Here is a 284,603-nt window from a genome sequence, read left to right as displayed (position 1 = left end):
GCGTCTGGCGCATGCGCACGACGGAGCTCCCTCCGTCGTGCGCATGCTCCGTGCAGAACATCGACCCACTTGCGAGCGGACAGCCGCTCGCGAGTGGGTCTGAATCAGGCCCTATATTTCTTAAGTGTTTTTCTCCAAATTCTTTATTTCTCCATCATCCATGGGGGATACTGGAACGGTAGTGGATAGATCCCCTTCTGTAGATGTACCTGACGTCATCAGTTACTGTCCAACCAGGGCCGGCGCTAGTTTTTGCTGCGCCCAGCGCCGTCCTCTGTTGCCGCCCCTTTCCTCCTCCACTCCCTCCCCCTGCGCGTATATACTGAATTTAGCTCCGGGAGGGAGGGCTTTTCCTGCGCCTACCGGATACAATGGCACTCCGGGCGACGGACCTGCTTGCCCGTGCCTGGAACCGCCATGGTGTCCAACGTCATTCTTTGTCATCCATGTGGACATACTGTAGAGGGGGAATATAAACCTGTGGCAAGCGAAGCAAGCCACCATGCCTGAGGCGAGCAAACAAGTTTCTATTGGTGGACTTTATGGGCATGGAACTGCACTTCAGCCCTCACTCACGTCACTTCCAGGTAGATCTATTGAAGAGGATCTATACACTACCATACTAGAACCATGGAGCTAGAGGAGACTGGGCAACAAATAGTTAAAGTTTGAAGCAGCTGCATAGGCTCCGCCTCCCCTATACCCCACTTCCTGCATCCAGTTTCATTTTTGTTTTTCTTATATATTTTTTCAGCTGGTTAAGTTTACCCACTTTATTTACATTTTACTTGGTTGCTGCAGAGGAAACGCTTACGCCAGCTGCTTCATCGGTACCCTCCTGCAGTGGAGGCAAGTGGAGGGGATGGCTCAGTGGCAATCCAGTTCTCTCCAGTCACCCACTGGACCACCAGAGATGCCATTTAAATCCATAGGCAAACGCACGGGTGTTTCCGGTTGCCTGGAGACCTCCCTTCCCAGCCCACACCATAAGGACAATAATACTAAAGTTGCATGTTTTTAAAATCCCCTCAGTGTCACAAATTAAATAATTAGCACCACCTGTTGATCTTTTAAAATGTGTGAGCCAGTAATGAATACACTTGTGCACGAACTAGGAGATCTGGAAAACATGCACTGTTAGAGGTGCACTGGTATAGACCACCTATAAGGTCAATTATTAATACTGTATAATCAGGGCTGCCAATAGAAATCTTGGGACCTAATACAGTAACTTCCCAGGGCCCCTGTGGAGGGGGTGTGGCCACAGCATGTGTGGGACCTTTCCAGATCATGCACACTTGCTTTTTGGACACAGAAAGCTAATCCCACTTGCTGGCTGGGCAAAGATGGCAGCGCTTCCCACATGTTGGTAATTTGCTTTTTGGACACAATTTTTAAGAGCGCTGAGATATTGCTTTTTTAGACACAAATACATTTTTGACACTGCCCAGATACTGCATCACTTGCTGGCTGAAACGCAGAGAGTAGACACGTTCTGTCTGTCCACTCTCTACACTGTTCACTGGCAACTGCATACCCTTCCTTTCACACTGGGCGAGGGATCCACTCTGCCCTCCAATCTGACGTCTTCTGGGAACTGTGACAAGGCCATAAGGTTGCGCTGATGTCAAAGTGGCGAGCAGCAGGGGAATTTAAGCGTGGGGAGAACACTGATTATGTATGTATTGTAGCAAGGTCGGGGAACTGGTACCATCTACTGGGGTAGATGGTACTGCGCAGCAGCTGAGAAATCACACAAAGTCCACTGGTCTGGTGCAACTGGCCTCTGCCAGTTTTATTAGGCAATATAAACAGAAATAAACACCTTGCCATCTGGCACTAGCTATACAGAAGTGATCCTAACTCACTAATAACCAAAGTATAAGAAGGTTTTTCCAGGTTTAGTTTACCTGCTTTTTATCAACCTGATTCTCTCAGAGACATAAAAGGCTGTCCTTTCTCCAGGCAGTGTTTCTCTGTAATGATCAGCCTCACAGCACTAAAAAAAACAGCCACACAGCTAAAAACCCTAATTAGTCTCCTGTGAAGCTAATAACCTAAAAAACTCCTAACCCAAAAACCTTCCTGAGGTTTCAAAAGACATAGGTCAGGAATCTAGGGCAAATATATCTGCCTTCCACTATGATGCCAGTGACCTTGTCACATATCCCCCGCCCCTGTTTCGACCCAGGGGACAGAACACTTGCAGCCCCCAAACAAAAGATGCGGGACAACGGATCTGCATTAGCCAGTTGGGACCCCAGCCTATGTTCCACAGTAAATGTAAATTCCTACAAAGCTAAAAACCATCTTGTTACCTTGGCATTTTGGCCTCGCTTTACTTGCATCCATTTTAATGGGGCATGATCCGTTTTTAGCTTAAACCGTCTGTCCAACACCCACTTAATGGCCAAAGCCTCTTTTTCAACAACAGCGTACCTTTTTTCATGGTCATTGAGTTTTCTGCTCAGATAAACAATGGGGTGCTCCTCCCCATCCCTACTTTGGGACAACACTGCTCCTACGCCTACCTCTGAGGCATCCGTCTGAACCACAAACTCTTGAGAAAAGTCTGGTGTTATCAACAGCGGTTGTGAACACAAAGCCACTTTCAATGCCTGAAACGCTTCTTCAGCCTCAGGGCCCCATTTCACCAAGTTAGAATGTTTCCCTTTTGTAAGGTCTGTTAGTGGCACCGCTGTGGTGGGAGAATTTGGGATAAACCGTCTGAAGGGGCGTGGTAAGTATTACCGCCAGACACATGGCCGGCGGTTCAAATCCCGACAGCGGCTGCCCAGCAAGGGTGAAAATCCCGATCGTCCTAAGGTAAGTATCGCTAACCTAATTCCCTACCCTAGCCCTCCCTTAGGCCTAACCCTAACCTCCCCCCAAGTGCCTAACCCTAATCCCCGCTGTAAGTGCCTAAACCTAACCCCCCCTTCACCGCGGCCTAACCCTAACCTTCCCCCGGGGGTGCCTAACCCTAAGTCCCCCCGGGAGCCCTAAACCTAACCCTAAAACCTAACCCTCCCCTCCCTTCGTTCGGTATGTCGGGCGTCACTCTTCCGGTGTCTGGTTAATGACAGGCGTCGAGTTTTTGACGCCTGTCATTAGTACCACACCGGGATTACAGTGTCTGGAAGCCGGCGGTCGGGATTTAGACCGTCGGCTTCCGGACTACATCCCGTCTGAAGTACCCAGTGATCCCTAAAAAAAGCTCTAACTTGTTTTTTGTTTACGGGACGGTGCCAGTTTTGTATGGCTTCAATTTTGTTTGACTGGGGCTTAATCAAGCCTCTCCCTATGGTGTACCCAAGTATAGAACCTCTTCCATTGAAAGGCAACATTTCTTAGGGTTGGCTGTTAGGCCAGCCTTCCTAATTGAGTCCAGTACCGCCTGTACTCTGACTAAGTGAGATTCCCAGTCTGGATGGACTGTGGACTATCACATCATCCAGATAGGCCGCTGCATACTGTCTGTGGGGTTTCAAAATTCTATCCATTGTACGTTGGAAGGTTGCTGGGGCCCCATGCAACCCAAAAAGGCTGTTTTTTCTCGCCTTATCAGTTAATGGTATCTGCCAACAACCCTTTGTCAGGTCCAGTGTGGTGAGATATCTGGCCCAGCCTCTCTATCAACTCATCCACACGTGACATGGGATACACATCAAATTTTTTAAAACTGCATTTAACTTCTGAAAATCGTTACAGAAGCGTAGTCTGCCATCAGGCTTCGGAATCAGAACTATGGGACTGGACCACTCACTATTAGACTCCTCGATGACACCAAGTTCTAGCATATTCCTAACCTCTTTAGAGACAGCCTCACGCTGTGGTTCAGGAATTCTAAATGACTTTAGATTGACCTTAACACCTGGCTCTGTAATATCATCATGCTTTATTATGTGCTGAAAACAAATCTGTTCCTAATAAGCAACTCCTTAGCCTCATTCTTTTGAGCGGCTGACAGGGTTTCGGACACTTTTAGTTCTGGAACCAAAGGGACTGACGCTACTGGTGGGCTTGGTTCAACTAACAGAGCAAACATATCTTTCCAGGGTTTGATAAGGTGAACATGGTAAATTTGTTCAGGCTTTCTCTTGCCTGGTTGGTATACTTTATAGTTAACCTCACCCACTTTCTCCCTGACTTCATATGGACCTTGCCATTTAGCCAAAAACTTGCTTTCCACTGTGGGTATCAAAAAAAGCACTCTGTCCCCAGTGGAAAATGTACATACCCTGGTATTCCGGTTATACACTCTGTTGGGCCTGCTCCTTATGTTCTTTGACAATAGGCACCACAGCCGCAATCCTGTCTTGCATCTGAGAGACATGTTCAATTACACTTTTATAGGGTGTGGGTTGTCCTTCCCATGTCTCCTTAGCAACATCTAGCAACCCTCTGGGATGTCTTCCATACAACATCAAAAGGAGAGTATCCAGTGGAAAACTGTGGTACTTCTCTAACAGACATCATCAACTATGGCAACAAATAATTATTTTTCGAGGACTGGAATATTATTTTTCGTTCAAGTTTTACTATATCCAAATGTATCAACCATTCAGAAATGTACTACAAATTACTTCAGAGAGCATATTTTACTCCTGACAGGCAGCATAAGATCTGGCCCTCTGTCTCACAATATTGCTGGAGAGGTTGTGGTTTGGTGGGAGACATCTTTCATGTATTCTGGTCCTGTCCTCTACTTCGTCCCTTGTGGAATGCGGTATTTTTTATGATAAGTAAAATAGTTGGTGTAACCATTCAAGCGGAGCCTCTAGTTGCCTTATTCCACTTTTATCCTGGGGAATTATCACGTGGCGAGAGATATATTATGGGTCATGTGTTGATTGCTACAAAAGCTACAATTGCTCAGGGGTGGAAGACAGCCTCTCTCCCCAACATCAGAATCATAGAAAACAAGATCCATAAGCATTTTGTTTTTGAAACAACCAATACCAAATACTCCTCCATCAATTCCATCCATATGAAATAGTTTAAATGGGGAGAATATAGGGAAAAACAAGGCCATTCCACCATTTATAGTGTTCCGGTTGATCTCGGTGTTCTCTGCTCACCTCACGCAGATTTGGGGTAGTTCCAATAACTGATTATTTAGTATCTTGTCTATATTTGTTGTGAAGTGTTTTATAAAACATCGTTCTTTTCCTAAAATATTTAAGTATTAATTATATGTAAATTGACCAAGATCGATTGATTTATATTTTGATATGCAATATGTCTGGCTTCCCCCTCTTCACCTCTTTTTCCTTCTGTATCCCCATTTCTTTGTATTAAACTGTCAATAAAAACTATTATTAAAAAAAAAAAATAATTACAGTTTTTCCCATCCTTTTTTAGCATACTTTTTAAAGTTTTGTTGAATCCCTCTCGACCAATCCATCTATTTGAGGATGGTAAATGGAGGTTCTCAAGTGAGTAACTTTAAACAATTTGCACAACTCCTTCATAATTCTAGACATAAAGGGTCAGTTAAAATTTATTTTGGTATTCCCACCCTGCTGAAAACATACACCAGCTCTCTAGCTATACCCTTGGCTGACATATTACGCAAAAGGATTTGCCTCAGGATATCGAGTAGCATAATCCACTATTACAAGGATATACTGATGTCCCCAAGTAGACTTTAACAAGGGCCCAACCAAATCCATGGCTATCTGTTCAAATGGGACCTCTATAACAGGCATGGACACTAGAGGACTCTTGAAATGGGGTCTAGGTGCATGATACTGGCACTCAGGGCAAGAAGAACTGAATTCAGACATATCTTTATACACCCCAGGCCAAAAGAACCGCTGGAAAACCCTTTCAAGGGTCTTTTCAGCCCCAAGGTGTCCTGCGGTGATATGACCATGAGCAAGGTCCAATACAGTTCTTCTATATGTCTAGGGAACAACAAGCTGTTCTACCACATCCTCTCCCCTTTTTGTCACTTGATACAAGAGCTCATTGTTAAGGGCCATGTGTGGAAACCTAAGCCTGCTATCTGGGTCTAACGGGTTTCCATTAACAACTTTCACATTTTCTCTGGCTCTTATCAAGGTCGAGTCCTTTAACTGTTCAGATGCGAACAAATCCTTTCTCACTTCAAGGGGAGGTATGCTTTCCACCCTGTCTATCACCTCTGCCTCCTCTGGAGGAGGTACCTAACCTTGTTCCTCATCATCTACCACTTCCCCCAGCCATACTAGCAACAGGACAGGCATCTGAGGGTTCCGGGGTCACACCTGCAGCCAGCATATCCCCAGAATGGTCTACTGGCTCTACACTGTTCACCTCAGCGACCACACGGGACTTCCACAATTTCCAGAAATGGGGAAAGTCTCCCCCTATTATATCATCATGTACCTAGGAAGGAACCATTCCCACATTAACCACAGCTGAACCACAAGGGGTCTCAATATTCACTTCAGCAGTATTATAATAACGGGTGTCACCATGTATGCAAGTAACACCAACAGTTGTTTGCAGGCTCTTTAATGCATTTGCCAACCCATCTTTCACAAGGGTGATTACACTTCCTGAGTCCAACAATGCCTTTACCCCACCTCCCATAACCAGGGCTGTAGCTAGGGTAGTGCGGCCGGTGCCATCGCACAGGGCACCACAGGTCAGGGGGCACTGTTTGGGCCTGTCAATTTCTGTTTATTATAATTCTTGCTTGTAGCTTCTTCTTATTTCATACCCAGCATCTCCTGGCCTCTCATATCTCTTCCCTGGCCCTTCCCCATAAGGCCATGGCCCTTTTTTGGGTGCATTATGTCCCTTTGAAAAATGAGGGGGGCGCCAATGCTCTTTCTGGCAAAGGGCACCAAAAAGTCTAGTTACGGCTCTGCCCATAACCACCACACACATTTGTTTTTCGGACTCAGTTGAAGGTGTAACAGTACAGGCTAAACTGGGAAAGAGACATTGTGCAACGTTCAAAGACAGCATCACATTGCATAGGTTCTTGAACAGCTGGACAATTAGCAACAACATGTCCTGGCATACCACACCTAAAACATTTAATCATATAACTGTCAAGTCTTTTAGGCATGTGAGACCTTTCTGGCCCCACTAACCCAGATTCCACAACTCTGCAGCCAAAGCACCACCTGGACTTGCTTCTATGTGTGAGACACCACAGCTTCCAGCATGTCCCACTGTGAACAAGCTTCTGCAGAGTATTACACCTGCAGTTTTACTCTGTGCCACATTTAATTTCAGTCCAGACAAACACAGACCTGCTTTCTGCAGAACTCTCAAAGCTGCTGCTGTCTTCACCTATGCGCAGACCACAAATGCCCACATTCTCCAACACATGTAGCAAGGTCAGGGAACTGGTACCATTTCCTGGGGTAGATGGCACTGCACAGTAGCTGAGAAATCACACAAAGTCCACTGGTCTGGTGCAACTGGGCACCGCCAGTTTTATTAGGTAATACAAACAAAAATAAACAGCAATAAACACCTTGCCATCTGGCACTAGCTATACAGAAGTGATCCTAACTCACTAATAAACAAAGTATAAGAAGGTTTTTCCAGGTTTAGTTTACCTGCTTTTTATCAACCTGATTCTCTCACAGAGACATGAAAGGCTGTCCTCTCCCCAGGCAGTGTTTCTCTGTAATGATCAGCCTTACAGCACTAAAAAACAGCCACACAGCTGAAAACCCTAATTATACCCCTTTTACACCGGAGCTAAAAGCCGGGTTTTTGAAGGGTTAACCCGGGCAGCTCCCTGGTATAAAAGGGCAGAGGATTGGATCGCCGGGTCGAGTGACCCGGCAATCCAACCCAGGTAACTAGCAGGGTTTAACTCGGGCGTAGCCCGTGAAACCCTGCTATGGGAACAGCGCACTCCGGGTCACGAAGACCTGGAGTGCGCTGCTAGCCGGCCGATTGGTCCGGCTTCAGTGGCGCTTGGAGTTGACGTCATCTCCAAGCGTCCACTTTCACTCCGCAAAAGCCGGGTCTATGCAGACCCGACTGCGGTGTGAGCGGCGCTGACTCGGGAATATCCCAAGTCAGCGCCGGCAAAATTCCTAGTCTGATCCGGATAGGAACTTTGTTCCAACTCCGGGTCAGACCCGGAATTTAGGTGGAAAAGGGGTATTAGTCTCCTGTGAAGCTAATAACCCAAAAAACTCCTAAAACAAACACCTTATATGTGTGTGTGTGTGTGTGTATGTGTATATATATATATATATATATATATATATATATATATATGTACACACACACACACGTGCATAAATATTGGGACATTGACAGAATTTTCATATTTTGGCCTCTATTCACCACAATGGCTTTGAAATGAAACAAACAAGATGTGCTTTAACTGCAGACTTTCAGATTTAATTTGAGGGTAATTACATCCAAATCAGGTGAACGGTGTAGGAATTACAACGGTTTCTATATGTGCCTCCCACTTTTTAAGGGGCCAAAAGTAATGGGACAAACTAAACAATCCTAAATCTAACTTTCACTTTTTAATACTTTGTTGCAAATTCTTTGCAGGCAATTACAGGCTGAAGTCTGGAACGCATAGACATCACCAGACGCTGGGTTTCATCCCTTGTGATGTTCTGCCAGGCCTTTGCTGCAAATGTCTTGTTCTTGGGGCATTTTCCCTTCAGTTTTGTCTTCATCAAGTGAAATGCATGCTCAATCGGATTCAGGTCAGGGGATTGACTTGGCCATTTCATAACATTCCACTTTTAGCCTTAAAAAACTGGTTGCTTTTGGAGTATGCTTCGGGTCATTGTCCATCTGCACTGTGAAGCGCCGTCCAATGAGTTCGGAAGCATTTGACTGAATATGAGCATATAATATTGCCCGAAACACTTCAGAATTCATTCTGCTGCTTTTGTCAGCAGTCACATCAATAAATACAAGGGAACCAGTTCCATTGGCAGCCATACATGCCCACGGCATGACACTACCACCACCATGCTTCACTGATGAGGTGGTATGTTTTGGATCATGAGCAGTTCCTTTCCTTCGCCATACTCTTCTCTTCCCATCACTCTGGTACAAGTTGATCTTTGTTTCATCCATCCATAGGATGTTGTTCCAGAATTGTAATGGCTTTTTTAGATGTTGTTTGGCAAACTCTAATCTAGTCTTCCTGTTTTTGAGGCTCACCAATGGTTTACATCTTTTGGTGAACCCTCTATATTCACTCTTGTGAAGTCTTCTCTTGATTGTTGATTTTGACACATATACACCTACCTCCTGGAGAGTGTTCTTGATTTGGCCAACTGTTGTGAAGGGGTTTTTCTTCACCAGGGAAATAATTCTTCTGTCATCCACCACAGTTGTTTTCCGTGGTCTTCTAGGTCTTTTGGTGTTGCTGAGCTCTCCGATGCGTTCTTTCTTTTTAAGAATGTTCCAAACAGTTGATTTGGCCACACCTAATGTTTTTGCTCTCTCTCTGATGGGTTTGTTTTGATTTTTCAGCCTAATGATGGCTTGCTTCACTGATAGTGACAGCTCTTTGGATCTCATATTGAGAGTCGACAGCAACTGATTCCAAATGCAAATGTCACACCTAGAATCAACTCCAGAACTTTTACCTGCTTAACTGATAATGAAATAACGAGGGAATAGCCGACACCTGTCTATGAAATAGCTTTTGAGTTGATAGTCCCATTACTTTTGGCCCCTTAAAAAGTTGGAGGCACATATAGAAACCGTTGTAATTCCTACACCGTTCACCTGATTTGGATGTAATTACCCTCAAATTAAATCTGAAAGTCTGCAGTTAAAGCACATCTTGTTTGCTTCATTGCAAAGCCATTGTGGTGGTGAATAGAGGCCAAAATATGAAATTTCTGTCAATGTCCCAATGCACCTGACTGTGTGTGTGTGTATATATATATATATATATATATATATATATATATATAAACACAGAAGCACGGATATGAACAATTAGACCCGTCTAAGTTTCTGTGTTTAAAAAAAATCCTGTGTAAAAAAATAATGGCGTGGCCCCACCCCCCCAAAGGACAAACAGCACTGGGCTTTGGAGACCCAGTACTGGTTGTGCTAAATACAGGGGACAAACTATGTAGGGGTCCCCCGTATTAAGCACAACCAGCATCAGGCTTTTCAGAACCAGTCCTGGTTGCCAAAATATGAGGGACAAATGATGTAGAGGTCCCCCGGATTCAGTGCAACCAGCACTGGGCTCGGAGTTGATCCTAGAAATACAGGGGGAAAAAATGTGTAGGGTCCCCTTCTATTTACCAGCACCGGACCCTTTCTAGTAGGGGGGTGATGCCACAGCCAGAGGAGCCCTTTCCCGGGCCCCACAGCCATAGCATCACCCCTGACTGCTAGTCAGCCCAGGCCAGGGATCCCTGGGCAGTTCTGGTCCCCCCTCTCCAGGGCACCCTAGGCTGATAGCCTGGGGCTATCCCCAGCACCCTTGGGCGGTGGGTGCCGGGTTGATAATGTAAAGTGTGGTGCAAGTAAAGTTTGAATATTGTCTTTTGCTGTGCAACTACAGGGCCTGATTCAGAGCCGGACGCTATTTGCGCTCGCTCGTTCAGAAAAAGGGGCCGGCTATTTAAATTGAGCGCTCGCTCTTTGCAGTCTGTTGATGCCTCTATGTCTGAGCAAGCGAACAAAACATGCGCTCGCTATTTTGTAGAGACGCCCCCTGGCCGCTCGCATCCTACGTCATCTCCGCTATTTATTAGATTAATCGAGTACATCGAAAGGTGTCTGAACTGCTCGCAGTGCTTGTGGTTGGATTTTCCTACCGCAATCATGTGAACAGTTCAGGCTAAGAAACAACCAAGTGACGTGGTCGATGACGCTGCTTTGTTAATTATGCACACCCTTAAAACGCCCGTTTTGACCGTTTGGCACGCCTGCGTTCGGATCTCCACTCCCCGTTTTCAAGCACCTTCCCCTGTTACCACCCATAAACGCCTCATCCTGTCACTCAAATTAGCAGGCACTCGCTATTTTGCGAGCGCTCTATTTCTGACCACAATGACTGGTTGGCGCATGCGCATTACGACCCATACGTATGCACAGTTGTGCGAACATCGCTCGGAGCGAACGAGCGGCTGCTTACGAGCCGCTCTGAATCAGGCCCACAGTTCCCAGCAAGCCTCCCCCGCATGCTCATAATTGGAGAATCACAAGTATCAGCATGCAAGGCATTTTGGGCCTGCTGGTACCAGTAGTTCCACAGCAAAAGCAATATTAAAAAACCACACAACACACACCGTAGAAAAGTAAAATTTATTAAAACATACATGCACAAACTATCTCACATACTCACCTATGTATCCCTGTAGCCAATCTGTCCTCCAGTAGATTATCCAATGGAGTACCTGAAAATATATTAAAAAAAAGGCATGCCCCGCCCCCCCCAAAAAGCAACCAGCACCTGGATTTGAAGACCCAGTACTGGTTGTGCTAAATACAGGGAACAAATGACGTAGGGGTCCCCTGTATTAAGCACAACCAGCACCAGGCTTTTCAGAACCAGTCCTGGTAGCCAAAATACGGGAAACAAATGACATAGGGGTCCCCCATATTCAGCGCAACCAGCACTGTGCTCTGAGCTGGTCCTAGAAATACAGGGGGAAAAAATGCGTAGGGTCCCCCCGTATTTACTAGAAGCAGCACCGGACCCTTTCTAGCAGGGGGGTGATGCCACAGCCAGGGGAGCCCTTTCACCGGGTCCCCCAGCTGAAGCATCATCCCTGACCGCTAGTCAGCCCAGGCTGGGGATCCCTAAGGAGCTTGCCCCCCCCCCCCAAAAAAAAGGGGTCCCCCTCTCCAGGGCACTCCAGGCCCAGGCTGTAAGCCCGGGGCTATCCCCGCCACCCCTGGGTGGTGGGTGCCGGGTTGATTGTGTAATGTGGTGCATTTTAAAGTAGATTTTCTTTTGCAGGTCTGGGCAAGCCTCCCCCACATGCTGGTACTTGAAAACCACAAGTAGCAGCAAGCGGAGCATTTTGGGCCCACTGGTACCTGTAGTACATCTTTAAAAGAAATATTAAAAGAAACAGACACAGATTTAAAAATTTTGTACATTTTATCTCTACCTTCACCTGGGGGGCGGCGGCGGTCTTTAAGCTTTTATTCATGGCCGCCGCCACCCCAGGACCACGCCGTCTTCGCCTGGCGGGCGCCAACCTGCCAGGGCTTTGGCGTCTTTCCCTGGGTGGCGTCAATCCACCAGGGCTTTGGCGTCTTCGCCTAGTGGGCGGCAGCCTGTCAGCTCCTTTGCATGGCCACTGCCCACTAGGACTTCTGGCATCTTTGCCTGGCGGGCGCCAACTTGCCAGGGCTTCGGCGTCTTCACCTAGTGGGTGGCAGCCTGTATCAGCTCTTTTTCTTGGCTGCTGCCTACTAGGACCTCGATCATCTTCGCCTGGCGGGCACCAACCCGCCAGGGTTTCGGCGTCTTTGCTTGGGGGTGGCAGCCAATTAGCTATTTTGCATGGCTGCCACCTCCCCTGAGCTTCTGTTGTCCTTTTCGCCTAGTGGGTGCATTTTAAAGAATATTTTCTTTTGCAGGTGAACAATAGATCTCAGCAAGCCTCCTCCGCATGCTGGTACTTGGAAAACCACAAGTACAAGCAAGTAGAGCATTTTGGGCCAACTGGTACCCGTAGTACACCTGTCAAAGAAATATTAAAATAAAGACACCGATTTTTTTACATTTTTTACATTTTATCTGCACCTTCACCTGGGGCGGCCTCTAAGCTCTTTTTCATGGCCGCCGCCACCCCAGGACTTCGGCGTCTTCGCTTGGCGGACACCAACTTGTCAGGGCTCCGACGTTTTCGCCTGGCAGGCTCCAACCCACCAGGGCTTTGATGTCTTCGCCTGGCTGGCGCCAACCCGCCAAAGGCTTTGGCGTCTTTGCCTGGGGGGGTGGCAGCCAATTAGCTACTAGGACTACCATGCTACCTCCTTGCGCTGGCTTGTATAAGCTAGCCGAGGGAGCGGCGATGATGTCGCGAGCTATGATTGGCTTGCAGCGGCCATCTTTGAATTGGGCACTGCTGCCGTACTCGGCAGAATGACTGGCAGGGACTGGATCCTCTCGGATCCAGGCCCGAAGCCCGCACAGATGCCGGGACACAACACTACCGCCGCCGACACTGCCAGGTCTCGCCATCCGCCGCTGCCAGGTCCCGCAGGCTGCACCATCACCACCACTGCTATAGCCCGCACAGATGCTGCCACTGCCTGCTTTGCTGTTGGCATGGGGGGATCACTCACAATTTTGCCTAAGAACACAGCCACGAATAAAGAATGGTACCAAAACATCCTCCAAGAGCAACTTCTCCCAACCATCCAAGAACAGTTTGGTGACGAACAATGCCTTTTCCAGCATGATGGAGCACCTTGCCATAAGGTAAAAGTGATAACCAAGTGGCTCGGGGAACAAAACATCAAAATGTTGGGTTCATGGCCAGGAAACTCCCCAGACCTTAATCCCATTGAGAACTTGTGGTAAATCCTCAAGAGGTGGGTGGACAAACAAAAACCCACAAATTCTGAGAAACTCCAAGCACTGATTAGGCAAGAGAGAAAGCCAAGCATTGATTAGGCAAGAATGGGGGCCATCAGTCAGTATGTGGCCCAGAAGTTGATTGACAGCATGCCAGGGCAAATTGCAGAGACCTTGAAAAAGAATGGTCAACACTGCAAATATTGAATCTTTGCATAAATAATTTAATTGTCAATAAAAGCCTTTGATACATATGAAATGCTTGTAATTTTACTTCAGTACACCATAGTAATATCTGACAAAAAGGTCTGAAAACACTGGAGCAGCAAACTTTGTGAAAACCAATGCTTGTGTCATTCTCAAAACTTTTGGCCATGGCTGTACTCTCTTTCAGGCGCCATTGCTCACCCGACCATAGCTATTGCATGGGTGGCTAAATCAATTGAGAGCTGGGCAGACACCCTTGAAGAATCTTTTCCCTCAGACGCCTCTCGGGGTCAGATGTCTTATGTAGCTCACATAAGAGATGCAGCTTCATATATTGGAGAAGCATCCTTGGATGCCAGTCTCCTAGCTTCTATGGCTTCAGCCACGGCAGTGTCTGCCCGCCGCATTCTGCAGTCATGGAAGGCGGATGCAGATTCTAAGAGAGCCTTAGAAGCATTACCTTACAATGGGGATATCTTGTTTGGCCCAGACTTAGACAAGGTTGTAGCCACATTAACAGCATCATAGACTGCCTTTCTGCCTTAAGATCGAACATATGGACAGAGCTCAACAGCGCCAGAAATGCAATTATGACATTACCACAGTTGACCGGTCTTTCAAACCATGAGACAAGGTACTGGTGCTTGTGCCTACTATTGAGAGCAAATTGTATGCTCAATGGCGAGGTCCTTATGAGATCATAGAGGCAGTGGGACTTGTAAACTACAGGGTACGACAGGAGGGTAGAAGGAAGGAGGCACAAATTTACCATATAAATTTATTAAAACCTTGTAAAGAAAGTGCCAGTCAGCCCTCTTTAGTGGCAAGAAAGAACCCAGACTATCGAGTACCCATTGAGGTCACCCTCAGTCTTAGCCAAAAAAGGGAAGTAGTGAGCTTAGTATCTCGAAACCAAGATGTCTTCTCTGCTATTCCAGGAAAGACCCAAATCATACAGCATGATATTGTTACTCCTCCTGGGGTGATAATAAAGCAGAGACCCTATTGCATACCTGAGGTAAAATGGGCAGCAGTAAAACAAGAGGTGGAGGATATGCTGCACTTGGGGGTCATAGAGGAGTCAAACAGTGAATGGAATAACCCCATTGTCTTAGTGCCTAAGCCTTTGGGCGCTTTAAGATTTTGTAATGACTTTTGCAAGTTAAAGTTTCTCAGTTTGATTCCTACCCTATGCCCCGGGTTGACGAGCTGGTGGAGAATCGAGCAAAAAGCCAGTATCTCACCACTTTTGATTTGACAAAAGGGCATTGGCAGATTCCTTTGACTGAAGTTGCTAAAGCAAAAACAGCCTTCTCTACCCCAGAGGGTTTGTTCCAGTACAAAATGCTGCCTTTTGGTTTGCATGGAGCCCCAGCAACTTTCCAGAGGGCTATGAATAAGTTGCTTCGGCCCCTCAGGAAGTATGCAGCTGCATATTTAGATGACCTCATCATCTGTAGCTGGGAGTCACACCTTCCAAGGGTAGAGACAGTGTTACAGTCTTTACGGGCACATGGGTTTACCGCTAACCCTGAAAACTGTGCCATTGGAATGGTGGAGGCGAAATACTTGGGATATGTCATAGGTAGAGGGCAGGTTAAACCTCAGCCCAGTAAGGTGGAAGCAGTCCTCACTTGGCCTAAACCTAAATGTAAATCACAATGCAGAACATTCCTTGGTCTGGTGGGTTATTACCGCAAATTCATACATGATTTTGCCACTAGGGCAGCTTCACTGACTGAGGGCCTTACGAAACAATCTCCAGATCAGATAATGTTGTCTAGCCTGACAGGATTTAAGACGAGCTTTGTGTGTAGAGCCTGTTTTGCAAGTTCCTGACTTTAAGAAGCAGTTTGTGTTGCAGACTGATGCCTCTGGGACAGGCTTAGGAGCCGTCATTTCCCAGGAGGTAGACGGGGAGGAGAAACCTATACTGTATCTTAGCTGGAAATTACTGCCCAGAGAACGCAAGTACTCAACTGTGGAACAGTAGTGCTTGGCAATTAAGTGTGCAGTGGAGTCGCTGAAATACTATCTGTTGGGGTGAGAATTTCGGCTAGTCACAGACTATGCACCTGTACAATGGATGCACACAAATAAGGAAGGGAATTCTCGTGTGACCCATTGGTTTTTGGCTTTACAGCCATTTAAATTTGTTGTGCAGCAATGCCCTGGTAAACAATACCTAACACGCAGATGATCTGTCCAGAAGGTTTGAGGGTCCTGATCTTCCTCACAACCCTATGGTGAAGCTAGAGGAGGGGGAAGAGGGGGAAAAAAGGGGAACTCTGGAGGGTGGTGGAGGGGTATCTTTTCAGGTGGATGGTACCAATAGATGTAGGCGATGCAAGTAGCTCACCTGAAAATTCTTAGCTTCACCATGGTGGTTGAAGCTAAGAGGGGAGGAGTGTGGCAGAGACAGCAAGATTTCACTGGTTTAAATTAGGGATGTGCAGGCTCGATTAGTTTGGATTTGCACGCCAGGTTTTTCCTCCAAAAATCGGGGTTCAGAAAGAGGCAGAACATCATCTTTCATGGACAAACATCATCATTTCTTTTGTCCAGGAATGATTATGTTTGTCTATGAAAGATGACTTTTTGCCTCTTTCTGAGCCCCAATTTTTGGAGGGAAAAATCCGAACCCGGCGTGCAAATCTGAGCCTGCACATCCCTAGTTTAAATGTGGAACAGCAGTTGAACATTGATCCAGTCCAGGTTTTCTTTAACGTCAGAGATGAACTGCAGCTAGGCTGATTAGTAGCACCTGTTAGCTAGCTTTAAAAATGGTGTTTGTGCACAGGGATGATGATCCTGACTGTGAATTAGTCGCCCAGGTTATAGGCCCGGGTGTGACTAGTGTTAGGGATCCTAGACCTGTGAGTCCACTAAAGAACTGTGTTGCTGTTTGGAAGGTTCTGTGTACCAGCCTGTAACATCTTGCCTATGAACACTGCACTGTCCTGTATACCTGCCTGTGGTGAGAAAATAAATGTCTTTCGGATTTTACCCGGTCTATGTGATTCTTGTCACACTAGCTATGGATCCTGGGGACTTTATGGTATCTCTGGATATTCAGGAAACTTACCTACATGTACCTATATCTCCAGTTTGCTATGCTACAGCAACACTTCTAATTTCAGGCTCTACCCTTTGAACTGTCTACAGCTCTACGGGTGTTTGCCAAGAATATGGCTATCATGGCAGCCCACCTGCATGGTCAGGGGGTCTGGCTGCTACCATACTTGGATGACCTCTTGCTCTTAGCACGCACCCCAGAGGTTCTTCAATGCCATCTTCAGGTAAAGATTGACTTCCTACAAAAGCACGGCTGGTTAATCAACTGGAAGAAATCCTCTCTGAAACCTTAACAAAGGATGGTTCATCTGGGAGCTCTTTTGGATTCTCCGGATCAGAGAATCTTCCTGACAGCAGACAAGATCTCCACATCGCAAATACGTGTGCGCAGATTCCTAGGTAGTCGCCGCATCAGTCCACTCAGCAATGCAAGTTCTAGGATCCATGGTATCCACCTTCGACAGCGTGGAGTACGCTCCATTCCACTTCAGGTTCCTGCAACAGCTAATCCTGTCCAGGTGGACCGGGTTGCCCCATCGGATCAAGGCTCAAATGATGGTTCTCTCTCCAGAGGTTAGTCTGTCCCTCTCCTGGTGGCTACAGACATCCCATTTAACCAAAAGTCGCTCCTTTTGGAGCCCAGATTGGGTACTCATTGCAACGTTCTACATTCAATGCGCTCCATTCTCCGAGGCTGGGGCACAGGGACTGGTCAACACTTCTTCCAGAGGCGTTGGATATCAGCTGAGTCGACCTTGCCAATCAATGTATTGGAACTCTGAGCCATCTACAAAGTCCTCACTCTGGCTCAGGACATTCTTCAGGGAAAGCCTGTACAAGTGCGTCCGACAATGCCACAGTTGTGGTCTACATCAATCACCAAGGAGGCACTTTAAGTCAGTCAGCATTGATAGAATTGTCACGCATTCTCACATAGGCCGAAGGTCACCTCCCGGCCATCTCCACAGTGTTCATTCCGGGAGTTTTAAACTGGGAAGCCGACTTCCTCAGCCGTCACAATGTGCATGCCTGGAATGGTCTCTCCATCCAGAAGTCTTTCAACTCCTAGTGGACAAATGGGGCCTACCAGAGGTGGACCTCATGGCCTCCAGACACAATCACAAACTTCCAGTGTATGGGTCCAGAACAAGGGACACCAAGGCAGCCTTCGTAGATGCCTTATCAGTGAAGTGGACCTTCCATCTGGTGTACCTATTCCCTCCAGTCTCCAGTCTTCCTCGAGTTCTTCGGAAGTTCAAACAAGACAGAGGCACTGTCCTGCTGGTGGCCCCTGCATGGCCCATACTGCATTGGTACTCCAATCTTCGGAGCCTCTCCATAGATGCACCATTCCTGCTACCTCAATGTCCAGACCTGTTGTCTCACGGTCCTTGTCTTCACCCGGACCTGGGTCATTTGTCTTTGACGGTGTGGCTCTTGAGACATCCCTCCTGAGGTCTAAAGACTTCTGAGCACGTAATAAGAATGAGCTGGGCAGCTGTCAAAACCCAATAAAATGAAATAAATGGGCTGTTGTAATGAGGAAAGATCTCTACTGCAGCTGAAAACATGTCCAGTGTGTAGTATGAAAAGTCGACATTCAGAATGGCGAAAGTCGACCTAAAATCCACATCAACATTCAGAACTTAACATTCTAACTGGATACCCTGTAATTTCATATGTGGTAAATGCAGCATGTGTGGGTAAAGTCCTTGCTTTCCTGAAAGTATTATTTATTTTAATTACTGCCACATTTTTAATATTAATACATTTCAAATTATATTACTTTTTATAAACATTTAAGAAATAAATAAGTGGAATGATCTCGGAGCATTAATTATGTATATTATATAAGTATAAACTGTGCCACAGAGTAAAAACACACCCAACAATGGAGGCATTGCTGCAATGATCACTGCAATAACATTACAACACATCATTACAGTGAGAAAAATGGATGTTATACAAATTCTTGTTGATAAATCAGTCACAAGGAAACACAATACAGGTTGAGTCTCCCATATCCAAAATACTTGGGACCAGGGGTATTTTGGATAACGGAATATTCCGTATTTTGGAATAATTGCACACCATAATTAAATATATTGGGAATAGGACCCAAATATACACATAGAATGCATTTATGTGTTATATACACCTTATACACACAGCGTACAGGTAATTTTATACAATATTTTCAATATATTTGTGGCTCAGGCAAAGTTTGTGTACAGAAATTAAATTCATTTATGTTGCATATACACCTTATACACACAGCCTGGAGGTAATTTTACACAACATTTTTAATAATTTGTGCCTTAGACAAAGTTTGTGTACATTGAACCATCAAAAATCAAAGGTTTCATTATCTCAGTCATGCCAAAATAATTGCGTATTTCGGAATATTTGGATATGGGAGACTCAACCTGTATATTCAAACCCTTAAAGAAAGATACATGTGAAGAAGGGCAGCATGGTGGTGCAGTGATTAGCTTGCTACTGGTCTTGGGTTCAATGCAATTCCCACTAAGGCCCTATCTTTGTGGAGTGTGTACTTGCATGGCTTTCCTCTGCATACCCTGGTTTCCTCCTACAATTTAAAAACGTATAGGTAGGTTAATTGGCTTCTGGCAAAAGTATACATAATTAATTGCCTACAATCATTAGTTCATTGTTATTCAGTGGCGTAACTAGGGCAGGGTGAGCGGGGTGCGTGCCCTGGGCACCGTGGGACCGGCAGTGCGAGGGGGCGCCGCCGGCCACGGTACCGGCCCGCCCTAGGTAGCCAGTGTAGCGCCGACCGCAGTGAGTGCGGTCAGCGCTACACATTTACACAGGACCGGCGCTAGGCTTCCAGCGCCAGTCCTGTGCTGCACAGCTGAGCCCCTTCCCTCCCCCTGAGCGCTTGCCCAATAGCACCAGGAGGAGGGTGGCAGGCGGGCTCAGACTGTGCATAACACACACATTGCCGCCAGCACTGGCGGTGATGTGTGTGTGAATCAGCAGCCAATGAGAGTCAGATAGACTCTCATTGACAGCTGCGTCCCCACTGCAAGAGCCGGGCTTCCGTCTGGCTCCTGCAGTGGTAATGGGAGAAATGTCATGACGTCTCTCCCATAATGCTGAGCGGCCCGGCCCGGGAGGATGGACGTGCGGATGGCGGCGGGAGCAGGAGCATGGCTACAGGTAAGTATTTTTCTTTTGTTTCATTTTAGTGTGTATTTCGGGGGGGGGGGCGCTCTATTACAAAGAAGGGGACTACTACTGGGGGGGATACTACTGTGGACACTGCTTCAGGTGGGGGGGGACCAGTACTGGGGACTACTACTGGGTGGGGGATACTACTGGGGGCACTGCTTCGGGGGGGGACCACTACGGGCGACAACTACTGGGGGGGATACTACTGGGGCACTGCCTCGGGGGGAGACCACTCCTGGGGGGATACTACTGGGGGGGATACTACTGAGGACACTGCTTCAGGGGGGACCACTACTGGGGGGATACTACTGTGGGCACTGCATCATGGGGGACCACTACTGGGGACTACCACTGGGGGGGGATACTACTGTGGGCACTGCATTGTGGGGGACCACTACTGGGGACTACTACAGGGGGCACTGCATCAAGGGGGACTACTACTGGGGGCACTATATAAGGGGCTCACTACTGGGGGCACTGCACAGGGGGGTCCACTACAGGGGGCTCTGCATAAGGGGACAACTACTGGGGGCACTGTATAAGGGGCACTGTATATGGGGGATCACTACTGGGGGCCTGCATATGAGGGATCACTACTGGGGGCACTGTATAAGGGGAACTAATTGGGGACCACTACAGGGGGCGCTGTGTAAGGGGCACCACTACTAGGGGACTGCATAGGGGGAGACTGTATAAGGGGCACTGGATTAAGGTGCAAATGGAAAGAAATGTTCCCAGTGACAAGAAAGGGGTGAGTGTCATGTTGACACGCCCCATTTCTTAAATGGAGAGTCATTGATAATCACATGTAACTGTGCTGAAAACTTGAATTACCTTATAACACACAAGCATCAATATGCATCTAAGCTGAGTGGACTGGAATACATGAACAAACGTATTTAAATGCATGTCTTAAGGTGCGGCGTGATGCGCTCAGTGGGGTAAGCAAAACAGGGAGGCGCTCTCCCTGCTACTCTCCTATCCACTATTGCTGCGCCTGTCAAACTATGACAGGCAGCAGCATTACTCAAGGCAACTTGAGCGCCGATACCCCCTTCCCCCAGTTCAGGGGCGGAACTAGTGGCGGTGCAGCCAGGGCTTGTCGCTATTAACCACTTAACTGACCATTTTTTTTTCCAAAAACCGCTCCGAATTTGTCGTTTTTTTTATGATTGAATTAGGTCAAGAACATCTTTTTAAAACTATTCCAACACAATTTTTTTTTTTTTTTTTTTTTAAAACACCATATACCATAAAAATAAACATTTTTATGTTGTACTGTAGTTCTGGTCATTGACAGCTGTACCATCGATAGAAACAATCGATTGTTTGACATTGGTTGGGGAGCTGCACACACAATCCATAAACATATACAGTATACACTAGGGGTGTGCACCGGCCACTTTTCGTGTTTTGTGTTTTGGTTTTGGATCTGGATCTTTCTTCGTGTTTTGGATCTGGATTGGTTTTGCCAAAACCACCCTTCCGTGTTTTGGGTTCTGGGTTTTGTGTTTTGGATCTGTATTTTTTTGAAAAAAAGCATAAAAACAGCTAAAATCACAGAATTTGTAGGTTTTTCTGCTCCTATGCTATTATTAACCTCAATAACCTTAATTTCCACTCATTTCCAGTCTATTCTGAATACCTCACACCTCACAATAGTGTTTTTATGTCCAAAAGGTTGCACCGAGGTAGCTGGATGACTATGCTAAGCGACACGAGTGGGCGGCACAAACACGTGACCCATCTAGGCGTGAAACTGCAGTGGCAGACAGGATGGCATTGAAAAACTAGGCCCCAAACTGTACATAATGCAAAGACAAAAAAGAGGTGCAAGATGGAATTGTCCTTGGGCCCTCCCACCCACCCTTATGTTGTATAAACAGGACATGCACACTTTAACAAACCAATCATTTCAGCGCCAGGGTCTGCCACACAACTGTGGCTGAAATGATTGGTTCGTTTGGGCCCCCACAAAACAAGCTGGCAATTTATCTGTCCCTGCACAAACTGGCTCTACGGAGGCAAGATGTCATCCTCATCCTCCTCATCCACCGATTCCTCACCCTCTTCAGTGTGTACATCCTCATCCTCACAGAGTATTAATTCGTCCCTGCTGGAACCACAGGTCCCTCTATACGTTCTGGAGGCTGGTCTCCCTGGAAGAGTTGATAATTCATTTTATGAACATCATCTTCTCCACATTTTGTGGAAGCAACCTCCTACGCCTTTCGCTGACAAGGTTCCCGGCTGCACTAAACACTCTTTCGGAGTACACACTGGAGGGGGGGCAACTCAGGTAAAATAGAGCCAGTTTGTACAGGGACCTCCAAATTGCTTCTTTTTCCTGCCAGTACAGGTACGGACTGTCTGACATGCCTACTTGGATGCTGTCACCGATGTAATCCTTTAACAGACAGACGCACGCTTGTCGCTGCTGCTTTGAGGATTCAAGTGCGGCTACAGCCCACACAATTCACAAAGACAGAAAAAAAAAAAGAATATTTTTATTGTTTGTGGAGCACACTTTGAGGGTTACACCACCCTTTAACAGACAGACGCACGCTTGTCGCTGCTGCTTTGAGGATGCAAGTGCGGCTACAGCCCACACAATTCACAAAGACAGAAAAAAGAAGAAGAATATTTTTATTGTTTGTGTAGCACACTTTGAGGGTGTCACCACCCTTTAACAGACAGACGCACGCTTGTCGCTGCTGCTTTAAGGATGCAGGTGCGGCTACAGCCCACACAATTCACAAAGAGAAAAAAGAACAATATTTTAATTGTTTGTGTAGCACACTTTGAGGGTGTCACCACCCTTTAACAGACAGACGCACGCTTGTCGCTGCTGCTTTAAGGATGCAGGTGCGGCTACAGCCCACACAATTCACAAAGACAGAAAAAATAAGAATATTTTTATTGTTTGTGTAGCACACTTTGAGGGTGTCACCACCCTTTAACAGACAGACGCACGCTTGTCGCTGCTGCTTTGAGGATGCAAGTGCGGCTACATCGCACACAAGTCACAAACACATTAAAAAAATAGTTTTTTTATTTTTTGGAGCACTTTGAGAGTTACACCACCCTTTAACAGACAGACGCACGCTTGTCGCTGCTGCTTTAAGGATGCAGGTGCGGCTACAGCCCACACATTTCACAAAGACCGAAAAAAAAAGAACAATATTTTAATTGTTTGTGTAGCACACTGTGAGGGTGTCACCACCCTTTAACAGACAGATGCACGCTTGTCGCTGCTGCTTTGAGGATGCAGGTGGAATCTAGACGGGATTTGGAACCGAGGACACACTACCTCCATCAATTGTCTAATTCCCACTGCATTAATGTCGGATACCGGACGCACGTCTAACACCAACATAGCAGTCAAGGCCTCAGTTATACGTTTTGCTTCAGGATGACTGCTGTCGTACTTCATCCTCATCGCTAGGGACTGTTGGAGGGTCAATTGTTTAGTAAAAGTAGTGATGTTCCTACTTCCTCTCTGGGATGATGAACAACTCCCAGCAGCAGCAACAGCACTAGGAGGAAGTGGTTCTTGATCTTTCCCTATTTTATTTTTATCGGAGAAAGTTTGGTCCTCCATTTATGTTATATTGATATATATACGTGCGGCTAAAGCGCACACAAACACAGAAAATATTTTTTTATTTTTGCTGGAGAGTAGTGCACTTTGTGGGTTACACCACCCTTTAAGAAATGAGCCAGCCGGCTCTTTACTTATGGGACACAGGCGCACGCTTGGCGCTGCTCCTTTGTTGATGCACGGGCAGCCACAGTGCACACAAGTCACAAACACAGAAAATATATATTTTTTTGGTTTGGAGTGTACTTTGGGGGTTACAGAACCCTTTAACGGTCAAGCCAGCCGGCCTTTTACTTATGACACAGGCGCACGCTTGGCACTACTTTGTTGATGCACGTGCGGCTACTGCACACACAATTCACAAACACAGAAAATAATTTTTTTTTTGGTTTGGACTGGAGTGTACTTTGGGGGTTACAGCACCCTTTAACGGTCAAGCCAGCCAGCCCTTTACTTATGACACAGGTGCACGCTTGGCACTACTTTGTTGATGCACATGCGGCTACTGCGCACACAATTCACAAACACAGAAAATAATTTTTTTTTTTGGTTTGGACTGGAGTGTACTTTCGGGGGTTACAGTACCCTTAATGGTCAAGCCAGCCGGCCCTTTACTTATGACACAGGCGCACGCTTGGCACTACTTTGTTGATGCACGTGCGGCTACTGCGCACACAATTCACAAACACAGAAAATAATTTTTTTTTTGGTTTGGACTGGAGTGTACTTTTGGGGGTTACAGCACCCTTAACGGTCAAGCCAGCCGGCCCTTTACTTATGACACAGGCGCACGCTTGGCACTACTTTGTTGATGCACGTGCGGCTACTGCGCACACAATTCACAAACACAGAAAATATATTATTTTTTTAGCACTTGGGGGGAGCACCCCTGATGGACAGAGCACCCCCTGGACAACACTACAGCACCCCTTTAGGACTGGGACACTGCACAGGACTTTGGAGTGGACACAGCCCCTATGGAGAACTGACTGCACAACACAGTCCAGCCAGCCCCTATGGACTTAGAAGTAGTGGACACAGCCCCTATTAACAACAGCAGCACAGCACAACACAGCCAGCCCCTATGGACTTTGAAGTAGTGGACAACAGCAGCACTACACTACACTACACTACACAGCCCTAACTCCCACCCTCCCTCTTCACTGTCCACAGCCGAGTGAGAAAATGGCGCCGACGCGGGTACCTTATATTGGATCCAAAACCCGCGAGACTCGGAAGGCGGGATGATGACGTTTTGCCTCGATTTCAGATCCGAGTCAGGCGGGAAAAGTCGAGCCTGATTCGGATCGGACTCGGACCGGGGGGGCTCGGGGGGGTTCGGATTTCAGAAATCCGAACCCGCTCACCCCTAGTATACACACACACACAGTATTACACGTGTGTGTGTATACACACATATATATATATATACATACTAGGGGTGAGCGGGTTCGGATTTCTGAAATCCGAACCCCCCCGAGCCCCCCCGATCCGAGTCCGATCCGAATCAGGCTTGACTTTTCCCCGCCTGACTCGGATCTGAAATCGAGGCAAAACGTCATCATCCCGCCTTCCGAGTCTCGCGGGTTTTGGATCCTATATAAGGTACCCGCGTCGGCGCCATTTTCTCACTCGGCTGTGGACAGTGAAGAGGGAGGGTGGGAGTTAGGGCTGTGTAGTGTAGTGTAGTGTAGTGCTGCTGTTGTCCACTACTTCAAAGTCCATAGGGGCTGGCTGTGTTGTGCTGTGCTGCTGTTGTTAATAGGGGCTGTGTCCACTACTTCAAAGTCCATAGGGGCTGGCTGGACTGTGTTGTGCAGTCAGTTCTCCATAGGGGCTGTGTCCACTCCAAAGTCCTGTGCAGTGTCCCAGTCCTAAAGGGGTGCTGTAGTGTTGCTCCCCCCAAGTGCTAAAAAAATAATATATTTTCTGTGTTTGTGAATTGTGTGCGCAGTAGCCGCACGTGCATCAACAAAGTAGTGCCAAGCGTGCGCCTGTGTCATAAGTAAAGGGCCGGCTGGCTTGACCGTTAAGGGTGCTGTAACCCCCGAAAGTACACTCCAGTCCAAACCAAAAACAAAATTATTTTCTGTGTTTGTGAATTGTGTGCGCAGAGGCCGCACGTGCATCAACAAAGTAGTGCCAAGCGTGCGCCTGTGTCATAAGTAAAGGGCCGGCTGGCTTGACCGTTAAGGGTACTGTAACCCCCAAAAGTACACTCCAGTCCAAACCAAAAAAAAAATTATTTTCTGTGTTTGTGAATTGTGTGCGCAGTAGCCGCATGTGCATCAACAAAGTAGTGCCAAGCGTGCACCTGTGTCATAAGTAAAGGGCCGGCTGGCTTGACCGTTAAAGGGTGCTGTAACCCCTAAAGTACACTCCAGTCCAAACCAAAAAAAAAATTATTTTCTGTGTTTGTGAATTGTGTGCGCAGTAGCCGCACGTGCATCAACAAAGTAGTGCCAAGCGTGCGCCTGTGTCATAAGTAAAAGGCCGGCTGGCTTGACCGTTAAAGGGTGCTGTAACCCCCGAAAGTACACTCCAGTCCAAACCAAAAACAAAATTATTTTCTGTGTTTGTGAATTGTGTGCGCAGTAGCCGCACGTGCATCAACAAAGTAGTGCCAAGCGTGCGCCTGTGTCATAAGTAAAGGGCCGGCTGGCTTGACCGTTAAAGGGTGCTGTAACCCCCAAAGTACACTCCAGTCCAAACCAAAAAAAAAATAATTTTCTGTGTTTGTGAATTGTGTGCGCAGTAGCCGCACGTGCATCAACAAAGTAGTGCCAAGCGTGCGCCTGTGTCGTAAGTAAAGGGCCGGCTGGCTTGACCGTTAAAGGGTTCTGTAACCCCCAAAGTACACTCCAAACCAAAAAAATATATATTTTCTGTGTTTGTGACTTGTGTGCACTGTGGCTGCACGTGCATCAACAAAGGAGCAGCGCCAAGCGTGCGCCTGTGTCCCATAAGTAAAGAGCCGGCTGGCTCATTTCTTAAAGGGTGGTGTAACCCACAAAGTGCACTACTCTCCAGCAAAAATAAAAAAATATTTTCTGTGTTTGTGTGCGCTTTAGCCGCACGTATATATATATCAATATAACATAAATGGAGGACCAAACTTTCTCCGATAAAAATAAAATAGGGAAAGATCAAGAACCACTTCCTCCTAGTGCTGTTGCTGCTGCTGGGAGTTGTTCATCAACCCAGAGAGGAAGTAGGAACATCACTACTTTTACTAAACAATTGACCCTCCAACAGTCCCTAGCGATGAGGATGAAGTACGACACCAGTCATCCTGAAGCAAAAGGTATAACTGAGGCCTTGACTGCTATGTTGGTGTTAGACGTGCGTCCGGTATCCGCCATTAGTGCAGTGGGATTTAGACAATTGATGGAGGTAGTGTGTCCTCGGTTCCAAATCCCGTCTAGATTCCACCTGCATCCTCAAAGCAGCAGCGACAAGCGTGCGTCTGTCTGTTAAAGGGTGGTGACACCCTCACAGTGTGCTACACAAACAATTAAAATATTGTTCTTTTTTTTTCTGTCTTTGTGAATTGTGTGGGCTGTAGCCGCACCTGCATCCTTAAAGCAGCAGCGACAAGCGTGCGTCTGTCTGTTAAAGGGTGGTGACACCCTCACAGTGTGCTACACAAACAATAAAAATATTGTTCTTTTTTTTTCTGTCTTTGTGAATTGTGTGGGCTGTAGCCGCACCTGCATCCTTAAAGCAGCAGCGACAAGCGTGCGTCTGTCTGGTAAAGGGTGGTGACACCCTCAAAGTGTGCTACACAAACAATAAAAATATTCTTCTTCTTTTTTCTGTCTTTGTGAGTTGTGTGGGCTGTAGCCGCACTTGCATCCTCAAAGCAGCAGCGACAAGCGTGCGTCTGTCTGTTAAAGGGTGGTGTAACCCTCAAAGTGTGCTCCACAAACAATAAAAATATTCTTTTTTTTTTTCTGTCTTTGTGAATTGTGTGGGCTGTAGCCGCACTTGAATCCTCAAAGCAGCAGCGACAAGCGTGCATCTGTCTGTTAAAGGATTACATCGGTGACAGCATCCAAGTAGGCATGTCAGACAGTCCGTACCTGTACTGGCAGGAAAAAGAAGCAATTTGGAGGTCCCTGTACAAACTGGCTCTATTTTACCTGAGTTGCCCCCCCTCCAGTGTGTACTCCGAAAGAGTGTTTAGTGCAGCCGGGAACCTTGTCAGCGAAAGGCGTAGGAGGTTGCTTCCACAAAATGTGGAGAAGATGATGTTCATAAAATGAATTATCAACTCTTCCAGGGAGACCAGCCTCCAGAACGTACAGAGGGACCTGTGGTTCCAGCAGGGACGAATTAATACTCTGTGAGGATGAGGATGTACACACTGAAGAGGGTGAGGAATCGGTGGATGAGGAGGATGAGGATGACATCTTGCCTCCGTAGAGCCAGTTTGTGCAGGGACAGATAAATTGCCAGCTTGTTTTGTGGGGGCCCAAACGAACCAATCATTTCAGCCACAGTTGTGTGGCAGACCCTGGCGCTGAAATGATTGGTTTGTTAAAGTGTGCATGTCCTGTTTATACAACATAAGGGTGGGTGGGAGGGCCCAAGGACAATTCCATCTTGCACCTCTTTTTTGTCTTTGCATTATGTACAGTTTGGGGCCTAGTTTTTCAATGCCATCCTGTCTGCCACTGCAGTTTCACGCCTAGATGGGTCACGTGTTTGTGCCGCCCACTCGTGTCGCTTAGCATAGTCATCCAGCTACCTCGGTGCAACCTTTTGGACATAAAAACACTATTGTGAGGTGTGAGGTATTCAGAATAGACTGGAAATGAGTGGAAATTAAGGTTATTGAGGTTAATAATAGCATAGGAGCAGAAAAACCTACAAATTCTGTGATTTTAGCTGTTTTTATGCTTTTTTTAAAAAAAATACAGATCCAAAACACAAAACCCAGAACCCAAAACACGGAAGGGTGGTTTTGGCAAAACCAATCCAGATCCAAAACACGAAGAAAGATCCAGATCCAAAACCAAAACACAAAAAGTGGCCGGTGCACACCCCTAATACATACATACATACACACACATATGTATACACACACACACTTTAAAAGCCATAAGTTAGTTGGCAGGTACGCTTTAAACCAGTTAATATTTTTTCAGTTTAAACTCTGTGATAGCAGCTACCAGGTTCCCATAAGTATGACAGATAGTGTAGGAACTGCAGAGAAATGGGGTCCCGTGATGTGGGCTGCATGCTTAAATGCATTGATCAATCCATGAACCAAAACCCCATTATTTATGTATTATTGTGAGTGATTTAAAAATGGTGAGTGCTGAGTTTTATGTTTTTATTTATTTAAGCAATGTGGTCACAAGCCACTTGCACCCCAGGCCTGGGAGTGGCGAGTGCAGTGGATTTCTGACTTTATACTCACATACATATATTTATATGTACATATATATACAAGCTAGGGCTCTGCAGTTTATTCATGGGGGGTGGGGCTTGCAAAAATGGGGGAGGGAGAGGAGTTTGCTTCGTCTACTTTTTGCAGCCCCTAACAGGGGGGGGGCGGAGAAATGGTCAGTGCTGATAGCGCTACCTTCTATTTGCCCGGCGGCTGCTCCATCTTGTTTGCAGCCGCTGGGCTGCTGCGAGCGGGGGGTGGAGAGTGAGGGAAGGACAGTGCTGATAGCGCTATCCTCTCTGCCCTGTCAGCAGCCACCAGGCTGCTGCTAGTCAATGAAGGGAGAGAGCTACAGCGCTATCAGCGCTACCTTCTCTGCCCTGTCAGCAGCCACCAGCAGGAGGGAGAGAAGGGCAGCACCGTCAGCACTGCCTTCTCTTTGCCAAGCGGCTTGCTGCTAGCGGTGGGTAGCTGCTTCTATTTTCCCGGCGGCTGCTCTGTCCTCTCGGCAGCCATCGGGGTTGGGTGCGCTGGCGCTGGGCTGTCCGATCACGGGGAGGGGCAAAGTGTGCAGAGGGACCAGGAGGTCCCTCTGTGATTGGCAGCTGCTAGAAATTTTTCCAGCAGCCGCCCACAGAGCTTTTCTGACTGGTCGTATCAGATATGACCATGTCAGGGAAAGCCCATTCTGGTATGGTCGTATCCGATTTATAATGAGTCAATCTGACTCAGTCATTAGTGTGCCGCCGCTCCCTGGGCCATGACTAAGAAGACGCAGGGACGGAGGAGGGGCAAGGGGGTCTTTCAACATTTCTCCCCGGCGGCTGCATCCTGAGAGTCAGGGACTAGCTGGGTGCTGAAGGAGAGGCGATGCTGCCGGGGATGATGTCACGATCTCGGCAGGGCAGATAGAAGCCACCCTGCCTTCTCATTTGATAGACTGAGCCAAGCAAGCCAAGCTGATGCTCTGGTGTGGACCTCAGCCGCAGCAGAAAGTAAACTTAACACGTAAACTTAGCACTGTTTGTGATTTATTCAAAATTCAAGGCACACTTAACCATCATGGCTACCACAACATTCTGCAGTGCCATGTCATCCCATCTGGTTTGCGCTTACTGGGACCATCATTTGTTTTTCAAAAAGACAATGACCCCAAACACACCTCCAGGCTATGTAAGGGCTACTTGACCATGAAGGAAAGTGATGGAGTGCTGCGTCAGATGACCTGACCTCACAGTCACCCGACCTAAACCCAATTGAGCTGGTTTGGGATGAGTTCGACCGCAGAGTGAAGGAAAAGCAGCCAACAAGTGCTCAGCACCTCTGGGAACTCCTTCAAGACTGTTGGAAAACCATTCCAGGAGACTACCCCATGAAGCTGAGAGAATGCCAAGAGTGTGCAAAGCTGTCATCCAAGCAAAAGGGGGCTACTTTGAGGGATCTAAAATATAAAACATATTTTGATTTGTTTAACACTTTTCTGTTTACAACATAATTCCATACGTGTTCTTTCATAGTTTTCATGTCTTCAGTATTAATCTACTATGTTGAAAATAATTTAAACAGAACAAAAACCATTGAATGAGAAGGTGTGCCCAAAGTTTTGACTGGTACTAACTTTATATATATATATATATATATATATATATATATATATATATATATGTGTGTGTGTGTGTGTGTGTATATGTGTAATGCTAGACATACATTGTCAGATAAAACTTCTGTCAGACCTATAGACATTTTAAACTTAAAAACATCAGATATCTTGGCCATACACTGTAACATTTCACATGGCCACAATATCAGAGTTCCTCCCCTAGGGAGCAAACATTTTCCTGTCCTGCTGATGGTCAGCCGCTGCAGTGCAATACACTGCCAGATGGGGCCAACCAATTATCTGATCTATTGGACACACTGAATGATTTTATACATCTGACAGACCGATAATTACTGAACGGTTGCGACAATACACTGTTAAATTATAGGCCCAATCAGGCGATTATCGGGCTGATCATTGAACAATTTATGCCCAGCATAAGAAATGCAGTGAAAAGTATTTGGAACTCCTATGAAAACATATGTGCATTACCCAATACCTGTTTATGGACTGTTATGACAATTATATCAGAACACATATTAAACATAAGGGATGATTGATATAATTGCAAAAATATCAACACCAATTTATATGAGCCCTAATAAACTAGTTTCTCCATAATGTACTTAAGCCCTGATTCAGAGCCGGACACTCTGACCAGAGGGCTCGCTCTGAATCAGGGCCGACCTCCATTAATATGGAGCGTCCTCCTGGACGCTCGTATAGCTGTGGATCACCACTCACAGCATATACGAGCGTGCAGGATGATGGTCGCGATGGTCTTGACCATCGCGACCATCGAAACTGCGAACAAAAGCCTGCGGTTGAGTTTTTCAACCGCAAGGCCAGGAGTGATTTTGGCTCTATCAGAGCCAAAGTCACTCCCACTGACATCACTAGTGATGTCAGTGGGGCCGGCTTCAGACGGTAGGCGTTCCCTTGGGAACGCCTCCGTCTGGCAGGCACGCCCACCAAAGGGGGCGCGCTGTCAGTCAACATCAACAGCACGCCCCCTTTGAGGAGACACTCCGAGCGAAGGAAAGTCCTTCGCTCGTCGGGTCTCGCGCATGCGCACGATGGAGCTCCCTCCGTCGTGCGCATGCGCAGTGCGGACCATCGACCTACTTGCGAGCAGACAGCCGCTCGCGAGTGGGTCTGAATGAGAGCCTTATAGCATACTGCAGTACATTATACAGACAGTGGCCTAATAATTCTTCCCTTTAGAATGAAACCTCTTACGAGCAGGACCCTGACCCGCCACCTCCGCCCTTGTATCCTACCGGCCTCCAGCTAACTTTGTTATCCTTAGAATTGCCCCTTGTAATTCTAATTGTACCATGTTACCCTACTTACCACATGGTGTCCATGTAATTGGCCGTTTGTCATCATTCTGTGTGTGAATATATATATATATATATATATATATAATGTCCACTTGAGACCAGTAGCACACATCATAGTCCACATTTGCAGAGTGCAAGGCACAGAAATGGTCATAATGAATAGAAAAGATTAGGCCAGCACATCCTCTTTGCAAAAATATCAAAAGATGATATTTTTGCAAAGAGGATGTGCTGGCTTCATTTTTTCTATATATATATATATATATATATATATATAAATATATATATATTATATATACACACACACGTGAGCACACACACACATTTCTACTACTGAATGGTGCTGAAAACTTGTATGGTGCTCTATATATAAGTGCTAATAATGGCAATTATTGTATATGAAAATAACAACAAGGAGACACACCTATATGCCCGAGAGCACTGTCATAATGTAATTTCGTAACGCTTACTGGTGATAACTTTCATCATTTCCTTCTACAGATTTGCTGCAGACAGCTCACTCATCTTCTCAAACATTAAACATGCATCTTACAGGAAAAATATATATGATCTTAAAAGTTAAATATAAATGTCATTATTTACACTAATTTACATTAGTGTAATTTACACACACACACACACACACACACACACACACACACACACACACACACACACACACACACACACACACACACACACACAACGTAACCCTATTGTAAAGTATTTGCATCTTCAGTGCTGAGCCACCAGTGGGATAACAATGCTAACATTCCATTTCTCCTGATACATCTACAGGTTTGCAGCACTGTCTATAGATGATATAGGTCTGGTTTAGAGGTAAAAAAGAGCAATTTGCACCTTGGTAAAAACATGTCACTCTGCAGATGGGGCATATTTAAAATTTGCAAAGATATTTAAAGTTGGAAAAGGTTGTGTCCGAGCTTAAGTCTGAATTTCAGTGTACAGACAAAGGTGCCCAGTATTTGTGCACTACATGCAAAAGCAGCCAGTATTTTCCCCACATGCAAAGAATAAAAGCATTTGCAAGTGTTGTAAAGCAACACGGTTTGTTCCAGGATCAAATTGTTACTTTTTGGTATGTTTTTTTTTATTTGCTTATATATTATTTTTCTTTTATTTACAACATAGGGGTGCAAATGCATTTTTTCTATCACCTGCAGGGAAAATACTGATTGTATTTGCATATAGCGAACAAATACTAAATAGCTTTATTTTTACACTGAAACTTAGAATTAGGCTAGGACACATCCTTTACAACAGGGATGGGAAACATCATGCCCTGGGGCTGTATAAGGCCCGCGGAATCATTTGGTCTGGCCCATGGAGCTTTTTTCTGCTTGCCTCATCTGGCTAGCAGGGTGCCTAGAATGGCACCCTGCAGCCAGAATCTATGCAGCAGGACGCTAAAGACGGTCACACCACTGCCCTTACAGCTTCCCGGAGCATCCTCAGGATGCTCTGGGCATTGCTGTAATCACCGGAGATTGTGCCCCGCCCTCGCGTGCCTTTACATGAAGGGACATGGCCTGCACCGGGCCCGCAAATGTTAAATATATCAAAATGTCCCACGGCAGAAAAAAAGTTCTCCACCCCTGCCTTACAACTATAAATATCTCTGCAAGTTTTAAATCTGCCCCACCGGCAGCGCAATATGGTTTTACCAAGGTGCAAATTGCTCCTCATTTTTTTAAATCTTACTCCTAGGTCTAAAGAAGTTTTATTTTTGTTAATTTACAGATAATGGCTCCTGAGGTGGAAAATACAGGTTCTCAGAATGCAGAAATGTTTTCTAGAAAACATTCACGGTCCTCCATAATATCTATTCTACTTGTCAGGGGCAGATCAAGAGAGAGAGAGAGAGGAGGGGAGAAGGAGGGGGGGGGGGCATGAGCAGCCTCTGTACTGGCACCTCCACTTCTCACTGTCGGTTTTCCACAGGAGACTGTGTTACTGTGCCTCAGTATACTGTGCATGCGCCGATCTCCGGCCACATGGAGTCTGCTCCATCCACACAACACCGCGCTCATGGCTCCCACTGCAGTGCTGCCAATGATGGACAAAATAAATGTCTGATAACTACCTCCCCTCACAGAAAATTTTAACCCTATGCCCGATCCCCCCTGCCCTTACAGTTCACCCTGATAGCCTCTATCTCCTCCCTTCACTAGGGATGGCCATCGGTAGGTTAACCATCGATAGTATCATCAGTGGTTAACATTGATGTTGTGTTCCCACTGATGGTCGGCCCTACTTTATTAGGGATCCAGCAGCTCTACTCTTCACTGCTACATACAGCACAAGCATGGAAATAGACAGCCGCGGCTGTGGACAAAACATCTTTTCTCCCATTTGCCTGTCCGAGGACCGAGAGCTACCTGGTTGATCCTGCCAGTAGCATAGATTAAGCCATGCACGTGTAAATCCGTTATGGTTCCCAGCATCTACACCCACCATACGGGAGAGACGTCGGTCTCACCTGGAGTACACAGCGTGAGTGCGCCGCTGGTATTGGAGGCTAACTAGCCAGGGACCAACTATCAGACACTGCCATCCGGGCAAGCGCACTGGACACTTTAACGGCTGGGCTACTTGGAGACTATACCAGAATCATCGTGTAGCCCCGAGGGTTAGAAAATATATAACACATTGATTAACATTAAGGACACCATCGATGTATACCCGCTGCCCATAATTCACAGAACAGCTGCTGAGGACAGTCCATGAGTGCTACTATCACTATATAGCGACAATCAGCGCCCATTGGTTTTAGTTCTTTATTTTTCAGCATTATAAGTCAGCCCTGCTCTATTGGGCAGAGGGCCAATGAGATTTAGGGACGGTTCATTACGACAAGTGCTGGGGGGCGGAGCTATGCTCAGTGTCCCGGTGCCAGGTAGGGAAATAAAAATCATTGCGGGGCTCTGTGCCATCGATGGCGGGGAACCATTGGATATCCTCCATTGAATGCAAAACCATTTACAGTTAACCATTGATGGTTTGTAATCATTTTGCCATCCCCACTCTTCACATATCCTTCACATGTACCACTACACGCAGCAATCAACAGTCAGATGTTCTTAATAAATAGAGTAGACAACATGTACACAGTGTACTCTCCAAGGAATAGAGAATCATGTCTGTCTACCAGGTCACTAGGCAGCAACGGAGCAAGTGGTACAAGCAATGCAGACAGCAAGCCTTGAAAAACTGCGGGAAAAACATGTTGATGATGGCAGACTAAAAATTACGTAGTCTAAAAGGTGCATGGCTGAGCTGTGTTGGCCACATTTGTGTGAACACACCCTTACTGACTTTGCCTGTGTGAGAACTCTTTTCTAATCCTCATTCCACCACTCTGGTCAGTAATACCCCTTTTCCACCAAAATTCCGGGTCTGACCCGAAGTTGGAACAGGGTTCCTATCCGGATCAGACCCGGAATTTAGCCGGCGCCGATTCAGGATATTCCCGAGTCGGCGCCGCTCACACCGCAGTCGGGTCTGCATAGACCCGGCTTTTCCGGCGTGAAAGTCATCTCCAAGCGCCACTGAAACCGGACCAATCGGCCTGCTTGCGACGCACTGCAGGTCATCAAGACCCAGAGTGCGCCGTACACACAGCAGGGTTAAACGGTTTCTCACGTGTTAAACCCTGCTATTTACCTGGGTTGGATTGCCGGGTCACTCAACCTGGTGATCCAACCCTCACCCCTTTTACACCAAGGAGCTGCCCGGGTTAACCCTGCACTAACCCGGGTTTTAGCTCCAGTGTAAAAGGGATATAAGTGTAGATACAGCAGAATACGTTTGATTTTGCAATATCGTTTTTCAGTGCGCACATTTTCTAAGAGTGAATTCATGCAAGATGCAGTACACATACCGGCATACATTCAACCCTGCTTCAGCCCCTATGTGTGTATAAATAAACTACTTAAGGATTTGTGGCAACAAATCAGTCAGTGTGGAAACAAATCAGTCAGTGTGGAAACAAATCAGTCAGTGTGGAAACAAATCAGTCAGTGTGGAAACAAATCAGTCAGCGATGTAAATATCCTTATTCTGATCTACATATAAGCAAGATCATTGCAAGCCATTTAGATTTGATGATGGCGAGAATGGTATGTCTACTGAAAGTTAATTTTTGTTAAATTATAAAAAAGTTTAAAAGCAAATTCCATTACAAAAAAAAGATTATAGATTGATTGAATAATGGTTCCTAAATCAATCAAACAAATACCATTCTAGGGATTTCATCTAAAATAATTTATAGAAATAATGGCATACTTTATAATAATGTTAAATATATTTGAGGTGTACATCCAGTGTAAGCAATTAAACATTTTTCTAAATATATATATTTTTTTAGAAATAAAAAGATTAGCAAGTAATCTGAGAATCCAATGAAGTGATGGAATTCTTATATCTTGGATTGGGATGTAGTCAGCATCCCGGCATGCGGGATGCAGATGATCTAAATACCAGCGTTGGGATCCCGGCTCCAGTATCCTGAAGGTAAGTATCGGGAGTTAGACACTAGGGTGAGGGTTAGGGTGCTGGGAGGAGGAAGTTGCATTTAGGCACCAGAGGGGAGGGGCGGGAGGGGGGGGGGGGGTTAGGTTTATTCCCGGGGAGGGAGGTTTAAGGTTAGGGTAGGGGTGTTGGTAAGTATACTACATACCCAACCCTCTTTGATCAATTTAACTAAAGTAAAGTATCTTAATATTTATGTACTAGAGCTAAGGGTGGGTACACACCAGAGCGATATCGGGACGATATGTCAAATTACACACAATGTGTACACTCTGTCAAGTGCTTCTATGCGCCGACATTGGGGTTGTTCCATCTGACTTGCTGCACATTAGATGGAATGAAGCTGGTAACAATGTTATTCATGCAGGGAAGTGGAGCGGGGGAACGATATACACTACATTGTGCAATATGTACGGCCGACCGCTATATCTTTAGATCTTTCTAATGTGTACCTAGTCAAAGTTATTAACCTTCCAATGCCTATTCTGTAGGATATAGTATTATTAAGTAGATTTTACATCCCTTTGAGCAAGCAGGTCCTCCTATACATCTACTTGATAATTAGGCACAAGGGGAAAGTTGCTTCATAGATATCGCTATCCCTATGCAACATAATGATGTCCCTCGTGACAGTAGGTGATGTAATCACTGGTGATCTTCTGTGACTTTTGTCACAGTGCCTCTTAGGGCCGTATTTAATTAGGTGCGAAAAGCCCTTTTTGGCAATAAAGTTTTGCAAGTGATGTCCTTTCACCATGCGACAAGTTTCCTCTGTATTCAAATCCGTAGACTTTTTGCCGGTGCTGAAACTCAATGCAATGGAACCGGCGAAAAAGTTTCACCTATGTATAGGTGTCGAAAAAAAGTGCAGAATTGGGGTTTTGGGGGAGAAAACTTCAGAAAACCACCCTGCACACTTGGGACAGCCCCCAAAGGTAAACTGCATCAAAAAAGTTTAAAAAATACTTTGGATCACCACAAAAAAGTACTTTCATTTTGGGGGCAAAAAACCCCCCAAAGTTGGGGGACAAATTTAAAAACTAGAGAAATAGACTCCAGGGGGCCCCTAAGTATGCACTAGGTGTTTTTAAGTTTGCAGGTGTTTGCAACAGTTGGATTTTTAATGTTTTTTAAAAGTTCACTTTAGCAACTTTAGATTATATAGAAGGACACCTACCAGGTTTTCAGGAGTATGATGGGAATGGAGAAACGGGGCTCAGTTTTCTTATGCACTCCTTCCCTAGTGGAGTCACTTCCTTTCTGAGCACTGGGCTGCCCCCACCAACACATTTCTATCCCAAAGGATCTTTCTCAAGGTGTGAATATACATTGACATGTCCCTACGACAAGACCAGAAAGAGGAAAAAACAGACCTTCACCTACACTTTAATTGAAGTAATGTTAATGTATGGTCCAAGCGCCATAGAACGACAATGAATCTGTTTTTATGCTATGTTTTGAGAATTATAGGTGTGTTCCTTCATATTGTTCGACCTAGGCTGCTGGGATTGCGCACTAGGAGAGTACCATCTGTTATTGTTTTAAATAACGTGCTAAAGAGAGAGGGAGATTCATTCATCATAAACCTCGAGTCACAGTCTTGGCTCAGTCAGTTTCTCCTCCCAAAGAGGAGCCAATGCAAAATCAACCGTTCTTGCCTTTCACAGAAAAAACGCAGAAGGCGACAGTCTGAGAATCTCTGTCTATACTGTACTACTCCTTCTCATCAGCTCAACAATTGTCCCAAGCTTTCAGGAATCTCTCGCTCCTAACTCGGCAAGGAGAGGTTAAGTTAGGAGTAGTTCATTCCTCTCCAAAAGAAAACTGATTGCATTCTCTCAGTTTCTCTTCAAGTGGCCAACGCTTCAAGCAAGTTTCTGTGCTGTTGGATTCAGGCGCAGCTGATAACTTTGTCACATCTGAATTGGTCCAGCAATGACATTACCAACCGAGAGTCTGCTTCATCCTATCTACCTCACAGCAGTTGATGGAAGCCGCATCCTACAGGGTACAATTACACTTCAGACTTTACCTCTGCGAGTCAAGATTGGTGCTCTGCACTTTGAACTTTTACGTTTTTTGTCATACCCAGGGCCTTGCATTCCATAGTTCTGGGCTTGCCCTGGCTCTGTCTGCATAAACCTCAAATTGACTGGAAAACCTCACAAATCACTGCTTGGGGATCTTCATGCTTCAGTTCTTGCCTCCAAAAAGTTCTTCCAGAATGCTCTGCAGAATCGTCTCATCCAGACACTCCTCTTCCTCCTTATCAAGAATTCACTGATGTTTTCAGTAAAGCTGGTGCTGATATTCTTCCTCCTGTGAATGGGTTTGTCCAATTGAATTAATCCCTGGGAAATTTCCTCCCAGAGGGCAAAGTTATCCGCTATCGCTCCCAGAAACAAAAGCCATGACTGACTATATAAGAGAATTTGGGAAAAGGGTTCATCTGCTCTTCCACCTCTCCCGCTGGTGTGGGATTCTTTTTCGTAAAAAAAAAAGATGGAGATCTGCACCCCTGCATCGACTACAGGGGACTGAATGACATCACCATTAATAAACGCTATCCTCTCCCTCTGATCACAGAGCTTTTTGACCGAGTCAGTAGAGCCACCATCTTCACTAAATTGGACTTGCGAGGAGCATATACTCTCATACGAATTCAGGAAGGAGACAAGTGGAAGACCGCATTTAACACCCACGACGGTCACTAAGAGTACCTCGTTATGCCCTACGATCTCAGCAATGCTCCTGCAGTATTCCAGTATTATGTCAATGAGATCTTCCGCGAACTGTTGTACAAACATGTTGTTGTCTTATCTCGACTATATTCTTCTATTCGCCAATGATCTGGAAGAACATTGCCGGCAAGTAAAAGAGGTTCTGACACTTCTCCGTTCCAATCATCTCTACTGCAAATTGGAGAAGTGTGTCTTCAAGGTCAAGTCTATTCACTTCGTGGGATACACAATTTCAGGTTCTGGTCTCAAAATGGACCCAGAAAAGCTCCAAGCAATTCAGGAATGGCAGCTTCTTAATACTCTCAGGACTGTTCCTAGGGTTTGCGAACTACTATCGCAAATTCATAATCCACCATCATTGCACCTATTAACTGCTCTCACCTGGAAAGGTGCCAGTCCATCCCGATGGTCGGGAAGCAAAGGAAGCCTTCCAAAAAATCAGACATGTTAATTTCAGCTCCTGTTCTTCGTCAACCTGATGTCACACAGCCATTTGACTTGGATGTTGATGCTCCTTCCGTAGGAGTCGGAGCTTTGCTCTCTCAACGCTCTCCTGTTGGTATTCTCCACCCCTGTGGATTTTTCTCGAGGCTGAGTGCAACTACAGATGTGCCCAGTTACATTGTGGCTGATTGCGCCACAAACATGCTCACACATTGCACCATGCGATTCCCCGCACCTGCATATGCTATGGTATGCTATGGAGCACACTGCACTTGTACCATGCATTCCTATGGAGGTGCGTCCACGCACGCAGTGTGCGTATCTGCTCATGGGCGCACATCTCGCACTATGCGTGGCTTGCCATGTTAGCGGCAAGGATATAGCTGGGCATATCTGTACTCTATTGGGGATCAAGAACTTCCAACCATCGGTCTCATCTGATGCTTCCAACATCGGACTCATATTAAATAAGTTCCTCAATTCATCAACATCGGTCACAACCGATCAAGTTAATAAATTCTTCAACATTGGATTCAAATTCATCAAGTTCTTTAAATCATCAACATAGGTTCCATACCGATCCAGTATTACCTCCAGTTCTCATTCCAACCTGTTTAATATAGACATTCCATTCTTGTTCTCACCTTCGGGCCCCTCATCCTCTGCATCTTCTCTACTTCCTACCAGCAATACATGAGGAAGTCCTGGCTCAAGCCACCCAGGTTTATTCACACCTCCCAAGTCTTCTCTTCAGCCTCACATGTTCCAGCCCAAACCAACTGTCACGCTTGGCGCTGGGGGAGTGGAAACTCTGGGTCTGGGTTGCGGGAGGAAACGAAGGCGGGGGGCCTGGATATATGTTCTCCTCATCCACAGCTCTCGAGTGTTGACGAGACCTGGGCAATGGTGCGGAGTCTAACCCACAGGATAGTGTTCGCCAGTGACCCCTCCAATCGGGATTTGGGCTTAGCTGCACCCTGTGAGCAGGTCGCGGTCCTTTGACCAGGTACCCGAGCTCAGTGGGAATTGGAGACACAAATAACCGTGGCCCTAATAAGAGATGCCTAAGGTTTAAGGCACTGTGGAGTGATCCACAAACAACGTAAAGAAGTCTGGCAATACTGTAGCACAAAGTTCACTAGTGACACGTTTAACACACAGGCAGATATGGTAATTCACTGTTGTATGAAGTTCACTAGAGGCTCGTTTAGCACACAGGCAGATGGTAATTAACTGTTGCACCTGGTTCACTAGAGACTTGTTTAGCACACAGGCAGATGGTAATACACTGTTGCATGAAGTTCACTAGAGACACGTTTAGCACACAGGCAGATGGTAATTCACTGTTGCACAAGGTTCACTAGAGACACGTTTTAGCACACAGGCAGATGGTAATTCACTGTTGCAAGAAGTTCACTAGAGACACGTTTAGCACACAGGCAGATGGTAATACACTGTTGCAAGAAGTTCACTAGAGACACGTTTAGCACACAGGCAGATGGTAACTCACTGTTGCACAGGGATCACAGTAACGTCTGGGCACACAGGCAGAGATGGAACACACTGTAGAGGAAATAGAACGCCAGGAACCTGGACCGGAACTCAACTAGGGACTAGGAGACAACCGTTGTTCAGGCAGTTTGCAGAAAGGTGGAAGCAGGCTATATACCCCACAGAACCCTTTGATAGGTGCACAGCGATCAGCTGACGCTCACCTATCCCAGGCCAGAAGTACAGTCACATGGGCCGACTGACATGGCGGCGCCCATGCCGGGAACCCCGAGTCCAGACACCGGACCGCCCGCAGTCCCCTACACACGGGGAGAATGCTCAGCGTCCTCTCAGCCGCCGCGCCAGCTGCCCGACCACCCGGGAGATCAAAGGAAGCCGGCGAGGAGGTAAGGCCGCGCTGATCCCCGGCAGAGCACTGACACCAACCCTCAGACGTGACACCTAAGACATCTGTGCAAAACTTTCAATCTTCCTACCGATTCCGAAACAAATAAAAATGCTCTAGAAAATGTGTGCTTAAAATGGCAGAATAATTGAGTTTTCAAAATTTGATTAGTATCAGAAATTGGTCATGAGACAGAAAATGTGTATTTTATTTAATAAGTTATGTACTAAATTGTGCTATCTAATTACAGATTTTTGTCTCCTATCTCCAAAGCATTGGGCACTCATTTATTTTCAATATCAAGGGGGAGATGAATTATGCTTTGGGGAGAGATATAGTAAAGTAGAGAAGTTGCGCAAAGCAACCAGCTTCTAACGGTCATTTATCTAGCAGTCTTTGAAATGACAGAAGCTGATTTTTTACTTTGGGCAACTGCTCCACTTTATCTCTTTCCAAGGCTTGATACATCTCACCTCATCTAATTTCTATGGTATTCTTATAATTATCTATATTTCTTCTTCAGGGTCCATAGGGATCCACATGGGGATATTATGGTTGGAGAGACTAGGCACCAAACAGTTAAAGCTTCAGCTCCCACGATGCCTTGGGTCCTCAGTCATATATACCCCGACCCTAGCCATAGGACTTCAGTTGTTCGTTTGGTGCGGCAGGATCAAGACGCACCTTTGCAACGGGACTACTCAGGCAGTTCTAAGCTTTTATTTTAAGTTATTTTATTTTTATGTTTTTGGGTTGGCAATACTAAGTGTCTGAATTAAGACGCATGTACTGTGACTCCATCTACCTCTGCCGGGCCGCAACACCAGTAACTGGGCTGGTGATTCCAGTGGGTCATGACTGAAACTTTTTAGCAGCTATGCTGCGACCCGGACTGCAACCGGACGCATGGAGATGTCAGGTAAGGCAATTCCTCACTTACGGGGAATCGCGTGCGGCAGTCCATGCTTCTGGTGTCAGAGACGCACTAGAAGCAGCTGCAGTCAGGGCCTGGGATTGTCTGTGTCCTCACTACACCACCGGGGTCTTATCGTCTGACACCGGGATCGGCAGCAGGCGCATATGTGATGCCACGAGGCCAGCGTATCCAGCTGGTTAACGCAGCTTAGGGGAGGTAGGCGCTCCGCCCCAACCCAGAGGCAGTTCCTACAAAGGGTTTTGCGTGTCTGGTTTGCTCCACTCACCCTCCAAGTGTATTTGAGAAACTCATGATCCACGCTCAGTGCGCTCTGCAGCTGTTGGTCTTAGGAGGGTTTGTGTCAGTCCCCCTCTATATCTCTCCCTTGGTTAAGGTATATAAGACCTGATTCAGACCTGGACACTAAGAAGCGTTCACTAGATGGCCGATGTTCGCATTCTGCACATGCATCTACATACACAAAGAAATCACACACCAGGACATAGTGGGTGTGCTTATGCCTTGCCGTGCGTTCGGCTACCATGCAGTCACTTAGCCAAATTTGCATGCGCTGGGTGCGAGCATACGCATCTAGTGAGCGGCTCTGAATTGAGCCCATAGTGCTCTATATCCTACCATTCCTTTTTGTTTGTGAAGTTGATCTAGAGTCGATTTCTAATTATACTACATATGCATTGTATATGACTGTTTGCTAGCTGCTGTATTGTCGCTGTCTTTTATTTCTGTCTGTCAATTGTAACTATGTTTTTTTCTCTCCATCCTCTGGGGTGGCGGTTTTTCTCAGAGTACTTCACATTCATTAAGATTTTGTGAAGGCTGTCACATAACATTGCAATCATTGCCTTTATTGAACATATCAAAAGATAAAGGGAAACAGGAGGGGAAGCCACCTGTGCTGGTTTCATGTAAATCATGTATGGCTTATGTGTCCCCTCAGGATGTAAAGGATGGTCTGTGTGTTGTCTGTTATAAAGAGCCACCTCACCAGTCCGGTTTACCTGTCTCTGGGCAAGAGCCATCTTGGGTTTCCTCTTTTTCCCAGGTAATGAAGTAGGTTGTGGATCGTATGGCTGCGCCTGCGATGCCTCCTTGGATGGGGTGTCCACAGTATGCTATGTTTGCACCTCCTATGCATCCTTCCTGGAAGGAAGTCTATGACCATTCTAGTCAGAGTATATCACCATCTAATGCTAATAGTAGACCGGTAGTGAATTAGGCGCCTATGCGGAAGTTATCTTTTTATCAGTCTGCCCAAAATATGGATTCAGAAGCATCATCAGAGGAATCAGATGATGTGCATGTGTCCTCTCCAAGGTCTAGCTCGGGGGAGCAGAATCATCCGTCCACATTGGATGTTCCTTCTTTGGTGAAGGTGGTTAAATTAGTCCTAGATATTCAGGATGATGAACCAGCTCATAGTAAGAAGGCTCCAATGTTTAAGCACCACTGGTAGGTGGCTAAAACAGAGTTTCCTGTATCTGAACAGCTCACTGAGCTTATGGATGAGGCATGGGGTAAACCAGACAAACGATTTTATGTGAATAAAAGAAAATCATTGTATCCTTTTCCAGCTTCTGTATGTACTAAGAGGGACAAACCTCCTACTGTGGATGCTCATGTAACGCATTTAATCAGAAATGCTACATTACCTATTCCGTCAGCATCTTCTCTGAAGGATTCCACAGATAGAAAAATTGAACCCTGTCTTAAGGCAATATTTTCATCATCTGGAGTGGTTACTCCTCCAGCTATGGCTGGAGCCTGGGTAGCCAAAAGCTGTTGAAGAATGGATGGGGGCATTGGAAGATTATCTACCAGATGCTACCAGAGAACAGATTATGTATATCTCCCACATACGGGAAGCAGCTTCCTATCTGGGAGGAGCTGCAGTAGATTGTGGAATTTTAGCTTCTAAAGCATTAGCAGCTTCAATAGTGGCACGCAGGGCCCTCTGGTTAAGATCCTGGAAAGGATCAAAGAGGGCACTGGAAGTCTTTCCTTTCTATGGAAAGGTACTATTTGGAGCAGAGTTGGATAAGATAGTAGCTACTCTGGCAGCTTCAAAATCAGCAGGTCTGCCATCCATGGCTATAAAGTCTAAGCAGGTTTTTTTTCGGCCCTTCCATCCTCAGGGACAAGCAAGGTAGCAGTCTTCCTCTAAAACTAAAACTAGTTTTTGCAAAACATCAAGGCGACGAACTAAGAGGTCTGACCCGGCAAGACGTCCAGCTTCTAAACCAGATGACAAACCCTTGGCCTGATGAGGAGTGCCTCCTTCTGGGGGATCCCAGGTTGGGCGGCCGACTTCAGTTTGTGGATTATTGGCATCAAACAACAGTAGATGTTTGGGCCCGGAAAGTAGTTTCTCAAGGGTATGCCCTCCCTTTCAGGAGGCATCGTCCCTAGAAGTTTTTTTGCACAGATCCTCCATCAGATGCGGTCAAGGGACAGGGAAGTGGTTATAATTCCAATCTATTTCAGGTTCAGAAACGCCCTATACTAAATCTAAAGACCCTCAACAGGTCTATTCATGTGCCCAAGTTTCATAAGGAAACTCTCCGGTCAATTATAATGGCAATGGAGCCAGGGGGTTACATGGTTTCCTTGGACATTTAGGATGCATATCTGCATGTTCCTTTTATACCATCCCACCAACAATTTTTAAGGTTTGCTGTCCTTGAGCAACATTACCAATTTCAGGCTCTACCCTTTGGCCTATCTACGGCTCCCCGGGGATTTAAAAAAAAAAATAATGGATAATCAATTGGAAGAAATCAACACTTTCTCCAACACAGCAGATGGTACATCTGGGAGCGTTTCTGAATTCTCGGGCACAAAGGGTGTTTCAGCCGCAAGAGGACAAGATTGCGGCCCTATCATTGAGACTACGCAAACTGCTACACAAACGAAGGGTATCCATTCTATCAGCAATGCAGGTACTGGGATCAATGGTATCCACCTTCGACATTGGTGGGGTATGCTCAGTTTCATTCCATGCCTCTGCAGATTGATTCTCTCCAGGTGGAACAGAAAGTATCAGGTTCGTCTCTCCCTCTTGTGGTGGCTGAAAAAGGATCATCTGGACAAATGGCGCCCATTCTGGATTCCAAATTGGGTGCTTCTCACCATGGACGCCAGTCTTCGCGGATGGGGGGCAGTGACAGGTCATCACACCTGTCAGGGAAGATGGACAAATCAGGAAAGTCATATGCCAATAAACATTCTGGAGCTGCAAGCTGTATACAAAGCACTTATCATGGCACAGGACCTGCGCCACGGCAAGCCGGTTCAGATCCAGTCCGACAACGCGACTACAGTGGCCTATCTCAATCATCAGGGAGGCACGCAAAGTCATGTCGCCATGAAGGAAGTGACAAAGGCTCTGATTTGTGCAGAATGTCATCTTCCGGCCATCTCAGCAATATTCATACCGGGAGTCCTCAATTGGGAAACAAACTTCCTAAGTCGTCATGACATACATGCCAGAGTTGTCTCTCCATTCGGGAGTGTTTCAGCAACTGGTAAACAAATGGGGTCTACCAGAGATAGATCTCATGGTGTCACGCCACAAACCACAAGGTCACCAGGTATGGGTCCAGGTCCAGAGACCCATCAGCAGCCTTCGTGGATGCAGTAAGATGGGACTTCAAGCTGGCATATCCCTTTCCTCCAATTTCTCTCCTCCCAAGAATTCTCAGAAAATTCAATCAGGAAGGCTGAACAATAATACTGGTGGCTCCGGCTTGGCCCAGACATCTTTGGTTCACCGATTTACAGAATCTGTCTGTAGACAGTCCGTATCCGCTTTCTCTATGGCAGTATCTGCTAATGCACGGTCCCTGCCGACATCCGGGCTAACCACATCTGGCTTTGATGGCTCTTGAATCTTCCATCCTAGGAGCGAAAGGTTTTTCCAGTTCTGTAATTCAAACAATGCTTAAGGAAACCTGCCTCTGCCTGCATCTTTCATCTTTTACAGACTTTGGCATTATTTTGGTCAATCAGGTTCCCATAAGGTGTTCAAGATTTCTAGGGTACTGGCTTTTCTTCAGGCAGGGTTAGATAGTGGTCTCCGCCTGGTCACTCTCAGTCTGGTTCCAGAAGAAGATTATTCATTACCAGTTGTTAGAATTTTTTTCCAAGGAGTTCTGCTAGTTCAACCTCCTTTTGTTCCACTGGTAGCACCGTGGGATTTGTCTTTGGTTCTTAAAGGACTACAAGCTCCCCCTTTAAAACCTCTAGACTCTGTAGACTTGAAGTGGTTGACAGCAAAGACACTTTTTCTTCTCGCAATCTCTTTTGTTTGCAGAGTCTCTGATTTGGCAGCGCTATCTTGTCGCTACCCGTTTTTGATTTTTCACCAGGATAAAGCTGTTCTTCATTCAAGGGAGGGTTATCTTCCTAAGATAGTGTCCCGTTTTCATGTGAATGAAGAAATTGTTGTACCAGCTTTTCAGGTTCCAGATCTTTCTGTAAGTGAAGCCTCCCTGGATGTAGTTTATGCTCTCCATATCTATGTGGAGCGTACAAACTCTGTAAGAAAATCAGATGGTCTTTTTGTATTATATGTTTTTCACAAACGAGGATGGCCAGGTAATAACCAGACTCTGGCAAGATGGCTATGCACGACTATCTCTCAGATGTACACACAGGCTGATCTCTCTGTTCCAAGCACGGTGACAGCATTGTGGACCATCGTGGGCATTTAGTTGTGGTGCTTCTGCGGAACAATTGTGCAAGGCAGCCACGTGGTCTTCTGTCCACACTTTTCTTAGGTTCTATGCCTTTGATAATTTTGCCTCTCAGGATGCTTCCTTTGGACTACGAGTTCTCTTTTCTGCTCAGGAGCTTCCCCCACCCTAGGGGAACTGCTTTAGGACATCCCCATGGTATCCCTATGGACCCCGAAGAAAATCAGAGTTATGGTAGACTTACCTAGATAACTCCTTTTCTTCAAAATCCATAGGGTCCACATGGCGCTCACCCTGACGCACCTGGCTGCAATTTTTTTTCTTTCGGTCACAGATTCCCTCATCTTGTGTAAGTGTGTTTCTGGTGTTCGATTGCTCTTCCTTCTCTTGCCTTGAGGCTTGTTAACTAAACTGAAGTCCTATGGCTAGGGGCGGGGTTTATATGGAGGAGGATCCGAAGCATCCTGGGAGCTGAAGCTTTAACTGCTTGATGCCTGGTCTCTCCAACCATAATAACCCAATGGTATCCCTATTGACCTCGAAGAAAAGGAGTTATCTAGGTAAGTCTACCATAACTCTGATTTTTTTTTTTATTCACATTTTATTCCATACTAATCAAATCTATTTATGGACTTGTTGAGTCCATAGGCAAATAAGTAGACACACTGCATTCCAAGGGCCAAATGTAATAGTTTCAAAAATGTGAGAGTTTAGCAGTAAACTCTAATATTGGTCAAATTTATCTTCAAAATGGGTAAACATCTGGATCAGATGCGAGTTTGGATGTTCTCGGACTCTGGGCCTGATTCATTACGGATCGCTATTGCAATCGCAGCTGAGATTACGCACGCAGGTCAAATGCAAAAATATGCTAATGTTTACAATGTTTGATAGGTTTTGAATGTTTGCAATGCTGTCGCAACCTAACATAAGGACACCCACATCCTGTTACTCACATCCGTATACTTAGCAATATAGCGAAACCATCGGTAACATTGAGTACAATCGCAGCCTCACACACAGTTCCACAAGTTCTAACCTTACTCAGAAATTGCTAACCTCATCGCACACACTGAAAGGCTAAGCTGCGTTTGCCATCACAGTGGCTAATTCATGCACACCCCTGTAACGGTGTTCAAACGCACTGGCATGCCTGCGTTTCGCCAACCGCGTCCCCATCACCACCCGCCAATCACTCTGCGATGGGTCTGCGTAGTCACTGTGATCACAGTGCGATGGCAGTGAGACCTTTGTGCACTGCGATGCATACGCATGTGCAGAACACAACAATCGGCCGTCTGCATGCATAATCGCATTTGCGATCGGTAAGGAATCAGGCCCTCTATTATATATACATTGGCAGAGTTTAAAAACTGTGAGAGTTTAACGGTTAACTCTCACATTTTCTAAACTCTTACCCTATTACATTTGGCCCCAAGCAATTTTAAACAATGTGATCTACATCCAGTTTGTTCATAAAGTTGTTAATGAGTGTTTATCATTCATACTGAAAGGCAAGTAGCTTTTTGCTCTTGAATTGTATTTATGAAGTGACGCTGTGTATTTAAATTGAAGCAGGAATTAGATGTCAACATAATAAATCAATAGAGGCAAAGAGAAGTGGATAGAAGAATGCCATGGAGTCAGGGGCATAACCAAAACTTTGTGTGCCCAATTGCAACATTTTGAAGGGGCCCATAACCAAAATCTTCTAGAGAGATACCTCTCCGCAACTTTTATTTTTATGCTCCATAATAGTGCCCTAGTTCATTTTCTGAACTTGAGAGACTTGCCTACACTTGCCTCACACAACTTATTTGACCCACTTCAGTCAGTCTTTCGTTCCCAATACTCCACAGAGACAGCACTGACTAAGGTAGTGAATGACCAGGTCACTGCCAAGTCTAAAGTCCATTACTCAATTATTCTAAATCTTTTTGCAGCTTTTGACACTGTTGACCACTCTCTTCTCATACAAACACTACTATCCCTAGGTCTTCAGGACACAGCGCTTTCTTGGTTCTCATCCTACCTATCTAATCGCTCTTTCACTGTTCGCTTTTCTGATTCTACCTCCTCTCTATCAAGGATAAGTCTTAGGTCCTCTGCTTTTCTCAATCTATACCACCTCTCTTGGCAAACCAATCAGCTCTTTTGGTTTTCAGTATTATCTGTATGTGGACGATACTCAAATCTACCTATCCTCCCTAGATTTGTCACCATCTGTGCTGGTCCGTGTCACTGAATGTCTCTCTGCCATTTCATCTTGGATGGCATCTCATTACCTCAAACTTAATATATCCAAAACAGAATTAATTAGATTCCACCAGCCAATAGTAGTTACCAACCTGATTTCTCTATCACTGTTGATAACTTGACAATCCACCCCACCCCACAAGCCTGCTGCCTAGGTGTCATCCTTGACTCTTAACTGTCCTTTGTTCCCCACATTCAATCTGTCTCAAAATACATATATCTAAAAAACATATCCAAAATTCGACCATAGCTTATAAAAGACACTGCAAAAACTCTAAACCATGCACTCATTATTTCCTGCATTGCCTTTTGCAATAGCCTCCTTACTGGTCTTCCCAAAAATAGACTCTTGCCACTACAATCCATTTTGAATGCAGCTAAGAGGCTGATTTTCCCTCACCAAAAGTTCATTGTCTGCTGAGCTGCTCTGTCAGTCCCTCCATTACTTACCGGTTTTCTACCGTATTCTATATAAAATACTTTTACTTAGACATAAAGCTATTAACCAAACTACACCAACATACATCTCTGAAAACTCACCTTCAGACAAGCTTATCAGATTCCAGAACCGCCTACATAAACTTCATAGCTTCCCTATCTAATATCTAATTACATCCCTTCTTACAGTCCACAAATAACCTCACATATATTCTCTTCCTTCACTTTCACATACTCCTAACCCTAGGCCAACATTCCTGTGTGACTGGATCATACAGTCTACCAAGAACCTCTGTAATCTGGCTGGATCAATATGCAATATGTAGCACCTTTGTATATCAACATATATTTACCTATAGATTGTAAGCAGGGCCCTCTTACCTTTATGTCGGTCTGTTACTACCCTGTTCTGTTCTACTAATGTTTCCAATTGTAAAGCACAACAGAATATGCTGCACTATATAAGACACTGTTAAATAAAACAAGAGATATGGTAAGAACTTACCTTTGTTATCTCTGTTTCTACGAGGTCCATAGGGTTCACAGGGTTGACCTTGGGGTATAGCTGGATTTGGATTCACGGGTACCACGCAGTTAAAGCTTTGCTACTCCCAGGATGCACTGGGTCCATCCTCCTATATACCCCGCTCCAGCCACAGGCACCTCAGTTGGTAAGTAGCCAAGGCCGGAGGAGATAATGGAAGGAAGATTGGAACACACAAGAACCATACTCACGGAAAGGGAGATGGAAAACCGGTGACCAGCCACATAGCCCATTTGAAGCCAGGTGAGTCAGGGCGGGCACCCTGTGGACCCTATGGACCTCATAGAAATGGCAATAACAAAGGTAAGTTCTTACCATATCTCTTGTTTTCTACTTCAGGTTCCATAGGGGGTTCACAGGGTTGACTTTGGGGATGTCCCAAAGCAGTTAAACTAAGGGTGGGGACGCTCCTGTGCTGAAAGGAGAATCCGGCACCCAACGGATGCATCCTGAGAGGCGAACGTGTCAAATTTATGGAATCGTAGAAAAGTCTGTATGGAAGACCAAGTAGCCGCCTTACACAGCTGAGGCACCAGGACCAGCAGGCCATGAGGGACCCACAGACCGAGTGGAATGAGCCTTAACAGAGGCTGGGACAGGTAACCACGCCTGGGAATAAGCCTCACAAATAACTAAACGAAGCCAACGGGCCAAAGTTTGCTTGTTGGCAGGCCAAACCCTCTTATAAAAACCAAAGCGGACAAACAAAGAATCAGACCTGCGAACGGAACTAGTACGATCAATATAAACCTTGAGAGCACAGACAACATCCAAGGAAGCCTCACCAGCCGAGAGATCAGGTGACTGAAATGCCGGCACCACAATTTCTTGATTAATTTGGAACTTGGAGACAACCTTAGGAAGAAAACCCGGACAGGTGCGAAGAACTGCCCTGTCCTGGTGAAAAATCAGAAAAGGCGAACAGCAAGAGAGTGCGCCTAGTTCTGACACCCTTCTGGCTGAAGCAATTGCCAGGAGAAAAACAAACAAACAGTCTTAAGTGTCATCCACTTTAGCTCCACCGACTCTAGAGGCTCAAACGGAGGACCCTGCAAGGCCCAAAGGACCACAGCCAAATCCCAAGGAGCCACTGGAGGAACAAATGGAGGTTGAATCCGGAGGACACCTTGGAAAAAGGTTCAGACATCAGCCAGAGTAGCGATTTTATGCTGGAACCATACAGAAAGTGCAGACACATAAACTTTCAACGAAGTGAGGCCAAACCAGACTGAAGAAATGCCAAAATCCTAGAAACCCAAAACACTTGAGGATTGTTGTTCCTGGACTCACACAACTGAAAATAAGTATGCCACACCTTGTGGTAGATCCTGGCGGAAGTTGGCTTACGTGCCTGTAGCATTGTGCTGATGACTGAGCTGGAAAAGCCCCGTGCTCTCAAGATTGATGTCTTAAGAGTCATGCATCAAACACAGACGTCCCAGGTCTGGGTGTAGGCAGGGCCCCTGAGATAACAGGTCCTGATGTTGAGGCAGAAGAAACGGAAAGTCGATGGATAGACTCCGAAGATCAGAGTACCAGGGACGTCTGGGCCAAGCTGGTGACACCAGCAGAAGCGTGCTGCCGTCTTGTTTTGAATTTCCGAAGGACCCGAGGCAGCAAGGCTATCAGAGGGAAGAGATGCGCTAGTTGAAATGTCCATTTCACTGACAGCGCGTCCACTAGGTTTGCGTCGGCGTCTTTTGTCCTGGACCGGTACACTGGCAATTTGTAATTGTGACGGGAAGCCATGAGGTCCACCTCCGGCAGTCCCCACTTGTCCACGAGCAGTTGAAAGACCTCTGGATGAAGGGGCCACTCCCCGGGATGCACGTCATGACGGCTGAAGAAGTCCGCTTCCCAGTTCAGAACTCCTGGAATGAAGACTGCCGAGATGGCCGGAAGGTGGCACTCCGCCCAGGACAGGATGTGTGACACCTCCAACATCGCTGCTCGACTGCGAGTCCCTCCTTGATGGTTGATATACGCCACTGTGGTGAATGAATTTGTACTGCTCTTCCGTGAAGAGCATGACCGGACAACTGGAAGGCCCTGTACATGGCCCGAAATTCGATAATATTGATGTGAAGAACCGTTTCTTCCACTGTCACTGAAGTGAAAGAGGACCCGACACCACCCCCCAACCCCGAAGACTAGCATCCGCCATGAGAAAACCCAGTCTGGGATCCAAAAGGGGCGGCCCTTGGTGAGATGAGTTGTCTGAAGCCACCAGGTCAATGATAGACGCACCTCCAGAGGCAATACAAGCATTTGCGTCCTGATTCAGTGAGGCAACCCGTTCCACTTAGACAGAATCAGCCCCTGCAGGGCCTGGAATGGAATTGGGCATAGTCCACCATGTTGAATGTCGACACCATGGACCCTAGAACTCTCATTGCCGAGTGCACTGACACCTGGGAACTCTTTAGACAACTGCTCACTCGCAGTTGTAGAAAGGCAACCTTTTCTGGAGTCAGGAAGATCCGTTGCTGATGGAAGTCTAGAAGGGCTCCCCAATGAACCATCCTCTGTGATGGAATGAGAGATGACTTCTTCCAGTTTACTAGCCACCCGTGCGCTTGGAGACAAGTGATCGTCAGGTGCAGATGTTGTAAAAGGACCTCTGGAGAGACGCCCAGCAATAGGAGGTCATCCAGATACGGCATAAGCCGTATACCTTGGTTGCGTAGATGTGCCGCCATGACAGCCATCACTTTTGTGAACACCCTCGGAGTCGTGGAAAGACCAAAGGGTAGAGCCTGGAACTGGTAGTAAAGATGTTGTATAGCAAACCTCAGATACTGCTGGTGTGAAGGGGCTATAGGAACATAGGTAGGCCTCCTGTAATCCCTTGGTTCCATAGCCAGAATGATGGAATGCAAAGTTTCCATCCTGAACATAGGCACTTTGAGGTACTTGTTCAATGATTTCAGGTTGAGAATGGGCCCCATTATATAAATGCATACAATGATATAAACATATATGATCAACCCTGTAAAACACGTACCACAGTGTACACCACCGCCCTGGCGTCTTTTCTTAATACCCCAATACTTACACACTGCACACTTACATAAAAAGGTTCTCTAGCATTAAGGTTAATATTTAAGGTTTCATTCATTACCAGTAATGTTGTGAAATACACATTATTTGATATCTAAGGTTTAGTGCACGAGAAGCAGACCGTGTTTGGTGTCATTCTAAACCACTGTGTCTTTGCAGATTTCCGGTTCCATCGGTGAAGAAATTGCAACATGTGTCTGCAAATTATGGATCATAGAGAGTTAGGCATTAAAATGTACCCTGTAATGCGACCAGCATAGATTTGTTATGTAGCGGGAAAATGGACAAAAAGAGCTGTTGGAGGCTGGACTGTGACCATACGAACTGACCTATGAACTGTACTGTAACAGAAGAACCAGGAAGAAGAACCAATAGAATCATGCCAACCTGTTCTATTGTATTGCCTATCTCTGTAAGAGTATATATGCAGGCTCTCTGAAACTAGATGCCAGTCATCTTTCTTTGCTGTTGACGGAGGTTTCATCTTTAATGCCGGGATCTGGATCCAGAGCGCTTGCGTATGTAACGACTGTACCTTGTGACTGTATAATTTGTTTGCGCTAATTGTAATTTAGATCACAGCGTGTAACTATCTGCTTTTATGTTGAATAATAACCTTTTGTGCTTTGGAACCTCAATCAAAGTCTGAAAGCAATTATTTCTTGTGCGACTCATAACGCTAAACAGCGACAATTTTAGAGTGTATAGATAGGTAGGAATCGATACCAGCACTTGGGAAAACATGCCCAAGGCGGATCCTGTCCCGAAGTTGTGGGAGTAGAGGGACCCGGTAATTGATGGCACCTGGCACACACACCATCCTGCACTAAATCCTTCATACTCCCCACTGCAGTGCAGCATCTACAAATGAGCAGACTGGGAGCCGCCGAGCGCTCAACCTCCTCATCAGAAATGCTAAACAATAGATATAACGATATATACCCAAAGATATATAGCAAAACAATATGGGAAGCTGGAGCTCACAAGTGTGCAGCACACAGGTCCACAAATATGGCAACGTGTAGCACACAACAGTATGTGACTGAACTTACAAATACGTGATTTATATAAGTGAGATCATTGATAAAGCCCTTCCCACACACACCTGCCCGGGCTGGAGAAGGAAAGGGACAGATATAGATTGACATTAAAGAAATACAGCAGATACAGTCAGGACTAGCAAAAGTCACATACAATGTAGAGTTAAACAGCCTGCACTTGGTCACTATAATCAACCTGCCAAGATTCAGTGTCTGGGAGGGCTATAGCACGGTGTACACTAACCTTTAGGAGGGTTGAGGTACACAGCGGGATCGACCACACACTGCTGGAGAGATCTGTGCTGCCCACCCAAGCAAAGATGGCCGCCAGAGAACTCAGTGGGGGAGTGGCCGCAGGAGGAGCAGCTCAGCGTCACCAGTACACATGAGAAAAGGCACGCTGAGCTGAGGGGAGAAGCCATTAAACAGGGAAGGCTCTCTTCCCTGGCTAGAGTTTAACCCCCCGAACGTCGGTTCCCGCTTACCGGCACAATGTCCCTGGTGGTCTGGTGGGGTATGCCTGCATAGGGGGAGCCCGTTGCCACTTACTAGCGCCTCCGGTCTATCCCGAGACTGGAGGCAGAGGACTGCATATAAAAGGCAAGAATAACCGCGGGTCACCGCAAGCAGTGACCCACGGCTTACCTTATCCCCGGCGTGTCCGGCAGCAGTCCAGGGAGCACCCAGAGCCTGTGCTAGTGCAGACTCTGGGGTCAGGCTGCGATCCCCAGATCTGTACTGGTGTCGCGGCGCCAGCGGGGTTTGGAGGAGCGGCAGTTTAGACGTCCAGTGGACAGTCTGAAGCTGCCACTCAGTGTTAAAAAAGAAAAATAAATTTAAACTAAAAGTTAAGCTTAGGGGCTGTTCCAACAGCCCCCCTGCGCTATGGTGACCCGACTCCGGCCGTGCACCAACTAAAACTGAGGTGGCTGGGGCGGGGTATATAGGAGGATGGACCCAGTGCATCCTGGGAGCAGCAAAGCTTTAACTGCGTGGTGCCCGTGGATCCAAATCCAGCTATACCCCAAGGTCAACCCTGTGGACCCCCTATGGGACCTGAAGTAGAAATAATAGTGTCCTAGATAATGTTATACCCCATTGTAGTGCTCTAGTTTATTTTATGAACCATACTAGTACCCTAGTTCACATTATGTCACATTGTAGGGATGCTAGTACACATTATGCCACACAGTAACCCCAATTCACATTATGTCCCCAGTTCATATTATTCCACATTACAGTTGCCCCCATTCATATTATGCCATAGTATATTACCTCCAGTCCATATGGTGCCATATTAGTGCCCTGTTTCAAATTATGCCACATTACAGTGCCCCAGATCATAATATGCCACACTACAATGCCTCCACTTCATACAGTGCCCAAGTTAAATTTGTGGCATTTTCAAGCTATGTAATAGTTTATGTGCGAGTGCATGAACACAATGCTTGGTGGTGGGATTGATTGTAATTTAAGGGGTCATAAGATGAAATCTTGCCTATGACACCAAATTGATCAGGGCCGGCTCTGCTCTAGCTAGCTAGTATGGAGCCCCACTACCATGAATTCAGTAATAGTTATTTATATTATTTTACTGCCAAACTGTGCTTTCCAATAATACAGAACATCCATAATCATGGACAACCTCTAATAAAGGGTAAACAGGAAAAGAACAAAAAAAAGCCGCTTTAATTGTCTGTGTACAGAAACATTACCTATGAAAATCCATAGCGAAGATAAAACACCCGCAGACAATGGTGACATACATGGCAATAACAAAGATATCAATCATACTGTATGAGTTTACATTAGAGGTCACCCACCTAAGAACCACATTTCCCAATTTATCTACACAACTACGACATCAGTATATCAGGTTATGTAACAGGGTATTGTTCACAAGTGACTGCAAATAGGGAAGGCATCTTGGGGCTTTTCTTTTCCACAATAAAGTTTTGCTTTAGCGAAGAAGTGTAGCAATAGCAGCAATGTACATATGCAATATTGGTGGCCACATTATCCATCATGTCCAAAGCTGACTCAATAAACTCCTTAATTTAGAGCTACACTTTTTGGCATGCCCAGGCCATAAGGAAAATGCATCCAGGAGCGCTGATAAATTTGGACCAGGGAGCAACATAGCCAAACCCAACTTATAGAATCAAGCTTTATTTTGAATAGGTTAATGTTGCAAAAAAAGTACATAAGTAATGACCAGTTTCTAAAGATTGCCCATTAAGTGCACTGATAGCATCAATTATGAAACCAGAATGGTCAGAGAAAATGTGTACACCCAGTTATTTAATTCTAGTAACCCAAGAAATGAGACACAGAGAATGATTGCAAAAGTTAAGGAAGCGAGAAGGGAAGAGGATGGGGTGGGGGAACAGTGTTGGCTAGTGGAAGCCCTATTTACCTTCATGGTAAGGCACATCATACTTAATTGGTATGCAATAACAAATAGGTAGGCAACCTCAATAACAATATCAAACACTGCATCTTCCTATCTTCAAGAAACCAATATCCTTCAATGCAACCAATATCATTGCATAATTGGGGATGCGGTCACAACACAGACGACAGCATCCCGACAACCGGAATCCCAAAGGTAAGTACTGGGGTTAGGCACTATGGGGAGGGTTAGGCTTCGGAAGAGGAAGGTTAGGTTTAGGGTACAGGGAGGTAGGGTTAGGTTCAGATACTAGGGGGGAGGTTTGGTTTAGCCACCGGGGAGGGAGGGCTAGAGGTTAGGAGTACTTACCTTTAGACGCCGGCATTGTAACCTGGTCGGGATGCCGGCGACCCTTGCCGAACCCCATAATTGTTAATAGGAACAAGCGAAAGAAAATGAGTAAATACTAAATCACTGTGACAGGTCCTCAGCTAGTCAAGATTCACATATACAAATCATATAAGGAGAGCAGATATCACTTTGCTGACAAAGGGAGATGAGTAAAGTATTGGACTCAAGGCAAGTCATTTTTGTATTTCTAACCATCTAGACACATGGTTAGTGCCACAGTCACTCTGCTTGTGCAGTTCTGTAGGTCAGGGAATAATTTGTTAGCTCCATAAATGGGTAAAAGACTTTGAAGAACTACTATTTTCATCTTTAAGTTTCTCCAGGATACCAACCAAACGCACGGTAATTTTCAAAGTCAACCATTTTTTTACAGAGCTTTTCATAGTTGGGAAGCAAGCTGGTCTGATAGCTGGTACCAAATGTCCTCAACCGTGGAGATGTGACAGCCAACCACAGAGGGGTGCTCTCAGATCTTGTGCACACATTGATGCAGCAAATAAAAATCCATCTGCAGTTCTTACATTTTTGATGGCAGAACAAGGTGTAACATTGATGGATCACAGTAGGATCCTGGGGTGCAGTGGTGCCAGACAGGCCATCTACATCATTCTGTGTAGGACGCAGAACATTTTCCAGATCCCCCCTGCAACCTCTTAGAAACCCCCACCAGCCCAGTGATCATGGTTATAACTGTGAGGTTAGAATAGGACAGGCAGAATTTTTAATGGGCAGGGAGCTCACAATGAGTACTTGCCCACACAGTTTGCTACGTCACACCCAAGCTGGATTTCTTAATGAATTATTATTTTATTAATTGGCCTATCAGATGGCAAACTAACTATGTGCAAAGCAAAATCATAATTAATAAATCTTGGTGAAAGACCAGTTTCCCTGGTTTTGATAATTAAAAAAGAATATCTTTAATTTGCTTGAGAATTTTTTTTTTTCCTGAGATGCACAACCAAGTTTAATGAAAGTTAACATAAGAAAAAAAAATGCAATTGTAACAAAGCTGGGTAATAACAATGTTGTGGTGTTTCATATGTAGATTGCACAATGAATTCAGCACAGCTTGATATCAATAATCGGTGTGCCTCTAGAAATGTTTTGTCTTCAATCGCACTTAGTGTTACATAACGAATTTCAATCCCTTGAATAAAGTTCAGAACGAAGATTAAATTGAAAGACAGAATGAGGGTCCAATCAAGCAGACAAGCTGTGATAGCCACTGGCAAGTCAGGTACCCAAGGGGACCGAAGGCTCTTTTCTTCTCACTATAGATTTCATGGAAAGTTCAACAGCAACTTTGCCCTCTTATAGTAAAACAGACTGAAAAGCGAAAGAGCATGATGTTATATATGATCTTATTTTCAATGAAAGTGAACATGCATTTAAAAATTTGTGATATGTAAGTGCAGTGGAAAAAGCAGTCTTTCTGGAAAAGATAACTCATTTTAGGTTGAACATCTTCGTTAATGTAAACACTGCATCTGCAGCTTCGCAGTTCAGAGTTTTTTCCCCTGGGTGCAATGTCCAAAAGGCTATTTTGCAATGTCCACTAATCATACATCAGAAGGCACTTCAGTTATCCTTCAGATCTAAGCTTTGGATTTCTTACATGACAGGAAAACGGCTAAGTGCTTCTCTCAGCTTCTCAGCAATCTAGAAACAGAAGAACCAAAAACATAGATTTGTTACATTGTCTTACTTCTGTAACTATTTTTAGTCAGGTATAAATAGCAGTGTAATGGTTTTAGCATCTAAAGAAATGTTCGATCATACTAACTGTGCCTATATCAATAATATAGTATTTACTTTAGACTAAATAATCATTATGATCTAGTATCCACTTCTTCAACTGTGTCACAGCAAGACTAATCTTTCTCTCCTACCGCTTTACTACACAGATCCCATCACCGGGTCCCTGTATCCTCCAGGATCCAATTCAAATTACTTACCCTTACCTATAAAGCCCTCAGCAAAACCACCCATTCATAAGGGATGCGGTCAATATTCTGGCAGTTGGGATGCTGGTGCTGGAATCTCGACACGCCAGAATCCTGGTGCCAGCATCCCGACGGTAAGTACTGGGGCTAGGTGGAGGGTTAGGCACTAGGGGGAGGGTTAGGGGTAGGCACTAAGGGGGAAGGGTTATGTTTAGGGTGCGGGGAGGGGGAGGTTAGGTTTAGGTAACGGGAAGGGAGTGTTAGAGGTAGGGAGAGGGGGAGGTTTAGGATAGTGACCTACAAGTGTCGGGATTCTGACCGCCGGCATCCTGTACCCAACCCATTCATATTGTATATCTTATCACAAAATACTCTTCCTCTCATGCTCTTAGATCTACCTCTGACCTGTGCCTCTCCTCTTCGCTGGTCGCCACCTATATCTAACACTTTCAAGTCTACCCTTGTGCCGCTACCAGTTTGTACATTTCCCTTATATTTCCCTCAATTAGACTCTCCCAAAGCCTTCAAATCTTTAAACAGTTTCTGAAAACCCATCCTTTAGTAGAACTTACTCTACTCCCTCCTATTGTATACACACTAATGAAAACCCATCCTTTAGTAGAACTTACTCTACTCCCTCCTATTGTATACACACTAATGCACACTTACCCTACTCCCAACTATGCAACCCACACTAATGCATTCACACATTTACCCAACTCCCACTTATAATACCCACACTAATGCTTCCTACTCCCTTCTATACTACTTACAATAATGCACTCTCACACTTACCCTACTTCCACCTATACTTCCTACAACTAATGCACTCTACGCTCTCTTATAGTACCCTAACTAATGCACCCTCAACACTTACCCTACTCCCTCCTATACTACCCACTCTAATGCACTCTCACACTTACCCTACTCCAATCTACAGATGTGTCTTTACATATATTTGCTACAGTGGTGCTAAAAAGCTCCTCTTGGCTCTACAGGTCCCGTGAGACTCTGCTAGCGCGAGCGTCTTTTTTGCCAGAAATGCATCTTAGTTGCAATGCGTCCTGATTAATTTGATATGCAACACTTATATATCTGTGTGCAACTGAGTCTCTGAATCTGTACCGCTACAATGTATCCGCTGCAGCTTTTTTCATTCCAAGTTCCGTTGTGCTTCATATACAGACTCAGGTGCACACTGATAAACAGGTGTTGCATATCAAATTAATCAGCACAGTCTGCTGGTGTGTCCTAGTCGAATCATGACTTAGACACATATTCGGCAACAAAATAATCCCGCCGCTAGCAGAGTAGCATGGGACCTGGCGGCTTACTCACGCCAAGCAAGTCGCTAATGCTAGTCACTAATGCACTCTCACACTTACCCTACTCCCATCTATAATACCAACACTAATGCACCCTACTCCCTCTTATATTACCCACACTAATGCACTCACTCTAACCCTACTACCTTCTATATTACCTGCACTAATGCACTCTCTCTTACACAACTGCCTCTTATATTACCCAATACACACTCATACTTACCTTACACCCACACTAATGCACTCCCAAAATGACTGTACTCCCTCCAATACTACCCAGACTTCTGCATCCTCACGCTTACCCTACCCCTTCCTATACTACCCACACTAAATACACAAACTATTCCCTCCTATACTACCAATAATAATACAGACATATACTTTTAACCGATTCCCTCCTATACTACCCACACTAATACACACACACTTACCCTACTCCCTCTTATACTACCCACACTAATACACACACACATATCCTACTCCCTCTTATACTACCCACACTAATACACACACACATATCCTACTCCCTCTTATACTACCCACACACACACATCCTACTCCCCTACTCCCTCTTATACTACCCACACTAATACACACAAATATCCTACTCTCTCTTATACTACCCACACTAATACACACACACTTACCCTACTCCCTCTTATACTACCCACACTAATACACACACACATATCCTACTCCCTCTTATACTACCCACACTAATACACACACATATCCTACTCCCTCTTATACTACCCACACTAATACACACACATATCCTACTCCCTCTTATACTACCCACACTAATACACACACACATATCCTACTCCCTCTTATACTACCCACACTAATACACACACACTTACCCTACTCCCTCTTATACTACCCACACTAATACACACACACTTAACCTACTCCCTCTTATACTACCCACACACATACCCTACTCCCTCTTATACTACCCATACTAATACACACACACTTAACCTACTCCCTCTTATACTACCCACACTTACCCTACTCCCTCTTATACTACCCATACTAATACACACACACTTAACCTACTCCCTCTTATACTACCCACACTTACCCTACTCCCTCTTATACTACCCATACTAATACACACACACATATCCTACTCCCTCTTATACTACCCACACTAATACACACACATATCCTACTCCCTCTTATACTACCCACACTTACCCTACTCCCTCTTATACTACCCACACTAATACACACACACACACACACACACATCCTACTCCCTCTTATACTACCCACACTTACCCTACTCCCTCTTATACTACCCACACTAATACACACACATATATCCTACTCCCTCTTATACTACCCACACTAATACACACACTTACCCTACTCCCTCTTATACTACCCACACTAATACACACAAATATCCTACTCCCTCTTATACTACCCACACTAATACACACACACTTACCCTACTCCCTCTTATACTACCCACACTAATACACACACACATATCCTACTCCCTCTTATACTACCCACACTAATACACACACACTTACCCTACTCCCTCTTATACTACCCACACTAATACACACAAATATCCTACTCCCTCTTATACTACCCACACTAATACACACACACTTACCCTACTTCCTCTTATACTACCCACACTAATACACACACATATATCCTACTCCCTCTTATACTACCCACACTAATACACACACACTTACCCTACTCCCTCTTATACTACCCACACTAATACACACAAATATCCTACTCCCTCTTATACTACCCACACTAATACACACACACTTACCCTACTCCCTCTTATACTACCCACACTAATACACACACACATATCCTACTCCCTCTTATACTACCCACACTAATACACACACATATCCTACTCCCTCTTATACTACCCACACTAATACACACACATATCCTACTCCCTCTTATACTACCCACACTAATACACACACACATATCCTACTCCCTCTTATACTACCCACACTAATACACACACACTTACCCTACTCCCTCTTATACTACCCACACTAATACACACACACTTAACCTACTCCCTCTTATACTACCCTAACACATACCCTACTCCCTCTTATACTACCCATACTAATACACACACACACTTAACCTACTCCCTCTTATACTACCCACACTTACCCTACTCCCTCTTATACTACCCATACTAATACACACACACATATCCTACTCCCTCTTATACTACCCACACTAATACACACACATATCCTACTCCCTCTTATACTACCCACACTTACCCTACTCCCTCTTATACTACCCACACTAATACACACACACACACACACACACATATCCTACTCCCTCTTATACTACCCACACTTACCCTACTCCCTCTTATACTACCCACACTAATACACACACATATATCCTACTCCCTCTTATACTACCCACACTAATACACACACACTTACCCTACTCCCTCTTATACTACCCACACTAATACACACATATCCTACTCCCTCTTATACTACCCACACTAATACACACACACATATCCTACTCTCTCTTATACTACCCACACAAATGCCACCCTCAGTTGTCACAATGTCCACTTTGTGCCCCACTATCTCCATTTGTTTCATTTGTGCCATTTTAGAAATAGAATGTAAGCTCTCCCATGAGCAGGGTCATTTCTAGACCTTTGATTTTCTACGTTTTTTATGTCCCAGTTTTATGTATATCTGGTTTCCCACACTGTCTGATTAATGATGTGATGCCTTACAAATCAAATATAATAATATTCCATAGACAAAAAACCTTACGGTTTCACATGTCCCATTAAGGCTTAGACATGATCTGAAATTTCACAAAACCTACTGAATTTCTGCCACTCAAACTTAAAAAGCAATGAAATTCCAAGCATTAAGGCTGACGCCTTAATGGATGTGTTCTTGCGCAACACAGATATTGTATGCCATGACACCATGAGGTTAACTGCAGATTCAACACTCACAGAGTAAGACTGCTGATACTCACAAAATGGTGGAGCTGCTAATTCACAGAATTGTGAGCTCATTGGAATACACACATGTAGTCTATGCAACTGAGGTCTGAGCAGAAGATAGAGCTGTACAGATGGGATAAGAGTGGGGTGGATGGGGACAGAAAGGCGTGGAGACGGGAGGGGAAAATTAAACAGCACAGATGGGAAGGAGCCAAAGTGATGCAGATGGATGAAAAACCCATCCCCCTCTCCAGGGAACCCCAGGACTAGGCTGATAGCCCGGGGCTATCCGGGCACCCCTGGCCGGTGGGTGCCGGGTTGATTGTGTAGTGTAGTGAATTACAAAGAGTTAGAAACATTGTCTTTTGCTGTGAAACTACAGGTCCCAGCAAGCCTTCCCCACAGGCTGGTACTTTGAGAAGCACAAGTACCAGCATGTGGGGCATTACGGGCCCGCTGGTACTTGTAGTTCCACAGCAAAATAAATATTAAAATAAACACAAGACACACACACCGTTGAAAGTAAAAGTTTATTAAAACATATATGCACACACACAATCTCACATACTCACCTATGTATCCATATGTGCCTAATACGGGGGACCCCTACGTCATTTGTCCCCTGTATTTAGCACAATCAGGACTGGGTCTGCAAAGTCTGGTGCTGGTTGTTGTTTTTGTGGGTGGGAAGGGGGACCGCTTTTTTTTTTTTTAAACACAGCAGCACATATGGATGTCACTGATCCGTCTGTGCATATGTGTTTATTTTTATCACACACAGATGCAGGCATCACGGATCTCACTGATCCAAGCCTGCATATGTCTGACGCCGCTGAGTCCCTCAGCTCTCACCGCCGCCACAAACGCCAGTATCCCCCTCCCCACCGGGTCCCGGCCACAGCTAACGGCCGCTTCTCCCCCCCCCCGGGTTCCACCGCCGCTACCGCCTGCAAAGGACAGCCATCTTTGTGCACCCAAGTGAAGCCACAGTGAGTACACCTGCAGAAGGCACCTACTGAGGCTGCGCCACAAGTTGTACCTCCCTATTTCTGTAATGGGGCATTAGTGAGGTAATAGTTTAAAAACTGTAACTTTGTCAATTACCTGAACCCCAAAAGCACCTACCCTGGAACAAAAGCTACCTAATAAAACCCCCTGAGTTATGCCTTCCGAAAAATCCCCCCTAGAGAACAGCACAAAGTGGTCCTAATTGAGAGTGGCCGAAAAAACTGACAGTTGGAACTTTAGATTACTCCCAAATCCTCATTTTTTATTTTGCCCTGAAATTTGGCATGCAGCACTGAGGGACAGTTCTACCCGTCCATGCCAAATTTCAGCTCGGTTTCTCCAATAGTTTTTGAGGTGTAACCCCTTAAACATCATGCCCCCCTCTCTGGAGTTCTCATTGGGAGAATTACGCTTTTTACAATTCAGCCTTATAAGGGCACGACTGTGCCCTTATAATTCAACTAAGCAAATAAAGCATGTAGGTGCTATACGCAGCAGGTACAGTAACAATAGACCCACCTAACTTATTACCATCTCTACCCATTTATAGTATGTACCATTAATTATTCTCTTTTTTGCCATAGACCAAAGCACCACTCCTTAAATCCATCGTTATTCAGATTTTCTATTCATACAGATGAAACAAAGTTTAGTTAGAGACTCAAATGGGTCTGAGTTGGGAGCAAAACAAAGCAAAGACGCAATTTTGTATCTGGACAAACCATGTTGCATATGCAATGGGCGCAAATAAATGTTTTTCATGCAGGGTAAGTTTTGGCTGCTTTTGCATGCAGTCCATAAATACTGTACAGCTTTATTTTTACACTGCAATTTAGATTTGCGCTAGAATGCGCATCTGCCAAATCTAAATTTCTCTGCACATTTTAAAACTGCCCCACCTGCAGTGCAAGAGGTAAAGTGAATCTTTGTTTGCTTTGCTCCCAACTCAGAATGAGCCCGAAAAGAGAATAAGGACCCCAAGCGGTGTTCCTGTGGGGAGATCCAGCATGCCAACCTTACTTCTGGAAGCATCGGCACGTGCCTTTGGTCTAACTGAACTATGCTCCATCTGTAGTTTCATGCCAGGAGCTTTTCTGTATTCATAGAATATTAATGCTCGTTTCATTATTAGCTTCTAAGAGCATTGAAGTAGATATTCTGTACAATAACACAGTAGCACAGTGATTGCATATCTTACTGTTTCATAAAACTGTATCTGCTGTTCCAGGTACAGGCGAATTACGCTGTTATAATCATAAATTCGATTGGAGTGAAAGTGATTCATTTCAGCTGTGGACAAAAAAAATAAAGTGTAAAGTTGAGAAAAGATACTTTTGATAAAAATTTAAAGTAATTGTTGTATTGCAATGTATAGCAGATATATTCATCAGGATGTAAACATATACTTTACCTTGAAGTGCAAATGACATTGTGCTTACTCGTTTCACCATGTTTGACTTATCCTGTTGTGTAATTTTACTGGTAGCCACCAATTTATCACTTTCTTTAACTTTATCAATTGCTGCCTGCAATGAACAAACCACAATGGAATAGTGAATGCGAAATATAGAGATTTAATTGTACAACACTTCATTTAAATGAGATGTCTACTATTTTTTTAAAAACATGTAGGTGGAGCTGTATCAAATCTTAGAGGATAAATAGAAATAGGACATAGAAACCAATCAGCTTCTAGCTATCATTTATCAAGTACACACTATAAAATGATAGCTATAAGCTGCTTGGATGTTATGGGGAACTTCTCTACCAGTCATCTTTAGAAGGTTTGATACATCTGCCGCATAATCCCCAAAATATAATAATTTGCAAATATTTTAATTTATTTTTATCTGTCTGCCTTATGGATGTAAAACCACATTTAACAGTGCAAGCTTCTCTACACGGTCGTCCATCTCTTTAGTGAACCTGCTGACTGTTTTACACTTCTGTTCTCTGGGCCTGTTCAGACCCGGTCGCAAGCGATGAGCACTCGCAACCGGGTCGATGGTGGCCCGCATGCGCGAGACCCGGCTAGCGACGGGCAATCCTTCGCTCCGGGTCTCGCACCAAAGGGGGCAAGCCGTCGATGTTGAGTGACAGCTCGCCCCCATTGGTGGGCGGGCCGGGTTGGGTGGCTGCCCAAACGGAGGCGTTCCCATGAGAACGCCTGCCGTTTGGTGGGCTGTTAGAGCCGAAAGCTCTCTGGGGCTTGCGATGAACGAGACCCTACCACAAGATTCTCGTCGCAAGTACGATGGTCGCGATGGTCTTGACCATCATCATGGCCGCTCACTATAGCTGTGAGCGGCCAAGAGGCCGCTCCAAAAAAGCGAGCGGCTCTGAATCAGGCCCTCTGTACGAGAAAAGCAGATTTTGGTTAATATCCCAGATGGGGTCAAATTGGACATTAATCAGGATTGGACTATGTATTGGCAGGTGAAGTCTAACTGGGTTAATTCCTGTGTTGTTGAGATGCCGGCTGTCAAACGACCGACAGCAGCATCCTAATGCTCAGAATCTCGACGGGGGCTGAGTAAGTATCCTAGCCCTCCCCCCTTCACCCTCTAACCCTCCCTTCCTGCATCCTAACCCCCCCCCACCCCGCAACCTAACCCTACCGGTTAGTGCTGAAACCTAACCCTCCTCTCTTAGGCCCATATTCAATTAGAGGCGAAAATCTGCGATCCATGAAAAGTTTTCACCAATGCGCGGTTTTCGCCTGTTTCCGAAGTATTCAATTCCAGGACATTTTTGCCTAGGCGAAATCTCCATAGGCAAAAGCAGGCGAAAAAGTTTCTCCACCCAAAGGCAGGAGAAAAGAAATGCAAAATCCATATTTTGGGGTACAAATGTATCGACTTGGTTCAGAACCCTTTGGAATTTTACATTTTTGGATTTTTAAATACAAAATAAATGACTAATTAGGCAAAAACAAAGGAAAAAATTATCTTAATTCACCCCCAAAAAATACATCATTTTTGGGGTGAGAGTTAAAAAAGTATTTGAAAATTGGGTTTAAATAAAAGGATAGGTATTTTCGATGCTCTATGGATGGGACAGGTGATTTTAGGATTGCAGGAGGCTGCAGCAGGTGTATTTTTTAAATTTTTTTATTCAGCACTTTACAAACATCAAAATATACTAGTATCCATTTACATGTATCCCCAATTTAACTACAGTAATTATTTTTCATAAAATACATTGCTTAATATATTTTGTCAACACTTATGCAATAATCCATATAACAGCCCTTTGACTCAAAATAAGATCCCTAATTACTTTTATTATGGCTAATAATACACTTCTATATTGATTCCCTGGGTGAGTTTGGCTTTATTGGGGGTACAGACTGATTTCCCCCCAAAAAACTGACCTTTTCGCCAGTTCCGCTATTCGCTGCATTTACCCATAAGCGTTTTCACCTATTTTACAATTGAATAGGGTGAAAAGCGGGTGCGCGCATTGAGTAAGCAGACGACAACTTCACCTCAAAACACGTGAATGAGGCAAAAACATTGCACTTTTCGCCCGAGCTTGGCTTTTCGCGGCTAATTGAACCTAGCTCTTAGTGTCTAATCTCAATCCTCCCCTCTTAGTGCCTAACCCCTCCCAGGTGGTGCCTAACCATAACCCCCCGTCCGCAGACTAACCCTAACCTCCCCCCTCCCACAGCCTAACCCCCCCGTGGTGCCTAAACCTATCCCTCCCCCCGTGGCTAACAGCTAACCCGGCCCGCTATACTTACGATTGGGATGCCGGCTGTTGGGATTCCGGCGTCGGCATCTCAACTGATGTTGTGATTGGTATTCCAAATATAGAGGCATCATGGGCAATACACACATAGGTAGCCAGGATATTGTACTTCATTTTCCTCAGGGAGAGCCTGAGGAAAATGAAGTACAATATCCTGGCTAAAGCATCAATGGTTTAATAGGGACATCTAATTAATAATGTGAACCTATGATTCATCAAGTCAAATGACTATAGGTTGTGACATTTGAAGTTGCCTTGAAGTCGTGTAACAACAGAACAGGCAGGAGGTTGCATGACTTTACAGGATTATATTTTATATTAATACAATAACCTATATTCTAAATATAATATGGTTGCAGATGTTTAAGAACATCAGGTTGGCATAAGATGAGGAACTCAGCTAGAACATATGAATACACACTGAAGCACACTGAGGACTATACCAGTGACACCGAGTCACATACATGTACGAAATGCTTCATGTTTACGTAATGAAAATAAATGTCCTAATGCACCTTGTGGGCAGAGATAATATCAGGAAAGCAGCTCAGGAAACCTTTGTACTCCGTATTGGTTTCCATCAAGTAATGCAGATCTTTCTTCGGCTGGAAAAACAAAACAAAAAATACATTATCCTATTCTATTTATATCTAATTTACTTTGGTAAGCATAATACAAATGGGAAATGCCGACCGCCAGCTTCCCGACTGTGATATCCCGGCAGGGTACGAATGACAGGCGTCGAAATCCCGACACCTGTCATTAGACCTACGCCGGGAGCATACCAGGCAAAGGTAAGCCGGGCGCAAACAGCCGTGTTTTAGGTTTCAGGGCTCCCAGGAGGACTTAGGGTTAGGCACCCCGCCAGGAGCGTTAGGGTAGTGGAAGGGGGAGTTAGCGTTAGGCACCCCCGGGGGGAGGTTAGGGTTAGGCATCCCCCCAGGAGTCTTATGGTGCATACACACGGTCAGATTTTTCTTCAGATCTGAACGATAACGATTTAAAAAATCGTTCATATCTGAAGGAAAATCTGACATGTCTGAACGATGCGCGTTCCCGATGGTCAGATAACGATATCTGACATCTAATGTGTTTGCAGTCAGATTTGGACGATTCCATTCATTTTAATGCAGTCAAGAATCATTCATAGGGCCTGATTCAGAGCCGGACGCTCTGACCAGAGCGCTCGCTTTGAATCAGGGCCCTCCTACCGGAAAATGGAGCGGCCTCTTGGACGTTCGCATAGCTGTGGGTGACCACCCACAGCTTATGCGAGCGGCCAAAAAGATGGTCGCGAAGGTCATGACCATCGCGACCATCGGGCTTGCGATGAGACCCTGCGGTAGGGTCTCGCTGGCGCAAGCCCAGGAGTGCTTTTGGCTCTATTAGAGCCAAAAGCACTCCCACTGACATCACTAGTGATGTCAGTGGGGCCGGCCCCAGACGGTAGACGTTCCCATGAGAACGCCTCCGTCTGGGCAGCCACGCCCCCGGCACGCCCACCAAAGGGGGCGTGCTGTCACCCACCATCGACAGCACGCCCCCTTTGGTGCGAGACCCATAGCGACAGCTTGGCTGTCGCTATGCGGGTCTCGCGCATGCGCACGACGGAGCTCCCTCCGTCGTGCGCATGCGCATTAGGGCACCATCGACCTGCTTGCGAGCGGGTCTGAATTAGGCCCATAGTTCAAATCGTTCAAATCGTTGGTCAAATCGTTCATCTAACAAATCTGACCGTGTGTATGCTCCATCAGGTTTAGGGTGCGGGGAAGGGGGTGGTTAGGTTTGGATACTTACAGGGGGGGTTAGGTACTAGGGGGGGAGATTAGGGTTAGGCACCCCTAAAGGAGGGTTAGTGGGTGGGGGTGGGGGGTTAAGCAATAGCTCAAATACTTACCTTCAGGATTTTCAGGGTTGCCGGTCTTCCGCTGTCGAGATTTGAACCGTCAGACATATGTCTGGCGGTAATTCATACCGATCCCATTAAGGGGATATAACCACTGTATAACTAAAGTCAGTCTTTAATAACGTCCTCCTCCCAGCATATTCATTAGACATATTAATTAGAAGTCTTCTTATACACAGGTATACATGCATGAATTAACAAATGATTAATGTGTTGATCCAGTGAGTAGTATGATTACCAATGTGCAGTCAGGAAAGTTTTTCATAACTGTTTTAGAAGATAATTATTTTAACCTAGATGAAAGTGTAACCAATGTCTCTCATTGGCATCCATGCATTTGTTGGTTTTAGATGAACACATGAGAAATACAGCAAATTGTACATGATTTTCTTACACATTGATCAGGGCACCATTCCATTAATTGTGTGGAATCATTTAAAATAAGAAAAACGTAGCGTGATTGCAAAGAGGTCAATGCAGACCACTGCAATCTTATGTAGGTGCTGTAATGCATAGCAAGTTATGAAATATAGCACAGATAAGAGAATAAATATGCTATAAGACTTGATTGCTGCAGGTTCCAGCGTATTGTTTGGTAAGTTACTTGAGCAGCGATAATTATAATTATACCTTTACATATTAGATTTCAAATGAAAAGTGCATAGATGTAAATAATCTTTAACAGTAAACAACTACAGCATATGTTACCATATATGCATATTGGCTGATTTATCCAGGTGTAAAATACAAAGGTTGTGACATCAGTAGAGGTTTTATTAACTCTTTATGCTCATTAACCAAATTGTAAATTACTTTCAGATCAGTTCAGTATCTTACGTGTCTAGCTTTACCTGCTCTTCCACCAGGTTGGCAATTGCTTCATACGTCTTCCCTGCTTCCGTGATAGCGCTGTTTAAATCAGTTTCACCTGTGGAGCCAAAGCTTTAGTAATTATTATGTACTCATTATGAAACCTTAACAAGGAACATTTTCCTTCTATTTGCATTTTAATCAGAGCTATGACAAGTAGACAGAGCTGTATTAACCAATAACCAATATATGTGACACCCGAAAATAAAAGGCCACAGCATATGGCAAGCAAACAAATAAAAGGATGACGCAGATACCTAGATAGCCACTGGTGCTGAAAACTTGTGACAAATTCTGTAAAGCTTTTCCAATCTTCTGATATTCCTTGGGTAATGCTTTTAGGAAGAGATACAGTAACAATGTAACCATGTTGTTGATAGACAATAATATGCAATTTCATTACATCAGATAATATTTTCATTCTATTTATTGAATCACAATTTTTCTTTTTCCATTCTTACTTTTTTTCTAATGTAAATGTAGTGGCATGCAAAATCACATCTTGTAATTAAGACAATTTAGTATGGAAATGCTATGTAATATTGTATATGCTGTATATTATATGCACTAATTCACACATTTGCTTTAATGAAAAATATGCAATTTTGACATCATATCAACAACACATATTCATGGCTGATGATAGATCCAAGTTAACAGAAGGATCTCTGATGTCACAATCATGTGGGGAAAATAAACCTGTGGCGAGCGAAGCGAGCCACCGTGCCTGAAGCGTTGCGAGCGAAGCTAGCCCGCGAGGGCGAGGGTACACTTTCTGAACCTATACCTTAATAATGTTTTGCAAGTGTACTTCATTTTTCAGAATAATTTGACAATGAGGGTATTTAATTTTGCCTCCATAAAGGAACCCATATGGCTACACAAAAAAATCTCATTAAAACACAAACAATTCTCTGATCATTTATAGTAAAAGAAAATAAAAATAAACTCTACTAATAAACAGCGTGTATTTGCTCTGTAAAAAGTTCCAAACTTAAGTACAGAGTTCAAAAGTAGAATATATATCCACGGTAAACTAAATTGTATGTATAGAATTTGGTGCAATAATTTTTTGGACTATTTAGTGCAGTAAACATACGTCCTGTGCATCGTTTCCAGTGCTCCTGGCCCACAGTGAGCAAATCTTTCACTCCGTCATCCATCGCTTTAGTAAACCTGCTGACTGCTTCACACTTCTGGTCTCTGCATGAGAATGGCACATTTTGGTTAAAATCCCCCATGGTAGCCTCATGACTGTTATAAAACATTAAAAACACTGCAAAATGTATATTTTAAGAAAATACATTTTCCTGTCACCAGGTGCAATTGCAGAAAATGAAAATAGGACTCTATAAGTTCTAGTACAGAACAACAGCATATGCATTAAGATAAGGTAATTAGTATGGGGAAACATGTTAGAGGGAAACAGTGTGTCATTTAAACCTTGCCACAGCTGTCAGATGCAGTTAGTTGCAGACATAAAAGCTCTACTCAAGAAACTGGTTTTACCAAGTAGAAAAGAAGATTTGTTAAAATGTTTGGCATTTGTACTTTTATGGTGGGTGATATGCCAGCCCTTGCTCTGCCCTGGTTACTTCCGCAAAGCTGCCAAAAATAAACACAGCATAGTGGCTTCATGCACTGGTGGAGTCTTATATGGGTGTAGTGGGTGGACGGCAGAGGCTTACTTGGTGTAAGGCACATTCTGTATATATTGCAGAGAACTAGGGCATATGACATTTGCTTTCTATAATAGTATACCATAGGTATGGCATATGGGATTATAGATGGTCATGTATAAAAAACATAATTGTTTTAATCCACCATGGATCTCTTGACTGGGATATAACTTTTACAGCAGCAAATGCAAAGCAAACATTGCTTATCAGTTACCTACATTTGCTTTAGATATGCTTCTCCGTCACGGGATGTAGTCAAGACCTCGCGGCCGCCGGTCTCTATGCAGACGCTGAAATACCGACAAGGGAGTTAAGATAGGCGTCGAAATGCCCACGCCTATCTTAATCCTGATGCCGGAATCCAGGAGGACTCGTTCCCTAACTAGGTAAGTTCGGAGCGCCCATCCTCTTAGCCGCAGGGGAAAGGAGGGCGGGGTTAGGTTTAGGGCAGCTAGCGGGGTTAGCGTTAGATTTTGGGGAGGGAGGTTAGGCTTTGGCACCCCTAGGGGTGATGGTTAGGGTCAGGCACCACTGGGGAGGGGTTAAGTTTAGGCACCAGGGCTGCCATCAGAAATTGTGGGGCCCGGTACCGACAAAATAGGCAGGGCCTCTGGGGGGGACAGGGCAAAGGTGAGCAGAGCTACACTGGGGCGGGGGGGGGCATCAATAGTTGTGTAAATCAGTTTAAAAATTCTCAGTGTTTTGGGCTGTGGTTTATTATAACTTGTCAAACTATCATAAAATATAATATATGAAACTACACAAGTCAAAACTGTTGTAAGTTTATACACAAAACCAAAATCTATACTAAATATATATAGGGAAAGCAATGTCGATTCTACAAATACACACACATATATACTTATACAGTGCAGGAACCACATAAAATACATTGAAATATCAAAATAAGAAGGAAGCAAGATGTCGAACACTACAGTTTGTACCATACTGTCACCTTGTGGTTTTGTCATGTGTGCGGGGGTACAATTTCACACGTGTCAAGCAGATGAACAAAAACAAATGTTTTTACTAAGACACTAAATATTTCCCCTTACTCCCCCAGCCGTGAGCCTAACCAATTTCTGCGTTTCAGAGACTATTATTTTTTGTATGTGTTTGTTGGATGCAAATCTCATTCTCTGTTCTTGTGCAGTTTGAAAAAACAATATCACAGTTCTATTTCTCTTATTTTGTATTCTAGGTGCAATTCTTCCACTTTATTTTGTGTTCTCACCAATTAAAGTTGATATTACTTATACTAGTAGGTTCACCACATGAATTGGTGGGGACCACGTATTGGTTGCAGCCCAAGACTTATTGTAATCTATATCCGCCCATGTTTGAAGTGTCATATTTGTACTGTATCAATGAACTGGTTAGTTTTTCTTTTTACCAAATGCAGCCTACCTGTACTATAAAATGTAGGGAATACTAAAAAAAGACAGGGATGAATCCTGCACTAGTATCTTTATCATAATTAATATCTTCAATGGTCCTTATCTCAAAATAGCTCAGATCTGTGGTAAATGTCCCTACCATATAGTTAAATGGCTACTGTAATACTGAAAAATGGACTGGGCAAAGTGAAAACACAAATTAAATTTAGGAAATAATGTAACAAGTCTGCAGAGTAGAATGCGTATAACGAAAACAAGTACATTCTTTAAATGGCTAATAAAATTTGATGAAAACAATCTGAGGGATTATTGTTGGTGACCAGTGGGTTACAAACTTCAAAAAGCAACTCCATAATCTTTTAGCCACTGCTACTGAGCCAACCACTAACCAGACCTATTTGTTGTAATCTGGTCATATGCATGGGGCCAAAGCAATGGGCCCACCCTAATACACTCGGCCCTATGAGGTCTCCCATTGTATAATCCACTACCAATTGGAGGGACTGTGGGCACCGAAAGAAATTACTGCTAATGGTTGCAGAGGAATACAAGTAAGGAGTTGTTGGTTTATAAAATGTTACATTTCTTTACCAAAGCACATTGAGTCTCATTCAGACCCGGTCGCAAGCGCCGATGCGTTCGCAACTGGGTCGATGGTTAGCCCTGCGCACGCGTAGCGGTTGCACTATGTGTGCGCAAAGCCCCAGAGCGAGAGCGAAACTCTCTCGCTACGAAGCTCTCCACAAAAGGGGCGGCTGTCGATGTTGATCAACATCGACAGCGGTAGATGTTCCTTAAGGAACGCCTACCGTTTTGTGGGCGCCTGCACTGACATCATCAGTGATGTCAGTGGGGAGCTTCCTGCTCGATCAGAGCAGGAAGCTCCCTGGGGCTTGCGGTTGCCGAGACCCAACCTTAGGGTCTCGTCGCAAGCCCCGAATGGCCCATCAACCTGGTCGGTCGCTAAGCTGTGGGTGGTAACCCACAGTTTAGCTAGCGACCAGGAAGTCGCACTAAAAAAAAGGAAGCGGCCGCCCTCATTCAGAGAGAGCGATCGCTTCTTGCGACCGCTTACTGAATGAGGGCCATTGTCCCACACCCCTTTCTCTGTGTAAAAAGCATTGCAAATTGTGGGGTTTTTCTTTACAACATTTTTGCTGTGCAATGCAAAAGCAAAGCTCCTGTGGTTTCAGCAAGCTACCGCTCAACACTGAAACAAAACACCCCACTTGTTCTGTACGAGTCATTTTATCATTCTAGCTACAAGATGGTGACATTAATAGACCATAAGAAATATCGAAGTTAAAATGATTCACTTAAAATGGATAAATGACAATAAAAGTTTTGTCTATTTGGAAATGTTTCTGAAATCACATTTTGGAAGTACAATATTATAGTGATCTGTGATTTCTGCCATGTTTGAACACCGTAAAATACAAGATGTATCTGAACACAAACTGCATTTAAACAAATGCTATATTCCTCTAATTGAGAAAACAAAACTTGTAAGTAAGTTTCAGAGTTAAATGACTGACCTAAAATCATATGTTATACAATGGCAATTGCATTATAGGGTGAGGAGGGACCTCAACTGTTTTACTTATTTCTTTTTATATCTTGTGCTATAAAACTGAGATATGAAAGAATGACTTGTAAGATAGGTGCTCTTGTAGAAAACAAACATGATTTATATGTTGATAGTTAAGCCAACGGCTACTTTAACAAACAGGAAATCCTGGAATTCATTAAATCTGGCTGATGTGTCTGATGGACTGTAGGACTATTTCCTGTTTCATACAACATTGAAACTATTATCTGAATAACATTTGAATAAACAAATAATTCTAAAACATATACTGTCAGCCATAGACAAAATAACTGGAAAAGCTTTCCAGTTTCAGATAGTCTGCATTCATTCAATTATATAATCTTAATGAACTTATTTATGTTTCAGTTTCCCTTATATGTTTCTCACCAAGTTACTTATATCATCCAGGCAGTGATTTTTTCCATTGCCCATGGATGTATGGTATATTATGTGGATATTCAAAACGTCAACATGAGAAAATCGACACTGAACATGTTGAATGTTCATAATGTCGACATTCAGCATTTCAACACGGATTTAATGTAGACACTGACATTCTGACATTGAAATGTCAACAGATTCAATTAGCTACAAGGTTTACCGATGTCTAATTGTGTTCATTGGGGAAAATGCATAGGTGATTGAATAGCTCCGGACGTTGAACAGAGCTTTACCCGCACGGTAAACACTGCGGCTAATTAATACTGCCACAATGCTTTCTTTAGTGTAATTCTATCCCTAACCCTAATAGAAATGTCGACCTTATGACAGCATTGACATTTTCTATGTCGACATTCTGTCGATGTCGACATTTTGGAGATGTCAACATTAATGATGCCACCATTTTCACTAAGCCAACATTGTCAATGCTGACCTTCTGGTGTCGACATTTTGATGGGATAAGTAGCGAATACATACTATCGATGGATAGGACACAGCTAGTCTCTCTACACGCATATAATTGCACCCACAAAACAGTTTTGTGTCTCATCAAACTAGGTCACAGGTTCTCAAACTCAGTCCTCAGGACCCCAAACAGTGCATGTTTTACAGGTCTCCTAACAGAATCAGTGAAATAATTAGCTCCACCTGTGGATTTTTTTAAAAATGTGCCAGTGAGTAATGAATACACCTGTGCTTCTGCTGTGACCTGAAAAACGTGACCTGTGTGGGGTCCTGAGGACAGAGTTGAGAACCACTGAACTAGGTCATATAACAATATGTGGGTTAGCACACATGGAAGCCAGGAGGTAGCAAGTAATCTATGTCGGCCAGGCTGGATTTAGCAGAGGCCCTGACAAGCACATTTTTTTTCAGCCTGCTCCAAAATATGTGAATTTAACAGAAGTTACATTGATTTAGCCACGCGATTGCACGATAACGACATTGTTATCGTGCAATCACATGCAAATCGCGCATGCATCGGGCATGTTTTGGTCGGAAGCGTGCGACATCGCCCATACATGCTGGTCAACCTGACGACCTCGTCAGGTTCAGCATGTGCAGGGATGAGGGATGTGCCGGGACTGAACGAGTGAACGTTCAGTCTAGGCACATCGCTAGTTATACAAACAAGAGCACAATTGCAATGCCGTAATCGTGCTCTCGTTTGTATATCTACAAGTGGATACCCGCCTTAACTAGGTGTGGTGGCATTACTTAAGGAACATTTTTTAGCGGAGATGGGGATGAATTGCTCATTCTAGTGCCACTGCATATGGCTCTCTGACAGAACTATATTACAGAATTTTGAAGTTAAAGATGTGTGGCTATTAGGTAGCTTTTAGGATACTAAGAAATGTGTCGCTACATAATCTAAATGCAAATTCAGAGCTGTCAAGGACCCTCTCTCAATAACGAATTAATGCCCTATTTCTCTACTTAACGCTGATTTGACAATCTTCGCCAAAATTCTTGCCAACGGGCTAAACTTCTTACTTCCTAACTTAATCCATCCAGACCAAGTGGGCTTTGTACCATCCAGGCAGGGACTCGACAATGCTAGATGCACGGTGAACATTATTCACCATATTAATGTATAACATCTCCTCGCCTTTGATAGGGTTTAATGGCCTTTATGATTCAAACACTTCTCCAGTTTGGTTTTAAAGGCCGATTTTTGCAAGCCTTTAACACAATCACTCTACTGCTGTACTTGCTGGAGGCCTCCTCTCGGATTCTTTTGGCATTACAAATGGTACCACGCAAAGATGCCCTCTCTCGTCTCTCATATTCGCTCTGGTTGTTGAGAAACTCGCCTGCAGAATCAAGGCTAATCCGGACATCACTGGCATTTCTATTGGTAGCTATCTGTCACGACCAGGGTATCTCTTCCCAGGTGCCGGCAGTGCTTACCAGTGCGGACGCTGTGGTGTGGCCCTTCCGGCGGGGGAGCTGGTGCTTGGAGACTGGCACTGGGTGTGCGGGGGTCTGATGTCTGTGAGTCCTGCTGACAGGGGTAAGGCCGGCAGCATCACCATGCTGCGAGTGTCTGGGCGCGGCCATCTTGCCTCAGGTCATGCGACATAGTGGGCTTATCCTGATGTATCAGGTGATCTCTCCCAGCCATTCCAGCTCTGCTACTGTGTACTTAAGGGGGTTTGGAGCTCCCTGTAGTTGCCCGTGCAACGTGTTTCACAGCTTGCTGTGAGAGAGTTCCCTGTGCTCCGAAGCCATGTTCCTGTTCAGATGCTATTTCTGCCTCCTGTCAGCTAATTGGCTACCACAGATCTCCCTGCACCGCTCTGACCAATCCAACAGTCTCCAGTCCGAGGGGGACTGCCCCGTCTCCCACTGGGTACCCACTCCTGTGTTTTGAACCTGTCGTTAACCCCTCGTGCAGCCATTCATTAAGGATATCTCATTCAAGCCATTCTGCAGGATATCAAGGATATCTCATTCAGCCATATTTGCATTATTCCTGGATTCCACTTTAGACATCTCTGCCACTTTTCTGGACATTGACTTTGTTCTCTCCCACTACAGTGACATATCATCCACATACCCCAGTTCTAAGTTTATTCACATTTGGACTAATTATTACCTGTATATTTTCATATCTACCAATAACTATATAAAACAACAGACTTTCCAATTTAAATCTGTTCCTGCTTTTACTTCTGTTTCCACCCTGGGTCCACAAAAACTCCAGTCCGTAACACTATCATTATAAACTCTCTTTATGTCAATGATGTCCTCCTTACCCTGACTAAACCGCAGACTTCCCTCCCCAACTATTTTCATAAACTGTCCCTCTGTGGACAGCTATGAGGATATAAGGTCAACCATAATAAATCTGAGATTCTACTTTTTCACCTCCCAGAGCCTTTGAAAAGATTACTACAGTTAAACATTGACCTTATGTGGTCAAGTATCTCGGGGTCCAAACAACTAAAACCTATCACCAGCTATGTAAGACTGAATGTCCCAATTTGTTAAAGGTGATATATTATGCTGGAGGAAATATTCTAAATCCTGGGTGGGCCTTATAAATGTGATAAACTTTAATGTTCTTCCCAAACTGCTGTACTTTTTTCAGGCACTCCCTGTGGCAGTACCAACTCGGGTGCTCACTTCTCTTCAATCCTTCCATTGCAAATTTATCTGGAACAATAAAAAAATCTTGCATGCATAGGGATATACTGGCTAAGAAGTCAATCGGAAGAGGGCTAAGTCAATCTAAGATCTCTAAATATCATGCCTGGGACTGCCCTTTAGATCCCTATGATCGCACTCACGCTGTCCACCTAGGATTACCTCAATAAATAGTATATTCTTTCCGAATATCCCTCCCTTCAGACTCATCTATTGTATCACCCCTCCTTCCCTCCTGGTCAGTCACCCTCCAGCGCAGCTATCTGTACAGAAGCCGGTATTACAGGTTTCCGGCACATTGTCGGTAAATACACTCAACAATCATTTACAGATATTCAGGACAAATATCATAAACCCCATTCTCATTTCTACCAATATCTTCAAATTCGACATTTTGTATGCCCCTAGCTCTCTGCTGCCTCATCCCATCACAACCCTTCACTGATAGAAAGGCTCTGTATTTACCGACCCATTGATAGGGTAACATCAGAACCGTATGTAGGTGTTCTAGATGCTGAAGATAACAGACACGAAAAGAAAGGCAGCACAAGACCAGTCCATTAGAAAGACATATTCCCAGTTAAGTGTTATAACAAGACTGTTCAAGTATTCACCTGAAGAGCACTGAATCTGTGTTACATAACCATGGGGTGAATAATATTTACAAAATGATGACACCAAGCTAAAGGCCATAATAAAGCATGCACCACTAGTTATACTTAATACAGTAACACAGAGATTCTGAGTTAAACAAGAATATTACACTTCAATGATGTCCAAATCAGGTGCCTCTGGTTCCACTGTGCAGAAGATCATACTGCCGACAATTTCATCTTTCTCTGCTTTCCTCTTTCCAGTCTTCCACTCCTTACAATGTTGAAACGATGCAAAAAAAAAAAAAAAGAATACAAAATGTTTATTACAATCCAATGGAAGTACAGAACTGTATGAGACATCAAATAAGGCACTTGGTGCAGAGTTAAATGTACGCGTGTTTGCATCTTGCATGTCTTCACACTACATAATTGACGGAAACTTGTGTACTTAAGAACGAGACTAAGCAGTCTCGTATGCACTTCAATCACATCTACACTGAGCTGTGGGCTATGCAGAGATGGACAGAGTACATGCTTCCAGGCGTTCCTTTTGCATCAAGTATAGGCTGATGCGAGTGCACACTCAAGACAATGACCACTAATAATCCGATAGGGGACAGTTATGGTGCCATACACATGGTCAGATTTTCCTTCAGATCTGTACAATAACTATTTAAAAATTTGTTCAATCGTTCATATCTGAAGGAAAATCTGACATATCTGACATGTTTGTCAGATGAACAATGCGCGTTCCCGCTTGTCAGATAACGATATCTGACATCTGATGTGTTTGCAGTCAGATTTGGACGATTCCATTCATTTTAATGCAGTCAGAAATTGTTCAATCGTTCAAATCGTTGATAAATACATATCTGACCGTGTGTATGCACCATTACACTGCAAGATGTGTAAAACTCTGCAAAGCAAATCAGCTTTGCTACCTTAATAGTTCTGAATACTCACCTGTATGTACTGATATAACACATTGTACAAAGGTCTAATACAGTTCCCATATCGGAGCAACATACTATAAAGTGACTACTGTTGTTTATTAAATGTTAAGGCACTTTATGGTACAGTATGTTGCCCTATACAAGAATTTTATGTTGGTTGAATCATGAATATCCTTTTGTATATCAACCTGGCTATCACTGAATATTCTTTGTATATCGACCACTCTAGCTCTGTATATTCTGACCAAGCTTAAAGTCAGTCTGGAGAAACTAAAACTATTAGGCGTATAGAAACTTCAACAATTCCTAAAAAGAGGACTGGCAGAAGTCAACAATTTTTAACTTAACAGTATTCTGCACCAAACATGCTACATACGCAAGACTGACAAAAATAGTGGACATTTTTTAACAATAAAATTGATACAAGAAATAAAACGAGGATAAAATATACACAATATTTTAAAAAAATCCATTTTATTACACAATCTTTTCTAATCTTTTTTAGCTGATTAACTGTATACTAGATTTTAAAATGTATCAATAAAGGTTTTGTTCTAGATTTACATGTGTTCCACCGATGAGTTGTAGGAATTTACCTACTATATTTTCTCTTTTTTTGTGAATGGCTACACTGCCCAATTACACACTATATCAAGGATATAAGGAAAGGAGGAAGAGGTGTAATCAACACATAAGACACACATGTAAATAAATCCTGCTAGTGCTGTTTCTCTTTTGGTTAGCTCATCTCCAATTACTGCTGATAACTGGGAAAAGTGTTCTTTTGTTTTTGTAAGGATGACTAGACAAGCAATAAAAAATATAGTGGTCGCTCACATCAGCTTAATGGTATTGCGCAGGTGCTTGTAAAGGGCGGGGTTTACTCTGAACCACAGAAAAAAAGGGTGTTCCCTCCAGCACACTGCAACAATATCAGCAAAAATACTTGATCCCTACATAATAATAGGTATTAGTTGCATACATTTGCAATTATATGATTAAGCACCGGGCCAGCGTCAAGGCTCCTCTATATTGGCGTCCCTAACATTCAGGGGTTCACATCTGAGGCGAAGGGCACCCCAAAAGAATCCAGCCAAGGACCATCCCCATTCACACGAAAAGGAAAAAAGAACTAGTTTAAATATGCAGCTGTCGATATACCTTCTCATCTCGAAAGTTAAGGAACTGCTGGAAAACATCACTCTCTGATACAACAGGATGGCGACACATTCGAGACAGCCAACCCTGTAATCTCTCCATGCGCATCTTTATAAACTCTTCTTCAAAACGGCCTGTAATGTAAGAGGCAAATAATTAGAAAGAACCCGTACATACACCCTGTTATTTACATTACAATGCAAACACTGTAAACTGTTGCTTTCTACTGCACTATGCTGGGGGATTTAGATTGCATTAAAAATCTGTGATTAGCTTCACATTATTATTATTATTATCAACATTTTCACACCAGCATATCCCGCAGAGCTTTAGAAATGGAAACAAATACAGTAATGAAACAAGACTGGGGGGGCCTATTCATCATTACTAAACTTTCCGTGGAGGTAATTAGGTTTAGAACTCGCATGGAGTTCTACCTAATTACCAGAGGAATTAATCATTCCTCCTCCCTATAACTATCTATTCCGAAAAGCTGTCATTTTTGCGATGACAGCTTTTCAGGAAATAGATAGTTATTCCTGCCTGCTCTAACTTACCGCAGCAGGAAACAGTGCTGCGCATGCGCTGTTAACTTCGTTAACCCAGAGCATGCGCAGCACTGCCTACACATGCGGTAAGTTTGTGTGTCCCCCCTCCACTCACCTGCCCCCCCTCCCCCCCGCTCATCTGTCCGCGCAGCAGCCTCCGGCTCCGTCCTGCTGGTCTGTCACATGGTCTCCTAGCAGACCACAGTACAGATTAGAAAAAAAAGGTTTTGTTTTTTTTTTCTAATCTTTATTGTGTTCTGTTGGGAGAACACAGTGTCCGACCAGCCTCCGGAGCCAGAGGACGCACCAGACCGACGGAGGGAGACGTTGGGGGACCTGTCCAGCTGGAAGCAGGTAAATTTCACCTGCTATTCGCCACCTCACAGTGGCGAATAGTAAATCCATCAAAATCCAAAAATTCATAATTTTCGGAATTTGATGAATACCATAATTTTCACATCCCCAATGTATGGGGAGTGTGGAAAGTAACGCAGGGTGACTTAGCAAGGAGATATCAGTGATATCAGTGATATCTCCTGTGCTAAGTGGCTTCATGAATACTAAAATAACGTTATTTAAGGAAAATGTCCTTAAAACCATTAATTTAATGTTGATGAATAGGCCCCTGAGTCTTAACAAATAGAAAAAGTAGTAACAGGTGCTGCACGCAACTCTACAATCTACAGGAAATGTGTCCGATACATTACATTAAATGCAACATACTGTATTTTAAGCTGGGTACACAATGGAGCAACCGGCAAACAGTCTGATGTTCAGGGCTATTTGCCTTCTCCCTGGACATCGCATGATTGCCAGTACACATTACCCGATTTAATGAACGACGGAACGATCGCTCATTCCGTCCACATTAATATGTATGGCACAGCATGCGATATCAAGTGATTGACGCACATGCGACTTTGAGCACGCGAATTGGGCATACACACTGCACGGTATACCTGATTTGGCCAAATCGAGCAGATTTCGCTCCATTGTGTACCCGGCTTTAGTCCAGCCAGATATCAATAAGGATACACTTGGAGCCACAGTTGCAGCAAGTGCTGTGATTTCAGCTATTTAGCAGCCAGATTTAAAGAGGCAAATTATTTTCCTTAGGCAAAATGTCTAAAAACAAATTTCAAGTAAAAAGATAGAAAAAGAATAAACAATAAAACAATTTGCAATTGACCACAGTTGTTTTAGGTGTTACTTTTAGCATGTAAGAAACCACATCTCTACTGTAAAATAACATGTTAACGTGAGTTTACAAATATAATTTATCCTATTATCCTAACCTAATCTGTATACAGTATGTATAATTTGGGAGGGAGTGGGGCATTTTATTTCTTTTAACATATGCATTTTTTTTTTACTAAAACAGAAAAAAAGCAAAAGCCGGCAGGATCCTAGCTACAGCTCTTAACACAGTTGTTTTGCAGCTTTTTTGTTGGTGGGATCAAGGTTGCCAAACTGAAGGGCATCGACGGAAACTTACAAAACAGCATCAATTCCGATGCTTAACAAAGATTGTATTTTGCCGGCAAAATCCATCGGTTTCTAAACACCGGCCAACCAAATATTGCCCCCACAAACTGCCAGCAAAACCCATCAATTTCTTAACTACGGTCAACCAGATATTTACAAAATATTCAAATGTATTTTAGTAATAAAAAGTGTTGCAAAACAGTTGCCACCGAACTTGACATTGTGAATTGATAAACGGCTAGAAGATTTATGACAGAAGCAGGGGCGGATTGGCCGTTACCTACAGCGGGAAGATTCCTGGTGGGCGGATTGGTTTGTGGGACCGCTTGTCACCTGTGGCCCCGACCCCCTTAGCACGTCACCCGCTCAAGGCTAAGGGGTCCATTTACTAAACAGTGTTAGGAGAAGTGAAAAGTGATAAGGTGCCAGCCAATCAGCTCCTAACTGCCATCTCACAGGCTGTGTTTGAAAAATGACAGTTGGGAGCTGATTGGCTGGCACCTTATCACTTTTCACTCCTCCTAACACTGCTTAGTAAATAGACCCCTTAGTCTTTTTCTTGACAGGCAGCCCGCTAGCTGTCTGTCACAACCAGCAGTGCCAAGGCCCGGGCCGCCCTATTTTTGTGACACTATGTATGTGTGTGACTATATGTATGTGTATAAGTGTGGCTATGTGTATAACAGTACGTATGTAAGTGTATATGTGTGAGACTGTATATGTGTAAAACAGTACATATGCAGTGTATGTGTGCATACCCCCCCATCCATCACGACTGAGGTGCGACAGTCCTGTTTTTTTGGGTGCTGTCACACCTGTGGGCTGGAAGAAAGTTAGTGAGGGAAGCCAAGCATCTAGGAAAGTGATGTGCATACCCCAGCATATAATGAATTGGGGACGTGCTATGTGACCATGCTCCATTTTCATTAGCATGTCCTAGGCTTGCACACAAAAACTTGATCGCCCATTTACTAAATGTTGTCCTCTAGGGCCCCTCAGTCTTAAGTGCCCCGGGCCCCCCCAAAGCCTTAGTCTAGCTCTGCCTCCGCCCAGAGTCTCCCATTCAGTCTGTGCAGGGATGCAGCAGTGCAGCTCCCATTATGTTTTTATTTCATTATTTTAATTATTTACTCCCCTTTTTCACATGTATGTACAGTATGAATCCTGGTGGTGCAGGCTTGCAGCAGTGTTTAGTAGTGACTGACACCGTTAAAATAGTTAAAGTCACATTTTAATATTGTCGGCATACTGGTGCCGGGAACCTAGCTTCCATGTATGCAGTGACGACACTGCCCTATGTATTTCCTCTCTTCACATTAATAGGGGGCCCTGAATCTCTATCTTACCTTTGGCCCTGTGGGGTCTTAATTCGGCTCTGTCATCACTTGCCGCATCCAGTCTGTCAGTCTTTAAAAAAAATGTCCTACAGCATGCAGAACTGCACTGGCTGATAGGAGGAGATGGATTTCTGTCTGGGGGAGAGGGGGGTAATTTAGTGCTAAGGAGAGATGATGACCTATCTGGGGAGGGGGCTATTATGTTCTAGGGCAGGAGGATTGCACTGGGGTGACGCAGGATGATGTTGCAGGGGAGAAGCATGGGATAGCACTGGAGAAGCACATAGTGGGGATGGGCTGGAGGAATACCAAGACAATGGTACTGGAGACACACAAATAGGACAGCAGGACTCCTGGTACCATTAGAAGAAAAGACTGGGGGACAGTAATCTTCAATAAAGCAACAATTCTAATGAAACCATATTACTGATACAAATGGTATCAAATTAGCAAATACTGTATATTTTATTAATATAAAATTGTTTGATAAGGGAAACGCACTTTTTTTTCCTGCCCCAAAACTTTTGTTACTATGTATTCTCTGGTTGAACCTCTATTGCATGATGATGACATTGGCTTTATTGCGACACAAACGTGATCACCTGCATGAATAGTGAATACTGCCTGCCCAAGGAGGATCAATTTCTTCAGAGGATCCCCGTTGCAGTGAAATCAAATAGGTAAGAAAAACTCATCTACTTGCTCGCTGTGCTTAGTTACTGCAGAGGGGAACTGGAGGCATATCCATCAACTCCTGTAGTGGTGGGACAAAAATGGGGGGAGTGGCTTGCTGAATTTCGGATAAGGCCACACCCCTTGCCACACCAACTTTTTCGGGCCCGCGTCTTCGGCGCACACACATAAAGGCCATTTTCTGACTTTTTTCCAGGGCCACTTTAAATTCCCTATCGGCCCCTGGACAGAAAGGATTTATTATTTCCTTCCTGATTAGCTTACTGCAAGTGATAGCGATAAAAAAATATTTTTAGAAGAAGTTCAGTTGGTTTACCGTGAATCTGAATCATTTACAATGCAGCATTACTAAGAGGGTAGTCATCTTATACATACAGCAAGTTGGAAAGTTAAATTACACAATCATATCCATTGATGTCATTGTTAGTCATATCTACAGAACTTTAACAATCATAAATCTGGAAGTTCAGAGTCCTTAGAAAATATTGTCTGAAATCAATTGAACTGCCTGATCTATGGCACAACTGAAAAGGTGAACAATCCTATTTTTTAATATGAATATTTCACGTCATGACATTACGATTCATTATGGATCAGTTTGCTTTTTTCAGATGATATAAAACAACTTTATATCAGATATAGTGTGGCATTGTGGCTCATTCAAGCTAATATTTTTTATACGTTTTCAGAAGCCTTTGAAAAACTTCACAAAAACAAAAGAGAAAGGTTGCACCAAAACAGAAATCTTTATCAATTACCTATACAATAAGCCCCTATATTTTCAAATGTACATATCATTCATAGTGAATCTCATGTATTCATAATAATTAGGGGTGCTACTCCAGAACGAATATAGTCACAAATCCAAAACCATAGAACAGTAGTTCTTAAAGCGGAATGCAGACGTATAATGCATAGATATTAGGTCGATACAAGTCTCTCTAAAACTTAACTTGGAGCACCTTGCACTCAGCACTTTGTTTTTATCTTTGCATTTTTTATGAAAATATTTTATAAAGTGCTTTGAGTATAGCAATTAAGCGGCCAGTATTTTTTAAATTATTTTGCTGTGATTTGTTTTTTTGTCTTTATATGAAATTAGTTTAAATAAATATATTTTTAGCTTTTCAATTTCTTGCATTGCCATTGGTACCGAATAGATGAGCTATAAAGTAATTTTAAATGTGCATAGGTTGTTTACATGCACCCACATCAGCTGATTTATGTGATACATTAAACATTTTATTTAGAAGGTTTTAACCCCTTCTTTGACACTAGTAACCTCATTTTGGACACTATTGCACATGCACTTGATGCACTTTACATACATCAGCATTTTCAGATTGTAGACACTTTCTAGCACTGAGACTTTAAATATCTTACACATGATACCTTATTGAACATAAGGTTATTCTTATATTATATTGATGTTAAGCACTGTTTGGCATGGTTATCTAGTCCACTGTTCACTATTCTTATGCAAATTGCAGATTACCACTGCTTTAAACATCTATTGATTCAGCTGACACCCATAACCCCTGCGGTAGTGCCCTTTTAAATCTCTTTTAGCTACTACGTTATTATTGTAAAATAGAGGTATAACTAAACTCATGTGGAGCTAGTAATCCTCTACTTAACCCTAAAACTTAACTTAAATTCAATTATTTTTAATAAACAATTTACATTAAAATCAGCTAAATAAAATATAGAATAGTAGTGAAAATTAAAATCAAGGCTGTAGTTTGTCTTTGTGTCTAACTTGTTATTATTACTAGGCTGCTGTGATTTTAGAATATACAGTCAGGTGCATAAATATTGGGACATTGACAAAATTTTCATATTTTGGCCTCTATTCACCACCACAATGGCTTTGAAATGAAACAAACAAGATGTGCTTTAACTGCAGACTTTCAGATTTAATTTGAGGGTAATTACATCCAAATCAGGTGAACGGTGTAGGAATTACAACGGTTTCTATATGTGTCTCCCAGTTTTTAAGGGGCCAAAAGTAATGGGACGAACTAAACAATCCTAAATCTAACTTTCACTTTTTAATACTTTGTTGCAAATCCTTTGCAGGCAATTACAGCCTGAAGTCTGGAACGCATAGACATCACCAGACGCTGGGTTTCATCCCTTGTGATGCTCTGCCAGGCCTCTACTGCAAATGTCTTCAGTTCCTGCTTGTTCTTGGGGCATTTTCCCTTCAGTTTTGTCTTCATCAAGTGAAATGCATGCGCAATCGGATTCAGGTCAGGGGATTGACTTGGCCATTGCATAACATTCCACTTTTTAGCCTTAAAAAAACTCTTTGGTTGCTTTTGCAGTATGCTTCGGATCATTGTCTGCACTGTGAAGCACCGTCCAATGAGTTCTGAAGCATTTGACTGAATATGAGCATATAATATTGCCCGAAACACTTCAGAATAAATTCTGCTGCTTTTGTCAGCAGTCACATCATCAATAAATACAAGGGAACCAGTTCCATTGGCAGCCATACATGTCCACGCCATGACACTACCACCACCATGCTTCACTGATGAGATGGTTTGTTTTGGATCATGAGCAGTTCCTTTCCTTCTCCATACTCTTCTCTTCCCATCACTGTGGTACAAGTTGATCTTTGTCTCATCTGTCCATAGGATGTTGCTCCAGAACTGTAATGGCTTTTTTTAGATGTTGTTTGGCAAACTCTAATCTGGTCTTCCTGTTTTTGTGGCTCACCAATGGTTTACATCTTGTGGTGAACCCTCTATATTCACTCTTGTGAAGTCTTCTCTTGATTGTTGACTCTGAGACATATACACCTACCTCCTGGAGAGTGTTCTTGATTTGGCCAACTGTTGTGAAAGGGTTTTTCTTCACCAGAGAAATAATTCTTCTGTCATCCACCACAGTTGTTTTCCATAGTCTTCCGGGTCTTTTGGTGTTGCTGAGCTCTCCGGTGCGTTCTTTCTTTTTAAGAATGTTCCAAACAGTTGATTTGGCCACACCTAATGTTTTTGCTATGTCTCTGATGGGTTTGTTTTGATTTTTCAGCCTAATGATGGCTTGCTTCACTGATAGTGACAGCTCTTTGGATCTCATATTGAGAGTCGACAGCAACTGATTCCAAATGCAAATGTCACACCTAGAATCAACTCCAGACCTTTTACCTGCTTAATTGATAATGAAATAACGAGGGTATAGCCCACACCTGTCCATGAAATAGCTTTTGAGTTGATAATCCCATTACTTTTGGCCCCTTAAAAAGTGGGAGGCACATATAGAAACCGTTATAATTCCTACATTGTTCACCTGATGTGGATGTAATTACCCTCAAATTAAATCTGAAAGTCTGCAGTTAAAGCACATCTTGTTTGTTTCATTTCAAAGCCATTGTGCTGGTGAATAGAGGCCAAAATACGAAAATTCTGTCAATGTCCCAATATTTATGCACCTGACTGTATACCATCAAGCATATGTATAAATAAATACACATGACAGGACTCTTAGCAGATAACAGTTAGTTTTTATAACCAAGGCAGTATTGGGAGTATAAACTATTATATCACTTTAATACAGCAGTAGAATGAATGTGCAGCCTAATGTCATTTAGCTGAGGCACACAAATCCTCTGCGCAACTCAAGGGTTACACGTTTCCACTGCGCGCATTCAGATATCTTCATACACTTTAAGTTTAATGCCGTGTATCCACTACGCGACATACTTGAGCGATTGCACGATTACGACATTGTAATCGTGCAATCGCTCAGTAATCGTGCACAAGTTGCAAACATTAATGTCGGAAACGACCTGCAATGCACGCTCCCGCTGGTCGTTTCCGACATCAATCATCGCCAGAACATGCTGGTCAACCTGTGGATAACGTCAGGTTGAGCATGTTAGGGGATGATTGATGTGCCTACGTAATCGTGCAGTCATTTCAAAGTCTGCTAGTTGATGTGCCCCTTTAGTTGCACAGGCATACTATCACATATATAGTGGCAATTCAAATGATACAAATGTATCCAGCTCGGTTCTATTTTATAAACTGAAAGAAAAGATTTGAAATATATATACTTATCACTCATCCTCAGTAGTTCTGATATTTTTTGCGCCTGATCTTAATATTGATTATATTATATTGTGAACGCAGCCATGTGATTGGTGTTCAAGAAATCATGGCCAGGTAAGGCTGCGCACTTCCCTACTCCATGCACAATCACTCCTGTGGCAATCATGTTACACGTACTAATATACATTACAGTATGTCATAACACAGTTATTAACAGTGACATTTGAGTACAAACAACTACATTTCAGTGGTTGAAAACAAATACAAGTAGTTTTATGAAGTGATCCTCTAGGTTTATTTAACGGTCACCAATTTATGTATTCGACTACTTAACACTTACAAAAATATTACTCTAACAAAGGGGGTTGTTTATTGAATTCATAAAGCCAGAGATGGATCAGTTGGTGAGATGCGTTTTTAAACTATATCTCACAGAACATGATTTCAATGTGTATATTTATAGGATCAGGGGCGGATTGGCCATATGCCTGACCATGCCAATCCCAAGTAATAATGGGCACCACAGAGACCTGGAACATATGGTTTGAGGGGTAAGTGTCAGAAACTTGCCTGTGTGATCCTGCTAAACCCCAGAGCAGCAGTCTCTATATGACTGGGTGATGACTGACGGTTGCACTGATGCTAGCCAGTGACTAAAAGTGTATAGGATTACTAATTTGTGAACTCTGTGTGACCTTAACCTTCAATTTATAAACAAAGGAGGAAATTCACAACCTGAAATCCATTAATATCTGAGAGAAACAATGCCTGCTCTTAGCCTTCACAGAATGTACCATGGATAACACAGCATAAATAAAACTCTGTTTAATGTACTCTATAATGAGAATTTAGCAAGAGAGACACATTTACCCACTCTGACCTGTCCTGTAAAATTGTTATAGCAGCAACATACAAAACGGTTATAAAATATACAGTAGTTAGTATCTATGAGATGCCTGGTGAAAACATGTTATGGAAGGCCACTAGGAGGGAATGTTTCCTATGTCACTAAGCAGTTCTTGCCCAACCCATTTAGCGCAAGGCAGGCACTGTATGGCAGTGTCATTGCACAGCACTGACCTGTGCTCCTCTTCCTACCAGTAACAGCTTATTAATTTCAATCAATGGGCCGGATTCAGTTAGACGCGAAAAGCCGTAATCCGCACTAAAGTTTTGCCTATTGCCGCTTTTCACCTGTTCTGAACTTATCTCCAAATTCAATTCCAGGCGGAATTTGCCTAAGGGGAAACTCAATGCAATGTAATAGGCAAAAAAGATTCTCTACTGAATAGGAGATGAAAAGAAGTGCAAAATCTTTATTTTGGGGTGCAAACGTGGGGAAACGACCCAGAACCCTTGGGACAGTCCCCAAAGGTCAAATCTTGCACACCAAAAACACCCCAAAAAAGTACTTTCATTTTTGGGGTGAAAAAGTAAAAAGTGGGAGGACAAGCATAAAAACTAGCAAAATAGACTTCTTGGGTCTGCAAGAATGGGTCAGGTGCTTTTAGGATTGCAGGTGCATGCGGCAGGTGCGTTTTTGACTTTTTTTTTTAAAAGTTCACTTTAGAGACATAAAAATATGCTTGCACCCATTTTCAAGTACCCCAAATTTTACTAGAAATACTTGTTTTCACCAAAAAATACTACTTTATGCCATTCTTCATCACTTATGCAAAGACGCTAATAAGAAGCAATTTAAACAACTGAAGTACCCCAAACACTTTTATTAGGTATATTAGTACACATCTACATTGATTCCCTGTGTTACTGCATCTTTTTTTGGGGTACAGACTGATTTCCCCAATTCTGACAGTACTTTACGCCTGTTCCACATTCGCTGCTATCCGTTTTCGCCTGAATTGAATAGGGCAAAAAGCGGGGACGCGCACTTAAAGTTAAAGAAAGGACAGCTTGGAAAGAAATAGGAATAATGTCTAGAATATATATACAGGTTGAGTCTCCCATATCCAAATATTCCGAAATACGGAATATTCTGAAATACAGAATTTTCTTGGCATGATTGAGATACTGAAACCTTTGATTTTTGATGGTTCAATGTACACAAACTTTGTCTAAGGCACAAATTATTAAAAATATTGTATAAAATTACCTTCAGACTGTGTGTATAAGGTGTATATGAAACACAAATGAAGTTTGAGCCACAAAATTATTGAATATATTGTATAAAATTACCTGCAGGCTGTGTGTATAAGGTGTATATAACACATAAATGCATTCTGTGTATATATTTGGGTCCTATTCCCAAGATATTTCATTATGGTATGCAATTATTTCAAAATACGGAATATTCCGTTATCCAAAATGGTGTGCAGTCGGGAAGCCGGAGGACTTAATCCCGACAGCCGGCTTCCCGACTGTCATATCCCGGCAAGTGTCTCAAGACAGGCGTCGATATGCCGACGCCTGTCATTAGACATACGCCGGGAGCTCGACGCCCGGCATCCCGATCGAAGCGACGCCGAGCGCTGATAGCGGGACTTAGGTTTTGGTGGGGGGGAAGGGGGGGGTTAGGTTTAGGCACTGGGGGGAAGGTTAGGGTTAGGCACCCCTAAGGGAGGGTTAGGGGAGGGAATTAGGTTAGTCAATACTTACCTTAGGGACGATCGGGATTTTCACCCATGTCGGGCAGCCGCTGTCGGGATTAAAATAAATCATACCGATTCCATCCAAAATACCGCTGGTCCCAAGCATTTTGGATATAGGAGACTCAACCTGTACATATATATTGTAGGTTCATTAATATCACAATCAAAATGATCAAACCATCTCAAGGACTGTATATATTTTTATTGACTATATTTAAAATTGTCCCCAGATTTAAGATTTCCTTTTCATCGTAACAAGTAGTAGTGCTAGACTAGTTAAGAAAGCCACAAAGACACTCATATTGCACTTCTAACACAAAAAATACTGTAAAGTAGTTGTCACATATATATTTCTTTCTACATATACATCATTGTAGCTGGTGTCTACATTCCGTTATGCTTTCCTGTAATTATTGCTTAACAGTATATGAGTAACAAAGCAGTTTTGTCTTCTTTTAGGGGAAATTGACACACGCAGAAGCTTGCCACCAGGACACATATCTGTGTCAATCCTTGGTCTAAGTGATCCTTACATCTTTCCTGTTTATAAGCTGTGCATGAGCAGTGGGGAAGGGGGGGGGGGGTCGACGACAATGAACAATTCTCTTCCGATACCGCTGAAAACGCTTTTAGTAATACAAAACACAGCAAGTCCATCATCTTTTGGATCTGACTATAATCTAATTTTGGTGTAGTGAGAAATAATAAAAAGGTCAAATAAAAACAGCAGAGGAAGCTAATGTTCATCGCTTTTGTAACTTTAATATTAGTAACTGTAAAAGATACACTTATTTTTCAAATAAACCTAAAAACGACGTGCAAATATTACAAATGTTCCACAATAACTGGAAAACTGTCAAACATGGCTTTAAATCAATATAGTTCAAAATAAATGTCTGATTGGTGGCTATCTATTATTTTCCATACCTCCCACAAGTCCCATCTTTGGCAGGACAGTCCTAATTTTTAAATATTAAAATGGGTGTGGTGTACAGAAATGGGTGTCGCTTTACAGGTCAAGAATTGTTTTCCCCCACCAATACTTTTTTTTTGAATGTTATGTTTTGGTCACTGATGCCTTTGTGTTCTTACACAATGCCTCTAATAATGTTCATAAATTCAATATAGGGTACATGCAGGACTCCATTATCAATAATGTCTTGTGTACTTTTGTTCCCAGGGCCGGATAAAGGGTGGTGGTGGTGGGGGGGGGGTGACAGGGGCAGTTGTCCCTGGGCTCCCACACAGGGTCGGTGTGACCCTGCCGAGAACAAGTGTCCAGTGGCACCTGTTCCTGGAGTGAGGCTCAGCTGCCCTGACTCTGTATTTACTGCATGCAGCAGCACAGTAAGTGCTGCTGCATACAGTGTAGAGTCGTGGCTCCAGAGTCCCCTCATCGGCATTACGGGGAGCTGCTTTGCCAGGAAGGAGGCCATGCAGGTGAGTAATCAGTGGCGGGGATGGAGCAGTAGGCTCCGTGTGGCTTGGAGGAAGGGGGGGGGGTGCAGTAGGCTATGTATAGCATAGGGGGGTTTGAAGGGGGCCCCCGCGCGCGCCTTAATCCGGTCCTTTGTGTTCCTATTGTATACTTTATTAAATTGTCAGATTGCACCTAGAAATGAGCTTTCACTCTACACCACAAAGAACATTTAAGTATCAAGTTACTTCTGTTGGGAGAAAAAAAGTTTTAGAGCCAGGGAATATCTTTATGAATAGGGTTTTTTCATCCCTTGACTTTAATTTAAAAAGATCTTTTTGCATATTCAAATCTAATTTTTACATGTGGGTGAAAGTGTGCCAGTATTAGCCACCCAACAGGTCCCATCAGAAAACATACTTAAGCTATTATACCTAATAACCTCCCATTTACACAGATCAAACAAAATCTACATGTGTTCTTTCCATTCTCAGATATTCTCAGACAACTCTTAGATCCCAGGCCAAAACTGGCGACAATACTGCTATATCACTGAATCATACAACCCATTAAGCACTTTCTACAGGTAGCACTTAACCTCATGTATCAAATTCCTATTTTCCTATAGATTGTAAACTTGTGAGCAGGGTCCTCTGACCTCTTATATCGGTCATCTGCTGGTGTGTACGGGTGATCCGCCGATCACCCGTACACATTCTGCATGGACCCGGCGGTGATTGATAGCTCAACTGGGGGGAATTTGAATGCCCGCCCAGTTGAGCTGTCAATCCCGGCACATCAGGCAGACAATTGGTAAATGTGTATACACTTAACAATCGTCAACAATCGTCAGATAGTCGACCTAGTGTGTACCCAGTTTTAAAGGGGAACACTTGTATAAAAGTTTATAATTTATTTCAACCGTATTTTATGGACTTGAGTTTTTAGCTTATTAGTTTAACTGTTTCATTCATTGCTGTCCATAAGGATTTAATAATTAAGACATGTTGGTATGCTATAGTGAGTGGCTGAGTGTGGGAGTTGATGCTGAGCAGTGTGAATTAGACTGGTATGGTTTTTCTTGTATAAATACAGCTTTAACAGTGGTTTAATGTTTTGTCCCTCTTTGATGATTCATTTTCTTGTAGTCAGCTTGAAAGACATCCTGTATTAAAGACGCTTTAAAGCAAAACAGACTTTGCTTACTTTTCAATTTGTTCTGGCCTAGTGATAGATAGTAACACAGTTGTTACTAGCGCCTTAAGAAATTTGCCTTCATCTCCATAATAATCTGTTCTGCTGTGAATACTTCAATTGTCTGGCTGACTACAACTAGTTTTATATCTGCCCCCATGGTACTAGAGTTGGGTACACACTAAACTATATATATCGGCCGTTCAATCGTTCACAGATATATCGCATCGGCTGTGCAGCACAGTTGATCGCATCAGGCTGAGTTTTCGGGTGATCCGCCGACCGCCCGTACACTTGCTCAATGGTCTGATGTCACAGCTGGGTGGGCAAATTCAAACTATAACAACATTAAAGTTGTTCATTAGCAAGCTGTCCAAACAGTTGTTAGAATTTGCCAACATGAATTATTCAAGTACTTGTAGTAGAAGTTTAATTGCATCAATCTCTATTTTAATTTCTTTAGCTGATCTATAGTAATGAGAATATTGTCAATTCATATAATGCATTGCTACTGTAATTAAAAAATATAAATCATTTTCCAGGGTCTGCTGTTACTCCTCTGCGCGTGACTGCAGTGCCTTTTCCTGCTTGGTCTGTCTGACTCATCTGGCATAGGTGAAAGAGGAAAATAGTTCTTACAGTACAGCCAGACATAATGAAGAAAACACACACAGCACTACAGAGTGGTTAGTTCAACCTGTCTCTCTCTCTCTAGTTACTGCTCATCAGAGACTCCCGATGTGCACTGCCAGGGTCTGCAAGGAAGCAGACGTTCTGACATTTCTGAACAGCCAGGTTACGTACCTCTGCATTTGATTTTTTAAATGCTCAATTAATACATGGCAACTCTGTTCTCCTAGTAATCATTAATTATTATCGCAGAAATGTAGCCTTATCTACATGCACTTTGAACAACTCATATAGAAATTCATTTGCATAGGTTGAAACAATAGCATACCTGTCTGCTCTCCAGTAAGCTATTAAACACAAGAAACAAAGGACAAATGTATTCTAGCAAAAATTACCATCCATAATGTGACAAATTCAGGAAAGGGAATTCCTTGTGTTAGGATTATGGGCCTGATTCAGAGCCGGACGTAATTAGCGCTCGCTCGTCCAGAAAATAGGGGTGGATATTCAAATGAACCGTTCGCTGTTTGCGGTCTGTTCACGCCTCTAGGTGTGAACGAGCGTACAAAACTTGCGGTCGTTTTTTCCGCTATTTATTAGATTAATCGAGTACATCGACCAGGGTATGAACTGCTCGCTATTCTTGTCGGTTTTTGCTACCACAATTTTGCGAGCAGTTCTGGCTATAAAATAACCCAGTGACGTGGTCAATGACGCTGCTGTTTTAATTATGCACACCCATAAAACGCCCGTTTTGACCTTTAAGCACGCCTGCGTTCTGATTTCCACACCCCGTTTTCAAGCACCTTCCCCTGTTACCACCCACATACGCCTCATTCTGTCACTCAAATTATCAGGCATTCACTATTTTGCGAGCACATGAATTTCGACCGCACTGACTGGTTCGCGCATGCGTATAACGATCCGTACGCATGCGCAGTTGGGCAAACATCGCTCGGAGCGAACGAGCTGCCGCTTACGAGTGGCTCTGAATCAGGCCCAATATTTCTTACATCCTTGGCAATGTCACAATGACTAGAAGTACAGTAAATCTCTACTACACTGCATCCCGTTTAGAATTCTTATTTGCAGATTATATTTGCAGTGTGGGGGTTGAAGGTTACTGTCACAGTGACACCAAAATAAGGTAAAAGCAGCCCTTCCCAAGCAAATTACAAGAATTCCTACAGTCTCCAGGGACATTCTGAAATTGAAATGAAAACCTACAAGTACTTCATATACAATAGGGGAACCATTGGAACAGGAATAGTGGGGTATAGCCTCAGTACTTGTCCAAATGCTGGCTTCTTATGGTACATACACACTGTCAGATAAAAAGAACGATATAAACGATATCGTTTATCGTTCTTTTTTTAAATCCTCAACCGGTCAAACGATGGTCGATGCGCAGGCATGGATGGTCGATATCGACCATTGCCCGTGCATTCAGGCCAACCTGGTCGATATCGACCAGGTTAGCCTGTTTGCTATAGGGACCCGCAATCGTCGATCGCGGGTCGTTACATCGTTTGGAGGTTGGTGCATGTTGATGGATGTTTGATATCGAACATCCAGCAAATGCAGGACGATCAGACAACGATATCTGATCGTTGTCTGATCGTCCCGTGTGTACGGGCCATTACACAGACACTGTTGGCTGGGCCATCATGGAGACTTTTCCAGCCAGTGTTATAGAATGCTTCTCTGACATACAATATATTTATTTGTTCTATTTTGTACTAAATAAGTGCAGTGTCTTTAGTTATCTGGCTAGGGTTCAGTACTAGACATTTTCCATTGTGATCTGGTTTGAATAGTTAGCTAATGCTTTGTATGTTGATCAAAAAATATAAATGTAAGTAAAGATGCACCAAATGTATTAACCTAAAATATGTAAGCACTGACCCTATAGATTCAGAATGGTCAACTTAGCCCTAAATTTCAAATTCACATAATTAAATGAATAACAAAAGATGAGGATAGCATAATTATATAGCACATTGTACATCTACATACCCTTTGTAAATACATACCCTTGTACATCTACAAGGACAAATGTGTTTAATATATCATCATATATTAAACACATTTGTCCTTGTAGATGTACAAAGGTATTGGTGACTATTCTCAAAGATTGGCTTTGAGGTCAGCCTAAGGTGAAACCTGCTTGGGAATTTCTAAAATGTTACCTGTAACTTGTTTGTCAGGAAGAGAAGGGATCGGAATAGCTAACCCAAACTTCACCAGGAGACGTTCATAGAGCCAATCAAAGTGCTTATATCTGTGGTTTACAGACCGGTTTGTGTTCTGGAAAAGGTAAAAGAAACTGCTATAAACAAGAGATTTATCAAAGAACTCTGGCAGAATTGTAGTTGCCTTGTATTGGTGATCAATACGCAGTTTATTCGTAGTAATAAAGGCCCCAAGGAAAAGGTAAAATGTTTTTAATTGAGTGTTTTGCACAAAAAAAAAAACAGAACTGGTTTATTTGAAAGATGTCTTGAAACATTAAGGGAAAAATAACAATTAGCAATGTTATATGACAATAAGATATCTCTGATCTCTTGAACATGTATTATTTTGTTCGAGAGCCACATTATTAACTAGCAGTGGCATGTGTGCAATTTAACCCTTGTGCTAAAGAGGTACTCATGGTGCAACAGGACTAGAACTACAGTACAGACAAGCTATCCCACTATACACCACATTCTTATATATACCCAAAAGTAAACACATTGTGAAACATGTGACATTCAGTGCTGTTAAAACAACTTCTTGAACATTAAAGAATTTCAGCTGCTACATGCTATTCTTATTAGAGACTGAGGAGGTCAGATTCCATGCAAATGTGTTACACATGTCCACAATAACAAGAGATGTTCAGCTCACTTACTGTTGTTGTCAGCTGGTATTCTATATAACTCTTCAGACCATACATTTTGGTTCCCTTACGGGGATCAGCTACAATGCAGTCGAATGTTGAGGTTGGGTAGACCCACATTGGCCCATAATCTCCAATCTAAATCCAATGCAAAATTATTTCCATTATGGATGTAACAGGGGGTAACACAAGAATCCAGTAAATGATTAATAAAGTGATATTTTCTTCTAACAAAAATAAATGGTGTATGCTATCTGTTAAGAAAAAAAAAATCCAAAAAAACAAATAAACCAAAAAAAAATAAATCAAAACACTGAAACACTCCAGTCATTTGTCCAAGGAATGCCTCGTATCTGCCTCATAGATGTTATATTTGAGACACTACAACCACTCCTGCTTTTATAAGCTTAAGAAATAGATTGTATAAATGCATACTGATATTACTGTGCAATCTTGGTGACCATACAGTAGCTATTCAGTATATCTGAAACAACATCCTAGTGAAAGCTACCGGAAATAATTTTACAAAACAAATTAAATATGACAAAAATAAAATTAAAGTGAAATGGGGAACCAAAACAGTTATATGGGGATTACAGAATAACTTTAGCAACGTTAGTGAATTCAAATTACAGGACCTGATACAGAGCTGTACGCTATTGCACACTTTGTACGTAGTGGCTGTGCAATTGTATGCTAATGTTCCAGCATCAAATCACTCTGTATGAACATCAGTCATCTAAGTAACCTTAAGGTTCCCAGGGATGGCCAGTGTTTTCACGCAGCTGAAGCCAGTGAAGACGCAGCCACAGGCTTCAGCATGCCCAGAAAACAGGGGCAGCTACCTGACGCCGCCCTCGCTCTGCCCCCAAATGGCAGCAGCTTCTCAATCAGGCTGTGGCGTCCAAGCACTGCAAGCGAGCTCACAGGAAGAGATCTGCAGATATGTAGTACAGATCCTGCGCATGAGCAGATCTTTAAACAATAGGGTTTGTTTACAAAGCTGAATCAGGCACCTAGTTCTTAAAAATAATATACACATTGTTATTAAAGCTCTGACTATCTAGTTCTGAAACCTCCCCTCAGAACACATAATAATAGAGGCGAACACTATTTGTACAAACTGTGCTACAATAAATATATACTGGCAGTGTGGTCAAAGGAAAAGCTTAAAGAACACTTCTTTCAACTCCACTAACAGCTACATATCAATAATGAAGCTACTGTACAGTGACTGGTAGAGAAGAGAGAACGTGATAACAGGAACAGCTCAGTAATGTAGGAATAGTATGTAGTCAGAATGTTGCCCAACAGAATGTCCACATTCACAATGTAGACAGCAGGTCAACATTGACAATATATAGTACATAGCCTAAATACTTCATGTGTCGCAAGATGCACGCCGTGAGTGAGCCGCCCGGTCCTGTACAACTTTGATAGCGATAGGCATCTGTCTTTCGCTGAAAATGTGTTGTAGTCTCAATACGATGCAACTAGGATGCACCAGGAGACTGCACTGATCAATCGGATTTGTGACATTTGTATATCTGTGTGCGATTGAGTCTGCATACGAAGCACAACAGAACATGGGGAGGAAAAAAGCTTTGGCTGCTGCATCGTAGCACTTTGCATACAGATTCAGAGACTCAGTCGCACAAAGATATACAAGTGTCGCATATAAAATTAATCAGTGTATTGCAACACAGATGCATTTTCGGCAAAAAACCACCAGGCGCTACAGGACCTGGGGCACCGAGAGGGGCTATTTGGCACGACTGCAGCAAAGATGTGAGGGCACATTATGTGACATAGTGACAATCAAGACTTTTATTTATATTTCTATACACAAATTATCTAAAGTTTGGAGGACAAAACATTTTTGTGACACTTAACTGACATATCTGCACATGTCCTGGTTCAAGACCACATGAAACTGTAGTTACTCCCAATTGCAAAAAAAGAAAAGCCTGCCCAATTATTTTCTTACAAACCCTGAATCTTAATTGATATGGAGATGTGCAGGACATAAGTGAACTACCTTATTAAAATATGATAAAATTTACTTCTAGAAAGTACTGCCAAGACAAAAAACAAGAGTAATGGAGCATACACATGGTCAGATTTGACGGATCTGTCAGATGAACGATTGAAAGATTTTACCAAAGATTTGAACGATTTGAACGACTGAACGATTTTTGACTGCATTAAGATGAATGGAATCGTCCGAGTCTGACTGCAAACACATCAGAGGTCAGATATCCTTATCTGAGCATCGGGAACGCGCATCGTTCATCGTCCATCGTTCAGGCATGTCAGATATGTCAGATTTTCCTTCAGATATGAGCGATTGAACGGTTTTTGAAATCATTATCGTTCAGATCTAAAGAAAAATCTGACCGTGTGTATGCACCATAAGAGCAACTCACATATGAATAACCAGTGATAAAGTCCTACTTGCCAACTGTCCCAGAAGTTCTGGGAGCGTCCTGAATTTAGGGGTGCTCTTCCGGCCTTCTGACAGATTTAGCAAGTCTCCCACTGTTGCCCACTTCCTGACTGAAGTGGGCAGACCAGAGGTTGGATGATGTGAATGACGGCTTTTGAACAGCCAGGGTTGGAGCCATAATGATGCAAACACAGCAAAACAACCCTGCTTATCAGAGAGTGTAGCCCAACACAAAGATAACAATAGCAGTTACTCACAATAATAGGGATTTTTTCTTTGGATTTTGTTGTTTGTTTGGATAAGAGATACTGTTCAACTCCAGATTTTCCAAAACCAGGAAATCTATTGAAAGAACAGAAATTAAGACACTGGGAAGTAATTACATTAGATTATTTGATACATTTAAATAGGGATGCGGTCATTATCCCGGTGCTCAGAATGCTGGTGCCGGAATCCCAACACTTGTCAGAATCCCGCGCCGGCACAGCGAAGGTAAGTGGCGGGGTTGAGCGGAGGGTTAGCGTTAGGGTTAGGCACTAAGGGGGGTGGGAAGGTTAGGTTTAGGCACAAGGGGGGTGGTTAGGAGAGGGGTAGGGTTAGAATACTGACCGACAAGTGACGGTATTCTAACCATGTCGGCATGCTGCTGTTGGGATTCTGACCGCCGGGATCCAGAGCACTGGCATAACATACCCATCTAAATATTAACTTATTAAGTACAAATAACTTTTTTTTAACAAATACAAAGATACAATTTTATAAATATTTCTACAGTCATACTCATCTACTCCTAAAATATATGCTTGACCTAATTAAAAATATAATCTAAACGTCAGATGTGACAAGTCTTGTCGCATAATAATTTCTGAAAGTTTGACAAAGGATAAGTAACTTATAGTTTTAAAAATTAAATAGTGGATGTAAAAGTAAAAATACTTCAATATGCAGTGACACAAGCTCTGTACCATATAATATCAGGAAAATTAAAAATTAAGTTGTCTTTTTAAGACTGGGAAGAATTTATAACATTAATTTCATAGGGTTTTACCATGTGCACTTCATTTAAGATTGTTTAATTCCGTTATGACAATTAAATACAGTACATTAATATATTGAGTTAACAATCCACAAATCCAGACAACATGCAATATGTAACCAAATTAAGTGCACTTTTGAAATATTAGAAAAACGTTTAACAAATAAACCTTTTAAGTACGTATTAATTACAGCTTATACAAATCTACAATAGTAAGAAATGTCAATGCTTCTTTGTTTAGCTCAGAATGTTATGTACTTGTTAAGAGGTATCTTCATGGAAGCTGGTCTCCCAGTCCCCCTCTGAGGTGCGCCTGGCTCAGAGGTCTCTGAATCTTTATAGCCAAGATAACCAGGCGGAGAGGATTTTGGGTCATCCCAGTCATCATCCCACTCGTCGTCATCAACAGCTGGTAAAAGGTAGAAAACATTTTTATTAGAAAATTACATTTTATTATGAAATATTAAAAGCATACCAGGAAAAAACAACTATAGAAGCAATACTTACACACTAGTATGAAAGCAAAAAAATGTAAAATCTGGAAAACTTTTTTAATGTCTACAATTTCTACACTTGTGAAAACAACACTTTGTAAGAGGATCTGTCTCTGCTGGATGACAGTAACACGGTGTATAAATGTATGAACCAAGATTTACAAGAAGCAAAGTACATGATTGACAAGAGACTGCAGTGTAAAATGAAGAGACCAGGAGATATGAAACTCTGTTGAAGGACATGGAACAGCTTTCAGAACAGCAGCATGTTTCCCTTACAAAACTTCAGCAAGTGAGCTTCATCTTTGTCAGTAATTCTCATGAGAAAGCAGCTAGCTGCTGTGGACACTGGGCTGAGGGGTAGGGAAGCATCACCCCCCTGGGCTGCTACAATTTTAATCCACACCTCATCATGTTTGGCGGCCAGGAGATAAGCAGAAGCAACTCCGTGTTTGCTCCAATTGTGTTATAAATGCAGTCTGAACGGCCAGGCAGTGTCTCCCCATTGCCGGTCACATACCTGTCCTGCAGCTTCCAGCTGTGTTAGACTAAGTGCTGATTGGATGATGGTTCTGTCCATCCACCAACACAGTGTTGGGATGTCTGCACACAATGATTGCTGGATGGTTGGAACTATCCACCAATCAGAGTTTAGAGGACTGCAGGAAAGGACGTGGAGGGACTAATGGCAGCAGGGTGAGTGAGTAATATGGTTGTGTTGCCCCATAGAACTGAAGTCTCATTTGTAAATGGGGTAGGGGCAGCATTTTTTCAGATCTGAAGAATTAATTGCAATGATGGAGGATCATGGAAATCAGCAGTTGAATAAGAAACCACAGGCTGTTAGAAATAGTGCTCTGAGTTTCTGTGCCACACAATTGCTGGTGTAGTGCGCTCCCAAGACTCAGTGTTAACAAGTGAGGTGAAAGCAATGACAAAGCAAAGTTCAGAGGCACCCTGAGCCTGCGCACCCCACCACAGCACACGTGATGTCACACAGTGCTGTGAATGCAAGATGTAAACGGGTCATGATGGGGGCAGAAACTACTCCACCCCCTTGGGCATGTGCCCTAGGAGTTAACACCAGTCGCACACACTCCCCATTATGGACCTTAGTAAGGTGTGATAGCCAGCAAGCGGTGAGACTGAAAAGCTTTATCCAAAACAGAAGACATTTACCAGACAAGGTAATAGAAAGCAGTACACAAAATGGAAATTGCTCAATTGATACCTATCAACAGGTGCTTGCATTCAGGACACCCTGAAAGAATGTTCTGACATCAGGCAGGGGATCGACCCTTTGCTGGAACCAGATTGACAGAGCAGAAACCTGAACTCTAAGGGAGGCCAGGCAGAGACCAAGGTCTACGCCAGGATGGAGAAAACCAAGCACCTGGGAGACCCTAAAAACTGTACGGTCATAGCCTCTGGGGGAGCACCATTGAAATTAAGAGTACCAAACTCTGTAACAGATGCGAGCTGAGGCAGACTTACGTGCCTTGAGCCTCGTAAGTCTGGCTCTTAAGAGGGAAGACTCAAGAGCCACGCCGTTAAAGACAGACTAGGTAGGTCCGGGTGCAGGCAAGGGCCCTGTGTCAACAGATCCTGCCATAGAGGAAGCGGAAACGGAGTGTCTATGGAGAGACTCCATAGGTCGGTGAACCAATGTCGCATGGGCCAGGCCGGGGCTATTAGAATCACTGTGCCGCTTTCTTGCTTGAATTTTCGAACCACCCTTCGGGAGGAGGGAGATCGGAGGAAGGAGGTATGAGAGATTTTAGTCCCAACTCGCTGCCAGAGCGTCCACGAAGGAGGCTGAGGGGTCTCTGGTCCTGGACCCGTACCTGCGAACCTTGTGGTTGTGACATGAGGCCATGAGGTCTACGTCTGGCAGGCCCCATTTGTCCACCAGGAGTTGAAAGACATCTGGGTGGAGAGCCCATTCTCCGGTGTGTATGCCCTGACGGCTTAGGAAGTGCGCTTCCCAGTTGAGGACTCATTGAATGAACACTGCTGAGATTGCTGGGAGATGACCTTCGGTCCAGACCAGAATGTTTGACACTTCCCACATGGCTGCCCGACTTTGCGTGCCTCTCTGATGGTTGAGGTATGCTACCGCAGTTGCATTGTCGGACTGGATCTGGACCGACCTGCCGTGGAGGAGATCTGGTGCCTAAGTGAGTGCTCTTTACACTGCCCAAGCTCCAGAATGTTTATGGGCAGACAACTTTCCTGTGTTGTACACCGTCCCTGAGAGGAATGATTACCGACAACCGCGTCCCATCCACGAAGGCTGGCATCTGGTCTGAGAATCCAGAAGGGGCGACCCTTGTCCAAATGGGATGTCTGTAGCCACCATGAGAGGGAAAGCCAAATCAGATGATACTGTCCATTCCACCAGGAGAGAATCAGTTGCTGCAGAGGCCTGGAGTGGAACTGGGCGTATTCCACCATATCGAAGGTGGATATCATGGACCCCAGGACCTGCATTGCTGAATGAATGGATACCCTCCGATTGTGGAGCAAGCTGCGAATATGCAAGTGTAGTGTCAAAATCTTGTCTGTTGGTAGAAAGATCCTCTGTATTCGAGAATCCAGGAGTGCCCCCAGATATATATTAGCTGCTGTGCCAGAGATAGGGAAGACTTTTTCAAATTGATTATCCAGCCGTGTGTTTACAGACAGTCCACGGTCAGCTGGAGATGTCGTTGTAACACAACCGGTGAGTCTGCCAATATTAAGAGGTCATCTATGTATGGCAGAATTCTGACTCCCTGGTGTCTGAGGTGTGCCGCCATAACCACCATTATTTTAGTAAAGGTCCGAGGGGCTGTTGCCAGACCAAAGGGTAGTGCCCGAAATTTGTAATGTTGCTGCAGAACAGCAAATTGTAGGAACCGTTGGTGGGTTGGAGTAATAGGTACCTGCAGGTATGCATCCTGAATGTCCAGAGAAACCAGGAAATCCCCAGGCTCCATTGCCAGGACAATTGATCGTAAAGTTTTCATATGGAACTTGGGCACTCAGATAAACCTGTTGAGGGATCTGAGATTCAGAATTGGCTGATGAGACCCACTCAGCTTCTGAATCAAAATGAGAGTGGAATAAAAACATATTCCTCTTTGAGCCGATGGAACCGATATTATTACCCCTGAACGCAGCAGGGAGTGAATGGCACTTTATAGGGTCTGATGGGGGACCTGTACAAAAAAATTGCTGGGGAGGACGCCTCAAGAAAGTAAGGGCGTACCCCTGAGAGACCACTTCTCAGACCCAGGCATCTGTTGTTGTTTGATGCCAAGAGTTGGCATATTGAAGAAGTTGGCCTCCCACCCTGGGATCCCCCCGGAGGCCCGCCACATCAGACGGAACGTTTGTCGTCAGGCTTAGAAGCTGGACGTCTGGCCAACCAAGGCTGCTTTACTCGCAGCTTGGTGATCTTAGACTGCCTGGGAAAAGACTGTCCTCTTGCCTTACCCTGGCAGTTGCTGATGGCAGAAAGGCAGAATTAGAGGCTGCTACGGTAGCCACAATCTTGTCCAATTCTTCGCCGAACAACCTGTCACCAGAGAAGGATAAGTATTCAAGAGCCTTCTTGGATAACAGATCCGCCTTCCAGGACCGTAGCCAAAAGACCCGGTGTGCGACTACCGAAGCCGCAGATGCCTGAGAGGCAAGGAGTGCAGTATCCAACGCAGATTCTCCCAAAATAAGAGGACACTTCTATAGACCAGTTGTTCCCTGGTAGCGTCTGATGGCAGGCTCTCTTCCAGTGCCCCTGTCGATCCTTCGATAGCCTTAGCCACCCAGGCCGCAGCCATAGCTGGCCTAATGATAGAGCCAGAAAGCAAGTAGACTGACTTTAGTGTCTAGTTTTCTATCCTTGGTTTCCTTAAAGGATGATGTAGACGGTAATGGCAGCGTAGTTTCAAACTAAGCATGCCACATGTGAATCAACAGTTGGAGGGACTTCCCACTTAGTACACTCCTTAGTAGGGAGAGGGTAAAAAGACATGAATCTCTTTGGGACCTGGAATCGCTTGCCAGGAGTACCCCAATCTTCTCCCATGAGCTCAGTGAGCAGTTCTGATTGAGGGAATTCAGCCTTAACCACCTTCTGGCATTTAAACAACAGGGTTTTAGGTTTAGGGGCCGGTTTATCATCCTCTATATTCAGGATTGATTTAAACAACCTCACTAAAGCAAGAACATCCACTGTTGATTGAAGGTGCTCCTCCCCCAAGAGTGATTCGGAGAGAGAACCTTGTGCATAATCTCAGATGATGCGTCCGAATCCGAAAGCTGGGTGGACTGAGAGGATAATACAGTCCGCCTATGTGCTTTGGTGGCTAATGGTTTGCCCGCCTGTAACTTTTGCTGAGTCTCGGCAGACGTTTGAGCCATATTCTGATGGGCATAAATATCCATCCAAGTAGACAGCGTAGGGGGTACAGACATTGTAGGTTGTAACAGCTGTGGGTAACCCATGGTAAGAGGTGCATGGGAGTTGATAAACGATCCACTAGCTGCATCATAACCTTGGATAAGGAGGACACCCAGGGTGGCTCATATACCGCGGCTGGTAATGTGGACTGGTGAGTAAATCTATACCAATTTGCACACAAACCATCTTGTATAGAATCCTAAAAGGACAAGCCCACAAAACAGGATTTGCATGTAATCTGCACAGGGGCCTCTGCTTCCTGTTTATCCTCATCTTCAGAAGACATAGGCAGTAAATAGCACAGAATAAGTGTAAAGGCAACAACGCAAAGTGACAGCCTTCACAACTACAAGCAAATGTGAAGTACTATTGAACCCTTACACACCTGATAGGAGAAACAGCAGTGATAAGAATAACTGACAGTCAGAAACTTAGTGTATCACCACAGCAGAGCTAGCACAAGTCACATACAATGCAATGGGCTCTGAATCAACTACACAAGCACATAGGTTGGTAGGATTTGAGCACTGTATAACCTGGCCCCCGAGAGGTATACAGGGAGACTGGACCCAAACTTTCTGAGACCAGAAGCTTCAGTAGAGCACTGAATAATGGTTACTGAGCATTTCATATAGGGAGGAGGGTAGGAGGAGGAGGAGGAGCAGCCAGAAGTGGGAAAGCTCCCTGTGCTGGATTAACCCCTGGGACGCCTAGCACTGCTTGCTCTGTAGTAAAATAAAATAAAAAAACTAATAAAATTAAAAACTCATCAAAGGTGCGACTGATCCTGTCCAGCACCAAACTAAAAACTGTCTTCCGGTGGCTAGGGGCGGGGTATATGTGGAGGAAGGCCGAGGCATCCTGGGAGCTAAAGCTTAACTGTTTGGTGCCTGGATCACTCCAACCACACACACCCCATGGTATCCCTGTGGATCCCCCTATGGATCTTGAAGAAAAACAACATTTCTGTATCAAATATGTATCTCATATAAATAACAAATGGTCAGGAAAAAAATAAACATCCTATAATTAATATACATACATAACATAAGCAGATGGAGATAAAACTGAGTTTTCTAAGCACACATTCTCCCTCCTTATGTTAAGATGCCTGTCTCTTAATGCCAACTGCTTCTGGTGCGGTGCACTGATTGAGCGCTCAGGGCAACACACACAACAGGCTTGTTGACGAAGCTGCTGCCACTGGGCATGTGTAGCAGCTCTGATCCGTCCCTCATAATGCATGTTATGGTTGCAGCGCTAGTAAAATTCTTATTATATGTTATTGTGGTCACCATTTGAGCCTTGAGGCACTGGCTGTGCCAGGAGGAAGGGTTAAAGGGCAAATGGCAACCCATACTGCATTTGCCTATGTAGCCATTAAAAAAAAATTTGCATGCAGTGAAATATAGATATAAAATTTTTACTACATGTGTATCTCACCTGGGCCTTGGTAAGCCTGCGGATGACCAAACGCAGCATCCCAGTTGTTTGATGTTGAATTTTTCTGATTTGCACTCCAAGCATCACCCGAACTATCTGTCACAGCAGGCTTAGGTGCATTCCAGCTTGACCAGGGGTCATTTTTTGCCTGATTATTAAACAAATAAATCCCTCTAAGATTTTTTGTCAATTAAAACATTACAAATTCATTTGATTTTATTGTAGATCAAGCAAACCATATGGTTATTATCATTTAAGTTATACTTCAACAAACACAAAAAAATTACTAAGTCTTTCCATGAGCTATGGTAAGAACTTACCTTTGTTATTTCTATTTCTACGAAGTCCATAGGGTTCCACAGGATACCTTTGGGTATAGGTGATGACGTCAGGGATCGGGCACCACAGAGTTAAGTTTTTCATCCTCCCAGGATGCACTGGGGTGCCTCTCCTATACCCCGCCCCCGAGCCTCAGGTACTCAGTTACGTCACAAGCCATAGGACGGAGGAGGAGAAAAGAGAGAGAAGAAAGGTCTGGAACACACAAGAAATCACATTCTCACCAGAAGGAGACGGAAAAACTGGTGAACAGATCAAAGCCCATCTGCAGTACAGGGGCGACAGGGCGGAAATCCTGTGGAACCCTATGGACTTCGTAGAAATAGAGATAACAATATTAAGTTCTTACCATATCTCATATTTTTCTACTTCAGGGTCCATAGGGTATCCACAGGATACCTTGGGGATGTCCCAAAGCAGTATCCTTTAAGGGTGGGGACGCTCCTGTGCTGTAAGGAGAATCCGCCGCCCGAAAGAAGCATCCTGAGAGGCGAAGGTATCAATAGCATAATACTTTAAGAGAGTATGGACAGATGACCACGTGGCTGCCTTGCACAGCTGAACTGCTGAGGTGCCACGTCAAGCTGCCCACGAAGGACCCACAGACCTAGTGGAATGAGCCCTAAAGAAGGCCTTCATGAACATAAGCTTCAGAAATAGCCATGCGAAATCATCCTGCCAATGGCCCTCATTCAGAGCCGTACGCTCTGAGCAGAGCGCACGCTCTGAATGAGGGCCGCCCTCCATAATTATGGAGCGTCCTCCTGGACGCTCGTATAGCTGTGGGTCACCACCCACAGCCTATACGAGCGTGCAGTTTGATGGCCGCGATGGTCTTGACCATCGCCACTGCGAGCCGGAGCCTGCGGTTGAGTTTTTCAACCGCAAGGCCCGGAGTGATTTTGGCTCTATCAGAGCCAAAATCACTCCCACTGACATCACTAGTGATGTCAGTGGGCCGGCTTCTGACGGTAGGCGTTCCCTTGGGAACGCCCCCGTCAGGGAGGCACGCCCCCGGCACGCCCACCAAAGGGGGCGTGCTGTCAATCAACATCGACAGCACGCCCCCTTTGATCAGACACAACGAGCAAAGGAAAGTCCTTCGCTCGTCGCGTCTGGCGCATGCGCACGACGGAGCTCCCGCCGTCGTGCGCATGCGCAGTGCACAACATCGACCCACTTGCGAGCGGACAGCCGCTTGTGAGTGGGTCTGAATCAGGGCCAATGTTAGCTTAGTGGCAGGCCAACCCTTCTTCTGGAAGCCATAAAGGACAAACAAAGAGTCCGACTTCCTAAAAGAAGTGGAGCGGTCAACATAAATCTTCAAGGCCCACACCACATCCAAGGTGGCCTCACCAACAAAGAGGTCTGGTAAATTAAAGGCTAGCACAATAATTTCCTCGTTGATGTGGAAACCACCTTCGGGAGAAAACTGGGCCCTGTCCCTATGAAAGATGAGAAAGGGAGGTCGACATGAGAGAGCCCCCAATTCTGAAACCCTTCCGGCCGAAGCAATGGCCAGAAGGAAAACAGGCTTAGCTGTAAGCCATTTCAAATCCACTGAGCCCAGTGGTTTAAATGGCGGTCCATGGAGAGCCCTAAGGACCACAGCCAAATCCCAAGGAGCCACAGGTGAAACAAAGGGAGGCTGAATACGAAGTACGCCTTGCAGAAAGGTGTGGAAATCAGTAAGCGTAGCAATCCTATGATGAAACCACACCGACAGGTTGACTGCACCTTCAGAGAAGCAAGGCGAAGACCGTGATCCAAGCCCGCCTGTAGGAAAGCCAACACTCTCGAAATCCGGAACACCCGAGGAGCATAGCCTCTAGGGCGACACCACTGAAAGAAAGTATGCCATACTCGATGGTAAATTCTTGCAAACGAAGGCTTCCGTGCTCTTAACATGGTGTTAATCACAGAGCTGGAAAAACCCCTGGACCTTAAGAGGGCAGTCTCAACAGCCACGCCGTCAAAGACAGACGACCCAGGTCCGGGTGATGACAAGGACCCTGAGACAACAGGTCCGGACGTTGAGGCAACAACATTGGACTGTCTACGGAGAGACTCCGAAGGTCTGAGTACCAGTGCCGTCTGGGCCACGCTGGAGCTACCAGCAGGAGCGTGCCACATCCTTGCTTGAACTTGCGTTACACTCGAGGAAGAAGGGAGAACGGAGGGAAGAGGTACGCAAACTGGAAGGTTGACAGTGCGTCCACCAGAAGTGCCTCTGTGTCTCTTGTTCTTGACCCGTACACAGGTAGCTTGTTGTTGTGTCGGGAGGCCATGAGGTCTATCTCTGGAAGGCCCCACTTATTCACCAGTAGCTGAAACACCTCCTGGTGAAGAGACCACTCTCCTGGATGCACGTCTTGACGGCTGAGAAAGTCTGCTTCCCAGTTGAGGACTCCTGGTATGAACACTGCCGATATTGCATGGAGATTGCCTTCCACCCAAGAATGCGGGACACCTCTGTCAGAGCCGCCTGGCTGCGGGTCCCTCCTTGGCGGTTTATGTAGGCCACCGTGGTGACGTTGTCTGACTGTACCTGCAAGGGTTTTCCGTGCAGGACATGTCTTGCTTGCTGGAGAGCTTAGAAGTTCCAAGATGTTTATTGGAAGAGCAGATTCTGCTGGCATCCACCGTCCTTGGAAGAAGTGTGGACCCGTCACTGCTCCCAGCCCCGGAGACTGGCGACCGTTGTTAGAAGGACCCAATCTGCAATCCAAAACGGGCGCCCCTTGTTTAGGTGAGCAGTCTGCCGCCACCAGGCCAGAGACAGACGAACCTCCAGGGAAAGCACCATTGTCTGTGTCTTTATCCGATGGGGCAACCCATTCCATCTGGAGAGGATCAACTTCTGCAGAGGTGTGGAGTGAAACTGGGCGTACTTCACCAGGTCGAGCATCGGCACTATGGAACCCAGTAACCTCATCGCCGAGTGAGTAGACACCCGGCGACTCCGCAGGCAATTGCGTACTTTTGCCTGCAATGCAGAGATCTTTTCCTCTGTCACATAGATCCTCTGATGTTGGGAGTCCAACAGGGCTCTGAGATGGATCATCCTCTGTGAAGGAACCAGGGAGAACTTCTTCCAATTTATCAGCCAGCCGTGATTCTGCAACACAGAGACTGTCAATTGCAGATGGCGCTGAAGTTTCTCTGGAGACTCTGCCAACAACAGAAGGTTGTCCAGATAGGGTAACAAGCGAACCCACTGCATCCGCAGGTGAGCTGCCATAACTTTGGTAAACACCTGAAGCGCTGTGGCCAGACCAAAAGGCAGTGCCTGAAACTGGAAGTGGTCATTGACACTGCAAACCTGAGGAAACTCTGGTGCGCTGAGACAATAGGGATATGCAGGCAAGCATCCTGAATATCTAGCGACACCATGAAATCCCCAGGTTCCATCACCAAAATGATGGTACGCAGGGTCTCCATCCTGAACCAAGGAACCCTAAAAAATTTGTTGAGGGATTTGAGGTTGAGGATTGGCCGTTAGGACCCATTGGGTTTCCGTACCAGAAAAAGATTGGAGTAATACCCCAATCCCCTCTGAGACAAAGGAACCGGCACTATGACCCCAGCTTGGATCATAGAGTGTAATACCTTCCGGAACTCCAGGGCCTTGTCCTGATTGGATTGAAGACCTGTGGTGAAAAAACGGCTGGGGGGCCTCCGCCGGAAGGAGAGGGTGTACCGCTGAGAGACTACTTCTCTTACCCAAGTGTCCGAGGTGGTCAGAAGCCAACACTGGGCGAATTGAAGAAGTCGGCCTCCCACTTTGGGGTCTCCCAAAGAGAGGCCCATCCCGTCAGGCTGAAGGCTTGTCGTCCGACTTGGGAGCAGGACGTCTAGTACTCCAAGCCTGCTTCTTGGGCTTCGCAGATTTCTTGGCTCCTGCCTGTCTCAGAAAGGACTGTACCTTGAACTTACCCTGGGTTCTGTAAGGCTGAAAGGACGATGAACCCGACCCTGATGGGACCGTAGCTGATGGCAGGCACGCAGACTTAGCTGCTGCCAAAGTAGCCACAATTTTGTCCAGATCAGGACCAAAGAGGACTTGTCCATTAAAAGGCAAGCATTCCAAACCCTTCTTGGAATCTGCGTCCGCTTTCCAAGAGAGCAACCATAAGGTGCGCGAGCCGCCCCTGCTTCCTAAGAGATTCTGGAAGTGAGGAGACCTATATCCAAGGCTGCCTCATTAATGTACATGGCTGAGTCTCTGAGATTACCCACTAACTCCACCTGCTCAGGTGACGAGTCAAGTGTCCAGAGACGCCTCCAAGCTATCAGCCCAGTGCTCCATGGCTCTGGCCACCCAGCACACGGCCATAGACGGTCTGGACAGCAAGGGAATAAATGGATTTCAGGCATATTTCAACCTTGTGATCCGTAGCATCCTTCAAGAAGGACATGGAGGGCATGGGCAATGTAGTACTCTTCACCAGGCGTGTGACATGCGAATCAACCTGTGGAGGTGTTTCCCATATTTGAGAAATAATCATCTGCAAAGGGGAATGCAAAAGCCAAACGTTTTTGAGGCTGGAACCGCTTACAAGGATTTTTCCACACCTCCTCTAAATGATCCACTAACTGACCAGATAGAGGAAATACAGTGGAATCACCCCTAACATCCTTAAAGAAGGCGTATTTGGATTTAGTCACGGGGTTCCTCATCTTCAATAACCAACACCGTATAAGGCCAAGTATATATACCTTAGACTTGGACTCAGCCTCCTTTCTACGAGGGGGCTCTTGGTCCGAATAGTCAAAAATCTCCCTGTCATCAGACGACACATCATCCTCATCATACTGAGGCGTCTGAGACACCAACGACCACTTAGGTGGCCGTAAGGAGGATTCCCCTTATGTCTGTCAGGTGCTGTACCGTATTGGACAATGAATTAACCCATGCAGGCTCCTGAGAGACCTGGGGGGTGATAGCGGGAGACATTGGGGTATCATTAACTGCCGTGGGAACCCCTGTAGTTGGGATTAACCCACCGACTGCTGTGTTAACCCCATCTGGGGGAACGCATGGGGAGGAGTTAACTGGCCCACAAGGGTTGTAAGTGCCTTAGCAAAACAAGCCCAGGGTGGTTCCTGTACAGACATAGTTACATAGATAGGGCGTGATATCACATAACAGGCCCTACACATTCCCATCTCCCTCAGCAAATGGTACATTAGATTTAGTACACTTTAGCAGGAGAGGAAAAATCACTCTCAGACATGATGAGTGACAGAGTGTATGTGACTCCTCACACAGAAAAACAATAATGTTCACTGTGAGGTAATAAACACCCTGCAACACCGCACCGCTAGGGCTTTATCAGATGAATAATAGGGATAGTAAAATGGCTGACAGAAGAAAGTGAAAGTACAGGCAGCATCTATGTCATGAAGTCACATACAATGCAAAAGCAAACCCTGCACTCTCAGCGCTGAGCTCAACTACGCAGAGAGGCCCTCATTCAGAGCCGCTCGCAAAAAGCGAGCGCTTGCTCTGAATGAGGGCAGCCACTTTTGTTTAGAAAGGTGGCCTCCTGGTCGCTCGCTAAGCTGTGCATTACCACCCACAGCTTTAGCGAGAGACCAGGTGATGGTCGCGATGGGGGAGACCATCGGGGCTTGCGACGAGACCCTTGCGATAGGGTCTCGTCTACCGCAAGCCCCAAGTAGCTTCCTGCTCTAACAGAGCAGGAAGCTCCCTACTGACATCACTGGTGATGTCAGTAGGACCGCCTACAAACGGCAGGCGTTCCTTCAGGAACGCCTCCGTTTGTCCGGCCACCCCCCCACCCCACCTACAAAACGTGGCGAGCTGTCGATCAATATCGCCAGCCGCCCCTTTTGTAGTGAGCCCCGGAGCGAGTGGATTTGTCACTCGCTCCGGGGCTTGCGCACGCGCACTGTGAGCACTGCGCGTGCGCAGGCCCTCACCATCGACCCGCTTGCGAGCGCATAGTGCTTGCGAGTGGGTTTGAATGAGGGCCAGAGTCTGGTAGGAAACAGCGCTGCATACTTTGACCTTGCACCGGAGGAAAGGTATGCAGGGGGGACCCGGACCACGATGCCACCATTTCAGCTTCCAGCAGCGCTTGCCAAGCTTGAGAAAATGGCCGCCGAGGAGCAGAAGGGAGCGGGCCCGGGGGAGGAGTTGCTACACACAGGCACAGACCGCTGTGGAGAGGCCGTGTGCAGAGGGGAAGACGCCGGCTGCTGTGCAGGGAAGGCGCACTCCCCTGGCCATTTAACCCCCAGGACGCCGGACGTGTCGGCACCGCCGCGGCTCACTGTCCCAGGGAGCCGCGGAAGCGCAGGTTAGTACCTGGCTCCATGCCTGGGGACTTAGGACTGCCTGGGGACTTAGGACTGTGTTCCCGGCGGGGACCCTCCGCGGGACCCCGCCGCTTACCTGCTCCCTGTACATCCAGCCACAGTCCAGGTAACCGGGGCCACCGCTAGCTGTGACCCCAGTTACCCACCAGCATCCCCGGATCGGTACTGGCGTTCTGGTACCGGCGGGGTGAAGGAGTGACAAAATGGACGTCAGTACTGAGACTGTCCATGCTGTACACTCAGATGTGCAGCCACAGCTGCCAAAAACAACTTCAGAGGCCAAAACAACTCCCCTGTTACAGGTGCTCCGACTCCGAGCCGGGCACCATCGAAAACTGAGTGCCTGAGGCTCGGGGGCGGGGTATAGGAGAGGGACCCCAGTGCATCCTGGGAGGATGAAAAACTTAACTCTGTGGTGCCCGATGCCTGACATCATCACCTATACCCAAAGGTATCCTGTGGATAGCCTATGGACCATGAAGTAGAAAAGAAAGTTATGTTGGCGTTTGATAAAAATCCTGTCATTGGGTTGTATTTACCGCCCCTGCGGTAACATTGCAGCTAGCCCCAGAAGCAGTAGATAACAATGATTTCTGTTTGCACCTCAGGAGACTGTGAGCAGAAATCCACGTTAAGTGCTCCCTCAGTCGGGGAACTAAAACCTCACTGTAAGTCCAGCGGCTAAATGAGTCACCCCAGTGCAAATACCAGAAGGAATACTGCATCCATAAATGTCCAATATTGTCCTTCCCAAAAAGCACCACCACAAGAACAAGTAGAGACACAGACTTTCAGGGTACACTTCCAGGAAATAACATACACACAAACCATTAGAAAAATGGAAGGGACTTTTGGATGATGTCAATGTCCCAAATACTGGGTTTGACTTTGTACAGCATGATAGAAGCATATGCTGATACAGGACATTCATAAAAGACAGATCCGTTTTGGCCTCGTAAGTGCAAAACAGGTTGTTCTGGTCAGCATGTGATTAGCTATAGAAGCAGATTTGTTGACAGAACCAAACTAATTGCTGGAGGGGAAACAGGGGCTGGGCAGGAGTGTATAGCAAAATGATGCAATAGAATGTAACAAAAGATAAAGTAGTGTTTGCTGCAAATCCTGACACACCAAGTACAAATGGTCCTAAATAAACTCCAGAAATGTTACACCTATCCCAGAACTACGAGGACAATTAATGTCATTCACTGACACTGCTGAAGGTCGCAAATCTGCACTTGAAACATAGCAAGCAATCAGCAAAAGGCTTTTATCTGTGTAGTAAAAGACTGACACTGAAACAAAAGGTCTAATTGATTCCTATGATTTTTGTGTAAATTTATATCTACAGTAAGAGCAATGTTAGTTAATGTGGTAGTTATGCACTGTTAATATAGGTATCATTAGAATACGTAAGAAAAAAATAAATCAATTAGTATCTGACCTAAATTGCCAGAGGATTTTACACTTTTAAATCATTTATTCCTCAGATGAGCTAACAGTATCTCTCATCCATGCACAGTTCTCATTGTAATTTACTATCTTGTGGGAAACCTGTATGAACCATGATCAGTTTATACTGTATAAGCTCCACAGCTGCCTTGACTGAAAAGTATGCATATAGTAGGGGCAGGTACGGAATGCTGGCGCTCGGGTATTTTGAACAGATCCCATATAGTGTGTGTGCATTAATTGTGTTTAGCAATGAGTCACATGGAGGTGTAAAAAATCTAAGTTATGCTATTACAATATAGCAGAAAGTCCACTGTCCTAACATGTAAATCTCACCTGTGCATGGACAAGCTGTGCTTATTCTGACTTACCTACTGTATGGTTCAATGTGAACTAAAGAACAATATATGACTGAGAGCACAAAATAACCTGTCCTGGAATGTAATTTGACAGCAACACATAGAAAAACTATTTTATATTTGTTATAAAATAAATTATTCCCAGCTTTACTGCCTGACAAATTGCATGAAGTTTCAAATACATGCTATGTATTGTGTGGATGAATATATAATGCAAGAGTCTATTAAATCAACTAGTAATATACAATCTAACACATTTTTAAAAGATGATCATAAACTGGACGTCCTAAGTGGACATCCGGTTACTTACTGTAAGAGGACTTTACGCCTAACTCCAGAGAAGTTACACATATAGTTGACTTTTAGTATAATTTTCAATCAATGAATGGTTAACACAAAAGAATATTTAAAAGTCAGAAATCTCTTAGACAGGATATAGAACAAAAGAAAGTTGCATTCAGTGACATTTCCAATAGGAAAGAAAAGTTCTGCACGTAGTTGATGCTCTTTTTCTTTAACAAAAGCTTCCACATAATTCCCAAGGATTGAACACTACAACATCCACTACACCTAGAGAATGGCACTTATTTTAGTTGGGGACATTATTTTCTTAGCATATTAATCAAATAAAACTACAACCTTCAGTTATCATTTAGTTATGAATTAAGACTGTAGTTATCACACCTGACCACGCAAGTATACTGATAAGGGACACTTCCAGAACTATGCCAGAGATTATTTATCAGAATAATTACACATTAAAGGAGTATGCATCTATGCGTGTCTGTGTATATTATATATGAATATACAACACGTGCGTGTGTGTATATATTTGTATAGCAAGACTGCACACACGATCCAAACTATATATAAAATCCAGGGTGCTCCACTAGAGACTTGAACAGTCCATTAATAATAGTATCCAAACAGAATGTGCACTCACCAGTCCATATTGCAAAGCAGCACTTCTTTATTAACTTACATATAAAAATTAGTTGCCGACGTTTCAGTCCATAAGGACCTTTATCGAGACCAAACAGCAAGGACACTCTGTCAACCCCAAAAGGTATTTTAGTTTTCTAGGAGATGTACCTTTCAAAACAAATGGCCTAGTACAGTGGTTTCTAAACTTTCACTGCGCCCTAGAGTATCAGCATCTTTTGCAGGGCACCCCTAGGCGAAAGGTTTCTTATTGAGAAATTCTGAAAAAAAATATATTAAATGAAGCAAATTGTGCTTATAAAAGTCACTCTTAACTTTAGTTATGTGGTGGTGGACAAGGTTACACTTCTTTTTGTCCACATATTTTATGATTGGCATTCACCACCACCACTGGTTTTGCCTCTCACATGGACCATAAATAATTTCATTTAGTCCTGGACCATCAAACTGTCTCACCCCTACAAGGTTTCCCATGGCACCAGTTTGGGAACCACTGACCTAGTAAATTCACACATTTTTTATATTCATATTGTACCGCTTAAATGCTACACTTAGAAGATCAGTGTTCATACACATACTGAGAAAACACCTCCTAAATCAGTGTTGGCTAACCTTGACACTCCAGCTGTTATGGAACTACATAACCCAGCATGCACTGCTACAGTTTTGCTATTAGGGCATGCTAAAACTGAGGCAGGGCATGCTGGGATATATAGTTCCACAACAGCTGGAGTGTCAAGGTTAGCCAACACTGTCCTAAATCATGCAGCCAGGACCAGTAAAACTATGTTCAAAGATACGGTCCCTGGCTTCGGCACGCTTCTTATTGCCACCCCCAATACGCCAGCAGCATGTCTATCATGCTACGATGTTTGGGGCACTGCAAGTGACATTGGCCTATTATCTGCACATGTGCAGTGCGGCTTCTGCGCAGGCGCAGATCTAAAAACATTGAAGAAGTGCGTAAACATTGGTTTATGTACATCTATGAATTAGGCCCAGTTTCAGGCATGTATTCATCAATATATAATGAGTAGTTGTAATTATCTGGTTATAAAAGAGTAATAATAATAATAATAATTTCTTACATGGAGCTGCAAAAAAAATTAAAAATCAGCCACCTAAAATGACTGTCTGTAATCACATAGCCAAATTATGGAAGGATGTTATTTTTTTTTCCAGTTATGAATCCAAATGCAGCCAGACATCACATATTAAGTCAGCAATGTGCTAACGGCTTAGCTTCTTACCTAGGTTATTGCAGCAGTACTACAGGAAATTACTTTGAGATCCAAATTAACAACATATTTTTGTTAGCTACAGAGACAGAAATGCTCCTAAAATAGGCAAAATACTCTGGTTTAGGAGGATAAGAAACCTTTTAATTACTTTCCAAAATAAGATACCTGTTCCCTTGACACAGTACGAAAGATTTAGGGCCTGATTCAGGTTGGATCGCAATGCTGCGTTCGCATGCAGTAGGCCGATGTTTGCATTATGTGTATGCGTACAAGACACAGTGCGCTTGCGCGAAGTAGGGTCTGCGAAGAGGAAAGCGATCGCAGACAGCACGTAGACCTAACATCCAGTGATTGACAGGAAGTACCGTTTGTGGGTGGTGACAGGGTATGGTCGTGCAGTCGCAGGCGTGTCAGTGCGTTTCAACGCTGTTGCAGAGGCGTGCATAAATTAGGCATTGCGAGACCCTACGCAGCCTGAGCTGTCACTGCGCGCAGGAGATGTAGCAAAGTCTGTGGGAGGGTCAGGTCAACCACTAATGTGCGTATGGTTTTGATGGTTGTCAATGCAAACACACAATTAGGTAGCAGGTGCTGGCCATTGCAATGAGTGATTGCACAGTCCTGTATAGGTGTGTATATTCGTTCAATGCAATTTTGTTTCTAATGCTGTGCATACACTATACAATTATCTGTCAGATATCTGTCCAATCTGGCTGGTTGAAATGAAAACCTGGTAATGTATGGAGCAAATGACAATCGTCCATTTGCTCACAAACACTGGAAAACAGACAAAAATGGTCGTTCAGACAAATTGGTTAAAACGCACAAATTTAACCAATTTGAACTATTGTTTTTTGTCCGCTTTCCAGAGTTTAAAACCATATGATCGACTGTCATTTGCTCTCATACAGTACCAGGTTTTCATTCCAACCAGCCAGATTGGACAGATATCTGACAGATAATTGAATAGTGTATGCCCAGCATTAGGTATGAAAGCAATGACTTAACTTTATATAGTCTAAAGTGTTTCATAATGTGATGCGTTTACACTTTCCAAATAAATATCAGTGCCCTAAATGTTTGCATCATGTTCCTTTTATAAAAACATTACAAATTGTGCAATACAAGAGTGTAATTGAAAACTCTTGTCATACATACCGACTAGGGAAAGACAGTATGATTAAGACGTCGTTCCCCATCCCCTGCAGTGCCTACACTGAAGATCAGTCGTTCAGTGTAGGCACCCTCCCTCATCCCCGAACATGGCCAATCTGTCGTTATCGGCATATTGACCGGCATGTTCAGGTGATTAAACGACCTGCGGGAGCGCGCATCGCTAGTAGTTTCTGACATTTGCATGCCCGATTTGTGCCCGATTAACGGGCGATTGAACGATAACGATGTCGTTATCGTTCAATCGCTGTTTAATCGGGTAGTGGATACCCGTCTATATTGTGCTCCCCTCCTGATGCTGTGGAACTGCACATCCCAGCAGGCTGTTCCACAGTAATTACATGCCTTAATATAATAGCAATACTGTGATAGGCCATGCTTAAATGTGTAGTTCCACAGCTGCTTAAGCCACTCTTAATAAATACACTATTGAATTTTTCAAAATTTTCAGTCATGGTTTTTTTTGGGGGGGGGGAGGGGGGGGGGGAGAGATTTTTAAAATAACAATTTATTTATTGCCAGTTATTTATATAGCGCACACATATTCTGCAGCACTTTACAGAGAATATCTGGCCATTCACATCAGTCCCTCCCCCAGGGGAGCTTACAATCTATATTCCCTATCACATGCTCAACACACATACACACTAGGGTTAATTTGTGTTGGGAGCCAATTAACCTACCAGTATATTTTTGGAGTGTGGGAGGGGACCGGAGTACCCGGAGGAAACCCACGCAAGCACAGGGAGAATATACAAACTCCACACAGGTAGGGCCATGGTGGGAATCAAACCCATGACCTCAGTGCTGTGAGGCAGTAATGCTAACCATTACACCGTCTGTGCTGCCCAACAATCAAAGACATATTTTTTCTGCAGTTAGGATTATTTATTATCACTAAAAAACAAACATAGTGTAAGCAAATTAAGAGGTCATACACAAACACATTAAATGATACTAATAATACAGGAGAAAATAAAAAGGGGGACAATTTCTGATACACGATTTTTTGGAAGAGTTTGGAAGGGGTACGCACTTGCAGATGTGTGACAACTGTGGCATCACCAAATGTCCCTACTTCACTTCCTCCATAAACAAAACCACCTCCAAATGTGTCTGCCACAACTTAAACACACACATCATATAATGGAAAGATACAATTTCTAAGTATTAGTAGGATGGATATGCATTACAGAGGCAATAACCAGATTTAACAGTAGGCAAAAGATCCCAAAGCTCATGGAAAGATCTGGTTTGAAATTAGCATTAAAAGTAATTCTGGGCACTGATGCTTTGCAACTGACTCAGGAGAAGAAAAATCTCGGATGCGGGTGGACTGTTGTGTACCCAGGCCATAGCTGGTTCCTGCCAGGGCAGGGCATTGGACCACCTCCGAGCGCTCACTTGGGCCAGGAAGTCGATCTTTAATCTCTCTGAGATCTTGTTTGATTTCCCTTAGAACAGAGGTTTGCTCCCCTATGCTGGTCTGGATTTTTTTGTGCATGTCCTCAATGGCTGCAGTCTGTCGGTCTACTGCCACACTAAGCCCATTGATGACTTGGGCAAGGGTGGCAGTGGTGGATGGGGGTGACACAGATGATGGAGAATGTGCCCACCCATCCGAATGCAGCCTCTCAGACTCAACATCTCCTAAAAAAAAATTAATTTGTGGAATTCACATCTAAAGAGAATGATACAGAGACAAGGCATTACGAAAAAACTTACCAGACACAGCATGTGGTGCATCTTTGGCAGGCAACACAAGATGTAAAAGGTCTGAACCTGCCAACAACCTCCGTTCCAAGGTAACCAAAAGATTTATCCCACACAGATGCAGGTATCACGGATCTACCAGATCCGTGCATGCTGCATCTGCCTGCTGCCGGATCCCGCAGCCCTCACCGCTGCCACTGTAGCCCGTACCGCTCCTCGCTCCACCGTCTTATGCATGGATCGGTCCTCTTTGGTCCAAAGTAGGCAATCCACGGGCTTGGCAAAACAAAAAAACGTAAGACGTGGCTCACGGACATTAGTACAAGGACAGTACTACCCGAATGAGAGCTTAGCGGCGGGATTTCACTATGGAAACCCTGTCGCTGAGCGCTCATTGGCTGAGAGGCGCGAGCATTCCGCCTCTCACCCAATGAGCGTTTTTCACCATTGACTTCAATGGTGAGAACCGCGCGTGCCCATTTAAAAAAATGGCGTGTCAGCACTATTTTGTTCAATTTAAAGATGGCCGCTGTGAGCCAATCACGGCTCGCGACGTCATCGACACACCCCTACGGCTGGCTTATATAAAGCCAGCACGAGACGCCATCAGGCCAGCCCGTCAGCGAGGAAGCAGCAGTGAAGAGCTGCCGAAGAGAGAAGACGACGGGAAAGTCCTGAATAGGCGGTGCCCTCCAGGGGAAGTCGCCATGAAAGTCCTGGGGCAGACGGCAGCCATGTAAAAGAGCTTAAAGGCTGCCGCCCCCCCATGTGAAAGTGCAGAACAATAAAGTAATAAAACAAACTGTTTTATTTTTTTAATATTTCTTTTACAGGGGTACTATAGGTACCAACGGGCCATTAATGCCCTGCTTGCTGGTACTTGTGGTTCTCCAAGTACCATCATGCAGGGGAGGCTTGCTGGGACCTGTAGTTTTACTGCAAAAGACAATATTATACTTCTATTTTTTCACCACATTACACTATCAACCCGGCACCCATCGTCTCAGCGGTGCCGGGGATAGCCCCGGGCCATCAGCCTAGGCCTGGGGTGCCCTGGAGAGGGGGACCCCTTTATTGGGGGGTCCCAAACTATCCAGTTCCCCGACCTGCGCTGACTAGCGGTCAGGGTTAATGCTTCGGCTGCGGGGCCTGGTGAAAGGGCTACCCTGGCTGTGGCATCAGCCCCCCGCTAGAAAAAGTCTGGTGCTGGTTCTGGAAAATACAGGGGAACCCTACTTACTTTTCCCCTGTATTTCCAGAACCAGGATCGGCTCAGAGCCCAGTGCTGGTTGCGCTGAATATGGGGGACCCCTACTACGCTTGTCCTCCGTATTTTGGCAACCAGGACCGGCAGTGAAAAGCCTGGGGCTGGTTGTGTTTGGGGGGAAGGCGGGCATGTCCCATTTTTACATTTTTTTTTACTTTTAATTCAGCAATTTTTTTTCATTATACAAACAAGAAAAAATGAAAAAATCAAAAACAAATATAAACATGACAAGCAGTACAAGTAATATGCGCCATTTAAATAATTTAGCGTCGGTATAAAAACGAGTAAGCCTACACAGGATATAACCTCCTAACACAATAAAGGAGTATACACAAACCCGAAGGCGCCATTCGGGCCCGCAAATCTTGAGAACAAAAATACTTAGTATATTTCAATATTTTGCTTCGCCTCCTCTAGCAGTATAATAATCATACCAATTGCATTGCTCATAAACACAAAATAAATGACAAAAGCCAAAAATAAACTAAATGACCCTAGGCTAGTAATAACCAACCCCGCCCTCCCACAGCATCCAGAAAATAGAGTACAATCCAGAAGAATATTGTTAAAATAATACAGGCTCACATATAGCACAGAATATACAAATTAACAGCAACTAGACACAGTAACTCGCTGGAAGACATTAGTCCGGCCAGGTCACAAACCCTAGAAACAAAGGACTTGAACTGATAGTTCCATCTTGACTCATTCGTGGATAAATAGGAGAAGAACCATCATACTCGAACGACAAATCCCAAAATCTCGGCACACATAGTAAGGATAAAAAATGAATCCGCAGGAGTACAGCGGCAACATCGGAGCTCCCAAAAATTAAATAACAAATAAACTCAGGATCAAGCTCATTCAATGGAGATGAGAAATAGAGGATGGAATTAGTCCCAGCAGCTGTGAGGACTACAGATTCAGGATTCGGCCATATAACTTGCTCAGGTTCAAGCATATCCAATGGAGAGGAGAAATAGAGGATAGAATCAGTCGCAGAAGCTGTGAGAACTGTAGATTCAGGATTTGGCGGTATAACTTGGCCAGGTTCCAGCATATCCAATGGAGAGGAGAAATCCAGAACAGAAACAGTCCCAAAAGCTGTGAGGACTGTAGATTCAGGATTCGGCCATATAACTTGCTCAGGTTCTAGCATATCCAATTGAAAAGAGAAATCTAGGAAGGAATTAGTCCCAGAAGCTATGATGACTGTAAATTCAGGATTCAGCTGTATACCTCGCTCAGGTTCTAGCATATCCAATGGAAAGGAGAAATCCAGAATGGAATTGGTCCCATAAGCTGTGAGGACTGTAGATTCAGGATTCAGCTGTATACCTCGCTCAGGTTCTAGCATATCCAATGGAAAGGAGAAATCCAGGATGGAATTGGTCCCATAAACTGTGAGGACTGTAGATTAAGGATGTGGCTGTATAACTTGCTCATGTTCAAGCATATCCAATGGAAAGGAGAAATCCAGGACGGAGTTGATCCCATAAGCTGTGAGGACTGTAGATTCAGGATTTGTCTGTATAACTTTCTTAACCTCTTCACAGCAGGGCCGGATTAACAATGGGGCGGGTGGAGCACCAGCTCCAGGCCCCCAGTTAAAAATAGGCCCAGAGCATCTGCAGGGCAGCCAGCGACAGTAAAAAAATATTTTCCTGCTACACTGGCAGTCTGGGGAGCAGCAGCCGCCCAAGGCCCGCCCACTGAATCCGGAGCCTTGAACCCCCATTTGCCCTCCCACTTGATCAATGAACTGTAAACATTGGTAGTGCAGTGGAAGACTTCATAAGCCCTCACTGCACTGCGCACTGGGCTCCTTCTCTGCTCCACGTGACGTCACTCGAGCGCCGCCATTCCTGCTACAGATGACCGATGCCAGCAACTAGAACAGCTCCGTGAAGGCAGTGTGGGACTCTGGGTGTCAGTGATCAAGACTAAGCTGTGCAGCTGCTATTTGGGGACGGGCTGCTGCTGTACAGGAATTGGTGTCCGTGTCCTCCCAAAGGTATGCCCCCACTGTGACTGCTGTGCTACTGACCAAAGACTTTAACAATGGTATTGTGATATATAATTTGTATATGTGTATAAATATATATATATATTACACACACACATTTTATATATATATATTATATACACAGTTACACACATACATACACATAAGCTGAGTCACCTTGTACTCTGTCCCACCCTCTGTTCTGGCCGCTCCCGCCCCCTCTCCGCTGTTTTGCCTCTATACCAACACCCCCCTTTGTCGCTACACCCCTCCATTCACTCAGTCCTGCCACCCTCCCCATTTTCCCATCCCCACTGCCCATATTTACTCTGTCCAGCTCCCATACTTACTTTGCCCCCGGCAGCCGGTCCACCTCTTCTGGGTCCCGTCACCCTCGCAGTAGGAGCCATTGGGACGCAAGTCCAGGCTTCCACTGCACCCACACTGAGAAAACGGGGCAAACCTTACACAATTATTATGTGTGCATATAGATAGATATATACCTATACATATATATCTATATCTATTACATACCACCATTTCAGGATTCTATACGTTCTTTTTTTGGTACACTGGCATCTGGGCCAGATAGCATTTCACTCATAATGTATTCTAATTACCCTAGCAACCAGCCAAAAGCTTTGAGGCTGCATGCCCCCTTGGAGATTATATAAATAAATATATATATCAAAAGGTGCGGCACTCAGTCAGGTAGTAACTCACACAGATAAAGCAGCTATAGTAGTCAAAGCTTCAGTTATTTACTGTCTTCAGGTTATCAGGTTATATAGATAAAGTTATTTCCTGACCTGAGTACCGCACCTTTGATACTTCTATTGAAAACTTCTATTGATACTTCTATTTAATACTGTTGTGAAGGCACAGAGCAATTTTTATCTGTATATATGTATATTATAATATATATATATATATATATATATATATATAGCCTGTGTGTTTGTATATGTATGTAGATAGAGATATAGATGGACACATTTAAGTGTGTGTGTATATACCCCCACAGCACTAGCCATCCCACCTCCTTCTCCGCTGCGCTGGTCACATCTCCCGTGGCATCACACAATAGGCCCTTCATCATTTTCAGCTCCAGGCCCATGTGGACCTTAATCTGGCACTGCTTCACAGCACTTCCCAGGATCACAACACAAAAAAGGGGTATTTACTTGCACGTTATCAAACACTTTAAGGAGCCTGTGAGTAGAGGCATTAACAGCCTGGATGATTTTATCCATAATTAAGAAAAAATGTCCTGCAACAGTAATTTCAACACAGTAAGAATTCAGGAGATGGCAAAGAGCAGCTTAGCAACTATAGAGCAGGATAGGCAAACTTGAAAGCAGGAGTACAATGCCTTACTTAGAGGAGGAACTATAAGTTCCAGCCAGCTAGCACCAGGGAGTAACTGCAGAGTATAGCAAATAAGCCAGCTGGTACAACAGGCACACCGCCAGGGAAACCAGGCAGCAGGAAGGCAAAATAGCAGACACTAGTCTCACACCATACAGCCAGCAGCTTCTAGCTTTGCAGAGCCGAATCCAAGAATGCAGCCGTCAGTATATATATTTTATATATCTATTTATATTGACAGCTATATAATATATCTTTATATATGTTTTTATCAAAACAAAAAAACTATTTTTATATGTTTAACACAGATCAGATTAACAGGCCCAAAAAAACAAAGGAAAAAAAACCACTATAATACATAAAAAAAAACATCACTCGCAAGATCAAAATTGCAGTTAACATTCATTGCATTCACACAACAAGCAACCAGTAATAATGGCATGAAATCGAATGCTGTGTAAAGTATGGATCTGTTCAACCACTATCCTGCGTATGTGTCCAATGGTTCGCGATGTTACCGATGTTTCGCGGACTACTCTGGCTGTACGTTGAGGGAGGTCGACGGCATTGTGTTTTGGTGGGTGTTTTTATCTTGTGCTGCGATTGCCGTGTGTATGCTCTGATGACCATATACACGCAGCAGTCGAGTGCGTGCGAACGCAGCATTGCGATCCAACCTGAATCAGGCCCTTAGTACACAGGCTTTAGCACAAGGCATGGCTCCAAGGTTCTTTCTGATAATACTACTGAACTTTTAAAGGAACCTCAATAGAAAAGGTCTTAATTGTGCATATTACAGGGGAATGTATGTGCAAGGGTTTTATGCTCTCGCTATGTGCAATCTATAAAAATCTCATTAATCTCTTTGCTTGATATCGGTTATATGTTAGAGACTTGACCACCCCCCTCCCCAAAGATGTTATAATATACTCTCAAGTATGTCAGACGTATGCCATGCAAATAGGCTACAACCACGCTACTATACTGTGAGAAGATTATTACAGCCCAATAAGATCCACAGAGTGAAGGTTAAGGAATTATGAAAAAGAGAGGACAAAGAATGGCACCTTTCATGTATTATGAGTTCTGTAAGCAGACAAAATAGCACTATAATAGAAACTAGATAAAGTTCTATAAAATAAAAGTAATTTCTACAACTATTACATAGTATTATATCATTAGACAAATAAAAAATAATAAGTAAGAATTTAGGATTGTATATGTGCATTCGTTTTGAGGATTCAAAATACATTTAGTAAATGTGCTTAAGTGCATATACACTTGTCACGCTTGAGGGGTGACGTTGGTTGGAACTGGCGTGGGAGGCTGAAGAGGACAATAGGGAGGCGTTGTCAAATTCAAAGTGGGAAGTGGACCTGGACTGGGTGCAGGCAAGTCCTTGTGAGCAGTTTCCTGATATTGATACGAAACTGGACGCAGGGGGTACTGGTTTATTAATGTCTCTGCCTATGCTGAATGATGCGGAGGACGGAGATCACAGGAAAAAGAGAACTAAACTCCACCAGGTATGCAGAGCGTGGCTCCGGAAATACTGAGGTATGGGAACCTGGTACCGGTGCTGACTGGGAATGCTGGTGGAGGAGGCTCTGTAACGTAGTGCAGGTAGCGGCAGATTACTAAAACTGAGAAGAGCAGAGTACTGGCAGTGGCACTATAAACTGGAGCTGGCAGCAAACGAAATCACTAACTGAGCACTGCAACTGGGACACTGGAGGTAAATGAGAAAAAGGAGCACAGAGAACTAGCACACAGACTAGCTGCGTAAGATGTTGCACTGGCAACCTGAGAACTCCCAGGAAGCCCATAAGTACCAAAGGCTGGAGCTGGATTGGCTGTCAGAGCCCATGTGAATCATGCAAACTGGATTGGCTCCTTCCTGACATGTGACCAAAACCAAGATGGCGACACCCAACACCCTGCAGTGTTAGCACAGTCTCCCAACCACAGCACTTCCAACATGCCAGAGACCCAGCGCTGCTTCTCAGGGACCTGCCCACACAGCGCGCTAACCGCCAGTAGCCTGCATCCCCGCCAGACGGACCCTGCCAGAGTGCCCGGATAGGTAAGTCCCGGACAAGAGTGGCCCGTGACAAGCGTGAAAAAATCTGGGTGGCTTGAGCCAGGACCGCATGTGTTGAGTTGAGGAAGCAGAGGAACTGCAGCAGATGATGGGCCCGAAGGCGAGGACAGGAATTGAATGTCTTTATTAAACAGCAGGTTTGTTATGAGAACGGAGGATGATATCGGATTGGGACCGATGATGTGGAACGGATGATGAATTGAATAGAATAGAATTGGAGCCGTGACCTTATCTCAAGTTCAATGCCCTCGTTGGGCAACGAACCTAAATCTCACGTGGGCCCCTACTTCTATATAGGTGTCCAACTACCGAAAATGTATCCTTGTTATACTCATTCAATATTACTTAAGTAATTTCCAAGGTCACAATGGAATTGAATAAACAGGATTTTGGTATTTACCGTTAAATCCCTTTCTCCGATTCCACAGGGGACACTGGAGTCTCAGTACGGTGGGTATAGATGTGGGATAATCGAGAGCTGGCATTTTAATAAATTTGAATAGTAGCAGTTCCTCCCCCTCTATACCCCCCTACAGGTCAGTCTAAATAAACTGTGCCCGCGGAGAGCTGGAAATAGAACAACAGAGGAGAAGAGAACTAGAACATACTTAAACAAAAAGCAAATATGAAAACATATCAAGCAGACCTTGAAGAAAAAACTGACTGTCCAAACCTGGCAGAACAATAACAAATGCAGGTGAAACAGCGCCGGGTGGGCGTCTAGTGTCCCTTGTGTAATCGGAGAAAGGGATTTAACGGTAAGTACCAAAATCCTGTTTTCTCCTTCATCCACTAGGGGACACTGGAGTCTCAGTACAGTGGGGACGTCCCAGAGTTCACATCCTTGGCGGGAGAGCGCGGACAAACCTGCAAAACAGCACGGCCATACTGTGAAGCAGAAGCCGCAAACGTGTCAAAATGGTAAAAGTTTGTAAAAGTATGCCGGCCCGACCAAGTGGCCGCTCGACAAAGCTGGGTCAGGGAAACCCAGCGGGCAGCCACCCACGAAGGACCCACTGAGCGCGTAGAATGCGCTGTGATTGAAGTAGGTGGTTGCTTTGATGCAGCCAGATAGGCTTGTCTGATTGTCAGACGAATCCATCTAGAAATAGTAGCCTTAGAAGCCGGCCAGCCTGGCTGCGCCATATCATATCGAACAAACAGCGTATCCAACTTCCGGAGGGATGCTGTCCTATCAACATAAATCCGAAGAGCCCGGACAACATCTAGGGATCTGGAAGCCGGAGAATCCTCTTTAAACACTGGAACTACTATCGGTTGGTTGATGTGAAACGCTGACACTACCTTAGGCAAAAAGGATAACTGCGTATGTAGCTTAGCCCTATCCTCATGAAAAATGAGGTAAGGCGGACGAAAAGAAAGTGCCCCTAGCTCAGACACACGCCTAGCAGAGGCAAGCGCCAACAGGAGAACCACTTTCCATAATAAAAATTTTAATTCCACTGTTTGTAAAGGTTCAAATAGGGAAGATTGGAGAAAAGAGAGGACCTAATCCAAATCCCATGGGGACGTAGGAGGTACAAACAGAGGTTGTAATCTTTCTTGTAGAAAAGTCTGGACATCCGGTAATAACGCTAGTCGCTTTTGAAAGAAAATTGACAAAGCTGATACTTGAACTTTTAAAGATCCCGGACGAAGACCTGCTGCTTAACCAGCCTGTAGAAAGAGAAGCAGCCTGGCTAAGTTGAATTCTGACGGTGGCGCACCCTTGCGTTCACACCAGGTGACATATGCCTTCCATATGCGATGATAGTGCTTAGAGGTAACTTCCTTTCTAGCCCTTAACATAGTAGGAATCACTCTGGAAGGGATACCCTTCTTTCTTAAGAGAGCCATTTCAACAGCCACACCATCAAACGAAGCCGCTTTAAGTCCTGATAAATAAACGGACCCTGTTGCAGTAGATCTTCTTGCAGAGGAAGAGGCCACGGGTTGTCTATCAGTAGAATGCTTAGGTTGGAATACCACGCCTGTCTGGGCCAGTCTGGAGCCACCAAAAGAACCTTTACCCCTTCTCGTTTGATTCTTTGCAGCAGACGAGAAAGGAGTGGGAGTGGCGGAAACAGGTAGACAAACTGAAACCGCCAAGGAGCTGTCAGAACATCCACCGCCACTGCCTGTGGATTGCTTGTCCTGGAGCAGTAACATGGCAGTTGATGGTTCAGTCTCGATGCCATAAGATCTACCTGAGGGAGACCCCAACTTTGAATCAGTTGTTGGAAGACCTGCGGATTGAGCATCCACTCTCCCGGATGAATGTCCTGTCGACTGAGGTAATCGGCCTCACAATTTTCTACCCCTGGTGTGAAAATTGCTGATATCGCTACCGCATATTCCTCTGCCCAGAGAAGAATGCGGCTTACCTCCATTATGGCGGACCGACTCTTGGTACCGCCCTGTTTGTTCATGTACGCCACAGCTGTGGCATTGTCGGATTGCACTCTGATGGCCTGTCCCTTCAACAGAGGATTTGCCACCTGAAGAGCATAGAACACGGCCCTTAGCTCGAGAATGTTTATGGGCAGTACTGCCTGCAGCCGAGCCAAGCGGCCCTGAAAGTGTCTTCCCTGAGTCACTGCCCCCCATCCTCTCAGACTTGCGTCTGTGGTGAGGAGAATCCATTCCCACAATGCAAACCTCTTGCCTGCCAATATGTGAAAGGAATTCAGCCACCAAAGTAGAGATGTCCGAGTCCTGGGTTACAGTTGAACTCGCTGGTGAAGGAAGAGGTAGGACCCTGACCACTGAGAAGGTCCAGTTGGAATGGACGGGCATGAAACCACCCGTATTGGATGGCCTCGAAAGATGCAACCATCTTTCCCAGAAGGCGAATACACAGGTGCACTGACACTCTGCGATGACGCAGTATCAATCGCACCTTGTGTTGGATGGAGGTGACTTTTTCCTGCGGAAGAAATACCTTCTGCTCCACTGTGTCCAAAATCATCCAAGAAAGGGACGATAGTAGCCCCTTGTATCCGAAGAAGGGCCATCATTACTGCCATGACCTTCGTGAACACTCTTGGTGCTGATGAAAGACCGAAAGGTAAGGCCTGGAATTGAAAATGAGAGGCCCACACTGCGAACCGAAGGAATGCCTGATGAGGAGGCCAAATGGGAATGTGGAGATAAGCATCCTTTATGTCTAAGGATACGAGAAACTCGCCCCTCCATCTTGAACTTGAAAGTCCGCAAATAAGGATTGAGATGTTTCAAGTTCACACTGGGTCTCACCGAGCAGTCTGGCTTGGGAACCACAAACAAGCTGGAATAAAAACCTTGACCCTGCTGGTGGATAGGGACATGCACTATTACTCGAGACAGTAGTTTTTGTATTGCCTCCTGTATAACAACCCGTTTGTCCGCAGATGCCGGCAAATCGGTTGTGAAAAAACGAGGAGGAGGTTGGATCTGAAAATCCAGCTTCAACCCCTAAATAATGATGTCCCGGACCCACGTGTCCTGGCAAGACTTGATCCAAACTTCCTTGAAGTAGCAAAGGCAAGCTCCCACCCTGGGGTCCCCCAGGAGAGAAGGGAGCGCATCATGCTGGAGGCTTAACTGAAGCCTTATCCTGCTGGGAGGAGGATGCAGTGGCTCTACCCCTGCCTCTGGGACCACGGGAGATAGCGGGAGTGCCTCTGCCATGGCCCCTGAATCTCCCTGGAATGCGAAAGGACCGAAAGTACGGTCTGAAAGGGCTTCCTGGGGGGAGGAGCCGCAGACGGGAGATAAGTGGACTTACCAGCTGTGGCTTGAGATATCCACTTATCCAGTTCCGTTCCAAACAGAGCTTCTCCTGTGAATGGAAGCGCTTCCACGGCTCACTTGGATTCCGCATCCGCCTGCCATTGTCGCAGCCACAGGGCTCTGCGGGCTGAGACAGCCAAGGCCGAGGATCTAGAGGAAAGACTACAAATATCCTTAGAAGCCTCTCCAAGAAAAGCAGCAGACTCTGCAATCCGTTCTGCTAGAGGAACCAGATCCCCCGCCAGAGCCCCAATCTTAAGGCCCTCAGCGAGTTGCATAGCCCATGCTTCCACCGCCTTGTTGACCCAACAGCTGACTAATGTGGGTCGAAGAGACACCCTTGCTACAGTGTACATTGACTTCAAGGTAGTTTCTAACTTCCTGTCAGAAGACTCCTTTAAAGACACTGCACTTGGAACAGGGAGCACTATCTTTTTAGACAGACATGACACTGAAGGGTCCACTGACTGAGGTGTATCGCATAAATGCCTGCTTTCTGCAGGAAAGGGATAGTATGATAAAAGCTTTCTTGAAATCTGAAACCTTTTATCAGGGGTTTCCATGCTGAGGTAAGGATTTCGTCCAATTCCTCAGACACTGGAAAGGAGGCTGCCAGTCTTTGTTTTTTTATTAAGGATAGACGGCCTAACCTATACAGGATCCCTGTCCTCAACATGTAACACCTGGCGCATCGCTGCAATCAGCACCTCTACTCCCTGATATACAGGCTCCACCTCCTCTGGCACCTGTTCCTCTATAGGGTCCTGTACCTCCCCTCCCTCCGTATCAGGCATGTCATCCTCTTCCGGATCATTCCACATAAGAGGATTCGGTATTAGTCTCCTGATAGGGACACTAGAGGACGATGCCGTGGGAGGAACCTGGGCTGACATAACCCTTGTGAGCCCTTCTACAGACCTGGCTAAAGGTCAGCCTCTCTCTCCCTGCGAGAAGCTTCCAGCTCTGCAGACATTTGAGACATGACTGATGTAATTTGATCAGTCCATGAATTTTGTGTGGATGCTGCAGTCTGTGTTTCTGAAACACAATTCTCACACAACAGGGAACTGGATGATAGTCCCTGTGTAAACTTCTCTGCACAATTCTTGCAGGAGAAAGTTTTTTGGGCAGTTTTAGACCTCTTAGATGACATTCTACCACTTCACTGTACACAGCACACAGACAAAAGTGATACAGACAAACACACACACACACACACACACAGAGACTGTTTGAAGAAGAGATAGGGGCATAGAGGGAGATTATGCTATCAACCCCGCCCAACCAGCTCTGCTTCAGAGACCAGTGCTATTAACACAATATAATGCTGTAATCACTTGCATGTGTCAGCAGCCTGTGTTTGTAAAATGGCCACCAGCCTTCTTCTGGATGTGCTGGGGCTGCTGGAAGGCAGAAGCTGAACTGGGTTAGGCTCCGCCCCCTCCACTCTTGCTGCTTAGTGTTTTTAATGCCTGCCTGTCATTTCCTCCTGGTCACCCTGCTAATCAGAGTGCCAGGAGTCACTAACCTTCTGTTGCCAAATGCTGCCGGCGGCGGACTTGCTAATGGGGGAGCGCGATGAATGCCGCACGCAGAGTATCTGGCTACCCCCCACAGACAGTGGTCTCTGTAGCTGAAGATCCTAGCACGAGCTGCAAGCAGCGGCGATGAGGTCTCTCGGCAGCTCTAACGAAGCACATAGGCAGGGGCAGTGAGCTGGTTGTCTGATCCTCATGCTGATCGAGGATCCATTGATTTTTAACAGAGAGCTCTTTGTATGTGACCAGCTCCCTTGGCACAAAATTTAGATTGACCTGTAGAGGGGTATAGAGGGGGAGGAGCTAGCTACTATTCAAATTTATTAATGTACCAGCTCCCGGTTATCCCACATCTATACCCCACTGTACTGAGACTCCAGTGTCCCCTAGTGGATGAAGGAGAAATTGGCAAAATCATTTTTGGGTCGAGCACAACTCAAAAATGATATCCTTTCCGAAAATATTCTACACCTTACAGGTTTTACCCCTAGTTATAACTAGTAGGGATGAACAAACTCTGCATGCTACCTTCCGCCAATTTATCTGGAATGGCAACAAATCTAGAACCATCCTTAAAATTGTACAAAAAAACTAAAAAAGAAGGGGGCATAAATTTCCCTCATATAGCATTTTACAACCAAGCGACTATACATTCCAAAAACCAATATGCCAACTCTGAATTGGAAAAAAAGCTCATACCTGATATTCACTTAGTGGCTCCTGCAGTAGCGGATAATCCGTTGCTAACATCTACTAGATCAATGTGGTTTAAAAAAAGAAAATCCTGAAATTTAAATCCCTCTCATTCTTTATTTTTACTGCTCTGTGGTAACCCAGCTTTCCAAAACAGCGGTATCAATTATCTCTACAACTCTTTGTCAAGGGCAGGGCTTTCTTCTCTTAGCATTATGGATATACCCCTTCGTAAACCGTTAACCTTCCATAAAGCGGTAGAGAAATTTGGCTTTCTTAAAAACCATATTTTCGCCTTTCTCCAATCTCAGCACTATATCAATAAGTCCCTACATAACCTATCACCAACTGACTGGAATAAAATATTAGACTCAACATTCCTTAGACCAGACCAACTCCCTAGATTGACCTCTCATTTTTATTCACGTGTACGCTCACCTTGTTTCTCCTGACAACATCGTACAGGCATATCAATATGGCAGGAACAATTCAAACACCTGACATCCTAGCCATTCTCTCATACTCATTGAATACTTTACCAGCGACTACATATAGGGAGATGATATACAAAATATTAAATTCTATAGAGGTTACCTTTCCCGTCATGCGCAAATGGACTCCTCTTCTACTCCCAAATGTAACATTTTTTCCGCCATGCTATATCATTGCTTCTGAAGTTGTACCCCAATCCAGACATTTTGGTCACAAATCACTCACTATATAACATCCATTTTTACCTAATCATTTTCATTGACCCCTGAGTGGGCAGTATTAGGATTCCTGGACCCTAATCACAGTCTACCTCTACACAGCAGGAACATTTTTACCATAATATCTAAATGTTGCCCACATGAGTATCCTGCAGCAATGGCTATCTCCTCACCCATCTTCCTTTAAACTGTTTGAGGAGAAGCTGTTTTTCATTTTTAAAATGGACTGGACAGAAGCTTCCCTTCAGAGCTTTGTGTTAAGATATTCTTTATTATTTGGGAGAAATACATTGACTCTCAACCAAGCAACATTGGAAGCCTAATACTTAAGTGTTTTCAGCTTACACAGTGGCTGCAATCACGTCTCACCTCCGACAACACTCCATTCTAGTCGTAAAATATCTCATTCCATCTTGTATGCTTATCTGTTGTGGAATGCGGACTCCTTCTTGCTCCGGATCCGCTGCCCTTCCTTTTACGTCCCCCTCCTATTCCTTTTCCCTCTTTCTTTCTTTCTCTCCCTCATTAATTTCTTTCTATCCAATATACCTATCTTCTATTATCATACCCCTCCCTCTTTCTTTTCATATAATTTGTTAAAAAGGAAGATGTTAAACATTTTTATGTTCTTTAAATTTAGTGAAATAATTTATTTTCACTGCTTATATCTCTATTTGTAAAAATTGAAAATGTAACTATAAAAAATATGAGGTCGTACTTGTCTGTTAATTATAACAAGGCGAACTTGGGCTGGACTTGGACTTTTCCTCTCTTTTCTTTTTCCAGAAAATAATGAAATAGTAAAAGGACATTTGAGCTTAATTCATCAATTCTTTCAATGTTACCCTGAATTGCTTGTGACTTTAAACTTCTATATTGCAATGCCACCCTTGATTTGCCGGCAAACCATACATTTTGTGTCCTCATATGTAATCTTTATGTGTACTTGTACCTTGATCCTTGTCGCAATAAAAATACTGTTAAAAAAAAGAATAGAATAAGCCATCTCCATGAGCGGACTGGACATGAACAGCACAGACAGAACTCAGTACCAGCCAAAAGGGATTTGCAGCGCGAGTGGAACTCTGTGCTATCTGGGAGTGATGCACAGCGCGACCGATCATCAGCGCTAGCCGGGACAGACACTGTAGAGATAAAAAGGTAGTTTATAGAGTCCGGAGCGCCCCCCCTTCACGGGAGGACTCAGGACACCTCTTAGGCATTCGTGGAAACTTGGCATGGAACGCTCGGAGCAACTGAGGAGGTAATGTTCTTCTGGGCCATAGCCCTTCCAATTGATCAAGTATTGAAGACGTCAATAACGGAATCTAAAGTCCAGAAACTTTGCCACTTCGTATTTGACTCCACGATGAGTCTGGATTTTGGGTGCCTTTAGTAGTGCTGAATGAAACTGTTTGAGTATGAGTTGTTTCAATAAAGAAATATGGAAGGAATTTGGTATCCTCAGGAAGGGAGATAGCTTGAGTTTGAACAAAACTGGGTTGATAACATGGCTCAATGGCGTATGGCCCAATGCAGCGGGGAGCAAATTTGTATGGAACTCTTAACCGCAGATTTTGTGTAGAGAGCCAAACTCAATCTCTTTGCTTCAGACTGGGAACTGCTCTGCTCTTCCTAATAGTGAGCTTCTTATATTGCTCAGAAGCCTTCACAAGAGAGGAGCTGATCTCCTTCCAGATCTTAGAAAAGTGCTCCAGCTGCTGAAGGCACCTTGCAGCACTTTTATAAGATCTAGAAGGAGACAAGGAAACTCAGGAACGCGAGGGTTAAGGCCATAAGTGGCATAAAAGGGCGTAGAATCAGATGAAGAATGGTACTGATTGTTGTGACAAAATTCCGCCCAAGGAAGCAGTTCAGCCCAGTTGTCTTGAGAGGGGGATACATATAGACAATAAAATTACTCCAGATCTCTGTTGACTCTGTCCATCTGGCCGTTGGACTGGGAGTGGTAGGCAGTGCAGAAATTGAGTTTGACTTGAAGTTTAGAACACAAGGAATGCCAAAACCTCGCGACAAACTGCACTCCCTGGTCGGAGATAATTTCCAGAGGTATTCCATGAAGTCTGAAGATTTCTTGTAAGAACAATTGAGCCAACTTGGGAGCTCATGGAAGACCGTTGACGGGTATAAAGTAAGCCAACTACCACCCAGCTGCTGTTGTATTTATTTGAAACTGGAAGATCAGTAATGAAGTCCATCGACTGATGAGTCCACGGCTGATGTGGAACAGTGAGAGGAACTTGGAAAAGAGAGGAAGTAACTGCCCAGCTGTGGTTTGATGAGGAACTTTATGCTGGGCGCACTTGTTACAAGAGGCAATGAAGTACTGAATGTCTTTTTTGAGAGAGGGCCACCAGTAAGACATGGAAATGAAGGGTTTTTTACTATGTCAAAGGTTTTTTGTATGTCTGCATGACCTGCGAAGTGGGAAGCATGAGCCCTATGTAGCAGTTTCTGGGGTAATGTTGGCTTGAGAAGAGTTTTCCCAACCGGTGGTGTAAATTTTCTGGAGAAAAATCCACAGGGGTGGAGGAAACCATCAGGAATGCGTTGACAGAGCACAGCTCCGACTCCTATGGTAGAAGTGTCAACATCCAAGACGAATGGCTGTGAGACATCAGGATGATGAAGAACAGGAGCTGAGATGAACTTCTGTTTTATTTTTTGAAAGGCTTCCTTTGCTTCCCCTAACCATCGGGACGGATTGGCACCTTTTCGGGTGAGAGCGTTAATAGGTGCAACGATGGTAGAAAAGTTCTTTATAGATTTACGATAGTAGTTCACAAACCCTAGGAAGTGTTGGACAGTCTTAAGAGTATTAGGAAGCGCCCATTCCTGAATTGCTTGGAGTTTTTCTGGATACATTCTGAAACCAGAACCTGAAATACTATATCCCAGGAAGGGAATGCACTTGACTTCAACGATACACTGCTCCAATTTGCAGTAGAGGTTATTGGAAAGGAGACGTGTCAGAGTCTACTTCACCTGCCGGCAATGTTCCTCCAGATCATTGCCGAATATGAGAATATCGTCAAGATAGACAACATGTTTGTACAGTAGATTGTGGAAGATCTCATTGACATAGTGCTGGAATACTGCAGGATCATTACTGAGGTCGAATGGCATAACATGGTACTCGTAGTGACCGTCGCAGATGTTAAATGCGGTCTTCCACTCGTTTCATTCACAAATTCATATTAGATTATATGATCCTCGCAAGGCCAATTTGGTAAAGATAGTGGCCCCACTGACTCGGTCAAAAAGTTCTGCAATCAGAGGTTGAAGATAGCAGTTTTTAATAGTGATGTCATTCAGACCCCTGTAGTCTATGCAGGGGCGCAAACCTCCATCCTTTTTTTTTTTTTTACGAAAAAGAAGCCCGCACTAGTGGGTGAGGTGGAAGGGCGGATAAACCCTTTTTCCAGATTCTCTTGGATATAGTCAGTCATGGCTTTTGTTTCTGGGAGCGATTCACCCTCTGGGAGAAGATTTCCCAGGGATTAAATCAATTGGACCATTCACGGTGAGGAGGAAGTACATCAGCACCAGCTTTACTGAAGATATCAGTTAATTCCTCATGAGGAGGAGTATCCGCATAAGACGGAAGAGCAGAGCATACTGGAAGAACTTTTTGAAAACAAGAACAGAAGCAGGAAGATCCCCAGGCGGTAACGCGAGAGGTTCTCCAATAAATTTGGGGATTATGCAGGCCCAGAACTATGGAATGTGAGGTCCTGGGTATGACAAGAAAAGTTAAAAGTTTAGAGTGCAGAGCACCAATCTTGACTCGCAGAGTCTGAAGGGTAATTGTACTCTCTAGAATGTGGCTGTCATCAACCGCTGTGAGGTAGATAGAATTAAGCAGACTCTTGGTTGGTAATGCCTATTGCTGGACAAATTCGGATGTGTCGAAGTTGCCAGCTGTGCCTGAATCCAACAGAGCAGAGACTTGCTTGAAGCGCTTGGCCACTTGTAGAGAAACTAAGAGAGGAATGAACTACTCCTAACTGAGCCTCTCCTTGCCGAGGAACAGGAGTTTCCCGGATGCTTGGGACAACTGTTGAGCTGATGAGAAGGAGCAGCACAGTAAAGGCAGAGATTCTCGGACTGTCGTCTTTGGCGCTCTTACTGTGACTGACTGGGGCAAGACTGTCGCCTGAGGTTTAGGATGAACAAATCTCGCTCTCTCAATGGCTTGTTCTTTAATACGCATGTCCACCTTCTCCGGAAGATCACGGGTAAGAACATCTTTTATTTTGTCTGATAAGCCATTCCAAAATGCTGCACAGAATGCTCTGTCATTCCAAGAAAGTTCTGATGCCAGTATTTGAAACTGCACAACATAATGGCCTATAGAATTTGAACCCTGGCGCAGACGTAGAAGTACTGCAGATGACACTCTCCCAAGCGTGAAAATTCAGCGAAATTCAGAGGCGAATTCCTTGTAAGATGTTAGGATGGGATCTAATCTGTCCCATAAGGGTGAAGCCCAGTTGAAGGCAACACAGATAACAGGGACATGATATATGCTAAATGGGTACGGTCTGTAGGAAAATTGCTGGCTTGGAGTGCAAACTGTACTTCACATTGATTTAGGAAACCCTGCAATTTTTGGGGTTCCCATCAAATTTTGCAGGAGTAGGAATATGCAGGTGAGGTGCCACTGAGTGAACGGAAACCGGAGAAATCGGAATGGATGAAGCGGCAGCTCCTGAGCCTCTAAGAATGGATTATGGATTGGATGTTATCCAGCAGGTTAGTCAGTTTTTCGAGGAACTGAACTATTTTACCCTGTAAAGCCTCTCAGTGTTCTAGGCAAGCAACAAGATACTGTGTAAATCCTGCAGCTTGTGCTTGTCAGCTAAATCCATTGGACCACTACAAACGGACACGCCTGAGGGTTTTGGTTGGTCGGAACAGGGGTGGGAGGCCTAAGAGGAGATTAGGGAGTCGCAAATAAATCTGGGTGGCTTGAGCTAGGGCTTCCACATGTGTTAATGTGAGGAGGTAGAGGAACTGCAGTAGATGATGGGCCCGAAGGTGAAGACAGGAATGGAATGTCTTATTCAACAGCAGGTTGGAAAGAGAATTGAACATGATGCTATCAGACTGGGACCAATGATGGGGAACTGATGAGCTGAATAGAATTTAAATTGATGATGCTGAATTAAAGAGGAGGATCGGTTTGGGACTGATGATACTGAATTGAAGACGAGGATGGGACCGCTGTTTGGAGATATCGGATGGGACCGCTGTTTGGAGATATCGGATGGGACCGCTGTATGGAGATATCAGATGGGACCGCTGTATGGAGGAAGGAACAAGTCTCAGTGGAATAACCAAACTGGAGTACATATGGAATAGGAGTAACCAAATTGGGAACTGGGATCACACAGACCGGAACCATTCCGATCCAGAGTACCTGGGAGCTCAGCACAGAGATTTAACTTCAGCAGAAGCAACGTTGTACTGACAATGGGGGCCAAAACTAAAAACAGAAGAATAGGTTGCGCTGCTGCTGCTAGATAATTTGCTTGATTGATCCACGTGACAAACTTCTCTGAATCACAAAACATTTATTACACATAATAAAATAGACATATTGACAAATATAATATCTCTATAGAGAATAAATTCCAATGAATTAGTTGCAAATACTGTGACAGCTTAATATAACTGGAATGTATGTATCAATGTTAGGATACAATCTGATTCAATTGCTCACCGCTCAGTGTTGAGTATCCAATGTTCATTGAAAGAACAGCATGTAGGCTGATATTTGCAATAATAAAAAGCTCTTTATATTGAACTTTTGAATAGTGTCACCAAAAATCCACTGAGGCGACTCTTCCCACAATGGAATATACAATACCAATCTCCCTTCAGTGGAATGTCCGGCTACACACGTATATCTGTGTTTGGCTGGGATCTGTAGTGCGCCAGTGCTGTTATTGAATGAGTATATATGTAGCACTCGATTTGATAGACAATCACTGAAATGGTGTCCATGTAGTGACAACTTGTTTGGTAAGGCTCACCTCTAGATGGCAAGGCAGAGTGGCGGTTGTGTGTAGGGCACGTACCTGACCAGCACAGTGGTCTGGCAGTGGTCTCGTGTCCTCACTAGTGATGCGGATGATACTTCTTGCACTCAAAAATGTGTGAATTTCAAATTAAATGTGTTCGTGTACAAATAATTTACAAATTGTTATCCTAAATCAGTGCCCCCATCCCAAATTATAAATAAATCATCTATAGGCTGGCCTCAGAGGACAAGGTTCCCTCTATATGGGCCACCCCAGAGGAACTTGTCCTCGAAGTGACCTATATAGAGATTCGCAAAACTCGGCGCGAACCTGGTCCCCATGGCCGTCCCAAGTGCTTATAAATAAAACGTGGCTTCAAACAAAAAAATTATTAAGTGTCAAAATGAACGGGATAGCGTCAAGAACAAGATCACGGTGTCCACTACTCAGGGTTTTGTCCTGGTCCAGATATGTGTAAAAAATGTTTTGTGATTTAGAAAAGTTTGTCACGTGGATCAATCAAGCAAATTATCTAGCAGCAGCAGTGTAACCTATTCTTCTGTTTTTAGTTCTTGCTGTGTGTGTGTCAGAATAGCAACTGACATTAAGGTATGCAGTGCTGTTGGTAGTAACAGAGACCCACTGTTGGTTTGAACTGCATTGCAATCTTCAATATCATACCATTTATTTATATAACTTTTCACCAATATTTATGATTTAGTGAGCACCGGGTGAGAACTGAGATCTTCAAGTTATCTGTAAGACCTCAGTTCTGTTTTTTCCATTGACAATGAGGGCCAGTCAGGAAATGGAATTTATAGGAGTGGATCCCCAGGGATTGGATGCTGACAATCAGCTGGTCTTGGAGCAGCGCTGAGTGGAGGAAGAGCATTAGGTGAACGAGTACAATATGGCTGCGCCCATACCATGGCTTTGGAGGGAACTCTGGCATGCACCTTGTGTAACATCATGCTAAGGAGACATGCTGTGAGCAAGGGTCTGTGGCGAGCCATCTCCACACTCAGAGACAGAACCTTGAACGGACTAGGCAGGAACAGCACAGACAGACCTCAGTACCAGTCGGGAGGGACAACGTTATGTTGTCCTGAGGAAGGGGTGTACTCACCTCGAAACGTCGACTATTAAATCCCTCTGGTGAGGGTATTGGATTTATGGAGACTCTGAGTGCCGCCTGACTTTTGTTATTACTACATTTTGGGGGTGCTGTCCCCCTTGGAGGGCACCGGAGCAAGTTTGGGCTATATGCCCTATGATACGGAGTGTGGGAGTGCCGGTGCACTGCATTGTATATATATATATATATACACAGTCAGGTCCATAAATATTGGGACATTGACAGAATTTTCATATTTTGGCCTCTATTCACCACCACAATGGCTTTGAAATGAAACAAACAAGATGTGATTTAACTGCAGACTTTCAGATTTCATTTGAGGGTAATTACATCCAAATCAGGTGAACGGTGTAGGAATTACAACGGTTTCTATATGTGCCTCCCACTTTTTAAGGGGCCAAAAGTAATGGGACAAACTAAACAATCCTAAATCTAACCTTCACTTTTTAATACTTTGTTGCAAATCCTTTGCAGGCAATTACAGCCTGAAGTCTGGAATGCACAGACATCACCAGACACTGGGTTTCATCCCTGGTGATGATCTGCCAGGCCTCTACTGCAAATGTCTTCAGTTCCTGCTTGTTCTTGGGGCATTTTCCCTTCAGTTTTGTCTTCATCAAGTGAAATGCATGCTCAATCGGATTCAGGTCAGGGGATTGACTTGGCCATTGCATAACATTCCACTTTTTAGCCTTAAAAAACTCTTTGGTTGCTTTTGCAGTATGCTTCGGGTCATTGTCCAGCTGCACTGTGAAGCGCTGTCCAATGAGTTCTGAAGCATTTGACTGAATATGAGCATATAATATTGCCCGAAACACTTCAGAATTCATTCTGCTGCTTTTGTCAGCAGTCACATCATCAATAAATACAAGGGAATCAGTTCTATTGGCAGCCATACATGCCATGACACTACCACCACCATGCTTCACTGATGAGGTGGTATGTTTTGGATCATGAGCACTTCCTTTCATTCTCTTCTCTTCCCATCACTCTGGTTCAAGTTGATCTTTGTCTCATCTGTCAATAGGATGTTGTTCCAGAACTGTAATGGCTTTTTTAGATGTTGTTTGGCAAACTCTAATCTGGTCTTCCTGTTTTTGTGGCTCACCAATGGTGGTTAACCCTCTATATTCACTCTTGTGAAGTCTTCTCTTGATTGTTGACTTTGACACATATACATCTACCTCCTGGAGAGTGTTCTTGATTTGGCCAACTGTTGTGAAGGGGTTTTTCTTCACCAGGGAAATAATTCTTTTGTCATCCACCACAGTTGTTTTCCGTGGTCTTCTGGGTCTTTTGGTGTTGCTGAGCTCTCCGATGCGTTCTCTCTTTTTAAGAATGTTCCAAACAGTTGATTTGGCCACACCTAATGTTTTTGATATCTCTCTGATGGGTTTGTTTTGATTTTTCAGCCTAATGATGGCTTACTTCACTGATAGTGACAGCTCTTTGGATCTCATATTGAGAGTTGACAGCAACTGATTCCAAATGCAAATGTCACACCTAGAATCAACTCCAGACCTTTTACCTGCTTAATTGATAATGAAATAATGAGGGAGTAGCCCACACCTGTCCATGAAATAGCTTTTGAGTTGATAGTCCCATTACTTTTGGCCCCTTAAAAAGTGGGAGGCACATATTGAAACTGTTGTAATTCCTACAACGTTCACCCGATTTGGATGTAATTACCCTCAAATTAAATCTGAAAGTCTGCAGTTAAAGCACATCTTGTTTGTTTCATTTCAAAACTATTGTGGTGGTGAATAGAGGCCAAAATCTGAAAATGTTCCAGCCTTATTCCAAAATGGAATACATTCATTTTTGTCCTCAAAATTCTACACAAAATACCCCATAATGACAACGTGTAAAAAGTTATTTTGGGAAATATTTGCAAATTTAATAAAAAAAAAAAAACCTAAGAAATCAAATGTACATAAGTTTTCACAGCCTTTGCTCAATACTTTGTTGATGCACCTTTGGCAGCAATTACAGCCTCAAGTCTCTTTGAATATGATGCCACAAGCTTGGCACACCTATCTTTGGCCTGTTTCACCCATTCCTCTTTGCAGCACCTCTCAAGCTCCATCAGTTTGGATGGGAAGCATCGGTGAACAGCCATTTTCAGATCTCTCCAGAGATGTTCAATCGGATTCAAGTCTGGGCTCTGGCTGGGCCACACAAGGACATTCACAGAGTTGTCCTGAAGCCACTCCTTTGATATCTTGGCTGTGTTCTTAAGGTTGTTGTCCTGCTGAAAGATGAACCGTCGCCCCAGTCTGAGGTCAAGAGCGTTCTGGAGCAGGTTTTGATCCTGGATGTCTCAGTACATTGCTGCATTCATCTTTCCCTCTATTCTGACTAGTCTCCCAGTTCCTGCCGCTGAAAATCATCCCCACAGCATGATGCTGCCACCACCATGCTTCACTGTAGGGATGGCATTGACGCCAGACAGTTAAATTTTTTGTTTCTCATGGTCTGAGAGTACTTCAGGTGCATTATGGCAAACTCCAGGCGGGCTGCCATGTGCTTTTTGCTAAAGGAGTGGCTTCCGTCTGGCCACTCTACAATACAGGCCTGATTGGTGGATTGCTGCAGAGATGGTTGTCCTTCTGGACGGTTCTCCTCTCTCCACAGAGGAATGCTGTAGTTCTAACAGAGTGACCATCGAGTTCTTGGTCACCTCCCTGACTAGGGCCCTTCTCCCACGATAGCTCAGTTTAGACGGCCGGCCAACTCTAGGAAGTGTCCTGGTGGTTCTGAACTTCTTCCATTTACGGATGATGGAGGCCACTGTGCTCATTGGGACCTTCAAAGCAGCAGATATTTTTCTGTACCCTTCCCCAGATTTGTGCCTCGAGACAATCCTGTCTCGGAGGCCTACAGACAATTCCTTGGACTTCATGCTTGGTTTGTGCTCTGACATGCACTGTCAAGTGTGGAAACTTATATAGACAGGTGTATGCCTTTCAAAATCATGTCCAAACAACTGAATTTACCACAGGTAGACTCCAATTCATCTGTAGGAACATCTCAAGGATTATCAGTGGAAACAGGATGCACCTGAGCTCAATTTTGAGCATCATGGCAAAGGCTGTGAAAACTTATGTACATGTGATTCCTTAGGTGTTTTTTTTTTTATGAAATTTGCAAAAATCTCAAAAAAAACTTTTTACACGTTGTCATTATGGGGTATTGTGTGTAGAATTTTGAGGGCAAAAATTAATTTATTCCATTTTGGAATAAGGCTGTAACATAACAAAATGTGGAAAAAGTGAAGCGCTGTGAATACTTTCCGGATGCACTGTATATATATATATATATATATATATATATATATATATATATATAGTCCTGAAAGAAGAGTAGCCAGCAGCAGGGAGCAATTACCTGACTCACTGCTCGCTGGGAAGATGAGAGCAGGGTGAGAAGGGACTGCTTCCATTGGTGAACTAGCTAGTGATGGTTTCATAGTTATTACCATCGATGATTCAAAACCATTGATGGTTTGCATCCCTTGATAGCCACCGCTGCTGGGGGGCACGGAGGGTGGCGGCCAATCAGCATAAAGGGTGGATCTTAGCAGGCCATCAGAGGGCGTGGCTAAGCTTGTGATGTCATAAAGAAAAAAATTCGACCCCAGTCTGCCATGGATTCAGGAAACCAATGGTAGTCACTGCCCTCGATGGCAAAACCTTCAGCCATCAGTAGTTAACGATCAATGGTTCTGATTTACCTATGGATGGTCAATTGCCATCCCAAGTGCAGATAGATTTCCAAATGGATTGTCCTTCTGTACCCTGCTGGCAGGAGGAGGGTGAAGAAAGGTTGACGTAGAAATAGAGGGGCCGGCCAGATGGGCTGAGCCAGGCAGTGTATTATATAGGTGTATATAACCAAATGGAGTTGTTCAACTAAGAGTTAGGAGACATATATCATATATTATTATTATTATTATTATTGGCTACCACAAAGTTCTATAGCATCACACACAGAGCAGCTACAAACATGGTAGACTACAAGCATACCTCTACATAACTACAAGTAATTACATGTATATATGTTATAGCACAGTTATGTGAGCTATAGGGAGAATGAAGGTAGACCATGCTTGCGAAAGCTTTCATTCTAAGGGGGAGAGTTTGGAGTGATGGCACTAGGTAGACACAAAGTAGGTAAGGTAGCAGGGTTGAGTAAATATGTGAGTTCTGATAAAGCATTTGAGGGAATGGAAACTGGTGAAGAGACTGATGGAGACAGGAAAATGATGCAAAGATTAGTGGCAGCATTGTAGAAGTTTCTGAGATATGATCATGAGGTGGCGATCTAGGAGAAGAAAAACAATAGTCACAAGCTGACCGGAGTACGCAGAAGGCAGTGTGGTGGGAGATGTGGGTGGAAGAGGATAGGGCAAGATGAGTTTAAATTGAATTATATAATGGATAGGGAGCCAGTGGGGGGATTGGAAGAGCGGGGAGGCTGAAGCAGAGAAACATGAAAGAAGGATCAGTCTGGCAGCAGCATTATGGAGAGATTAAAGAGAAGAAGGACAAGTGAGGGGAATACAAGGAGGAAAAAGGTTGCCCTAGTCAAGAGTTTTTAGGCAAAAGGTAGCTGTATAAGTGGAAAGCATGCCTTCTTTAGGATGAGAGCAACATATGTATGCTTAAAAGGAGAGGAAAATGAACAAGTTGTGGGGAATTGGGATAAAGGGGTGATTCAGAAGGACAAGGGAAAAGAAGGCGATCTTCAATGACAAGTTCAAATATGGGGAGATGAATCAAACATTTAAAGGGATGCTTCAGATGTGATAGAATCTCCCACCTGATCAGATCAATATTGTCCTTGAAGTAGCAAGATCACGGGCAGCGACTTTGTGGCAAATGAAATTAAAGGTACTGAAGATAAATTTGTGATTAGAAGCCAAAGAAGAGGTGAAATGTGAAGTTGTACTCTTTGGTACGGCAAGGGAATACATGTGGGTTTGGGAAATTAGTAATGATGGAAATCTGCAGGAAAGCGAGACTTCATCCACTGGCAAAGTGGAAGCATCTTTAATAATACTGTTTTCTGTTGGGTATGCCATTGTTGGCAATAAAAAAGCTGCAGATTCAAGTTGGTATAGGGCAAATGTAAGTGTATTGTAATAGTGTTTTGTGGACAGATTAGGCCATAAAATGGAAAAGTTAGGGAAGAATAAAATTTTTAAAAGTGCCAATTAATTAAGCCACATATGTACAGATGTCAATCAAAAAATGGCAGCTGCTCAATCAATCTGGCAGTACTTTTCAGGTCATACCAAGCAGAAAAAGGGGGGGAGGTTTACCCCCTATTGTTACTCAGCACACTGAATTATAATTGCAACAATATATGAAGACTATATGGTAACAGAAATTCAGAGATATTGGTTGCATGTATTTGCAAATACATGGGAAGCTGCTAGGCCACATCACGGCTTCTCTGTCACTAGCAGTCCCTAACAGTAAGGGGTTCACGAGACCACAAAAAACATCCAGCCCAGGACCCCCCCCAGGGCATCACACGAACAATGGAAAAAGGATGAAAGTTACCTGGGAGTCACCCCTGGGAACTCTGACTAGCACTACTAGAACCAGCATGCTCTCCTAATGCTAGCTCCTACATGCTCCCTGCACCCCTGGACGTGAACCCCTTAGTGTTAGGGACTGCTAATGACAGAGAAGCCGTGATGTGGCCTAGCAGCTTCTCATGTATTTGCAAATGCATGCAACCAATATCTCTGAATTTCTATTACCATATAGTCTTCATATATTGTTGCATAGTATAATTCAGTGTGCTGAGGAACAATAGGGGGTTAAACCCCCCCCTTTTTTCTAATATGTACAGATGTGTGACCATATACCTATCTTCAAATCTCACCAAATAGCCTTGTTTGGCATGCCACAGATTTTACAATTTAGCCGTGCCATGCAACTTTCTCTAAGAATATAAAAAAAGTCTTAATCTACTACTTTATACCAATTCATAGTGACAAACATATAAATTCTAATTACTTATGGCCTGCTTCAGAGATGGACTCAATGCCAATGCAATTATCGATAATCTGAGTATGCATCTTAGTCGCACTGCCCATTCGTCAAGTTTTATTATGGTTATCATTCGCAGTGAGGATTTATTCGCAAAGTGACTGACAGGCAGGGACTATTTGTGGGCACTAACGCAGAGGTGGTGACTCAAACGCAGACATGCCGCAACCATTTTCGGGGTGTGTGTTTGCGATGCAGTATTCAGGTAAAATGGCTATGGTGTCTCAGTTCCCACAGCTATTCTGCACGACCATAGTGTTACATAGAATTCCAAAAATCAACTGATCTGCAATAGAGCTGCGTCTTTGTATGCAGTCGCTTGGATTTGCGAAGCTGCCAGTGGGTGTCTCAATACAATTTCCAGCGGTTGTGACATTTGCAGATTTTTGTATAGCCGCTTCATACAAACTCACAGCTGCGGCGGCATTCGCATATATATTTCTGAATTAGGCCCTTAGTACACTATTAGTGAATTAGAATGCAAAATGCAGGTAAAAGTACACAAATTGATAAAAAAATTAAGAGTTATGGTATAACATACCTTTGTTAACACTTTTTCTTCGAGGTCCATAGACTCCACAGAAATTACCTTGGGGTATGTGGTTGGTGTGATCCAGGCACAAAACAGTTAACAAGCTCTCAGCTTAAAGGATGCACTCCATATATACCCCGCCCCCGGCCACAGGCAGTTCATTTGTTATGAAGCCCAAAGCAGGAGAAGGAAGAGGATGAGAAGGAAGGACCCTTGTACTCTAGAACCACTCTCTCTACGAAAGAGGGAATCACAGAAATACAAAAGATAAGATTACCCAATAACACAGATGCGCTAGGGTGGGTGTCCTGTGGACCTCGAAGAAAATGAGTTAACAAAAGGTATGTTATACCATAACTCTTTATTTCTTCTTCGGGGTCCATAGGGGCCATAGAAATTACCTTGGGGATGACCCAAAGCAGTTCCCTTTAAGGGTGGGGATGCTCCTGTGTCTCAGTAGAAAGGAGAAGCCGACATCCAAAGGAAACATCCTGAGAGGCAAATGTGTCAAATACATAAAATTTGACAAAGGTGTGGACGGAAGACCACATGGCTGCCTTGCACAATTGTTCAGCCGAGGCACCACAACGAACCGCCCATGATGGTCCCACAGATTGAGTAGAATGTGTTGTCACTGTGTTTGGAACAGAGAGATCAGCCTGTGTGTACGCTTGAAAAATTGTCATTCTAAGCCATCTGGCCAGAGTCTGTTTGTTGCTTATGACAGACATACAACACAAATAGAGAATCTGTCTTCCTAATAGAGTTGGTGCAATCCATGTAGATACGTAGGGTGCATACAACATCCAGAGAAGCTTCACCTACTGAGAGGCCTGAAGCCTGGAAAGCTGGAACCACAATTTCTTCATTCACATGGAAACGGGATACAACTTTAGGCAAGTAACCCACCCTTGTATGAAGAACAGCTCTATCCTGATGAAAATACAAAACAGGAGAGCGAAAACAAAGGGCTGCCAAATCAGAGACCCTACGAGCAGAGGCCATAGCAAGAAGAAACACTGTTTTTGCTGTCAACCACCTAAGGTCTACTGACTTCAGGGTTTCGAATGGGGGAGCCTGTAGAGCCCTGAGAACCAACATCAAAACCCACTGAGCTACCGGAGGAACAAAAGGCGGCTGAACCCTCAGTACACCCTGAAAAAATTTCCTAACATCAGGCAACGGGGCGATCCTTCGTTGAAACCAAACTGAAAGTGCAGATGCGTAAACCCTCAGGGTGGCCAGATGGAGACCCCGATCTAATCCCGCCTGAAAAAAGAAAGCACTCAAGAGACCTTAAACACTTTGGGATCATACTTTCTATGTTCAAACCACTGAAAGTCAAATTCTTTAATAAATGCGGGCAGAGGAAGGTTTCCATGCCCTAAGCATCATCTGAAATACAGAAGTGGAAAAACCTTTAGCTCTTAGGACGGAAGACTCAAGAGCCACACCGTCAAATACAGACTAGGAAGGTCCAGATACAGGACCCTGTATTAACAAGTCTGGCATTAGAGGAAGAGGCCACGGAGTATCTATGGAGAGACTCTGGAGGTTGGTGAACCAATGGCGTCTGGGTCTAGCAGGGGCTATCAGTATTACTGTCTCGCCCTCCTGCTTGAATTTCCTGATGACCCTTGGAAGGGAAAACGGACGAAACAGATACACCAGTCCGAAGTTCCACTTCACTGCCAGAGCGTCCACAAACTCGGCTGCAGGATCCCTAGTTCTGGACCTATACCTGGGAACCCTGTGGTGACCTGAGGCCATGAGGTCTACTTCTGGAAGACCCTATCTGTCCACTAGGCTCTGAAATACCTGTGGATGAAGAGCCCACTCTCCGGCATGTATAACCTGACGACTTAGGAAGTCCGCTTCCCAATTGGGGACTCCTGGTATAAACACTGCCGGGATTGCTGGAAGATGACATTCTGCCCAGACACTTGACACTTCTGCCATGTCAGTCTGGCTCCGCGTGCCTCCTTGATGGTTGAGGTAGGCTACTGCGGTGGTGTTGTCGGATTGTATCTGAACAGGCCTGATATTTTAGTACTTCTTGTGCATGAACAAGCGCGCTGAATACTGCACGCAGTTCCAGGACGTTTATGGACAGGAGACTTTCTCTGGTCATCCATTTTCCCTGAAATGGTACACCTGTCAAATCATAACGAAGGGTCCTAAGGTGAGCTCAGGGAGGACAGAAACCTCCTGTGTAGCAGAAGGGCACTGTCACTGCATCCCATCCGCGGAGGCTGGCATTGGTAGTGAGGACCACCCAATGTGGAATCCAGAATGGGCGAACCCTGTTGAGATGGAACGTCTGTAACCACCATGACAGTGACAGTCGCACTTTTGGCGAGAGACAGACTTTATTAAGTGGTACTCCCCATTCCAGTGCGAGAGGATTAACCGCTGCAACGGTTCTAGTGGAACTGGGCATATTCCACCATGTCGAAGGTGGACACCATGGACCTAGATCCTCTGTGCCAGAGAATCCAAGCGCGCCACTAAATGCACCATCTGTTGTACTGGAAGAAGCGACGACTTCTTCCAATTTATGATCCAGCCGTGTCTGTGTTGACAGGCAATCGTCAGTCTGAGATGATGCTGCAACTCTTGTGGAGATTGCGCCAATATCAGGTGATCGTCCAGGTATGGCAGCATCCTGACTCCCTGGCGCCTGAGGCAGGCTGTCATTACTGCCATGATAATGGTGAACACCCGAGGAGCTGTTGATAAACCAAAAGGCAGTGCCTGAAATTAGAAATGTTTCTGCAGCACCGCAAACCACATAAACTGTTGGTGGGACGGTGCAATTGGCAAATGTAGATATGCATCCTGAATATCCAAAGGACACCATAAAATCCCCCGGTTCCATTGCCAACACAATTGACCGAAGGGTTTCCATACATAACCTGGGCACCCGGATAAATGTGTTGAGCCCTTTAGGTTCAGAATAGGCTGGTGAGACCCATTGGGTTTTTGAATCAAAAAAAGGTTGGAATAATAACCCTTTCTTAGTTAATTCACTGGAACCTGGATTATTACCCATGATACCAGCAGGGAGTGAATAGCTGCCGAAGTTGTGCAGAAAAACCTTTGTGGGAGACTTCTCCAGAAAGTGAGGACGTACCCCTGGGAGACCACCTCCCGTACCCAGTCTGTTGTTGTGTGATGCCAGGTGTCCGAAAACTGAAGAAGTCGGCCTCCTACCCTGGGATCCACCAGGGGGAGGCTGTCCCCATTAGGCTGTATGTGTATCCTCGGACCTGGAAACTGGACATCCATTTTGCCAGGGTTTCTTATTTTGCGGTTTCCTATGAGAACTGGTTCAAGAGGAAGACTGACCTTGAGGCCAAAAGGCTCGAAAGGACAACTGCCTAGGTGTGGGAGTAAATGCCAAAGGTAGACCAGCCGTCTTAGAGGTTGCCACCGTAGCAACAATCGTGTCCAGTTCTGTGCCAAACAAAATGCCTCCCATAAACGGAAGAGATCCCACGGCTTTCTTGGACCCTGCAGCTGCTTTCCAGTCCCTTAACCAAAGGGCTCTGTGAGCCACAACTGAGATTGCTGATGCTTTAGAGGATAATATACCAGCATCCAACGCTGCCTCTCCCAAATAGGACGCTGCTTCCTTAACATAGTAGATAGCTGCCAGCTGTTCCCTGGAAGCTTCTGGAAGAGTCTCTTCCAGTGCCTTCATCCATTCCTCAATGGTTTTGGAAACCCATGGCAGGGTTGAGTAACAGCTCCTGATAGAGAAAAGACTGTCTTCAGACAGGCTTCAAGTCTCCTATCCATGGAACCCTTAAGAGAGGATGCAGATGGTATGGGCAATGTGACGCTCCTGACCAGATGTGCCACATGCGCGTCTACTGATGGTGGAACTTCCCATTTGGCGCACTCTTCTCATGGAAAGGGGTATAAGGCCGCAACCTTTTTTGTATTATCGAATCTCCTATCCGGAGAACTCCATGCTACCCCCATAAGTTCCGAGAGGTGCTCAGATTTGGGAAATTCAGCTTTCACAACTTTCTGGCATTTAAATACTGGAGCCTTTCTTTGTACTGGCTCCTCATCATCTATGTTTAGCACAGTTTTGACCCCCTAATCAGGGAGGGACCATCTACTGTTGGAAAATGGTCCTCCTCTCCAGATAGAGATTCCGGAGAGGAGCCCTGTATATCCCCACACTCATCAGAAGATGTACCATAATCTGCAGGCTGGATGGTGTGATAGGATCAGGCCTACCGCCTTCTGGCTTTTGGCTGTACTGGTCTAGCTGCTTGCAGCGGTTGCTGAAAAGCTGCGGAGGATGAAGCCATACTCTGACATGAGTGAGCATACACGTCCATCCAGGACGGATGCATAGGGGGCATAAACATAGTAGGATGAAGCTGCTAAGGGTACCCCATCATCGGGACCAGACTAGGAGCCGCCAACCAGTCTGCAACCTGCGCATGATCTGGGAAAAGGAAGCCCAAGGGAATTCCTGCCCAGAAGCTGGTAGGTTTGACTGATGTGGTGACTCCTTAAAACAGTGACCACATAATCCATCTGGTATGAAATCCTGTGGGGATAACCCCGCTTTGCAGGCCACCTGTTTCTTAGTTTCTTTGGACATAGAAATATCACTAGTGTTATGCAAAGTTTTTATGCAATGTGATAATATTTCACACCCAAATATACCTGTAGCAGAGGGCTTATGAGGAGAAACAGCAGTGATAGCTATAACTGACAGTTATTCAGAAATAAAAAAGGCAGTATACCACAGCACATTTCACAAGTCACATGCAATGCACAAAGATATACTATATATATATATATATATATATATATATATATATATATACACACACACACACACACATACAGTACGTACAGTATATATGCAATAAGCTCTTTCGTCAACTACGAGCTGCCTCAGGCCAAGAAGGATATTGAGCTCTGTATAACCTGGTCACCGAAGGGGAGGTATACAGGGAGACTGACCCAACCTCCTGAGAATAAAGCCATCGAGAACACTTGAGAGTGCTCTCTGGCCAACTCTTATAGAGGGAGGCTGGGAGGAGCGACCAATACGCGGGAAACCTCAAATCTGGACTAGCGTCTGGGTTGGGGGAGGGGCCACCGGGGAGAGCGTACCTCCCCTCTGCTGTATGGATCCACCCGCCACACTGACATGGCCGCCACCATTTACTTAGCCCCCGGCTGTCAGGATCCCTCATGTCCCGGTGGTCTATAGTGTGGCAGGCAGTTTACAGCGTCCTCCAGCGAGTCTTCACCGCTGGAGGTACGGACTGCGACGTGGTTCCCTGTCGTCAGCAGCTGTGGGGAACCACCTTACCAGTGTTTCCAGCTGCAGTCCTGGGCTCAGTCCGATACCCGCTGAAATCACCAGTTCCCTCACTGGTGTTGCGGCACCGGCGGGGGAAGACTAAGGCGGCAGCACGGGCGTGCATCCGGACGCCTAGACGGCCAGCCTCATGCTGCTTACTCATGAGAGAAATAAAAAAACTTGTTTGGGTCTCCTGCCGCAGTCCCACTGTCAGCAAGGTGCACTCCTGCGCACCAAACAAACAACTGCCTGTGGTCGGGGCCAGGGTATATATGGAGGGGGACCCAGTGCTTATTAACTGTTTGGTGCCTGGATCACTCCAACCACATACCCCAAGGTAATTTCTGTGGACCCTATGGACCCCGAAGAAGAAATAAACAGAGGTCCAATAAGGAGTGACCCGAGCCTTGAATCGTTATGCTTAATCCGCTACCAATTAATCTGCAACAAAAAATACTAATCCTAAATATTTAGCACACTATGGCCCGTATTCAATACTGGAGCGAAAAGTCCATGCTGGACTTTTCGTTCCACATCAGAGCTTTTCTGGGGATAAAGTATCAGGCGCGTGCCCGCTTTATCCCCGTATTTGGAGCCGACAAAAAGAGGAGCCTGCGGAAAGTATCGGGAAAAATAGGGGAATTTTCAGGAATTCATCCTGGGAACCCCCTAATGATGTCCAGACATGGGGGATTACTGTGGGTACCCCCGTTTAGCACTGGAGAATGTGTTCTGCATATTTAAATAGATGCGGCAGGTGTTTTTCTCCCCGACATTGAAAAAGTGATGCAGACGACCACTTAGGTTTTTTTTTTCAGTTTTAAAAGTGGTCCCATCAAATTTGGAGTACATGAAAATGGGTACTAGCCTATTTTTAAGTCCCTAAACTAATTTTTTTGAAATTCTGCAAAAATCCACCTGCCGCTAATATCCTATTCTAGAAAACACCTGCCGTATACTTACAGAATACCCCTGAACCTATTTCACTATTTTTAAACACTGTTTCCCATTTTTTTTTACCCCAAAATTAAAATTCTGTTTTTGGGGTTTCCCTATTTTTTTTAAAACTTTTTTTGGACACAGTTCGTTTTTAGGGGCTATTCCCAGGGGTTTAAACCTGCACCCCTAAACCCCAATTCTGCACTTTTTTTTTGCCATGCAAAACGTGGTGAAAGTTTATCCCTGTTTTTTTACAAAGATTTTTCGAACCAGCGAAAAGTTTGTAAGTGAATACGGGGATAATTGAAACATGCGAAAATGAAGTCATCAGCAATAATTTATCGCCGATTCCGACTTTTCGCATCCAAACTGAATAAGCCCCTATTAGTAACTTAGTACACTTTTAGCCAATTAAGATGCAAAATTCGGCACGTCTCAAGTCACACGGCGCAAAATGGATAGGTGTATGAGGACACATCTGTATGGTTCAGTTTTGGGCCATAATTGTATACCATATACAATAAACCAGAATATATTATGAAAAGATCACATCAAATACTGCTATTAGATATATAAAATAAATAAATATAAGAAGAATGGGCCACAATGGTTCCTCTTTGTGTGTAAAAGACAAATGTTTAAGCTTATGTCTCAGAAACTCCTACCCATATCCTGCCATCTCTCTATACAGAAAATCAGTAGTGTGGGTGTGTCAGATAAGATGTGTTATGCCTCAATACATATAAAAACAATATAATGACAAACCACAATATACCACATGGTTATTTTTAAGACGTACGTCTAGGAACACAAGAAACAGATTAATAACAGTACAATGTGGTTGCCATTATTTATAACTAAAATTCTATTAAAGTTGATATTTTAACTGTAATATTAAATGCCAGCTAAAGTAGTCACATACAAGGGTGGAAAGACTGCAAAATGACTCATCTTTTTGGGGGTGTTTGCCTTAATTTCCTCATTTACACATTTTACAGTAAAACACATGATCTGAGACATTATGCACAAGTGGTGGAGTCTTTAATAGACCTAACCCAACACAGCTTTAATACATGTAATCACTTCATTTAGCAGGAGGACAGGATCATTACTAAAGAAATGCAGAAAGTTTAAAGAAACAACGTTTGAGGAAGTCCTAAGTGAGGGTTCTTTCTTCTACATAAATAATCTGATAACAATGGAAATACTATACATAATAGATCCCAGTTGTGCTTCAATATAAAACAGACACCAGATGAAACAGCCATTCACAAGATTACAGAGAATAAAAAGCAAACCCACCGCCTCCGCACCTGATCTGAAATTACAAGAGGCAACAGGTGCAGACCAGGACAGAATTACAGTTGTAGATTAATCTAAAGCAATCTGCAAACATACTGTAGGTCCAGACACTTGAACAGCAAGAAAACAAATCATTGATATGTGGAGGGCTAGGATAGAATTCAATGAGACTGTACCCACTATGGCTAAAAGACAAGATATATCAGAGTCACCAGTGGGAAGAATGGAGACAGGAAGAAAATGCTTGGTGACAGGGATAGTGCAATAAGATAATGAATGGAGGTCTTACAGTCTGAAAGGGAGGGGGGTGTCAGCTTATTTTACAGGGTTTAATTTTTAATTGCATCTGTTTTATGTGTGTCATACATACATTCTAAATCTTTTTTTTTTTTTTAAAGATATATTTACTAACGATCCACACAAAATACATCAAAATATGTCTACAAAAAGAAAGACAAATATCACTGAACATAGCAATATGGATATTCAAGGACATAGTTCAGTGTTAAGAACAAAACTGTGGGATACAATTTAAAATTTTTAAAGGGAAAATAATTATAAAAATTTAGAGATCAGCAAAGAGTGCAGAAGGTGAGAAGAGAAAGGGAGACAGCGTGGCTAGAACTGTCAAAGAAGAGTAAAAGGGAGAGAAAGAAAGAAAGAGGATTAAGTGAATGGGGAACTAGCATTGAATGAAGACAACCATGAAGACAACCACCTTATCAACCAACCATGAAGACAACCACCTTATCAAATGTTTTGCAAGAGTGGTTAAGGATACTGGTCATGTATTCCAAACGCTGAACCGACCAGACTCTGTTAATAACTGACTGGAGGGAGGGAGTCATTAACTGTTTCCAATCCGCTGCAAGCTGACAGGTAGCCGCCGAAAGGATGTGCCTGAATAATTTGTTTTGATGATAAGTGGCAGCCGGAAAAGGTAGAGGTAGAAGAAAGAATTTGGGGTCTAGAGTGATCGGGAGATGAATAATTGAGGAGATCAAATTCTTAATATTTAGCCAAAAATTAGTGAGTTTTGGACAACTCCACCAATTGTGGAAGTACGTGCCTTCTGACAAGCACCCACGCCAACATCTATCAGATGTGCCAGGGAACATTTTTTTTAGTCGGGAGGGGACCAAATACCATCTGTAAATTTTTTTATAGACGTTCTCTTTTATTCTGACGCATATGGAACTGGAGGTGGCTCTCGCCCCAATCTCCCTCCAATCATCAGGTTTCAGGGTTTCACCCAGGTCCCGTTCCCGAGCCGCTTCGTGTGGGTCACGTGTGGAGTCTAAGGGTGTAGAGAGTTCTAAATATAGAGCCGATATTGGGCGGAGACACAGCATCTCAGTAGGAGTCAGAGAACGATGAACAATGCGGTGTTTAACTGTGCTATGAAAATTCCGAAATTGCAAATATTGGAAAAAATATTTTGATGGGATATGAAATTTAGACTGGCGTTCGGCAAATGAGGGAATGGAGGAGTCACGGGTCAAATCATTAAGATATCGAATGCCAGCCGTTTGCCAGGGGAGAAAAGCTAAAGGAGTCATGCCAGGAGGAAACTTTGAGGAGTTAAATAGTGGGATGATTGGGGTGGGAGAAAGAGAAGGGCCAAATTTATGGGTGACTGTGTCCCATAATGACAGCGAATGAGAAATAATAAGGTGGTCACAGACTCTTTTAGGGCGACGGGCTCTAGGGAGCCAAAGAAGGGAAGCAGGAGAAAGCAGTCGTATGTCCTCTGCTTCAATCTGAACCCAAATTCTATCAGAACTATGCCATAAGATGCACTGAGGGAGTTGAGCAGAGAAGTAGTAGTGCTTAAAATTAGGGATACCCAGACCTCCTGCCCGAGATGATCTCTGAAGAATTCGGAGACGTACCCGTGGACGTTTTCCCGACCATATAAATTTTGTTGCCTGGGATTGGAGGAATTTGAAAACATAAGGGGGGACATGTATAGGGAGGGACTGGAAAAGGTAAAGGAGTCTAGGCAAGATATTCATTTTAACTGTATTAATATGACCTACCCAGGAGATGAAATGATGGGTCCACGAAGCCAGGTCTAATTTGATTTGGGAAAGAATGCGGGGGAAATTGGCCTGAAAAAGTTGATGGTAACATTTAGTTATAAAAATACCCAAATATTTGATTTTTTTGGAGATGCCATTTTGGGAAGAGATTCTCCAGAGAGACTTTGGGCTTTATTCAGAGGCGGCCGTACGGTCTACGACCGCACGGCCGCCTCAATGTTTGTCTAGTGTGCATGCGCACGAGGGAGCCGGCTCCTTCGTGCGCATGCGTGAGACCTGCTACGACCGACAGCGCCGGTCGTAGCGGGTCTCTTTCCAAAGGGGGCGAGCTGTTGATGTTGATTGACAGCTCGCCCCGTTTGGAAGGCGGGCCGGGGGGGTGACAGCCCAAACGGAGGCGTTCCCATGGTGATGTCAGTGGAGAGCTTCCGGCTCTGACAGAGCCAGAAGCTCTCCAGGGCTTACGACAAGTGAGACCCTACCCTAGGGTCTCGTCCTAAGCCCCGATGGTCGCGATGGTCTCTGACCATCGCGACAATCACCCTAGCGTTTGTTAGAGCTGTGGGTGTAAACCCACAGCCTAACGACCGAAACAGAGGCGGGCGGTCAGGATGCAAGCGGCCGCCCAGTTTCTGAGCGACCGCTTGCATCCTCCGACCGCCTCTGAATGAGGCCCCTTGTCACTTTGGGGGATATAAAAGTCAAGGACTTCCCTTTCATCCAGGTTAATTTTATATCCGGAAAAATAACCGTATATTTCAATTTCAGTCAAAGTGGGGGAGAGCGAGGTAAGCGGGTTCGAAATGGACAACAAAATGTTGTCCGCATATAAAGCCAGTTTGTGCTCCGTGGATTCAACTAACACCCCAGATATCTGGGTTAGCACAGATTCTAGCAGCTAGGGGTTCTATTATAAGGGCGAAAATAAGTGGCGAGAGGGGGCAGCCCTGGCGTTTGCCATTGGATATATTGAATGTGGTAGATGTGGAGCCAGTAGCGGAAACAGTTGCTGTGGGAGAGCAATATAGAGCTGAGAGACCCTGCAAAAATTTGCCGGAGAAGCCCATCGACCCAAGGACACCAAACATGAAAGGCCATGAGATTCGGTCAAAGGCCTTCTCAGCATCCAATGACATCAATAATGAGGGAGTTTTACCTTCATGGATGGTGTGTCGATAGTCCTCCTAATATTGTCAGGGGCCTGACATCCAAGGACAAACCCCACCTGGTCAGGATGTATTAGGGATGGCAGAAGGGGATTCAATCTAGTAGCCAGTATTTTAGCATAGAGTTTTACATCTACATTAAGTAAAGAGATAGGGCGATAACTAGAGCAAAGTGAGGGGTCTTTCCCGGGTTTTGGTATCACCACAAAATTTGCTTGTGTCGCTGCGGTGTCAAATGGGGCACCATCTAATACCTTGTTAAAGAAATCTGTTAGATGGGGAACTAAACTTGCGGCAAATTGTTTATAGTACTGAGCTGAAAAACCGTCGGGGCCAGGGGCAGAGGAACCTTTGATGGATTTAATGGCTGTGCGTACTTCGTCCTGCGTAATGTCAGCATTTAAAGAGGAAAGATGAGACAGGGACAATTTAGGGAGAGGGTTGTCGGCTAGATACGTCTCCAGATCAGCACACCGGGGAGGAGGGTCCTGAGGAGGGGTTGGAAGATTATACAGTGAGGTATAAAACTGTCTAAATTCTTCGACAATTGCTAAGGGGTCATAAGTAACGGAATCAGAGCTCTGAGAATTAATTTTATCGATTAAATTCAGCGCACGTTTCTTTTGTAATTTTCTAGCCAACAATGAGTCAGCCTTGTCAGCTTTGTCGTAGAAATGTTGCTGAAGTTTTTGTAGAATAGAGGCAGCTTTCTGAGAGAGCAAGGTATTTAGCTCGGATAGAGTCAATCTGAAGTAATAAGTCACTAGTGGGGTTGAGCTTATGGGCGTCAAGAAGTGTAGATAATCGTTGTTCTAAAGAGGATATCTCAGCAGCGGCACGTTTGCGGGCTGCTGAGGCACAGTTAATGAGTTGGCCACGAATGGTCGCTTTATGGGCTTCCCATATGATCCCAGGTGCTCTATCAGGAGATGAATTGAACGTAAAATAGTCAGATATGGCCTGTTTAATGGAGGTAAAAGTAGATGGATTAATTAAAAGCGCATCATCTAGACGCCATCTACAGGGGGCGAGGGTAAAGTTGAAAAAAATCAAGGGTAACAAAGACTCCAGCGTGGTCTGTCCAGGAGAGGGGGGTAATCCCGGTTTGAGAGGTCTCAGAAGTCAGCGAGTTGGATATAAACATCATGTCGATGCGCGAATATGTGTGGTGTGGGACCGAATAATAAGTATAATCACGTGCTGACAAATTTTTAAGGCGCCAAGAATCATATACATTATATTGTTTAAGCAAGGAAGATAAAGTCCGGGCGTCCTTGCAAGGAGAAATGTTAGCTTTATTGGTTGGTGATGGGGATTTATCAAGGGCTGGGTCAAGTGTAACATTAAAATCCCCGGCTATTATGAGATGACCCTGAACTCGTTGCTCAATGCATCTAAACAGTCTAGAGAAAAAGGAACCCTGTCCCTGGTTCGGAGCATAAACCGAAACCAAAGTGACTATAGTGGAGCGTAATGTACCAACAACTATGAGGAAACGACCCTCGGGGTCTGAAAATGTAGAAGAGTGCAGGAAAGGGATCTTGTTGTGAATAAGTATCGGAACACCCCGTTTCTTGCAATCCGCCGAGGCAAAAAAAGTTTTAGAGAACTGCTTTCCCTGCAATTGAGTGTGAGTACCTGTAAGATGAGTTTCCTGAAGCAACACAATATCAGCCTTTTCTCTCCTGCAGGCGCTCAAAGTGATAGTACGTTTACATGGCAAGTTGAGGCCATTGACATTAATTGACAATAACTTCAAGGCCATGGTAGCAAAAAGGAAATATCTGCAAAAGAAGAACATTATGAGGGCCACAAATATTAAGGAAAGAGAAGCCACGAAAAAAAGAGAAAGAATAAGGGGAAAGAAGAGGAGAAAAAATAGCCCATACGGGTGACAACCCTTAAACACAGGAATCCAGAAGGGGTTCAAAACAAATAAATGTATAATATATGAATAAATGTACAGGAAGTACAAAAAATAAAGGGAGCATGGGGGGTAGGCCATAAGCATATATGATTAGGAAACCCCAAAAGGGAACCCAGGGCCTTTAGTAAATATAAAAAAGAAAAAAAAAAAACAACAAACACTTTGCAGAAAGACTTAAATATACAATATTACATCTATAAAATGCTTACGCAAGAACATACAATCTAAGTAAAACCTGCGGAAAACAAAGACATATTAATGAGAACCAGAAAACGAGCTAATGAGAATATGTGTGACCTAGCTAGTAGCAGTAGGTCACGACCTAAGAAAAATATTTTCAAACAGTGAAATGAACGTCCAGCCGTTGAGCTAGAAACCGTAATGTATAGTCACGGGGGAGGCTCAGGTGGAAACAATCGAAGTGGTCAAAGAGAGATAATGGGAGATTCAAGTCGGGGCAGTAACACGGTCCTGACGTCTCGTGACCGTGGACCATTCTGGAGCCAGAGGACGAGAGCGCGGAGGCTTGGGTGATGAAGGTCTAGAGGACGTTGATTCAGGAAGAATGTTCAGTTTTGAAAGTAAATATTGACCCTGTTCAAGGGATTTCATGGAAAACGAAGAGTTAGCTGTGAATACTTGTAGCTGAAAGGGGAAGCCCCAGCGATATCTAATATTATGTTGTCGCAGGATTTTAGTAACAGGTTGCAAATCTCGTCGTATCTGAATAGTAGATGGGGCCAGATCTTGACATAAGAATGTCCATATCCTTGTAAGAAATGACGGGTGTATCACTAGTCGCCCGGAGTATTTGATCTTTGGTACGGTAATAATGTAATCGGACAATGATATCGCGAGGGGGTTGGGAAGAAGAGGGTCTGGCTCGGATGGCTCTGTGAGCTCTATCCATTAGGAAGTCCGCTACTGAAAGATCAGGGAGAATGTGATGAAAAAAACTGTCTAAGAAGGACTCCAAGTCCGAGGCAGAGACGGATTCAGATACATTGCTTATTCTCAGGTTATTGCGGCAGGAGAGAGAGTTCCTTATCCAGAATTATTTGGGAACGACAGAGATCGTCCGTTTTTGATTCCAGGGCATCCGTCCTGGAGCCTAGAGAAGAGAGATCCAATTTAAAGTCGTTGACCGCCTTGGCAAGTTCCTGAGCAAAAGCGGTTTTGATGCCCTCCAAAAGATTGACCATAACCGTTTGTATTTGTGGATCAATTACAGATTCAGCCTCTCTTGGCGGTGACAAGCTGGAAGCGTCCAGATGATCAGACGACAACGGGGTAGATTTACTTTTGGAGCCAAAAAAGTTAGTAGATGAGTTCTGCGTTGCTTTTTTTGGCTTTTGAGACATGATGCAGATAGGTAAATAGGAGGTCTAGCTTGAGAAAACTGAGGCGTCTATCAGAGAGGTAGGCCAGGAAGTCCCGGGTCTCGGGAGACAGTCACCAGGCCCGATCAGGAGGGGAGTGGGGTTGCGAGAGCCCAGTCAGGCAAAGCAGCCTGGATAGGGATGCCCAAGGAGACCACAGATAGCGTCCCAGTGAAGAGAGAATCCGTACCTGTAAAAGGCACGGTCGCAAAGTCCGCCAGTTGGGTTGCGGCTCTTGGAGATTTCCAGAGGGCTGTAGGAAGAAGAGGGAGAACTGCCTCTAATCACGGTCAGCGGCGAGGAGGTCCGGCCGGTCACACCTCTAATTGAGCTCCCGGCTTCCTGGAGCGAGTAGGTCTCAGGTTGCAGAGGGCCAGTGGGTCCAACCCAAGCTCACAGTCCAGGTCTCAGGCACCCCAGCAGATTCTAATATGTGTAGGCTGTATCCTATTTGCCTTTTGGATCACAACCAGGATCAAAAAAGGTGTATTTGATCAGGTTTTGGCCAAGAGCTCATTAGGAGTGCATCTACTCAGCTCAACAGACAGGCCACGTCCCCCACATTCTAAATCTTTAACAATTAACATGTAACACAAGTTAAACTTAAACAAATATTGGACTCTGTTAATGAAGTTTTGAAAAATTATTTGTCCACTCCAAGTTAAAGTCTAGAAAATCCTAATACAAATTATTTATGCGTACAGTTAAGGCCAGCATTATTTTCCATTATTTTATACACTGTATGACATTGACAAAAACTCCACTCAAAATGGTACTTCTAACCAAGCGAAGCCTCCTTCTGGGTAGAAGGGGAGGCAGGTAAAATGAGGATTGTTTAGGGGAGTACTCCCATTTACCTTACAAGTTTACTTTAAAATTCTCACTTTAATAATAAATATAAAAATAAGAGTTATGGTAAGAACTTACCTTTGTTAACTCTCTTTCTTCGAAGTCCATAGGGTCCACAGGGAAACCTTGGGGTGTAGGTGATGAGAACCAAACCGGGCACCACGCAGTTAGAGCTTTCAGCTCCCAGGATGCACTGGGTCTACTCTCCCTATACCCCGCCACCGAGCCAGAGGCACCTCAGTTGGTAAAAAGCCAAAGGCCGAAGGAGGATAAGAGAAAAGGAAGACTGGAACACTGAAGAATCACACTCGCAGAGAAGGAAACGGGAAACCAGTGACCAATATGATAGCCCATATGAAGCCAGGTGCGTCAGGGCGGGTGCACTGTGGACTCTATGGACTTCGAAGAAAGAGTTAACAAAGGTAAGTTTTTACCATAACTCTCACTTTCTTCTTCAGGGTACATAGGCTCCAGAGGGAGACTTTTTAATGGTGGGGACGCCCCTGTGCTGAGAGGAGAATCCGGCGCCCAAAGGAAGCGTCCTGAGAGACGAAGGCATCAAATGCATAGAACATTAGAAAGGTCTGGACAGAAGAGCACATGGCCGCCTTACAAAGCTGAACAGCCAAGGCGAGCTGCCCACGAGGGACACACAGATCGAGTAGAATGAGCCTTAACAGAAGTCGGAACAGTCAGGCCTGCCTGCGTGTAAGCTTCTGAGATAGTCATAGGAAGCCATCCAGCCAATGTTTGTTTATTGGCTGGCCATCCCTTCTTCTGAAATCCATAGAGCACAAACAAGGAGTCTGATTTCCGAAGAGAACTGGTACAGTCCACATAAATCCTGAGGACGCGGACCACATCCAATGAGGCCTCACCTGCCAAGAGGTCTGGTGATAGACAGGCCGGTACTATAATTTCCTGATTAATATGGAAACTAGAAACAACCTTAGGAAGGAACTCAGGGCGAGTACGAAGCTCCGCCCTGTTCTGGTGAAATATCAGAAAAGGAGGACGACCGAAGAGTGCTCCCAATTTTGACACCCTCCTGGCAGATGCAATAGCCAGAAGAAATAAAAAAAAGTCTTAGCAGTTAACCACTTAAGTTTCACTGAATCTAGTGGTTCAATTGGAGGACCCTGGAGGGCCCGAAGAACTACTACCAAATCCCAAGGAGCCACTGGGGGGGCCAAAGGGAGGTTGAATTCGGAGGGAGGACACCCTGGAGGAAAGTGTGGATATCCGGAAGCGGAGCAATTCTACGTTGGAACCACAATGACAGTGCAGAGACATGCACTCTTAACGAGGCCAGGCGTAGGCCGAGGTCCAATCCCGTTAAAAGGAATGTCAGGATTCTGGAAATTCAAAACACCTGAGGGCCGTAATCTCTTGGAAATATGTAGAGAATCCTTTGGATCTTAGGAGGGCTGTCTCAAGAGCCACACCGTCAAAGACAGACAGTCCAGGCCCGGGTAAAGGCAAGGACCCTGAGACAACTCCAGATGTGGAGGCAGCATGAAATGAAGTGTCGATGGAGAGACTCCGAAGATCTGAGTACCAATGACGTTTGGGCCAAGTTGGAGCCACCAGCAGCACAGTGCCTCCATCTTACTTGAACTCCTGAAAAACATGAGGAAGCAGGGAGACTGGAGGAAATAGGTACGCAAAAGGGAAGGTCCATTTTACTGACAGAGCATCCATCAGGCTTGCTTCGGCATCTCTTGTTCTGGACCCGTACAGTGGTAACTTGTGATTGTGTCAAGAGGCTATGAGGTCCACCTCTGGTACACCCCATTTGTCCACTAGGAGTTGACACACCTCTTGGTGAAGAGACCATTCCCCTGGATGCACGTCGTGACGGCTGAGGAAGTCCGCTTCCCAATTCCCCAGAATGAACACTGCCGAAATATCCTTGAGATGAGATTCTGCCCATTTCAGAATGCGTGACACTTCTGTCATTGCAGCCCGACTTCGAGTGCCTCCTTGATGGTTGACGTAAGCCACTGTGGTGACGTTGTCAGACTGAACCTGCACGGGCTTTCTGTGAAGAATGTGCTTTGCCATCATGAGGGCCCTGTAAACAGCCGAAAGTTCCAATATGTTGATTGGCAGGGATGCCTCTACTGTTGTCTACCGGCACTAAAAGAAGTGTGTACCAGTCACTGCGCCCCATCCCCGGAGACTGGCGTCCATTGTTAGGAGAATCCAGTCCTTTGGATTTTCCTTGGGAACGAAAGGACCTAAAGGAGGAGCTTCCAGACTTTGCAGGAGCAGATGCTAAGGACAGAAATGTAGATTTGGATTTGGCCAACGTGTCAACAATCTTGTCCAGGTCTGCACCAAATAAAATCTCCCCATTATAGGATAAGGCCTCCAGGCCTTTCTTAGAATCGGCATCAGGCTCCAATAGCGTAGCCACAGGGAACGGCGAACAGAGACGGCTGTGGTCGAGACCCTAGATGTCAGTAGAATAGCATCCAGAGCGGCCTCACCAATATATGCAGTCGCATATGGCAGTCCAGTAACACCTGATTCTCTGGAGCTTCCAAGGAGAAGGAGTCCTCAAGTGTATCGGCCCAACTCTCTATAGCCTTAGCTACCCAGGAGATAGCCATGGACGGGCAGGCAACAGCTCCTGAAAGAGTATATAGACTTTAGGCAAGTTTCCACCTTCCTATCCGTAGGATCCTTCAAGGAAGAAATGGTAGGCATAGGTAACGTTGCACTTTTAATTAACTGTGTAACGTGTTCATCAACTGCAGGGGGTGATTCCCACTTCTTACAATGAGCCTCAGGAAATGGGTAACAGAAGGTCAAACATTTCTGAGGTTGACACCTCTTACCAGGCATCAGCCATGTGATCCATCAGCTGACCTGACAGAGGGAATACTGCCGAAGTCACCTTAAACTGTTTAAACAGGGGGTGTTTGGATTTAGGGGCTGGCTCGTCATCCTCTATAACCAATACGGATCTGACCACACGCACCAAGGCAGGAATATTAATCCTTGACTTAGGCTCCAGCTCTTGCCAAGGGGAGTCAGGGTTATAGGCATCAGCCACCTCTCCATCATCAGAAGACATCTCAGACTCTGATAGCTGTGTGGACTGAGATGACAACACAGGACGCTTAGCTGGTATAATGGGCTTCTCACTCTGCAACATGGTCAGGAGAGCTGTAGAGGTCGCTGCCAGACTCTGCACTGAGGTAGAGAAAACATCCACCCATGGTGGAGGTCCACCCTGTGGTAATCCCATTGTGGGAATGACTGCCTGCTGTGGTACAGGAGAGGTCTGCATAATCAGTGGTAGTCCCTGTGAGGGAGGGACGGGCTTCTGTGGTAGTACTATAGGAGGAAAAACAGCCGGGACCACCAGGCGGTCCACAATGGAGGCCAGCATCTGAGAAAAAGCCGCCCAAGGGGGCTCCTGTACTGTAATGTCAGGGGGAGATGGAGGTGTATTGCGGGTTTTATAACACCTCACACATCCTCCTCCCATCCTCCTCACTGAAAAATGACGCACAATTTGGCATTGAGTACAAAGCAACCACGAGTATGTATAAATACTTGCAGGGAGCAATATACTAGTCCTGCCTTATGCTTAGATAAGCTGTAGTAACCTGTTGCCTAAATATGGCACAGCGCATACACAGTATGTGACAGACCTCACAAATATTGTAATTATATATATATATATATATATATGTTCAGGTATGAGCCACCTGTCGAAGCTGGATAATTGGCTGAGACAAGATCAGCTTAAAATTAGATCGTAAAGACGCTATCTTGCGACTGGCCGCAAGACACCATTTTAGAAAATTAGATCACAAGATGCCATTTTGCGAATGGCCGCCCAAGCGCCATTTTAGGTAAACTCACACTTAAGTACATATGGCGATATTACTATTAGCATCATGCGATTACATCTTTCACCATTTTTCATACATACATTAATACGCACAACTGCGCTATTTATTAGCTTCATGCGCACGCATCTGCCCCAAGTTAACTAGCATCTTTATATCAAACCCCAAATACTTACACAGTACATATTCACATAAAAGGTCTCATAAGCTTTAAAGTATAAGATTCAAGTTTGTTCATTTATTATAATTGCTGAGAAATAAAGGTTATTTGGTAGCTAAGGTTTAATACATGATAAGTCATGTTTGATATTATACTGATCTGCACTCTTTCAACAGCATTTTGATATCGTCAGTGTGAAGATCGCAACATGCATTCTCAACTTATGGACCGCAGAGACTTAAAGCACCGAAATGTACATTATATGACCAACTGTTAGGATGTGCATTAACACGAAACCAGAGACAACCAGTTGTTAGAGGCTGGACTGTGTCTATGTGAATCAACCTGTTAAATGCTCTGCAACAGATGCATCCTCCTGGGGACCAATGGCATCAGCGACAAGCCTCTCTATTGTGTTGTCTGTTTCTGTGAGAGTATAAACGTGTGTGTTGTGACCCCCAGTCTGAGTCTTCTTGCTGAATGCTGATAGACGGGGTTTCTTGCTGAAACCTACATCTGGCCCAGAGCGCTGCGTATGTATAACTGTACTTGGGTCTCTATAGTTCTTTGTGCTAAATTGTACTTAGATCATAGCGTGTAACTGACTGTACTTTTACTTGAAATACCACTTTGTGCTTTGGAACCACAGGTAAAAGGTCTGGAGACTTTATTTACTATATGACTGCGTACGCAAAATAGCGTCATCCTTAGAGGTTTATAGGCAGGATATTAGAAGGTATAGGCAGGATATTAGAAGGTATAGGCAGGAGTGTATAGAGGTTCTAATTCAATATCCTTACACCCTAACAACACCTGTATTAGGGTAGTATGAAAGAAAGGGTATAGCCATGAGCTGACAGAAAAGGACACAGATAGCGCTAGCATAAGTCACATACAATGCAGGAAAGACGCTGCAAAGCGGCACTATACTCAATTACACAGAAGCAGTGTCTGGTACGACATAGTGCTACATACGCTGACCCTGGGGAGAGGTATGCAGGGGGACTGGATCACACATTGTCCTGGGAGAACTGCGACTGTACCATGAAGAAAAAGGACGCCGTCGACCTCAAAGGGGACGTGTCCGGAGGAGGAGAGTAGCTCAGGGAAGCCAGAGCGCAGTGGAAAGGCGCGCTGAGCTGAGGGGAGGAGCCGTTTAAACAGGGAAGCTGTCTTCCCTGGCCTATTTTTAACCTCTCGGATGCTGGTTTCCCGAACCAAGTGTCCCTGGTGGTCCAGTGGACCGTGATGGCCGGAGCCTGCGTCATCACTCAGCCACCTCTGAGACCGGAAATATCGGTTGCCTCACCGCAAGCGGCGACCCGCCTTACCTGTCCCCTGATGTCCGAGTGCAGTCTGGTACCTCTCCTGGGGCCCTGGCTAGACTCGCTCCCCACTCTGGGGACCCCAGATGAGAGTAAAGCCCATCATGTACCAGGCTTAGTAGTGGACTCATGTTGAGTAAATAATGTTGCGACTGCCCCGACCTCCGGAACCACGGGAAGTTGATGGTTCCGTGAACAAGCCGGAGCACTAAAGGACTGAAACGAGGGTCCTGAGTAAGAACTTCTAGCGGGAGGAGCCGCAGATGGAATATACAAGAATTTACCTCCAGTAGCTTGAGAAATCCATTTATCTAGGTCCACTGCAAGTAATACACTATCCGCGAATGTTTTCACAGCTTTTTTCGATTCTGCATCCGCCTTTAGCAGTTTACAATGACAGGACGCAGTAGCACACCTGCAGCTATACAAATGGACTTGAGAGTATACTTGAAATTCCTCTCCGATGTCTTTAAAACACCCAGGAACCGGTAGCGAAACCGATGGATCTACTGTACTGAAATTCTCAAAAGATTAACTGCAATGCATGAAAAAGAGAAAAAGATAGTAAACGCCTGGACATCTGAAACTTGTTTATCCGGATGTACTCAAGCGGACATCAGAACATAATCAAGCTTTACTGAAACTGGAAATGCAAAAGCTTGTCTTTTATTTCTTTATAAAGAAATATTGTGGAGCAGGACTAGTGTCCTCCTCCTGTATCTGCAATACCTGGCGGATTGCAGAAAATAAAGCCTCTATCCCATTTGACACTGTTTAGTGGTACGGGAAATATCCATGGTTTTGAGATCCCAAGGATTTGGGATGCTTTTAGAGATACTGACCTCGAAACCCCTCTATCTTCCTGAGAAGCCTACAGCTCAGCAGAGAGAAGCCATTGCATAAGTTCTACACGCCGAAATCACCTCCTGTAGGTGATAAGGCAAACATCTCCAAGGAAAGATGTAGCTTCACCTATATGTTATGCTAATAAAAAAAACTCCTTAACAGCAGCTTATTTTTTTATCCCGTCAGCCAATTGCCCAAGGCTCATATGCTTTGTAAGTGCCACCTGCGCCATACAAGATGGCGAATCTGACATCCCTGAAGATTGTCCAGGATCCAATTTTCACAGGGAGAACACACAAACTCCACACAGCTAGAGCCGCAGTGGGTTACCAAACCCCAGTGCTGCAACGCAGCAATGCCAACCACCACACCATCTGTGTTACATCATAGGGAGTTAAATGATGCCCCTGTGTAAACTAATCTGCACAATATTTGCAGGTAAATAATCGTGGAGACGCCGTAGAGCTTCATGTTACATACAGACCCCCACCACACACACAACAGTAAAGTGTAGTGAAAAAGAAGAAACTGGGATACAAAGAGGCAGGAGAAAGCCACACTTGCCCAAATAGCGCTCCTAGCAGTGCCAGAAAACGCTAGGCATAGAAGAAAGTAATCACAGATACTTAAATGTTCTCCTGACCAGCCTAAACCCCACTGTGTACTTACAGTTCAGGTTAGGCTACCAGTTTCTCTGCAGCAGCTTTTATCTCATACAGCAGGCAGTGTCCCTCCGTTTAATGGCCGCCAGCACACTTCCAGAGAAGCGCTGGGGCTGCTGGGAGGAAGGAGCAGGGCTCCCGAGCTAAGCTACGCCCCGCGCTATGGCGCTTAAACTTAACTATAAGCGTGCTATGTCCATAAAGCTGTGTGCTCAACCTGTTGAGCCACAGCTATACACTTATACTGTCTGTCGTTTGGCTGCTCTGCTAGTCGGAGCAGCCTTGTTGCTAACTATACCTCCCTTTAAGATAATAACCTGGCTATCCAGCTAGTCGGGGAGCCAGGTAGTACTTATAGAGCTGCTCTTGTTGCCGGCAGCGGTAATGACTGATGGGGTTCCGTATGCGCGCTGCAAGCAGCGGCATGTGGCACCCCCTTTGTGCAGGCAGTGGCCTAAGCAGTCGGGGACCCCAGGCTACGTGCATGCACTTTTGAGCGGGTCCCCCCGGCAGCTCCATCGTTGCAGACACAGTGCAGCTACTGTCTGTCTGTCCTCAATGAATCTTCTAACTTCAGTGCAGCAGCGCTTCTAACTAATAACAAAAACCTGAGGAGTGTAAACACATCCAGCTCCCCTCGGGCACGAACTGAGACTGAGGCTTGTAGGGGGGTATAGAGGGGGAGGAGCTAGTCACACTTCTTAAATTTTAAAGTGCTAAGCTCCCACTCAGCACCGTCTGTACCCCACGGTCTTTAGCCTTCAGTGTCCCCTAGTGGATCAAGGAGAAATATATCTGGTGTCTACACACAGTGGGGTCAGCTACTTTGTTACAAGAGCCTATTGAATAACGAGTGGCATCACAGGTTCCTAATGGATTCTGACTATTCGCCACAAAATGGCTGCCACTATGATGCTTTGGCAGAGCTGCACTTTAACTGATGAGAATACTGAATTTATTTTATTGTTCCTTCTCAGAAAGTTTTTTAAATTAAGTTCAGTGCCTTTTTAGCCAACAGATGTAACTGTTACAGCTACAGCAATGAAAATGGTTGCACCTACAGGCTACGCCAGTGGTTCCCGAACTGTGCGCCACGGCACCCTGGGGTGCCATGGGACACCTGCAGGGGTGCCTCAGGTTGGTGCTCCAGCACCAAATCAAATTATTTATGGTCAATGTAATGTAAATATGTGAACAAGCAGAAGCGCAAACCTGTCCATCACCTCATAACTGAACCTAAGGATGACAAGTAAGCACAATTTACTTCACTTTACTATTTTACTAGATTTTTTTTCTGAAGTTCTCAATAACAAACTTAAACTTAGGGGTGCCGTGAAAACAATACTCTAAGGCGCCGTGATTCAAAAAGTTTGGGAATCACTGGGTTACGCAAAAAAAGAAAAAAGAAAAAGGACTAGCCTTTAATTGAAAGTCAGGGATTTAAATAGCCGCAGCAGGTGTTTTTTTTCCGACAAGTGATGCAGAAGAGCACTTAGGTTATTTTTTTCATTTTTTTAAGTGGTCCCATCAAATTTGGGGTACATGAAAATGGGTACTAGCATATTTTTAAGTCCCTAAAGTCAGTTTTTTTAAATTCTGCATTTGTGCACCTGCCGCTATAATTCTATTCTAGAAAACACCTGCCGCATACTTGCAGAATAGCCCTGAACCTATTTCCCTATTGTTTAACAATTTTTTCCCATTTTTTTTTGCACCCCAAGTTTTTTATTAATTTTTTGGGGTGTCCCTATTTTTTTTTTAAAACTTTTTTTGACACAGTTCTTTTTTAAATGTCAATCTCAGGGGTGCAGGCTATTTTTATTAAGCCTGCACCCCTAAACCCCAATTCTGCACTTTTTTTCGACACCTATTCAATGGTGAAAAGTTATCACCGTTTTTTATCAAAGACTTTTCAAAACTGCGATAAGTCTTTGAAATTGAATACGGTGTAAAACTAAAACAAGTGATATTAACGCAAAAACGTTAAAAAGTGCGATATTAACGCAAAAAACGATGTTACCGCACTCATATTGAATACCCCTATAAGCATTAGTGTTTTTTTTTGTTTTTTTTTAGAAAAAGCAAACTTTTTTACTGATTAATGGCAACAATCTGATATAATTATTAATGAATTGCTCAATTGAAAATGCCATCAGTTAGGTGAAATGCGTGTCTTGACGGGAGCCTCCGGTGTGCAGGGGGAGATTCTCTCCGGAACATACCACCTCCACAACATACCAAAGTATCAGGTATTCTTTATCTTTCATGACTGTCTGTCTGCACCGCCTCATTTACTGTTCCCTCTGCGCTGTCTTGCTATATCAGTGGGTGACAGCGTACACTGCAGATCAACTTTTTCTCCCTCTCTCTTCCTTCTGGTGCAGCATGGATGTTGGTGATCGCTCACCAGATATTCACTGAGAGATCTCTCTCACAAACCAGGCAGCAGCATTAATTGACACCACTGCCTCATCTCTATTATCTGGTAATATCGTCTCAGTCACTCTCATTGTCCCACTGCCCCACCAGTAAGCCTGCACTGATACATCAGACTCACAGTGGGTATAGGGGGAGAACAGTAGATGTCAGTAACTGTGTTATACCCTTATAGTATATGTGGTGGGTCCGCTCATGCACCATTCACTACATATGTACATAGGACACAGCAGCCAAATATCCTCTTACTAACAGAGAGTGGTAATTTTTTCACTTTCTTTACTACTTATACCTGATAAAATATAATACATGTATAGTCTATGTCCTCTCTCATCTCAGTCTGCATTTGTTGTACTATGTTAATTGGAGGTGTATTCTCTGCCCTCATATATATATGTATGAAGAATTCTTGAGAAATCACGCAGACTCGTGCATATTTATTATATAGGTTTCTAATCAGCACCTGCGCTAGATATATAGATATATATATAGATATATATAGATATATAGATATATATATAGATATATAGATATATATAGATAGATATATATATATATATAGATATATATATATATATATATATATATATATATAGATATATATAGATATATATATATATATAGATATATATATATATATATATAGATATATAGATATATAGATATATATATATATATATATATATAACCATACAGAGTGTCCGCACTTGCAGCACCAGAATCAACTTGGGGGTGCTCAATTAAGGACAAAACAGCCCATGAAATATAAAAAATGAGAAGAATTGGCACTCACCAGGTAGCTGACAAGAAAATTGGTTTTTAATTACCCATCTTGAGGGAGAAAGTGCATAGAGCCATAAAGTGCAATAGTCATAGTCTACGTTTCGGTCCTATGTAGGACCTTCTTCAGAACATCACAGCAGACATGTTTCAGCTTGAAAACCAAAGACAGACTAAATACCACCACCACTAGCTGACATATATACCCACTTCCATTAGGTGGAACTCCACCCACGCAAAACACAATGTATGCTGGGACATAGTCACTGCATATTATAAACAACTAAACAAACATATCCCAGTCGACACTAAGATGATTTCCTTATTAGCAATGAGTCCCACCGCCCATAGAGCGTCGAGAACAACTTCCACATGGAATTAAACAACAGATATAAGAGAAAGAAAACGGCGCTATTACCGGAAGTTCCATGCGTTCCACAGCAGTGGGACGCATACCTACAACCGGAAGTCGCGCACAAATCATTGTCGGGAGTTAGTCAGCGCTATAGTTACAAATAGCGCTGACATTCTCATGGGGCTGTCATTATAATAGTGTCAGAGTGCCCAAAATGGGATCAACGTCATCTGCACATTCAGCAGCAAAAGTTTATTGCTCTAATGCCTTCAATGGCACATAAGGACCCAAACAATAGAGGGCATGCAGCACAACATATCTCAACAACACCCCCTGCTGGTCTGGAGGATAATACAACTACACACCACAGGGAATAAATGTTCAAAAGTGGGTTCTCATTTAAAAAAATATTATTAGCAATGCGTTGGTGTAGGTATATATGTCAGCATAAAACCAAACATTGAAAAAAATATATATTACAAAAATAATAATCAACAATAAAAAGTCATATATAAAGAAATGACCCTAAACAACATTAAATAAGGAAAAGGAAAAATAGGGACTCCCATAAATATATAGAAGCCCTCATTACAAAATACCATCATTACAAAAAACAACATCATTTCAAAAAAACATTAAGTGGATTGGATTCATTAAGTCCCTTTGGAACTAGAGTGTCTAACTCAAAAATCCATCTTGCTTCACGTTTACGTAAGGCAACATCCCGGTCACCACCTCTTCTCAAAGCAGGGATATGATCTATCATCATGCATTTCATACTAGACACTGAGTGCCCAAGTTGTAGAAAATGTAGTGCCACAGGTTTATCTGTTCTCTGTGTCTCTATCGCCATTCTGATGGATGAGCGATGATTCGCCATCCGTTCTCTGAAGGGTCTCTTCGTCATCCCGACATAATACAACCCACATGGGCAAACTAGGATGTAAATAATAAAGTCCATAAGACAATGTAATTTGTGTTTTATTTTTATCCTTCTGCCATTGTGCGGATGAACGAAAGTAGCTCCAGTCAATAAAGACCGACAAGTTGTACAGTCTGGACATCTGAAACATCCCATCTTCCGATTGTGCAGCCAAGTGTTCGTTTTTACTTCTGGTGTCATAGTTGGTCGCATTAAAAGATTACGAAGATTGGGACCACGTCGATAGGCACAAACCGGCGGCTTCTTGCCCAATGCTCCTAATTCACGATCTGACGTGATTATGGGCCAATGTTTACAAATAACTTTATTGGCATGATTAGAAGTTGCATCAAAGGTGCTTGTAAATAGCATCCTTGTCGGGTCCAATCTGGAATTTTCTGTCAGACCTGTCTGTGAGTGCCGTGTTCTTGCCTTAGATAAACATCTACGTAAAGTCATGTCTGAATAACCTCGTTCCAAAAATCGCTGGGTCATCCCCGCAATTTGTGTTTCTGCTTGGGAAACTGAGGAATTGTTCCTAAAGATACGTAAGTATTGAGAAATTGGTAGACTTTCTTTTAATTGACTTGGATGTTGACTCGTAGAGTAAAGTAAGGTATTGCGATCAGTGTCCTTCCTATAAAGGGTGGTGCCGAGAGTGTTGCCATCACGATATATCGTGACATCCAGAAAATTGATCTCACAATGATGTACTTGACTAGTAAATTTTATAGGGGAATCCAATTCATTCAACAAATTGACCATGTCCATAAATTGAGCCTCAGAGTCCAACCAAATCAAAAACAAATCATCAATGTAACGCTTGTAAAATAAAAATTTTATTTTAATTGCGGGGATGACCCAGCGATTTTTGGAACGAGGTTATTCAGACATGACTTTACGTAGATGTTTATCTAAGGCAAGAACACGGCACTCACAGACAGGTCTGACAGAAAATTCCAGATTGGACCCGACAAGGATGCTATTTACAAGCACCTTTGATGCAACTTCTAATCATGCCAATAAAGTTATTTGTAAACATTGGCCCATAATCACGTCAGATCGTGAATTAGGAGCATTGGGCAAGAAGCCGCCGGTTTGTGCCTATCGACGTGGTCCCAATCTTCGTAATCTTTTAATGCGACCAACTATGACACCAGAAGTAAAAACGAACACTTGGCTGCACAATCGGAAGATGGGATGTTTCAGATGTCCAGACTGTACAACTTGTCGGTCTTTATTGACTGGAGCTACTTTCGTTCATCCGCACAATGGCAGAAGGATAAAAATAAAACACAAATTACATTGTCTTATGGACTTTATTATTTACATCCTAGTTTGCCCATGTGGGTTGTATTATGTCGGGATGACGAAGAGACCCTTCAGAGAACGGATGGCGAATCATCGCTCATCCATCAGAATGGCGATAGAGACACAGAGAACAGATAAACCTGTGGCACTACATTTTCTACAACTTGGGCACTCAGTGTCTAGTATGAAATGCATGATGATAGATCATATCCCTGCTTTGAGAAGAGGTGGTGACCGGGATGTTGCCTTACGTAAACGTGAAGCAAGATGGATTTTTGAGTTAGACACTCTAGTTCCAAAGGGACTTAATGAATCCAATCCACTTAATGTTTTTTTGAAATGATGTTGTTTTTTGTAATGATGGTATTTTGTAATGAGGGCTTCTATATATTTATGGGAGTCCCTATTTTTCCTTTTCCTTATTTAATGTTGTTTAGGGTCATTTCTTTATATATGACTTTTTATTGTTGATTATTATTTTTGTAATATATATTTTTTTCAATGTTTGGTTTTATGCTGACATATATACCTACACCAACGCATTGCTAATAATATTTTTTTAAATGAGAACCCACTTTTGAACATTTATTCCCTGTGGTGTGTAGTTGTATTATCCTCCAGACCAGCAGGGGGTGTTGTTGAGATATGTTGTGCTGCATGCCCTCTATTGTTTGGGTCCTTATGTGCCATTGAAGGCATTAGAGCAATAAACTTTTGCTGCTGAATGTGCAGATGACGTTGATCCCATTTTGGGCACTCTGACACTATTATAATGACAGCCCCATGAGAATGTCAGCGCTATTTGTAACTATAGCGCTGACTAACTCCCGACAATGATTTGTGCGCGACTTCCGGTTGTAGGTATGCGTCCCACTGCTGTGGAACGCATGGAACTTCCGGTAATAGCGCCGTTTTCTTTCTCTTATATCTGTTGTTTAATTCCATGTGGAAGTTGTTCTCGACGCTCTATGGGCGGTGGGACTCATTGCTAATAAGGAAATCATCTTAGTGTCGACTGGGATATGTTTGTTTAGTTGTTTATAATATGCAGTGACTATGTCCCAGCATACATTGTGTTTTGCGTGGGTGGAGTTCCACCTAATGGAAGTGGGTATATATGTCAGCTAGTGGTGGTGGTATTTAGTCTGTCTTTGGTTTTCAAGCTGAAACATGTCTGCTGTGATGTCCTGAAGAAGGTCCTACATAGGACCGAAACGTAGACTATGACTATTGCACTTTATGGCTCTATGCACTTTCTCCCTCAAGATGGGTAATTAAAAACCAATTTTCTTGTCAGCTACCTGGTGAGTGCCAATTCTTCTCATTTTTTATATATATATATATATATATATTTATATAGATATATAGATATATATATATATATATATAGTTTGTGATACAGTCCGGCACTCTCCCCCTTAAATCATTGCACCCGGATGCCCTCCGAATAAATCGTAGAATATGAGAAAGAAAACCAGCAGCACTCCGGGATTTGTAGAAGTCACATAAGTGTATTCAATTTTCCAACATTTCGGGGCCGTCACGCCCCTTTGTCAAGGTATACCTTGACAAAGGGGCATTACGGGCCCGAAACGTTGGAAAATTGAATACACTTATGTGACTTCTACAAGGGTCGTTACGGCCCCGAAAGGTTGGAAAATTTAATACACTTATGTGACTTCTACAAATCCCGGAGTGCCGCTGTTTTTCTTAAATATATATATATATATATATATATATAGTGGTTTTTTTTCTTTATTTATTTACAAAGCCCGATCACTGTGTCCAGCAGTGATCGGGCCAGGGGCGGCGTTCCAGCCAGGAGGAGGGGCCGGGGACAGGGAGCTGGGTAACTGGCCGGGGGAGGAGTAAGTGGGGTGCTGCCGGATATGGGTCGGGGACAGAGTAGTAGCCACCGACGATGCAGCTGCTGCCCCTAAACATTTTTTTTACAGTTGGGCGAGGTGGGCTAGCTTCCGGCTCCCCAGGGACAGAGCAGCAGCTGCGGCTGACAGGAGCCGCAGCTGCTGGTTCTGTACCTCGGATGTCACCGGCAGCCAGCGCCGGTGATGGAAGGGGTAGGGGAGCCGCCGGCTGCCCGAGAACAGAGCAGCAGCCGCGGCTGACAGTAGCCGCTGCTGCTGCTTCAGTAGTACTTATGTCACCGGCAGCTATCGCCGGTGAAGGAACGGGTGGGAGAGCCATCGGTAGAAACAGAGCAGCAGCAGCGGCTAACAAGCCGCCGCTGCTGCTTCTATAAGTGAAAGCCACGGCGGGGACAAGGAGGTAGGGATCCCGCCGGCTGCCCAGGCCGGGGACACAGCAGGGCAGCCGCGCAGGGAGGGGGGTCACGCCCGCTGCCCGATCACTGCTGGCCACAGTGATCGGGGTACACAGGGGGGTATCGAATGATGCAGAGGGACCAGAAGGTCCCTCTCACATAGGCGGCTGCGGGAAGATCAGCTTCCCGCAGCCGCACAGTAGGCATTTTGACTGGTCGTATCAGATACGACCATAGCAGGTAAAGCCCAGTCTGGTATGGTCGTATCTGATACGACTGTGCCAGGCAAGTGGTTAACTATAATTAATAAAGGTTATCTTTTATAACAGTAATTCATGTTGAAATTGTGCCCCAAAACAAAAGAGTACTTTCCTGTCCTCCTGTTCCTTATAATTATTAATTAAAAAGCTCAACTAAGATTAAATGCTTTTTGTACAATTAAGTAGTTTCATTTCACTAAACATAGCGAGATGTACAAGTATAGTAGGAAGTGGTATATTTATATTTATTTATGAACTATTGATCTACAACTGCACATAAAGCATAACAGAGACATCCCTTCTCAGCAAATCAGATCCCTGCAGTAGCTGTGCATAACCTTCCCTATAACTTGTCTAGATGGGGATTACCCAGTACACATACCTGTTCACCGTTGTTAGCTGTGGCATTCTGAGCAGTGATTGCAGAGAGAGAATCCAAAAAGGCCAAATCTGCAGTAGTATTGCTTCCGGCAGCACCATCAGCCATCAACTAGAAGAAAAATTTAGTAGATTGATTTTTCATTGCATTCGCCAATCTGACAGGCAGCCAAATAAGAAACTAGTATGGAAATGATAAGCCGATATATATGTGGGTTGGGTATGGGATGCCAGAGCTTGGGATGCCCGGCGAACAGAATCCCGACGCCAGCATCCAGACACCTGTTGGTCGGTATCCAAACTCTAGTCTGGGGGGCAGACACAAGTAAGTGGCCCAGCTTTTCTACCAGCGCATTGAAATAAGCAAAGACACGTGATAATAACCTCTGTAGGTATGGTATATATAAGGTGGGAGTGCTTTAAATGAATGTGCCATTAAATGTTGAAAATTGTTATGTCAAAGAGCTATAAACAAATACAAGTACCAGCCCAATCTGATAAAGCAGAGACCATTCTAGTGACCCCTACAAAATGCACACAGCACTCTAGTGATGGATGTACAACGCAGGAACCATTCTAGTGACCAACATACAATACAGGGACCATTCTCGTGACCGATCTACAATGCAGGGACCATTCTAGTTACTGATATGCAATATAGGGGACATTCTAGTGACCGGTATAGAATATAGGGACCATTTTCGTAACATGTATATAATACTTGGACTATTGCAGTGACTAGTATAAAATGCAGGGACCATTCCTGTAATCAGTATACAAGGAGTTTGCGAAAGTCACCCAACTATGACAGCCAGCAAGAAATGTAATTAATTTCCAATCAATGGCTGGATCCCTTTCACCTTAGCAGGTAGTGTGGGAGTAGATTGGATATAGAAGTTCAGGCAGGGATGTAGCTAGACATGCAGAAGGTGTAAAGCGCTACTCAGGAGTGGTGGTAAAGTAGGGGGTGTGTTTCTTGTTAGGTTAGTGCTGCAGCCACAAGACACTGGTGTGCTCCCCATTCACACCAATATGAAATGTACATTAAACATGGGCGTGTGTTTATGAATGGCGCAACATTAGGGATGAAGCTAGGCTTTCTCTCACCCTTCCGTCCCTGTAGATAGTAGTCATCCTTGGCTAGCTTTGATACAGCTGTCAACATTGTTAAGATTGAAAAGTGTTAGGATGAGGGAACACAACATTTTTAGTCCCATTACATTAAGATGTCAGCGCCATCTGCATTTCTTCTGTGGTTCTGGGGTATCTACACTTTTAAATGGAGCTTGCATACTCTACTGCCTCAAGACTCAATGGCTAAGTATTGTTGCCTGTACTACACTACCTCAACCCCACAGAGCTTTGTAGTGACCACCATATAATTCAGTGATCATCAGTGACCACCAGATAAAATAGCAGAAAATGCATATAATGCAGAGCTCATAGCAGGGACCGCATATAAATCAGAGCATAAGCAGGGATTACCATATAACGCAGAGAGCATCACAGGGACAGCATATAATGCAAAGTATGTCACAGTGACCTCCATATAATGCAGTGTGTCACAGTGACTGCCATATAATGCACAGAGCATTGCAATGACCTCCATATAATGCAGTGTGTCACAGTGACTGCCATATAATGCACAGAGCATTGCAATGACCTCCATATTATGCAGTGTGTCACAGTGACCTCCATATAATGCAGTGTGTCACAGTGACCTCCATAAAATGCAGTGTGTCACAGTGACCTCCATATAATGCAGTGTGTCACAGTGACTGCCATATAATGCACAGAGCATTGCAATGACCTCCATATAATGCAGTGTGTCACAGTGACCTCCATATTATGCAGTGTGTCACAGTGACCTCCATATAATGCAGTGTGTCACAGTGACCTCCATAAAATGCAGTGTGTCACAGTGACCTCCATATAATGCAGTGTGTCACAGTGACTGCCATATAATGCACAGAGCATTGCAATGACCACCATATAATGTTGAGAAAACATGGCAGCTGGGGGAGGTGATGAATGTGGTAGTAGTAGAGGGGCCTGAGTAGGGGTAGATACACACATACATACAGTCATCACATAGTCACACATACATACTGTACATGCATATAGTCACATACATGCATAGTCATCACATAGTCACACATACATACATACAGTCATCACATAGTCTCACACATACATACAGTCACACACTTGTCACATACAGTCATACATTGAGACATTAGTGTCCTCCCTCCCACTTACATTAAACTCTGCCACTGTGACTTGACTGGCTGCAACAGCAGCTCCTCCAAGTTCTCTCCCATCTATGTTGCTGCACCTCCTGGCCCCGACTTCAGAAAGTGCAGTGTAGCCCCGCCCCCTACCAGGACTCCGCCTCCAAAATTCCTCTTTTCGGTTTTTCTCAGTTCGCGATCGAAGGCATGGGGGGGGGGGGGGGCGGGGATGGGTGTGTTTCTGAGAAAAGGAGGGCACCGGGAAACTTACCACCTATCCACTATGCCCCCTTCCATAATCCAGATCTGGCTCTATATGTGTACACAAATGGAGTGGCCCAGCAGCATCCTCTGCCTGTCTCCAGTCACCAGGCATTCATGCAGCGTTCGGCTGCAGACAGATGCCGGCCCTCCAGCACTGAAATAGTACCGGCCCGGGGGGCAGATGGCACCCTGCCCCCCGGCCCGCCACTGCTAACCCTCCCCCTCTCCCTTCCCTAACCTTCCCTCCCCGATGCCTGAACCTAACCTCCCCCTACCCGCACCCTAAACCTAACCATCTTCCCTTAGTGCCTAACCCTAACCCTTCCCCTAGTGCCTAACCCTAACCCAGCTACTTATCTTCGGGATTCCGAAGGTCAGGATGCTGGCGCTGGGATTCAGACAGGTGTCTGGATTCTGGCGCCGGAATCCCCGTGGACAAGATTATGACGGCATCCCATATATAGATGTGCAATTTATTGTATGGTAAAATGTTCAAAAACATAAATAATTTGCCAGAAATCATGTATAAATATACAGGACTGTTCAGTTCTATTAACAAACAGTACATCAAAATGAATATGTTCCTGTTCGCATATTAAGGAACTGTTCACACATATTTGCTGTTAATGCAGGTTTCAGCAGATAACAACCATTTGAAGATTTTATTAGCTTTTTGACACCAATGTTAATACTGCATTTAAAATGTTATAAATCCGGCATGACGTACTTCTGAAGTTTTAATAAGTGTTACCAAAATAACAGTATAAATTGTAACCAAAATAACAGTATAAATTGGTAAAGTTGCAGTGCATGTAAAGTGTGCAGGAAACACAATAAAATTATGATTAAGAGAAGTCTAGATTGGATGTCACTTTTCTTTCATCATTAAATTTTTATTGAATATATGCAAAAACATTATAGAGGTACAGAAAAAAGAATAGGGGGAAACAAAAACATAAAATGGGGGGATAAGGGAGACAGGTCATCCACAGACATCAGTAAACAAATAAACCCAAAAAAATCTAAATATATTGATCAATCGTCTAAATCTACCATCAGAGTTTCATTTAAATTAAAGGCCGGGAAAGGGTCTGAGGAGTAGCATGTGCAGGGGGGGGCACATTTGGCCTCTGTAACATATAAATGCCATGGAAGCCACTTCATAATAGGAGAAGAAGGGGTTGTAAATTAAGGAACCTCTTTAGTCTCCATTTCAAAAATTTAATTGAGTCTTAGAAATAACTTTCGCAAATGGGGGAAGGCAAGGGGATTTCCAATGTTTGGCTATGGTGGCCCTAGCCGATACTAGAATGTGACCAAGGACATATCGGGCAGATTTAGGAACAATGGAAGGATACTAATGTAGGAGGGCTAAGGAGGAGTCTGGGGTTAAAGTAAGACCTAATAACTCATATATAAGGTGAAACACTTCCGTCCAAAAAGGGCTTAAAACAGGACATTTCCCAAAAAAAACATGGAAAAGAGCCATGAGAATAGCAGAGACACCAACAAAATTTTGAGGTCGCAGGCCGTATCTTATGGAGTTTAGAGGGAGTTAAGTACAATCTATTTAAAAGCTTTACATGCATTTCAGTATGATTGGTGCATTTAGAGAGGGAGAAGGAAGAAAGGTGAATAGATTCCCACTGTTTAAGGGTAAAAGTACGTTGGAGATCAGTCTCCCATTTAAGCTGAACTAGGGACTTATCAGTCAGATCTGGGGGGGGACGACAATAAACAATACCAATAAGATATGGTACCACGAGAAGAAGGTTTAGTCAACCTTCCTAGAACTCGATCTGGAGGTGATTGAAACACATTAGGATCAGTATACATACTATCAACCCAGTGTTTAAGTTGAAGGTAACAGAACCAGGCTAAGGAACTTAAATTAAATTTAACACAAAGGTCAGAGAATGGTAAAATGGAAGACGGGGAAAGGAAATTTGTCAGAGACCCGATACCTAGGTGCATTAAATAGGAGAAATGCAAATGGGAAAAAGATCTATCGCCTGGAGGGAAACATTCCTTGTGGGAAGGGTAAACTCAAAAATGGATTTTGTGCTTAAGATCCCAAACTCTTAGGACATAGAGGACGGCTGCGGGAACAGTGGAGGTTGTGGACGGAGCTGTCGGGGCAACCAAAGTAGGTCAGGGATAAGAAAATCTTTAACGAGAGCATGTTCCAAATCGACCCAGGGCTTAGAATGAGGGGACAGAAACCAGTCACATAATTGGGAAAGTAGGGCAGCCTCATTATATCTAATAAGATTAGAAAGGGCAAGACCCCCCTGCAGTTTCTAGTGAATCATACGATTATAAGCCATTGTGGGGAGCTTACGTTTCCACACATAAGAAAACATCATACGTCTCATCTGTTGTAGTAACGTACAGGGGATTGCATAGGGATAGCTCAAAATAGGTACATCAGTTTTGGCAACAACATCATTTTAAACGCAGCTAAGCGGCCCAACCAGGAGATCTCGTGACACATCAAAGCTGTGGCTAAGGATGTCAACTGGGTTAATAAGGGAATGTAATTAACCTTGTGAACATTTGTAATACTACAGGGGATGGAAATACCTTGATATAATAGGAAAAAATCCTTCCAAATAAAAGGAAAACGTGTCTTCAATGATTGGAGAATAGGGAAAGGGATATTGATAGGAAGAGCTTTGGTTTTGGTGGCGTTTAATTTGTAATATGAAGCAGCAATAAAGTTATCTAGAATAGTATCTAGGGAGGTCAACAAGGTCTCCAGGCTGGTTACAAACAATAAGACATCTTCTGCAAAAAGACATGGTTTATGAGAAGTATGAGGGTTGTCCAAAAAGTAATGCCTAAATGCTCATAACTCTGAAATAATAAGCAATATTTATTTGAAACTTTGTCAGTTTGTAGTTTAATATGTCTGCTAGCTATATATTTATTTTTGTGGCATGGTGGCAGACCATCAACTGCAGTGACAGCAGAGAACCGACACAAAGTCGATGCCATGATTCAGAAAGACCATTGTGTGACCATCAGAGATATCAATGATGAACTGGAATGTTCCCATGGCACTGTAAAAACACTAATCAATGATTTGGGATATCGAAAAGCGTGTGCTAAATGGGTTCCAATGAAATTAACCAGGGATCATAAGGCCCAGAGGGTGGAAGTGTGCAATGACCTTTTGACCAACTTTGAAGCCAACCCTGAGATGTTTTTCCAAAATGTCATTACAGTAGATGAGACCTGTGTATTCCTTTATGACCCAGAAACAAATGCCCAATCAAAACAATGGAAACACCCAAGTTCACCTAGGCCAAAAAAGTTTAAATCACAGCGATCCGTAAACAAAGTCATGGCCACATTCTTCTGGGATTGCAGAGGTGTTATTCTCATCGCTTACTTGGAACCAAACCAATAAATCAACAGTGATCGATACATTATTACACTCAAGAAGCTGAAAGAAGCCATCTGCAAAAAAAGGTCAACAATTCCACTGTCAAATGTCATCTTACACCACGACAATGCAAGACCTCACACTTCGATGGCAACATCTGCGGCCATTGCCAAAATGGGGTGGGCAATAACGCCACATCCACTATACATTCCTGATTTGGCCCCTTCTGACTTTTATCTATTTGGCCCTCTCAAATACTGTCTCCGGGGTCAACATTTTGAAGACATAGAGGTTGTCAAAATTGCCATACGTTCCTGGGTCAACCACCAACCACTGGATTTTTTCCAAAGTGGATTCACAGCTTGGGTTGAGAGGTGGAGAAAATGTTTGAGGGTAGATGGTGAATTTTTTGAGTAGAGTCATTCTGTTACTAAGACTTCAAAATATTTTACTGCAAATTTTAAAATCTGTATCTATAATAAAATTTGAGTTGTGAGCATTTAGGCATTACTTTTTGAACAACCCTTGTATTATAAAAAGGGAAAAGGGAATGCTGAGGACAGACAAATCATTTGGGCAAGGGGTTCAATGGCTAACACAAAGATTAACGGGGAGAGGGGGCAACCTTGTCTAGTGCCATTAGAAATTGGTAAAGGAGATGACAGGAAACCGTTGCTAAAGACACGAGCGGAAGGGCCAGCATAAAGGGCAGAAATAGAACGAATAATGTCTCCCTGGAATCCGAACTTAGATAACACCTGGCGCATGTATCCCCAATGGAGCCTACCAAAGGCTATTTCAGCGTCGAGGGAAAGGAGAAGAAATGGTGACATAGTATAGGATACCCATTCAATCAAATCGAGGACCCTGCGGGTATTATCCGGAGCCTGACGTCCCAGAACAAAGCCCACTTGGTCAGGGTGTATCAGCTGAGGAAGCAAGGGATTCAAGTGACTGGATATCAATTTAGCATACATTTTTACGTCCGTATTGAGGAGTGCAATAGTTCTTGCATTCAGAGGGGTCCTTACCAGGCTTTGGAATAGTCACAATTTGAGCTTCCACCATTTTAGCTGGAAAGGAACCAGTATGAGAAGCCTCTGTATAAAGCTGTAATAGAAGGGGGAAAGGACCTCACCAAACGTAGAATAAAAGCCATCAGGGCCAGGAGCTTTTCCCTTTGGCAGCTGCTGAATTACCAGCTGTATTTCCTCCACAGACCAAGGGGCGTTCAGAGACGCTAACCTATCCGCATCAAGGGAGGGGAGAGAGAGGCTATCTAGAAATGAAGAAATTGTACTAGTTGAGGGTTGGGGAGTGGAAGGGTCCCCATGTAGATTATACAATTTAGCTTAGTATTCCGAAAATAAGTTAGCGATATCAAGAGGATTAAGACATTTCTTACCTGAGGGAGTAATAATACATTTAATCCTATTACGTGCCTGCTTACCACGAAGTTCACGCTCAAATGAGAAGCTTTATTTCCAGCAGTATAAAACTTATGACAGAGGGGGGCAAGGGCTGAACGCATACGAAGCATGAAAAGTTTCTGCAGCTGGTGTCTTACTTCTTGGAGCTATTTCGCAAAGTCTTAGTTGGGCGGATTTGATTCTGAGACTCCAAAGACCTGAGTGTTGACTCTAAATGAGCTCTCTTTTGGATAGAAATACCGCGGAGTACTGCTTTCAAAGCACAACAGTAAGTGAAAATAGAAGTTTTCTTAGGAGAATTAGTCTGCATATATGATGTAAGGGAGTCATTAAGGGCCTTTAGAGTCTCAGGATCAGTTAATTGATATTCAGGAAAGCGCCAGGGGCATGCAAAGGGGAAATGTTGACTCATATCCCAGGTCCATAAGACAGAAGGGTGGTCAGACCATGTAATGGGAAGAATTTTAATATTCTTAGTACATTGATGGACTCTCTTATCTAAAAGAATAAGATCTATTCTAGAGTAACTATTATGGACTAAGGAGAAAAAGGTATAAATCTTTTTCATCAGAAAATAGGTGCACCAGGTGTCATACAAGTCGAACTCTGATAGCAGTTTCTTAAAAGCTAAAGAGAGGCCTAGATCCCGGGAGGAGGAGAGAGAACCGTGGGGAGAGGATCTGTCCATTTTAGGATCAAGGACTAAATTAAAATCGGCCATTAAGAGAAGTGCGCCCTGGAGAACTTTATATATTTCCTCAAAAGTTTCCCGAAGGAAAGGGACCTGACGGGAGTTGGGGGCATATAAAGAGACTAAGGTAACCAAAGTGTCTTCAATAATACCTGTAAGAATGAGAAATCTACCACTTTTATCCTCAATTTTCCGGTGTAAAATAAAAGGCGTATCCTTATGGAATAAAATGGCAACACCGTTATGTTTGGATGGGCCGTTAGCAGTACAACAAAGGGGATATCTATGGTTTTTAAAAATAGGAGGCGCAGAAAAAGAAAAATGTGTCTCCTGTAGGGCCACTATATCTGCTTTAACCGCCTCTTAATGCATCCGAATACTTGAATAAGTTTGAGGATAGATAAGCACCCTGTTTGATATGTAATTTTGTTAGGTAAGTTAAGGGTTAAAAGCTGGGGGGGTGTGGTCAGTGTTTGGTCACTTGAAGAGTATAAGCCTATGGTAGGGTTTATGGGAGGGCTTAGAGGTCATATATAAATAGCCTGGTGAGGGGAGCCATCTTCCTCTTTCCAGTTTATTCAACCAGGCTGGCTAAGTGGCATATACATTAAATTTTACCTGTCTGTCTTTCTCTTGTTTCATTCCCATGTCATTTCATCTTTACTACCACCCTCTCTGTCTCCTTTTAAGCCTCCTTTCCTGCCTTCATCGTTTTCCACTCCCCCCCCTTCCTGTCAGCACCTGTCCCTCTCTTTCCTCCCCCTCCCTTTCTGCTATCATCCTATTCGTTGTTAATTTGCCAGCCCCCCTTCCCCCCCAGCAAGTGACAGCATGCCGTCCCCGGCTTCCAACATCCCCGTCGTTTATTGGAGGCGACAGGCCCTCAACCCTGCGCCTTCCCCCCCCCCCAGCTAACCAGGGCCTCGGCCCGCTGCAGACCACGATGCCACGTCCCCCGCGAGGCCCCGCTTCCAGCCCTTGTGTGCCGGGCGCTCCCGCTGCTTCCCTACCTTACCTGGCCGCCTCTGGCAATGGCACGAGCAGCCCAGGCAGCTCCCGCTGCACACTCCCCTTCCTCAGATTACGGCCAACCCCACGCACTGCAGCGGCGGTTGGCCCCGCCCGCAGGGTCGCGGCGGCCATTTTAAGCAGTGACCAGCCTTAACATGGCGTCATGTTCAGCCCCCCCGCCCCTCCACTGCTTTGGCAGCAAGTGGGTCCCTCCGTGCGCAACCTCACCGCTGCTTCAGCCCCAGAGCCCCACCCCTTTAGTGCAGCCTCCCATGGGGGTTTTCCGCATCACCGGGGCCCTAAGCTAACCACCCAGCATATTGCCCCCCCCCCCCCGTTCCACCACTCCCATGGGTGTGCCTTTTGGGGGCATTTTGCATGCAGCACATAATGCCTGCCTCGCACTATATGTGCATGGCAGTGCATCCCGGTTGGTCCCCTTAATTCTCTGCCACCGGCCCCCCGCACACACCCCTGTTACAATTCCCCCCCCCTCCCTTATCCTGCACCCCCCACCATCCACCCCCCTCTGGTCCATTACGTCCCCCACGCTGCACTCAGGGGCCCTGATCCCCCCTTTGCCAGGGGTTCGCGGCTTGCTAGCAGGCACAGAGGCTGCCTCTGCCACATGCCCCCGCAGCCACATATTCCAAATCTTTCCGCATGATACAAACCCCACTTCCCCGCCTGCCCCATCAACCCCTTCCCTCGTACCCCTGCCGCCCGCAGCATCCCCCCCCCCCCTCCTGTGGCAGGCATTTCTGTTTCGTTGGTCTCACCAATTATTGTCTTGAGCCCCCAGGTCACAGTTTCGGAGCGTTCCAGGCGTTGAGAGCGGCAAGTTTGGTCACCGCCTAAAGGGGGGACCTGGTCTCCGTTCCAAGGGAGGGGCAAAGCCTGTGCCAATTAAGGGAGGATGGTACTGCCCCAGGTCAGGCTTTGCAGGGCGGGAATCCGCCCCTATTATTTACTATTTAGTATCCATCGGGCTGTGGCCTAAGAGCACTGCTTTCTTCTTGCCACCTATTCTAGAATTTCAATTTGATCAATAAATTCTGGCTGTGTCCTCTTAATTCCATATACATGTGTCAGTGTGTTTATTTCTAGGTTTAGAATTAAGTTAAGTTAACAAAAGGGAATAATAAAACAAATGGGTGACTTATGTAGGGAGTAAAGCACTATAACATTAAGGGAAAAAATGTTAACCATTATATAACATGAGATAATGAGAGAAAAGGGGTGCCCTAGATGTACCTGTCAAACACAATAAAAGGATAAAACAAAAAAAACCCAAGGGTAAGGAAAAAAGAACAAAAAAAGGAAGAAAAAACCCAAAAGGTCCAGTATGTTGGGCCACATTAGTTGCTGTAGGAACAAGATACGGCAACATAATTAATGCGTGGGTGGTGGGCTGATACATTCCCCATCCATGAGACCATTTATAAGATAGAACTTAGAATTCAGCACAACTTATTAAGTAAACATACTGCAATATCTTAAAATCTCAATACAACTTAAAGAGATGAAATATTACAGTAAGCAAAAACATCTAGAAGTTAGGGAAATATTTGCATTGCAAAATACATAGTTGAGAAAAACAGAGAAAGAGAACAGGAAAATCACAGTCGTAAACCAGATATATCAGACATTGAAAGTCCAGCAATAAAAAATGAATAATACTTGCGTCCGAGGATGGCAGAACACGACACCCAAGGTAGAAACACGGAGATGCTGGAATGAAGGAGCAGGAGAGAATGGTGTCCCGAGAGATGATCCAACTATCAGCAAGCAGAATCAGTGAAATAGGATAGCTGACAGAAGCTCAGTCCAAACCAACTCCGTCGTAGCCAGCAAATACTTGGAAAAACAAAACGAAGTGGAGAAACTAGGCACATCTTCATCCCACCTGGGACCAGTCAGGCTGAAGAGGGAGTCCCTGAGATGCTGAGGCAATCGAGACGGTAATGTTGCATTCAGTCAGGAGTTTGGCACCGGCTTATAGGGATGAGATGACGTAAGTGGATCCATTCTTCCGTATTAAAAGCTTAACCGGGAATCCCCAGCGATATTGTATATCATGGTCCCAGAGAGCCTTGGTAATGGGTTGGAAGGACCTGAACTTATTTATAGTATGAATTGAGAAGTCTGGGAAGAGCTGTAGGCCATCCAAGACATCCGTGTCCTCCACCAAGCGTGCGGCCCAGAGAATATCCTCCTTAATATGAAAAAATGTAGACGTAGAAGGGTGTCTCGGGGAGAGCTTCCAGAGGCAGAGCTAGGTTTAGGAAGAGGGTGAATCCGGTCAATCAGCAAATCCCGATCCCCAGCAGAAGGTAATTATTTTTTGAAAAGGGTCAGAGCATAATCCCGAAGATCGTCATTAGATACAGATTCCGGGATACCTCTGATCTTAACATTATTCCTTCTGGACCTGTCCTCCAGATCAGCAAGCTCGTCTTTGACAGTTACAAGTTCCACCAGAACTGAATTATGGGAAAGCAGAAGATCATTCAGGGAGGAGACCAGCTTCTTTTTTTTTGTTCTCTAAATGATTTGTACGATCACCAATATCTGCCACTTCAACAGTGAGTTGTCTGACGGAGGTCTGGAAATCAGAGGTGAGGTCAGAACTAAATGCTTGGAGCATCTGGTGCAACATATGAACCGTAAGCGGAGCATCATCAGAGAGATCAAATCCAGGGACAGAACTAGACGAGGTGGCAATTGAAAATGTCGACGCCACAGGAGACTTTCCAGTAGATATTGGATCAGCCGTTTTCTGAGAGGTGAATTTAATAGGAGGTGTGAGGGTGTAAAGTTTGCTTTATTTAACAGGAATGACAATCCTCTGGGGTGGAATTTGCAAGTAGTAAGAAAAGGGACTGTGGTATGAATGCACTGCGTACTAGAGCAGCAGAAGTCTCATGGGTGTGTGAAGAGAGGAGCTCATGGATGTGACAAGAAGGTAGGAGCAAAGGAAGTTATGGCAACCCTGCAGGGGAGTGCAATTGGAGGGCACTCAGTCCCCAACCTTATGAGAAGTGGTGCCTGGGAGCCTTGGGGCCATAGATGTTGTTTCAGCTGGTGAAGGGAGCAAGGCAGCCACTACACAGGCACACACACACTGCAGCTTGAAGGAGAAGTCCCAAGATGGCGGCCTCCCGCGATTCGTGTTTATTTATACCAGGCACCTTAAGGAGCGGTGCCTCCACTGAGGGTCAGGGTAATCCCGGCAAGCCAGCAGGCAGAAGAAATCAGTGGCAGCCGCGGCGGTGACGTCACGTGGTCCGCCACCGGATCTCTAAAATCGAGGCCGCAGCAGCAAGGAGGTCAGGGGTAGTGCGGACACCCGAGGGAGTGAAGGCAGTCGCGTGGGAGTCCGAAAACAGCCGCTTGGACACTTTTGAAAGGGGCCAAGGCTGGAGCTCCCTCGAGACACATCCATCCAGGCTGAGAGTTAGGCCATGTCCCCCCTGCATGTCACTTTTCATGAATTTAACTAATCAATTTTGATGGCACATATACTGTATACTGTAGGTTAACAACTCCAAACTGGATATACTAAAACAGTCTTTACATTCATTAAACAGGCAATCAAAAGAAACAGTTGTGTAATTTATACGTACTTATTTATTGAAGTAGTTGTATACTAAAGAATGATGTTGGTCCCATTCAAAATGTGGAAGAAGCAAAACAGAGGCTAAATGGTTTCTTAAAGGTGTGAAAACTCCATATTCTATAAATATTATCAGTGGAAAAATGTGTGACATAATGCCATAAGGTTGGGGTGGCGAAAGCATCGATCACGATCGTCTGGTTGACCACAGACAGTAACTCAGTCGATCGCATTGGCCTGTCCAGCAGCAGTTAGCTGCGTCCAATAAAAATCAGTGTGATTCTTATTGGCTGTTGTGGCTAGCTGAAACAGGCTCTGATGTCTGTGACAGCAATGGAGGCTGATTCTTATTGGTTGAGGCTGTAAAATTGAATAGCGTCCATTGCGCCGGTAGAGGATAGTAGGGGGTGGAAACTCGAGGTGAGAGGACAGAGCCTTGGTCAGGGACAGGAGATTCAGTAGAAGAAAACAGGCAGGGATGGTAATGGCAGGGCAGAGCAGAGCCGGGCTAAGAGGGCGCATGGGGGCAGGGCCGGCTCAAAGGCGTCAAACCCAAAAGGGGGCACAGTACTGCAACCTGGAGTGGACCGATCAAGATTGGCGGGCCTGCACTGTGGCTGGTGCTGGACTACGTGTGACGCCCACGACTGATGGCAAGGAGGGATTTGGAGTTCCTTTCTCTCAGACAGGTCAGTATTCTGTGGAGGGCTGGGGCAATTTAATGTATGTTTTATTTCTTTATGTGAGGGACAATGTTTTTTTTCCTGCGGCCCCCCCACACTGTGTTTGGGTTTTTTGCTGTGATGGCCAATGTGTGTGTTTTTTTCCTCTGGGGGCCAATGTGTGATTTCAGCAGGGCAGTAGCCACGCCCATTGCTGCGAGGTCACACCCCCTTTTTGCATCCTATGCTCCCTTTTTGTTTTCGCGTCCACGGTGCTAGCAAATGTAGGTACTCAATAAATCACTTAAGATTTTTAGCTTTAAAAGTAGATCACTGACTCCAAAAGTCTAGTAGTCAACCCTGCCATAATCTGTTCATTTACCACTATTTTTAAGACAATTCACCTCATCTTCTTTTCTAAGGTTTTAAAATAAGGGCAGATACCGGTACATTAATTAAGCCTATTCTTCTTTTGCCTCTAAATGACTAAATCAGATTTTCATACGTAAAATGAACATGTAAATTTAGTCCGGAATTGCAATGCCATTCAAGGCCGAATTCAAGCACAGCATAGGTTTGAGAGTGAGCTCTGAAGATTCCTTACATCTTGGTACAACATACATATATTACAGTGGTAGGTTCTGAACAAAGATACAGTAGGAAGACTTACCAACTGATGAATGGTTAGGAGATGGGATTATTTTACCATCCTTTGGGGAAACCACAACCACAAGGTAACAAGAAGTTAAAGTGCCTCACCTCAATGTAGTCTGTAGGTACGAGACCTCTTTGACCTTGATTGTTCTTTGCTTCTATCCATCCACCACCAACATCCTGCAAAAGATAACAGGTTCTTAAATTCAACATTCAGCACAGCTTTATGCCCAGGTTAACCAGGAGGAGGAAGGGCAAATTAGACTTAAAAGTTGAGACAATCCTTTATTAAAGATAGGATATATTTCAATCAATAACATTGGCAATATTACACTTAAATGTTTTAGTGAGTTTAATAAAGTCATGTAAATCATATTTTAAGTATATCTTCTCTAAAATTAAAAGAAAAAAAAATCTAAGCCACAGCTGTTATTGTAGGTCCCTTAGCAAAAATTATTAGCCATTTACAATCATCCTATTTTCAAATCAGTGAAATAATTGTTCATACAATAAATCATCAAGGGATTCACAGATGTAAAATAGTAGGGTAAGCCCTAACACTGGCCAATCACACCCCCATAAGAAAGCGCAGAGAAATAGAGGAAGAGGGAGAAATAAAAGAAACAAGGAAAGTCAAATACAGATAGATACAAAGAGAATATATAATTTGTCGTCCCAAGAACTGACTACTGGCCAGATGAAACTAATACAAAAAGGTTTAAGTTTCTCCCCATCTAAAGAATCTAATATCTTCAAGCTCTTCCAAGATCTGAATAAATTGTAGAAAACGCTATATTGCCTCTAAAAAACTAAATGTATCTGATGATATTGTTCAGGAAATACCCTGAATGATTTGGACCAAGAAGGGTTACTCTCCTTAGACCAATTATTGAATGAAAACTCCATGGAGATTATGTTGTTCGATGTAAATTCCCATATCGATACATCAAAGTTACCAAATTTAAAAGGAAATCACAATTTTTTCCACTTGAACATAAAAGCCCTGCTGTTAATATTTTGTACAATAAGACTCTAAGTGAATTTAAAACATTATGTCAGAAATCAGATAATAAAAATAAAAAGAAATATTACCCTATGTCATTTAAACAAAACCTTTCTAAAAAGGAAAGATTGGCACTAATGCAGTTTAAAGATAATAATGCTCTTGTAATTAGGCCTGCTGATAAGGGGGGGTGGGATCATTATTCAAGAAAAAACCGACTATATTCTCGACGCAAAAAGACAGCTATTTGATAAGAAAAATTATACCTTACTATCAGGACATCCCACCATACCCAATCGGACAGATTTTATAAATATGTTCGATTTAGCAAAAACTGGGAATGCAATATTGGAGGATACCTATTACCCCGATATTTTATCACTTCCTTAAAATTCACAAAGCACTAGTTTCACCCCCCGGGCATCCTATAATTTCTGGTATTGGTTCACTCACTTCTAATTTATAACATTTTGTAGATGCACACTTACAAAGTCATGTCGCAAATCTAAAATCTCATATTAAAGATACCAAACATATATTACAAAAAATTTCTGAGGTGCACTGGACAAAGGGATGGGGATTTCTTACCCTTGATGTCCAGGCATTATATACGAATATTCCACATCAAGCAGGTATAGAAGCAGTAAAATATTACTTAGAAACTGGTGTGAGCCTAACGGAGCGACGTGACTTTGTATTGGTAGCAATAATGTTTATTCTCACTCACAATTATTTTCTTTTTGATAACAATTATTATTTACAAGCACTGGGGACGGCTATGGGGACCAGGTTCGCGAGTTTCGTGAATCCACCTTGAACAACAACTCATATGGACTGGCCCATATAGAGATAACCTGTCCTCTATGGCCGGTTTATTGATGATTTGTTTATAATTTGGGATGGGGGATCTACACGAGCACAGGAGTTTGTTAAATATTTAAACACTAACACGTTTAATATTTCTTTTACTCATACACTCACTTATGACTCTACATTTTTTGGATATCGCATTCTCAGTTCAAGATAATATTATTGTTCCATCAAATTAAGTAAAACCTGTGGGTGTGAATAATTACTTGCACTATCAAAGTGGGCATGATAGACTGTGGATAAAGAATATTCCAAAAAAATCAAAGCCGAAACTGTGCCATAGATGAAGATTTCTTACACCAAATGGAAGAGAGGATTACACACTTTAGAAGGAGAAGTTATCCAGAACAATTACTAAAGAATGCTAAACAATATGCAAAGTCCATCAACAGATTAGATCTCCTTAAAAATAGAAATAAAAAATAAATAATTATATAAATAAAGATGAAAACTATGATAAAGATATCTCAGAACCAGTGACCTTTATATCCAGGTTTAATATTAGATGAGGAACAATTAAAAAGATTGTACACAATAATTTTTCTATTTTGAAACAAGATCCTATACTAAGAAAATGTATTGAAGACAAACCTAGGATTACTTTTAAAAAGAACACAAACCTAAGAAACCTTTTGGCACCAAGTGAATTAAAATCAGAAAGAAAAACCTCTGAAAATACATGGTTACAATCTAAACCTGAAGGGAATTATCGTTATAATAAGACAATCTGTCTAACCTGTAAATACAAAGTATGCAGAATAGAGCCCTTAATGTTACCTCCACTACAAATGGAGAAATCTTTCGCATTAGACAATTTATTAATTGTGAATACTGTGTATATGTCCTACAGTGTCCAAGTTCCCTACAGTATGTAGATAGAACACGAACTATTAAATGTAGATTCAGAGAACATAGACGCAACATTATCAAGAAGGTACTTACGCACAGTGTGTCATGGCACTTTTTCTACCATCACAACAGTGACCCTTCAGGTTTATCCATTATGGGGGTTGAACACTTTGGAAGTACTAAGAGGGGTGGAAACAGGTTTCGTCAAATGTGTATAGGGGAATCAGCATGAATTTTTAAATTAGACACCTTAAACCCCAAAGGGCTGAATTAGACTGTGTGTCAATAGAGTAAAGCAACTTGATAAAGTATATTTAAGGTCACTGTGGTATCTGTTTGTTCTATTGGGACACTAAGAACATCTTTACTGCGTTGTGCTGTACTATTAGTATGGTACGAGGGACGTCTGTTGCCGTGCCTATTCTAGTGGCACACACATAGAAAACAGGAAGTTATTTCAGGAATATTGGGGATCTCTTTAGTCATGAAATATAGGGTAATACATATTAAAAGGAACCTAAGAAGAAGGGCTGCATAATCTTATGGGGGATGTTTAGATGTTTATTTGCTTCATTGAGGAACATCATTCAGGTGCAGTCAGATCTGCACATATTTGGTATACAATATTGTATAGGTGTATATGCGCATTTATTTTACGTGTCTGTATATATGTATGTATATATGTGTGTAGGCCCAGTATTTTGTAATACATTGACTATAATGTTTCTCTCTATTTCGATTGCTATATTTGATGTATGTGTGCTGTGCACACTTGCTTGTATTCATGTGCGCGTATAGGGGCAGCTGGGGCTGTTTGCAGCTGGGGTTAAAAGCACCAAGTGTTAAAGGCACAAAGTGCGATTACATAACAGTTAATCATACAATTATCCTGCATGAATATGGACTAATCATCTGTTCATTTCATTTCATCCCTCAGGTATGTGACTGTCTCATCCTGCTTATTGCATCTATATTCTGCATAGAACTTCATGCAATCGTGTGTGGATTTAAATGTATGTGACTGTCTCATCCTGCTTATTGCATCTATATTCTGCATAGAACCTCATGCAATCATGTGCGGATTTAAATGTATGTGACTGTCTCATCCTGCTTATTGCATCTATATTCTGCATAGAACTTCATGCAATCGTGTGCGGATTTAAATGTATGTGACTGTCTCATCCTACTTATTGCATCTATATTCTGCATAGAACTTCATGCAATCGTGTGCGGATTTAAATGTATGTGACTGTCTCTCTTGCATAGATTTTTTTTTTTTTTCCCTGTATAGTCTGTATTGGTCAGTGAAGCATAGTTTATGGTATATACCTGGCCTGGTCTTTGCTCCAACTCAGAGCAAGTTATCTCCTTTGATCAGCAGACATATTGAGTCAAATGTAGCCTGTCTTAATCAAGGATACCACTCCTTTATATTCAGTATAGGTGCAGCTGGGGTTAAAAGCACAAAGTGTTAAAGGCACAAAGTGTGATTACATAACAGTTAATCAGACAGTTGAACAAACATTTACCAACATCTAAAGTAATTTCAGATTAAGAAACTAATTGATTTAAAATTTGTCTAAAAATAACAAACCTAAAACTCACCATGTACCACACATTTCTTTTTATCAACACCCTCCTTTGTATTTTCTCTAAGGATATAAAATACTTAACTATCCCTGCATCTCACCTCTCTGGGCACATTGCAGCCCTATTGATTCACTCGCCTCCTCTAAAAACTAATGAGCTTTCTTTTCATCAAAAATTGACTATTACAGCCTCATTATGTCACTATAAATATATCTACTTCTCCATCCTTCTGCTTTTATCTGGTGACATATCACCAAATCCAGGCCCCACACACATACAGCGGATTTACTATGGAATAAATATCCTGCAAACCTCACATGTCTCCCATCACCCCCCAAATCAATAAATGTGCCTTATAGAATTCACACTTGATCACAACTTATTATTTTACATCTGAACATCTCTTTACAATAACTACTTTCACCAATTTCTACATTTGCCTGAGACTGCTGGTTCACACGTTAACCAAACTCTCTAAAAAGCCCTTCATGAAGTGGCTTCAGCTACCCGTCAGACTTCACGTAAACTGAAACAACAACCGTGGCTTTCCACAGACACCTACAAAAACTGCCTCTTAAAGTAGAATGTCAGTGGTGTAAATCTTAATTCAAATGATTTCCACACATACTGTAAAATAGGAATCCACCCATCTGTCATCCTAAACCTCTGTCCCATTGCTCACTGTCTACCCCATCCGTGTCACCCCTGTCTGTTTGCCCATCCCCTCTAGAATGTAAGCTCTCACGAGCAGGGCCCTCTTTCCTGGTGCCTATCCTTTCTTTACTTATATTATCTGCTCTACACTCAAAAGCACCTAACCCGTGACTTTTGCCATCCTGCTACTGTTGCAGCAATGTTTATATACCATGTACTTGTCTTGCCTTGTCTTAAAGTGTATGACACTGTTTTCTTGTTCTGCTCAACTGTTTATGTACTTTGTTTATGTACTATGTAAGGCGCTGCGGAACCCTTGTGGCACCATATAAATAAGGGATAATAATAATAATGTACACTCATGTGTATATGTACATATATGCAGCTTGCGGGGGATGCATTGTTTGAATCAATCAAGTTGGATCAAAATAAAATAAAATAATAAAAATAAATAAAATTAAAGGAAATAAACTAAACAGAATAAATGACTGAATTTGTGATAACAAAATAATAAGGAACATTGTTATATCTGTTGTTATCTATAGGATTGAAACAGGAGGCTTGATTGTGTTTATTTGGTTTATGGTTTTACACTGTTCATTTAGAATTTATGAAAGAAAAAAATGAAGGACAATAAAATTTTTGTAGTAATGCTTTAATGCACTTATAATATACAGTATATGTTTTTGTTGTAATTGTAAATCTGAGAGACAGAATTAATCTATATATATATATGGATAAAAAGATAGTATCTGCAACAGGTTAGGATTCAGGTGTTGCAGATCAACAATCAAACAATCATCTAATGAGATTCTGGAGGAATATAAGGAGACAACATGGACATAGTTCTCCAGTCTTGAAAAAGTCTCGGCATTCCACGGGACGAAACGCGTTCATCAACTATCCTCCAGTCACTTCATGCTCCGGACAAGCTGCAGTTACCGATGTATATCCAAAGAGCTTGATTGGCAGTGGTCGGGAACAATAGCAGTTGCAGTTTTACGGCTTCCCTCATTCACTGCCAGAGACTATTTCCTGTACGGACACCACCACTCGGCCCACAGGAACGCTAACAGCAGCAGGCACCTATTACAGCACCCAGCGTGACCCCTCGCTACTATCAGCCATTTGCCTCTATATAAGGAAGAACAGTATCCAGTCCATGGACCCTTCTAGCGTGGCCACGCTTGTACAGTGAGCCGTGTTTGCTATACAGGTGCAATATATATTCGTTCTTTTGGACTGAGGTAAAAACGAATATCTATTGTTTAAGCTGAGGGGACAGTGAGATCGTAACTGGGATGCCAGTTCAATCACTAACAGCTTCAGAGTACACTTAGTGGCTTGGCTCTCTATGTCTTAATAAGAACAGTGGAATTGCAACAAATTTGATACTTGTTTTTAACTAGATACCCAACAGCTACATTAAGGATGCATTTGTAGCAATGTAGTATCTAATGGTATTGGACTCTGACTGCTTACTGTACTGTATATATAGTAAGAGAAGTCCCAAAGCTCGGTTTACAGTGCTCTACATTCAATTTTATCTTTACATGTGGAAATTGTGCTATACTAGGGATAGCAAAATATATATATTTTATAGGAGTTATGCTGCTGTTTTTGTGATTTGATTTTATTATTCTTGTATAAGCTTATTAAACCTATTTGGGGTACTCATAACAAGCCTCCTGTGTCTATATAGAAAGCAAACACTGATATATCTAATAAGAATTGGAGGGAATAATTTTATATCACTATGTGCAGTAATTACTGTTTTAAGTTAGTTTTTTCTATATTTGTTTAGGGTCCTAACTAGACCCTTATTACTTGCAGCAGGTGTTATTTAGTTATAAATGTATACACACTATTAGCGCTGGGAAGTGTAGTGGTTTGCACTACATTTCCAGATATTCTCTTTTTAATAAAACGCTGAGATAGTAATAAACTGACAATATGAACACTACTGGTCATGCAATGTAAAACTGGAGATTAAAATATCAAGAAATTATGTCATGTTACATGAGAAGCATAGGACAGCTTTACGGCCATGTCCGGTTTTTAGCAAGTGTTATATAATTTATGTGCTTATAGTATGACACTTGTCTTCACTGTAATTGGTAAAAGTTCAAAGTAAACTTATATCAACATAGCGTCGGTTTTGACAGGTTGCGACCTGTAAGATTAAGTGGCGTTCGGCCAGCTAACCCGCTCTCTCCAGTCAGCACGTCTGCTGCCAGCAAGAGAGGAAAAACCGGGGAAAACCGTTCACCCATTTGGACCCGGATAAGTCATCGCAGCACAGCTGTGTGGATGCAATTCAGGAGCCACGGCCTATCCACGCTGGATGCAGGAAGACAAACTGTTAGATCTCCCCTCCCGGCGGCTACAGTGTTGGATCCTGTTCTCCCTGTTACTCCTGCAACAGCCATTATAAAACCTGCACTGGAGAACAGGCTTGCAACACAGGTACTGCTACCTCCTGGCCCCCAGACCCTTTCAGATCAATGGTTTATAAAGTGGATTCTCTTTATGTTCGTGGCCTCTTGTCCCTACAACATCGGTGACACTGATGGTCAGGTCACCACATACAACCATTTCTGCAGCTGCTATTGGGACATTTTAAGCACACATCTGTTTATTCCTACATTATCTCAGCCAGCTTCTCAGCCCTGAGTATATAGGTGGTGTTAAAATTGAGATTTGATATTATAATAGTGATCTTTGGTGATTTACTTTTTAACATATCCTTGGACTGTGTTCACCTCTCCTTCTTTATTCACTATTGTGACTCTCTTTGCAATGTACTGTAACTGTCAGGATGCAGCCTGGGATCGGCCGCTGCTCACCTCCGCACCGGTGTCCTTGGGCTTAGGTGTTCAGTCGCTGGGAGTGGAGGTGAGTGGTGACTGAGTATTCTCCCTGGGGTCTGCTAGGGCTTCCGTGCGTGCGTCCTGGTTCCCGGGGTGCCAGGCATGGGCGCCGCCATTTTGGTCCATATCACCTGACTAGTCTCTTCCAATGGTAGTCCTGCGGTCACTCAGCTGATCTGATCCAATGACCAGCTTCCTAAGGGTATTTAAGTCTGACTCCAGGAACAGGAAACTGCTGTTCAACTTCGCTGTTCCAGGGACTGTGATACTCACCAGAGTTTCTCCATGTAATGTCCTCAGTGTGTTGCTTCAGCCTTCTCGCTGTCCTCCAGTGTTATTTATATCAGCTCCCATGCAGACTTCCAGTGTGTCATTTCAGTTTTCTCACTGAACTCCAGTTCTTTTCATTACAGCTCTTGTGTTATTATTGTGCTGTTCAGTTCCCCAGCTGCGTCCCTGTGTTACTGTGGTGGCAGCTTTCATGCTAATTACTAGTTAGCTCTCAGCTGGATCTCTAGCAATTCCCAGTACATGCCTGTATCCACATTTCTCTGTGTTTCTCTGTGCAAGTCAGCGCCTGGATCTCTACAATTCTCTGTGCATTCCTGTGTTACATTTCCCTGTGTTCTCAGTGCAAGTCAGCGACTAGATCCTTTACAATTCTCAGTGTTATGATCTCCTATGTTCAAGTATTCAGTTCATACGCTGATCTCCTGTGCTAAGTTTTCAGCTCACTAGCTGATCCCTTTTGCCCTAGCTATTTAGTTCTTATGCTGGCCTCTAGTGTTATTACGTTCCTAGGGTTCCTAGTGCTAATTCATTCTAATATAGTTCCGGTCTTCCTGCCACTCCCAGGTACCTGTCCAGAGGGCCGCAACCTGCTAAAATGGTGTAGCGAAATCCATATCCCAACTGGAGGGGTCACTGGTGAAGACCACCAAGTGAGTTAGACTCCGTGCCTCTGGGCAGGTCTAGCCAACCTGGGTTTGGCCGCAATAGGGAGACCTAGTGCCGTCAATCACCTGGTCGTTCCCTAGCCCCCCTAACCTCATGGCTTTTTGTCTTTTCCTGAGGAACTTCCCATACGGTTCCTGACAGTAACCTCCTTAACCATCTGCAACTGTGGCCCTACTATTAAGATACTAATGAGCTACTGACTAAGTGACCACTGTTGAGCCTCTGCGAGTCTAGCTGGTGTTATGGACAAATTTCTTACTCTAACTAGTCCAAAGCCCCAAAGAGCAAGAAGTGGTGGACGGCGAGCAGATTTTATTTCTGATGAACCATCTCCATTGGGGGTCTCACTTCACAACCCATGCAGTTCCTCTTTCCTGCTTCTAGCACACTCTGGTCTATATTTGAGCAGTTTGTTGCATAAGCAGAGTGTGCTAGAAGCACATCAGATGAGAGCGACACCCCAGATAGGAAAGAGGAACTGCATCGGTTAAAACAGGTGCAGGGTGCTAGAATGAACACTAAATACTTCTGCTCTTCCTGACTCCATAATGCCTCTGAAAGTTCCCCCACCCTCTCTGACATATGCAGAAGTATTTAGCTATTAAAGAAAAGGTGGAACCCCTACTAAAGAGCAAGGCTGAAAAATTCATGATACCTGTAACAGATTTAAAATCTCAATTAAACTCTGTTTCACATCAAGTTTCTGTCAACGAGAACAGGATTGGCTTGAATTTCAAAAAAATTGAAGATCTTAAACAACAGGTCTCCTTGCTCACTTCCTCTCATTAGCATCTGTTGTCCAAGGTAGACAACCTAGTAAACAAGTCATGTCGAGACTCAATAATTTGCGACTTTTAGGACTAAGAGAGTCTATCAAAGGCCCCAACCTTCTTAAATTCCTTCTTTCAGACCTGACGGAATTGCTTGGTATTCCAGAAGAATTATCCTCACTGGAAACAGAACGAGATCACAGGCTGGGACAGTCCCGTGATTCCAATCAATCTCAATCCCGGGCCGTGATCTTTAAGTGTCTAACTTATTGCCACAGAGAACTTTAATTCCCCGATGAAACGTAGACGCAAGCAGTACTCACTTATCTTAACATAGTATATGCAGATGTCACTTTTTTTAGCAGGAAACCCATTTGACCCCAGATGAGCATGCAAAACAGAGAATGCTGAGGCAAGTTATAGCGTCACCCTCTTATAACTCTAAGGCCAGAGGTGTGGCTATCCTTATACGTAAAGGCATCACTTTTGACATCCACCACCAGGTCATTGACAATTTGGGTCGATATGTTGTACTTGATATTACCCTAGAAGGTTCCTGTCCTACCTTGTCTATGTCCCCACAATTTACGAGAAGTCATTTTATCTGACTAATTTACTTTACCCTAACACTGACACTCAAATTATCTTGGGGGGAGACCTCAACTTCTCCGGTTGTATATAGAGAAAGCCCTTCTAATCTCCAATTCTGCCAACCCAAGATAAATTTAATTTACATGGCGGATCAACTTGAACTTCTAGATATTTGGAGGGTGACACCCAAATGACCTAGAATACACTTAACACTTCGCAAAACAATGTTTTTTCCAGGCTGGACTATTTCTACTTATCCACTCCTTTGTCTGCCAGGGTCATAGACACAGCTATAGCTCTCATTCCTCTATCAGATCATGTTCCTATTTGGATTATGTTACAAGGCAGATACATCCTAGGTACTCATTCCCATTCTTTGCAATTTAAGTCTATGCTGGAAACACTAAATTAAGGAGATTGATGTGCTTACCTGTTAAATTGTTTTTCTTCAATTTCATAGAGAACACAGGCTCTACGCTGGGTAAAGGTTGGTGGGTTGGAGTCTGGGCATAATATAGTTAACAGTCCAACAGAGCCCAGGCCTCCCCCTCTCCCTATATCCCGCCCCCAGGCACAGGCACCTCAGTTAAGTTAACAAGCCTAAAGTCAGGGACAAGAAGGAGGAGAAGGAAGGCCGGCATGCACTCAGGTCCAAACACACTTGAGATGTGAACAAGTGAATCGGAATCAGAGCAAAGCCCCGCAAGCCAGGTGCATCAGGGTGGAAGCCCTTTGTCCCCTATGGAATCGAAGAAAAGCATTTAACAGGTAAGCACATACATCTCCTTTTCTTCTTCCTCCATAGGGAACACAGGATTTATGCTGGGACGTCCCAAATCTACTCCCCTAAGGTAGGGGATACTCCTGGGCTGCGCTGAGAACGCTTCGCCCAAAAGACTTGTCAGGGGTGGTGAAGGTGTCAAAGGAATAAAACTTCAGAAACGTATTGGCAGAGGATCACGTAACCACCTTACAGAGCTGCTCCGCAGAAGCACCACGTCTCACTGCCCATGAAGTTCCCACCGACCTGGTGAGCATAAGCATGGCGAATAGTCAACGGCTCCATCTGGCCAGCAACGGCTTATTAGCCAGCCCCGTTTGTGACAGTTATACAGGACAAAGAGAGCATCTGTCCACTGTGTCTAAGGCTCAAAAGGTGAAGACTGAAGAGCCCTAAGAACCAAGGACAAATTCCAGGGAGCTAATGGTGTTACAAATGGAGGCTGTTCGTGGAGGACACCCTGAAGAAAAGTCCGAACATCGGGTTACAGTGCAATCTGTCTCTGAAAGAGAACAGAAATGGTTGACACTTGCACTTTCAGTGAAGCAAGGCGGAGGCCCAAATCCAGCCACGTCTGCAAAAAGGAGAGAACTCGAGAGACTCGGAATGACCTGGGGTTAAGATTCCTGGCCGAACACCAGTCAAAGTAAGTCCTCCAAACCTGAAGGTAAATTCTAGCCGAAGAGGGCTTACGGGCATTGAGCATAGTGTTAATGAATTACATGGAGAACCCCTTAGCTCTCAAGACGAATGTCTCAAGAGCCACCCCATCAAAGCGAGACAGGCCAGACCCATATGAGAGCACGGGCCCTGAGACAGTAGAACTGGCCGCAGTGCAAGACACAGAGGAGTGTTGACGGAGAGGCTCTGTGTTAGAAACAGATTTAGCTTGAACTCCTGGCAAGTAGCGGCCTGTGGCCGAAAACAAGATGCAGTCTTTGGGCTAGTTGTGGCAGCCTTGAGGACTGGTATGTTTTGGCTTATTTTGGCCTGTGGGACGAGGACAAGATGCAGCCTTTGGGCTGTGTGGCAGCCTTGAGGCCTGGTATGTTTTGGCTTGTTGCGGCCTATGGGCCTAGGACAAGATGCAGGCTTTGTGCTGTGTGACAGCAGGTAGGTGGAGTCTCAACGAACACTGGCCTGGCGTTCGCCTCGCACAGGACTAGTAGTGCGGTGGCTTGTGACAGCCTGAAGATCAGCATAGAAGCCCTTCGCGGCCAATCGAGAACCACTAGGAGCACCGTGCTGCCCTCCAACTTCACTTTGCAGAGGATGCGCGGAATCATAGAGATTGGAGGGAAGATGTACAGTAACAGGAAGGTCCACTGAACTGCCACTGTGTCCACGTGAAAAACCACTGGATCTCTGGTGCGTGAGCAATACCTCGGAACCTGGTGATTGTGTAGAGACGCTATCATGCTGATGTCCGGCAAGCCCCAGAGAAGAACCAGGAGTTGAAGGACCTCCAGATGTAGGGCCCATTTGCCTAAATGAACGTCCCGACTGCTTAGGAAGTCCGCTTCCCAATGTTGCACTGGGGGAATTTAAACCGCCGACAGGGATGGAGGATGTCTCCGCCCACAGGAGAATGTGACTGACCTCCCTCATGGCAGCACGACTGCGAGTGTCACCTTGATGGTTTATGTAGGTGACAGCCGTTGATTTGTTGAACTGTACCTGGACTGTGTGGCTCAAGAGGAGAGGAAAAGCCCGACAAAGAGCTCTGTAAACCGCATGGATTTCCAGAATGTTGATCAGCAAATGGCTCTCCTGAGCCGACCACAGTCCTGAACACAAAAGGGACGCCCCCTGATCAGGTGGATCCCCCTGGAGCCACCAGAAGAAGGAATGACGCACTTCCTAAGAGAGAACAATCATTTGAGACTTGAGCTGTAGATGGGATGTGTTCCACCAGGCTAGAATCTTCAACTGGAGAGACCATGAATGAAACTGGGCATACTCCACCATGTCGAAGCTGGAGACCAAAGAGCCCAGAATCCACATGCAAGAGTGAATTGACAGCTGGCGGCGAAGCAGGAACGAATCCTGGACTGCAAGTCCCAGAACAAGCGCTGAGCCCTGGAGTCCAGCAAGTCCCCCAAATGCACCATTTCCTGAGAGGGAGCCAGTGAGAATTTCTTCCAATTGATGACCCATCCATTAGCCTAGAGAAAATCCACTGTGACCCAGACGTGCTCCCTGAGAAGCTCCAAAGACTGGGCAAGGAGAAGCAAGTCATCCTCATAGGGAAATATTCGGATTCCCCTGCTCCTAAGATGAGCCGCCATGACCAAAACTGGAAATGATCCTCCTTGACCGCAAATCTGAGGAATCGCTGGTGACTGAGATGGATAGGAACATGCAAATAGGTATTCTGGATGTCTAAGGAGGCCATGAAGTCCCCCAGCTCCATTGCTAGAATAATGGAGCAAAGCGATTTAATTTAGAACTTGGGAATCCTCAAGTACCTGTTGAGAGACCTCAGGTTGAGAATCGGTCTGAAAGACCCATTCGGCTTCTGAACCACAAACAGACTGGCATAGAAGCCCGTGCCCAGCTGAGACTCGGGAACAAGAACAATGACCCTGGAGGCCAGTAGAGAGCGAATGTACTTCCTCAAGGCTCCCGCTTCCTCTGGAAAAAAGCTCGGATGGAGTATGCTCCCAAAAGGTCAATGCGGGGAAGCCCACCCCTCTATTACCTAGGCGTCCTCCGTGGTCGCCTTACAAATTTCGGGGAAAATAAAGAAGCCGGTCTCCCATGCTGGTGACCCCCAGGTAGAAGCCTGCCCCGTCATGCAGCTAACTTGTCGGCTGGCTTAGCAGCTGGACGTCTAGTAGACCAGGGTTGCTTCCCTGCTGGTCTAAAACTTTTAGCAGAGGATCCTTGAGACCTGGAGAACGACAAGCCTTTGGCCTTACCCTGTGGACAAAAGGAGCGAAAATTAGAAGATTGCGACCTAGGGGCTGCCCTGGAGGGAAGAAAGGCTATCTTAGATGCCGCCACTGTAGCCACTATTTTATCCAGTTCCGGACCAAAGAGAACATCCCCTGAAAAGGGGAGAGCTTCAAGGGCCTTCTCAGAGTCGTAATATGCCCGCCAGGAACAAAGTCAGAGGGCCCCTCTAGCTGACACTGAAGAGGCTGAAACCTTGGAGGTTAGTATACCTGGAGGTTAGTATAGCCGCCTCCCAAAGATAAGAATCCACCTCATGGATATGCTCTACATGAGACAAAAGCTCATTCCCGTGGGTACCTGAAGTGAGGCAGTCTTCCAGGGTGTCAGCCCACCAACCGATGGACTTAGCAACCCAGGCTGATGCGAGGGCCAGACGAGCTATCGCACCTGCATTAGAGTACATAGACTTGAGAAAAGATTCTAACTCCTATCCGTTGGATCCTTAAGGGATGGCATGTTAGGAAGAGGAAGGGTGATATTCTTGACTAGGCGGGCAACATGCGCATCGACCGGATGAGACTCCCATTTAGCCCAATCAGCAGCAGGCAGAGGAGAAAAGGAAGTAATTCGCTTAGAAACCTGGAAGGGCCTATTAGGGTGGGATCAAGCTTCGGCCAAAAGGTCCTCAAGCTGCGCTGAAGACGGGAATTCTGAAACTTACTTCTTTTGATGCTTAAATACTGGAGCACTGGACATGGGGGCCAGATGCGCATCCTTGATAAGCAAACTACATCTACCGGAATCCTCTGGTATAGAAGATGATTCAACATCAGAACCACTGATACGTTTTCCTCATGGTCAGAGGAAATATCAGAGCCTGAATCAATATCAGACAGTGGTGTGGAGCTGTCCCTTTTAGGAGAGCCTACGCTTAGAAGCGTGCTGCCTGTCCAGCATCTGCTTAAAAGATTCTTACACCTGCGCTAAACCTTGAACTGACTGCGTAAAAGACTGCATCCAAGGAGGTTCTGTATCAGAAGGCAGCAAAGGGGACGGGCATTACATTGGGGCCACACCTGATGGGACACCAGCAGGGGGAGCAGTCCCAGGTGCTAAGAGCCTATCAACAACCTGTAACATTACAGGGATAGTCGACCTCCCCCTTCTGGTATGTACCTCAGGGCAAATGAGCGCCAACTACCGCGGTGCCCCGCTGCCTTGCTGCACTGGTGGTCTAGTGGGGAAGCTGAGAGAAACAAAGGTCCCCACTGCCAGCCCCGCCTTTATTGTCCCCCTGACTGGCGGTGTAAAGCCGTGACCATGCAGCCACCTTACATGTTCCCCCGCTGCGACTTGCGGCTTCCTGCTGTATTCGGACCTCCGGCTGAGAACGCTGACCCATTCGCCAGCACCGAGGTGATGGAGTAGCAGCGCAAGCGTCCTCCAGGACACCTAGTGCTGCTTACTCAAAAAAAAGTAAAAGTAAGAATCAAATAAAGTAATAAAAAACCAGAACAGCTTGTTCAGTGTGCCGCATGCTGCAGGCACCAACAATAAACTGAGGTGTCTGTGGCTGGGGGCGGGGTATAGGGAGCCTGGGCTGTGTTGGGAAATTTCAACTATGTGCTGCCCAGACTCCAACCTATACCCAGAATACAGCCTGTGTCCCCTATGGAGGAAGAAGAAAATTAAAGTTTTCAACAATGCATCACACAGAGAGGAACCCAACCCTTTTTTGGCAATCTGCTAAAGCGGTTCTCAGAGGGGATATTATGGATTTTATGTTTAAGTATAAGAAGACTCAAGATGTCACTTACAGGGAAGCCCAAACCTCCCTGACAACTGCCTTTTAGGCCTTTAAAAAAATCTCCCTAGCAGTAAAATAAAAAACATATCATGAAGCTAAAATCCATTTCAAATATTAACCCAAATGGACAATAGATTTTTACTTGCTGGTAAACACAAATGTTTCCATTATGGTAACCCAGTCATCTAGGGTCCAACCTCCTTAAAGCAGATAAGGCTGCAATATTAGAATTGCCTCTAACAGATGATCACTTTGTCATTCACTAGGAGGGCAAAGCTATTGTTGATATTTTCCACAATGATTACCAGACCCTTTACTCTCTTAGATCAGGAGACAAAAAATACCTTCGTCAGGTTGCGGCCTAGGGTCGGCCGCTACTAACCCCAGTGCCAGCTTCCCCTGACCTCTCGAGCGGTCAGATGTCAGGATTATGCCTGGGGACCATGAAGACATCCATGAGCTGCTCCATGTCTTGGTTGCTGTGGTTACCGCCATGGGCACAGCTATGCATGACAGTCTTTGTCACCTGACTGACCTTTTACCCTGTGGTAGTGTGGTTATGGTCAGCGGACGCTGTCCTCCAATGGACTGCTACCTTAGGGTATATAACAGGGTTCTGGACAACAGGAAGTTGCCTGTATAAAGTCGTTACTACTAGTGTTTGCTTGCAGTCACTTAATTCCAGGTTCCCTTGCTGTTACTCTCGAGTCATCTCAAGTTACTCTCCTGTGCCAGTTGTGGTGATGGGTTCTTAGCCGCGTGCTCTATACATCCTCCGAGTACAACCACAGTGTCAGTCTCTTGTGCCAGTTGTGTGTCTGATACCTTGCCTGCGTACTCTGGGCCTGATTCAGACACGGTTGCGAGCGCTGAGCGCTCACAAGCGGGTCGATGGTGCCTAAGTGCGCATGCGCACGACGGAGGCGCCTCCGTCGTGCGCATGCGCGAGACCCGAATAACGACGGCCAAGCCGTCGTTAAGGGTCTCGCACCAAAGGGGGCGTGCTGTCGATGATGATTGACAGTATGTGCTCCATGGGAACACCTACCGTCTTGGTCCAGCCCTACTGACATCACTAGTAATGTCAGTGGGAGTGCTTTTGCCAAAAGCACTCCTGGGCTTGTGGAAGCGAGACCCTACCGCAGGGTCTCGTCGCAAGCCCGATGGTCGCGATGGTCTTGACCATCGCAACCATCATTTTGGCCGCTCGCTATAGCTGTGGGTGGTCACCCACAGCTATGCGAGCGGCCAGGAGGCCGCTCCAAAAAGGAGCAGGGACGGCCCTGATTCAGAGCGAGTGCTCTGTCAGAGCGTCCGGCTCTGAATCAGGGCCTCTGTACAAAATACAAATACAAAATCCTCGCTAGTGCCTCTTTCAGAGGTACATTCTCCTGGGTCTCATCTGTGTTCTCTCCCTCCATTTCCCACCTGTATTGGATACCTGACCAAAGGGCCACAACCGGCTTGCTGGGTGCAGTTTAAATCCATATCCTGCTTGGAGAGGTCACTGGTGAACACCTCCCAGCAGGCTAGACTCCGCTCCTTTGGTCAGGTTTCTCCAACATCCGATACTTGTAGATGAGGAGGACATACTGTACTACAAGACCACTTGCCTCCGATTCCTTCCACAAAACCCGGGACCTCAGCTTTCAGCTTCTCAGTAGGAGATTCCACTGGGTCAGCCGTGACAGTTTGTACAAACACAATGGAAGCTTCAGGTTCCCAGAGTGCAGGGACGTTGTAAGATCTCGCCTCTCGCAAGGATAATTAGGAGGCAGAGCATTATCAAGTGGCTCAATATTTACATTAGCTCTCTGGGCAACTACTTGCCATCCAGTCAGCCTTGGCCACGTTACTTCCTCCTCCTGCTGTGTCCGCTCCTTCGAGTCCTCCAGTCCATCTTCCAGTTCCAGTGACTCAGAAGTCTTGTCTTCAATTGGCATCCCCTGAACGCTTTGATGGAAACCCAAGACGTTGCAGAGGTTTCACCAATCAGTGTGACATTTAGTTAGAACTTCCCTTCATCTAGGTCAAAAGTGGCTTATATTATTTCACTGCTGATTGAAACCGCCTTGGATTGGGTCTCCCCATTATGGGAACGAGCGGATCCTCTAGTGTCAAACTATGAGAACTTCATTTCTTCTTTCAAAAGAATCCTTGACGAGCCGGGTAACGCTGCCTCGGACTCCTCCGATCTCCTTCGAGTCCATCAAGGGACCCGTACCGTGGGACAGTACGTGGTCCAATTTTAAGCAATTTCTTCTGAACTAAAATGGAACAAAGAGGCCCTCAAGGCTGCCTTTCTACATGGACTTTCAGAAAGAATTGTTGAGTTAGCCTCTAAAGATCTTCCAGTGTCCTTCTATGAAGTAATCTACCTGTGTATAAAGATCGACTTTGCCATAGAGAGCGATTAGCTAGTAGAGGATGAGAGGATCGATTTCACGATCGGTTGTTACTGGATGCACGGACTTCTTCTCAGGCAACGAATAAAGAAGAATCTATGCAGGTTAATAAATCTCGGCTAACTACAGCTGAGCGAACCGGTCAGTTCCAGAACAAGCTATGTCTTTATTGTGCGGCTCTAGACCATGTTCTCAAGAATTGTCCTCTTCTTGCAGGAAACGCAAGACCCTAACTGGTTCTGGGAGCGTCCAGTTGGGGCTATTGATCAAGCCATCCCATTTAATGGATAGACTTTTATTGTTGTCCCTTTCCTACAAGTCGAGGACAAAAGATTTGAAAGCCTTGGTAGATTCCGGAGCCGCCAGGAACTTTATTTCTGAGTCCCTGGGTATACCGGTCACTCCTCTACCCAGCAAGCTAGCTCTCTTAGGGGTAGATGACTACGTCATTTTGGGGGTTTCTATTTCCTCAGTTACCCACCCAGTGTCTCTCCATTAAGATATGTTGGAATTCCTAGTTCTAACTAAAACCTCATACGAACTAGTCTTAGGTCTGCCTTGGCTTAAAAGACACAATATCCTATGCTGAATTGGTCTACTATGCAAATCCTTGCTTGGGGTCCGAGCTGCTTCCATCAATGTCTGTCCCGTGAGCTTCCTGTGCGTAAACATCAAGTTTCTACCAGACCTTCTCTTAAGTCTCCTACTCCTGATCAATTGAAAGTTGGTATGAACAAGCTGCAGACAAATTACCTCCTCATCATTCGTGTGACTGTGGCATTGATCTAATTCCTGGGAAAATGCCACCTCGTAGCCGAATTTACCCTCTTTCGGTTCCGGAAACAGCAGCCATGTCCGATTACATTAAGGAAAACTTAGCCAAGGGGTTCATCAGACCGTCCTCTTCTCCTGCTGGTGGGCTCAGACCCTGAATAGATTACTAAGGACTCAATCTAATTACTAGCAAAAACAGATACCATCTGCCACTCATCTCAGAATTTTTCGACACGGTTCATGGGGCTCACTTTTTCACAGAATTGGATCTCCGTGGGGCCTACAACTTGATCCGTATCAAGGTGGGGGATGAGTGGAAAACCGCGTTCAACACTCAGGGCGGCCATTTTGAGTATTTGGTGATGCATTTTGGCTTATGTAATGCTCCCCAGCGATTTTTCAAGGATATTTCAACAAAATCTTTAGAGATCTCTAAAGAGTTCTCTACAAAATTGTAGACAGACATTCTTATTTTTTCTGAGAACTTACAGTCCCACCGACTTCATGTCAGAGAGGTTCTGTCACGCCTTCGTGACCACTGTCTATATGGGAAGATCTTCATGTGTCTATTTGAACAATCCTCGGTGCCGTTCTTAGGGCACATCATTTCTGGAAATTCCCTACAAATGGATCCAGACAAACTAAAAGCCATTCGAAAACGGCGCCACTAAAAATTCTTTGAAAGCCATTCAACGATTCCTGGGCTTTTCCAATTATTATCGGAGATTTATTTGTAACTTTTCTACGGTGGTTGCCCCTATCACAGCTCTCACTAAGAAAGGGTCTAGCCCGTCTTGTTGGTCTCCTGCAGCAGTAATGGCCTTCCAAGATCTCAAAACAGCATTTTCCACAGCTCCAATTCTTCACCAACCACAACTAGAGAAACCTTTTATCTTGGAAGTAGACACCTCCACAGTAGGTGTAGGAGCTGTGCTTTCTCAAACTGCTGAAGACGGGAAGAATCATCCATGCGAGTTCTTTTCTCACAAATTCAATCCAGCCGAGAAGAATTATGCCATAGGAGACCAAGAGTTATTAGCTATGCTTTTGGCACTGGAGGAGTGGAGACAACTTTTGGAAGGCACAAGATCGCTAGTCAATCTTCTCTAGATTTGACTTCAAACTTCAGTTTCGTCCTGGGGTCTTGAATAAGAAAGCTGATGCTCTCTTCGATCCTTTTTGTCTCCACAAGAGGAGGAAGATCAACCTCAAGTTCAGCCGATTTTGGATCCTCTCATCTTTGCTCCCACTCAGCTCTTCTCTCCTCCTCCTGGCAAAATCTTTGTGGTACCTCAGCTGTGTAAAAACTTATTGACATGGGCCCATTCTTCTCTTTTTGCTGGTCACTCGGGCATTCTCAAGACTTTCAAGACAAGACAGCGATCCTACTGGTGGCCCACTATGAAGGAAGATGTTCAAAACTTTGTGTCCTGTGCCAAGTGTGCCCAGCATAAAACCATCTGTAACAAGGTTGTTGGTCCGTTGCGTCCTCTGCCTGTACCAGATGCCCCTTGGACTCATCTTTCAAAGGATTTTATTTCTGAATTACCACCTTCTAAGGGACACAATGCCATCTGGGTTGTAGTAGACTGATTTTCGAAAATGGCACACTTTATCCTTCTAGTCGTTTTTCCCTCTGCACCACAACTAGCCAAGGTGTTCATCCGTGATATCTTCCGGCTTCATGGTTTACCCAAGGAGAATGTATCTGACCGTGGGGTACAATTTGTGACAAAGTTCTGGAGGGCTCTTCGTGCTACCTGCGGGGTCTAGTTGAAATTTTCATCCGCCTATCACCCTCAAACTAATGGCCAAACAGAAACGGTGAATCAGGAGCTGGAGACATTTATCAGACTCAAGATAACTGGTTCGATTAGTTGCCTTGGGCAGAATTTGGCCACAATTTCAGATACCATTCTTCTTCAGTTTCCACCCATTCCTTACAGTGTATGGTAAACATCCACGAGTACCAAATTTTCAAGAATTACCACCCATGGAAGTTCCTGCTGTTACCAACCTTGTTGACTCCTTTTTGGATTTCTGGAAAAATTTTCATTGTTCTTTGAAAAAAACTTCCAGTAACTACAAAAAATTTGCAGATCGGAAACGTCTCGCCATTCCCCATCTGAGAGTCAGAGACAGGGTGTGGCTATCATCTAAGAACATTCATTTGAAGGTTCCAAGCATGAAATTTGCTCCACCCTTCATTGGACCATACTGCATTTTAAAGTCATCAACACTGTGGTAAATAAATTTGAACTCCCTCCGCAGTTGAGAATCTCCAACACATTTCATGTTTCTTTGTTACGACCGTTGGTTCTTAATCAATTTCAGTGTTCTCCACCCAAGACTCCTCAAGTTCAAACTCAACTGGGAGTCGAATTTGAGACTGAGAAAAGCCTTGAATCTCGGCATCTGTTTAATAACCTTCAGTATCTTATTGATTGGAAAGGATATGGACCTGAAGAACGAACATGGATTAAGGCCTCAACTTGTTCAAGCTTTTCACAGAAGATTTCCTGATAAGCCTTGTGGGTGTCCGGAGTCCACCCTGAAAGGGAGGGGGGGTACTGTCAGGATGCGGCCTAGGATCGGCCGTTACTCACCCCAGCGCCGGCTTCCCCTGACCTCGAGTGTTCAGACATAAGGTGCGGCGGCGAGGGACTCACTGAGGATTATGCCTGGGACCACGTAGACATCCAAGAGCTGCTCCGTGTCTTGGTTGCTGTAATTACCATCATGGGCGCAGCCATGACAGCCTCATCGGTGTTGTCTCCCACCATTTCCCACCTGTATCGCATACCTGACCAAAAGGGGCGCGACCTGCATGCTGGTTGCAGCTTAAACCCATATCCCGCTTGGAGGGATCAACAGGTTAGACTCCGCACCTTTGGTCAGGTCTCACCAACATCCCACAACCCGGGGGACCTCAGCTTTCAGCTCCTCAATAGGAGATTCCCCTGGGTCAGCCGTGACAGTTTTGGTGACGAATCCTGTTGCCACAAATATCTACACTGCAGGCAGAAACACTCATAACTTCAATTACTCCTTTGAATATCACCGGAGCTATAGGTGTCCTTAAACCAATGAAAACCCTAGGCCCTGATGGCCTCAGTGGCTAATTTTTTATAATACTTTGCCCTAAAACCCCTCACCGCCTTCTTTAACTCTATGCTCACCTCCCACTCTCTCCCTTCACACTTTAATTCGACTCTGGTTAAGGTACTATTGAAACCAGTTAAGGACCCGCTTCTCCCCTCCTCCTACAGACCCATTTCCCTAATTAGGAATTATAAGATGTTCACAAAGATATTAGCAGATACAATGAAAGTGATTTTACCATCAATTATACACCTGGACCAAACCGGCTTTATTTGGGTCATAAATTCAGTTACCAATATCTAAAAGGTCTTGGGAGTTCTCCAGTCCCTTGAGGCCTCTCCTTCAGGTGGTTCCGCATTCCTGTTATCTTTAGACGCGGAAAAGGCATTTGATTTGGTGACCAGGGACCACCTGTTCGAGACGCTTGCCAGCTTTGGTTTCCCAGACAGCTTTATTTGCCTTTTAGGAGAACTTTTAGGAGAACTATATTGTGAACGACAACCCAAATATTTACCAACAGATGATTATCTCCCTTTACCATCCAAAGGGGCACAAGACAAGGATGCCCTCTATCCCCACTGTTATTTGTCACTACCTTGCACCCCTGCCATCGCTCTGTGGCAGGCATAACACGTTACTGGCACACAGGTCAGAGACATAGAGACCAAGTTGGGGTTGTTTGCGTGCAGCATGCTCCTTCTGAATCGAATCATGCAATGTCCATCCCCACTGTTTTTAACATTATCCAACAATTCATCTGATTTGCTGGATACCAAATTGATGCAAGTCAGAAGTACTCCACACTCTGTTCTACACTCCAACCTCTCTGCTATGTTTATGGTTACCCCGCACAAGCTGAAATATTTAGGGATTCATATCCCTTCCCAACTATCTCATTTATACTCAATTAACTTCTCTCCTGTATTAACTAAAATTAAGACTCATCTGGAAAACTGTATGGATTTAAAACTTTCGCTGCCAAGTAGGGTTATGGTGGTTACGTCTATCGTCTTCCCTAAATTAGCTTACCTACTTTAAATGTTACCGATTACAATTACAAAAATGGATGCTCTCCGTTGCACCTAATAATTCTTCATATTTTTATTGCTTATTGGTAAACCCAGAATGCCCCGCCTCCGTACTTACGCTCCTAAAGCCGCATACACACTTAACGATAACGCTCATGGAGCATATCGTTAAGTGTTTTCCCTGAACTGCCGGGCTCAATGTCAGGAATGTCATTGAACATACACACTGAACGATATCGTTAACGATATCATTCAGTGACGGCACCCTCCCTCATTCCTGAACATGCACAACCTGATGATATCATCAGGTTGCTCTGCAAATTCAGACGATGAAAGACATTGTTAACGATTCACGGGAGCATGTATCATTAACGATATTGTGCATACACCCTGGACGATATTGAATGCTATGAATGATAACGATATCGTTATCGTCCATATCGTTCAATTTAAGAAGCAAGGAGGAATGCCACACATTTTAGCATTTGCAAAATCAGCTCTTTTCCATTATATATCGGACTGGCTTCTCCATTTCAATAACTTTACCAAAACAGCACTGGAGGAAGCTCTATTTTATCCATACTCTCCAGAGGCCTTGCTTCAAACACCTAATACTAATACTCCTGAGACATGCTGCAAAAATATCCTCTTCTGGGACATTTATAAGGCCTGGATTGCTATTAATAAGAGCTTCCAGAGTGACCCCCTTTCCAGTCCGTATATCCTTTGTGGGGAAACCTGACTTTTCTCCCCTCCCTAGATAATCCGGTGTATAAATCTTGGATTTGTAAAGGCATCCTCACTATCAAAGACGTTTTTGACCATGGAGGACACATTATTTTCCTTTACTGAACTTCAAGAGCGAGAAATTCTACCCTGCTTCCATTTTTTTACGTACCTTCAAGCCCGTCACTACAGCCATTCCCGCACTGATACACACTACCCCTACCTTAAGGAATGTCTTCACCTTTAGTCTAACTCATGAACTTAAAATCAGTTATCTTTATCCAGATCTCATCAAATTAAGTGAATCCGTGTGGTTGTCAATTTCTGACATCTGGAAATATAGTACAGCTGTGCCTTAACAGCTAGATATGAAGTATTCTAAAGTGCACTTTAAGATTGAACATAAGAATTAAAAGCATTTACAATGTAGGTTACAGTATATTTTAGCAATTGTTTTTAAACTTAAAGTAAAAGGTGAGCACTATCAATCAATAATATGAGGTTGATTGAATTAGGAGTGAAGCAGGGATCACATCAACTGTACTTACGGTAGCATCCAAAATCAAATATTTTAATACGCACCCCTATGGGGCTGCAAACTAAAGAGCACAATTTAGGTGCAGTTTAGGGTGTTGTTGCTGGTGTTAGAATACAGTCACAACTGCATACTGTAGGCAAACTAACCCTCACTATTCTGTCCACTGCAGTTGATGTACCGTTGTGAAGCTCTGCAGGTTTTAACTACCACAGTAACTAAACCATTATGTACCCTGTAGTGAAGCATTCATAATGTCGACATGCTTGCAATGGACGATATTCATCATGTTGACACTAATGAAATGTTGACATGATTAGAATGTACAGAAAACATCCGTGGCAGCTCCAGCGATGGCTTCCAGGTCCAGCGGTTATCTGATGATGACTTCCAGCAGATCCACCGGTGCTTCCAGCAGTGAGTACTTCTAACCCCTATCCCTCCCCTAGTGCTTAAACCTAACTTCCCTTCCAGTAGCTTAACACTATTCCTTCCCCTAGTGCCTAACCCTAGGGTGGGTGGTCCTGCCAAGGGGATACGTTCAGAATCCCAGGCACAGGGGATGCCAGCGCTTAGAATACCAGCACCGAAATCCCGACACCTGTCAGAATCCCGGCGTCGGCATCCCGAAGGTAATTAGCAAGGTTGGGAGAGGGTTTGGGGTTAGGCACTAAGGGAAGGGTTAGGGTTAGTTTTATGGTGCGGGAAGGGGAGGTTAGGTTCAAGCACCGGAGAGGGAGGATTAGGATACGGAAAGGGGAAGGGTTAGGATACCGACCAACAGGTGTCGGTATCCTAACCTTGTCAGGATGCCGGCTTCAGGATATTGACCGCCGGGATCCCGAGCGCTGGCATCCTGTACCCATCCCCTGCCAAGGGTGCTGATTTGCCGTGGTATGGCACTGCTGCCGCTGTTATACCCATTGTCAGTCTTGTAAAGAGATGGCTAATGAAGAAAAGATACAGAGGTATAAAATACATAAACATGTTTATTATACAATGTCACATTATTGTTTTTGGGTGACAGATCCAAGTATTTATTAGCAAAGGCAATAAAATAAAGGAACAAAAGATAAAATTAATTGTAATCATTTTTTTTCCCATTTACCCTCCCAACCTGGAATAAGATGAACTCCAAATTCTCATTAACATTTGTACTGCAATCTGCGGTTAACTTAGAATAAATAAATATTTAGTAAAACTAGCTTTTACGTTGTTTAAAAAACATTGTTGCACTCTGGAAAATAACATGACATTACCAACTGCTGATAATTCATCTCAATTCCAAAGACCTCACTGAAACTTATTTATGTTGAACTTTACTCAATGAGTGTAATAACAAACACGTTGGGGCCAATTTAATTAGTCCTAAAGTTTTAGTAGTAGCATCAGGTGTCATGTTTCCCCTTGATGTCTAGGTAACGATTCTAGCTAATTTTTGGTGAGAACAAAACCAATAAATATTTTCATCCATAAATGTATAAAGGCCACTCCATGAAATGTAACACTGTAAAAAAATATATAAGCCGCTGTGTATCTTGAGTTTTCAGCATAAAAAACCTCAAAAGAAAAAAAATGTAGCTACAAGTTAAATTATAGCTCTTTCTCATAGGTTTTCTTAAAAAAAAATAACACAGGCTCATAATACTAAGAGTAGAGCTGAATTATCAAGTAGAAGTTTCCTTCATGTCCCGTACCTGACATGGAATGGCCCATAATGTATGTGGAAACAGCGCACAATGCTATTATGTTGCAAATTTTATTGGCCCTATAAATTAAATGGTATATTGAAATTTAAACTAGACCCCTCTATAAAGTGTCTAAGATTCTTTGTATATAATATATATACATATTATTACATACATATACTCACACACATTCACTATGTGGACAAAAGTGATTGGACACTGACAGCAAATAGAACAAATACATTTTATTGACGTCAGTACTTTGTAGGTCCACCACGTGCAGTGATTACTGCAGACACCCTTCTTGGCAAACTGTCCACAAGTTCCTGGACAACAGCAGGCGGTATGTTTTGTCATTCCACCTTAGTACAGTGACACTGAAGTAGGTTGAGTCAGCCTAGAACGCACACGTCGCTGCAATTCGTCCCAAAGGTTCTCAAAAGGGTTAAGATCTGGAGCTGGCCAGTCCATACGAATTACTGAATTTTCTATATACCAGTCCTGCGTACGCTGAAAACATGACAGGTGGCATTGTTGTCCTGATAAAAACATTTGTTGTTTCCGTAGAACTGTAAATGCATAAGCCACCCTATGAAGCATTCTTGTCGAAACCGCCACATTAGCAGCCATTTGGAACCCGTGTGCATTGGTATGCATTACGCTTGCACAGGGGTGTCCAATCACCTTTGTTTAAATAATATGTATGTATATTTTTTTTCATGAGAACATCATTGTTTTTTATGCATGCATGTATATTTTATATATATATATATATATATATATATATATATATATACACACACACACACACATATATACATATACACACACACATATACACACATACTTGGTATGAATAAAGTTGAGTTATTAAAAGTTGTTCTTTTCCTCACCTTGTTGGTTATTGTGAGAATTTCCCCTTCTTTCACGGTCAGCTCATTATTGCCAGGTTCAGCGGCAAAATCATACAAAACTTTCGCCTGCAAGATCAACAAAAATATACACATTATTTTGTCAGAAATAAATATGCTTTTTAGTATTTTATTTAAATTAAGTGAAGAATATCTTTTGACTCATATGCTCTTTAGTGTATCATTGTTCTAAACTCCACTACATTTTATACAGGCTCAATGCATGATATTGTGGCATCTCTTAAGGTGCGTGTACACACTAGACAATATTTTACACGATTCGCCCGATTTCATCGCTTCTGAACGACAAATTGTGTAAAATATGTCCAAATCGTGAATATCAACTCACGTACACGATGACGGTGCGCGTACCAGCTGGTTGTACATCGCATCTTCAGATCTTGCCTACTGTAGGCAAGATTTGCCAATCTAATACACGATTTTGTGCAATAGATAGACTTTGTGCGCGATAGCTCTTAAGTCAGATTGGACACTTTATAGTACCATATCATGTCCTGGAGTGTCGGAGATAGTTCAAGGGAAACGTGCCCACCCAGTTCAGCTGTCAATCACCGGTGGCCTCTGCAGCAAGTGTACGGGTGGTCAGCACAGCACGATGCACCAATATATCCGCAGATGCATAGGCTATCGGCTGTGCTGCACAGCTGATGTGACATGTTTGAACGACGTCGTTCACAGACGTATCGCTGGTACACACTCGAAGACGCACACACACAATATATTAGCCATTCAATTGAACAGCCAATATGTCGTCCAGTGTGTACCCAGCATCAGGATCTGTGCTAGATCCATCTAGATAAACTCTGTAGGTTGGGTTAGCTGTAGTGTGTAAGCTGTTCCCTAACTATAGCTGCAGCACAGTTACAGAATGAAATGCTGCCTATATCTCTTGGATGCCCTGTTTTGTTTAGTAGATATATTTCATAACACACACACGCATACAGAGAGATAAAATAATATATATATATATATATATATATATATATATTCAAAAAATGAAAAAATGGCTGGCGCTCAATACTTTACATGTCCATCTCACCTGGGTGCCTCCCAAACTTGCATAATACAAAATCAGTCCAAAATGGTGGCACTCACAGGGTTTGTTAAACAGATAAAGGGTGGTGTAAATACACCTAACTCACAGCAGGAACCTTACTCAGGTCAACGTTTCATTTATGAAAAATTTCGTCAGGACAAGGTTCCTTCACTGGGGTTTCTTTCTTCTATTTAAGGCAAGCACATCACCTTGTAACCTTGTCCTGAAGAAATTTTTCTATAAATGAAACGTTGACCTGAGTAAGGTTCCTGCTGTGAGTTAGGTGTATTTACACCACCCTTTATCTGTTTAACAAACCCTGTGAGTGCCACCATTTTGGACTGATATATATATATATATAAACATTTACTATACAGTAGTCCCCCTGTCGGCTGTATGTGAATAGAGGACACACTTTGCAGAAACAGAATACTTCAAGTATGACCTGCAGTGAGAGGTTTCCTAGAGTCACTAGGGTGTTTAAAGCAACACAGGAAAAAAAAAGATATTATTGCTTTGCCCCCAAAATCAAAACTAAGGGGTCTATTTGCTAAGCAGTGTTAGGAGACAGAGTGAAAAGTGATAAGGTGCCAGCCAATCAGCTCTTAACTGTCATTTCACAGGCTGTGTTTGAAAAATAACAGTTGGGAGCTGATTGGCTGGCACCTTATCACTTTCTTATCACTTTTCACTCTGTTTCCTAACACTGCTTAGTTAATAGACCCCTGACTGTTGTAAACAGCACCCATAAGGAATATGATATACTTTTAGTTCAATTAAAATGATAATTATATATTCATATTAGACAATGCTATCGCAAACAGAGCCAATTAGGAGATGTACTTGTGCAAGGAATTGAATATATATAACGAGGCACAGTGGCGTCATCGTCTCAGGTTGTTTCCTGTAAAGGCGCACATCCACTAAACAATATTAATGAGCGAGTGAACGATAACGATATTGTTATCATTCAATCGCTCATTAATCGTGCATGAATCGGGCACTAAAATTACGGAAATGACCAGCGATGCGCGCTCTTGCTGGTCGTTTCCGATATCAATCAACGCCTGAACATGCCGGTCAAGCTGCCGAAAACGACAGATTGACCATGTTCAGGGATAAGGGAGGGTGCCTACACTGCACAGTTTAATGGAACGATAACGATATCGTTATTGTTCAGTCCTTCACTAGTCTCCTAGTGGATGTGCCCGTTAAGGCAATAGTGAAGCTGCAGATTTTACACAATCATAGGAAGGATGTAGTGTACAGTAAATGTATTTATTGCTTGAAGAGACACTTGTTACAGATCAGTGCTGTGAAACCAGTATAATCAGAGCTGGTGTAATTAATGCTATAATTTTCAATGAGGGCAATGCGCATGTAATGAAGACAATGTTTGTATAATCAAAGAGGACAGTACTGGTGCAACCAAAGGTAAATGTCAGACAGGTTCCATAATGATAAGCTAGCATCTTTGTCACATTTTCAGGAGAATATTAGTTAGGACAAATGATTAGTGACAAGGTGATATAGTATCTTCCATATAAGGACATACACATGGGTAACCCTTTTTAACAGAGGACATAACAGTATAAAATTGTAAAGAAAGCCTTGCACAATGCAATGTAAACGAGCTGATTGTACACTGTAGAACATAGGAAGTTATGTTAAATCATAGAAACTTCCTTGTGAAAGTAACATTCCCTCAGTTATTGATATCCGTGGGTTAGCAAATTGTGTTTACAGGTGTTGGTTCAAAATAAACCATACAAAAAGGTAGATATTTTATGCTTCAAATCTGAGCAGCAGAAATGTTTGTTGCAAATTAAATAACAGGGTAGTTTAGAATAATCTCTATCCCTAAAAATATCACAAAGTACAAAACAAATTCCAATTTATAAAAGGTCCCAAAGACAAACTTCTGTTTTTCTCATAACTCCTATGCACAGACATAGACAGACAACACAAGGATGAGTATTGTATTGCAGCGTTGGGATTATGACAGGTGTTGGTATCTTGACGCCTGTCATAACTCCTTAGCCGGTGTGAAGGCGTCGGGATTGTGACCGGCAGCCGGTCATAACTAAATCCTGTTACATCAGCATATTCATCTCCTGACTAGTACATTATATGGTCACCGTTGTGGGAGAATTAGTAACTAAAGAAAAGAAAGTCTGTCTAAAATGAATGTAACATTACATTTATGTATGTGGTTCTATTTAGGCCTGGTGCATCATGTAATATTATGTGCTCATTGGGTTAACAGATCCAGATCATATTACAATTCTGATTTACCACAAAGCCTCTTTTTGCACAAGAATCTGCATAGGCACATTAAGTCCCTTCTTGTCATCAAGTTAGGCCCTGATTAAGAACAAGCCTTATAGGTGCATGTATGAGATAAATTTCAAAATCAAATGAGCAAGCACACCAGCAGTCACAAGGGTTCATTATACACCTAAGCAATTGCTATTTGTCTCTAGAGAGAACACATGCTTGTCCAGCTTGGGGCCGGATTCAATTAGAGGCAAAAAGTGCCGTTTGTAGATAAGTTTCCGCGGATTCTGACTTTCTGCCTATTTTCAAATTATCTCCATATTCTATTCCAGGGCGATTTCGCCTAAGCGGAAACTCAATGCAATGTAATAGGCGGAAAAGTATCTCCTATGAATAGCAGGTGAAAAAAAGTGCAAAAACGTTATATTGGGGTGCATACGTTGCGGGTACAGTTCAGTTTAGAGACATAAAAATATGCTTGCACCCATTTTCAAGTACCCCAAATTTGACTGGACTACTTATTTTCACCCAAAAATACTGCATGCTATGCCAATCATCACCACCAAAGACGCTACTAAAAAGCAAATTAAACTACTTAAGTACCACAAACACATTTATTAGGGCTATTAGTATACACATCTACATTGATTCCCTATGTTAGTGCATCTTTTTTTGGGGTACAGACTGATTTCCCCAATTCTGACAGTACTTTCCGCCTGTTCCACATTCGCCGCTTTCACCTGTTTAGGAATTGAATAGTGCGAAAAGCGGGGACGCGCACGGAAAGTTTTCGTCTATTAAACAGGCGAAGGAGGCAGAAAGTCAGACAGGCAAAACTTTTCCGACTTTTCGCGTCTAATTGAATACGGGCCAATAAGTGAGCAAAGGCAGCCACGGAACTGTGACCAGAAGGCTCTGACTCACATTATTATGTATTACTGAGCAAAAAAAACCCTGCCTAATTTATTTCCTTGTTTCAGATGTAGGCCTGTATGATTTACCTGTGTATTACATCATTGTTGTCATTTCCTAATTGTCTAGTAAACTTAAGCAAGTCATTCTTGGTAATTACATTAATGATCACTTTTTTATAGTAATCAAAATATATTAGGATCCTTTAAGGACAACAAATCCTTAAAAATATTTCTTGCTGGACGCCATACAACTAAAATAAGACTGAATGTATGAATTCTATTGTTAATAATGGTTTCAGAGAGATTAAAATCTATACAAAGTAGGTCTCAAGAACCACTACTTCATCAAAGCCTTCCAGCTCCCATCCTAACCTGCTGCTACATGCTCCTTCCTCCATCTGTGTCACACCTGTTTGTCTGCCCCTCCCCTTTAGAATGTAAGCTCTTACGAGCAGGGCCTCTACCCTCTTGTGCTTCTCCTTACTCTACCTTCATCTACTTCTTACTCTCTACCAGGGCACCTAACACTTGGTTGCTCACGCTCTGTTGCATATCTAGGTGTTATGGTCACTTATGTAGCAATGTATATTATCCATGTCCTTGTCCTATTTTGTACTGTAAGTCAGTTGTCAAATTATTTGTTTGTGTACTTTGTAAGGCGCTGCGGAGCACTTGTGGCGCAATATAAATAAAGGATTAAAATAATAATAATATACAAACATATACAGCCATGGCCAAACGTTTTGAGAATGACACAAGTATTGATTTTCACAAAGTTTGCTACTTCAGTGTTTTTAGACCTTTTTGTCAGATGTTACTATGGTATACTGAAGTAAAATTACAAGCATTTCATAAGTGTCAAAGGCTTTTATAGACAATTACATTAAGTTTATGCAAAGAGTCAATATTTGCAGTGTTGACCCTACTTTTTCAAGACCTCTACAATTCGCCCTGGCATGCGGTCAACTTCTGGGCCACATACTGACTGCTGGTCGCCCATTCTTGCCTAATCAATGCTTGTAGTTTGTTAGAATTTGTGGGTTTTTGTTTGTCCACCTGCCTCTTGAGGATTGATCACAAGTTCTCAATGTGATTAAGGTCTGGGGAGTTTCCTGGCCATGGACCCTAAATTTCAATGCTTTGTTCCCTGAGCCACTTTGTTATCACTTTTACCTTATGGCAAGGTGCTCCATCATGCTGGAAATGGCATTGTTCATCACCAAACTGTTATTGGATGTTTGGGAGAAGTTGCTCTTGGAGGATGTTTTGGTACCATTCCTTATTCAAGCTGTGGGCCTGATTCAGAGCCGCTCGTAAGCGGCCGCTCGCTCACTCCGAGCGATGTTCGCACATCTGCGCATGCGTCGTAATGCGCATGCACCAACCAGTCATTGCTGTCGGAAATCGTGCGCTCGCAAAACAGCGAGGGCCTGCTAATTCAAGTGACAGAATGAGGCGTTTGTGGGTGGTAACAGGGGAAGGTGCTTGAAAATGGGGGAGTGGAGATCCGAACGCAGGCGTGCCAAACGGTCAAAACGGGCGTTTAATGGGAGTGCATAATTAACAAAGCAGCGTCATCGACCACGTCACTTGGTTGTCTTTTAGCCTGAACTGCTCGCAGTGATTGCGGGAAGTAAAACCTACCACAAGCACTGCGAGCAGTTCAGACGCCTTTCGATGTACTCGATTAATCTAATAAATAGCGGAGCTAACGTATGATGCGAACGGCCAGGGGGCGTCTTTACAAAATAGCGAGCGCATGTTTCGTTCCCTCGCTCAGACATAGAGGCGTCAATAGACAGCAAAGAGCAAGCACTCAATTTAAATAGCCGGCCCCTTATTCTGAACGACCATTCGCAAATAGCGTCCGGCTCTGAATCAGGCCCTGTGTTCATAGGCAAAATTGTGAATGAGCCCACTCCCTTGGCTGAGAAGCAACCTCACACATGAATGGTCCCAGGATGCTTTACTGTTGGCATTACACAGGACGAAGACTTTTGGAGGATGGCCTGGTGTCAAGAAAGGCAGCAAAGAAGCCACTTCTCTCCAGGAAAAACCTGAAAGGGATAGACTGATTTTCTGCAAAAGGTACAGGGATTGGACTGCTGAAGACGGGGGTAAAGTTATTTTCTCTGATGAATCCCCTTTCTGATTGTTTGGGGTATCTGGAAAAACGCTTGTCCGGAGAAGGAAAGGTGAGCTCTACCATCAGTCCTTTGTCATGCCAACAGTAAAGTTTCCTGAGATCATTCATGTGTGGGGTTGCTTCTCAGCCAAGGGAGTGGGCTCACTCACAATTTTGTCTAGTCATGAATAAAGAATGGTACCAATACATCCTCCAAGAGCAACTTCTACCAACCATCCAAGCATAGTTTGGTGACGATAAATAAGAAAATGTTACTGCGCTCTAATATTACTGCAGGGACACAGGGACAATACAACCCACGTGATTAATCAATGATTTATTACCTATAACAAACACATTAGCGGTGTTGATTACCATGTATGAGTGGATAAACCAAGTACCCAATAGTACCTGTGGAAAATATACCAATCAATGTGTAACTGGAAAACCAGTATAATGCACTAAAACAGCCTAATATACAGTCAGGTCCATAAATATTGGGACATTGACAGAATTTTCATATTTTGGCCTCTATTCACCACCACAATGGCTTTGAAATGAAACAAACAAGATGTGCTTTAACTGCAGACTTTCAGATTTAATTTGAGGGTAATTACATCCAAATCAGGTGAACGGTGTAGGAATTACAACGGTTTCTATATGTGTCTCCCACTTTTTAAGGGGCCAAAAGTAATGGGACAAACTAAACAATCCTAAATCTAACTTTCACTTTTTAATACTTTGTTGCAAATCCTTTGCAGGCAATTACAGCCTGAAGTCTGGAACGCATAGACATCACCAGCCGCTGGGTTTCATCCCTGGTGATGCTCTGCCAGGCCTCTACTGCAAATGTCTTCAGTTCCTGCTTGTTCTTGGGGCATTTTCCCTTCAGTTTTGTCTTCATCAAGTGAAATGCATGCTCAATCAGATTCAGGTCAGGGGATTGACTTGGCCATTGCATAACATTCCACTTTTTTAGCCTTAAAAAACTCTTTGGTTGCTTTTGCAGTATGCTTCGGGTCATTGTCCATCTGCACTGTGAAGCGCCGTCCAATGAGTTCTGAAGCATTTGACTGAATATGAGCATATAATATTGGCCGAAACACTTCAGAATTCATTCTGCTGCTTTTGTCAGCAGTCACATCATCAATAAATACAAGGGAACCAGTTCCATTGGCAGCCATACATGCCCACGCCATGACACTACCACCAGCATGCTTCAATGATGAGGTGGTATGTTTTGGATCATGAGCAATTCCTTTCCTTCTCCATACTCTTCTCTTCCCATCACTCTGGTACAAGTAGAGCTTTGTCTCATCTGTCCATAGGATGTTGTTCCAGAACTGTAATGGCTTTTTTAGATGTTGTTTGGCAAACTCTAATCTGGTCTTCCTGTTTTTGTGGCTCACCAATGGTTTGCATCTTGTGGTGAACCCTCTATATTCACTCTTGTGAAGTCTTCTCTTGATTGTTGACTGACACATATACATCTACCTCCTGGAGAGTGTTCTTGATTTGGCCAACTGTTGTGAAGGGGTTTTTCTTCACCAGGGAAATAATTCTTTTGTCATCCACCACAGTTGTTTTCCGTGGTCTTCCGGGTCTTTTGGTGTTCGTTCTTTTTAAGAATGTTCCAAACAGTTGATTTGGCCACACCTAATGTTTTTGCTATCTCTCTGATGGGTTTGTTTTGATTTTTCAGCCTAATGATGGCTTACTTCACTGATAGTGACAGCTCTTTGGATCTCATATTGAGAGTTGACAGCAACTGATTCCAAATGCAAATGTCACACCTAGAATCAACTCCAGACCTTTTACCTGCTTAATTGATAATGAAATAACGAGGGAATAGCCCACACCTGTCCATGAAATAGCTTTTGAGTTGATAGTCCCATTACTTTTGGCCCCTTAAAAAGTGGGAGGCAGATATAGAAACCGTTGTAATTCCTACACCGTTCACCCGATTTGGATGTATTTACCCTCAAATTAAATCTGAAAGTCTGCAGTTAAAGCAGTTAAAGCACATCTTGTTTATTTCATTTCAAAACCATTGTGGTGATGAATAGAGGCCAAAATCTGAAAATTCTGTCAATGTCCCAATATTTATGGACCTGACTGTATGATAGGCAGCACTCCCTATTAGTGAATGGGCTTAGATACAATTATCCCATCACTGTAAATGTTCCTACAAATGTATCAAAGTCACGTATGGTGTAATTAGCTATAATATATGCTGATCCTTTATATTATGTTGCACAACACAAGATGTAGTATTGTAGGTGAGAAATAGCAGATTTGTTGTTATTTTACTATATACGATTATAGAACTTATATTACTACACTAATTAGTTAATACTCCAATATTATGTTTTGTTTTTGTTAATTGTCTTAGTTTTATTTAATTCAACTTTGGTGAGAGAGATAATTGTTTACATATATAATTTTAAATAATTTAGTTCTTATTCAATGAATCAATTAGGCTATTAAATATTCTCTAAAATATCTCTTTGTTTTCTCCTTGTAAATGAATTTGGTGTCTGTAGATGATGCCAAATTAGTTCACCATATATATGTGATGTTCTTAGTTGGTACTGTTATTTGGTATTGATTTACTAATTAATTGATTGAATATTTGTTCATCATTGATCTATATTGCTCTGTCATGCTTTCTGCTGGGACATTGGGTTTACAACCTTTAACATGGGTATGTGTGTGCATGTATATATACATATGGTTATCATATGTATGCATGCACCGCATGAATATATTTATGCATATGTGTTTTATTAATTAATTTATTGGTAATATTTATTTATTTGTTATTAATGTGGATGCGAGCTATGTATTATTATGTAACTTATTTGTGTTACAGTGCTAGAGATATTTTCTCTTTTTTATATTTAAAACCAATATATATATCTTTGCTGGAACAAACTGTTAAGGGTTAAAAAACAATTACCCTTTTATCCAATGATTTTCACCTAGATACTATATATATATGATTGACTGAATATAGGAGAGCATTTCAGCTTGAAAAAGGATACAGGAGTATCCGAAACGCGTTGCTGCTCTCCATACCAGTTACTGGAGTATCTCCCTATTTAAGTTCTTTTACTGCTGATCATTGCAAGCCATCCTGTAATCTTTTTTTCTTTTTAAGTTCCTGGGCAGGCGCTATCACAGATTGCATGTGGACACTGGATCTTTATTACTAACAGCTTATACAATTGGTCCCAATTAGACGGGAGGTACTATCCTTTCCCGCCGGCCGGCAGCACCGCTTCTGTGTCTACTGCTGGCTTAAACAGACGGGAGGTCATACCCTTGTGCCGTTAGCCGACGTCCTTGCCAGTGGCTTCACTGGTTGCTCTGACAGAGGAGACGGGAGGCACTATTTTTCACTGCCAGTCGACGACCACGCTGTCAATTTCTACCGCTGGCTTCAATAGAAGGGAGTTTACACTCATTTACCGTCAGCCGGCGTCTCTGCTAACAGCTTCCACTGCTTCTTCCAATAAGAGGAGACACCAGCCTTATTGTCGGTCAGCGCTCCCGGTATATCTGGTCCTCAGACGGAGAATAACGCTGACCAGAGAGGAACACTGCACGGATAGACCATTGCTAGATGTCAGCTGTTGGCCCATCACGTTAAGCCACATAAGGTTTATTTTTTTGATAATCAGAGACTGTGCCGCCTCATTCTACAGGTATGTTATCGGCTTTGCTATTTCTCACCTACAATACTACATCTTGTGTTGTGCAACATATTATAAAGGATCAGCATCTTTCATTTATATACAGAGTATCAGACTATACTAACAGCTTTATATTATAGCTGATTACACCATACGTGACTTTTATACATTTGTAGGAACATTTACAGTGACGGGATAATAGTATCTAAGCCCATTCACTAATAGGGAGTGCTGGCTATCATATATTAGACTGTTTTAGTGCATTATTCTGGTTTTCCAGTTACACATTGATTGGTATATTTTACACAGGTGCTATTGGGGACTTATTATCGGAGCCTGATCAACTCCTTTATTTGTTTCCTTTCCTGTGAATTTATGTTTTTTAAGTTTTTCATGTTCCTTTTTATTTATTCATGTTTTTATCTATTTGTATAATAATTTAATAGTGGAGTTGATTGTTTTATCCACTCATACATGGTAATCAACACCGCTAATGTGTTTGTTATAGGTAATAAATCATTGATTAATCACGTGGGTTGTATTGTCCGTGTATCCCTGCAGTAATATTAGAGCGCAGTAACATTTTCTTTTTTATATTCATTTAGTGAGGTTGGCAATCACCTCTGTATTTACTGCTGCACTGATATTTGAGTCCCTGACTGGTCAGCGGTAAGGTCTGTGTGTGTGCTCAGTTTGGTGAGGAACAATGCCTTTTCCAGCATAATGGAGCATAAAGGGATATTCAACATGCTGAACAATATTGATTCCCCCATCCTCTGGTGCGGAAAACCCACCGACTTCACAGTTTATGCAGAATCAGTGGGTTAGCGCATGCTATCCCTGGTTTACCGCACGGGGAAAATGCTACTCAATTGAATAGCATTTCCCCATGCGATGCAGGTAATTAGCCACAGGGTTTAACTGAATCTCCCCCAAAGAGTAGACTGCAATAAAATCAATGTAACAAAACCTAAACCCACAATTTGAATGTTAATGTTAAGCCCTAAAAAAATGCTTAAGATGTCGCCTTGAAGAAAAAGAACGGTTCTTGCAGTTCACTATATAGTATTTATTGTTTTGCAAAAATATATATATTTTTTTGCCATGGCCAAGGGAGTGAGGGTCTAAAAACATGGCTAAACATGACATGAGACAGATCGCAAAGTCACCTAAATATTACTCACATCATCTACTTTTTGGGTGTATATTCTAGAAATATATATTTTACATACTGTACGACAGATCTTAGCTGTAACAATTTTTCTAAGGCAGCGAACAAATACAAATCTTGTCATAAATGAAGCTATACATTAGGATTGTTTTGCCTTTAAATTATTGCTGCTTTAAATCTAACTCCTAAATTGCCAAATTTGCACCGATGTCTGCAACACGCATTTTAAGTCTATCTCTACGTATAACACAGGTGTATACATTACTGCATCCACAGTCCTAAAGTATATGAAAGTCCTAGTCAGCTTTAACATTAACATCTGCACTCTGGGCCTGATTCAGAGCCGAACGCTCTGACCAGAGCGCTCGCTCTGAATCAGGGCCCTCCTCCATTAAAATGGAGCGTCCTCCTGGACGCTCGCATAGCTGTGGGTGACCACCCACAGCTTATGCGAGCGTCCATGATGATGGTCGCGATGGTCAAGACCATCGCGACCATCGGGCTTGCGACGGAGACCCTGCGGTAGGGTCTCGCTTCCGCAAGCCCTGGAGTGATTTTGGCTCTATCAGAGCCAAAATCACTCCCACTGACATCACTAGTGATGTCAGTGGGGCCGGCTTCAGACGGTAGGCGTTCCCATGGGAACGCCTCCGTCTGGCAGCCAAGCCCCTGCACGCCCACCAAAGGGGGCGTGCTGTCAATCAACATCGACAGCACGCCCCCTTTGGTGCGAGACCAGGAGCGACGGAGAGCCCGTTGCTATCCGGGTCTCGCGCATGCACACGACGGAGCTCCCTCCGTCGTGCGCATGCGCAGTGGGGCAACATCAACCCGCTTGCGAGCGTCCTGCGATCGCGAGCGGGTCTGAATGACCCCCTCTGTGCAGTTAGGAGCATTCAGGATGGTAAATACCACAATCTACATTAAGGACTTCTCATATTCATTACAAGCTTCTGATGCAAATGATGGGTTCATTGAAACGTGTACAGTAATTATACACCTTATGGATGCATTCATTACTGTCAACCTGCTCCAGTGATTATATGTTTTACAGGCATGTTAGCTGCAACTACATTGAACAGGACGATTGTTACTTTCATCTACTTCTTGGCAAAGAGTCCCTAATTTAAATAGGTTTTTCTCAACTTCCACAAGATCACTGGTTCCCATACTGGGTGCCGTGGTGTTCTGCCGGTCACTTGGTGATCCTGTACCAATTCAAATTATTTATGATGAAGGTGATAGACAAAGCCAGCGCTGGTGGCTGCCAATCATAAAATATATGGACGAACAGAAGCGCATCCATGTCCACCACCACAAAACTGAACCTAAGTATGACAAGAAAGCACATTTTTATTAATCTAATATTTTTTGCTGAATCTCTCAAAAAGAAACTTTTGGCCTAAGGGTGCTGTGAAAAAAATGCTGATACTCTAGGAGGCCATGAAGCGCGCGGCATCTATTTAGTGCCAGAAGGAGGCGTGACACACAGCATGCCACACAAAACGGCGTGGCCTAGTGGATAGTGAGGCCAAGCCCCCTTTTTGCATGCACATAAAGTCCAACTCCAGATTTAGGAATGTTGGGAGGTATGCAAATGTACAACCTTTAAGATTCTAACCGCTTTCCTAATAGATGCTTAGGAGATCTACTTTCATAAGATGATGACTTTAGGACTGATTTAGAGTTGAAAGCAAGTTGGCAGCAGGTACAACAGCTCTGCACATTTTAAACTAACTGCAGATATAGGCACTTATGACAAAGTGCAGAAATCTATGGATATATAGCTGAAATCATTCTCAGGGGGTCATTCAGACCCACTCGCGAGCGCAGGACGCTCGCAAGCGGGTCGATATTCCCCCAATGCGCATGCGCATGATGGAGGGAGCTCCATCGTGCGCATGCACGAGACCCGAATAACGACGGCCAAGCCGTCGTTATGGGTCTCGCACTACAAGGGGCGTGCTGTCGATGGTGACTGACAGCACGCCCCCTTTAGTGGGCGTGCAGGGGGCATGGTTGCCAGACGGAGGCGTTCCCGGGAACACCTACCGTCTGAGTCCGGCCCCACTGACATCACTAGTGATGTCAGTGGGAGTGATTTTGGCTCTGATAGACCCAAAATCACTCCAGGGCTTGCGGCAACGAGACCCTACCACAAGGGTCTTGTCGCAAGCCCGATTGTCGCGATGGTCTTGACCATCGCGACCATCTTTTTGGCCGCTCGCATATGCTGTGGGTGGTCACCCACAGCTATGCGAGCGGCCAGGAGGCCGCTCCATTTTAAGGTAGGAGGGCACCGATTCAGAGCGAGCGCTTTGGTCAGAGCGTCCGGCTCTGAATCAGGCCCTCAGTGCGCAGTGCACAGCCCTATCCTTGGTGCAAGTAGCCCTATCCTTGGTGCAAGTAATCCATCTGAAAGCCTAGGAGCAAACACTCAGGGCCCGATTCAGACCCACTCGCTAGGCTACGTTCGCACGCAGCCAGCCAATGTTTGCAATCTGCGCATTCATCGCAGTGCGCGAACCAGTCCATGCGATCGGGAAGCGCTCGCTCGCTGCGCATAGACAGCTCGCTAGCATAAGTGACAGGACATGCCGTTTGTGGGTGGTGACAGGGGTTGGTCGATGGAAACTGGGGAGTAGTGGTGCGAATGCAGGCGTGCCTAAACGTCTTAATGCAGTTTAATAGGCGTGCATAACTAGGACACAGCGTCATAGTACATGTCACATGGTTGAAAATCACACTGAATCACTTGCAGTGCTTGAGGTAGGGTATGGTAAGCCACAAGTGCTGCGATCGCTTCCGATGGTACTCGATGTTACCGATGGTTGCATACACATCCTGGAGATGATGTGCATAAGTAGGCATCTTAAGACAGGCTGCTGGGCATCTGCATACACACCGCGATAGCACGCTAAGACATAGTGGGCGTGCTAATGCCTTGCCGTGCGGTCGCAGATTTGCATAATTTTGATGCATGCGAACGCATCTAGCGAATGGGTCCGAATCGAGCCCTCAATTACTACCACACCCATTCTGCCTCAAGTGTATCTGCGATTGAGAATCGGCTGTAGATGCATACGCTCAGCTATGAAGCATGTTTGGTCCTAAAACTTGCACGATCCATCCACAAAAAGGTGTCTTCTGCAATTCTTAGCTGCCCACTTATGTGGATAAATTGCATACTGAAGATTAATTTATCTATACGAATATAATAAGAACAGTGTGTCTGTCTGTTTGTTACAAGTTGGTGCAAAAACTACTGAAGTGATTATCATGAAAACTAATAACCTGCACTTTGTTTCATCTCGATCCGTCAAGTGAAAGCTGAACAATAACAAAAACAAAATTTATTGTCATCATCAATGCTAGAGATAGTTGTAGCACATTGCACGCGGCCGGTAAGGGGTAGGGGGAGAGGTGCTTTTGGTTTGCTTTCACTTGAATAGGATAGGCTACATAGTAGTCTAGGCACAGGGCACACACTGACATTGGTGTGAGTGGTGGATGAAGGCGCTGCTGCCACCATTCTGTTTAGTGCTGCTGGTCACATGGGACACTGCCGCGAAAGGGCCCCTATGCAAAGCAATACAACTAAAACACATCAAATAAAAAAATATTGGCAGAAGCGATTTTTGGGGGCAAAGCCGCGGGGAACAGCTAGTACACAAAATATGAAAGCATTATAGCGTCAGTACTGTAGCTGCTCTTTTTTTTTACTTTATAGATAGGTCAGATTAGAAAGACAAGATGGTGGAATGACTCTTTACACTAAAAAACAATAAGGTATTGGAGATATAACAGATACATTCTTTGTAACCCTAGAAACAGAGTGAAATAATGTTCTTCGTGTTGGAAGTCTCCTCAAGTGGGAATTGGGACAGAGCTGTAATGGAGGACAAATCACCAAAATGGCAATGAAAGGAAAAATTATGATATTTAAATATGCCCGAGTGGTTCTACTGCAGACACAAGCAGAAGTAGGGGCATTTGGAGTTCCTCGCAGGGGGCATCTCTCGTGCAATTGGTGATTGAGTCCATCACATGTACAAATATTGAAGAAACAATTGCACAATTAGTAAGAAAAATGGGTAAAATGAAAGTTATGGTAAGAAGCCTCCTTCTGGGTAGAAGGGGAGGCAGGCAAAATGAGGATTGTTTAGGGGAGTACTCCCATTTACCTTACAAGTTTACGTTAAAATTCTCACTTTAAAAATAAATAAAAAATAAGAGTTATGGTAAGAACTTACCTTTGTTAACTCTCTTTCTTCGAAGTCCATAAGTCCACAGGGAGACCTTGTGGTGTAGGTGATAGGAACCAATCCGGGCACCACGCAGTTAAAGCTTTCAGCTCCCAGAATGCATTGGGTCCACTCTCCCTATACCCCACCCCCGAGCCAGAGGCACCTCAGGTGGTAAAAAGCCAAAGGCCTGGAGGAGGATAAGAGAGAACAATGACTGGAACACTCAAGAATCACACTCACAGAGAAGGAGACGGGAAACCGGTGATCAGTACATTAGCGCGGGTGCCCTGTGGACCCTATGGACTTCGAAAAAAGAGGGTTAACAAAGGTAAGTTTTTACCATAACTTTCATTTCTTCTTCAGGGTCCAGAGGCTCCACAGGGAGACCTTGGGGATGTCCCAAAGCAGTCTTTTTAAGGGTGGGGACGGCCCTGTGCTGAGAGGAGAATCCGGCGCCCAAAGGAAGCATCCTGAGAGGCGAACGTATCAAATGCATAGAACATTACAAAGGTCTGGACAGAAGACCACGTGGCCGCCTTACAAAGCTGAACAGCCAAGGCGCCACGGCAAGCTGCCCACGAGGGACCAATAGACCGAGTAGAATGAGCCTTAACAGTAGTCGGAACAGGCAGGCCAGTCTGTGTGTAAGTCTGTGAGATAGTCATACGAAGCCATCTAGCCAATGTTTGTTTATCGGCTGGCCATCCCTTCTTCTGAAATCCATAGAGCACAAACAAGGAGTCTGATTTCTGAAGAGAATTGGTACGGTCCACATAAATCGTGAGGGCGCAGACCACATCCAATGAGGCCTCACCTGCCGAGAGGTCTGGTGATAGAAAGGCCGGTACTATAAATTCCTAGAAACTAGAAACAACCTTAGGAAAGAACTCAGGGCAAGTATGAAGCACCGCCCTGTCCTGGTGAAATATCAGAAAAGGAGGACAACAGGAGAGCGCTCCAATTCTGGCACCCTCCTGGCAGATGCAATAGCCAGAAGAAAAAAAACAAAAAAAAAAAGAGTCTTAGCAGTTAACCACTTAAGTTCCACTGAATCTAGTGGTTCAAATGGAGGACCCTGGAGGGCCCGAAGAACTACTGCCAAAACCCAAGGAGCCATTGGTGGGACAAAGGGAGGTTGAATCTGGAGGACACCCTGGAGGAAGGTGTGGATATCCGGAAACAGAGCAATTCTACGTTGGAACCACATTGACAGTGCAGAGAAAAGCACTTTCAACAAGGCCAGGCATAGGCTGAGATTCAATCCAGCTTGAAGGACTGCCAGTATTCTGGAAATTCAATACACCTGAGGGTCGTAATCTCTTACGGCATCACTGGAAATATCTATGCCACACTCTGTGGTAGATCCTGGCGGAGGCAGGCTTACGCGCTCTAAGCATCGTGTTGATGGCCGAGCTAGAGAATCCCTTGGACCTTAGGAGGGATGTCTTAAGCCATGCCATCAAAGATAGACGATCCAGGTCCGGATAAAGGCTAGGACACTGAAACAACAGGTCCGGACGTTGAGGCAGCAGAAACGGAGTGTCGATAGAGAGACTCCGAAGTTCTGAGTACCAATGACGTCTGGGCCAAGTTGAAGCCACCTGCAGGACAGTGCCTTCTGTCTTGCTTGAACTTCCGAAGAACTTGAGGAAGCAGGGAGACTGGAGGAAAAAGGTACGCAAACCGTAACGTCCATTTCACTGACAGATCATCCACCAGGCTTGCTTCAGCATCTCTTGTTCTGGACCTATACACTGGTAACTTGTGATTGTGTCTGGAGGCCATGAGGTCCAACTCTGGGAGACCCCATTTGTCCCCTAGGAGTTGAAACACATCTTGGTGAAGAGACCTGGATGCACGTCGTGACGGCTGAGGAAGTCTGCTTCCCAATTTATAACTCCTGGAATGAACACTGCCAAAATGGACTTGCATGGGCTTTCCGTGAAGAATGTGCTTTGCCATCATGAGAGCCCTGTGCACAGCCCGAAGTGCCAATATGTTGATGGGCAGGGATGCCTCTATCATTGTCCACCGGCCCTGAAAGGAGTGTTGACCGGTCACTGCACCCAATCTCAGGAGACTGGCATCCGTTGTTAGGAGGGATGCGAGAAGAAAACCTTAGTCGGACTTAGCAGTGCGCTGAATTGAATAGCTCTGGGAGCTCATTCACGGCGCTATTCAATTCACCTTGAATTGAATCAAGCCCTTAGACTCTCCTCAGGGTTTTCTGAACACACAGTTTGTTTTCCCGACTTAGTGGTTTTCATTATTTTGACACCTCATCTGGAATCAGAATGAAAAGGTCTTGCATCGTCATGAGAGGCAGAAGATGATGACTCACTGGCAGTTGCAGTAACACCACTCATAAATACAGGCCAAGGCCTGAGCCTTTCCTTGCCACTGTGTGTGGTGAATGTCATGTTGGCAATTTCACATTTTTCTGCACTAAATTTAGATGCCCTGACTGAAAGCGTCTTGAGCGTCTGCTTTGGTAGATGACACTGAAGTAGTATCATCATCATGTCTGGTGGTGTCAGCAGCTGCAGCGCTAAATTTGTTTATCACAAAACAATATATATTTTTTTTCTTATTACAAAGAAAAAAAAAATTGTGCCCACCAACTGCGACACACTGCGCGGTGGCCCTTAACCTACTGACCGTTACGGACCGATATATCAGAAACAGTATCACGGCCTGAAGTTACAGCACCAAATAAAAAGAGAATATTTTTTTTAAGCCACACATAATTTAATATAATATTGTTATGTACCTGCACTATAAAAAATTAAACAAAAAATAAAAACAATGATTTGCTAACTGCCTAGCCACAAAACTAGCTCGGCCAGTATTGCCTAGGGCAGGGGTCTTCAACCTTTTACACAGTGTGGGCCACATAAAAAAATTCAACGAAGCCCGAGGGCCACTAAGCTATACGCCAAACAGTAGCACAAGCTTGATTCAACCAATTCACATTACACCACAGTTGTGTCCCTTATTTATGTATGACACACAGCAGTGCCCCTTTTACACAATGCCCACATTTGTGCCCCTTGTACACAATGCCCACAGTAGTAGTGCCCCCTTCTACAATGCCCACAGCAGTAGTGCCCCTTACACATAATGACCACAGCAGTACTGCCCCTAATGCAATGCCCACTGCAGTGGTGTCCCTTATGCAGTGTCCCCAGTAGAGGTTTTGATTATTAAAATCAGATTGCAACAATATTACATAAATATAAATGATACATATATACATTGCACATTGTTGTATAATAAATAATAATTCATAACTTATTATCCTCACACATCACCTGACACCCTACCCAATAACCCATAGAACACCATACCACACCCCCAACACGCCCCCACCCCACACTTCTTCCCGCTCACACTCCTAACCTAACCCTAAGTAACGGAAACTTAAGTACAGCCATCTAGATGTATGTAAAGCATTCCTCTAAATTTTACTCAACACCATTCCTGTGACAGGACATAAAGCCTTTAAGAATTGACAAGAGGCTACCCAATCAAGGGGGCCTCAGATGGCACCACAACCAGGACCAACTGACGGCGTCCATCCTCTTCTTGTCAATGTCCTTCATCTGTCTCACCTCGTGTAGAATCTCAACCACCAAAACCTAACTGCTAAGCTAACTAAAAAAAAATAGTACACAAATCAAACCTTCCATATCTCTTGAACGCCCCATAAGCCCATTCAGGGTAACTCAGCCCCGAAAGGCACGGGATACGCAGAGCTCTTGAAACCTTTGTAGAAACCTTTATGTTAAAAGGACACCCGCAGAAAAAGTGGTCCATGGTCTCCTCCTCCCCTTGACACTCCTCCCCCCCCCCCCCCAGTAGTGGTAGTACCCCTTATTCAGTGCCCCCAGTAGTGCTGCCCATTATGCAGTACCCACAGTGGTAATGCCTCTTATGTAGTGCCACCAGTTGTGGTAGTACCCCTTATTCAGTGCCCCCAGTAGTGCTTCCCCTTATGTAGAGCCCACAATGGTAATGCCCCTTATGCAGTGTCCCCAGTAGTGGTAGTGCCCCTTATGCAGTGTCCCCAGTATTGGTAGTGCCCCTTATGTAGTGCCCCCAGTAGTAAAGCCCCCAGTACTAGTGCCTCTAATAGAAATGCCCCCTAGTAGTAGTCGCCCTAATAGTAATGCCCCCTAGTAGTAGTGCCCCCAGTAGTGAAGCCGCTTACAACAAAAAAATACTACTACTTACCTTAAACGCGTCTTACCGCATCTGCTGCCTCCGTTCCGCCCAGCTGCTCTTCTGTCTGAACCACGGGAGAGACGTAGTGCACTGCACACACTGCGGGAGCCGGAAGCCGGAGCTCAGGAGTGACCTCCAGCCTCCGGCTGGCCAAGCGGTGCAGGTAGGGAGCCGGGCGCCCCCAGGTAACAAAATCTCAGCGGGCGCCCGGCAAATGGAGCCTGTTGGCTGGCCGCGGAGAACAGCTCCCCTAGTGGGCGGGCCACGGGTTGAACAGACCTCCGCGGGCCATGGGTTGAAGACCCCTGACCTAGGGCATTGTCACTGTAGGTGGCACTGCCCATCAAGGACAGCGTCACTAAACCTGACTCTCACCGTCACTGGGCTTGCTAAGTTAACTAACCTATCCTAGCTCTTTCCCCTTCCTTGGTCCTGTAACAAATTACGCAGAATTCCTGCGGGAGGGACTTATATCGGATCCAAAACACGTGAGTTTGGATGCTGGGAAGAGGACGTTGCGTCTCGTTTTCAGATCCGCAAATGGCGCAGAGATCAGAACAGGGTCTCGGATCTCCTCGGTTCAGTTGAGTGCGGACGGGTTCAGTTTCCATGAAACCGAACCCACTCATCTCTACTTGTTTCTGCTGGCATCTTAGGGAAAAGAGGGATATTAACAGAAAATATACAGCAACAACTAATATCAATTCTCATGGCATCACCCATACCAATGTGAACAGCTTCATATACTGTTACATGTCCTGTGCAGATCTCTATAGGTTGCATCTACAATAGGTTAGGTTTTCAGGTGTCACATTCACAGGTCACGGAATGCGTTGCTCCCGGAGAAAAGTATTGTTGTATTTTGCACTGTCATACAGCTTGAGGAGAAATCCATTGTCAGTCTGGGGCAAAGGGATTTTAAAGGCCCATTTTTCTTAGTAGTACGTATGATAAAGTCTTAACACCCTATCTGTGTCTCAAGTGGAGGTCCCAGGTTCCAGCTCTATTCCAGACCTGATATTAAATGTGAAAGAGGGATTATTGTGTAGGAGAGCATGACTGGTCCCTTTCTTACTAATAGAAACATAGAACTATGTATTCAGTTAATTAGCTTGTTGTCCTAGGAACTTTATCCAGATGCATGAACTCAAGTGCAGTATTTGAAGAGATATCTGTGAATAAGCCTAGCAGGTAATTGCAGATCTCACACAGGGAGAGATGTATCAAACCATCTAAAGACAAAAAGAGAAGTTGCCCAAAGCAACCAACCAGCATCTGTCATTTTATAGAAGGTGCTAGATAAATTATAGCTAGAAGCCATGTCCAACCTCCATTTAGAGGGTTGGATACAACTCCCCCATAATCAGGCGCCAATAATTCATACGTCTTGCCTCCTCTCCTACTCCCAAAATACTTCCAGAAAGATAACATTTAATTTATAGCATCTTGCAGCCTGTAATGTTCATCTTCTGACTACACAGTTTGCTGGGTGACAGTTGTTTCCAAGGAGTAATTGAGATAATGTATCTGTGATGCTGGTCTTCAGGCTTTATCATAGCATTAGATAAACAAAAGTGTCATCTTGCAATTAAGGTCTTTGTATTTTGCAAAACTGGTATATAAACCATAGGGACTGATAGAGAGTTGGTAATGAAATGGGCGTAAAAGTCCATGCAAAAAAGAACGCATTTCCATTCAGATTCAGTGCTCAAGATGCATTCCAGTCAACAAACCAGCCACATGTCACAGACACGCTCACAAATACATAATCTATGCCTTAGTGACAAAGAAAAGCACCAATCATTGGCAGCAAAGCAAAAAAGTCAATCAAAAGCAGTTTGCTAGCACCCTTGACTATCATTTTCATCATTTGCTATTTGCACTTGCCTCTGACCTTCCGCACATAATACAGCTTTCCCAGGCTTATACAGATGTGTCCTTGCTCATCTATCCTCAACACGCCATACAGCGCAATATGCCTGGTGTGAGTGATCCGTCAGGTCCCATGCAGCTCTGCTAGCATTGGGTGTCTTTTCCGGAAATACGTGGCAACTAGTACGCACCAGGAGACTGTGCTGATTAATTTGATATGTGACACTTGCATATCTGTGTGCGACTCGGACTGCAAATTGAACTTGATGTGGAGAAGAGCTGCGTCAGAGGCAGCATCGTAGCACTTCACATGCTAATTGAGAGAATAAATCGCACACAGATATACAAGTGTCGCATATCAAATTAATCAGCACAATCTCCTTCTGCATCGTAGTCACATCACAATGCGACTTAAGATGCATTTTCAGTAAAAAAGATGCCCACCGCTAGCAGTCTCATGGGACCCGGAGCGTCAAGAGGGGCAGTTTGACTCGACTGCAGTAAAGACGACTGAGGGCACATCTGTATGGTATGTGGTCGGCATTTCAACCGCCGGCTTCCCGACTGTGAAATCCTGGCATGGGACTAATGATAGACATCGAAATCCCAATGCCTATCATACAGAACGAAGGTAAGCCGGGCATAGGGAGGGACAGCAGCAGGGGGGGGGATGAGGGTTAGGTTTAGGGGCTCCAGGGGGAACTTAGGGGTTAGGCACCCCCCTGGGAGATTTAGACTAGGGGAAGGGGAGGTTAGAATTAGGCACCCCCGGCAGGGTTAGCTGTAGGGTGCTGGGAGGTGGGTTAGGTTTAGGTACCCATGGGAGGAGGTTAGGGGTAGGCACTAGGGGGGGAGGTTAGGGTTAGGCACCGCTAAAATCTAGGAGCCAGGATGAAAGTTTCAGAGCCAGATCACTGTCCCCCCAATAAATTTACAGGAGTGATTGAGGAGCACAGCTCTGTGTGTTATGTAACTGTTATACACACTATACTAGTCCACAAAATGGTCGCAGTTGAATGGCTATAGTAACATGGAGGCCCCCTCACTACTCTGCACAGCTCCTCTGCTCCACCCCCCACCCTCCAGTAATAACGGACCACATTTCATATAAAACAATGGTACCAGAAAGAACAACAGAACCCCCTCCCCTCGTGGTCACACCACTATCCCTCCGAAACTGCCCGCAATCCCTGCCCATGCATAGACCCTATTACCGGTGAGCTCTATGCAGCCAGAGATAGGAGACAGCAGACAGCCGGGACGGACAGGAGGATCAGCATAGACTGAGACAGACAGAATGGGTCAGAGAAGGCCAGGATGGAGAGCAGTCATCAACGCATGCTGGGATGGAGAGGAGGAGTCAGCGCAGGATGGGACGGACAGGAGGAGTCAGCACAGGCTGGGATGGAGACAAGGAGTCAGCACAGGCCGGGACGGATACAGGCACAGCAGTTGCCGCAAATGACACTCAGCACCTGCACTCCTGTGTATGAAATGAACTCCGCAATAGGAGCTGATGAGGATCTGCTTCCTCCCTCACTGCAAAATCTGGTAGCCAGGCAGCAAAATCTGGCAGCCATGTCGACCTGGCCCCTGGGATTTGTCAAGCCATGGGTTAGGGTTAGGGGGGGGCGGGGGAGAGAGGGTTAGGGACAGTTAAAATACTTACCCTGTCGGGATCATCAGTCTTCTGCCTTCCGGCGTCAGTATTACATCCGCCGGGCCTATGTCCGTTGGTATGTCGTACCGATTCCCATCTGTATGCATCCTAATCTGAATGTGTTCACATTTGTCCACATACATCCTTCCTTTACTTGCCAAATGTTAGAAAGTCCCATCCCACTCATCTTGGCTCAGACATGCACAAATGACAGTGTCATGCAAATCTGCATATGCATTCGCCCACTGTTCTGGGCACGTGCAGTGCAAATTCCTGCAAGATGCGAACTGTGCATCAGCCCCACAATCAGGAGGTCTGGATAGTGTCCAGCTGTGTCATTTTCAGTAAAACTTTTGCATATTATTTTATTGAGTCATTCTTTCAGGAAATTTTTATAGCCAGTTTAAATCATATGCAGAGTTACAGTGAAACCGTTTCAAAACAAGTAACATTAAGCAACACTACACTATGCATGCCAAACTACTAAGTGCCTGTTTTGAAAACTACATTTCAAACAGTTTGATAAACTTTTCCAGTACCGTACACAATAGTAAATGAAAAATAATACAGTGAGAGCACATCTATGTGCTACCAACTTGTTCAAAGAAAACATACAATCAAGGTCAGCAGTGAAAAGTAATGTATTTAATAGCATATCTCTTTCAAGCATTAGCGGACACTCTTAGGGCTCAATCCAATTAGGTGCGAAAGGGATGAATTGCCATTTTAACAGTCTACAATTCGCCCCCCTCGCAGCCCGATCTCACCCCGCACTGCCACATATTTGCTTGCCACCTGGTGGTATCGTCAGTGCGGCCAACAGCTGCTCCTAATCGTGGCATGAGTAATCTGCTCCTAAATGAATGGAGCCGTTAATATGGGACTGCATTCTACCCGGACACAGTAAGATTCACTGCTATACATTACATCCTCAGTCTGTCGATATATTTATTGGAAAGTTTATTGCAACATTTACTTGCAGATGTTTAAGTATGCCATACTATTAGGATCAACTACATAACTGTAATTTGTTTTTGAATATTTAAGTAGTATTTCCAATAAATTAGTGCCAGATAAGTCACAAGTGTTTTTCTACTTTGAACAAAAACCTGCATTTTCACACAGAGGGCCTGATTCATTAAGGAATTCTATTACTAAAGCATGCGCAGAAGGCCGATTGTTGCATACTGTGCATGCATCGCAATGCAATCACTCATACTATGGAGAGTCATCGCGGAGTGATTGACAGTCAGTAAGCTTTTGGGGGTGGTGACTGGGGAGTGGTTGGAGAAACAAAGGTGTGTCTGTTCATTTGAACGCCGCTGCATGGGCGTGCATCAATATGCCAGTGCGATTTCTTACTGACTGCGTGCAACGAGGTTAGAAATTTCTAAGTAAGGTCATGGCTGCTGTAATTCTGCGTGAGAGGCCGGTGGTACTCGATGTTACCGAGGTTTGCAAGGTATTACGGATTTAAGATAGTGGTAGAGAAAGGCAGTGGGCGTTTGTATGCTGGCAGTGCGACGGTATTGCAATAGCATTCATTAACATATCTTCGCAGCAGACCTGCGTGCGATAGCGGAGCTGCGATTGCAGTAGCGATCCATAATGAATCGGGCCCAGAGAACACAACCTCAATGAATAGTTTGCAAAAACATACAAATTATAGAAGATTTACTTTGTACTGTTTTATACTGTGCCATTATTCCAAAACATTGTTTTTGTAGACCTCATCATTTGGAATATTTGTTCTACATCTTGGCTTAATTTCATTGTTACTTAAAATTATATGGTCATGTACTGTTGGACTTAAGCTGTTGTATTTAGAAAATAGGAGGTAAAAATGGTTGTCAATGAATTACTATTCTACATCCTTCTCCACAGGCCAATTTTACTTATGATGTATTCTTGAGAAAAGAAAATTTACAATGCACAGTGTGCCAAATAAGACATTAGGGGTATTGTGTAGAAAATATCATACTGCCCAAAGGACCTTCATAATACTCTTAGAAGGTGTTCAGAAATAGACAATGACCTTGTCCTGTAGCACTGCCACTACATTAGATTAAATGATATCTGTCACTGGTCAATATATGATCTCAGAGAAGGACATAGAGCAGTGGTGTAACGTGTGTGGGGCACGTGCCCTGGGCAACGTGGCAGGCCCAGCAGAGGGGGACGCCACCGGCCAGGGCAGCATACCCATACAGCCCGCCATTGTGCCGCCACCCACCACATAGTCAGACCCGCCATTGTGCTGCCATAGACCCGCCAAGCACCATGAGCCTGTACCCCCCACTTTGCTGCCGGGAGCAGCACGTGTCCTTCCGGGAAGAAGAGCCCCGATGCCTGCCTGGCCTCACCTTTTGCCGGCTCATCCGGACAGGTGGGGGCATGTGACAGTTAACGGGGGAAGGAGGAACACAGAGAGAAACACACAATTACAGGGGGGAGACAGAGACACACAATGACTGGGGGGCAAACAAGACCAGGGGAATTCCTGAAACAATGACTAGAGGGAGGAAACACAGAGAGACACAGAATGGGGGGACACAGAGAGACACAGAGTGAAGGGGGGAGGCTGTTTGACACAGAGTGAAGGGAGGGGGAGACAGAGATACATAGTGAAAGGGGATGGTGAGAGATGCTGGTGGAACATTATGGTGTGGTAGAGAGAGATGCAGGGGGGAGATGATGGTGTGGCTGGGAGACGCAGTGGGAGGATCGAGTTGCTGAGAGAAGATGATGGCATGGGGTTCATAGACGATGCAGGAAGATGATGGCATGGCTGAGAGATGCAGGGGAGAGATGATTTTGTGGCTGAGAGACGCAGGAGGGAGTTGATGGTGCGGCTGAAAGATGCAGGGGGCAGGAAGTGACATAGGGGACACAAGTCTGGTGTATCTGCTGTTGTATGATAAAGACCTTGGTAATATTCCTACACAAACAAGCATCTTCCGGACCATGTGATATCCTACATGAATAGTGATACCGACTGAAGACACCGTCTGCCCAGGGAGGTTGCCCATTGGGAGAACCACCATATAGGTAAGGTGCATATGGAATGGAAAGGAATGTTCCCAGAGTGATGAGAAACGTGTGCTGTGTTATGTGTACACACCCCCATTTTTCAGTGGCCATGCCCCTTGTGACATTTGGCTCCAAAGACCCTAGTTTAGCCTCTGGAATAGAGATTGCGCGTGGTATGTAGCTTTGAAAGTGGTCTGTAAGCCCCACATGATGTGATTCATGCATCCATTTTTGTGCCACCATATTAACTTTTGCATGTGCACAGCTTGCTCCACTTTTTGGTTGGACAATGCAGGGAATTACAGTAAGTAAATGTAAAAACACAAGCAGTCTTCATAAAGATCTAAAATCACTTGGAAAAAGGTAAAACATACCCCCAGATAGCAGGAATGCACCAGGTCTATGCTGGTCACACACTTGAAAAAATTAGAGTTATGGTAAAACTTACCTTTGTTAGCTCTCTTACTTCGAAGTCCATAGGGCCCACAGGAAGACCTTGGGGTGTAGGTGGTGGTTGAGGACTGGGCACCACACAGTTAAAGTATTCAACTCCCAGGTTGCACTGGTCCAGCCCCCTATATCCCGCCCACGAGGCACCTCAGTTCATGGCAAGCCAAAGGCCGGAGGAGGAGAAGAGAGAAGGAAGACTGGTATACCCAAGAATCACACTCTCACATAGAAGGAGACAGGAAACCGGTGACCAGAAACATAGCCCATATGAAGCCAAGTACGCCAGGGTGGGTGCCCTGTGGACCCTATGGACTTCAAAAGGTAAGTTTTACCATAACTCTCATTTTTTTCTTCAGGGTTCATAGGGCTCCACAGGGAGACCTTGGGGATGTCCAAAAGAAGTAATTTAAGGGAGGGGATGCTCCTGTGCTGAGAGGAGAATCTGGCGCCCAAATGAAGCATCCCGAGAGGCAAATGTATCAAAGGAATAATATGAACAAAGGACCACGTGGCCGCCTTACAAAGCTGTTCAGGTGAGGCGCCACAGCGAGCTGCCCAAGAAGGACATACAGAGCGAATAGAGTGAGCAGTAACAGTAGCTGGTACAGGAAGGCCTGCCTGCGTTTAAGTCTGTGAGATAGTAATGCAAAGCCATCTAGCCTAAGTCTGTTTCTTGGCTGGCCATCCCTTCTTGCGAAATCCATAGAGTACAAATAAGGAGCCTGATCTCCTAAGGGAACTGGTACCTTCCACGTATATCCTGAGGGCATGGACCACATCCAAGGAGGCCTCACCTGCCGATAGGTCTGGTGATTGAAAGGCCGGGACTACAATTTCCTCATTAAACTTTGGAAGGAAAGCACGGCGAGTCCGAAGCACAGCCCTGGCCTGATGGATTATCAGAAATGGGGAGCGACAGGAGAGTGCCACTATATCCGACACCCTTCTGGCGGACGCCATAGCCAGAAAAAAAATCTTTGCTGTGAGCCACTTGAGTTCTACAGAATCCAGGGGCTCAAACGGAGGACCCTGGAGAGCACGAAGCACTATTGTCAAATCCTATGGAGCGACAAAGAGAGGTTGTATACGGAGGACACCCTGGAGGAAGGTGTGGACATCCGGAAGTGGAGCAAGTCTATGCTGGAACCAAATGGATAGAGCAGAGACATGCACTTTCAGTGAGGCCAGGCGGAGTCCAATGTCCAATCCAGCTTGAAGGAAGGCCAGTACTCTGGAAATCCTAAACACTTGGGGGTCGTAGCTTCTGGTACGACACCAGTGGAAATATGTATGCCACCCTCTGTGGTAGATCAGAGTAGAGTCTGGCTTACGCGCTTTGAGCATAGTTTTGACTACAGAGCTAGAGAATTCTTTGGACCTCAGGATGGATGTCTCAAGAGCCACGCCATCAAAAGACAGACGACCCAGGTACGGGTAAAGGCAAGGAGCCTGAGACAACAGCTCCGTTCGTTGAGGCAGCAGGAATGGAGTGTCGATAGAGAGACTCCGAAGATCTGAGGACCAGTGATGTCTGGGTCAAGCTGGAGCCACCAGCAGGACAGTGCCTCAGTCTTGTTTGAATTTCTAAAGAACTCAAGGAAGAAGGGAGACTGGAGGGAATAGGTATGCAAACTGGTAGGTCCACTTCACTGATAATGCATCTACAAAGGTTGCCTCGGCATCTCTTGTTCTGGACCCGTACACTGGCAGTTTGTGATTGTGTCGGGAGGCCATGAGGTGCGCTTCTGGGAGGCTCCATCTGCTCACTAGGTGTTGAAAAACCTTGTGGTGAAGAGGCAAAGGCCTGGAATGGATCTGAGCATACTCCACCATGTCGAAGATGGACACCATGGATTCCAGAACCTGCATTGCTTAGCGGATCGACACCTGCAGATGTGGAGACATCTGCGCACTCGTAGTTGAAGTGTGGAGATCTTATCTGATGTCAGAAAGATTCTCTGATCTTGAGAATCCAGCAGGACTCCCAGATGAATCATTCTCTGTGAGGAATTCAGGGAGGACTTTTTCCAGTTGATTAACCATCTGTGCTTGTGAAGGAAAGCAATGGTTAGCTGTAGATGGCGGTGAAGCACTTCTGGGGATCCTGCTAAGTGCAGGAGGTCATCCAGATATGGTAACAGTCGTACACCCTGACCACACAGGTGGGCTGCCATGATAGCCATAATTTTGGTAAACACCCATGGAGCTGTGGATAGTACAAAGGGCAAAGCCTGAAATTGGAAGTATTGCTGTAGTATAGCAAACCAGAGATATCGCTGATGTGAGGGCGCTATAGATATGTGTAGGTATGCATCTTGAATATCCAGCGATACCATAAAGTCCCTAGGCTCCATAGCTAGGATGATAGAGCGTAGGACTTCCACCCTGTACCCTAAGGAATTTGTTCAGGGATTTGAGGTTGAGGATAGACAGATGAGACCCATTCGGCTTTTGAACTAGAAAGAGAGTAGAATAGTAACCGGTCCCCCGTAGAGATTGGACTTCTTCCCCTGGCTTTCTGGATTTGTAAGGAATTGCTTGGGTCTGAAGGAGGGAGTGTGTAGAAAAAGTGGTGGGGTGGCAGTCAAAGAAATGAGAGGGCATACCTGTGAGAGACCACTTCTCTTACCCAAGCATCCGTGGTGGTTTGACACCAGCACTGGGCGAACTAAAGAAGTCGGCCTTCCACTCTGGGATCCCCCAGAGGGAGGTCCGTCCCTTCAGATTTTGAAGCAGGGCGTCAGGTGGTACAGGCCTGCTTGGTCCTGGGCTTGGCGGCACTAGTGGAAGCAGACTGCCTAGATAAGGACTGACCTGTAGGTTTTAGGTTTTCCTTGAGGACTAAAGGACCTAAAAGATGTAGTCCATGGCTATGCAGTAGTAGTTGCTGAAGGCAGAAATGCAATTTTTAATGCCGCCAATATGGTTACAATCTTGTCAAGGTCTGGGCCAAACAAGATCTCCCCATTGTAAGGTAATGCTTCTAGGCCTTTCTTGGAGTCCGTGTCTGCCTTCCACAGGGTACAGCAGGCAGACACTGCCATGGCCGAGGCTCTGGAGGTCAGGAGACTGGCATCCAATGTCGCTTCTCCAATATAAGAAGCTGCATCTCGTATGTGAGCAATGAAAGACATATGATCCCTAGAAGCATCTGAGGGAAAAGTCTTCAAGCGCATCTGCTCAGCTCTCTATAGCTTTAGCCACCCATGCAATAGCCATGTAAAAAATGAAAAAATGGGGTGCACTCACAAGCCTTCAAGAAATATCCACAATCACAGCATGGCAAGGTTACAGCATATCTACGTTTTAGTCCCAACTATGGACCTTTATCAAGATACCTTGACAAAGGTCCATGGTTGGGACCGAAACGTAGATATGCTGTAACCTTGCCATGCTGCGATTGTGGATCAATAAAGGATATTTCTTGAAGACTGGTGAGTGCACCCCATTTTTTCACTTTTTGTATCTATGGGTGTTCGGATTTAAAAAGACTCCCTTTAGGGTAGCCAGCCGAACTATATATATATATATATATATATATACATACATACATAGTCAGGTACATAAATATTGGGACATTGACCAATAAAAGAAAACCCACAAAATAATGCATAAATATAGTGGGAAAGTTGCATTTAGTTTCAAAGGTAGCAAATGCCTGATAAGAATAAAATGTTAGCATAATATATATATATATATATATATATATATATATATATATACACACACACACACACACACACACACACACACACACACACACACACACACACACATATATAGTTTTATATATATATATATATATATATATACATATACATATATATATATATATACACACACACATACAGTCAGGTCCATAAATATATATATGTGTCATGTGTCACAGAAAGTCATACATACAGCAGTGCCCAAACAGCAGATCCAGGACTCCTAACAGTAGCCACACCCTGGCCTATCACCTGGATGACTATTCCACCATCAGGAGCCGTCTCCCGTGTCTGAAACCTTTCTAAAACAAACTGACAGGTGTCTGCAATCATACCTGCCACAAACGTGCGAGCACATCAAGCTATGCGCCACGATACGCTATGGCACGTCCACGATTGCGGGAGTGCGTCTCCATTCAATTATATGGAGACGTGAATGTGCGTCTCATTTCCAATCCTATGGAGATGCGAATGTGCGTCTCCGATCGCATGGCACGATTCGCAGTGCTACAGGCAAGGATGGACCTGGGCATATCTGTAAAAGGCGTCCCCTGGTCAGTCAAAACCTCTTTTGGAATCCTCAAGCATGCATAAATTGTTACCAATTCCCGGGCGATGCTGCTAGACTTAATATTACGTAGCGATATCGCCTCAGGGTACCGGGTGGCGAAGTCGACCACCACTAAAATATATTTATGCCCACAAACAGATTTGTCCACCGGACCTACCAGGTCCATACCAATTTGCCCGAAAGTTATGAAAATGGTAGGTAAAAGGGACCAAGGGTGCTCTAAACTCTGGTTGGAGTGTTGTCTTTTGGCACACTGGGCATTCCTGGCAATACTTTTTCACAGCAGCATGGATGTCTGGCCAAAAGAACCTTAATTCGTTGGAGAGTTTTCTCTTCTCCTACATGACCACCCCACAAATGCTTATGAGCCACCCTCAGTACCAACTGCTGGTGTTTTCTTGAAACCAGCAACTGGTCTGTCTTTTTACCCTGCACATAAGTTACGCGGTACAACAAATCATTCTTTAACACAAAATAAGGTGTGCCTTCAGGTGGTAAGGCATTTACTATTCTACCATTTATCATCAAAACGTTTTAAAAAGCATTTACAAGACTCCCATCTGATCTCAAGCAAAGTCCTGTAAGGAGAGATTTTTGTCAATGGGTAACAAATTCTCCTCTACCCTGCTTCCCTCCTGCTGTTTCCAATTAAGGAAGGTTTGATAGCCTCAGGACTCAGATCTCTCTCTCACAGTCTTCATTTCTTTGGACATCTCAGTCGTTGGCTCCCTTTCACCGTCATGCCAGGTAACCACCTCTTGCAACAGTGGAAAATCACGGCCCAAGATTAAAGAATAAGGGGTCTTAGGGGCCACAGCAGCCACTATTTTAAATGGTCGTCCTTTTAACAGCACCTGTAGCTGTACACCCTTTACAGAGGGTAAGACTTGGTCAACTCAGTTAGGTACCAGCCTGGCCGAAATAATGGAGTGCGCATTACCCGTATCAACCAAAGCCCAGACCTCCCAGCCTTCAGCCTGTATTTTTAAACGGAACAAGATGGTTTCTGCCGGGGGGGCATTTCCCGCAAACAGGCTGACAACAGGCCAGGCTGCTTTACCTTCTTTGGCTTCATTGTTTTAGCTACAGTCCATCGGCTCACTCTGGTTTGGACAGTCCCGGCATACATGACCAGGCTCACCGCAATAAATACATACAATTGGTAGCGGTTTATCAGATTTGAGAGGCAGTAACTTGGTCCTGCGTTTGGGAACTGGCAGTATCTCTTGCTTAGATTTATTCAGCTTTCCAAGGTTCACATATCATTCCACCACCATGGCGAAATCCTCCAATGTTTGAGGGTCAGCCTGAAGGGCCCACTGTTGCACACCACGATCTATCACTCTTATAGCATGGTCTATAGCAACAACCTCCATTATGCGCTGAGGGGTGTTCTTATCTGGCTGTAGCCAGGCTCTACCTAGTCTGGCCAGTTTCTCCAGCTGAACCCTTGGAGAGTCAGAAGGGCTCAGATGCCAATCATGGAATTTCTGGGCTTTGCTGGGGCCAGTCACACCAATCCTAGCGAGGATAGTTTTTCAGGGGAAGATAGGATTCTGCTTCTGACACTGGTAAATCCACATAGGCCCTCTGGGCCTCCCCTAATCTTATAGCCCACTGCTCCTCTGTCCACTTTAGCCTAGTAGCCGTGCTTTCAAAGGTGCACAAATAGACCTTTATGTCATCTGATGGTGTCAGCTTTTGCAAGACCTCCTGCTCCCGTCCACCTTTCTTTATTTCCACTAATTCTTCATGCAGTAACTGATTTTGGGTTTGCTGGCCCTGTATTAGGGTTTGCTGCCCTGTAGCCATCTCAGCAAACATTCTCAAAACCTCCTCCATTTTACACAGTGTGTCCACTTTGTGGATAAACTTAAATTAGCCAGTTTAATAACCAAAGTGAAAAAAAAATAAAAATAAAATATATATATATATATATACACACACACACACACACACACACACACACACACATAATCGCTTAGGAAGAAACATCCGGTTAAGGGATTTCCCTTCCATGTTTAACATATCAATGGTCTTTGGCTTCATTGTTTTAGCACAGTTTAGCCCAATTTCTGGTGGTAGTTGATGTCATGGCCAGAGAGGCGGAGGCACATTAACTTAGGAGTCCAGTTTTACTATCCTGCTACTAAAAACCCACCTGACCCACTACTAATCTCAAACAGTGAAAATCCCCAGAGAGACAAGAAAGCTATTAAGAACACAATTTCTAATCTTTGGTAAGACTCCAAAATCTTGCTGGCTTAGATGGAAGCATAACAGAGTCTCAGATGGCATACAATGTTTTTTTCTCTAGTGCGTAGGACTCACAGACTGTGCAGTTAATTAATAAGATCAAACAATCTTTTTCAATTCAGATAATGAAAATGCAACTCTATCGTATATTCAGGGACAGTAAGACTGGGTACACACCATGCGATCCATCTTACAATATATCGTTCCGACGCTGATCGGAATGATATACAGTATTGTGCGGATTGCATATTGTGTACGCCCAGTCATTCATTGCATCATCCCATCTGCTGTACTGCACGATGCCATGAGTGACGCCAAGCTGCTAAATGCAGCATTGAATGGATTATTATGCCATCGTACACTGTGGGGTCTATTTACTAAGCAGTGTTAGGAGACAGAGTGAAAAGTGATAAAAAAGTGATAAGGTGCCAGTCAATCAGCTCCCAACTGTCATCTCTGATTGGCTGGCACCTTATCACTTTTTTATCACTTTTTACTCTGTCTCCTAACACTGCTTAGTAAATAGACCCCTGTATCTTGTAGTGTGCATGAACGGCATGATGTGTCGTTCCATTGCGTCGTCCCGTTGGCTGTGTACACAATCGCTCCCACAATTTTAGGACAATTTTTATGTCCTCTTAAGATCTGCTGAAGGTCACATTTGAATACAAAAACACAACAGAAACTGTGTATTACACTGGAGACATTAGAGGTGTAACCAGTGGCGTTTGGGAGGGCAAATTTGAACATCTCAATTAGATAATACATGTTATCTTATGTTTCCTATTTAATACATTTTGACAAACCTTTGACAATTGCTCAATAACATACGGTAGGAGTGAATTAAAGGCGCTGTCTTTTGTGTAACAAGGGAAGTACTCAAGAAAAAATGTGTTGTTTCTCCAGAGCAAAATATCATATTCTCTCAAAAACAAGTATAATCTGAGGGAAAATGTAGCCCTACTCTCTCAATGGGGTGGGTCTATCCCATATTTTTTATTATATATATATATATATATATATATATATATATATATATATATATATATATATATATATATATATATATATATACACATACATACATACACAGTCCAAGAGAAAGAAAACACTCACCACACTTGTGCAAAAATATACTTCTCCTGTTTTAATTCATCACATATTTAAAAAGTCTGTCGATGTTTCGGTCCCTGAGGACCTTTATCAAGACTCACCAACCAACTGTCCTGGTTGGTGAGTCTTGATAAAGGTCCTCAGGATTGTTCTCTTGGGCTTGGACTGTATATAATTGGGCTTTGTGCCTTTAGAGGAGCACCCCCTGATGTTTCAAAGTCTGGTTTAGAGTGCAGTCCCTTAGAAGAGTGTGTATATACATATATACACACACGTACATACACACACTATGTCTCACTGTTCAGCCTGACCAGTGAAATACAGGGCATTACAGGATTTCTACTTATAGCCAAAGAAAAAGAAAACAAATTCTTTGGCTATCAGTAGAAATCCTGTGGTGCCGTGTTTTTCACTGGTCGGGCTGAACATTGAGACATAGTGTGTATATTGGCAGAAGCAAGGGGACACAGGTAGTTGTCAACATAGCATTAATTGAGTGCCGGATTATTACAACTACATTATATATATATATATATATATATATATATATATAATTTATTATGTACTCCAAGAGCGATGTGTAATTAATTTATTATTCATTTAGTAACAGAAGACGCACCTAACTTGCACACAAAAGGTGCAAGCTAAAGCTTGTAGCGGTATCTTTAAGGGAAATTACGGGTGTATACCTCGAGAAATCCTCAAAGTGTCAAAATGACATACCTAACTTACACAAGTAAGATGCAAGCAAAAAGCTTGTAAAGGTTTCTTTATTTCTTCAGGTGGTACTTCTAAATCACGGATGAAAACAAAACATCAGAGTCCACATAGGATAAGATACCCATACTCACACTGACTGTTGTGCAGTGAATCGCATCTGGGTGTCTTTACATTACACCAGGTTAACGATCTTTAATCCCAGGACTCATATAGGTAACAAATATATTTATTATCTCATAAAAAAAATCCATAAGACACCACATTCAATAGGTGAAGATGCATAAAATATAAAAAGGTGTTCAGCAAAATACCATAAAATATAAAAGATAAAAGATGCAGCAATGTGCTTTGACAATTGCTAACTTTGGAGAGAATGGCAGGAGCCTGCACCCTGCTCCCTAACCTATTTGGGTGAAGACACTTGTATAAATGCAAAATCAGTAGCATGAAAATCTTATTGAAAAAACGCATTTACATATTTATCTAAAAGTGCCCATACACTGTGCGATATAGCAACCGATCCAACGGATTGGTACGATATCGCTGCTATATTGTACCATGTATGGGCAGGATATCGGCCGATGCGCGCTCCCGTGGGGTCATACATTGCACCTCTAGAGCTTACTGCAGTTTCACTTGATCTGGGGATGTGATGTACGAGCCCATGAAGCGCTATGCGGTTGGGGTAGGGGGGTGCCGGCATATCGGGTAGTTGGCCACCTGATAGCACAGTCTGTGGGGACCGCCCGATATGTCGGCCACGGATCCCCCGTTGCGTCGCAAGGTGCATATCGCACAGTGTATAGGCAGCATTACTCATTGAAAATCCATAAATAAGCAAATGTATCAAGATGATGACTAAAATATTACTTACCATACACTACTGTTTATGTGCTTCTAGAATAACAAATTGCACAGTACAGTGATTTAAAACTAAAATTTGACATGGGTGTATCCTAAGTGCAGGAAAATTACCAGAAATGCCTACTCCTACTGATGTACAGCCAAACCCATGCTCTACTGCTGCAGTGTGCTCAGGGCTGCTCACTGAGAAACACATGAACAGACCATAAGGGATTTTGAAATTAAAGTTTACAGATTTAGTGCCTCAAAAATTCAGCTAGATGTTTCAATTTTGTGCCTGGGTAAAACTAGGTTGCTACTATAGATGGGGGTAAGGAGAGTGTTGTGGACAATTTAAAATAAGCTGACAGAATGTGGAGGCTTACGCATCCTACCTGAACTTAAATGGTAATATAATAATGTAAAAATATGTATCCCAGGGATTTATGCGTTACATGCAACAGCAGGCCAGTTTTCTTCGATAGCAAAAAAAAGAAAAAATAAGTTCTGCATTTGCACCATCAACATTGTTAGTCCAGGTTCACATTTGAAATTTTAGCAGGATTTGTTTCTGACTGAGTAATGGCCAATAAATGCCTCAAGAACGGCCAGGAGAGGGCACTTTGCGGCCTGTAGCATTGCAGGAAAATTAGTGTTGTTACTATGATATATTCTACAGAACATTGCGGTGGCACATTGTAGAATATTGAGTAAGGTCCCAAGTAAGGTCTGCAGCATGTTCTGCTAAATCTACACACAAAAATATGTAATCATTAACATTTAATGTAAATTCTATTTCAATGCATTTCACTTTCTTTATATGGACTTGACATGGTAAATCCACTACCTTTATGTAAAGCAAAAAATAAAAATAAAGCAGGCAGAGTGCAGTTTTAGAGAGCTAATACTACCATTAATGGACATGAGGAAATGGTGCGCTTAACTTTTGAGGGTGGTTCAATAAATAAGGTACCAAAAGTCTCACTGCGTAAATTTATTCAACTTGTGCATATACATATAATCAATACTATGGCCTTGGTATAGATAATTTTTCCACATAGTCCCCATACTTGTCTAAACATCTATTCCAATTGTACACCAAGGCATCTATCCAGACATAGAAGAAATCATTGTCAAGCGCCTGAAGCCAGGTCATAACAGCTTGCTGAACTTCACCGTCAGATGCAAATCGCCTTTCAGACAGGTGCTTCTTCAATCGTTCAAAAAGACGGAAATCAATCTGTGCTGGGACAGAGCTGAAAGGAGGATGGTCCTGTATCTCCCAAGGGTAGCGCTGTAGCAGTTCACGCATACGGTTGGCTAAACGTAGCCTGGCATTATCGCAATTCGCCGAGTGTTTGCAGCGACCTAGGTAATTTTTATGAATTGTCCTTCGCAACCAGCTAAGTGTGTCACAATAGTGGACAGCATTCACCCTTGGTGATGAAATCATCAAGAAGCACTCCTTTGTGGTCCCAAAACATGGTTGCCATGACCTTCTTTGCTGATGGAGTGGTTTTGAATGTTTTTTAAGGTGGAGATGATGCGTGTTTCCACGTCATGGATGCTTGCTTTGTTTCTGGTGTCACAAAATGCACCCACGTTTGATCGCCTGTAACACTGCAGGAACTGCACTCCCTCCTCATGGTACTGCATAAAGTGCAGGAGAGACAATCCCATCCAATCGGTTTTGTGAACTTCTGTAAGTTGCTTCAGTACCCAGGTTGAAAACTTTTTCTTGTGCCCCAGTTGCTCATGAACAATGTTGTGCACAGTGGGTCTCATTCAGACCCACTCGCAAGCGCCTGAGCGCTCGCAAGCGTGTAGATGTTTGGCTGTGCGCACGCTAGAAATTCTCTCGCTCCGTGGCTCACTACAAAAGGGGCGGCTGTCGATGTTAATCGACAGCTCGACCCGTTTTGTAGGCGTGGCGGGGGGGTGGGTTCCCAAACGGAGGCGTTTCCAAATGAACGCCTGCCGTTTGTGGGCGGCCCCACTGACATCACCAGTGATGTCAGTGGGAGAGCTTCCGGCTCTACGGTTTAGGCTGCGGGGAAGGGGGGGTTAGGGTAAGGCACTAGGGATGGAAGTTAGGGTTAGGCACCCCTAAAGGAGGGTTGGGGAGGGGTGCTTAGGTTAGTTAGTACTTACATTTCCAGTTGTCGGGAGCTCCACTGGTGCCGGTCTTCCAGCGTCAGGATTTGATATAGGTCCGGCGGTATTTCATACTTATCCCTTGCCGGATCGGGCAACATATCGTCTAATGTGAAACCACCTTTAGAGAATATACCAGAGAGTGGTATGAAAACAAGCAGGTACATTTAGGGGGGAATTTAATTGTTTTATCATGCTTGATCGCAAGTCTAAAGAGACAGGAGGTCGGTGGGTGTTATTCAATTGTTTTGGGCACCCATGCATTTTTGCGCATGTTGCGCCCAAAAGCATGTGGTTTTTGATGTGTAAAGCTGCTAAACCAGTTCAAGGACCTCATTAGAGCCCAACGGCAGTTTGAACACCCAGCTTTTGGGTGCCCAAAGGGCTGTTTGGGCGCTCTAACCAGGACTTTAGACGGCTAAACCTGGTACATTTGGGCGCGACAAGTGTGATTAGTAATGGCAATTAAATTGCTCCATCAAGTGCCCATTACTTGTAGGCAGTCTAAAAAACAACTGAATTTCCCTAATTTAAATTTACTTGGCCTCCGATGCTGCTAAATTGTTAATTAACGGTTTATAATATAGTGTTCACTCTAGGTCCAGCGCCGGACCAAGAGAAAGGGCACTCCGGCGTGCGCCCGAAAATGAGGCATGATCACGATAAAAGGGGTGTGTCTTTAAGATGCGCCCCCTTTTCATCACTCTTGGAGGCGTGCCCGGGACTTACGGACATGCCGAGCTGCCTCCAAACCTCCCTTCTCTGTGAATAGATGCTGGGCACATGTGCCCGGCGTCTATTCACCTGCGGTGATCACTACATCGCATTTTTCCCCACCCGCGGGACACTGTGCTGTGGCTGGGGAGCCCGGTGAGAGGGCACCCCTGGCTGTGGCATCAGCCCCCCGTTAGAAAGGGTCCAGGGCTGGTTTTAAATATACGGTAGAACTCACGTCATTTTTTTTCTCCGTATATTTAAAACCAGCTTTTATCCCTGGTGCCTTGTGCTGGTTCTTACATTACAGGGGATCCCTACACATTTTTTTCCCTGTAATGTTAAGAACCTGGACAGGCCGGCAAGCCCAGGGCTGGTTAGTGTTTTGTGGGGGAACCTCACGTCATTTTTTTTTTACAAATTATCCCTATTTTTACAAGTTACAGAAAGAAACATACTCAAATCACAATGATTTGTGCATGTTTCTGACCATCTCGCAGCTCAGGGGGTTGAGAGAGTTTGAAAAGTGATTTTGACAGAGAGTTTGCTCCTTTCTCACCCGAGCTCGTCATCCCGATTTTTGGTAAATTTGAGAGATGAAAAGTACTTCCGATTTGGCCCGATGGCGATAAGATTCAAGATTGCTATCTCACCCGAGTTTTACGAGTGAGATGAGAGAAATCTCCCTTAACTCACCCGACTTTGCCTTTAGTAAATTTGCAAGCAGGGAAAAAAATCAATAAATCACCCGAGATAGTCATCTCAACCTATCTCGATTCTTAGTAAATTTACCCACTAGTGTTAATCTTTTCTTGAATATTTTATTTTGTCCTACTCCCCACAAACACCATTACAAAGTAAAAATTGTTCTTGGTGCATAGTAAAAAGATCATTGCCTAATCGCTGCATTAAAACAAAAAGCAAAGACTGATTCACCTTTTTCAAGTTGAATCAGTCAGCTTCTTATTTTGAAAAAGAACAGGAAAGTGACAAATAGATAGTATTTACTCAGTAGACTATGGTTTCCTGCTTGTGATCCTTCTTGGATACCACTGGAGAAACTGTAGAAGATTCAAATGTAATAAACAGGTTACAGTTGCATACGGTAGAAAGGAGTGTGACATTTCAGTACACACAATGCCGATGACCTATTTGGTCAACAATAAAATAACCTTATTACTATTATGATTTTTAATTATTTTGGGGGATATTTGCAGCTTGCAGAGAGATAAAGTGGAGAGAGATAAAGTACCAACCAATAATCTGTCATTTTACAGATTGGGTTTCAAAAATGACAGGAGCTGATTGGTGGGTACTTTATCTCTCTCCACTTTATATCCCTCCAAGCTTTTATAAATCTCCCCCTTAATCATTCCACTTTGTCAAGAAATCCAGTTGACCACCCACAGCATATGCGAACGGCCAAAAAGATGGTCGCGATGGTCAAGACCATCGCGACCATCGGGTTTGCGACGAGACCCTGCGGTAGGGTCTCGCTGCCGCAAGCCCAGGAGTGATTTTGGCTCTGTCAGAGCCAAAATCACTCCCACTAACGTCATTACTGAGGTCAGTGGGGCCGGCTTCAGACGGTAGGCGTTCTCATGGGAACGCCTTCATCTGGCAGCCACGCTCCTGGCACGCCCACCAAAGGGGGCAAGCTGTCACTAACCATCGACAGCACGCCCCCTTTGGTGCGAGACCCCGAGCGACGTATTCCTCGTCGCTCGCCGGGTCTCGCGCATGCGCGCGACGGAGCTCCCTCCAACGTGCGCATGCACAGTGGGGCAACATCGACCCCCTTGCGAGCATCCTTTGCTCGCGAGCGGGTCTGAATGACCCCCACTGTGCATGAGTGCTTATGGGTGGGAATGGACACCCAAACGTTTGTTGAGATTGGGCTCTTTAGTTCTCAGCAGCTTTTGATATTCTAGGTATAGTCTGCAACCACTGCACACTATGTATTATTGCACTGTGTTGTTAGTAGAAGACTCAACTGCAATCCTCCCATCATTAGGATGAACACTTATTTTGGAATGGTATATGAACAGATGCTGGTGGGCTGTATTTGTCAGGCTTGCATTTTAGTATTAATTGCATTTAGGGCTCGTTCAAATAATAATCAGTCATTTTATTGGCAATAGATGTGTTGAGGTTGAAGTTGATTTGATACAATTTGTAACAATGTACTAATAGCCTTAAATAAGCTTTAGTGGCAAATGTAATAGGGTGCTGGATTCTGAAACTGCCGAGATTCTGGCGAGTTAGCAGCCACATTTAAAGCGACAAAGTTAGGACAGCAAACCAATCTGGATTTTAAATTTTACTGCTAGGTAATTGAAATCTCATCAATTTCAGATTTCTGCATCCTACTACATTTGGCTCTTCGTGTCTTTCTTATTTTAAGAATGCAAAGACATCTCCGTACCCCACACCTCTAACCATCTTTCCTATCCTGGTTGTCCAATTGGCTATCTGCCTTCTCACCTGGATGACAAAACGCTTCCTTAGAGTTAACATGTTCATATCTGAGACCATCATCTTTCCACATGCTAATGACACTAATCTTCCCCATCTCTCATTTTGACCCCTTGTTCCCCACACACGCTGCATTGGTGTCATCTTTGACTATGCCATCAGCTTCACCTCTCACATGCAGTCCCTCTTGCAGTCTTAACACCCAGGGGTTGGAACATGGTTACCCCTTTCAAACTTACCCCTTTCAAACTGCGGCTCCAACCCAGGATTTTCCCGAGTCGGCGTCGTTCACACCGAAGCCGGGTCTGCAGTGACCCGGCTCTTCTGGTGTTGCAATGGACGCTTGGAGATGATGTCATCTCCAAGCGCCAATGAAGCAGGCCAATCGGGCGGCATGCAGCACGATCTGGGTCATCATGACCTGGATCGCGCCGTTTACACTGCAGGATGGCACAGGAGCGACCCGTGGCCAACCCTGCAAAGTACCCGAGTTGGATCCCCGGGTCCCTGGACCAGGCTGGATCCATTGACGCCGACAAAAATTCCGGGTTCATGTGCATCAACCCGGGATTTTTAGACAGGTGCAAAAGGGGTGTTAGATTGCAACTAAAATCCTGTTTCACTTACTCGCTATTTTCCATGCTGACTACTGTAACCTACTACTGATTCCTTATCACTGGAATTCCCCTCACCAATCCATCCTAAATGTTGACTAATCTTCTTCTCCCACTGAACCTCATCCTCTGGCCACGCTCTAAATCTCCTCACTGGTTTCTCATCCTCAGCTATAAGGGCCTTTCTAAGACAACCCCTCCATTCTTCCCTGACATCATCACAATATACACCCCAGTTTGACCACTCAGCTTCGGCTCTGACCTCCTTCTACTCCCCAGTTATGGAAATCCTCGCCTCGACCTACTAGACTCTACCCCAACCTACAATCTTTCAAATGTTCCCCGAAAACTCACCTCTTCATTCTTGCTAGAAACACGTGTCCAAACTCATGTCCTATTTGCCCCTAATATCTTTCGATACTCTCACCCTTTAAGCTCCACTAACCATACGTATAACCCTGATGTCATGTCTTAAGCAGAATCTTCTGTTTGTTCTCTCACATGCATGGAATTTGCACCTGTATCCGTGCTAGCTGTAAGTGCTAGCTCATGACAATCCATGTATGTGTTATTAATTTACAGCTACTAGTGAGACTGTGGCATTTATATGAAGGCGAACCCTACAGCTCATGCACAGAAGTCAACAGAGTACAACAGAAGTCCTCTATTCTACTATATTAAATTGGACTGGATGGATTCAGCCCTTCTACGCTGCAGCAGCTGACTTCACATAAACAGCAAGGACAAGAGGCTACAGGTTACTTCTGTGGTCCTGTTGGGAGTGGATAACCCTTTTAAATGCTTGAACAACTTGTATACAACACATTACAAGCTAATATACTGTGTTATTCTGCATTATAATATAAGAGGCAGGTGTAGCAATGGTCATTTGCAAGCAGACAAACTCAGGGTTGCTAAACCCTGGCAGGCAGGAGTTGCCAGTAACCTGTGTATAATAGGGATGCGGTCAATATCCCTACCGCGGGGATGATGGCATCCCATACCCATCCCAGTATAATATGTTGGTGGGTGTTATTAGGAATGGTAGGATGGGGGGCCAACTCAGATTTTGCACTTGTGGTCGGGGTACTTTTGTTTGTGCGGAATGGCTCCCTACTGTTTGAAATCACACTATTATATAAGTATTTGTGAATATTGTTAGCATCAAACTCTCATGTTTGTTTCATACAATTTGCTTCTGTTGTAGAAGTGCATTTTTATCTCCTACACAAGGAACAGTTTTAAATGCAATATGCTATGAAACAGAGGAAGCTTTATTCCTGTTGCTTCCATTAAGTGAACTGCAAAAGGCTGTTGTTTCCCATTATTAACAGAAGTTTCTTCGGATGCCAGCACTTATGAATTCCATATGTGTACAGTAGTTACAATACACAGACACTGAGGAACAACAATCACAGCAACACATGTAATATCTTCACTGAACACATTCTAATATCAAATGAAACAACAAGAAATTAGTAACTGAACATAAGGTCAAACCATACCTACTCAAATTGCTAAGCAGTTTATTTACCTATTAATTATTAATTATGGTCCAGAGGGTGGAACTGTATGTAGCAAGAAAAAGGTATGACGAGAAGTTACTGGTACTCTTCCACTTGTAGAACAACTTTAACAAGTACAATGCTGTTTAATTAAGTACCCTGTCTCCTTCACTATAGAACACAGCAAATAAATATATACTTTAGCTCCAAGACTTGACAGGACTTTTAAAGTAATTGATGACCTCAATCCATTATTTTTTAGTTATTTATCATTTTCGACATCTCATCTATCATTTGCCTTTTGGCACCTTATATACATTTTTTGCATGAATCAACATCAGGAGAAAAAAAAAAGATGTTTAAAAATATACCCTTTTGTCAACACACAGCCATCAATAAGTTTCTTATCAAGCAACCCATAACAATGGTTAAACTAATGTTTTATGCTTGGCTGCATCACATATTGTAGCTTGCTTTACATGTTATTTCATGAATACACTTGTAAAGAAAATGTTTTAATTAACTTCCCATCTACCTCTAACTTAAGCCACGTATCCAGTTGCCGATTAAAATGAGCCATTGAACGATATCGTTATCGTTCAATCACTCATCAATCGTGCATGAATCAGGCATTAAAATGTCGAAAACATCCCGCTAGTTGTTTTCGACATCAATCATCTCCTGAACATGCTGGTCAATCTGCCGATAACGACAGATTGACCATGATCAGGGATGGGGGAGGGTGCCTACACTGAATGACATATCGTTCAGTGTAGGCATTGCAGGTGAAGAGGAATGACTGCACAGGTCGTTCCACTATCTGCTAGTAGATACGCACCTTTACAGTGCATGTCTGATTGCATGTCACCGGAAATTTAATATAGGATTTTTTTGTTTGCTATAGCTAGACTTAGACATAGTTTTTATTTTCATTGTATCCTTTTTAAAACCTCTCTGGACAGAATACACAAATGGCAGCCCATCAGACTCACAGACTATAGGCCTGCTATTACAGAGAGGGCAAGAGAAAGAAAATTTTATAGTACAAACAGAGCTTTCCAAAGCCTCTCTGCTCAACAAATAATGTGCTGTGTGACTGTGGTTGGCAGGTACACATGACAAAATACAGAACTATACTCATTACTAGCAACTTAAAGAAACAAAGCAAGAAAAAAAACAGTAATTACCATGCCTATCATTGCCACACGGAAGCAAGTTGAAAAAAAATAAATCTCTTTATTTCATGTGATTGCTGGCTCAACTTTAAAAAAAAAAATCTGTTATTAAAACTGGCCATATCTTTGATCAAGGCCGGAGCAGGCTCTATGCTACCCTGTGCTGATCCACCCCCTTATTCCATGACATCACACTGAGGGAAGGGGCCACTGGCTTTAGAAAGTAGAGCACTGCCCGGAGTGTCATGAGGATGCTAGTTATGGCCCTGTCTTCAATATCACAATGGGCGTGGTCCCAAAACAAGCCTAATAATAATCCAATCAACACTGAGTGGCTATCTTCCAAACGTGCTAACAGGCCTGAGGGAAGCCGGAAAAGAGTTATATGACTGCTTTGAATCTGCCACAAACAGCCCAATATTGTCCAATTTGACCACCTACAGTATGTGTCTGACCACATTAAGCTGAGTAGACACCAGGTTGTGTATACACACTTACCAATCCGTCTGCCCGATGCGCCGGGCTTGACAGCTCAAATGGATGGGCATTTAAATCCCCCGCCCAGCTGAGCTGTCAATCACCGCTGGGTCCCGCAGCCTGTGTACAGGTGATCGGCAGGTCGCCCGTACACACCAGCAGATGTATATTTTTCAGATATATAGGCCATCTGCTGAGCTACACATCAGATCGTATATGTTGGTGAACAACGTCGTTCACAGACATATCTGCTGTGCACACCTAGCGATGCACTCTAGATATATTGCCCATTCAGTGGAACGGGCCATATATCTATCAGTGTGTACCATGATTAGGCTCCTATCTTGTTACACGGACCAAGAATTGGCCTGTGTGTGGGCAACATTACCAGTATACGTGTTTGTTTGCTAGGTTTTTTTTTTTTTTATAAACAATCCATGATTCAGTTTAATTGAAAAGTACAAGAATTACTATTTGCTGATTACACAATCCAATTAAATGGGAAAGTTATACTTTCTGATTGAATTACTTGAAAGTCAGATGTTTTTTTGCTTAGTAACTTGAAAACATACAGAGAAGTAATAAAAAAAACAAATCTGTCAGAAAAAGTTAAAATATTTCTTTGACTGCTTTTGCTACTGCTCTAAAAGGAAACGGATGGGAATAAGCCTCACAAAACATTTTGATGCAGGTTGCTACACATTAGAAAGACAGAAGTTATTATTACTCAGAGTTTATGGTGTAAATTATACGGAATGGTAAATAGCAAAATTATAAAAGGAGTGGAACATCAATTTCACTACTCATTGCACAACACAAGGTGGAAAACTGACCGTGGCATTCATTGCCTGGTGTTTATACAAAGACAGCTAGACAAAATGGGTCAACAGCGGCGTGTTTACATCTCAGCTGTGTCTATGCTTACAAGGAGAATCAATAACAGTGATGCAAACAGTAAGGCATTGCGCGTAAAAACAGGATTAATGGTAATCCATATATAGGGGTTTTTCCTACACCTAGAAAATGTATCTCTTTTTACATGTTTTGGACACACATGCAGTTGATTTGGGTGTATTGTGCAAAGGATAAGACATATGGCATTGGTTAAAATATTAATGTTACATTTTCTACTTCATTGAGATGGAATTGGTTAAAACTTTAAAATGTGCCACGTCACTGAGTCCAAATGAGAATGGGAATATTAGTGGGTTTGTGCTAGTGCAATGCATTATAGAACAGGCCCACTTAAAATAAATATAAACCAACTACCTGCCGTAATTAGTGTTGCAATAACCAATAAAAGAAAACCCACAAAATAATGCATAAATATAGTGGGAAAGTTGCATTTAGTTTCAAAGGTAGCAAATGCCTGATAAGAATAAAATGTTAGCATAATATATATATATATATATATATATATATATACACACACACACATATAGTTTTATATATATATATATATATATATATATATACACACACATACAGTCAGGTCCATAAATATTGGGACATTGACAGAATTTTCATATTTTGGCCTCTATTCACCACCACAATGGCTTTGATATGAAACAAACAAGATGTGCTTTAACTGCAGACTTTCAGATTTAATTTGAGGGTAATTACATCCAAATCAGGTGAATGCTGTGGGAATTACAATGATTTCTATATTTCTTTTTAAGGGGCCAAAAGTAATGGGACAAACTAAACAATCCTAAATCTATCTTTTACTTTTTAATACTTTCAGGGGTATTTAATATGGAGCGAAAACTCAGTTTTTGCGATGTTTTCGCACAGATGACGTCATTTTCGCAGGTTTTGGATTTACACCGTATTCAATTTCAAAGACTTTTCGCGGGTTCGAAAAGTCTTTGAAAAAAAACGGGGATAACTTTTCACCACTGAATAGGTGGCGAAAAAAAGTGCAGAACTGGGGTTTAGGGGTGCAGGCTTAAAAAAAAAATAGCCTGCACCCCTGGGAATGACATTTTAAAAATAACTGTGTCAAAAAAAGTTTTAAAAAAAAATAGGGACACCCCAAAAAATTTATTTCAAAATTGGGGTTAAAAAAAAAAAATTGGGAGGAAAGTGTTTAAAAATAAGGAAATAGGTTCAGGGCTATTCTGCAAGTATGCGGCAGGTGTTTTCTAGAATAGGCTATTAGCGGCAGGTGCATACTGTAGTTGCAGAATTTTTTAAAACTTACTTTAGGGACATAAAAATATGCTAGTACCCATTTTCATGTACCCCAAATTTGATGGGACCACTTAAAAAAACAAAAAAAAAACGCTAAGTGCTCTTCTGCAACACTTCTTCAATGTCAGGAAAAAACACCTGCTGCGGATATTTAAATCCCCGACTTTCATTTGCAGGCTAAAACGGGGGTACCCATAGTGATCCCCCATGTTTTTACAACTTTAGGGGGGGTCCTACAATTTATTCCAGGAAAATTTTATTTTTTTACGCAGATCCCACTTCGCAGCTTCCCGTCTGGAAGCCGTCGGTCTAAATGCAGATGCCGGCTTCCAGACTCTCTAATCCCGGCGTGGCACTAATGACAGGCATCGTAAACTCGACGCCTGTCATTAACCATACGCCAGAAGACCAACGCCCGGCATACCGAACGAAGGTAAGCCGGGCAGGGGGGGACTTAGGGTAAGGCACCCCCCGGGAAGGTTAGGTTTAGGCTAGGGGAAGGGGGGGTTAGGGTTAGGAACTTGGTGGGGGGGGTTAGGGATAGACACCCCTAAGGGAGGGTTAGGGTTAGGGGGTAGAATTAGGTTAGCAATACTTACCTTAGGGATGATCGGGATCTTCACCCTTGCTGGGCTGCCGCTGCCGGGTAATACCTACTATACCCGTCTGACTCTGATTACAGGTACAAAGTGTGCAACTATGAAGTGAACATCATATCAGCAACTTGTCCAGTTTAAAACTTTAATTTTTTATTTGTGGATAAATGGTTTGGATGGTTTGGATCTGAAACTGACATTTGGGTGAATGCAGTTAGCAGTACGACAGATAATACTAGCTGTTCCAATGTAGTTGTTAAAGGGGTTGAATGATGAAGACAAATAAAATTTTAACTTATGGACTGCAAAACATAGAGGCATATCTAGAGGGCCGTGTGTCCAATGCCACCACCCAGCACATAAGGTCAAGGGGGTGGCTGCTGCCTTGGCAGTACATGTGGCCCACTTGTATGATGTCTGGAGAGACACCCAGAGCTCTGAGGATGCCACTGTTGACCTCATGAAGCGCCCAGGTTCTTGCTACCAGCATCCTCTTCTTTGAAGCCCATATGACATTGTGGAACTGACAGGACCCACCAAAGGAAAGAAGACAAAGAAGAGAAGAAGAAGGGCAAGGGGATTGGGGAATTTAGGGGCATGCTTATAGCACTAAAATACCCAGGTGAGCCACTAAATGATTCATCGTTGCCTGATCATTTACTGTAGAAGAAACATGCATTGCTCACACACTTTTCTCTCGCCTACGTCAAAGATGTCCCTTCACCAACCACCAGTAAGTTCTTTCCTTAAGGTGCATATACAAGGTCAGATTTGTCAGATGAACGGCTGAACGATCAATCGTTTGCAAATCGTTCAAATGATTGAACAATTTTGACTGCATTAAAATGAATGGAAATCGTCCAAAACTGACTGCAAACACATCAGATGTCAGATATCGTTATCTGACAAACGGGAACGCGCGATCAGATATGTCAGATTTTCCTTCAGATATGATCGATTGAACGATTTTTTAAATCGTTATCGTTCAGATATGAAGAAAAATCTGACCGTGTGTATGCACCATTAAGCTAAGTACACATCTATACCAGGGCTCGACAAATCCCAGGGGCCAGGTCGCCATGGCTACCAGATTTTGCTGCCTGGCTACTAGATTTTGCAGTGAGGGAGGAAGCAGATCGTCATCAGCTCCGGCGGAGATTCGTGCCTATAGTATTGCGGTGTTCATATCATGCACAGGAGTGCATGTGCTGCGTGTTGCCTGTGGTGACTGATGTGCCTCTGTCCGTCCTGGCCTGCACTGGCCTGCACTGATCCCTGCTGTCTGTCCCAGTATACGGTGATCCTCCTGTACGTCCCGGCTGTCTACTGTCTCCTATCTCCGGCTGCATAGAGCTCTCCGGTAGTAGGGTCTATGCGTGGCCAGGGATTGCGGAGCGGCTTCAGATGGATAGTGGTGTGACCACGAGGAGTGGGGGTTTTTGTTGTACTTTCTGGCACCATTATTTTATGTGAAATGTGGGCCATTATTACTGGAGGGTGGAGGTGGAGCAGGGGAGCTGTGCAGAGCAGTGAGGGGGCCTCCATTTTACTGTATCCATTCAACTGTGACCATTTTGTGGACTAGTATAGTGTGTATAACAGGTGCATAACACACAGCGCTGTGCTCCTCACTCACTCCTGTAATTTTTTTTGGGGTGACGGTGGTCTGGCTCCTAGATTTTAGAAAAATTTGTCAAGCCCTGATCTATACAATAGCTAACAGATCTTTCGATTCCCGACCAGTAAGATATCTTAAGAGTGTGTACGCACCTATGAGCATGTTTTATCAGAAGAAAACAGATCACATCTGTAAATCTGGTTTTATGGGCATCCTAATATTTATCAGATGCGATGGTACAATGCCGGACAAACCTGGAAGTGTGTAGGCACTACCGATCGTTCTGTACAAGTGTGTACCTAGCTTTATTCAGAAGATAACTAAAGTATCAAGAAGAAGAACACATGCTTGAGATTGGTGTTTACTTAGATAGAGAGGGAGGAGGTACTGTATGAACAGAGCATGACTGACAGCTCTAACAAGAAACTTGGATCTAAATAATATAAGCATGTTAATTAGGATGCCGAAAGACAGAATATAAATTAGTAAATACATTAAAATGCAAATCATTTGGCTTAAACATTACAATAACTGATTTTCATTTTTGTATCCTTCAAACCCTTTTCTGTTCTTGCATTGTAAAAGACTGCAACCCGTGACCTCAAATGAATCCAGCTGACAATACAAGAGTAAAGCAAGGTTTCAAACTCGTGATTGCAGTTAATGCACATAGATGGCATTTTAAGCTATTGTAACCTGATTATTATCCATGTTTGTTTTTCGCAAAATAATTTTCACTACTAGCATGTCCACAGGGCAAACAACAGACCAGCGCTTATCATAAAGATATGAATCTGCAGAGAAAAACTTAACTTGGAAAATAGTGCATTTTAGCTGACCTGGTTCTTAAATGTCAGTCACTAAGGGTCAGATTCAATTAGACGCTAGATGCCACTGACATTAATGCAATTACAGTAGGCTGCTGTTTTCAGCTCGCAACCTGTGGAGATACGAGCAGAAATCAAAGACGTCTCACAAACCTGTCAGAAGCTGTTATGGCGTCAGCTCGCTGATAATTCAAACTGGCCCTATGGCTCACTCATACCCATTTTCCACTGCTGCAATAACCCAGGTTATTGCTGGGTCGGTATACAATCGGGAAGCCGGCTGCCTTAATACCGGCAGCTGGCTTCCCAACTGTCATATCCCGGCGAGGGTGAAATGCCGGGCGTCTAGGTGTAGACGCCTGACATTTCCCCGACGCCGGGAGACCGGCGCCCGGCATCCAGATGGAATGGATGCCGGGCGTCGCGGGGGGGGGGGGTACGTTTAGGGCACCCGGGGGGGTACTTAAGGTTAGGCACCCCCCCCCCGGGAGGGTTAGGCTTAGGTTAGGAGGAGGGAGGGTTAGGGTTAGGCACCCCCCGGGGGACTTAGGTTTAGGCAGCGGGGAAAGGGGGATTAGGGTTAGGCAACCCTAAGGAGGGTAAGGGGTTAGGTTAGTCAATACTTACCTAGCGACGATCGGGATTTCCAGCACAGTCGGGCTTCCGCTGCCGGGAACTCTGCTTTGATCGGCCAGGCACTGCTGGGAATCGAACCGCCGGCCATGCCGATTCCGCTGGGTCTTCCCGGGTAGCTGCTCAGTGAAAAGGTACCCTGAAAAATAACCTGGGTCAAGTGACCTGGGAATTCAACCCAGGTAGCTACCAGGATTGGACCCGGGATGGACCTGGGTAATAGTGCAGTGTAAATGGCGCGATCCGGGTTATCCAACCTGGGTCATGCCCAAAATGAGCTAATCGGTGGCTGTGGAGCAGTCACCTCCCACTTTTTATGACCTCACAAATTTAGCAGGGCAGACCCAGGATCAGTGTGAACGGGGCTGACCTGGGAATAACCCTGATTGAAGGTGCAGTGTAAACAGGGTCTGACCTGGGTTGGAACCATGTCCAAAAACCCAGGTCAGACCCAGGTTTTTGGTGGAAAATGGGTATTACATTGCATTTAGGTGCAACATTTGCAATGAATGACAGCATCCAATAAGCAATGCACTTATCTGTCTAGTACACATGCCACAATGAATGTTTACCCCTTTTGGGGATGATGTATCAAGCCTTCTTAAGAGTGGAAAAGTGGACAAGTAGAGAAGGTGTCCATAGCAACCAATCAGCTTCTACCCATCATTTTATAGACTATACTTTATAGATGCTAGCTAGAAGCTGATTGGTTGCTATGCCCCTTATCCACTGGTCCACTTCTCCACTCTTTAGAAGGCTTGATACATTTCCCCTTTATGTGGTAATAAACCGTTAAGAGAAAAAGTGCGGATAATCATAATTTTTTTTCCAAATACCTCCTGTGAACCATGCCTCCCTACAGCCAAGTCTCAGGCATGCACACTGTATTACAATCTTGTGTAAAGCAGTGTAGACATGTGTAGAGAAAAGGCAGAAAAAGGGTGATGGGGGAGAGCTCAGACCCACGTGGTCGGTTCATAATCTACAGGCCCAGGTTAAGTAAATTACATAATGGATGCATGAAATTTAGGCAGGCAGAATATGGGTTCTGCACAAACAGTAGCTCAGAGGAAAGAAGGTCTATGGGGAGAATTTAATTTGCCGCGGGGTTTAGCCTGCGACTAATTGCCGGCCAAAATCCCTGTGGCGCGCGGAAAGGCTATACAATTCAGTAAGGACTTACGTGCAGAAACACACTCATTCCACAAAAACTGCACAATCAATAGTTTTTTTTCCCCGTGTGGGGCCGATTTGGTGTTTTTTCCGCAGACTTTACCTTGCCACCTCCATGAGCTGCGAAGTAAAAAGTGGGAGGCACATATAGAAACTGTTGTAATTCCTACACCGTTCACCTGATTTGGATGTAATTACCCCCAAATTAAATCTGGAAGTCTGCAGTTAAATCACATCTTGTTTGTTTCATTTCAAAGCCATTGTGGTGGTGAATAGAGGCCAAAATATCAAAATTCTGTCAATGTCCCAACATTTATGGACCTGACTGTGTGTGTGTGTGTGTGTGTATATATACACACACACACACACACACACATATATGCAAAAAAGTATTTGGACAGTCACCGATTGTGCAAGTTGTTGCACTTTAAAAGATGAGAGGTCTATAATTTCCATCATAGGTACACTTCAACTGTGAGAGACAGAATCAGATCACATTGTATGATTTTTAAACAATTTATTTGCATATTCTTGCGGAAAATAAATATTTGGACACCTACCAACCAACAAGAATTCTGGCTTTCACAGACCTGTTACTTCTTCTTTAGGAAGCTCATCTACCCTCCACTCGTTACCTGTATTAATGGTACCTGTTTGAACTGGTTAACTGAATAAAAGACACCTGTCCACACCCTCAAACAGTCAGACTGCAATCTCTCCACCATAGACAAGACCAGAGAGCTGTCTAAGGACACCAGGGACAAAATTGTAGACCTGCACAAGGCTGGGATGAGCTACTCGACAATAGGCAAGCAAGATCAACTGTTGGCGCAATTGTTAAAAAATTTAAGTAATACAAGATCACTGACAATCTCCCTCGACCAGGGGCTCCATGCAAGATCTCACCTCGTGAGGTATCAATGATCTTGAGAAAGATGAGGGATCAGCCCAGAACTACACGGGGGGACCTGGTCAATGACCTCAAGAGAGCTGGGACCACAATCACAAAGGTTACCATTAGTAACACACTACGTCGTCATGGATTCAAATCCTGCAGCACCCGAAAGGTCCCCCTGCTTAAGCCAGCACATGTCCAGGCCCGTTTAAAGTTTGCCCATGACCATCTGGATGATCCAGAGGAGGATTGGGAGAATGTCATGTGGTCAGATGAGACCAAAATAGAACTTTTTGGTATAAACTCCACATGCCATGTTTGGAGGGAGAACACTGTACCCACTATGAAGCATGGGGGTGGAAACATCATGGGGATGCTTTTCTGCAAAGGGGACAGGACGACTGATCCGTATTACGGAGAGGATGAATGGGGACATGTATTGTGACATTTTGGGGAAAAACCTTCTTCCCTCAGTAAGAGCATTGAAGATGCAACGTGGCTGGGTCTTCCAGCATGACAATGACCCCAAACACACCGCCCGGGCAATCCAATCAAGGTCCTGGTTTGGCCTAGCCAGTCTCCAGACCTCAACCCAATAGAAAATCTGTGGAGGGAGTTGAAAGTCCGTGTTGCCCAGCGACAGCCCCAAAATATGACACATCCATAGAAGATTTGCATTGAAGAGTGGGCCAAAGTACCTGCTGCAGTATGTGCAAACCCAGTCAAGAACTACAGGAAACGTTTGACCTCTGTAATTGCCAACCGAGGTTACTTTACAAAGTACTGAGTTAAACTTTTTGATTTTCCAAATATTTTTTTTCCGCAAGAATATAAAAATAAATTGTTTAATAATCATACAATGTGATTTCCGGAATTTTTTGTTCTGATTCTGTCTCTCACAGTTAAAGTGTACCTATGATGGAAATTACAGACACCTCTCATCTTTTAAAGTACAACAACTTGCACAATCGGTGGCTGTCCAAATACTTTTTTGCCTCACTGTATATACACATACACATATAAGTATGTATATAGGTGTGTGTGTGTGTGTGTGTGTGTGTATGTATATATATATATATACATATATATATATAATTTATATACATGTATGAAGTTATGCGGCAGTCTGTGACCGCTGACATCACTGAAAGTATCGCCTCCCAGAATGCTGTGTGAACGGCGCTCTGGGACACATGCGCCGTTAGAAAAAGTGTGTGGAGGGGAACTTCCGAGCATCAGTCTGCGGACCTCTGTGTGCAGAAATCAGCCGCAGCAGGGGGGACTGTTGATTGGTCCCCCCTGGCCCACTGCACTCTGCAAACGTGAGGGGGCGGGGCTAGATCTGGAGGGGGGAGGTGTCATTGGCCCTGGGGGGATGGAGGGGGGCTTATGCAGGCCAGTAAAAAATATTTTGGCTGGCATGGGTGGGGTTATCTAAAGATTTTATTTTAACACACACACACACACACACACACATATATATATATATTGTGATATATGAGGAGGAAGGGGGGCCTAAATTTGGCACCAATTTCCCCTGGGGGTGAGGGTGGGGGCTGTGCCACAGGTACCTAATATACCTAGGGTGGGTGGGTGTTGTTATTGCTGGGGATCTTTTGATGCTGTGAGGGATATTTTTGATGGAGGCCTATGGACAGGGAGTTGGGGGGGTGGGATGCAAAACATCCCCTAGGTATATTTTTTAAAAATAAAATATTTTAAAAAATACTTTTTAAATTAATTTAAAAAAAAAACCGACAATTTCTGTGCGGTTTTCACGACAAGAATTCGTCAGTTAACTGGTTAAAGGAGAAATTACAAAGCAATGAAAAGACGTATTGTCACAGGCATTGATTACCTCCTACATTAATAATGATAAATGGACAATAATATAGAGAGTTATGTCAGTTGTTCTCTATTCTAGCTTGGGAGCCTTAATGAGCACTATGGGATCTCTCTCAAAGTCGACCATACTGTGATTACCGTATATACTCGACTATAAGCCGACCCGAATATAAGCCGGGGTACCTACTTTTACCCAAAAAAACTGGGAAAACTTATTGACTCGAGTATAAGCCTAGTGTGGGAAATGGCAGCAGCTGGTAGTGCCCCCAGTAGTAATTCCCCCTGGTTGTGCCCCCAGTAGTAATCCCTCCTGGTAGTGCCCCCTGTAGTAATCCCCCACTGGTAGTGCCCCCTGTAGTAATCCTCCCCTGGTAGTTCCCCCAGTGGTAATCCCCCCTTTTAGTGCCCCCTGTAGTAATCCCCCACTGGTAGTGCCCCCTGTAGTAATCCCCCCCTGTAGTAATCCCCCACTGGTAGTGCCCCCTGTAGTAATCCCCCCCTGGTAGTTCCCCCAGTGGTAATCCCCCCTTTTAGTGCCCCCTGTAGTATTCGCCCCCTGATAATGCCCCCTGTAGTATCGCCCCCTGGTAGTGCCCCCTGTAGTAATCGCCCCCTGGTAGTGCCCCCTGTAGTCCCCCCCCTAGTAGAGAGAGACGTGATAAGAATAAAAAAAAAATAAACACTTACCTGAAACTCCAGCTCCTGGTCCCGCCGCTGTCCGCTCCTCCGGCCGCTTTGCATGGGAGAGACGTCGTCATGACGACGTGTCTCCCATCACCCACTGCGGGAGCCGGAAGATGGCTCCCGCAGTGGGAGCGGCAGCAGCCGCTGAGAGTCTGACAGACTCTCAGCGGCTGTTGATTACAGCAAACACGCAGCTGCCGGCTCTGGCGGCAGTGTGTAGCGCTGACCGAACTCCGTCCGGTCAGTGCTACACTTCACTCGAGTATAAGCCGAGGGGGTACTTTTTCGGCACATTTTTTGTGCTGAAAAACTCGGCTTATACTAGAGTATATACGGTATATACTGAAAGAAACAAAATGTGTAATATGTAAAGACCATACACTGTTTCTAAGGTGTATGTGCTCCTGTTAATAATAGAATTACAATGGTAATTGGGGTTAAGAAAATGCAGAAACGAAATAATACTAAATGCAGAATCCCAAGTACCACTCTGACAATGGCTGATCGTGCCCCTTGGCCTGTGTGATAAGTGACAGGATCAGTTTCCAGTTTGGCCTTGCACACCTGTAATAGCCTTCAAGTTGCAGCAGTCAGATATTGGCATTGTAGCCTCAAAATGTAAAGCATTGGTATGGACTTACACGCCGAGCGTCTTTATGTGCGTCCTTTTACCTTCAAATGCGTCTTATTTGCACATGTTCTGAGTGCAACTGCGGGTGTATCTGCATGCGAAACGCTACGTTACAGTGTCACAGCCCCTGACTATCCCTGCAATGTATGTGACATCAGGGAAGTCAGGATGATTACGGCAACAGAGCCTTACCTCTTCTCTACATTCAGGTTCTGTACCACTCGCCAGGCATGCTCACCTGCTGGCCACTGTAATCGCACACACAGCAGGAAACAGGACCATGGAAGTGTTTCTCCCACATGTACTGTAATATCATCTGTCATTTGCTCTGCACTCTCATCAGTAGCGGGGTATTAGTCAAAGTGTATTTGCTCTACCACCGGTATCAGATTCACCACTGAACCCATTCTGAAACCAGATGTGTGTAAGGGGGTTTGGTTCACTCACATGCTATTAAATACCTTAGGTATTATATATAGTGTGCAGCAGCAATCCCCATACTATCTTGCATCACAAGACAAATCAGAAGCACACAAACATAAAAATATAATTAAGATTGTTCTTTTATACATTTAAACTACTTGGTTCAACAAAGATACGGTTTGCTTAGTATTTACAATGTAAAGTGTTGTTTTAAAGGGATCGTACATCTTTGTACTCTTTCAGCTAATAAGGCCGACAACCCCCAATAGGGACACTATATTATGAGATGGTTTACTCCCAGCACTGACAAAGTAGAGCAAGAAATTCAAACTGAAGTTTACTGTACACCCCTAATATTAGGTGTGTCACCAGCTGGTATGGCTTGGGTACTGTAACCAGGCAAGTAGAGAAAAGTCATGGCTCTTGAAGCAGCTGTCCTGGGGCACTTTCCCCCACAGACTGCGTATACAGCTTCAGCAGAAGGCTGAAAGGAAAGCTATTGCTTCCCACAGTCACTTACCCACACCCTCAATCCGGCCCTGAAAGCTCACTAAAACTACATAGAAACATAGAATCTGACAGCAGAAAATAAGCATTTGGCACATCTGGTCTGCCCTTATTGTAAATGTTTTGGTCACCTCAACCCTATTTGAACTTTAGTTCTTTGTAAGGATATATGCATATCCCAATGAGTACTTTTATTGCTTGCACATTATTGGGCACTAAAAATGCATATACTGTACATTACAGGGCAGTACTACGAATGCAAACACTACTTGGTCCTATTCTGACTACTTTTAGTACATTGCTAATATTAGTACTGCTACAGAAACATTACTGTACACTATAATAACCACTTCTGGAACAATCTGGAAAATAATACTGCATATTACTGTTCAGTAAAAGTATTACTACTACTACCCCTGCTTGCACATTACCATTAATGTACTACTGTTATTTCCGCCATATTCATGGTCACCTTGCTTAGTAATCGCTAGAGCTGTTATTTATGGCATTGTCATAGTGGCTAATTACTGGGAAACAGTACAACTACTGGCATGCTACTGGGCATTACTATTACTGGTGGTATACTATGTACAACTACTGGCATGCTACTGGGCATTACTATTACTGGTGGTATACTATGTACAACTACTGGCATGCTACTGGGCATTACTATTACTGGTGGTATACTATGTACAACTACTGGCATGCTACTGGGCATTACTATTACTGGTGGTATACTATGTACAACTACTGGCATGCTACTGGGCATTACTATTACTGGTGGTATACTATGTACAACTTAAGGTGGTTTCCAGAAACCCTAGTGAATATTATAAATAGTGGAGGCTGATAGTATTGTATCACAGTATTGTATTGATACTCATTGTATCACAGTGGAAATATATATTCAATTTAAAAGGAGTATAGTAATAAAATGTAATGATGATATAGCAGCTAGCAATTCATAGTTATCATTATTTTTAACTCAAGTTAAATAAAATCTAGTTACTTGTACACCAATGGGTTAGACAATGAAAACAAATGACTGAAGCTGCATACACACGCAACGATTTTGTTACCAACGATTTTATGAACGATTTTTATGAACGATTATCTGTCAGATTATCTATCAGATTTTTTAAAGTGTAATGAACGATTTTTATGAACTACAAATGATTTTTGCATATTCCCTTACTGAAAATCGTTCAGTTGACAAGTCTGACTGAACTACAAACAACAGACGTGAACGTGCATGAACGATAATCGTTCATCGTTTGAATGATTTTTTCAAACAATTATCGTTAAACGATTTTGTTTAACAATAATCGTTCAAAAAATCGTTGTGTGTGTATGCACCTTGAGTGGTTATACCTTTAGCACAGGTTTTGCACTTTTAGGGGCCTATGTATCACAGCTTGATTAGATATAAAATTGTGAGAGAAAAAGTATTAAGCAATCACCTCCTACCTGTCATTTTTCAAACACAGCCTATAAAATGGAAGTTAGAACCTGACTGGTTGGTGATTTATATCTCACAATTTTATCTCTCATCAAGTTTTGATACATAGGCCCCTAACTATATACATTGTCCTGGAAATGTAATAAATTATGATACATATAAAATAGAAAGAAAGCAACTAAACGCTAACAGAATCGTGGTTTATATCAATGTGATTGCCATAACCATGTTGCATAATCAACCAAATACAAAATATAATTAATAGCAGTCCCAACTTCAGTTTTCAGAGAAAGTAATAGTCTTGTGGGAAATGACAGCAAATGCAAGTCAACAACCAAGCTTAAGGCCCCCATACATCAGCAATTGATTGCAGCAATCTGCAATCGATTGTGTATAAAAATCTTTCCCTATTTCAATCGATTGCAAATTTGCACGATTGCTGCAATTAATTGCTGATGTATTCATTTAGTTTACTCTAGTTTTAGTTTAGCCTTTAGTTTACTCTATACCAGTGGTTCCGAAACAGCTCACATTTTCCTGGTCACCCAGCAGGTGCACAGGAGTAGTCATTACTCACTAATAAGTTTTAAAAGATCCACAGGTGGAGCTAATTATTTTATTTGCGATTCTGTGAGGAGACCTGCAAAATATGCACTGTTTGGGGTCCACAGGACCAAGTTTGAGAACCTGTGCTCTATATAAAATCAAACATAATGTCTTGTCAGTAATAAAACCCAAACATTAGTAAATGCAAATACATTATCTCACTGACAATTCTTTATAATAATTTGTTTCAGCATTTCTAAATTCTCTCAAATTGCACATTTACCTGGGCTGTACATTAATTTCAACCAAAAGCTATTTCAGTTGCAAAATCTTAACCGGATCATTATCACAACCAAAAGTAATGACTTGTGCAAAAATGAGGTGGTCTCACAAAGTACATTAGTATTTACTCATTAATTGCTAAAAACATATCCCTTCCAGCAACTTTGTGTATACAGTGCCACAGCTCACATACTGTATCATGCAATATACCATTACCAGAGCAAGTCATGACAGAACTGTAAAGGGAGATAATAGTGACTCTTTTTTTCACAGACCAAAAACTCCATTGATCTTTGACCCTAGTCCCACCCACTTGCCAGTTTCATGTCACTGTCACTGGGCCTGGCTGTAGCAGCAGCAGCATACACTCAGTGGTATACCGATGTACCAGCAATCAGCATTAAGGGAAGGGGGAGCACCTCTAATTACTTAATATATGTCAGAGCACTTACTGACTAATGTCAGCACCACTGGCTAGCTTATATGCCATGTACAGTACTTATTATTGTCCATAGTTCCTGCTGCTGCTGCTACACCATAAGTTTATATACCTTTCCTTAAGTTTTCCCCAGTAATGTTTCACGAACTCACTCCAGTTCCTAAATTAAAAAAATGTCCCCCCAATCTCGCCCGCTTACAGTCATTCTCACCCGATCCCATCTGACTGTCTCTCTGGACTGTCACTTCCTCTACAGCATGGATCCAACGTTCACTGAAAACCTCAGTCAGCCCCCCTAGTAGCAGCTTGTTTCTCCGTCCAAACCCTGCACGCTAATAACACATTTGTTTTATTTACAGTCTCGTAGAAAGTATATCTGCTGTCTCTCTCCCTCATTAAGCAGAACTGGCTGTCTCTGCACTCACTTTCAGACTGCTCCTTCCCCTTCCTGCCACTCTGTGCCTCCACAGTACAGTATGTACTTCACACAGATCGCACACAGCCCCGGGATACTGCCTCCTAGTATGTGACACACGTACCTTTGCCGCCATGCTGTGCCCTAGTATAGACAGATGCCTCGTACCCCCGGAGACAGATACACACAGGGAGGCTACCACCACCTCTTCCTGTCCCAGCCTCTCTATCTGCCTGTCTGTATGTACTAGTGCTGGTGATTGTGTATTACATTGGAGTGCTGTGTGCTCCCTCTATCTACAGCACGGCGGTATTGCTGACAAGCCTGAAGTTTACTCCTTATTTATGTACAACTTCTTGGGGTATATTTTACTAAAGTGTAGGTTTTTGGAAGTAGTGAAGTTGTTGCCCATAGCAAACAATCAGATTCTACTTAACATTTATCTAGCACATACTAGAAGATAATAGCTAGAATCTGATTGGTTGCTATGGGCAACACCTCCACTTATAAAAACCTGCACTTTAGTAAACATACCATACTCTTTATTCTCTTATTATTTTTACAGGAGCTTCTGTATAAGAAGAAACAATCTCTTTTTTTAATGAATGGTTTACTGATTTCACAGTAGAAATCCACAGAGATGGGGTCTCTCAAATAAAATTTGTATTTAGGCTGGTACAATGAGGGTGTCTAATTAGATTTCAATTTGGTTTTATCCAGGCCAATCTCCCATGTGTATTTCCACTACCAAATTGCTGTTTAAATTTCTTAGGGGTGTATTTATAACTGTTCACATCTTTTCAATGCAAAGTATCATGATTTTCCATTGGAATTTATCTACAATGTTCTGCAGGGTATGTAGTCAGGAAGCCAGCGGTCGAAATGCCGACCACCGGCTTCCCGGGTTATACCCCTTTTCCACCTAAATTCCGGGTCTGACCCGGAGTTGGAACAAAGTTCCTATCCGGATCAGACCCGGAATTTTGCCGGCGCTGACTCGGGATATTCCCGAGTCAGCGCCGCTCACACCGCAGTCGGGTCTGCATAGACCCGGCTTTTGCGGAGTGAAAGTGGACGCTTGGAGATGACGTCATCTCCAAGCGCCACTGAAGCCGGACCAATCGGCCGGCTAGCAGCGCACTCCAGGTCTTCGTGACCCGGAGTGCGCTGTTCCCATAGCAGGGTTTCACGGGCTACGCCTGTGTTAAACCCTGCTAGTTACCTGGGTTGGATTGCCGGGTCACTCGACCCGGCGATCCAACCCTCTGCCCTTTTACACCAGGGAGCTGCCCGGGTTAACCCTTCAAAAACCCGGGTTTTAGCTCCGGTGTAAAAGGGGTATTAGGCACCTCCCCCCCGTAACTAGGGTTGTGCAACCAGTGCCATGGCACAGGGCACCGCTGGGCAGGGGGCGCTGTTTGGGCCTGTCAATTTTCCTCTTTGCTATCATTCTCACTTGTAGCTTCCTCTTCTTTTATCCCCAGCATCTCATGGCCACCCCTATCTCTTCCCTGGCCCTTCTCCATGAAGCTATGGCCCTTTTTCAGGTGCACTATCTTATGTCCCTATTTAAAAAAACAAAGGGGGGTGCCAATACTCTCTCTGGCACAGGGCACCAAAAAGTCTAGTTACGGCTCTGACCACCTGGGAGGGCTAGGTTTAGGGTGCGGGGAGGGGGGGTTAGTTTTAGACACCCCTGGGGGGACGTTAGGGTTAGGCACCAATAAGGGAGGGTTAGGGTCCTCCATATGCCGACCTTCCGATGTCAGTATTTCATCCTCCGGACTGACGTCCGGCGGTATAACATACCGATTCCGTTTTGCAGAGACAGCTGCACTGTCCTGGTGAAGAGTCTAATACCCCTTTTCCACCTAAATTCCGGGTCTGACCCGGAGTTGGATATTTCCGAGTCAGCGCCGCTCACACCGCAGTCGGGTCTGCATAGACCCGGGTTTTGCGGAGTGATAATGGTCGCTTGGAGATGACGTCATCTCCAAGCGCCACTAAAGCCGGACCAATCGGCCAGCTAGCAGCGCACTCCAGGTCATCGTGACCCGGAGTGCGCTGTTCTCCCAGCAGGGTTTCACGGGCTGAGCCCGTGTTAAACCCTGCTAGTTACCTGGGTTGGATTGCCGGGTCACTCGACCCGGCGATCTAACCCTCTCCCCTTTTACACTAGGGAGCTGCCCAGGTTAACCCTTCAAAAACCGGGGTTTTAGCTCCGGTGTAAAAGGGGTATTAGGTAAAATGAGAATGATCAATCTGCTGAAGTGTTCTGACCCAGCCTGTATAGAACAAATCAGTGATAGGAGGGAGGGCCCTGGGAAGATCATTTGGTGATGCTCTCTGACTAGGCCTGACATACTAAGGGTTATATTTACTAAAATTAGAGGTTTTAGAAGTGGAGATGTTGCCCATAGCAAAAAATCAGATTCTACTTAAAATTTAACTAGCACCTTCTAGAAGATAATAACTAGAATCTGATTGGTTGCTGTGGGCAACATCTCCACTTCTAAAAACTCCCCTAAAATGGTTTTAGCCATACCTCCCAACTGTCTTGCATTCAGCTGGACAATCCCATTTTTCTGGGACTGTCCCGCTGTCCCACCCGTGGGCTGCGGTGGGGGGGAAGCTGGGGGGAGCATACACGGCTGCTCTGCATAGCAGAGCACCGGGCAAGCAGAAGGAGCATAGATGGCGTGCTCATGCGCACAGCATCTGTTCTCTAGTGTCCCTCCTTAGTTGGCTAAAATGTTGGGAGGTATGTTTTAGCTATCAGGGTCAAGTGTCGACAGTAAAACTGCCAGTTTGCCATCCACATAGAAAATGATGGGAAAGGTGGTATCTGCAAAATCTTCTGCTCTAGCCCAGTGGCGTCACAAGGAGGGTGCGGAGGGTGCAGGCCACACCCGGGTATCACTCGCCGAGGGGTGACACCAAGGTGCAGACTCTCCCTCAGTGACAGGTGCCGGGTGCTGCCCTATATAATTAGTGAGGGAGCCATCACTTCAGACAGGCTGGCCCACGGGGGCAGCCCGCACGTCCGGCACCCCCGGTGTGACAAAAATGGGTCTCTGGCTGCGAGGCCACGCTCCTCCCACGTGGCTACGCCCTAGTCTCCTTGGCGCGCGGCTTCCCTGCGCATACTACTGACCCAGCCATCACTACTCCCCGCACCGAGTGTCTAATGAGGTAGTGACGCCTCTGCTTTAGCAAATAGCCCACTAATATACGGTATGCCTTAATCATGAGGAAACAGCAATTTCCACATTATTTAACACAAATAAATACTTGATAAATGGACCCATTACGCTTTCAATAACTACAAGAATTTATTCAAATTGGTAAACATGGCTTATATGCACAGTTGCCCAGTTTGCAACCCCGATAATCGTGTCATTGTGGCCCTGCCCCATGACATAATACAATTTCTGGATTCAATGTGTATTTTAAATGATCACAATAATTTGTAATACAGTAATAATTTATTATTTTTTGCAAGTCTTTAAT

The 284,603-nt window shown here is 44.1% G+C and overlaps 1 protein-coding gene across 3 annotated transcripts; it reads right to left on the bottom strand.

Moving 5' to 3' along the window:
* Window positions 1-56,183: 56,183 nt before the first annotated feature.
* On the bottom strand, window positions 56,184-281,356 carry SNX9 (sorting nexin 9). Of its 3 annotated transcripts, none has more exons than XM_088457395.1 (18): window positions 281,218-281,356; window positions 220,861-220,947; window positions 194,175-194,249; window positions 180,127-180,234; window positions 108,806-108,953; window positions 102,683-102,833; window positions 101,646-101,730; window positions 98,955-99,080; window positions 98,251-98,368; window positions 82,094-82,224; window positions 80,147-80,250; window positions 72,225-72,328; window positions 71,383-71,460; window positions 71,107-71,183; window positions 68,865-68,954; window positions 66,008-66,122; window positions 65,795-65,886; window positions 56,184-58,981 (listed from the first exon to the last, which is right to left on the bottom strand). In XM_088457395.1, exons 1-18 carry the CDS (start codon window positions 281,227-281,229, stop codon window positions 58,934-58,936), a joined length of 1,749 nt encoding a protein of 582 aa, XP_088313521.1. In that variant the 5' UTR covers window positions 281,230-281,356; the 3' UTR covers window positions 56,184-58,933. The 3 variants fall into 3 exon arrangements, with proteins under 3 accessions (XP_088313521.1, XP_088313522.1, XP_088313523.1); XM_088457396.1 differs by lacking the exon at window positions 281,218-281,356 and adding an exon at window positions 280,878-281,037; XM_088457397.1 differs by lacking the exon at window positions 281,218-281,356 and adding an exon at window positions 280,870-280,996.
* Window positions 281,357-284,603: the final 3,247 nt, after the last annotated feature.

The sequence above is a fragment of the Taudactylus pleione genome, unplaced genomic scaffold (assembly GCF_031769625.1).
Source record: "Taudactylus pleione unplaced genomic scaffold, aTauple2 ptg000760l, whole genome shotgun sequence".
NCBI lineage: Eukaryota > Metazoa > Chordata > Amphibia > Anura > Myobatrachidae > Taudactylus > Taudactylus pleione.
The sequence above is the reverse complement of the archived record's forward strand: the minus strand, read 5'-3'. Positions and strand labels throughout refer to the sequence as shown.

Bases quoted from the DNA above. Each gene is read 5' to 3' on its own strand.
- SNX9 (XM_088457397.1), bottom strand. From the start codon at position 280,899: ATGGGATCGGGTGAGAATGACTGTAAGCGG. The intron at 194,250-220,860 runs GTGAGGAAAAGA...TATCTTTTGCAG, and splicing joins TTCTCACAATAACCAACAAG to GATGTTGGTGGTGGATGGAT. The intron at 108,954-180,126 runs GTATGTGTACTG...TTTAATAATCAG, and splicing joins CAGCTAACAACGGTGAACAG to GCAAAAAATGACCCCTGGTC.